At 42.3% G+C, this 261,898-nt stretch overlaps 2 protein-coding genes across 2 annotated transcripts; both read left to right on the forward strand.

Moving 5' to 3' along the window:
* The first annotated feature begins 58,920 nt into the window (after positions 1–58,920).
* LOC117521012 (long-chain-fatty-acid--CoA ligase 1-like) lies at positions 58,921–183,379 on the forward strand. Its single transcript, XM_034182345.1, has 21 exons — positions 58,921–58,976; positions 71,153–71,615; positions 73,409–73,523; positions 93,807–93,871; positions 110,694–110,795; positions 115,535–115,634; positions 116,066–116,241; positions 118,110–118,142; positions 122,518–122,569; positions 140,091–140,164; positions 162,538–162,615; positions 162,900–163,034; positions 165,083–165,217; positions 166,448–166,543; positions 181,067–181,139; positions 181,285–181,373; positions 181,451–181,567; positions 181,669–181,812; positions 182,003–182,107; positions 182,519–182,590; positions 182,730–183,379. Exons 2-21 carry the CDS (start codon positions 71,409–71,411, stop codon positions 182,868–182,870), a joined length of 2,109 nt encoding a protein of 702 aa, XP_034038236.1. The 5' UTR covers positions 58,921–58,976; positions 71,153–71,408; the 3' UTR covers positions 182,871–183,379.
* A 25,784-nt stretch (positions 183,380–209,163) lies between these two features.
* cenpu (centromere protein U) lies at positions 209,164–257,103 on the forward strand. The gene is made up of 13 exons (XM_034180969.1): positions 209,164–209,391; positions 210,107–210,194; positions 215,640–215,856; positions 217,209–217,358; positions 233,912–233,981; positions 234,492–234,572; positions 234,673–234,754; positions 253,251–253,377; positions 253,523–253,601; positions 253,883–253,930; positions 254,013–254,074; positions 255,516–255,672; positions 256,927–257,103. The coding sequence occupies exons 1-13, from the start codon at positions 209,164–209,166 to the stop codon at positions 257,044–257,046; spliced, it is 1,509 nt and encodes a 502-aa protein (XP_034036860.1). The 3' UTR covers positions 257,047–257,103.
* Positions 257,104–261,898: the final 4,795 nt, after the last annotated feature.

Genomic DNA, 261,898 nt, shown 5'->3' on the forward strand with positions numbered 1-261,898 from the left:
TGGTTACGCTTTGCACCCTTGGTGCTCGCGGTCACGTGTAGGTGTCCCACATTGGTAAATTCAGATGTTGGCAGGTATATGCATCACTGTCCATTGGTCTCCAACAGGTGTGCGAGTGTATTGAACTGTTAAACACTCTCACAACTTATGCGACGAGTTAACAGATACATGGGTCCCATAATCCATCTTAACTCACATCTCAACTTGATCCTATGGGTCATAACAGACTCTCAATTGACTCTATGTGGGGTTGCATCAATGATTGCGAATATTAACATATTTTTCACTCTCATAATTCCGTCACAATGCAGGCTTGGTGTAAACGCAAATAACAGATCACAATGGGGACCAGCCAAGACTTGTGAGAGTTGACAAAATGTCATGATCTTGTAGGTCTTTTGTAGGTCCCAGTCCGGTGTGAACGGGGCATAACTGGTGAAGCAAAATACACAACAAAGGCTGTTGTGTTCTTCAGTCACAGCTGCTGAAGCTTGTCATTCCTCTAGAGTCGTGGTGTCTTGGTGGCCAGTGTTGGTGTTATTACAAACAAAAGAAAGTAATATTTAAAACATTACAAAAATGGTGGCCCATGTGGAGTCCATCAGATCCTTTCTTCCAGTCTGGCTGGATGATGCCTGTCTCACAGAGGAAAACAGACTGTTTGCAATCCCAGATGATGATCTGCCACAAGAGTTTAAACCTCAGTATCGTAGATTCATTCAGCCCTCATCTGTTTCAGCACCTTTACAGTCTCACTGGGACTCAGTGGATGCAGCTGATCAGAGTATCAGACACCAGAACTCAGGTACTGTCGATGTCCACCATCACACAGAAAAAGAGCTGCAGTTACTCAACCACCCTCACATTAAAGATGACAGTCTCCATCATTGCTTTTCACCTGAAGCTAAACACAGACAGACATACACATGCTTTAAATTTGAGGATGAAGAGGGAACACCCAAACCACCTTCACTGGTTCCACATATTGCATTTGCATTGCATCACGTATCCCTCAGTCTTGGTCCATCCTACTACACGTTTGGTGCAGTGTGTTTGAGAAGTCATTGGTGGTGGATTTACGACTGCCATTGAATGCATCACAGAGGGTGTGTGCAGAGAACTTACAGTTGTGGGAGGATTAAATACATCACGGGCATGAATGTCACAGTAATTTTGGGCTTTTAATGATGTCTTTGAAGTGTTCTTTTGCCAGGGTGGAATAATTGTACAGAATACAACATGAATAACTCGGGCAGAAGAAAAAAAACACAAGAATTGGATGCACAACTTTAAATTTATTTTAGATCTTCCAGACAGGGTCAAAAATATACAGATGTGGACAAAATTATTAGCCCCCCTATGAAATTTAATGTTTTCTTCAAAATCTTTTTTTAACAGAGCGAGGAATTTTTGTCACAGGATTTCTAAACATACTAGTTTTATTTTTTACTTTGAACACAGAAACAAAATTATTTCACAAAACTAAAAACTATCCTTCAGAACTGACCTTTTTGTTGAACCATGGCACAAACAGCTGTTGACGTGCAGCAATGACGTGCTTTAACTTTCGTGTCACCACTTGTAAAAGTTCAAACTGAGGGTTATCTTCCAAAGTACACACAAAAACCTCAGTGAGGGTTTGAGCTGTCACTTTAGAAAGCATGAAAAGAAATCAGTTTAGATTTGAGAAAAATAATTGATGTTCACAAAGCAGGAGAAAGACATATGAAGTTATTACAGCATTTCCAAGCATCAAGAACTGGAGTGAGATGTATCATCAAGAAATTCAAAGTACCACACAGAACAAACCTGGCAGAGGTAGGAAGGGAAAGATTTCAAAGACTCTTGCATACAGTTGCGTTGTAATGCGTATGGAGTACACTGGAAAATTGCGAAGCTTCGGCATAGTCCCTGTGATTGTGTGCGGTTGCGTTCTTGCTTTCAGTTGCTTACTGCCACATATGTAGCCCTCGCCGCTATTTTTCTGCTGCTTTTTCTGACCTTTTTTTTTTTGAAATTGTGGAAATGTGCTCCGTTCTCAAAACGGTACATGAACGGCACTCACGTTTAGAGACGTACAGCGGGACAGCTGCCTTGTCACAGCTGAGTTGTTGGATGCAGGAGGAGAGAGAAAGAGAGACCTTGCACACAGCAAGGACACGTTTGGCTCCATGACGCTACAGACTGACACACAGGAAAAAAGTTGATTGGAAAAAGTCAGAAGACATTATTTCCAGGAGTTAATGGACTTTATTAACATGTCACAATTGTGAGAGAACTTAAGAAGGTGAAAGTGCACAGATCTGCAGTCGGCAATCGTGCTCACATTCCATGCACGAGGAGTGAACAGTGAAAATTCCTCTTGCTGGTGATCTGTCCGTGAGGAGTTAACCTGGATGTGGAAATGTCCTCCCACTGGTGATCGTTCAGGAGCAGGAGTTAATAGACTTTTTATTTAATCTTGAGAGAGCTGGAGGAGGTGAAAGAAAGCTGCCCGCTGCAGTGCGATGATGCACGCGATCCATGCATGAGAAGTGAATGTGGATATGTCCTCTCACTGGTGATCTGTCCGTGAGCAGGAGTTAATGGACTTTAAAGTGCCACAATCGTGAGAGAACTGCAGGAGGTGAAAGCAAAGCGGAGCTGCATCTGGCAGTCGCACGTGCAATCCATTCATGAGGAGTGAACGGTGGACATGTACTTATGCTGATGATTTTTCCATGAGGAGTGGAGGTGGACATGTCCTCTGAAAGTATGGAAGCTTGGCTTGCCTCTTCTGCTTCCATGGTTTTGAAGCTTCACTGCCAGCAAAATCGGGTTGAATAAATCTATTAATCCAGGTATGTACTGATAAAAGGACTATTTGCCCTGGCATGTAGAATTGCGGAGACTTGGTGTACAGTATCGCAGTGTTGTGTACATTTACATACGGCGTGTTGTGTAGACTTGCTTAATAACTGCATACTTTCTGCATCCAGTGCTCTACTTTGAAAAAATTAAACATGTTTAAATTTTTGCATCTGCCTCACGTAGCCCTCAGCATAATGCTGCGTAGGGAGCAAAAACTCAGCATAGAGCTCCTTAAGCTGGACGTACAGCTGCTTAACCCGGCATAGTCAGTACGCCGCAATATGCAACTCTACGTTGGCCCCGATGTGAAAGGGGCTTTACCCAAGTTGGTAAATGTATACTTAAGAGAATCACTACATCCCATGACAGCAATGGACTGTGAGATTGTCAAACAAGAACTCCACTTCTGCAGAAGAGACACCTTCAAGCCAGACTGAAGTATGCCAAAGACAAGCTGGAGAAAGATTATGCACACTGGAAGTGTGTCCTTTGGTCAGATGAGCTGAAACTAGAGATCCTTTGTCACAGAGATGTTGTTTATGTTTGCAGAAAGAAGGGAGAGGTGTACAACCCAAAGGCCATCCCCACAGTGAAACATGGCAGTGGGAGCATTATGCTGTGGGAATGCTTCAGTGCATCCGGAACTGGGAATCATAAAGAAAGAAGGATATGTGAAGATTTTGAAAGAAACCCTCAAGCAATCAGCAGCAAAACTGAGTTTCGGTTGTCGCTTTGTCTTCTAACATGACAATGACCCAGAACATACATCTCTCCTGGTGAAGAACAACCTCCAGAAGACCAAAGTCAAAGTTATTGACTGACCTGTACGAAGCCATGACTTGAATGCCACTGAAAATCTGTGGGATGAACTGAAGACTGAGGTCCATGTCAGAAGATCATCAAATCTAGAGAGATTCAGAGATTTGCAAAAGAAAAATGGGATGGGATTCCTCAGGAGACATGTCTGAGACTTGTTGGCAAGGACTGTAGACTGTTGGGGCCCCCTTACACGAGCATGTCTTTGATTCACGCAATAGCACTCACATTGTCATGATGATCCCACCCGCTGTGATCGCAGTTGGACGCCGTTCTTTGTTCTGCCGCCTGCCACGCGCTCTGTGTTGGACGCTGTGTATAAAAAATAATTATTTCATGTCAAATTAATAATTTCTCTGGAAATTGGCCATTGAATCACTTCCTGAGTCATAGATGACCACTCCAGGTTAAGCCGTTCGCTCAAACATAATTATTTGCCATGTTTACATTGTCATGGCTTGGTAAAAGAGTTGTGTGTTCTTTCCTTCTTGTGTGCAGTTGTTAATGTATGTTTATAACAGATTTAACTTCTTGCTATATCGTTCAGATGAGCTGCGCTCTGATACAATCCGCTGACGTCACCACTTGCTCTGTTCACTTCTTTACTCCACTTGACAAGCTGCACATCATGTTGCCGATTAGATCACGCCATGTAGCACGACATTTATGCATGAAAGATTTTTTTGAACATTTCAAAATTCTCTGTGCACAATAGCACGCACCGGCGCCCCTCTCACGTTCAGTCTGCACCAGTTAAAGATGAGTTTACTCTCCAGCATGACACAGGTTGTGTTAGTGCGTGAATCAAAGGCATGTTCATGTCAGGGGGTCTTTATCCAGCAAAAAGGACACAAAAACTATGAGCATCAGGCGGCTAATTATTTTGATCCTGGTAGCTTTTGTGAAATTTTGTTTCTGTGTGTAAAGTAAAATAATGTAACCATCCAACATAAAACTAGGAGGTTCAGAGATCTTGTGTTGAAAACTTCTTGTTCTGTGAAGAAAGCACTTGGCAAAATTTTGAAGAAAACGTTCAATTTAATAGGGAAGCTAATAATTGTGTCCCTGTCTGTACATACAGGCTTAAATTTTTTTTATATATATATAGAATTTTGTGCTCTGGATGTACCTTTTTCATTTTGTTAAATTGTATGTTTACTTTATTTTCTTCCCCAGACCTTTCAAGTCTGCGCGTGGTTTACTCAGGTTTATATTTGCACTAGAAGGCTTCCGCCTTACTTTTTGTTGTACCCATTACAATGACAATAAAGAATCTGTATCTGTAAATATATACAGATATTGCTCTAATATTTGCTTTAATGTCCCTCAGTAAGCTGTGTCCCGTCGAGATGAGCTCACCCACCAAAGAAAAGTAGAAAACCCACGTAAAGTTTTGTCTTTACTTAAAATACAGTAATGTGTCTTTTCAATTTAAAAAGTAAAGACTTGCATGTACACATGATGTCTTTAAAGCAGAATATTGTCGCTAGATGATGGGGAGCTCATCGCAACGGGGAAATGCACGTGCGCAGTTGTGCGGTAAAGAGAGGTAGATAAACTCAACCGGGGTAAAAAAAAAATGTGCCTCTGACACACATGGCACCTAACGCGGCTCTGAGATGCAAAGACACACCCACCTGACCGGCCTGTTTTCTCTTGTTTTTTTGTTTTTTTTCTAGAAAACAAATAATAAGGATATATAAAAATAAAAAGTCAGGTGGGCAAGTCTGTGCATCCCAGAGGTGCATGGCAACTGGCACAGCTCTGAGACGTGCTGACGCAATGCCTGTGATTGCAGTACAACATCGAGATTGTGCATGTAATCACACATCCACTGACAGTCCACCTCATGTGTCAGAGAATTAATTTGAATCATCATGTCATCATGGCTATTAAACCCCATCCACATGGCTGCAGTGTGAGTCAGCGCGTCATGGAGACACGCTGACTAGCTGAGACACATGGTGTCTTTGGTGTGATTGCACAATGTTCATGTTATTAATGCACATGATGATTGCGACTTTGCACATTACAGTATTTCCTTTGTGCACCAAACAGGATGCGGTGGGGGAGAGAGCTCATTGTGGCACAGTCGGGACATGCCAACGCGATCAGACTGCTGAGAATGGTAGTGGGTTGCCATTTTGGATGCCAGTTCAAATGCCATTCTGGCTAGCAGTCACACAGCAGTACGACCACTGTATGAATATTCCCCAGTTTGACTGCAGCACCACAGTAATGTCCCTGCTCTCTACATTTGTGCTGGCCTGCCAATTTGGCATATTTCCCTAAATGCTATACGAATGCTGTACGAGGAATTCAAATGCAGCATGACTTGCACGAATATAGTTCGAATGTCACTTCGTACAGCATTCGTGCAATTCATGCTGCAGAGGTTGAATGCAGTACGACTGCAGGTTGACTTGCTCGAATGACGTTCGACTGGCCGTTCCTACGGCAGTAAGAATTCAGTATGACTGACTCCACCGCCTTTCATATATTTTCCAGCACGAGCGAGCGGTTCTCCGTGCTGCGTTCCTTCCAGCATGCGCACAAATAAGACTTCTCTCCCTCTGTTTTCATCTCTGTCTGCAGCAATTCGTACTTTCCCATAATCACCCTGGCACCCCCCTGTGCTTCCCAGAATGCACCGTGGTGCCAACGGCGCATGTAAACAATGGCTAGCGAGGATGTGGATGGCGTTGATCCAGCGAGTTCACGGTCGATTATGATGATGACACATTCTCCCAAGTTGAGAGGGTTATCTAGAGGATGGGTAGCACCTGTGATGGACTTCTGCCGTGCCCCGATGTTGTCTTGTTGTCCATACATCACAAGGTTTGTTTACATTGTTCCCTGAACTGGATCTCTGCTGAAACGAGTCACAGACCACGGGATGGTGGGAGATTCTCAACTGCGAAACAGCGAATTACGGGGAAAAGAAAGCATGACTCCCTTTATGATTTGCTCTTAGATGCACATTCTAAACTGTTAGATATATTTCTATGTTTAACAATCATTTCATTATTTTTGTTTTCTTTACGTCAAGGAGTGGATTTTTAGTTTGATATACTTTTAGTATGTTATTTGTTTGAATGTGGATGTCGAACTGGGTTGAACTGGTTTTATCCCTCAGAACAAAGAGAGGTTACAATATAAATCATATGTCCCCTTATTGCGCGGGTCATGAGCACGGGGTGGGACCTCCCTTTAATGCCCACGGGGCCCAATAAGGGAAGGTTTTTGTGAAAGAAGGTCCGCCTTTGTTACGCCCATGTTGTGCTTTAGAAAACTATTTGTGTCCACTGTTCGGGGTTCTGAACGGATGGATCTCCTGCGTGAGAGAAGTTCTTCAAACTCCAGGCCTGATTTTTTTTTTACTGTGACTTTGAATAAATGTGCAAAATAGTTTGAGTCTGTACTTTGTGAGGGACAGCATTACTGTAAGAGCCGGGGGAACGTAAAACGTAAAAACCAAACCAAAATTGATCATAAACATATTTGGTTGTGGAGGCACTGCATTCAGTGCACGCACATGCACGTCCTTCCTCATTCCTCTTCTGTGGCCAGGGGAAAAAGTATTCTCCTTTATCACTGGTGAAAAAACACATGACGTAAACCGATCAAAACCACCGATTCCACGTGTATTGATCAGCCATTTGATTCTTGTTTTTTAAAAGTTGTTAATGATTTATGCTGTACCTGGAAAAAGAACTGTTCAAACACATCATTAAAAGTCCAAAATGACCAAAGATCCAATGGCTCAACACATCGACGGACACATGAGTACTTGAAATGCTCCAAGAATATTTACTTACTGCTGATTGTGTTACTTGTCTCTTCATATCATTGTTCTCTGTGAGTAGTGAGGCAGGTGTCAGTTTAATGGAGTCAGGAGGTCCATATGCAACCCCATACAGAGAAAGAAAGAGAGAGAAAACGTCCTGGGAATTGAGGACCTGAATGTTCTCTGAAGGCTTCTCACCATCCAGAGGGACGGTGTGGCTGTGACACGTCCGAGCACACAGACAGCTTGGTATAAGTCAGAGGCTATACAACAGGGATTCCACACCATCTAACTGAAGCTGAAGGTCTCAACAACAAAAACAACAGCGTCCCCTAATCCAGTGGGACTCCTGGAAGCCTCCTAGGTGATGTGCTGCACCTCCGATGTGACGTGCCATGAAAAAGATGCATGAGTGTGAACCCAGAGGCCTGCTGCTCCATTCTTTTTATTCTGTGATTTTAAAAAAATCTTGTATGTTATGTTATTTTTAAATGTAGTTTTATCGTGAAATATTTTTATTTGCTGTTATTTGCAAAAACATCTTTTTAATGTAATTTATTTAGAATTCAATGTTGAACTGTATTTGACATATTTCATGTGAGTACTACTGCAATAGGCTCCACCCCACTCCCAACTCCCAGCTACTACAAATGAGGGTGAACAGCAGTTGGGTTTAGTTTCTTGATGGGCATTCTCAGGGCGTGGCCATAACATCTTTACTTGGTGATAATGTGCACGATGTTTAATGACTGATTAAAAGGACGGAGAAGCCGGACATTGCCACTGCGTTTTTAACTCCATGCTTGACTGCGTAACAGCACTAAAGTTCACTTGATTTGGTTTAAGTCTAACATCTTTCACCGTGATGTTCCTGTATCGACAGTTAGCACGCGAACATCTCTGTAAAGGTGTAGTCACACTGCCACTGATTGACAGTGTGGCATCTGGTGGCAGAAATCACCTAATCCTTCAGTCTTTGGTGGATTTGGAGCTCTGACAGAATGAGTGGACAACCACTGAATCTTGAGTGCTGTCACACTATGACAGACCGCGCAAACGTATGAGTAACATACGAAGTTTTGGATATCTGTGCTAGTTTTTTTGTTCTGTGCAACTGCTTTCTCATTCATGAAATGTGATCTTTGTCAGCTGGTTTTCGGCGAGTGCATGGTCAAAACTTTGAGCAGAAATCAGACGGAGTTGACTGTACATTTGTTTACCATTTTGTCATGTACTTGTTACTACTGTCATACTCTTTATAGCAGTCAAATTCCATGTCTGTGTCTCTGCACAGGTGCTTTTAATTTGGTACCTTTGGGGGTGTGTGTGTGTGTGTGTGTGTGTGTGTGTGTGTGTGTGTGTGTGTGTGTGTGTGTGTGTGTGTGTGTGTGTGTGTGTGTGTGTGTGTGTAAGTCACGTGGGTATTGGGAAGAACATGTTTGTAAGGCACCCCATTTCGTTCATGCACAGTATGCTGGTGGGCAGAAAGCACCACGTAACATGCTGATGAAAATAATCTATCCAATGTTGCATGATTTAGAGTTGTCGGATTATGTGAAAAAGCTGAGCCCTGATGGAAGGCAGCGGTATGTGGTCAAGTTGCTTTATAATTATGTTCAAGACGTGCTACCTGATCTGTACATGCTCAGAGGTGGATGGAAGGATGACCTGATGTTCTGTCCAGACATTGTCTACATTGACATTTGACAATCAAGTGCCAGTGTCGCCGACTGGATGGTCCCCCTAAAAATCTGACCTTTAGTACAACAATAACTTCCACATAAATTCAGCATTATTTCATCATAAAGGTGGCGGAAGCGATCAGAGCACCGCGGCTAAATGAGCTGCTAGCTGATGCGTTCACTGCACATCGGACATTTCAAAGCATCACAGAATTTCGCTTCGTTTCTGCATAAAACGGCCTGTTTCTGCTTAAAACTGACTTTAGAATGATTTAAGAGGTTTTGCCTTTATCATCTGATGGTTAATAATGACATTAGTTCATTTTATTGCTTTGGGTGAAGAGACTCCGTCTCAGACGTGCTGCTGTGGTCTGAAATGACGCATGCGCAGATGCAAAAGGCATTTTTAGGGGCGGACTGTTCGGTCTGTGACACCGGCTCTAACCAATTTGGCACCGTAGGCAAGATTTTTAATGAACCACATACACACAGGTGGAGGCAGCAGGATTTAGATAATTCAAAGGAGCATCTGAAAAGAGGAGTATATGACACCATTAGGTGCCTATTCTGCAATATATAGACGCTGCCATGTGGCACCTCTGGCCCCCCAGTAAATCTGAGGGGGTTAATGATGTGTGTAAAGAGATGACATTTCAATAAATATGTAAACAGACGCTGACATTGACGATCAATGCATGTCAAAATGACGGGGAGAACCTCCGCTCAAAGCCTCCGCCAACTATTCTCACCTCAGTGAACGTTTATTTTGGGTAGGTCAGTTTAGGCGAACCTCACCCTGAAATGCCTCAGGAATTAACAACCCGTGAATGACGGCACGTTAGCACTGCTACCTACCCGACCCGCAGTCTCACGGCACGTCGTGATTCAGCAGCACGAAATATACATTAATCTATTGGTTTGTGATATTGTGAGGAAAAGCACCTCATTTTCGTCATGGCAGCACAAATTCATTCTAATTAATTCCGTGATGGCTGCACAAAATTAAAAGTGAAGGGGGGGGGGAGTTGGTTATGGTTAGGGTTGGGGGAAGGAGTACGGTTAGGTTATGGTTAAGGTTAGGGTTAGGGGTGGGAGTAGGGTTAGTAATAGTGAGTTTAAAAAAAAACCCAGTCGCATGCCCGTATATAGAGGGGGTTCAGGAGGTTCAACCGAACCCCCCCCCCCCCTCACGAGAATTCTGCAGATTTTTTTTCTGATCTGGATATCAACATTGTATTTTCTTTTCATTGATAATAAGCAACAAGCAGTAACTGTTACACAGCTATTATCACAAACCCTCAAGTTTCAATTTCCTCTGCCAGAGTAATCCCTTAAGTGATGAAAGGGGATACTGCTAGATAAACTTTTCCCATGGGGGTTGAGAATTTTTGCTCCCTGGTCCCTATCCTCCTCTGATATCAAACAGATTAGTAGGCTTGTAAATACCCATGTAGACACACAATTACACTTGTCTGGTTTGTAAAAACATGTTTGTATGTATAAGCTGAGAAATAAAGGGAGCTTCTCCTTCCTGTTGCAAATACTGTAAAGGTGCAAATATTCGCATGGGATTTATTATGCGAATTTTGCGAGTTAAAAAAGGTCGCCAAATTAAATACCGCTATTTTAATACATAACATACATATACGTACATATTCATAATGTAAACGCGAATATTAATACCGCTAAATATGAGGTCTGTTAGAAAACTATCCGACCTTTTTATTTTTGCAAAAACTATATGGATTTGAATCATGTGCGCTTGCATCAGCCAAGCTTGAACGTTCGTGCGCATGCGTGAGGTTTTTCACGCCTGTCAGTTGCGTCATTCGCAACTGACAGGCAGGTAAAAAGTTTGCATTAAATAAAGTTATCTTGGTTCTTCCTGGGTGGTTCTTATGGCAACTGATCCAATCCCAAGCAAGGACTATTTGTATATAAAAATGTATTTCCTAAAATGATACATTTTGGGTTTCAAATGAAATTTATGTAGCTTTTTACCCCTTGAAATCCTCAAAAAGCCTCTGCGTCAGGGGGCTTTGCCCCCCTGAGCCCCCACGAGGGCATTACCCCTCGACCCCACCAGGGTCCCTGCGGCCCACTGGACCCCCCCCCCCCCCTTTCACATTCCTATATACGGTCCTGCGTCACTAAAATTTGAATCATTTTGTGACGGGAGCACAAAAAAAAAACAAAAACGTGAGACTGGGCTGACCAACCTGATGCAATGCAACGGATAAAATAATTCATCATATTTTTATTGTACCTCTGTCTTTGTCCCGTTTTTCCTCTTTGCTTTTTTTCCTCCCCTAAAAAAAAAAAAATAATAAAAAATAAAAAACCGTGTGATATAACCGGGTGTCATTCACACTACCATCCAGTAGATGGCAGTGTTGTATGCATTTTGACCCATCTACTGGACGGCAGTGTGAATGGCGCTCGGTTATATCGGGTGAGAGTAGCGCACGGGTTGAGAGTGCTGTGTCGGAACAAACCATTCGGCAAAAAATAATAATAATAAAATACCTCCCTCATTGGGAAATTGTCCTTGTAATATGAATTAACATAAGTTTATGGCACACAGTTCATGTCATTCTCGTGGATTCACAGACCTGGTTCTTCTTTCCTGAACCTTTTTTTAGTGAACGCAATAAAACAGAATACAGAGAAACATACATCATCCCAAGCGACAATATATACAGACAATCAAAGCGCATATCACTTGTCATCAGAGCAAGAAGTAAAACTTAGTGTTTAAGCATTTTTTCTCTGTCACACACATGCACACAGACTCACACTCTCTCATTACTCTGCTAAGAACGTAATAAAATCGGCATATATATATATATATATATATATATATATATATATATATATATATATATATATATATATATATATATATGTTGCTTAAACTCAGTGAGTGTTGTCTAATCTGAGGTCGTACCCAAAAGGTCTTTTTATTTGTTGTTTGATTTTTTGTTTTATGGGGGTTTTTTTGTTTTGTTTTGTTTTTTGTTTTGTGAGTGGCCCTCGGGGGTGCTTGTGGTGCTCTCGGAGGGCAGCGTGGCGGGGGAAGTCTGCGGGGAGGCTGCAGGCAACTCCATCGCCTGAAACCATGATGCATTGACCATAACGCATTGACCGCTAACCCACGACGCGGACAACCGACGCACGAAGGTCTAAAAAGTTGACTTCCTGTGGATGCGCACCAGGTTCGGTTCTGGTGTTTTATTGCTGTAAGTGCATGAAAAGTGTCACATTTATTTTATTTTTTATTTTCTTGCAAGTCTTCTCAACAGAGCCAGGACATTTCGCGACCAGTGCGCACACAACCAAGGAAGATGGATTGATTCATCCTGTACGGATTGGTGATGCTTTTGTGCAGGCTGCACAGTGATTTTCACTGACTAATATCGCTTTGAGCAGATGGAATCAGTTAATCAATGAAATCACCTGGTGAAGTTAGTGGCTGCAAAAGAAAACCTGCACCCTCTTGGCCCTTTCTGGAACAAGTTGCCCACCCCTGCTTTAGATGGGACTCAACTCTCTGCCATTACACACCAGACCGTTACTGTCACTTTGGTTGTTTCCGGTAATCACCACAAATCCATTCAGTTTTTCATTTACTCTTCCTTTCCGTCACTGGTTTTGGGGCACCCCTGACTTACTCTGCACAACCCCGATTTCGATTGGCCGACCGGGGCGATTACGTGGTGGAGCAAATCCTCTCTCCAGAGGTGCCTTAGCGCTTTGATACCGTGTACCTCCAGTGCCAGGGAGTCCGACAGCACCCCCTTGGATCTCTCTTCCATACCAGAACAATATCATGACGTTCGTGAAGTTTTCATTGAGAGTCACATGCTCTCATTGTTTCTGCACAGAGCGTACAACTGCTCCATCAATTTGCTCCATCCTTCCAGCCATGTCTCCAACCTGGAGTGCCCGGAGATGGAACTGATGGAGCAGTACATACAAGACTCCCTGGCTGTAGGGCTTATCCGTCAATCCTCCTCTACCCTGGGGGCAGGCTTATTTTTCACTGGGATGAAGGACGGGACCATACGCCACTGTATTGATTTCTGTGGGTTAAATGCTAGTACAATTCACAATAAATATACCCTGCCTCTATTGGATTCCACATTTGTCTCCTTACATGGGGAATCTGTTTGGTTTTGCCCAAACTTGACCTGTGCAATACCTACTAATTGGTCAGGATAAAAGAGGGACCTGAGTGGAAGGCTGTGTTTAACATTTCCCTCGGACATTTTGAACATCTTGTCATGCACTTCAGCCTCACTAACGCTCCCGCCACCTTCCAGGCCCTGGTGAATCAATCAATCAATCAACTTTTTTCTTCTATAGCGCCAAATCACAACAAACAGTTGCCCCAAGGCGCTCCATATTGTAAGGCAAGGCCATACAATAATTATGAAAAACCCCAACGGTCAAAACGACCCCCTATGAGTAAGCACTTGGCAACAGTGGGAAGGAAAAACTCCCTTTTAACAGGAAGAAACCTCCAGCAGAACCAGGCTCAGGGAGGGGCAGTCTTCTGCTGAGACTGGTTGGGGCTGAGGGAAAAAAAACAGGAAAAAGACATGCCGTGAAGGGGGGCAGAGATCGATCACTAATGATTAAATGCAGAGTGATGCATACGGAGCAAAAAGAGAAAGAAACAGTGCATCATGGGAACCCCCCCACAATCTACGTCTAAAGCAGCATAACCAAGGGATGGTCCAGGGTCACCCGATCCAGCCCTAACTATAAGCCTTAGCGAAAAGGAAAGTTTTAAGCCTAATCTTAAAAGTAGAGAGGGTATCTGTCTCCCTGATCTGAATTGGGAGCTGGTTCCACAGGAGAGGAGCCTGAAAGCTGAAGGCTCTGCCTCCCATTCTACTCTTACAAACCCTAGGAACTACAAGTAAGCCCGCAGTCTGAGAGCGAAGCGCTCTAATGGGGTAATATGGTACTACGAGGTCCCTAAGATAAGATGGGACCTGATTATTCAAAACCTTATAAGTAAGAAGAAGAATTTTAAATTCTATTCTAGAATTAACAGGAAGCCAATGAAGAGAGGCCAACACGGGTGAGATATGCTCTCTCCTGCTAGTCCCCGTCAGTACTCTAGCTGCAGCATTCTGAACCAACTGAAGGCTTTTTAGGAAACTTTTAGGACAACCTGATAATAATGAATTACAATAGTCCAGCCTAGAGGAAACAAATGCATGAATTAGTTTTTCAGCATCACTCTGAGACAAGACCTTTCTGATTTTAGAGATATTGCGTAAATGCAAAAAGGCAGTCCTACATATTTGTTTAATATGCGCTTTGAATGACATATCCTGATCAAAAATGACTCCAAGATTTCTCACAGCATTACTAGAGATCAGGGAAATGCCATCCAGAGTAACGATCTGGTTAGACACCATGTTTCTAAGATTTGTGGGGCCAAGTACAATAACTTCAGTTTTATCTGAGTTTAAAAGCAGGAAATTAGAGGTCATCCATGTCTTTATGTCTGTAAGACAATCCTGCAGTTTAGCTAATTGGTGTACTCCAATGAGTACATACTATTAGTACATATACTCAGTGCGCCCTGCGCCATTACGCACAGCGATCAGTGAAAGCAGGAGCACACGGAGAGCCTCTGATGACAATCTCATGTACTCAAACAAAGAGTGTGTAACTATCAGGACTGCTCCACGAGTTTGCATGTGAATATTACTGGATAACTCTGTTGCTTTCTCTGCGTAAAGCACTGTTTACCATATCAATGGACAACAAAACGCATAGACCATTTTGTATATATTGTTCAAAATGTGCATTTGTGTTTATTGTTTGAACCTTTTTGTTATACAGCCTTTCACACAAGACCTCAAATTACCTTTTTAAATTGTCAAAACAGTTGTTTATTATAGTTTGCTGTGTGTTTTGAATAAATGTGTGTGGAAAATTATTTTTCGCTTTATTTTTTTCCTTGCCTATTTTTGATTGTAAACCTTTATTACACTTATAAAACACAACAAAAACATATATATTCTGTCCTGGAAAAAAAGAGACATAAAACTTAATTGTGGGATGCAGGGAGAGCTGTTAACAGCAATAATAAAACATTTATGCCAGGCGAGTGAACTGTCCAAAAAATGCCCTCAGACCCCAGAAGGTTAAACACACAGACATAAATTACCAATATCTTCTGACCTTCAAATGCTCCTACCTTTCTTTATATGTGGCATAGAACAAATATTTAAACACCATTTTTAAAAAGTCTCTATGGGCTCTTTACAATTTTTTTTATCACGTACCTAAAAAATGCTGTGCAAGATGCTGGTCTGCACAGCAGGAACAACTTACCATTAATAATCTTACTCAAGAACACTTTGTCCCACAGACAGGACAAGCACAAGGGATCAACCAAATGGAAGACAACCTTATCTGTGTCTGTGACAAACCTGCTCCAATTCGTAAGCCTTTGCCTTTTCTTCATCCCGGTCTGCGTTCTTGCGGTAGGTCATGCCCAGCCCCCACACAGCCAGGACACTGTACACATTGTCCCTCACCCAGGCGTCCTTCATTTTGCTGCTGGCAGGCAGAAGCCCTGTCACCGGGTTCTGGTGGCACAGGATCGACAACTATGTCATCATTATAAGACTTCCTTAACCATTTTGTTTTCGTTTATCTGGATGATATATTGATATTCTCCAAAAATCCCTCCGAACATGTCCGGCACATCTGTCTCGTATTGAATCGATTATTGGAGAACCATCTATTTGTGAAATCAGAAAATGTGCATTCCACCAGCAGTCCATTTCATTCATAGGTTTTATCTTCTAACACAATCAATCATCAGTCTTGGCCCCTCTAAGATTTGTGCAGTTGCTGATTAGCCCACTCCCTCCAATGTGAAACAGCTCCAACAGTTCTTAGGGTGTACCCATTTCCACTGCAGATTTAGTCACAATTTCAGTGACCACCTCTTCATAAACTCACCTCTTCTAAGACTCCTTTTCGCTGGTCCTCTAAAGCCGAACATGCCTTCCAGTCACTTAGGGCAATCAACATCTGCACCCTTGTGCATTTTTCTCCCAACGTCTGACTCCCACTGAGTGGAATTATGATGTGGGGAACTGGGAACTCCTGGCAGTTACAGAAGCGCTGGAGGAATGGAGACACTAGGGCCATACCGTTCACTGTTTGGACAGATCATAAAAATCTTGAATATATCCAATCTGCTAAAAGACTTAATTCCAGACAAGCTAGGTGGTCGCTGTTTTTTGGACGGGCTGATTTTCTATCACCTACAGACACAGACCTAAAACACCAAACCAGATGCACTCTCACATACGTTTTTCATCAGGATCAGAAACCGTCCCCGGATACCATCATTCCTGACCAGATGGTCACTGAAGCTCTCAACTAGGACATTGAAGGGGTCATCAGGGAGGCCCAGAAGAAGTACCCGGATCCTGGAGGGGACCCGGGCGGCTCTTCGTGCCACCTGACGCCCGGTCTGCTGTTCTACAACTAATCCATAATTGTAACTTGTCCTCTGACACGCTGAAACAGAGGTGTTCCTTTGTCTCGCTCAAACAGCGAATCGGTCGTTACGCACGCTTTCCATGACAAAATCTCTTGTTAAAAGTGAAATCTGCTGGAAAATGGCTGATGTCCAGCTCTTGTGATAACCAGAGAAAGTGCAAACGACGGTCTCATATCCACAGAGCCATCAGCTTAGAAATGATCTGGCGTTTTCTGCCTCGTCGTCACAGCTCGGAGCGCGGCGCGCCGAGCATCCTTAAAGCCGTCCTTAAAGCTGTAGTAACAGTTCTTATTCTCTTTGAAGCCCGTAAAATTTTCACCGAAAGCCAGATAAATTTTTCAAATGTTTCCAGGTGCCAGTCTCTAACAGCTTTTGAAAAAATTCTGATGGAAAAAAGTCCAAATCATTCCGCCATTTCCAGACAATAAAAATCCAACGAGGGGGGCAGGACCACTCCTTCCACAAGGCGTGCTCACAGGTGAATGACGTCACCGACAGGCGTGGAAAAACTCACGCATGCGCACGAGGGTTCAAGCTTGTCTGATGTAAAAACATATGAATCAAATCCATATAGTTTAAAAAAAAAATAAAAACGTCCGTTACTTTATTGACAGACCTCGTATAATACAGAGATAAACTGTGACTAATAATACTGCAATTTACTGCTTTTTATAAAGATGATGACCGTGTTTGTGATTTTATTTTTTATTTATTTATTTTTCGTGCACTTGTTTTATGTTTGTGAATGCAATACGGGTGAGCCGTGGCTCCATTAATGGTTTATAAATATATAGATTAACTTCTAATACTGCGATTTACTGCTTTTGATAGATGATGACAGTGTTTGGGATTTTATTTTTCATCATCAACATCATCTTCAACCGCTTATCCTTGATTGGGTCATGGGGGCAGCAGCTCTAGCAGGGGACCCCAAACTTCCCCTTCCCGAGCCACACTGACCACCTCTGACTGGGGGATCCCGAGGGGTTCCCAGGCCAATGTGGCAAAATAATCTCTCCACCTTGTCCTGGGTCTTCTCTGAGGTCTCCTCCCTAGGGAACACCTCCCTAGGGAGGCGTCCAGGGGGCCTCCTTACCAGATGCCCAAACCACCTCAGCTGGCTGCTTTCAATGCGAAGGAGCAGCGGCTCTACTCTGAGCTCCCCACAGATGACCAAGCTTCTCACCCTGTCTCTAAGGGAGACACCAGCGACCCTCCTAAGGAAGCCTATTTCGGCCGCTTGCACCTGTGATTTAGTTCTTTCAGTCATGACCCAACCCTTATGACCACAGGTGAGAATAGGAACCACAGAGGTTGATAACGGGTACTAGCGTCCGCAGTACTAATGTTGCCTACTAAACGCAAATGTCCCTTCATTGACAGCGACATGACACCCCCGTATCGGGAAAGTTATTGACAAAGTGCCCGGATGTTAATGCATTTTCAATGTAGATACGCGACTGAACACACTCGGTAAAACACTCGCAAAACGTGTTAAAATGCCGTTCTGAACTGGATATCAAGCCAGTAAAATTACTTTACCTTAAATTATGTAAGGAAAGTATTAAACTTACTCTGACATCCACACATTAACAAATATTAGTGTTGAAAGTTACATGGATCTGATCTGTTCCAGTTGCGATAAATCAGCTGCTGAGCTGAGATGTCCTGCTGCTGCTGCTGTGTTCGCCACACAACTCATCAATCCATTACAATACATTTGTGTATATATTATATTTTTACACAATTATCCTTTATTGACTGAGTTTCGTTCATGAAGTCAGTGGTGTGGGTACACAGCTCTGTGTGTGGGTGTAACTGAGTGGCACAGCGCGGGTAATTATAATCTGCGAGTAGTGGCTCGGTTATTTAAGGCACAAAACAAAAATCATCGGCCTCGTTGAACAATTTTAATCACTAATGACAAGTATTTTAACTCGACATCGGTCTAGCATGGGAAAATGTCAACTAGACATAAGCCTTAATGGTCTGTGTCCTCGGACACGCATGGCAGGCAACATACACCTGTTTATCAACCAAATGACACAGACAAAGTAACAAGAATAACCAAAATTACTTACTTATGGAAGGAAATGTTGTCTCCCTTCTTCCTCCATTTGTGGCTTTGTCAACATGTGCAGCTTTCCAGCATATTCCACCTGTTTCTTGATGAGACTAATTGAGCGTCTATGCACGCTGCCTACTGAGTTTCCCTTGCTGAGATACGGCTCAGTCTGACTGCAGACTCTAGATCTTCTTATATTGACCTCTGTGGTAGGAACAAAGATTGACAATGTAGATCAAGAACTTCTCCTTTTGGCTCAGCTCCCTTTTCGTCACAACAGTACGGCAGATCGAATGCAGTACCGCCCCTGCTGTGCCGATTCTCTGGCCAACCTCACTCTCCATTGTCCCCTCACTCGTGAACAAGACCCAGAGGTACTTGGGTCTTGTTCAACTCCTTCACTTGGGGCAAGACTGCATTCCCAACTGCATTTGACTGCATTCGTTTTCCTGCTGAGATCCATGGCCTCAAATTTAGAGGTGCTGATCCTCATCCCAGCTGTTTCACCCTCATGACCATAGGTGAGAGTAGGAATGAAGGTTGACCAGCAGGTCGAGAGCTTCACCCTTTTGCTCAGCTCCCTCAGCAGAGCAAATGCAAGATGATCCCTGCTGCGCCGATTCTCTGGCCAATCTCATGCTCTGTCGTCCCCTAACTTGTGAACAAGACCCAGAGGTACTTGAACTCCTTTACTTGGAGCAAGATCTCATTCCCTACCCAGAATAGGCAGTCCGTCAGTTTCCTGCTGAGAACCATGGCCTTAGATTTAGAGGTGCTGATCCACATCCCAGCCGCTTCACACTCGGCTGCGAACTGATCCAGTGAGTGTTGGAGGTCACAGGCTGATGACGCTAACAAGGCCACATCATCTGCAAAAAGCAGCAATGACACCCTGAGCCCACCAAACTGGAAACCCTCCTCCCCCTGACTATGCCTCGATATCCTGTCCATGAATATCACAAACAAGATTGATGACAAAGCACTGCCCTAGCAGAGGACAACCCCCAGTGATGCACCTGTAATTGGCACACACTTTCTGATCCCCCTTTTAAAATATGGGGACCACCACCCCGGTCTGCCACTCCTTAGGCACTGTCCCAGACCTCAATGCAGTGTTGAAGAGACGTGTCATCCAAGACAGTTCCTCTACACCCAGAGCCTTCAGCATTTCTGGACAGATCTCATCAACCACCGGGGCCTTGCCACTGTGGAGTTGTTTGACTACCTCAGTGACTTCCACCAGGGAAATTGATGATAATCCTCCATCAGCTTCCAGCTCTGCCCCTACTATAGAGGGTGCTCCTGTCTATGCAGGAGTTCCTCAAAGTGCTCCTTCCAGCGGGAGATTACATCCTCATTTGAGGCCAACAGAGCCCCATCGTTACTGTAGACAGCTTGGATGGTTCCCCCGTTTTCCTCTCCTGATGTGCCTCACGGTCCACCAGAAGCACCTTGGTCCCGACCGAATGTCCTTCTCCATGATTGCTTTGAACTCCTTCCAGTCCCTCTGCTTTATTTTTTATTTATTTGTTTTTCATGCATTCATTTTGTATTTGTGATCCTGGGAAAGCACGGGTTACGTAAATGGACCTTTGAATTTACCCAGCAGCCCTTGTGGCACTTAAACTCGAAACTGGCTTATCAGTATATGACACTGTAATCTGATGTGGCTGCGACCGAATCAATACTAAAAGTTGCGGTTAGTTTTTGTTCAGGGTTGCTACAGCGGATACAGCCCGATCAACATTGGTAATTGGCACAGGTTTTACACCAGATGCCCTTCCTGACACAACTCCAGTTGTACCTGGAGAAACACACAGCCACTGGTGTTCCAAAGAGGTCTCCCATCCAAGTATTAACCAGATCCTGCTCTGCTTAGCTTCTGAGATCTGACGGGATCAGGCTGACACAGAGCAGACCGGCTGCTAAAAGTTGCAATTAGCTGTAACTTTTGCTAATTTTTTTTAGCGGTTTATTGGCTTAGCTTTATAGAAGTTAACGTTTCAGTTAGTGGATTAATGGTTATCGAAGCTAACTTTTTAGTTAGTCTTTTTGTCCATTTGAGTGTTCATTGAGATATCAACCACCTTTGTTTCCAGCCCAGGAATGTGAACTAACAGTGCCTTATGTTCAAGCCCAGCTGTGACGGTGTAGACGGGTGTAGAGGGCTGCTCATTTTTGCCCTGCTTCAGGCGAGGGATTGGACAGTGTGCCATGCAGACTGGCACTGAACCCCTGGTCCCTAGTATTAGATGGGCCAGAAGGTGTGACTCTCGGACAAGGATGTGCCTCTCAAGGCAAAAGCAACAAAACTGGCATCCAAATACCTTCGACCTTTTGTGACTGACAAGGTTATCTATCCTGCCATGGCCAAAGTCCGCCTGCCTCATTTGCTTTGGATCCATCCAGTGTTCCATGTGTCTCAGCTGAATCCTGTTCACGCCATTGCCTTGCGTCCTACGGCCGATCCCCCTTCTCCCGCCTGGCTCGTGGATGGCCATCCAGTGTGGACTGTGTGTTGGATTCTGGACGTGTGGCACCAGGGTCAGGGTTTCCAGTATCTGGTGGACTGGGAGGGTTATGGACCTGATGAGCACTCCTGGGTGTTGTTGGGCCTAATTCTGGACCCCACACCTGCTAGTAATCATCCACCAACTGTACTTAAACCCAGATCCTACCTCTCTACAATTGCCAGAAACTCAGTTCTCCCTGCATGGTGCCTGACCTCAGTATTTTCTGTCTCCTCTTTGTTCATGCTCTGTTTTGACTCTGCATTTTGTTTTTTTGACAGGTTTTTCCTTGTGTTTCCAGTGTTCCTGCCCCAGTTAGCTCCATCGTAGCCACCTGGTCCTGGTTCTGTTGCTATCCACAATCTATTTCAGGAATTCACTTCCATCATCATTCTGGTCAAGTCAGCATCTCCTTGCTCCAGTGTCTCCCTCCACAGACTCGTACATTTATCAATTAATTTTGCTGTACATTTATCAACTCAGTTTGTTCACATAATTATTTGACTTTTCCATCCTGACTCCCTGCATTTTAGGTCCTAACCTTGTGTTCTTGTTAAACCGTAACTGTTATGGTTAGAGGTTCGGGTGGAACCGAACCATTGCAGGCAATGACCCAAATGCAGGGAGTTGGACACGGAGAAGAGTACAAAGAAAAAAATATTTATTTATAATAAATAAAAGTGCTGCACTGGGGTGCCTGCAGTGTGGAGAGATGGCCCGCCTCCTGGCGGTTAAATGAGGGAGCTGCAGGTTCCTGAGCCAGTCTTGAAGGATAATGTCAAATAAGGTTTCAGGGTTCAGGACCAGGTGGAATGCTTGCCTCTGAGACCAGGAACTATGAGGAATAAAGACACACAGGGTGAGTGAACACACTTGTTACGCTGGAGCCTCAAAATGGTCACAGTTCATAAAATAAAAGTTATAACACAGGTTGTTTCAGAGGACAGGACAGTGGCAGTTTTTGGTACAGGCGATGCGGGCTGCGGTCCGGGGTGCTATTTAGGGGGGTGGGGTGGCACTGTGGGCACGATCACTTAAAAAAAAAAAAATAATAATCTCCACAGCAAATTGTCACGGTGTGTAGAATTGACAAATTGGCGCCCCCTGCAGGCATCTGCTTGCTCCCCTGTTTGTCGTCTGAGAGAAGCAGTGGGTGGAAAGAAAAAAGGGGAACGCGCAGGGGACAGTTCACTTCTGTGTTGTGTGGGCCGCTGAAGAGGAGGTACTGCTGGCCCACCACCACCAGAGGGCGCCCTGCCTGGAGTGCGGGCTCCAGGCACCAGAGGGCGCCGCCGCCTCACGGGAGCAGCCAAGGTGACAGCTGTCACCCGTCACCTGAGACAGCTGACAGCAATCATCAGTGGGGTATATCAGCAGGACGGCATCTCCACCTCATTGCCGAGATATCGTTTCTACCTGAGAGGTAATGTATCAAAGCTGACGGAGTGTATCCTTTTGGATTTGTGCTTAGTTTGTGGATTACTGTTCCAACGAGAGGTGGAGGTAACTTCCCTGCTGTTCGGAGTCCTGGGTGCAAACGCGCCCCCATTTAACTGTTCTTTGTTCCTCGCCAGCAGTACCAGGTCCGACACGCGGAGGCAGTGGCCACCTGGGAGTTCGGGACTTGGCGGCTCCAGTATTCCCGGGGTCCTGTGGCGGTGGAAGCCGTGTGGTTCCGGTCTTACCTTGGAGAGGCGTCTCCTATCTTCGAGCCTGCCCACATTCTGGGTTTCTTTGGTCGACTCCATTCGATCGTGGGCTGAGTTCCAGTTGATCGTGTGAAAAAAGACAGAGAGCAGCTGTTCAGAGAAAAAGAGAGGGAGACAGACAGACTGCAGCCGGTCAGAGAGACAGGTCAATTCAGACCACTCCAGCAGATTTTTTTTCCCTTCTTCAAATAAGGGACTCGTGAGAAATCTGAAAGCATAAGTATTTCTCCTCCACTCACACGGAAAAGAAAAAAAATGATATGGCTTGGTAGATCTTGATACACTGTCAAGATCTTGGGTCAAAAAAGGTGGGGCACCCCTGCTCTAATGGAAAGGTCGGGGATGGAATTAGTGCACTAAAGTGGTCTTGGTGGTGGTGGTGGTTTGTTTGCCTTCTTGCTGTGATGCTTGCTAAGTTGCTAAGTTGGTTTGCTTATATTACAATAATTCAGTCTTAACAAACGGGCAATTCTACGGTAACGGAATTACAATCTGAGCTAATCTGTCGTGGTTAGATGCCATATGTCCAGATTTTGCTGCTGTTGTAATTCCGTTACCATAGAATTGCCCAAACACAAGATTCACCATAAAATTGTACTCAAAATGGTCAGAGAAATTGTCAGGCGTTTTAAAATTATTATTTTGTAAAATTATTATTACTTTGTCAAAGGGACACACTACTACTACTAGTATATATATATATATATATATATACATATATATATATATATATATATATATATATATATATACACACACACAAGGTCTGTTAGAAAAGTATCGGACCTTTTTATTTTTTTCAAAAACCTGATGGATTTGAATCATGTGTGCTTGCATGAGCAAACCTTGAACCTTCGTGCGCATGCGTGAACTTTTTCACGCCTGTCGATTGCATCATTTTCTGGTAAGCAGCCTTTGTGTGGGACGTGTGTCGTGCGCTCGGCGTTTTTTTCATTCCAAGGAAAAAGACGGAACGACTGGAGCAGCGCTGCATCAAATTCTGCCAGAAACTGGGCGACAGCCAGGTGGAAACCATTCGGATTATTAAAATGGCTTTCGGTGACTTTTCAGTTGTGTGACTATCCGAGAAACTGTGGAAGAGGCGGGCATGTCACAGCATGTCCTGTGAGACTTCAACACAAAGGCGCTTTTGCTCCGTCAGCTTCGTGCCGAAGCCATCGGCATGATTTTCACCGCCGCTCTTTTCATGGCCAAATCTTCTATCACAGTGGAATGTGCTGAAAAAGTGCTGATGTCCACCTCTTCCGCAATTTCTCGGATAGTCACATGACAGTCCCACATCACCACAGCATTCACTTTGGAAATGATCTGGTCATTTCAGCATGTTGATGGCCGACCGGAGCGTGGCTCGCTCTCCACCATTGTTTGGACGTCTTTAAACCGGTTGTATCGCTCCTTAATCTGTGTGATGCCCAGAGGATCGTCACCGAAAGCCGTCTTAATAATCCGAATGGTTTTCACCTGGCTGTCGCCCAGTTTCTGGCAAAATTTGATGTGGCGCTGCTGCAGTCGTTCCGTCTTTTTCCTTGGAATGAAAAAATGCTGAGCGCACTACACACACCTCACACAAAGGCTGCTTACCAGGAAATGATGCAATTGACAGGCGTGAAAAAGTTCACACATGCGCACGAAGGTTCAAGGTTTGCTCATACAAGCACACGTGATTCAAATCCATCAGGTTTTTGAAAAAAATAATGTCGGATACTTTTCTAACAGACCTCGTATATATATATATATATATATATATATATATATATATATATATATATATATATACACACGAGACTCGACCTTGTGACCAGACGGGTGAGATCGTCGTCTCGAGAGCCATCTCATCATCAGTGGATGCAGAGAACGTCCAGGTTTGATGCATGGTCTGTGAAAGAGGAGGGGGTGAGGTCTCACGCTCGTCAGCACACTTCCTGAGGTACGTTAGATTTTGTGACTAACATTTATACAGTCAGTAAATGTGGTGTCCCTCACACCTTATTATATTGAGCTGTATGTAGTCGTTTAATCAGCTTCCACTGCAGTGGAGTTTTGTGAACAGGGTGTTCTATGCCTGCAGGGTGGGAAGCTGATTAGTAATTAAGCCAGGAAGTGTTTGCTGTTTGTACACCTTTGAGCGGTCCCTCTGTGTGTAGAGTGTGGACTCACATGATGATTTCTTCTTTCACAGACTCGGTTTGTCGCGGCCACCTGGGGGGTGTCGGCGGGGTCCTTGGGTCCGAACTGGTTCTGGCTCCGGACCGTTTTGTGCTGCTGGGAGCACACCGCAAATCCGCCACGCCAGACCGCGCACTTATTTGTTTGTATTTTTTCACATCACTGTTATGTTTATTAAACCCTGTTATCCTTTGTACCGTGCTCTGCTTATTTTATACTGGGTCCTTCAAACGCTGGTCGGTTCTCCGGGCTGCGTCCGACACATAACAGTAGTCTCTGGCCAAACATCACGGACCCAGCGGTAGCAGAGACGGTAACGCGCCGGGAAGGCGGCAGCAGACGTTCAGAAGTTATCCGGATCAGTTGCGGGTGCTCTCCGCCCGGATGGTGCGCGTTGGAGAACCCATTACTGAATACTGATTTGAGCGCTCATGCAGCCGTGTTTCCTGTGTTTGTGCCTTATCCGTGGGTCGTGGTGGAGTGTGACTGGCGACGGCTTCGCGTCACACTTCGACCGGATAAGAGGTTTAAACGGGAGCTGCAGGAGTGGGTCTGTAATGGGTGAATGCGCACGGCGGAGCTCTGTGGCACGGGTCGCGGTGCTTCCTATGTTACAGTCGTAGCCCCGTTTCCCCGGGTAATGATAACTACTGCGTCTGTTGTGTCAGCTCCGGTGTTATTTAGTTGAATCACATTTTTGGTTGTGTGTTGCACACAGCTGCGCACAGAAAAGCAGCTCGTTTGTTTTCTCTGTCACCAAAGGGGGTTTTTCATTTTTAGCACTCTGGCTCCCTCTGTTGGTGACTGAGTCACATTACCGTTAAGCTCTTAAGTTGGAACAGGTGTGTTCCATTTGTTTGAGCTTAACGGTATACGTCACTTATTTGTTTTGTGTTAGTTCATTTTGTGTGGGTGTTTTTTGAGTTGGTTTTTGTGTGGGATTTTTTTTTTTTTTTTTACACTATTAGTGTCTGGGGTCGTGTCCCTGCAGTCTGTTTGGAGCATGACAAAAAAAAGAAGGACCCAAGCAACTTTATGTTAGTCTGTTAGTCTTTCTTTTTATTTCTTTTAGTTTCACCTCCCCAGGGTTTGATGGGACGGTCCCCTGGGGGGTGATGGGGTGGTAATTGGGTTGTTTTTGTTTTTTCTTTTTTTTTTTTTGTTTTTTGTTATGCCCTCTCTTCTCCTCTGACTCCAGCCGGGTGAGCCGTACGTGACGGCATCGCTGGAGTGGTGTAGTTTGGTTATGCTGGGCGTTTCCCAGGTAACCTCTGCACCCGGGAGGGGGGGGGGGGGGGGTTTGGGGTATTTTCTTTTTGTTCCCTCTCTTCTCCTCTGGCTCCAGCCGTGTGAGCCGTAGTGTCGGCGTTGCTGGAGTGGTGCAGTTTGGTTGTGCTGGGCGTTTCCCAGGTAACCTCTGCACCTGGGGGGGGGTTCGGGGTGTTTTGTTTTTTTTTGTTTGTTTGTTGATTCCCTGTTCCACCTCCGGCTTCAGCGCGCCTTTGCGCCGTCTGCCATCGGCGTGGCTGAGGTTTGGGACAGTGGAATATACCCGCAGCTGGTGGCTGGTTTGGGAGTCGGAGGAGTGGCGCCGTTTTGTGCCGTCTGCCATAACCGCTGTTCCACTCCTCCCGGTTGGCTTCTGGGGTATAGTCACGGTTGGTGACGCTGGACGTGCTTCCAGTTTCCACTGCGCCAAGGGGATGGGGTTGGGGTTGTTTTGTTTGTATGTTTTTTTTTCTTTCCTTTTGTTTTTCCCCCCAGTTTCCGCCCTCAGGGTGTGACTGTGGTGTCCTCTGGGGGGGAAAGGGCTGTGGGTCCATCTAGCCATAGACGGCCGGGGCTGGGTCCGTTGGTCATGAGGGGAGGCGTCTCCTGGGGTTGATGGAATGGTCCTCTGGGAGGCGCTGGGAGTCCCCGTGGGTGACGTTGGATCCCAGAGGGACCTCGGCTGTGGTTATTACTCCTGGAGCTGGCGGGATGTCCTCTGGGGGGTGTTGGTCCCTACATGTTGTTAGGGGGGGGGGTGGAAGCGTTTTTATTTGCAAGCTTAAGTTTGGGTTGTGTTTTTCTTTTCTCCTCCTCCCGGGGTTTGATGGGATGGTCCCCTGGGGAAGGGGGGGTGGTTTGGTTGTTTATGTTTGTCTTTTTTGTTTTATGACTAACCAGACTGTGAACATGGTTGGACAAAGGCTGACCGCACAGGTTTAAGAACTCCTGGCCACACCTGTGCTAATTGACTGACAGAAACAAAGGCAAAGATGCAGCCAGAGGAGAAGACATCAACCATTCTGTTGGAAGATGAATGCAGATACGGTTTCCAGCCATGGCCCCTGGAGGGGGGTGTTTCTCCTGGGCCGGGTTTGTGTGGTCGCCGGGAGGCTTCCCGTGAGGGTGGGGTGCTGTTGTGTGGCTGGGGGGGGCCTGGCTGCCTTTTGTTTCTGTTTTCTGTTCTGTCTTTTGGTTTTCCTTCCAGGTGGTGCGCATTTGGGACTGAGTGGCTGTGTAGCTGAGTTTATCAGGACCTCACCCTGATCACCTGAGGCTGATCACCTGCGGCTCGTCAGGACTCACAGCTGTGGTGCATCTACATGGATTGGAACATGGTGGCATTTAAGACTGGAGTACACAGTGTGTATTTGCCAGAGACTCAACCTTGTGACCAGACGGGTGAGATCGTCATCTCGAGAGCCATCTCATCATCAGTGGATGCAGAGAACGTCCAGGTTTGATGCATGGTCTGTGAAAGAGGAGGGGGTGAGGTCTCACGCTCGTCAGCACACTTCCTGAGGTACGTTAGATTTTGTGACTAACATTTATACAGTCAGTAAATGTGGTGTCCCTCACACCTTATTATATTGAGCTGTATGTAGTCGTTTAATCAGCTTCCACTGCAGTGGAGTTTTGTGAACAGGGTGTTCTATGCCTGCAGGGTGGGAAGCTGATTAGTAATTAAGCCAGGAAGTGTTTGCTGTTTGTACACCTTTGAGTGGTCCCTCTGTGTGTAGAGTGTGGACTCACATGATGATTTCTTCTTTCACAGACTCGGTTTGTCGCGGCCACCTGGGGGGTGTCGGTGGGGTCCTTGGGTCCGAACTGGTTCTGGCTCCGGACCGTTTTGTGCTGCTGGGAGCACACCGCAAATCCGCCACACCAGACCGCGCACTTATTTGTTTGTATTTTTTCACATCACTGTTATGTTTATTAAACCCTGTTATCCTTTGTACCGTGCTCTGCTTATTTTATACTGGGTCCTTCAAACGCTGGTCGGTTCTCCGGGCTGCGTCCGACACATAACACTTGGTAGAGAATAAGGAGTGTTACTGTCGCTTTAAGGACGGCCCCCAGCAGCTGTGGGGTGCGCCGCGCTCCGAAGCCACCATCGACAGGCTGAACGACCATTTCATTTCTAAACGGATGGCTGTATGGATCAATGACCATTGTGTTCCATTTCTCTGGTTATCACAAGAGCTGGACATCAACCATTTTCCGGCAGATTTCACTTTTAACAAGAGATTTTGTCATGGAAAGCCGAGCGGAGGCTTTGCGCGTCACGATGGATTCGCTACTGGAGCGAGACAAAACCACCTCCGTTTTGCTCTCACAGGACGGCTTTGAGATGGCGTTCAGACAGCTGTCGGTGGTTTTTCCATCGAGTGATTATCCGAGAAATTGTGGATGTGCCTGGACATGCCAGAACATGTCCCGTGAGGCTTCATCACTGCGTTGCTTTGCGCCATGTGGCACCGCCGCGACGCGCGAAGCCTCTGCTCCTCTTTCCATGACAAAAACTCCTGTAACAGTGGAATATGCCATTCATTTCCAAACTGGACACTGTGTTTTATCTGGGACATCGTCTGACTAGCACAGGAATTGTGAAAAGACGTGGACATCAGCACTTTTTTGGCACATTGAGACAGACGTGCGGAGGAATTCCGCGCGTCGCGGCACTGCCGCATGGCGCAAAGCAACGCCGTGATGAAGCCTCACAGGACATGTTCTGGCATGTCCAGGCACATCCACAATTTCTCGGATAATCACTCGATGGAAAAACCACCGACAGCTGTCTGAACGCCATCTCAAAACCGTCCTGTGAGACCAAAACGGAGGTGGTTTTGTCTCGCTCCAGTAGCGAATCCATCGTGATGCGCGAAGCCTCCGCTCGGCTTTCCATGACAAAATCTCTTGTTAAAAGTGAAATCTGCCGGAAAATGGTTGATGTCCAGCTCTTGTGATAACCAGAGAAATGGCACACGATGGTCAGGGATCCAGACAGCCATCCGTTTAGAAATGAAATGGTCGTTCAGCCTGTCGATGGCGGCTTCGGAGCGCGGTGCGCCCCACAGCCGCTGGGGGCCGTCCTTAAAGCGACAGTAACACTCCTTATTCTCTGTGAAGCCCGTAACATTTTCATCGAAAGCCAGATAAATTTTTCTAATGGTTTCCAGCTGCTTGTCTCTAACAGTTTCTGAAAAAATTATGATGGAAAAAAAGCCCAAATCATTCCGCCATTTCCTGGCAATGAAAATCCGACGAGGGGGCTGGACCACTCCTCACTCAAAGCCTGCTCACAGGTTGAATGATGCAACCGACAGGCGTGGAAAAACTCACGCATGCGCACGAGGGTTCAAGCTTGTCTGACGCAATCACACGTGATTCAAATCCATATGGGTTTTGAAAAAAATAATAAGGTTGGATACACAAAGACACCTTGCTGGTGCTGCATCCAGTCTTGAAGAAGCTGAAATTTAAATAAGGAAAAGTTCTCCGCGCTTCTGCCAAGCACGCTAGTCCGGTGCAACCAGGTCAGGACAAACAAACGGTGCAACACAGAAGTCTGTGCAAAAAAAATGTTTCAAAGGTGCAAAACACAAAAGGGACTAATGTTTCGATAGAGATTACATCTTCATCAGAGTCCTTGAAAAACATGGATGGTGCAGCACTAAATACTAATGAAGAACAGGTGTGATCATGTGTAAAAGGGGGCGTTAACCACCCATCAATCAAGGCACTGCACTCAATCCATAATTAGAAATAAATCATCCAAATTGAATAAAAACAAGCATAATGTATAAACACCCTCCCCCCTCCAAAAAAGAACAATGAATATTAAAGAAAGCAAGTTAAATTTAATTCCTCATTCAAGCCAAACAGTTCCAAAGCACTGAATGTATAAATCCAAATGCTTCTGCACTAAAGTTTTTAATATATCACACCTCTGGACGAGGCTGTAATTTTCTAAATCTCCCAGAACTTTAATGATGCTGGAGAGCCATCGTTGGTCTGCTTGTAATGCCTCGCCATGGCAGAGGTTAAATTCTGGGTACGGATTGCTGCCTTGTGTTCAGCTATCTGTAGTTTGAATTGACATTTTGTTTGCCCAATTTAGGCCAGTCCCAACCCAGTCTCATTAGGTTTTTTCTTGCTCCAGTCACAAAATGAGTCAAATTTTAGTGACGGTTTTTTTTTTAATCTTACTATTACTAACTCTACCCCTCCCCCTAACCATAACCATAACGTAACCCTACTCCTAACCTCCCAGAAGCCCCCCAACATTACTTTTAATTTTGTGCAGCTGTCACTGAATGAATGCTCCCATTACGAAAATTTTGCCCTTTTCTTGACAATATCACAAACCAATGCATTAGCATATTTCATGATGCTGAAACACGACATGCCGTGAGATATGGTCGGCCAGTCCACACGGACTCTTTAAAAGGTGTACAGCTACAGTCCGTAAATGAAGAAATGGAAGACTGCTTTCCAGTACGGGGGTGAGAGAAGCATTTTGCACTGGTGGAATTAGAACATTGTGCACAATTACCACATCTAAAGAAACCTTTAGGTCGATTAGAAAGCCAAGTAGTCGAGAGTGAAGTGGTCATGTCTGAATGAACCAGTCGGTCATGAATGTTACGGGCATGCCTAAATATAAACCTGGGCGACTCAGCACAGATGTATTTAACTGTCAGTGATCTGACACTTAAAGCTGTACCACCCATGTATTTGAGAAAGATGTAATCTCTACATCAAAACGTTAGTCCCTTTTTGTGTTTTGCACCTTTAGTAATTTTTGCACAGACTTCTGTGTTGTACTGGTGTTTCTCCTCCTCTCCAAGCAGAAATTTAACTTTGAAAGCTCATGTGTCGACACATGTCAAATGTTTTTGTTGTTTTTTTGCCCTCTCCCCACCACACACACACACACACACACGCACACACACGTGATGAGTCACAAAGAGATTAAATTAAAAAATGCAAGAAAAGGGGATGTTTGAACACAGCTAAGAGCTGTTTCATTCAGTCTGACCTTCATCGTGCTGCAGCTTTTGGAAAAAGCTCCTGAAAATACAAGGTCTATTAGAAAAGTATCCGACCTTATTATTTTTTTCAAAAACTATATGGATTTGATTCATATGTTTTTATGTCAGCCAAGCTTGAACCTTCATGCGCATGCGTGAGTTTTTCCACGCCTTTCGGTTGCATCATTCGCCTGTGAGCACGCCTTGTGGGAGGAGTGGTCCAGCCCCCTCATCGGATTTTCATTGTCAGGAAATGGCGGAATGATTTGGGCTTTTTTTCCATCAGAATTTTTTCAGAAACTGTTAGAGACAAGCAGCTGGAAACCATTCGAAAAATTTATCTGGCTTTCGGTGAAAATTTTACAGGCTTCACAGAGAATAAGGACTGTTACTACAGCTTTAAGGATGCCCCAAATTGGCGCACAGCGCGCCGCACTCCGAGCCACCATTGAGAGGCAGAAAACACCACATCATTTCTAAACGGATGGCTGTGTGGAGCCGGGACCGTCGTGAGCAATTTCTCTGGTTATCACAAGAGCTGGACATCAGCCATTTTCTGGCAGATTTCACTTTTAACAAGAGATTTTGTCATGGAAAGTCGCGCGGAGGCTTCGCGCATCAGGACCGATTTGCTGATCGACCGAGACAAAGGAACACCTCCGTTTTGGAGTGCCAGAGGACAAGTTGGGACATGCCCAGCTCTCCACAATTTCTCTTATACTCACTGGGCTGGTAAGCATTGAAAGCCGAGATAGGCATGAAGCTCTTTCTATGAAGCTCTCTGCCACATCGAAAACAAGTACTCAAAGACTGCAGGGACAGCTGACACCAAGGTCCGTGTGGTCTGACGTTGAGATTATGGACCCATCACACAGACTGAGGCAGGGTTCGGTTCTCCTCAGAAGGAAGCACCGGGCATTTCCTCTACCCTTCTATGTGACCAGAAGGATCTGTGTGTCCCAGAGCAGAAGTACAAGGCTCACCTGGACACCTTGGACACTCTGTAGAAGAATTTTTAGGTCCTTATTTGAACTATGATGAACTATCAAGTGTCCTGATCTGAACTGTATGTCCTCTGGCTGAACTAGCAGGTGTTCAACCCAAAAAAGGGGCTCTATTAGTCATTCGGTCTGTCAGGGGCTTTCCAAGGCCTTTTAGGTGCTTTCCCGCAGGCCACGTGCAGGGGGCCTCAGGCCAGCTGCACCTGTGGCCGAAGGTCTTTTAAAAAAATCAGTTGTAAATCCTTCAAGTTTTAATGGGAGTGTTTGTCACATTGAAATAATGGCCTAACACCTGCTTAGGGTTCACTAGAGGACGCTTCCAATAGAAAACCATGTTTTGGGAATAAAATAAATAAAAAAGTCGAAGGAGGAGCAATGCCCGCGGGTCTCCAATAAATAGATGAGCGCGGTCGTCACATATTCAGTCTCTCTAGAGGACTCAGTTTGTATAAGCTCTGTGTCGAAGGCTTAAATAAACTTAAAAACTCTGTGCATTTTATCTTGCTTAAGGCTGAATTATTCCAAAGTGTTGTGTCCTTTTCTAGCAAATCACTTGCAATTAGTTTGTGTTAGCTAAAAGAAGTCATCCTGAGACGACCAAAAGAAGGACCACGACAGAACTTGGCGAGCCAGTCAGGAGGGTCCAGGGGCATTCCGACAGCCTGGGACGGTCCAGCTCATCCCTCCAGACCGTAAATAACAGTGATCATGACTAAAAGGTAAGCAGAAACCTTTTATAACTTCTGCACGATCTGGAGGAGTGAGTCGGGATTTCCGCCCACGTTGACAGGTGATATTTTTAATTGCCTCTTACCCAAAAGAACCTGGACTAAGAAAATTGATAAGAGACTAAAAAAGTTAAGATTGAAAAGTTATCAGGCCTTGTAGATAAAATGCTCAGAAGGTGTGTGTGTTCCCGGGAAAAAGAATGTCTGTGTGAGTGAAAGGTCAGGAATGTTCATGAACTCTGGTGCGGAAAAGAGTGCATGGAGAAATAACCTGGATGCTTGGGGAATAATTGGTGTTGAAATTCGTTACTAACGTGCTGGCTGATAGCATGCGCTGTAGGGGTTAATTTAGGGGAGTATACTGACAAATAGGTACAAGGTAATACAAGGTTATTTAAAGAAAAAGGAGACTGAAGTGAAATAAGTGAGAAAAAGAGTTTAACAGAGAATACGTGCAGAGGAAGCACAAGATAAGCGCCTGAGGGGGCGCAGTAGAAATACCGTACGTGTTAAAGAGATTTAAAGAGAAAAGTGCAAAGAAGCACAGCTGGCAGCAAGTAAAAAGAGCTCAATAAAGGACGTCATTTTTAAGAAAAGAGAAAAACTATTAAAAAAAATAATAATAAATAAATAAATAGAGAGTTAGTGCAGAATACATGAGAATTAATGAAGCAGAAAATAGTGCAGTAAGGCACCAAGGATACGCACGCGAGGCGCGGTAAGGCGTAGAAGTAAATGAAATATTGTACGCTCAAAGAGGGCTTGTTAAAAAATAATATATGAGTTGCTGGCGGAGAAGCTGTCTAACGTGAAGAAGAGATACATACTTAAACAGAACACATTGGTGTTAAGTGATTAAAAAGGTTGTTTAAAGCCGCGGAGTGAAAAGTGGCAGAAGTCTAGATAGAGATATATAGAAATTTGTTTTTAATAATTTTTGTGTATAAAGCTTTTGAAGATTTTTGAGTGGGAGAGCGGAGAGTAAGCGGGGAGTTACAGGCAAGCTGTGAGGGCTTGCAGGCTGGCTGACATACAAGATTAATGTGAAAGAGAGGAGGAGGAGGAGGTGTTTAGACCCAACAGGAGGACTTGGGAGGTGCATGACAGGCAAAGAGGAACGTGAGAAACAGAGACAGTGGGGGAAAAAAAAAAGACAGGAGAAGAGACTGCTATGTAATACAGAGAAGGTAGATATTATTTCAAAGAAAGAAAACTAATAACAAACATAGCAGAAAAGACAAGAGAAGCAGAAAGTGAAAAAATTAGAAGGAAATAGAAAGTCGGGAGCAAGGACATTAGGAAGTGGTTAGGGTTGTAAGAGGAGTAAAGAAATAAAGTTGGTTATAAATCAAAAGAGTTAAAGCTTAGATTATAGTGAAAAAGCTGACAGACTGATCAATGCTTGGGACAGTCATTGATGGGAGACTTAAGTGATGATGAAATAATACTCCCAGAACATTACTTGACTGGACGAAGACATCGAAACCCAGGGAATCAGGACACATTTTTGGCTGGAAAGGACCTATTTTGACAGGGTAGGAGCAGAACATTGGCAGGACGAACAAGAGATCAATCAGAAATTATGGCAGATTACTAAGGTAATCAATCTGAAGCAAAAGAAAGAACAATTCCCTCTAATTAATTGGGAGCTGCTGATAAGACGTCTGTGGCATCAGGGTTTAACCCCGTGGCTGGAGCTGCTTTGTGCTGATCCTAATAAAGAAATTAGCATACCATTAAATCATTTAATAACACTGCCAACTGATCCAGGTGAAGAACTGTTTCCTAGGTTGACTCTGACTGTGGTCCCAAGGAAGGTTCGGTGGGAAACAGGTAAATTTTCATATTTAGTTAAAGAAAAAGAAGACGGGCATAGCAGTTGGAAATTTAATCCTTTTAAGGGTTTAAAATACAAAACAGGTGTTACAGCCGGCAAGTTATTGGTCTGGATCAGGACAGCCCCTGAGGGACTACCAGAACACCATAGAAACACCTCACATAGCGTTTGTCAGGGTTACATGGGTAACTCTCAAGGTCAAGGTCGGGAAAGTACCCCGCTAGACTTAGTACTAAGAAAATATCCAGGAAAACGCACTAAGGCCAACCAATGTATGAGAAAGTGGCACAAAAGGTCACATGGGGGCAGGCAATGGCCTTTGGAGGGATCATTTGATCCGGTGATGTGTGAAGCAGTTGCGGTAGAAATACAGAAAAAAGAAATTAAAGATCAGCAGAAGAATGTGAATAACAACAAAAAACGCACTGAAGAAAAAGAAGTTTTGGCCTTGTTCAAGCAGGAAGCACAAAGGCTACAGCAGAAAAGAGAAAAAATGGCAGAGGAAAAATCCAAAGAGACCAAAGCCAGTGCACCGAGCTGGGAAGCAGAGCCACCCCCATATAAACGTCATGATATGGGAAAGACAGCTGGACAGTTTGTATTAGGCACTCGTGAAGAGGACCAAGGCATGGATGTGGAGGGCAAATTCACACTGACACTAAAAGCTCGAGAGCCACAAGGAGACAGGTCCTCGATCTGTCAAATGGATCATACAAGGTCTCCAAGTCCAGAAGTAAGTGGTTTCCCATCACGACCAGTAGGGGGAGCCACATATAACAGTAACACTGAAGTAGACGAAGATAGAGAGAAAGACCTGAAGTCTCCACCTGCGCCCCGAGGTCCACTGAAAACCGTCCCCTCCCACCATAAGTCAGCCGACTGGACCTTCTCAGGCTATAAAGGTTCCAAAGAGTGGCACAAGAGCTTCTGTGACACACTGGATCTAGCCAGAAAAGGTAATGAAGAACTAGCTGAGCAACTTCGGCTAGCGAGGAAAGAATACAAAGACATAGGGACGCCGAGGAAAGAAGAATATTACAACAATCGACGCCCAATCGAGGGAATCACATTATAGAGCCACCCACCCGGAAGATTTCTGGTGAGGTCGTCATTGAGAGTGCAAGAGAAGCCCGACTCAGGCAAAGACAACAATGTGTAGCCAAAAATATAACGGCTTTAGAACAGGATATAACCAACTGGATGGACCGCCTGGAACCAGTCAGTCGCACTCGATCTGGAAGACAGTATGGAGCCCCCACAGAAGAAGAGGAGGATGAAGACCTCATATGCCCATTGGTGGTCAGAAATGGTCATCATGTGTATACCCCATGGAGCTGGACAGACATGGTGGGGCTGGCCAACAGGCTGCCAGACATCACCCAAGGAGCTGGGAGATGGATAACTGCCTTAGAAGAAAGCACTGCAGGGGTAACCTTGTCTTTAGGTGACATAAAAGCCTGCTAATGCATGTAATGGGACAACATGACACTGAAGAATTAGCAGGAAAGGTTGGACTAACACAGATGATGGGCACTAATCAACATGATGAAGTCCCCTTTAATCGCTACAGAAACTCCATGTGGGAAGGACTGAGAAGAAAGTACCCTGAGGTCTTGGATCCCTCTAAATTGGATGATGAGGAGTGGACACCTGAAGAGTGCCCAAAGAAGTTCCTGCACTGATTCCAGAAGAGATGGGCGGAGGAAACAGGAAATGCATGGAACCATTCTCCAGCAACTGAAATCCTGTTTAAAATAACTGTAAAAAAGGCTCTACCAGATGAGGTTCAGAAAGCCCTAGATGGAGTCGTGGGACTATCAAAAATGAATTGGGCTTTATACTCTGAGCATATTTGTCACCATCTTGAAATCTACAAGAAAGAAAAACAAAAAGAAGAAGATGCAGCAAAATCCCTGACGAAAAAAATTGGTGCAGATGCAGTTGGGAGAGCTAACCAAAGGCAAGAAAGAAAAAACAAAGACCCAGGCACCAATGATGACCCCTGTTCCTTCTGAGCCGGCAAGCACGGGCCTTATGGCAAACACTGCTGCCACCATACAGGCACCTGTGGTAACAGCCACACAGAGCCCCCAAGGAGCAGCAGGGAGCACTCCTACAGGAGAAGTCTCAGCACCAGTGGAGCATCACTATCACTACCATAGCACTGGCACACCCGGAAATGGACCCACCTACAGTCATGGGTGGAGAGGAGAGTCACGGAACTTTCAAGGTCAAAGAGGAGGGTGGCGAAGAGGATCTCGCCAACCTTCATTTGGAAGCAGATTCCAGAACTCAGCTCCCAGGAACAGTCAAGCAGGACCGCCTATGGGACCAACACCCACAATAGGGATCAACCCTCTAATGAGTGTTTGGAGCTGTGGACAACCTGGACATCGAATGAGAAATTGTCCAGCCCGACCTTGGGTTGGACCCTCTGCCTATTGGCAATAGGGGGGCCTAGAGAAGACAGAGGGGGAAACGGTGACATTGGCTATTTCTATGATACCTAAGGAAGAGCCAACTGTCACCGTTAATATACAAAACAGAGATTTCCCTTTCATGGTGGATACAGGGGCAACATACTCTTGCATAGGGAAAATGGGCGCTCATCTCCCCCTCTCTGGGTCTCTAATTAAGACCATCGGCTTCTCTGGGAAAATTCAAATAATACCTTTTACACGCCCACTTCCTGTAACGATTGCAGGAAAAACAATTGAAGCACCCCTGTTATACTCACAAAATACACCTGTGAATTTGCTGGGAAGAGACATTTTATGTAAACTACAAACCCAGATAGTGTGTACCCATCAAGGACTGCAAATACACTTTCCTGACGAAGCACTCACCAACATTATGGTGCTTATGGACATGGGAAACAAGGTCTGACCTGTGCAACCCATGGTATACTGGCTGAAGTTACAACCAGAAAATTCAAATCTCCAACTGGAATGGGAAAAATGGAAGCCCTGGGCAGAACAACACTATGAACAGTATTACACCTAGTTTACCTTTACATGTCACCCTGATGTTCGATGCCAAACAAGAACAAACTGACTATGCATGCTGCTGGGATGCATTGATGAATCAACGGCTGTTTCAGATAACCACCACAGAAATTTATTTAGGCCCCCAAGGGGCCGCAGCTTCTGTCAAGCTAACTTCAGCTGAACAACAATGGTATCAAGTGCCGAATGCCACGCCTCATGTGACCCTTTTAGTCTCAGAAAAGTACGAATCCCATGACCTAGGTCCAATGGTAAAGACAGCCTCAGAAGTTGAAGAATGGCAAAACATGGAAAGTCCACAAGTACATCTGTCAAAAGACCAACAGTTTATACGAATTAACTTAAAAGTAAATGATGAGGCTATAGCTCAAAAAGTGGAGCTCAATCCTAGATCAGAGGGACAGATGGTGTTATCGGCCCAACAAGAGAAATTGTTAGAGCAAATACCACCAGTGGTGTGGTCCAAAAGCAAAACAGATGTAGGACTAGTAAAAACAGCCTTACCAGTAAAAATAAAAGTAAACCGGGAGCAAAACTGCCTCACCAAAGGCAGTATCCATTAAAACCTCAGGCTATTGAAGGCAATAAAACCAGTAATTAAGGACTAATGGCAGCTGGAGTTTTAATAAAACTGCAAGCCCATGCAATACTCCTATCTACCCTATCCCTAAAAACAATACCAAAGAGTATCGGCTGGTACATGATCTGCGTCCTATCAATGCAATAATAGAAATGGATGCACCTATAGTACCTGATCCGCATACTATACTATCAAGCATCCCTGCTGGAGCAAAATGGTACACAGTAATCGATCTGTGTCAGCCTATTTCAGTGTGCCTGTGCACCCAGACTCACAACATTTGTTGCATTCACATTTCTGGACAACAGCTAACGTATACACGGCGTACCTCAGGGACTGAACCTGTCCCCAGCCATCTTTAAACAAAGTCCTGGCTGAAGATTTACAACACCTTGACATACCCAGTACATTGGTGCAATATATGGATGATCTCCTTATTGCATCAGAGACTCAAGAACAGTGTGAAAAAGATTCATTAATTGTATTGCATGCATTGGCAGATGGAGGTCATAAAGTAAGTAAGGACAAATTGCAGTTCTGCAAACAACAAGTAGAATACTTGGGAAGACAGTTGTGTGGGACCACAGCGATGTATAGCCCCAAGCCAAGGGAGGCTATAATCAAGGCTCCCAAACCGCCAAACAGTGGGACAGATGCTGTCATTCCTTGGGATGGCAGGGTACAGTCGGCCGTGGATTTGTGATTATGCTATAAAAACTGCACCTTTGCATGCCATGATTAGAGCAGTGGGGCAAACAAGCAATGCAGCTCTCCTCGTCTGGACAGATGAGGCAACGGGAGCTTTTGAGGCCCTAAAAACAGACATGCAATCTGCTCCCGCGTTAGGTAACCCAGATTATGGGAAACCTTTCCATTTGTATGTTACTGAAAAAAGCTGGTATGCTTGTGCTGTACTAATGCAGGAAACAAATGAAACAAACAAACAACCATTGGCCTAGTTATAGTACAAAGCTTGACAACATTGAAACAGGATTGCCACCATGCTATCAGGGTCTAGCAGCAGCTGCCTTTGCATTTCAAAAAGCATCATCCATAATCATGGGACATGCAGTAACGTTGTACACGTCGCATCAGTTACATGCCCTGCTAACCAGTCAACGTTTTGTCTTAACACAGCTAGACGCACTGGATATGAAGTTGTGTTGTCCGCTCCAGAAATAACAATACAACGTTGTCACACTGTGAATCCTGCCACCAAATTGACCACACCGTTAGATGGTACTCCACATAACTGTGTGGCAGAGACAGAGAAATTTTTGAGAGCCAGAGAACATTTGTATAATCACGCCATAGATGCAGATCTAACCCTGTTCGTGGACGGCTCATGCTTTCGGGATGCCGTGGGATTGCATGCGGGTATGGGGATTGTTAAACTAAACACGGATGGCGAGACCTTGAATTACTGGAGTCCCAAGGAATTGATCAGCCTTGTTTAGCCCAACTGGCAGAAATCAAAGCCTTAACTATGGCTTGCCAGATAGCTAAAGATCAACATGTTAATATCTACACAGACTCAGCCTACGCTTATGGCGTATGTCATGTACATGCAAACTTTTGGAAACAAAGGGGATTCCTGAGAGCAGATGGCACCCTTGTCACTCATGGAGAAGCGATTTCCCAACTGTTACAAGCTCTCCAATTACCGTCTGAGGTAGCCATCATTAAATGTGCAGGTCATCAAAAGAATAATAATATCATAGCTCAAGGTAACAACCTAGCAGATGACGCAGCTCGCAAAGGAGCACAGAGGGAAAATATGTTTCCCCTGCTAACCATCCAGATTGTGCCCCACTGGTTTCACTTGATGCACTGATAGTGGCTCAAAGTAGGGCCAGTGGAGAAGAAAAACGAATGTGGGTTAAACGAGGCGCTATTGAGACACGCAGTCAGGGGCCAGCAGACAAGCTGTGGCGCAGTAGTCATGGACATTTTGTGTTACCCACCAATTTATTATGACATGCAATCATTTGGGCCCACGGACCCGATCATTGTTCGCGAGTCCAAATTATGAACAAACTAAATGCTGTCTGGTGGTCACCATATATGGCAGCTACAGTGGACCGTTTGTTGAATGAGTGTGAGGTATGTGCACAGTACAATGTCCGGAAATCATTCACAGCCCCTTTAGCCCACATTCCGGTCCCTGATGGGCCATTCAGACATCTTATGATGGATTTCATAGACATGGGAGCTGAAAACCGAGTTAAACGAATGAGATATGTTTTGGTAGTGATATGCAGATTCAGCCGATGGATTGAGGCAGTAGCCTCTGCAAATCAAGACCATAAAACAGTAGCCAAATTCTTGTGCCGAGACGTCTTTCCAAGATTTGGCATTCCAGATACTATCTCATCTGACAACGGTAGGGCTTTTGTAGCCAAGGTTACACAAGAAACATTCAAACAATTGGGTATCAAACAGAAGTTTGGGTGTGTTTATTACCCTCAATCAAATGGGGCGGTGGAACGGGCTAATGGCATTTTAAAGAACAAACTAGCAAAAATCATAGCAGACAGCAATGGCAAACTAACCTGGCTGGATGCGTTGCCGCTTGCTCTATTGTCAATGCGCTCACAAACTAACCGACTAACCCATTTGACACCATTTGAAGCTCTTACAGGTCGACCGATGCCTATTCCATACCTGAGAGGACCCTACGAAGGACCATCGCTGAGCAGCTACAAGACGAATGGCATAATTATCTGAGACAGTTAACCCAAATACACAAAACTATCTTTTTGCAGGTCAAAGGTGCTACAGAAGACAGAGAAGCAGAGATTCCACTTGAAAATCAGAGCATCCAGCCTGGTGATCTGGTTTACGTCAAAGTGTTCAAAAAGAAGTGGGACAGGCCCCGCCGAGAAGGTCCTTTTAAAGTTATTCTTGCCTCACGTACAGCAGTCAAAGTAGACGGTAAGAACACTTGGTTTCATTTAAACCACTGCTGTAGGGTTGGTGGCCCAGCGCCCCTGCGGCCTCGGCAAGCTCGTCTTGGCAGAGCCGCCGGGCCAAGGGGGGAAGCAAGAGAAGCCAGAGACCCTACAGCAGCACCGAGGGACGGCCACGCCTCCCTGCAGCCAGAAGCAGCACCGAGGGAAGGCCACGCCTCCCTGCAGCCAGGCGAACACCGGCCAAGGCGCTCACAGAGACTGACTGAACAAAGACGACGCACAGCTTCAGAGAGTAGTGGATCCCTGCCAGATAGAGCAGCGACAGACTCAGAGGCAGACTCAGAAACAACTGGAGACGCAGGCCAACAGACAGACAGAGATACAGACCGACAGATAGACAGGCCACAGGAGATATCAGACTCGACAGCACTCAGTAGATTACCAACAGAAGAACCACAGGAAGTACAACCCAGACAAAGCACAGATACACCACACATCCCTAGTGACAGCTCATCTAGCAACGGCTCACTCAGTAGCACATCTAGTAGCACATCTCAACAGTCACCAGAACAATGATTAAGGAATTATTCAAGGGATTGACAATACTACTGGTGGTTAGTATGGGTGAAAATAGACGTCCAAAACATACAACGGACTGTGCAGTGGCCATGGCCGCAATAGCAACTAAACAAGGCATTCTAAACACAGGAAAAACATATAATTTGGTACACATTAAATCAAAAGCCTACAAGAACATAGGAATACAGGGAAAGCTGGGGGATTACATATTAGGCGAAGCCATTAGCATCAAATGTGAAGAGGAGGGAACACTCAACATAGAGGGAATTTGTGATAAAAGAGGATGCAGGGAAACCAAGCAAGACGTAACTGTTACAGTACATGAAGCCACAAAATGGGTAAAAATCAAACCAAGGAAAAAGAGGACAATTAGAAGCCTAGAAACAAGCAGTCACTTAGGGAGATGGGATCCCAGTACAGACCTAGCCCGCACACAAGGGTTGAAGACCAATTTATTTTACCAATGGTTGAAATTTTCGGCTAGGCAGATCAGTGAAAAGCCTTGCATAGCCTGTCATCGGAAGGGTGTGATACCTCAGGCTAACCCCCTACCTGATATCAACAACTGTTATAGGAGCCCCCAACATAACTCAGACCAAGCAGAGTGCTATACACAATGTGTTAGAAAATGGCAGTAGGTGATGAAAAATATGCTGCCGACAGTAAACTTTGTCCAGTGCCTCTAAGTACAGAAGGAACCGTTCCACCTATGATTAAAATAGAGGAAAGGGAATGATACACCCATTCTGTATAGCTAAAGGCTTAGTAGCACAATACATAAGCTATTGGCAGGTAGGGACGACCCAGTCAAAACACCACATACAGTGTATGCAAAAGCAGCAAGAATACAAACCGGCCAAAACAGCATGGAACATTACCGTCTGTCACACCCTGCCAGCAGCAGGCTACAGTGTGAACAAATAGTACCGGCCACAGGGGGGTCTGTAATTGGACTGAATCTCACCCATGCTTTCATGGGTATCCTTCTACTCCAAATTTAGCTAAGGGAACGGTACCCTTGGCTGACATCTTTTGGATATGCGGACAAAAAAGGAAACTCCTGTCATCGCTGTCCCCTAATTGGAAAAGGCCTTTGTGCTCCCGTGATGCTCACAGGAGCAATAACAGTATGAAATGACAAATTCCAATACACCCATGCCACAGAAACTTCGTAAGAAAAGAGGAATAATGACATTTAAAACAGGACTACCACGTCACAGTAAGAAACGGGATACCAGAAGGGATACCCCGACAATTAGAAGCCATAGAAGTAGCAGAGGTCAAAGCAGATGAAGACGGGGATAAATGGAGATGGGCATTGGCTCTGTTCGGGGGTTACTCCAAAAGTCCGTTCTAGGTTCCAGGAGGTGCAGTGGATTAATTACTTGTGGTATAATCACAAAGATATTTGAATTGGACATTGGGCAGCTGTAGGAGCCTTAACCGAACAACTGCACGCCACCTCGCTAATGACAATGCCAAAATAGATTAGCTATCGAGATGATGATGGCTGATGAACAAGGAGTTTGTATTTTGATCAAAGCCACCGAATGTTGCACAGCTATTCCCATGCGTACAGGGGAAGACGGAAATTTGACAGAGCTCTTAATCACACTTGAAGAGATGCAACAGGAACTACTAAGTAACTCCATAGGAGGGAGAAATGAAACTGACGATTCTGGATACATCGTAGGGAATGGAATGAATATTGGCCCACATTTTCACTGTTTGGGGCTCTAAGGAGAGGGTGGATATCATGGAAAGACTGGTTATATCAGATAGGTGTAGTCTTGGCACTAACAGGGGTGGCGGTCTTGCTGGTAATATGTTGTGGTATTCCCTTGATAAAATTTCTGGTCAATAAATTGATTTCATCCACAGTAGGACAGCTCCCACTGTTAGCCATCCGAGCCCTAGAAGAAAGCACAAACGAAATAGACAGAGAACCAGAATATATGGAAATGGATGAAATACCAATTATCCTCCCTGACAGCCCCCAGCTACCTAATATTGTGGCGTATACCCCAGATAGGGAGGACTGGGATGGACCATGCTTGGTGATATTGTAGACGAGGGAAGAAGACATGCACGCACATTTACATTCACACACATGGCACCCACAACAATGAGGGATAGGATAGACAGTATCTAAAAGACTGGACATGGAGCTGTAATAATGAACATATATGTATATAATAGGACACAGGAGTATGGCTGAGAGGACCAGACTCCCCTGATCAGGGACCTATGCCTGATCTGCCTCTATCAGGTCTGATTGGACTCTCAGAACTGTTTGGAGAAGAGGATATACAGGAGGGGACGGTCGAGCCATGAATTGGTCGCCACAGCCGCCATCCATCCAGCAGCTAAACCAGTTGGCAACAGAAGGATCTTCAATCGTTCCAGCACCTGGCGATGATGGCTTCACAGAATCTGCCTGCAGCAAGAGTCGGCCCGAGGACTCACCATCACCTGAAGGACCCCTTTGGACTCAGGAACACACCCCTTCCGCAGATGCCATGGAGACAGTCACATGTGCCAGTGGCATGATACCCTCCAGGGGAGGCAGCCAAGGTCGGCCATATGCAGCAAACTGCCCGAGTGCATCCTAGACCCAATTCACTGCTAGGACCTGTCCCCCAGCTTTTCATCCCCAAGGCAGGAGAGATATTCTGATCAGCCCAGTGCCTCTGGAGGAGGATCAGCAGGGGTGGAACCTTAGCCGAACTCACCCACCAGGACAGAGAGGAGCTTTGTACAGGCTGCTAAATGCCCAGAGTGTCCCAACCACTTGCCCGTAGCGAACATCAACAATACTCCCCCCACACACGAGATGCCTTCCCCCTTGTACTTCCTGTCCCCTGGACTGCACAACCTTAATCTGGTCATGGTCACCCCCACTGGACATGGCAATCTTGGTTCGGAGAGCTTCGTCTTCCACACGAGTCTGCTCCAAAAACCTGGAGCGCTCCTGCCCCTCACAAATCACATTCCCATGGGCTATTTGAGGAAATCATGCCACAACTGAGTCAGACAGCTGCATACCCGTTAAGGATACACCGTGACAATGCCAACATCTCTTGTGCTCAGGAGGGCCTCCATACTCAACTGTGTGGTCTTCAGTCTAGTATGGACATGCTAGCCAGCATGATGGAGCATATGGAGAGGGAACACCTAGGGCTGGCCACCACCACCCTGAATGTGGGCAAGAATTCTCTGGGGGCCCTGTACAACTTGGCCAAGCAGCACAAGGAGCTGGAAAGATCCATCAGAGAACTGCGCGACTGTCTGAAAGCCAGAATTCCTGATCCTTCCCCCACTACCCCTGAAAGGCCAACCTCCCCATATTCCCCAACTTCTCCCAAAACTTCAGACGCTGAGTAAATGCTGAGGAGCGCAGACTGACATAATGGCACTGGAAACGGACGATGATCTTGGTTCTTGAGTTTGAATTGCAGACTGGTTTCAGAAATCTGAGTGTAAATAAAAACAAAGAAGGATATATGTTAGTAACGAAGGTCGGGTAAATGTCTGTCCTTACCATCATCTGCGTAACACAGATAAAGCTAAATGCATACACATAGATATCACATTGCAAAGTTATAAAAGGGGGACCCTTACACGGCGTGTTTGGAGATTTAGTAGTAAAATGCACCATAGGGACCCCTTTTTTTCCTTAAATTATAGTATGCCTCAAGAGACCATGCATCGCCTAAAGTTGACGTCTGGCCAAAAAGGGCATTAGAAAACAAGCTGAAAAAGAAGAACAACAAAGTGGAAAATGTTGAGAAATAGGCCTATAATGAAAAACCATTATATGATTGAGTAAGGCAAATGACTTAAGGATGGATATGAAGGGAAACCATTTATTGTGTTTATCATTAACTAGATATAGCTGCGCTAACCTTAGAATAGTTTCCTGATTGGTTGACTAAATAGTGGTAACGTAGGGGTTATTTGATGCATTTAAGTAATAAATGTGTGACGCTTTAACAAAATAATATGTAGAACCAATATAATGGGTTGGAGCCTCTGGTTGAGTGAGACAATAGATGCCAGAAGATGATTGGTTGCACTAATGTCAATGTATGCCTTTACTTTGCCATGATGAAAAGGTTGATGTAACTTGTTTTATGTGCCATTTAAGTGCCTTGAATTAATCAAACCGCAATGTTTGAATGTCACCTTGCGTTGATATAATCCAGCTAATAATATATTTACCGTGTGAAAGTATCACTTATATTCATATCCGCACCAGAGTTATCAGTAAGTCAAGTGATGTGTTTTTCTTTTTTATTATTGCAATGCACAAATGAGGATGTCTTGTCAGTAAACAACCCAAGAGTATAGTTGATGTAATGGGACTCTTTCGAGGTCCCAGAGGAGGGACTGTAGAAGAATTTTTAGGTCCTTATTTGACTGTGATGAACTATCAAGTGTCCTGATCTGAACTGTATGTCCTCTGGCTGAACTAGCAGGTGTTCAACCAAAAAGGGGCTCTATTAGTCATTCGGTCCTGTCAGGGGCTTTCCAAGGCCTTTTAGGTGCTTTCCCGCAGGCCACGTGGCAGGGGGCCTCAGGCCAGCTGCACCTGTGGCCGAAGGTCTTTTAAAAAAATCAGTTGTAATCCTTCAAGTTTTAATGGGAGCGTTTGTCACATTGAAATAATGGCCTAACCACCTGATTAGGGTTTCACTAGAGGACGCTTCCAATAGAAAACCATGTTTGGGAATAAAATAAATAAAAAAGTCGAAGGAGGAGCGATGCCCGCGGGTCTCCAATAAATAGATGAGCGCAGTCGTCACATATTCAGTCTCTCTAGAGAACTCAGTTTGTATAAGCTCTGTGTCAAAGGCTTAAATAAACTTAAAAACTCTGTGCATTTTATCTTGCTTAAGGCTGAATTATTCCAAGGTGTTGTGTCCTTTTCTAGCAAATCACTTGCAATTAGTTTGTGTTAGCTAAAAGAAGTCATCCTGAGACGACCAAAAGAAGGACCACGACAACTCCTTCAAGAAGCAGCTGACTGCTGTGAGAACCAGCTTTAAAGTGTAGATGACACCAAAAAATGTGCACAAATTATCACTAAAATGAGGAAATGTTGATATTTTAAAAAACTAGAAGCACTCAGAGAGTGCAAACCTCCGCCAAGGCCATGGGGTCACTGACGCCATAACAGCTACATGCCGTGGAATCATTGAACCTAAAAAAGTCTAACAATGATGTTTGTTACATGTGTTGATGCATAAAGTAACACACAGAGTCGAGCCGTGTCTCTCAATAGCATGTATTCACGAGCTGCTGCACAGAGTAACACACCGGAACGTCGGGCAGGAGCGAGCGCTGCGCATGTACGCCGCCAGGGGCGCTGTTTGCTGCATGACTCTACCTCACAACATCTCCCTTTCTTTTAACAGGATACCATACCGAACAACATCATGACATTAGTGCCGCGGAGATAGGAATTCAGAACAGTAACACAGTACATTTTAAATGAACATCCTTTTTAAATTTTAAATTTTAAATGAACTTATGTTTTTTTTTTTTTTTTTTTTTGTCTTTTAGTACTATATATGTAATGTGTGGGTGTGTTAGTCCCACCTCAGCGCATGACCTAGAGGTCAAGTCTGTCCGGAGGCTTAATATGCCTCCCGCTCCGGGAGAAGGCCCGGACCTGTAACTCACAGTTTGGCGAGGTCACAGTCTGTGGGGAAGATGGCAATGGCTCCTGGGCTGACGACCTCAGAGATGTTGCTGGGCTGTTGATGAACTCCTCCGTGCTGCCCCGACTCGGATGCCCCACTACAGCTGCGCCCGTGTCCTCAGGCCGCTCAAGTGGCCGTTCCTTGTGGGCTGGTGGCTGCGGAGGTGCAAACTCCGTTGGTCGGAGATCAACTCTGTTGCGGCGATAAGCCCTTCCCTCCACGTTGACGAGGTATGACCGCGGCCCTATCTGCTGCAGGCAGACGCCTCTCCTCCATCGGCCTGTCCTGTCACCAGGAAGTGGCTTCATCCTGATGGGCTGGCTCACGTTCAGTTCTGGTAGGTCCCTCGCGGATCTGTCATACAGCAGCTTTGCAGCCTGACGCTTCATTCTCAGCTTGTCAGTGACCCCAGTGACGACCCAAGGCTCCAGCAGCTGGTCGGCCACAGGGAGAAGAGTTCTCAGCCTCCGCGACATCAGCCGCTGTGCTGGGCTGCAGTGCATACCCTCCGTGGGCGTATTCCTCCAGTGTAGAAAAGCCTTCCAGGGGTCCTCGTCACCAAGGTCCGCCTTTCTGCACAGACCCTTCACAATTTTTACTGCAGACTCTGCTTTGCCGTTGGCCTTCGGGTGTCTTGGGGAAGACATGATATGTTCAAAGCCCACTCCCTCGCAAACGCATGAAACTCTCCAATCAATCAATCAATCAATCAATCAATTTTATTTATATAGCGCCAAATCACAACAAACAGTTGCCCCAAGGCGCTTTATATTGTAAGGCAAGGCCATACAATAATTATGTAAAAACCCCAACGGTCAAAACGACCCCCTGTGAGCAAGCACTTGGCGACAGTGGGAAGGAAAAGCTCCCTTTTAACAGGAAGAAACCTCCAGCAGAACCAGGCTCAGGGAGGGGCAGTCTTCTGCTGGGACTGGTTGGGGCTGAGGGAGAGAACCAGGAAAAAGACATGCTGTGGAGGGGAGCAGAGATCAATCACTAATGATTAAATGCAGAGTGGTGCATACAGAGCAAAAGAGAAAGAAACACTCAGTGCATCATGGGAACCCCCCAGCAGTCTAAGTCTATAGCAGCATAACTAAGGGATGGTTCAGGGTCACCTGATCCAGCCCTAACTATAAGCTTTAGCAAAAAGGAAAGTTTTTAAGCCTAATCTTAAAAGTAGAGAGGGTGTCTGTCTCCTGATCTGAATTGGGAGCTGGTTCCACAGGAGAGGAGCCTGAAAGCTGAAGGCTCTGCCTCCCATTCTACTCTTACAAACCCTAGGAACTACAAGTAAGCCTGCAGTCTGAGAGCGAAGCGCTCTATTGGGGTGATATGGTACTATGAGGTCCCTAAGATAAGATGGGACCTGATTATTCAAACCTTATAAGTAAGAAGAAGAATTTTAAATTCTATTCTAGAATTAACAGGAAGCCAATGAAGAGAGGCCAATATGGGTGAGATATGCTCTCTCCTTCTAGTCCCCGTTAATACTCTAGCTGCAGCATTTTGAATTAACTGAAGGCTTTTCAGGGAACTTTTAGGACAACCTGATAATAATGAATTACAATAGTCCAGCCTAGAGGAAATAAATGCATGAATTAGTTTTTCAGCATCACTCTGAGACAAGACCTTTCTAATTTTAGAGATATTGCGTAAATGCCAAAAAGCAGTCCTACATATTTGTTTAATATGCGCATTGAATGACATATCCTGATCAAAAATGACTCCAAGATTTCTCACAGTATACTAGAGGTCAGGGTAATGCCATCCAGAGTAAGGATCTGGGTAGACACCATGTTCTAAGATTTGTGGGGCCAAGTACAATAACTCAGTTTTATCTGAGTTTAAAAGCAGGAAATTAGAGGTCATCCATGTCTTTATGTCTGTAAGACAATCCTGCAGTTTAGCTAATTGTGTGGGTCCCTCTGGCTTCATGGATAGATAAACCTGGGTATCATCTGCGTAACAATGAAAATTTAAGCAATGCCGTCTAATAATACTGCCTAAGGGAAGCGTGTATAAAGTGAATAAAATTGGTCCTAGCACAGAACCTTGTGGAACTCCATAATTAACCTTAGTCTGTGAAGAAGATTCTCCATTTACATGAACAAATTGTAATCTATTAGATAAATATGATTCAAACCACCGCAGCGCAGTGCCTTTAATACCTATGGCATGCTCTAATCTCTGTAATAAAATTTTATGGTCAACAGTATCAAAAGCAGCACTGAGGTCTAACAGAACAATCACAGAGATGAGTCCACTGTCTGAGGCTATAAGAAGATCATTTGTAACCTTCACTAATGCTGTTTCTGTACTATGATGATTCTAAAACTGACTGAAACTCTTCACAATAGACCATTCCTCTGCAGATGATCAGTTAGCTGTTTTACAACTACCCTTTCAAGAATTTTTGAGAGAAAGTCGAACTGACCCCCACAGTCAGAAATGACGCGGTCAGGGATGCAATACCGTGCAAACTGTGCCTTGCACCGTCGGATAGTTGTTTCAGCTGTTAGGTCTGGGAGCTAATCAATCTCCCAAAAGTCAGAATAGTGATCCACCATGAGCAGGAAGTCTTGTCTAGCGTAGCTGAACAGGTCCATGCTCACCAGCTGCCAAGGACGCGTGGGGAGCGGGTGTGACATCATGGTCTCTTTCTGTTGCTCATGTGCATACTCATTGCACACTGAACACTGCTGTACATAGTCTTTGATTTCCCCCTGCATATTAGGCCAGTAGAGCGTGTCGCGGGCCTGTCGGTAGCAAGCCTCACCTCCCACGTGGTTGTAGTGGATCCGTCTCAGCATCTCAGGACGCAAAGCTTTCGGGATGATGACACGCTGGCTCCTGAAAAGCACACCGTCCTGCGCACTTATTTTGTCCCTGATGGCCCAGTATTCTCTGATGGCCCTGGGACTCTCCTCTTTGTGCATTGGCCATCCCTCCAACACAACTGACTTGAGTGTTTGGAGACACACATCCTCTTCTGTGTGTCGTCGAATCTGGGCGAGGTGCTGGCCGGTGACGTTTAGGTAGTCTGCTTGCTGGATGACTGCCGCGTCCTGCTGCTCCTGCTGCATGCTGCAGACCATGTCACGTCTGTACTGAAAGTCCATCCCCTGTGGCGGGGTGGTGGCCCTGCTCAGTGTGTCACTGATGTACATTTCAGGCTTATACACCACCATGAGGCAATAATTCTGGAGTGTAAGGAGCATGCTTTGAAGGCGCTTAGGCGCGCTGAGGAGGGGCTTAGTGAAGACTGACACTAGTGGGCGGTGGTCGGTCTCCGCAGTAACATCACTCCTCCCATATAAGTAGTAGTGAAAGCGTTGGCAGGCGAATACAATGCTTAGGCACTCCTTCTCGATCTGCGCGTAGTTCTGCTCTGTCTGGGTCAGCGCGCGAGAGGCAAATGCAACCAGCTGTCCCTCTTGTAGTAGACAACAGCCCAAACCTGTCCGGCTGGCGTCGCTCTGTATGGTGACAGGCTTGCTGACATCATAATAGCGCAGAACTGGCACTGCTGTGACTAGTGTCTTGATCTCCTTCATGGCAGCATCATGCTTGGGCAACCAGTGCCACGGCACCTCTTTGTCCAGCAGTCTCCTCAGTGGCTCACACACTTCCGACAGGCGGGGCATGAACCTTGACAGATAATTAACGAAGCCAACACAGCGCTGAACACCCTTTGCATCCATGGGGTTTGGCATGTCTTGGACTGCCCTGACCTTCTCTGGGTCAGGCTTGAGGCCCTCCGCTGACAGGATGTGGCCATGGAAGCGGACCTCTCCCACACGAAACTGCAGCTTTTTTATGCTCAGCCTCAGCTTCACTTCCCTGCATTGGTCCATTAGAGCCAAGAGGTTTGCATCGTGGTCCCGAACCGCCTCCTCCTCCTCGTCCCCACAGCCGACTATGAGGATGTCATTGGCTATGGGCTCAATCCCTCTCAGGCCAGACAGCAGTTCATGTTGTTTCCTCTGATACAGCTCTGGAGCGACTGACACGCCAAAAGGGAGTTTCAGCCACCGCATTCTACCCCATGGAGTCCAGAACGTAGTCATTAGGCTACTCTCCTCATCCAAGTGACACTGTAAGAACGCGTCACGCGCATCCACCAGGGTGAAGATACGCGCCTTTGGCAGCTTGTATAGCACATCATCTAAAGTGGGCATAAGGTAGTGGGACCTTTTCAGGGCGCGGTTGAGGGGTTTAGGGTCAATACATGGTCTCAACTTGTCCGGTTTCTTCACTATGACCAAATTGCTGATCCAGTCTGTGGGCTGTGTGACTGTGGTTAGGTGTCCATCCTTTACATATTGGTCAAGCTGCGCCTTAACAGCCGCCTTGAGGGCCACAGGAACATTCCTTGGTGCACACTGGACAGGCGCCACAGACCTAACCAACACAAACTGTACAATGCCGGGCAGTGATTCGACTGGGCTGTTGAACACGTCATTGTAGGTGTTAATGAGACTGTCCTTGGTTAGTGCACCTGTCTTGCAGTGCTCCACTTTGTTCAGCTCATCGGGGATGGTGAAGCATATCAGGCCGAGTCTCACGCATGTCTCCCCTGAAAGCAATGGCTTCTGACTGGTGCGCACAATCTCAAAGTCCAGTTTATGTGCTCTGCCTCCAATGACACACTGTGTGCTATAGACACCCATTGAGCTCATCCACTCGCTGTTGTACAGCCTCAGTCTGGTGAGACTTTTCTTAAGAGGTGCTCTTGGTGCCAGTCTAATCTTATCTGTTGTGTGGCTGGGGGGGCCTGGCTGCCTTTTGTTTCTGTTTTCTGTCCTGTCTTTTGTTTTTCCTTCCAGGTGGCTTGCATTGGGACTGAGTGGCTGTGTAGCTGAGTTTATCAGGACCTCACCCTGATCACCTGCGGCTCGTCAGGGGCACTCACAGCTGTGGGCATCTACATGGATTGGAACATGTGGCATTAAGACTGGAGTACACAGTGTGTATTTGCCAGAGACTCGACCTTGTGACCAGACGGGTGAGCTCGTCGTCTCGAGAGCCATCTCATCATCAGTGGATGCAGAGAACGTCCAGGTTTGATGCATGGTCTGTGAAAGAGGAGGGGGTGAGGTCTCACGCTCGTCAGCACACTTCCTGAGGTACGTTAGATTTTGTGACTAACATTTATACAGTCAGTAAATATGGTGTCCCTCACACCTTATTATATTGAGCTGTATGTAGTCGTTTAATCAGCTTCCACTGCAGTGGAGTTTTGTGAACAGGGTGTTCTATGCCTGCAGGGTGGGAAGCTGATTAGTAATAAGCCAGGAAGTGTTTGCTGTTTGTACACCTTTGAGCGGTCCCTCTGTGTGTGAGTGTGGACTCACATGATGATTTCTTCTTTCACAGACTCGGTTTGTCGCGGCCACCTGGGGGGTGTCGGCGGGGTCCTTGGGTCCGAACTGGTTCTGGCTCCGGACCGTTTTGTGCTGCTGGGAGCACACCGCAAATCCGCCACGCCAGACCGTGCACTTTTATATTTATCACAGCACTGTTATGTTCATTAAATTGTGTTATCCTTTGTACCATGCTCTGCTTATTTTATACTGGGTCCTTCAAACGCTCGTCGGTTCTCCGGGCTGCGTCTGACACATAACATTATCTTTAATGCTCATCACGTTGCAGGTGGCGCCACAGTCAAGCTGGCACCGCTGGACCCCTCCGAGCAGTGGAAGGTTACGAAACCACTTGTTTCCTTCACTGTTCACTGCCCCCATGCTCTCTGCTGCGTACACATCTCTCTCCTCACTGTCGCTGTCCCCCCGGTCACTAGCAGTGGGTCCTCCACAGCATTCAACTGACGTGCTCGCTGGCGCGTTTTCATGCATACCTTGGCAAAGTGATTGGCGGTGCCACACAGGCGACATGATTTTCCAAACGCGGGGCACAAGCCTCTCCCCCGTCTGTGCCGTGTGCCACAGTACTTGCAGTCATCTGTGCCTCTTTGTGGCTGTGCAGATGTATTTGTGGACTCGGGTGTCCTGCTGATCAGTTTCCGTCCTGGTTGTTGTCCATATGCCACATTGATGCTCTCCCCAGGCATGGAGCTGGCCAATGTCAATAGCCCCCTCCAGCGTGAGGTCCTTCTCTCTTAGCATGCGTCGTCTGGCACCTTCATCCGATATTCCAAGTACAAGCCTGTCCCTAATGAGCTCATCTCTTATAGCCCCATAGTCACAAGTGGCAGCTTTCTCCCTCAGTTTTGTGACAAAGGCATCCACAAGTTCTCCATCCTCCTGTTTAAGGTTGCCAAAAACGTACCTCTCAAAAATGACATTACTGGTTGGTGAGAAGTATTTTCCCAGTTTGTCAAGTATCACTCGCGAGTCCTTCTGCTCATCAGCTGTGAGTCCCAGGTTGTGCTTGTAGACATGATGGCAGTCTTTCCCCATTAGCCTCCTGAGCGTCGCTGCCTGCACCGGCTTCTCTGCCTTGTCAAGCCCGGTCGCAAGCAAATAGTCCTCAAACTCTGAGTGAAAGCTATCCCAGTTGTTGTGAAGATCGCCGGTCATCTTCATGGGCTCCGGCGGTGGAATGTTGAGTGTAAAGTTGGAAGCCATTGTTCTGTCACGATGCAGCGCTGATGCTAGTAGGCTAGCTAACAGGAACTTATAATAATCAAGCCTATCAAAACGAATCGACGTACGTCGTCCCAGTGACAAACAGCGTCACTCCCACTCCTGGTTCCAGCGCAACTTCTGACACCATGTTACATGTGTTGATGCATAAAGTAACACACAGAGTCGAGCCGTGTCTCTCAGTAGCATGTATTCACGAGCCGCTGCACAGAGTAACACACCGGAACGTCGGGCAGGAGCGAGCGCTGCGCATGTACGCCGCCAGGGGCGCTGTTTGCTGCATGACTCTACCTCACAACATTTGCTAGTAGTAAAAAAGTTTCATCTGCTGTGACTGGATAGCATGTATCCTTAACGCTTGGCATCACAGTTTATTGCAACTTGCACCTTTCCCAGAAGCTACTGTCATCTGAGCACTGATATTGATATTGCATGTGCTTATAGACAAAAGCAAATAAGAGACAAAATTCAATTTATTATTCAACTAAACTGCAAATATATGAATTTTTAACATTTATGAAACACTTCTCTAAACAAGGCCATAGGGTCACTGACCCTAAAGCCTAAAACTCTTGTGAATATATTCTCTGGGTTTATAGATGTTGTTATTGCGTTTATTTTATGTAAACATGTGAGAATCACAGACTGTCTCTCCGTTATTTTCAATGGGAGCTGCTGTGAGCTCCGCTCGCTTCCTGTTCATGTCGTTCTGGGGTGAAAGTGAAGTTTACTCTTTAACGTCTTGATTATTGTTCTTTACAACACTGTTTGTCCTCTTTGTTCCAGACTAATATATATAATATGTCTGAAATTTGGTTTGCCCTTATTAAATTCCACTTAGATTAAACGTAGCAGACACAGATTTTTTGTTATAATTGTTTTAACAAGTTTTCAAGGTATCATGCAGCAGTCTCTTATTAATGTGATGAAAAGCATAAAAAATGACATTTTTGTAGTATAATATTAATTTACAATTGTCATCATGTGGATTCTCTATGTTGTTTTGACTGCAGTGACTCTCTGGCACACAAGGGATTATGGGATACGTGAAAACCCCGAATGGAAAACAATACAAAAACTTTGGGACTTTTTGTTGTCCAGTGACTGTGAATATCCGGTTTATATGATGGCGATTTAGGTGTGTTTTACTGTACATGGGACTGAACAATAAATTTATCTCTCAAAGCTTTGACGATGATGTTGGCTTCCATCCCACAAGGCTGAGTTTATTTTCCAAAATTTTTCTTCTGTTCGGATCTGAAGGGAATCTTGAACCCCTTGATGTGGCTATTTGTGCCTCCAAACGCACATCAACCTGGCATTTTCAGCGAATAAATAAATAAAATAGCTGGATTTACATGCAGACACATTAACAGTGAATGATATTTTGGCAGCAAGATGGCACCATGAGTCACGTGACCGTTTTTTTTTTTTTTTTCTTGACTCGTCACTACTTTCTCAATTAAGGGACTTTAACTCAGTCTGTCCCAGCAAGCTTTATGAAACAATAACTCAAAAACATTAAACACCACCATTGTGTAAGTCATGATGCTAAAAGAGCACATCATGAGGATGAGCTGTTTACTTTGTGATGAATTTTGGTGCAGTAGCTCACTTAAAAAGGCAACTTTGTTTTTGCTTAGGTTATATCCCATAGACATGACTGCCACCTGATGGATGGTTCAAGTATGCTGCACAAAACAGTTATGGTTCATTTTACATGTGGTTGGTCTGTTGCTGAACACCAGGCAGAAGATATTGCTGATGGATACAAGAGAAGTGAACGCAGCCCCTACACAAGACTTGGTTTTAAAACTGTAGTAGTGTAGGTTGAAATGTATATATTCCACACCGCAGCCTCTCTCCTCATTCATGATGATAGGAATATGAATTCTGCTTTTTAATTCTTTCTCTGAGAAAAACCCATCACTACCAAACTGAATAATAACTCCTACCAGAGTTGTCATGGGTGTCTTGGTGGCTTCCCTCACTCATCTCCTTCATGCTTTTTAGTGCCGCAGTCACGACATGAGTCACATTTTCGTGAAGCGTGCTTTTTATTTTTTTACTATTTGTAATCCTACTCCTTCTCGTAATTCTAACCATAACCAAGTCTCTCTCTTCCCTTAACCATAACCCCCCCGACCCCCCCATGTCCTACCGCATGCTGGGTAATCGGGAGAGTCTGGAGTTTTCCCGGTGGGCTGGTCCAACCTGGGGCCGTTGTGAAGGGGTGTTAATATATATGCATAGTACATATATGACCACCAGTAACTGTTAGGCTACACAGCAAGACACTTGGGCTGCTGTATCTTAAAGAGAAGACATTGTTATAAATATTTTACAATCATGAAAATTCACAAGAAAATAACTTAAGACTGCTTCTTTTGCAACGCTGTTATCTTTTCCAGAGCCTAAGGTAGGGACATACCGTTACATGTTTAACATCCCTATGCAATCATTACAGTCAGTTCAGTCCAATCAAGCCCTGTGCGCCCACATGGGACTTGGGCTACTAGCAAGTATAGGAGGAGTGACCCGTGAGTGAAAAGATGGGCAGAAAAAAGCCAGGTGGAGCTGAAAAAGCTAGATTAACAAAAAGAAAAGCTTTGGAGGAAGATGCTGCCAAGTGTGCAAAGCTCACAGATATTTTTTCAAGAAGACAGAGCGAAGAGGGAAATGGTAAATATGTCAGCTGTATCAACATCTGTAGTCCAGTACCACCTCTTCCAGCGATGATAAAAAAAAACAAAAAAACACAAGACTTTACATGAGATCACTGTTTGCTCTCTCTGGTGTTTGCACATGCACAGTGCGCAAGGTAATCAGCGCGTAGACGCTTGTAGCGCTGCTTCAACAGTGCAGAACCCTCACGAGTCCTGACGGCTGACCAAAATATATCAAACAGGTTTGATTTTCATCCGACCATATGATTCCCGATCGGGAGGTGGTCGTGAGATGTTAAACGCAGCTCGTTACTCCATGTAGACTGCACAATGCAGGATGCATGATTAAGCTGGTGAGTTAACAATACCATTCTTGTTTTTACTAACTAACTTTTACTTTCTATTATAAGCCACCTAATTTTCACAGTCAGTCAGCACATACGAGGTCTGTGAGAAAAGTATCTGACCTTTTTATTTTTTTCAAAAACTATATGGATTTGAATCATGTGCGCTTGCATCAGACAAGCTTGAACCTTCGTGCGCATGTGTGTTTTTATTGTTTAGGAATGGCGGAGCAACTGATGCTTTGTTCCATGAAAATGTTTTCAGAAACTCTGCCAGACAGCCAGATGGAAACCATTTGGAAGATTCAGATGGCTTTCGGTGAAGATTCTATCGGTATCACATGGATTAAGGACCATTAAAACTGGATTAAAAACGGCCCACGGCGGCGGAGGGCGCACCGTGCCCCGAGCAGCCATCAACAGGCTGGAACGAGCAGATCACTTCCAAATTTAAGGCTCTGTTGATGCAGGACGTCGTGTGACTAGCAGAGAAGTTTCAGAAGAGGTCGGGATCAGCACTTTATCGGCACATTCCACTGTTAAAGGAGATTTTGTAATGAAAGACGTGTGGACGGATTCGCGCGTCGCGACGCAGCCGCTCATGGCACACAACAAACAACACCTCCATGTTGGAAGTCTCACAGGACAAGTTGGAACATGCCCAGCTGTTAAACAATTTTGTCGGATACTCACTCGACTGAAAAGCCACCGAAAGCCGTCTGAATCTTACGAATGGTTTCCAACACGCACAGAGCACGAAGCGCACAAAGGTTCAAGCTTGTCTGATGCAAGCGCACATGATTCAAATCCATATAGTTTTTGAAAAAAATTAAAAGGTCGGATAGTTTTCTCACAGACCTCGTACATGTTGGATTTAAATGCCACAGCAGAACTCTTACTATCTCTGTGCGCTGGTGGTTTGAGGGCCGCTTGGATATGAAACTCCAAGCGTTCCCAGCACGCCCCTGCCCATGTTATTCTGCATTTCGTGCCCCCGTCATGAAATGAATCACGAAAAGTGTCCCATTTTTTGTGACGGTATCATGAACCATAGATTAATTTCCTTTTCGTAATGTCATCACAGACTGCCGTGAGATTGAGTTGACTCCGGACAGATTCACCATCCAGTGCCATGCTGTTCATATTTTTCAATAATTGATATAACTGAATTCCAACAAATATTAAGTGATTTGGAAGCATTCATGTATCCATCCCCTTGTCAAATGATTGTTGTACTAAAGGGTGTATTTTTGCATGTTCTTTTTAAGAAAGTCCTGCTGGTGATGCCACAAGATAAAATTTACACTACGCACAGTTTCTCATCCAACAGGAGCCTTTAACTCCTGCATTTTAGAACACAGTTAATGTGTTTTTCAGAAGCAGCAGTTTATTGAACGTGATTTCCAACTGCGCATTATGTTCAGGGGTTTTATTTTGAAAAGCCTCCGGAGGTGGTTTGTATTTACCTCGACTCTTTTGACAGACTTCCGTCGCTTGTCAAAGTGCCCCGTTCTCTCTGTGCACGCGCGGTCAGTCCACCGGGAGCAGTGACGCAGACAGGTAAGAAGTTCTCTGTTCCACCGCTTTATTCTGTTTTTAACCACAGAAACTGTTATTAGCTTCCTCTTATTCCGCACCATAAAGCTAGAAAAAGTTCTGAGTCGTTTGGAGCAGAGCTAGCAGACTCATTTTAACACCACCTTTAATGTTAATTACCTCCCCCAAATTTATTGCTCCCTTGGGAAGACTCCGTCAGGGACTTTGAGGTTCCAGCAGCGTTGTATAGCAGCACACTGGTAAGAAGCACACCAAGTATCAAAAGTGAAAGTAAAAAAGAAAAACAGTTTGCAATATGCAATAATGGTAAGTGCTGTTTTGTTCTGGCAACCTCAGTGCGTGGAGCATGCTGGGATCGCCTGGGAGCAAACAACAACAACAATCGCAATTCCAGATTCTTAAGAGAACTTTCTGTGGGTGGTTCTTTGGTAGGGATGGGTATTGATAAGATTTTATTGATATGGATGCCATTATTGATTCCGCTTATCGCTCCGATTCCTTATCGATTCCCTTATCAATACCTCCTGTGAATTTTCTGTGTACTAAAAGTAGGCTTTACAGGTTTTCTATGTCAACAGCATTTTATTGAGTCTTAAAGTAATATGAAATTGGTCATGGATCCTTGATCTGTGGACATAAATAAAAATAAACAAAATCTATAGTTTTTGTCAAAAGCATTTCCTTTCAGACATTTTGTCATGAATGTCTCTATAGCTCTGAGCTGAGCTCAGCCAGCTGCTGCAGGTCAATGCAGGACGTCTCATTTTGGGAGGAAAAAAACATTTTGATCGATTGCAGTTTATTGTTTGTATTACAACATTTGGAAAAAGGTGTCATTTGATTTAAACGCTGATTCGCTTTGAAGTTATTAATTCTGACCGGACTCTGTCTCGGCAGAGAGCCGCGCAGCGTTTGGAATTGTGCCAACAGAATGGAGGACGAGTCTCTTTTCTTTCTCCCAACAAGACAAGAGTCCCAGTTAGTGACTTTAACCTGCACAAAAGTGACTCACGATTGTCATATTTTAATGGCTTTGAGAGGGGTCGGAGCACTGTTTCATTGCTTCAAGCTTCAAAGCATCACCGCGCTGCAGAAACGGTTGATTATGGACGTGCTGCACGGTCTGCAAACAATGTAGAGAAATGATAATTTTTCTGATAAACACCCTCAAAAACAACAGCCACTCTGAAGGACCGATAAGGGAATTGTTAAGCAAAAAGGCTATTGATGTCAATCAATCAACATTTATTTATAAAGCGCTTTACAGCACCAACTGGTGTCCAAAGTGCTTAACATTAAAAACACAAATTCACAAAAATAAAACACATATACAATAAAATTTTAAAACACCACAGAACATGTCACCTCCCCACTAAGTGTTAAAAGCCAGTTTAAAAAAATACGTCTTTAACTTAGATTTAAAAAGTCAAAAAACTTGAGGGGTAGCTCGTTCCACAGTCTGGGGCCGGCTACTTCAAAAGCATGATCACCCCAGCATTTATATCTTGACCGCGGAACATCAAGCTGGCCAGACGCCCGTAATGTCCTACTGTAGGTGCGCAAAGACAAGTAGGGAGGTATCCACAGAGCCATCTGTTTAGAAATGGTCCGGTGGCTTGTGCCGCGTCGTCGCACCTCGGAGCGCCGCACGCCGAGCGTCCTTAAAGGGGTCCTTAAAGCTGTACTAACAGACCTTATTCTCTGTGAAGCCCGTAAAATTTTCACCAAAAGCCAGATACATTTTTCGAATGGTTTCCAGGTGCCAGTTTCTAACAGCTTCTGAAAACATTCTGATGGAAAAAAAGTCCTTTTCATTCCGCCATTTCCACACAATGAAAATCCGACGAGGGGGCGGGACCACTCCTTCCCAAGGCATGCTCACAGGCGAATGACGTCACCGACAGGCGTGGAAAAACTCACGCATGCGCACGAGGGTTCAAGCATGTCTGACGTAAAAACATATGAATGAAATCCATATAGTTTTTGAAAAAAATAAAAAGAACCGTTACTTTATTGACAGACCTTGTATTTTAGCCAAAATGCGTAGTTGGAAAAACCTTGCTTTGACAACAGAGTTTATCCATTGATTGAACCTCAAACAGCTGTCAAATATCACTCCCATGTCAGTGGATCGAATAATTTCTTAACGATACCCAAAAAGAACCGGTTCCCGATACCCATCCCTATTCTTCGGCGTTCCTTCATGTCCTCTTCCATGGACTGTGAACAGGGAAAGCCCAGTTTATGAACCCCTTTGGCTCAGTGAAAGCACTTTTGGTGCAATTCTGGACGGGAGTGTTGTGTTCTGTTAATAATTCTTTAAGCTGTTATTTTTTTAAATGTATTTATTTCAGGTTTTTTAGAACATTTTTAAGCTGACTTAACACAATATTTAGCTAATTATGCTGTGTGTTTTGTTATGTCATCATCATAAACATCAATAGAAGAAATTGTAACGGCTGAGTGGATCCTTGTCATTTGATTGCTGCTTGGTATGTCACGTGACATGGATTATTCATCCCATTTGTGTTGCATTGCATTTAGAGGGCAATTTGGTTCCATACGTTTCGTACCATTGCACTCTGCACACACACACACACACGTGCACGCACACACACCTACACACACACAACACGCGCACGCACACACATAACAAATCCACTGCGCTGGAGGCTGTTTGCAGGACGTTAGAATGAAAAGCTGGACTTTTTTTTCGCTGCACCGAGGAAATAGTCTTTTTTTTTGGTAGGACATGCATCCACAAGCGCTGTCCCGCAACATGCGCATGCGGGACAGTGACACAAGCAGGACGATGATTTGATTGAGCTAACTGGTGGCACTAGTTCTTGCAACACACACACAAACAAAATCCACTCTGCTATAAGCCGTCTGGATGCATGAAGAGCTGGTCAGATGAAAAGCTGAAGTGATTTTTGGCTGGACTGTGGACCTACACATTTTTTTTTGTTGTTTTTTTTTAATGGAAGTACAAAATCAGTGCACTGTATCACCAGACTACACGTCACAATTTGGACACCTGTTTAAAGTTCGTGTTGGACTTTAGCAGCAATGGAACACCAAAATGTAAGTCCCTTTGCTGTTGTTTATAAATTAATAAAATATCAAATGACAAGGATCTATTTTAGCCATCATACAAAACAAATAATGAATTTTTTTTACAACCCCAATTCCAATGAAGTTGGGACATTGTGTAAAATGTAAATAAAAACAGAATACAATGATTTGCAAATCCTCTTCAACCTATATTCAATTGAATACACCACAAAGACAAGATATTTAATGTTCAAACTGATAAACTTTATTGTTTTTGTGCAAATATTTGCTCATTTTGAAATGGATGCCTCCAACACGTTTCAACAAAGCTGGGACAGTGGTATGTTTACCACTGTGTTACATCACCTTTCCTTCTAACAACACTCAATAAGCATTTGGGAACTGAGGACACTAATTGTTGAAGCTTTGTAGGTGGAATTCTTTCCCATTCTTGCTTGATGTACGACTTCAGTTGTTCAACAATCCGGGGTCTCTGTTGTCGTATTTTGTGCTTCATAATGTGCCACACATTTTCAATAGGTGACAGGTCTGGACTGCAGGCAGGCCAGTCTAGTACCCGCACTCTTTTACTACGAAGCCACGCTGTAGTAACACGTGCAGAATGTGGCTTGGCATTGTCTTGCTGAAATGAGCAGGGACGTCCCTGAAAAAGATGTTGCTTGTATGGCAGCATGTGTTGCTCCAAAACCTGGATGTACCTTTCAGCATTGATGGTGCCATCACAAATGTATAAGTTGCCCATGTCATGGACACTAACACACTCCCATACCATCACAGATGTATAAGTTGCCCATGTCATGGACACTAACACACCCCCATACCATCACAGATGCTGACTTTTGAACTTTGAACCCAGAGAAGGCAGTGGTGTTTCTGGATGTTGTTGATGTATGGCTTTTGCTTTGCATGGTAGAGTTTTAACTTACACTTGTAGATGTAGCGACGAACTGTGTTAACTGACAATGGTTTTCTGAAGTGTTCCTGAGCCCACGCGGTAAGATCTTTACACAATGATGTCAGTTTTTAATGCAGTGCCACCTGAAGGATCGAAGGTCACGGGCATTCAGTGTTGGTTTTCGGCCTTGCCGCTTACATGTAGAAAGTTCTCCAGATTCTCTGAATCTTCTGATTATATTATGGACTGTAGATGATGGAATCCCTAAATTCCTTGCAATTGAACATTGAGAAACATTGTTCTTAAACTGTTGGACTATTTTTTCATGCAGTTGTTCATAAAGTGGTGATCCTCGTGCCATCTTTGCTTGTGAACAGCTGAACCTTTTGGGGATTCTCCTTTTATACCCAATCATGACACTTATCTGTTTCCAGTTAGGTGTTCTTTGAGCATTCATCAACTTTCCCAGTCTTTTGTTGCCCGTCCCAACTTTTTTGAAACATGTTGCAGGCATCCATTTCAAAATGAGCAAATATTTGCACAAAAACAATCAAGTTTATCAGTTTGAACATTAAATATCTGTGTGGTGTACTCAGTTGAATATAGGTTGAAGAGGATTTGCAAATCATTGCATTCTGTATTTATTTACATTTTACACAACGACCCAACTTCATTGGAATTGGGGTTTTGCATTCTTTCAATGAAACAAATATTTAATTTGGTGAAAGCTGGAACATATTATTCAACTCTGCTTCACCTCATTGAATGATATGTTCCAGCTTTCACCTCATGAAATATTCATACCATTGAACTCATAAACATTCATTGTTTGTATATTATTTCAAACGAATTAATTGACAAATTAATTGACGAATTAATTGACATTGAGTGGGAGGAGTCAGGAACCAGTTCAAATGAGAAAGCTGCCGAGGCAAAAATTTGAGTTGGGAGACCTGTTTTTCTCCCCCAATCTCAATTCTCTTTACCCCTTCCCCTTGGCCCTACCCCTACACCTACCCCTTTAAAACAAGGGGTAAGGTGAAGGGGTATGCCTCTAGCCCTATGAATTGAGACACCCCTCCACCTTAGGAGGAAAAAAAAACTGCCTGTGTCAAACTGCCGTCTTCACTGTTTGTTAACATGGCAACCGAAACGCAACTTGTTGCAGTAGCCCGTTTGCTCTTTTTATTTTCTCGCCTTTCTGTGTAAATGCAAAGAAATAGAAGTCGCAGATTTCTTTGACGCATCGCAATCATGTCATGTTAATTAATTTAATTAATTCATAATTTGTAATCATAATTAATAGCATTAATAATTAATTAATTAATAACTAATTAATGTTAATAATACTAATTAATGTTAATAATACTAATAACAGTCAATAATAGTAATAATTAATATTGTTTGATTAATAATTAATTGATTGATTAATAATTAATTAGTAATTAAAATAAATAAACACTTGAAATATATCAGTCTGTGTGCAATGATTCACTTTTTGAATGGAATTACTGAAATAAATCAACTTTTTCATGATATTCTAATTATATGACCAGCACCTGTATGTATGTTATGGGCTGCATCTAGTTCTGTTAACCTGATATTTCTTTTTCAAATTCTCCCATTTTTTGCTTCCAGCCCTATTTCCTTTAGAAATTTCCTTGACAAATAATATCAGTCTATTAGGACGTCAGGTTATGTGTTACACATATACATGTGTGTTTATATATTTTCCAACTTATTCCCACTGTTGAAACTTCTCCTTATTTTCTGCCTGAAAGCTTATTAGGAGACGAGTAGAGTGTGCTCAGGGCTCCCCGTTTGTTTACAAAATACACACACGTTACAGACCTTGAAATCCAACAGCAGGAATCACTATTATCCAAGGATTTATGAACATACAAATTAACATGCTTATCTTTTATCATGATTTTCTCTATTGTGAGAAATAAAAGTGTCTTGTCGTAGCGTTTGTATGTGCATTATAACATCTCAGCGCACAAGCGAAGTTCTGATATTCTTCAGAACGACAATATACGCAACATGCATCCAGCAGCATACATGTTACTGTCATAGACAACTGCCTGTAAAGTTTTTTGGCAAGTTATAACTTTCTAAACAGCATAATTTGTAATGAAAGCCGCTTTCATTTGTGCGGCTCTTTCGGCGTCATGTTTGTTTCTTTGGAGACTGCAGTAAGCTCTTCCTACCTCTCCAAACAGAGTGTGCATCCAGATTCACTCCGTTTGAAGGGGTTTGTAGCCCTCCGCCTACCCCTCCGCCTCGCTCCAAAAAGAGAATTGAGACACCCCTCTGTCTCTCGTGCCCACGCAAAACGGAGGGGAAGGCGTAAGGGGAAGGGTCGAGGGGTATAATTGAGATTCAGCCTTCCTGTCAATGTAGGAGGAGATTGTATTTCAGTTGTTCTGATAGAAAAAAAAGCTTTTAAAACAAGACATTATGTTTATGACATTATGTAAGACATAATGGATGGATATGAAAACATGAAATGAAGTTGACCACACAAACATGAAATAACTTGGGTTCATTATGTCTGCAGTGATGTATAAGGCAAAGTAAATGTAAGAATCACTGCTTTTTTGTGTGTATTTTGCATAACTTCCTAACTTTTTCTGATGAGGGTTTGTAATCTTCTGTGGAAACAGCAAGTAGTGTAAATGCTAACATCAGCAGTCTAGTTGGCACAGCAGCTGGAGGTGAAAACCGTCCAACTTTCACAATCATAGAAAAAGACAGGAAACACCAGGACCCTATAGTCTTGGACCTTCATTCTCCTGCAAACATATCGAATTGGTATCGATTCAGCGACCAAAAGGTGTCAAGTACATGTATTTCATGCTGCCGGTACAATTTCAAAATTGCCACCGCCAGATAAGTTGTAGCAATGGCCACGTCCTTCTAGAGACACATCTGGGAAGCTTCCCTGAGATGGTGTACAAAGTGTAATCTGGTAGGGCCTCTTCACACATAGTGCAAAGTTGGGACAAAGTGCACACTTAGTGCACATGATGCAGGAATTGTGTGCAATCTGGGTAATGTCGTTCCTGCCTCCAGCACCTCGTACACCTGTTGCTACAACTATTTGCGCACACAAGCACCTGAAGGACAAAGTGTGCGCTGTGCGTACAAATAAAAACATATATCACTCTTGCGACATGCTGCAGTGAGCGAGCGCTTGCACATGGACAGGCTGCTTCCAGGTTGAAAAGGACCATCAAATTAGAACATGTAGCAGGCGATCTCACTGTCACGTCACCCCCGTGAGCTCTGTTCCACATGATATGGTGTCCTGCAGCGCATCGTCTACAAGACACGCGCAGGGCCGGTTGGAGATGTGCCAGCAGATGTGGACATGAATGAGACGAGTGATCTGCTTCTCATTCATGTCATTTCATGACTGTATGTCTGTGACCATGGGTCATTTACAGAGGAACAGATGGTTCATATTTTTTTATTGCTCACTTGATAAATGCAGTATTTTTATATGGTGTGTGATTTTAATTTACTTTGTAATACTTCCATGTCCTTCCTGATATGAGGCAGATTCCTGCAGCTTTCAAAGAACAGCTCCGTAGCTCAGACTGATTGACTGACAATCAGAGCTTTTGGACGGTGTGAGTTCACGTCCAGTGGGTCGTATGTTTTTTTTTGTTGTTGTTGTTTTTTGTGTTTTTTTTCTACATAAGTGGCACAGTGTGGTCCCCTACAGGTACCAGCTGTTTTTTTATATTTCCTCCACATAAGCGGCGCGATGTGCCGCAGCTGGCACTGTGTGTTCCTGCCCAAAAGACACCGGCACATGCACAAACTCTTGCACCGGGTTCGTGCATGCCTGCCGTTAATACAATATTTCGTGGTGCGCGAATTTTGAATTGTTTCGCGCTGCTTCACCGTTTTTGTCCAAACGCCGTCCAAACTTCTCACTGTGTGAAGGGGTCCTTAAGACTGCCACCAAAATGAAAATCAAAACACAATGCATCTGCCAGGCACACAAAACACATCGGGTGTGTTTCAGGCCGAATTCCATTGTCACACTAGAGCACGAATGGTCAGTTGAACAACATTCATGCAATTCGTGCTGCAATCGAACTGCACTCGAACACCTCGTACAGCATTCCTACAGCAGTCGGCACATTCTTGTTTCTCTCGTGGTGGATAACATTTGAATGGCAGTCGAGTTGTAGTTGTACTGCATTATTGACATTCTTAATGTGACATAAAATAAGTTTAAAAGACAAAAAAGACAACAGGTTGCATTTGCGCCCCTGCTGAGGAAGAACTGACTGTGTAGCGTTAAAAGGGGGCCACCTGCGCTGTGGACTCCAAACACGCACATGTTGACGCACACACACATAAACACGAATTGGCTCCTGCTGGAGTGGAGTGCATGATCGGTATAAACATGCACTTAATGGGAAAACTTCAGTACCGACAAAACTGGCCGGCGTGGCTGTTTCGTTTTATTTATGTTAGGGCTGCAGCTATTGATTATTTTAGTAATCGAGTATTCTATTGATTATTCTGCCGGTTAATCGAGTAATCGGATAAAAAGTACTTTTGCGTTTTTAAACATCATCAATAGTCCAGGGCTCTCCCTACTAAGCAATGGCACAATATCGCTGCACCAGAGTGTTGACATTTTGCTGAAATGGTGATGGGATGTGGCTTTCTGTTTTGTTTTGTTTTCTCCAACTTGTAAAATTTTACCATTTTTCTTTTTTTTTTTCCCTGTGTGATTTTTTTTTATTTTTTTTTTTTATCCCTCTTTCTCTACGATTCAGCAGATGCATTTCAGCTGGAGGTTGAACATGCAGCCTCGCAGTCAGTTTTTTAAATTATTTTATTTAAGTTACCGTGTTTGTGAAGTGTTGTGTGTTGCCCAAAAAAGCAAAAATTAAAAAGCGAAACACAGAAGAAAGACTGGACTTCTGCCGTTTGTCAGTGTAGCCAGGGGCGGTGTTGTGACTTGCACCGAGCAAAGAGAGACAGCAGCCTGCCGCCGGGTCAATAGTCACTCCCCACGTCGAGTGGACCGTGTTTTTAAAAAATAGACAAACACACTGCTTCACTTTAAATGCGCAGTAAGTCTATTTCAGATGATCAGCGTGGACCCTCAGGCTTTATTTTACTCTGTGTGTCATGTTGTAAAGCTGTAGCTATCGTTGCTAATTTAATTAGCTGTTATGCTCTAGTCTTCTTCTGTTTTTCTCTGGGGACATTGCAGCACCACACACAGGGTTGGCACATGTACTACAACATTAAACAAAGCTTCGAGGCCTCGATCATTTTTTGTAATCGAATAATTCGAGTTACTTGACTAATCGTTTCAGCCCTAATTTATTTTATTTGATATTTTTGCAGAGAAGTGCTGCATAAAAGCAGTGCGGTGTTTTGGATTTGAGAGTGCAAAGTGCGCCGTGTTTGGTTGCTTTGCAGTGGTTGGTGGTGGTGATGCTTGCAAAGTAGGAGTAGTTTTTTTTTTCCTGAAATCTGGCACAACTGTGTAGCTAGAAATGACTGTTCTCCACCCTTCCCTGTTGGACAGTCAGATATCTGCGCCAAATTACACCAGCATTTTTACCAGCTCCAGGTTTCCGTAAATGACGAACTGGTGGAGTGCCGTCTGTCCTTCTGGGCCTGTGGAGTTGACATTGAATTTGCAGTTTGTCATGTTCTGCAGCAACGAGTGCACCTCCTTGGGGTTGCCTTTCTTCACTGCTTCTTGCAAAACCCTCTGCAGCGCGGAACATGTTGACACATCTGCCTGGCTCATAATTGCTGCTCAACTGGAAGATGTTGGACAAAGTTATCCTGCCTGCACCCTAAAGCTGATAATAATCCTCCTCCCCTGTCGAGCATCTCTGCTCAATGCCACAGGTGGGTTAAGAGCAGTCTTTAATATTCTTAGTATGATGCGAGTGTGCTGCGCGTGAGCAATAAACTTTTGAGTAGCACAGTTCCTGCAAGTATCTAATCTTACTTTCATCCCTGCCTGTAATAACGGCTGTGGGTGTGCACGTTGGTGATCAGATGTCTATAATGTGGGCAGCACGGCAGATTAGTCGTTAGCACTGTTGCCTCACAGCAAGAATGTTGTGGGATCGCCTCCCACCCTTTCTGTGTAGAGCAGGGGTGGGCAATCATGTGCCATGAAGAGCCGAAACACTGCAGGTTTTCCTTTCTACCAATCACTTCAGCAGGTGATTTCATTAAAGATCAGGTGTTTATGTTCAGGGGAGAAGCTCATCAGCAACTCACCTGTTGAGATGAGTGGTTGCAAGGAAAACCTGCACTGTCTCGGCCCTCGTTGCCCACGCCTGGTGTAGAGTTTGCATGTTCTCATGTCTGTGTGGGTTTCGTTTGGGCACTCCGGTTTCCTCCCACAGTCAAAAAAACATGCTTATTTATGAATGTGTATGAATGAAGGTGGTGGTCGGAGGGGCCATAGGCACAGAATGGCAGCCACACTTTTCTCAGTCTACTTTACTCGTCTAGCCATAGCTGCCCCAGTGCAGCTATGGCTAGACAAGTAACTTACCACCACTAATATGTGATTGTGCGAGTGAATGAAAATAATACAACTTGTAAGTGCTTTGGGTATCTTCGTAATAATAAGGCACTCTAGAAGTCAAAGTCGTTATTATTATTATTATTATTATTAATAATAATAATGTGATCACACATGTACTCCACTGATGCAATGGTCAGGGGACCCTGGTCTTCATATAATTGGTCCATGGGTTGGATGTCATTCGACACCCAAGCAGTGTGACACGGCAGGTCTTCAAAAGAGTGGACCACAGTGCTTGCCCTGCCATGCCAACCCCGCCCCCCACCCCCCGGGCTTGCTTTCCACTGAGACCTCAGGTGCCAGCATTGTGGGTTTTCATGCTGTGTTGTATTTATTCTTTGTCTTTTTTAAAATTTTATTCTGTTTTTATTTTTTATGGGGGAAGGTTTATGTCTGTATTCAACCTGCACTCTGGGTTGTCAACCTGGATTTGGGAGCTTCTGCACTCCAAATTGTGCAAATCATTTGAGCCAGCTTTGTACCACATTCTGGGTATTTGTACGGTATTTGTACACAGCTGTACAAATGTCTGCCCCATATGAATGTAGCTCATATTCTGTTTGTTTTTCCAATTCATGTGATTCATACGGCATTTGTGCTGTCGTGTGACGGGACCCTGATCTGACAAATTGTTCACTTCAGGAAGTTAACAATGGGCCAGATCAGGGGTGGATTTAGAGGTAGGACCAGAGGAGCTGAAATCTAATTGGCCCCAGATGTGCCCTGTCCTCTTAAAATACCAATAAATTATGTATTTATATAATAATAATAATAATAATAATAATAATGATTGTGATGATAATAAATGGAATAGTTTTGAATGTTTGGTCTCCAAAGTAGTGGTCAGACATGGTCATTTGGATTTGATGTTATATGACATATGACGCCCTGTAACGTGTTAAGTAAGCACAACAGATGGTGCTCACTGTTCCTTTTTCAAAATCCTATTAGCTCAGCTAAGTTTTGAGCAGGGTTGTGTACCCTGTAAATCTAATATGTTGTTGTTGTTGTTCTTTTGGCTGCTCCTGATTGTTCAGGATTGCCACCGCGGATCCAGTACAGAGCCACATTGGGATTTGGCCCATGTTTTATGTCAGATGTCCTTCCTGACACCCACTCTGCTTAACTTCTGAGACCTGATGGGATCAGGCTTACACAGAGCAGACTGGCTGCATTCTTTGTCAATCTGTTTATCTACAAAAATATGCACTTCCTCCTGTCGGATGTTATCTGGCTTTGCTCAGGATTATGTGCTGCACATACAAGTTTACTATTTCCTCATTATGTGGTGGCTTGTTTGCTGTGTTTTGCCTTCTTTTAGATGTCTGCTCTCACTGAATATGATGGACTGAATTTATGTTGAAAACAATTTTGTTTGTAGTGATAAGTTGTGGGGTTTAGGATTGTGGTGGTGGCGGCAGTCTTTGAAATGAGTATAATTTGGAATTGCTTTAAGAAATAATATAAAATTGTAACCGATTGAAATAACTACCATGCAATGCACGTGCAAACTTAATGATCCAAGTTTTTGTATAAGAATTAATAAATGTGAAAAGAAAAGCAGATTACATTAAATTGACTTTTTACTATGACTTATGTCTTTGTCTTGCTCCTTAGATCACCCAGCATCCCTCCACACACACACACACACACACACACACACACCTTACTATAACACACACTGTTAAATGAACCTCAGGCCTTCCACTGTGGAACTCCACTTTACCTCAGGAACAGCTGCTCAGTTTTTCAAACACGTTCAACCAAGTCAATTAACAGGTGAACACAATTAACCGAGACAATTATTTGACAACTACACCACCTACACACAGACAGGTTTTCCACTAAATCACACAAACACACACACGCTTTAATGAGCGCCATCATGCTGAGCCAGAAGTTACTGCAGAGGCTGAAGTTTCCAGATGTGTATCATGTCAGTCAGTACATCACAAGTCTCTACCCCCCAGCGTTAGTCAGAATGGCATCAATGGCTGATGTGACATTCTCCCACCTGGCAACACGCTCAAAGCCTCTTCCACCCGTCTGTGACCTCCAGCATCAGTCAGTCGAGGTTCAGGTGAGTTTAAGAGGAAGTGTCTGTCCAGTCTAACTGGTTTCTGTCTGTTAGTCATTCATGAACCTGAACGGCGTCACAGGGCGGATGGAGACTCTGCACGCTCAACACACTGAGATGTAAGTTTATATTATGAACAGCGTGTTGGCAGTGGGGATCCACGGCCTCCAGATTGTGTTTATAAAATAGGCAGCTCACATTTTTGTCAGCTGGTGGTAATAAATTATGCAAAGTTTCTATCACGATTTTAACTGAAAGTGCAGGAAATTAAAATGAGAAATTTTTGTGAATAATTGTATTTATTTGTCATGTTTTCCAACTGGCAGGGTTGAGATATTACCTTTGTTCAGAGCTTGTTTGGTTACCAGGGACTGAGTCATGGTGATATCAACGTCCATTGTTCACTCTTGTTACCTAATATCCCAAATTTCTCAAAAATAGTAGTCCTATTAACTTTCCATTTTCACAGCGTTCATCCTTGACCCAAAATACATAAACACACCAAACAACAAATGTCAGCTCGCCCCAGTTTCTCCGTGATCGAAGTTATACACACACACACACACACACACACACACACACACACACACACACACACACACACACACACACACACACACACACACACACACACACACACACACACACACACACACAGATACTCTGTGTCCAGATACTCGACAGAGGAACATTTCTGCCACCTGCATCTGTTATCTTCATGCGGTCATTACCCAAAATTCATGACTATAGGTGAACACAGGAGTGTAAATGGAGAGACTTACCTTATGGTTCAACAGCTCAACACAAGTAAATATCAAGTGTTGACAAATTATATTAGCAAGACACTTCACCCTCAAGCGACTGAATGGGGTCATTTACAAACCCAGCATACGTTTGTGCACCATTCCACCTCTTCGAAGGGGGAAAGGTTTCCTACCAGGAATTTGTCACTCTATTTGCCCTGCATGTGCTCATAGAATTTTGCAAGGATCAGCCGTTCCGTGTGGCCACTATAATCCAAACGTGCTGTGTCACTTATGACCCCAGAGACATCTATGAGATTTTTGACATTAAAGCTTTAGATGTAGTAATTTGAAAACTCTAATCATTATATTTTACTGTTTAGCAGGGAAGCATGGCCAACAGATGTAGAATAACAACATTTACAGCTGCAGAAGCACTGAAACTGATTCTTGATGCCCAGAGTGAGGATGAAAATAGCGCCATTGATGGATTGATGGATGATGGATTGATGGACATAGAATTGTTATGGAATATTGTGATGCTAGAACTATCCTACCACGTTGTAATACATATTGTACTCAACGTAACTTCACTTTTTATGATGTAATGTCTTCATTTTTGATTCAAAGAAATAAAATGCAAAGAAATAAAAGGTAATGTGCATTTTACATGATGTAACAGACAAGATAACTGGTGTTTGATTTTTTGTTTGCCTACTTTTTGGTAAAATAAATACCAAATTCAATACATTACTACATTAGATGATCGACAACTATATTAAGGAATGTACTAAATATTAAGTACCGTAAAACAATCATTGAAACAGATCAAAGACCCCACTCAGACATATTAGTCACTAAAATAGCTTGGTCATTTGAGGGTTAATCTGCATTGTCTTAGTCTACCAAGCTGTAAATGTGGGATGGAAAGGTATCCTGTCTCGGGGAGTCCTGTGCTTCTCTGCTGCATGATACAGTATACAGGGATGGACATTGGCCTGGTAGACCTCAGGGCCTGTACAGGACTTACTGTATCTACTTCTTTTTAATCAGGGAGGAGAGCAGGCACGCCGATCAGTACTGCTGGATGGAGATGGTTGCATGACTCACATCTATGAAGATGCCAGAACACTATATGAGTTCTTCCTCAGAGGGGCCAGAGTCTCCAGTAAGTCATTAACATTATGTGATTTATACTCATACTTATGCGTAAAGAGCCCTTTATTACTCTTATTATCCCTCTTATCATTATTTTGACCAGTCATATGTGCAGTTTGTACTTCATGCATGTGGTCTGAACTTCACACAGGGACTGCAGTACATTACAGTAAAAAAATACAGTTACAAATTGCTGGTCTTTCATAAGAGTCATACACTTACAGGCAGTCTGCTTAATCCACAAATCCAGTCCATCATTTTGCTTAAAATAGTTTATTAAATACCATAAACCTGAAATATTTCAAGTTTATAGCATATATTGCTTAAATAATATTAAAGGATTATTAACCAAGCGCGAGGTCTGTACAGGGAAATATCAGACCGACATGTTGTCAATACACGAGGTCTGTGCGAAAAACACGGGGCTCTGATATCCCTGTACAGACCGAGCAAGCGAGGTTAATAATTCATTTATTATATGGCTGTTATACATATAAACCCTCAAACTTACAGTATCGCCCGAATATGCTGCTGACGGTGTTGAGCTCATTCGCTTTCTTCACCTCCATGAAGAACTTGCTAACAGTTGGTCCGCTTGTTAGCTGGTAAGCTTTCAGTCTGTGTTTTTTTTCTGTGCTGTTGAGATATTCATGGAGTACATTCATGTCCGACTTGCTTTTTCTAATTGCGTTTTTAGCTTCCTGGTTTGTAAAGAAAATATGAGTTGCAGACTGATTGTCATGGAAACTGGTCTGATATGGGAAAATATCAGACCAGTAATCAGCCAGTCAGAGCCATATAATAGAATCCTTTATTGTTCCACAGTGAGGAAATTTGCATTGTTGCAGCGGCAAAGTGACAGCAGAATATAAGAAAAGCATAAAAGTGAGAAAAGCTTGGCTTTCATTTGGCTTTCAAGTAAAATGTTTGCATTTTGTTGATCCATCATATGTCCATCTCCACCTCTTGTTACTTCTGCTGTGTTTCTGTGTAGGCTCTCAGTTGTCCAGGTGGTTTCCATAGTAGAGAAGCTTGAATCTTCGACTGGACTGGGTTGCTTGACGTGAGGACGTTTCGCTTCAAATCGCAGAAGCTTCCTCAATTCTTGCTCTGGTAGTCTGACTTCTGTCTTGACTCTTGTAGAGAAGAATGAACTGTCTACAAGAGTCAAGACAGAAGTCAGACTACCAGAGCAAGAATTTTAGCTGAGGAAGCTTCTGCGATTTGAAACGAAATGTCCTCGCGTCAGGCAACCCAGTCCAGTCGAAGATTCAAGCTTATCGACTTCTGCTGTGTTTGCAAACAGAGCCATGTAGAATTATTATTCAGCTATTTGGCGCTGTCATTTGTCTGTCTACAGTAAACAGCCCACAGTAACACCCACATCGGTAACACAAATGGCTGGGCGCTGGTCCACCTCACTGCTGTCCTGTTAAGATGGCAACAGCGATCACTGTTGATACCTGTCATCACACTCTCCAGCTCCAGCTAACGGGCGAAGCTTCCAGCTGTTAAAAATGCTAATGCTGTTAGCATTAAAGCATTAACTCTCAGTCTGTGAGTCAAAACCACAAGATTAATGAGTTTGAGCAATGGGCAAAAATTTGTCTGAGGTGAGTGAGTAATTGAAAATAATCCATGACATTAGTACTGTGCTCGAGTTCATCAGATAATGTTAGCCTGTTAGCTGCAGGAAGTTAAATCAATCACTGTCGAGCTGAGTGAGTGTTTTATATTTGTAAATTGTTCGAACTATTTTTATTTTACCACTTAAAGCTACACAGATTTTTAATTGTTACTGCCATAACTGCAAGAAAAGCCTAAACTTTAAATAACTTAGATTTTTTTTAATTTTAATTTTCTTTAACTATTGTGGAGGCCGAAGGATTTTCACGCTCTCTGTGGAAAGAAAGAGTCCAGACATTGACCGTTTGTCATATAACAGGCTTTTTAGTACGAAGCTTCGGACACTGTGTCAACCAGGGTGTTCTCATTGGGACAGTGCAAAGTGTGGCTTTCTGAACTCTGCTTTTATCCACACTTCAGGGCAGGGGTCAGTGCCTAAAGAATGCATCTGTTCAAACATAGACACAGAGTTAATTAAAAGAAACTGGTTGTTAAAACAAAGTCCCAAGTGAAGACTGAATGATTGTCCATCTATCTACATGAATGACAGCGCTGTGATAATCAAAGAGTCCCTTTCATCTGAGAGAATGTCTTTTTTATCATGGTAAGGATCAGAGGTCACTTGGAGGTTATGAACGATGTCCCACTGTGACACTTGTCTATTTAAGACGGTGCCTTTTTCTTACATTGTAATTGATCACAAGGTGGAGCCATTTCAGCTCGCAGCAGTTTGTGGTACTCAGAGGTCATTTGTGTGATAAGGCTCAGGAATGACCTTATCAGATGTTGTAAAACTGAAGATGTTTTTTCATACGTAGGGTCACAAGTGGTCAAACAGACATTTAGTTAACAGAAGAAAATATTTACCACTTTAGTTTCACACTACCAAGTAATCAAAGAAAACAGCACAGTGCAGTTTCATATTTCTTTTTATTTATTTTATTTTATTTATCACTTTTCATGCTATTTTATTTTTGGATTAAAGACTGGTAGCACAATACAAGTTATGTGAAAAGACTGTGGTGGAAAACTTGACCTGACCCAACAAAAAATACAATTTTTTTGGAGATTATTTATTTATTTATTTTTTGGTGGGTAAATAGACCTGAAATTCTATCAGAATGGATCTGAGATTTCAAATTTTTCTGGGGGAGAACCCTCTGACCCCCCGCCAGGGGCTTCGGGCCTTTGGCCCTTGCCAAAACTTGTCAGTTTTTTTTTCCATGGCCCGCTTTCATCGCTGGACACACAGGCATGAACGATCGCATGGCAATGGTTTCTTGCACGCTCACATGCGTGCGCATGAACAATGTTCGAATGGGTTTCGAGCGTGATGGGCGCAAATATAGAGCACATGTGCCGTGCCTGAATAGAAGTGGCGACTGCTGTATGAGGCATTCGAGGGCAGCTCTGATTTTCCAAGAGTGCCATTCGACTCCACCTTCATGCGCAGTTCTGCCTCAATCATGTTTTGTTTGAAGGGACCTTTAGATCTGGTTTTTTAAATGTATTTGCCACACTGTGCTGGCTGATGTTTTGCAGTCTGTCTGGGAAGCACTTAAAAAAAGCTTTGTGTTTTCCTGTTAAAATCTTATCCTTTTGAAAACTGTCCACTTAATAAACACCACGAGTCTCGTCTCGTCTCGTGTGCGTTCCCAGGTCTGCTGGGTGCTACCCTACCATTTTGAGGGGGGAGCAGCACATTAGTATTTTAGATTTTCCTTGGTCCATGTAAGAGCTTTTGCAGTTTCTCTTAGTTTGGTTGTATCTTCTTCAAAGATATCCTCAGTTGTTACTTTCAGGTACTCTTGCCTGTTGATTTGCTGGCATTCTTCTAGTACGAGGTCTGTTAGAAAAGTATCCAACCTCTTTATTTTTTTCAAAAACCAGATGGATTTGAATCACATGTGATTGCATCAGCCAAGCTTGAACCTGCGTGCACACGGCTTTCAAACGGCTTTTCAGTCGTGTGACTATCCGAGAAATTGTACATGAGCTGGACATGCCCCAACATGTCCTGTGAGGCTTCATCATGGCGTTGCTTTGCGCCATGCAGACCAACACGGAGGTGGTTTTGTGCCGTGCCATGAGCGGCACGGTGGCGCATTCCTCCGCTCCTCTTTCCATGACAAAAACTCCTGTAACAGTGGAATGTGCCATTCATTTCCAAACTGGACGCTCTGTTGATCCGGGACGTCGTCTGACTAGCACAGGAATTGCGGAATACGTGGACATCAGCACTTTTTCAGCACATTGAGACAGACGTGCGGAGGAATTCCGCGCGTCGCGGTGGATCCGCATGGCGCACAGCAACGCCATGATGAAGCCTCACAGGACATGTTGGGGCATGTCCAGCTCATGCACAATTTCTCAGATAGTCACATGACTGAAAAGCCGTTTGAAAGCCGTCCTGTGAGACCAACACGGAGGTGGTTTTGTGCCGCACCATGAGCGGCACGGTGGCGCATCCCTCCGCTCCTCTTTCCATGACAAAAACTCCTGTAACAGTGGAATGTGCCAAAAAAGTACTGATGTCCATGTCTTCTGCCATTGTTGTGTAAGTCAGATGACGTCCCTGATCAACAAAGCCTTCACTTTGGAAATGATCTGGTTGTTTCAGCCTGTCGATCAGCGCTCAGAGTGCGCCGTGCTCTCAGACGCTGTGGGCGGTCTTTAAACCGGCTGGAGCACTCCTTAATCTGTGTAATCCCCATAAAATCGTCCCTGAAAGCCATCTGAATTTTCCGAATGGTGTCCACCTGGAGGTCTCTCACAGTTTCTGGAAAAATTTGATGCAGCAAAGCTCCAAATTGTTCAGACATTTTATTCACAATAAAAATCCAACGAGAGGGGTGGACCACTGCTCACACAAAGCCTGCTCACAGGCGAATAACGTAACCGACAGGCGTGAAAAAACTCACGCATGCGCACGAAGGTTCAAGCTTGGCTGATGCAATCACACGTGATTCAAATCCATATGGTTTTTGAAAAAAATAAAGTTGGATACTTTTCTAACAGACCTCATATATGTTTTTGGGTTTCCTCCTCAGCATTGCAGAACCTACAGGATACATTGGCATATTTATTCCTATAGTTGCATTTTACTGACAGCATTCTTGTTCTTGCCATCATGATGCTATGTGCTTCCATCCTGTTTAGTTTGTCCAGGTAGGGTTTCCTATTTCCAACCTTTTTACGTTTTCAATGTAATGTTTTACCTTTGATTTGATCTCTCCTTGTTCTTTGATATTCTTCATTAGCTGTTCACCTATTTTGCTTTTTATATCTCCTTTGCTTGTTTGATCCGTTATTTGCAGTTTTTCCCTAATCTTGTTGACTTCCCTTTTCCATGGTTTACTGTTGTTGTTGATTATGCTTTTCATTAGGTCTGATCCTACTGTATTTATCCTTTTTTGGAAGTTTACCTTATTTTTTTGTATTATATGGTCTATATCCCAGAGCCCTGTTTCCGCATACATGATTTCTCTTGGTGTTGTTGGTAGTATTAGGAGCCGTTTTAATATATTGTCCAAGATGTGGTTCCTCATTTTTCCCTCTTTTTTGTTGTTGCCACTGATTCTCCTGCGTACACAATTATTGGGATTATGCATGATTCCACTAGCTGCCAGATAAGTCTCATTTCTATTCCTTTTAGATCCGGGCTTCCTGCTATTTGTAGGATGGTTTATAAGGCTCCTTCTGCTTTCTTTTTTGCTTCTTCTATTTGGTCGGTTTGATTGTTGTTATTGTTGATTATTTTCCCTAAGTATTTGTAATTTACACATTTTTCCAGTTTCTTGGGTCCTATGTAGAAATTTGTATCATCTTTTGGTTTCCCTATCGTCATAACTTTGCTTTTTTCTTCCCCAAATTCTATGTGGTACCTATTTGCTAGATCGTTTAAGTTTAGCATTGTTTGCATTTCCTTGGCCGTCTCTGATATGAGGGCTATGTCGTCCATCCATAGTAGGCATCCTATTTTTTCTCCTGTACCTGTCTCTATTCCAAGGTTGTTATTCAGGATCTCTTTGCCTATTTCATCTATTAGTAGTTCGTACATTATGACTGACAAAACTCCTCCTTGTCTGATGCTGTCTTTGATCTGTATTTGTCTTGTAAGTCCATATCTGGTCTTTATTGAGGCTTTCAGGTTTTCGTTGAGCTCTTTTTTATTTTTAGCCATATTTTATCTCTTAGTCCGTTTTTGTAGAGAGTGTACATCAGGGCATCTGCCCAGGCTTTATCATATGCTTTGGTCACATCCAGGAATGTTATATATCTTGGTTTTTTGTTGTCAATCAGGTGGTTTAATAGTAAAATGTGGTCTGCAGTTCCTATGTTTTCCTTACCACCTCCCCGTAGTTCACTGATTTGTATCAGGGATTTTATTCTATGGTGTATTATTCTTTCATAAAATTTTCCTATGTTGCTGCTGAGGGTAATTCCCCTTTCATTGGCACATTTGCCTTTTTTTCCTTTACCTTTGTATATGCTTATAATGTGGCCGTTCCTCCATTCATCTGGGATTTTGTTTGTATGTGCTGTTTGATTAAACATTGTACAGTATATTTTCATAGTGTCATTTGTTGCATTTATGAATATTTCGTTTGGTATCTTGTCTGGTCCCGTTGCCTTTTTCCGTTTTAGTTTCCTTGTTACCTGCAGCATCTCTTCGAGGTCTATTTTTGGTATGTTTTGCGGTCTTAGTTGGTTTGTAACTCTCTCAACCTCTTCTGATATTCTATTGGTCCACGCCTCATACTCCGGTTTACCTTCTCTTGCTCGTTATAGGTCCTCGTAGCAGTTTGTGATGTGGGATTTGGTTTCTAACTCATTAGTGATTTCTCTGTTATCCTCTGTGATGTAGTTGTATTCTGCCTGTCCCGTCTTGGCTAACTTTATCCTCATTTTCCATATCTTGTTTCTTTGGTCTCTACTGGTAATAATTTTGTTCAGGTTCTCTTGAACTTCCCTTTTATATTTCTCGTCCATTGTCTTTCTTAGTTTCCTTTGTGCTTCATAGTAGCTCTCTAATGCTTCCTTTTTTTCCTCTTTGCAGGCCTTCTGGAAAATTTTCCTTTTCTCTCTCTCTTTTTTTCTTTTTGTTGGTTTATGCTTATTGTTCTTTGTCCTATCGTTTCTTTTAGGGCTTCCTTTATTGCTGTTTCATATTCTTTGTATTCACTAGGTTTTATATTTCTAATTTTTTTGGGCAGTAATTTGTTGTATTCCTTCCAACCTTCTTCATTGTCTAGGTTCCATCTTTTAATTCTTTTTGTTCTTTGGCTGGTCTCTGGTATTTGGATGCAAGCTGTTATCGTGTTGTGGTCTGTTTCCCCATGTTTGTTTTTGGGTCTGAGGGTTCCTGCTTCATCACCTTCTACTCTTGTTGTTCTTTGTTCCATTTCTTCACATGCTATTATGTAGTCTATTACAGATTTTTCATCGTTGTGTCTGTTCTCTCTTGTCCACAGGCCTGTTTCAGATTTGAGGTTGATTGCCTTGCAATCTGCTTCTTTTAGTAGGTTTTTTTTAGGATTCTCCTGTTTCTACTTTCTTTTTGTTGGTATTGTCCTACTCTAATTTCCAGTTTTGGATTGAAGTCTCCTGCTAGTAGTACATTTCCTTCAATTCAATTTCAATTTATTTTCCTTTATATAGCGCCAGATCACAACAGAGTTGCCTCAAGGCGCTTCACACAGGTAAGGTCTAACCTTACCAACCCCCAGAGCAACAGTGGTAAGGAAAAAACTCCCTCTGAGGAAGAAACCTCAAGCAGACCAGACTCAAAGGGGTGACCCTCTGCTTGGGCCATGCTACAAACATAAATTACAGAAATAATTCACAGAACAATTCACGGACGAATATACAAGAATTGCTGTTGGTGCACAGGACAGGAGGGTCGCCAACACAAACATAACTCCCATCTCTGGATGGAGCTGCACCTTAAACAGAGAAAAAACAGAATCAGGCATCAGAAAGACCAAAAATACTGTATAATTTGCCAGCATTAATCAACAAGAAAAACAGAGGCAATACTAAGGTTATCGCCTTCCACTAGCCCTAAGCTTCACTAAAAGATCCAGAATTTAGGTGAAATTGAGGCCACAATAAGAGAAAGCTCTATGACCTGCAGACTTTCTTATTCACCACAAAGTAGTCCTGCACCCTGAGAACGTAAAGCCCAGGCCGGTACATAAGGTTTAATTAGGTCAGCTAGGTAGAGAGGTGCCAGTCCATGATAATTTTATAGGTTAGTAGCAGAACCTTAAAATCTGATCTCACTGGGACAGGAAGCCAGTGAATAGATGCCAAAATGTCAAAAGTCTGGCTGCAGCATTTTGAACCAGTTGGAGAGCCCTAATGCTAGACTGCAGTAAACCAGAAAATAGAACATTGCAGTAGTCCAATCTAGAAGAGATAAATGCATGGATTAGGGTCTCAGCATCAGCCATAGACAGGATGGGACGAATCTTCGCTATATTTCGCAGGTGGAAGAAAGCAGTCCTAGTAATATTTCTAATATGGAGGCCAAAGGACAACGAAGGATCAAAAATTACCCCAAAGTTCTTCAGTTTGTCAGTGTGATGTATGATACACGAGCCTAGGCTGAGAGTTAACCGGTCAAATTGATGCTGCTGTCTCACTGGACCAAGAACCATCATTTCAGTCTTATCAGAGTTTAAAAGTAGGAAGTTTCTAGACATCCAACTTCTCACTGCTGCAAGGCAATCTGCAAGTTATCGGCATATATAACTGAGTGTCATCTGCATAGCAGTGAAAGGTAATCCCAAAACACCGCAGTATGCGCCTAAGTTGTGCTATATAAAGGGAGATAAACAGGGGGCCTAAGACAGACTCCTGAGGAACCCCAAATTTCATGTCACTAAGGTTAAAGGTAGTCTTACTGTACAAAACACAGTGAGAACGACTGGTCAAGTATGATGTCAGCCATGCAAGGGCACTCCCAGTAATCCCAAAATGATTTTCTAGCCTTTCAAGTAGAATATGATGATCCACTGTATCAAATGCAGCACTGAGATCTAACAGCAGCAGAACCGTAGTGGTGTCCGAATCCATTGTAAGCAGAAGATTATTCACCACTTTAGTGAGAGCCGTCTCTGTGGAACGATATTTTCTAAAAACAGACTGCAGTGGCTCAAAGAGTTTATTCTCAGTAAGATAGTCTATGAGCTGCCATGACACCACTTTTTCCAGAATTTTAGAGCAAAATGATAGATTTGATATCGGCCGATAGTTTTTCAATACACTAGGGTCAAGATTAGGTTTCTTAAGTAATGGTTTAATCACTGCAGATTTGAAATGTTTAGGAACAGATCCAGAAGTTAAAGAAAGATTAATAATTTCCAGCACAGTCGGCCCAAGAGTGGGCCACAGGACCTTAAATAGTTTTGTTGGTATAGGATCAAATAAACATGTTGTGCTTTTTGTTGACGTTACGAGTTTCGTCAGCATGTCTAGAGAGACACTATCAAATTCTGTAAATCTATGTAATACCTCAGTAGTGGCGCCCACCTCAATAGCAGGGTGTAGTGGCTGGGTTAAGGCATGCTGGGATATGTTCAACCTAATGTCATCTATTTTCTTCTCAAAGTAACCTAGGAAATCTTGTGCTGTAAAAGGAGAGCAAGCTATAGGTGGTTGTCCATGAATAAGTGTTCCCACCGTGTTGAACAAGACCTTTGAGTTATGCTTGTTTTTGTTGATCAAATCAGAGTAATAGGTCCGCTTTGTAGCCAAGAATGCATGCTTATAGTCTAAGATAGCATCACGCCACGCAAGGTGGAATACTTCTAATTTTGAACGACGCCATTTCCGTTCTAGACCTCTTGCTTTATGCTTGAGGTCACGCAGGTAATCATTGAACCAAGGTGACTGCGATTTGGGGGAGCACGGTTTCAACACAGGTGGTGTAATCATGTCGAGTGTCGTTTTGAGCACTGAGTTTAAACTATCCACAAGTCTGTCTACTGACTGGGTATTTGTCAAAAGTGAGGCTAAGACATCAGGCAGTCTAGCTTCTATTTCAGTCTTAGTTGAGGAGTTGATGCATCGCTGCAGTGATAAATAAGGTTGTTGTTCCACTAAACACGGCAGTGAAACTGTAAACTTAATAAGTGAGTGATCAGAGACCACTGATGTAAGAGGCATGATGTCAATATTCGTGACAGCAATACCACGTGCGAGAACCAGATCCAGGGTATTTCCACTAATGTGCGTCGAATCCCGAATGCATTGCAGAAATCCTAATGCATCCACAATTTCCATAAATGATTTGCAGAGGGGATCAGAAGGTTTATTTATATGAACGTTAAAGTCACCAATGATCAGAATGTTATCTGCTCTAGTTGACAAGTTCGAGATGAACGCACCAAATTCATCTAAGAATTCAGAATATGGGCCAAGAGGCCTATATACAGTGACAGAGTAATACGGCTGATTTTTATTCTTCTGACCTTGGCAATGTGTAATATCCTGAGCGGAGCGGATAATCAGATGTTCAAACGAGTTATATTTGTGACCCCCAACAGCTAATAAGCTAAACCTAGATTTATAAATAAGAGCAACACCCCCACCTTCCTTCCTGTTTGTAGCATTAGATTTGTGTTTTGATTATAGCCTACTGCCTTTCCACCTCATCCTTATGGCATGTCTCTTGTGGTCCGTAGTAGCATCCTATGAAGTCTGGTTTATGTTTTGGGTTTTCTATTTTTAGCCAAAGTATTTCCATTGTGTTGTCTTCTAGGTTTTCTTGGGCTGTTGTGTGCTTTGCTATTTCGTTCATTGTAGCAATTGCTATGCCTCCTCCTGTTCTGTTTGGTCGTTGCTTGGAGTACCAGTCGTTGCTTGGAGTACCATGTGAAGTTGGATATTATTGGTGGTTCTCCTTTTGTTTCTGTTACTATTACTATATCTGTGTTGTTAGTTCGTATTATCTCAGATAAGCTTGTGTATTTTCCCTCTAATGCTGTTTATGTTTGTGTATATGATGTTTACCTTCCCTTGGTTATGCTTTTTTTCCTTCTCTTGTGTTTGGTTCTTTTCTCCCTTATTGTTTCTATCCATGGTATTGTATATATTTGTACTTCATTATTGAATGTTACTTTTCTTTTTGTATTTCTTTTTCCAGGACTTTTTATTATTTTTGCAGGGCTCTGGGTGTTGTCCTATTTAATTTTTGTGATGCTTATCCTGTTTGGTGTCCTTTCATTTTCCTCATACCTTGATGTACTTCGTTGTCTGGTCGTTATCCTTGTCCATGTTTGTTCTTCTTCTCTGTTTCTGTTTAGTGTTTGGTCTTGGGCGTGTTTGTAGAAGCATCTAGTGCCTCTGTTGCATATGCCTTTTATGTCGTAGCGGCATACCACATCCTTTGCTTGCTCTCCTCTGTCTCTGTTTCTCTCTGTCATTTCTGTTTTTTCTTCAGTTATTGCCCTCAACTCTTTTTCTGCCTTTTCAGTGCTCCTTTGTTCTCCTAGGATTTTGATCGTGATTGGTTTTTCGCGATCTACTATGATTTTGACTTTGTTTCTTTGACATGTCTTGTATCCCCCATCCATTTCTCCCAATTATTTGCGGTACATCCTCACTTTGGTTGGCTGTCAGCCTGATTGTAAGTTCACAGTCCTCTCTTTTCTGCGGTTTGCTTCCTTGGGCGGCATTTACACATTTGACTATAATTGGCGTACTCGGCCGCGACTTCTTTGGTCAGGTGGAGGTCATCATTGAGTAGGTCCTCTGTAGGCGTTCTGCTTACCACCGCTGGTGTCCTTATTATATTCATGTCGTTTGGTATGTATCTCGTCAAGTGGGAATTGAACTTCTCTCATTCAGATTTGCCTGTCCTTCTCCCTATCGGGGGGATTTTCACGACATATAGTGCGGTTTCTTGGTTTGTCTTTCCTTTTAGTTCTTCCAGTAGGTGTATGTATTCTGTTGCTTCTTTTTTTCCGTCCAGTCCGTTCTTTATGTTGTTTGTTCCCAGGAGTACGATCAGGTTATCAAATTCCTCTGTCTTTTCTCTGTATCCTCCTCAGATCCTCCATTTTGTAAATGGTGGTTTCTGTTGGGGAAAGTGAATGCACGGACCCACGCCAGGGGGTGTAAATGAACGGTCAGTAGGGTTTCCAAATAAATAACAATTTATTCTGCAAATGTGCACAAACACTCAAATATGCTTTAGACAGTCAATTGAAAACAGTGACGCGTGGGCAGGCCCGAGGGTAGGAGACGCCTATCCAGAGAAGAGCCGGGACCCACAAAGTTCCACCGCCAATGGAGACCTGCAACACACCAGAGCCGCCAAGTCCTGAATCCCCAGGTGGCCACTGCTCCAGCTGTCAGACCCGATACTGCTGGCAGGAACAAAACAGGTTAAGGTGGGTGTGTGCACACCCAGCAAACAGTCAGTAACTCACAGAAATCCTCCTGAAGGAATAAATCCAGATACTCCCAGAGTGCAGAGGAAAAACTGGAGGACGTGCAGTGTCAAATGTTATACTTAGTAAGTAAGAAGTTAGGAGTGGAGACGCCAACTCCTCCAACTTCCACAAACTCGGCTACAAGCTGCAAGTATAAGTCACAACTGCAAAGACTTAAGGACAATGAATGTGCATACGGCACAAAACGGCTGAGTAGGTTTACCTGTAAGGTAAGCAGATAACTCGGCAGAGTTATGGTGTCTCTCCCAGGCTTTTATGGATGAAGAGATGAGGTGATTGATGACAGATGATGACAGCCCCACGGTGCACCTGGTGGATTCTTCCTGGCTAGTGCGCCCTCTAGTGCCTGAAACCTGCCAACAGGCAGGGCGCCCTCTGGTGGTGGGCCAGCAGTACCTCCTCTTCGGTGGCCCACACAACAGTATCAGCATGCCATTCTTTGTAGTCTGCTTCCAACAGGTGTTGGACTATGTGCCTTCTGTTAGAGTCAGCTATCAAAACATTTTTTTCCGGTTTCTTTGGTATTGTCTCTCGGTCTGATGCTATTGGCGATCTCTTGTTAAATTGTTCTAACAGGTCTTTGTTGACTTCCTCAAGCTCATCACAGTATTTTTCTAATGTCACTTTTTCCTTTGTAGTCTCCTTTAGGTCTTTTTCTACCTGGTGGATGGGCCTCTCATTTTCTCTCAATTTATCTTTGAGGATGGTGTTTTCTTTTGTTAGTCTGTCAATTTTATCTGTGTCCTCCTGGTGTTGCATTCTCTTGTTGTGCAAGTCCTCCTTTAATTTCTCTATTTCCGTTTGGTTTGACTGTTGCTCATTACATTTTTCCTTTTACAGCAGTTTTTTCTGCCACTCGATTAGCATTCTTTCTTTGTCCTCTGCTTTTGCTTCTCTTTCTTCTGCTTTTTCTTCCCTTTTTTTATCCTGTTGTCCTTGTCCTGCAGTTTTTTCTGCTTGTCCTGGAGTTTTTTCTCCAAAAGCTCTTCCCATTCCTCTCTCACTTTTGCGTCTTTCCTCCGGGTCTCTTCTTCTCTCTGTAGCAGCATTTCTTCTTGCTGTTTGAGTCGGTGTTCTTTGTCACTTAAGCTATTTTCCCACTCTATGATTTTCATTTCTTTGTGTAGCAGTGTTTCCATGTTAGCCTGGGCTAGGTGTTGCTGCTGGTCTGTGTTTTTTTCTGTCTTTTTTGCTCCCTTTTTTTCTCCCATCTTGTGTACTTCTCTCTTCTATTCTTTTGCCTTCGTTAAATGATTTGTAGTTGAAGGTATGGCGGTTCCTTAGTTCTCTCCTGTTGAGGGAGGTTGTTGTTCTAATATCTTCCTTGCTTATTCCCTCAGTGTCTGCATCAGTGGTTTCTGTTGCCATGTTGTCATTGGCTATCTCGTCCTGGTTAAGTCCAGCCTCGTCATAATCCAAGTCCGTGTCTTCAAGTTCAGGATCCATATTTAGTTTGGCTTTTTTTGGTGGTTGTTTGTCGTCGTCTATATCCGCGTTGTCCTTGTTTGATTTTTCCCGTGTCGGATCCTCATGTTTTTTCTTACTTGCTGCCATATTTGTTTGGGGGTCGCCGGGTCGTCTCCGTTTTTTGCCTTGTTTATCTGTTTTCTCTTCATTCTCGGGGGCTGTTCGTGGTCAGAATGGTCCTGTGGCTCTTGGTTTGTGATGTATGATGGGTATATGAATGAAAAAGTCTACTTATCTGTTGTTTTTGGTGATTTTCTGCCGTTGTCGACAAGAACACGTCATGTAACATCTGGATCGTCTCTTAGCCAGAGTTAGCACGTACTCACCGTTTACATTAATGCTGGTTAGCTGCAGTATCAGCTGCTAACTGCAATTTGTAAACAAAGCCACCAAATGCCAAAAAAAACTTGGCTGCGGGGCTCTTTCGAGCTAAATAAACACAAAGTTTAGTAGTTAGGATACTGTCTTTCCTAACATTTGCTAGCAACAACAGAAATTTTTTATTAATATTATTATTATTTTTTTTTTAATGGCTAATGACTTAAGCTACCTAGCTCCAAGTGATAGCTGCTTAGCCTCTCGCTGCTTCCCTGTAAAATAATGAAGACGCAAAATAAACACAGGAAAGTGTAACGTTAGCAGACGTCCGGACTAGTTCGGCAAAGCGATACGATGATGCATGTGAAAAGGCGGCGACACAGACTCTTAGAGCTGTAACATCGGCCCAAATGACATCCAGTGGAGGCCATGCTGCTCGGCGGAGCAAAAACCCACCTAGCTAGGCTAGGCTGGCTAGCCTCTGTTACCCCTTCGGTCACCGATGCCGTAGGTGATCCTTGGCACAGCGTTTATCCACCTTACTGCTAACTACTGCATTTTTTTAAAGTTTGTGTGGAAGTGGGAAAACGGCACGGAGGCGCCTCAGCTGCAGAGGAGTCGCCGTTAGCCGCCATAACTTTATGCTACGTCGCTAGCTCGTCCGCGTTAGCTCACTGCTTAGCTTGTGCTAAAGGAGCGCAGAGCAGTAACATGACGGATCTTACCTTCGCCTGCTCGGTAGACAACGAAAGTAGTTAGACAATGAAAAGCAGATTTGATTGTCTCAATATTTCCACAAATGAAACAATGTTTTGATTATAGCTGGAAATCGTTGGGCTCAACGCGTCACTCAACGCACCTCAGCCACCGTGGACTCCAATTAATTTGTGGAAATGTCTCTGTTGCTGTTGCTGCATCTTGCCAAAACACACGTTCACTATTTCAACGTATTCACCATTACCGCACTAAAACCACCTAATTCCAACTGTAAAAAATGTACATGTTATGTTTTTTCCCGTTCACTCCAACACATCAGCTGAAGTGGCTCTGGGGAGCCAGTCCCTAAAGTGATTTCATAGAAATCAACATTTGCTACAGGCTATCAAATCTGAGTGTTTTAAAACAGCAGATGAAATCAGGCTAAATTCCCTATGTTTGTCTCTTAATTTCTCAGGGCATATGGCACCAAAATAAAACAGAATACATCAGTATTTTTGGAATTCTTTGTTTATTTAGAATAGGCATTTTATTTGACATTTCATGCACTTTAATTTGCGTGCTGCAGCAGTTTGTCTCATGAACAGACAAATTGGTCTCTGACTCATAAGGATAGCGTGGTCCCCAAATAAAAGAGTTAGAGCGAACCAATAACAAGAGAAAAGTACTGAGAACCTATGGAGGCGAGGATCAGAAAGAGACTAAAATACACTCACAACTTTGTGGATAATAACAAATGGTGAAATGCTAAGATTTGTGGACAGCGAACTAAAACTGGAACACAAGTAACTGAATAAGACTCTGGAGTGAAATACGAGCCTAATGAATAAGGATAACAACAAAACAGACAAAGTCTAGACCTCAAAATAATAAGCTTGTTTAGACACTCACGACTGAGGCTGAATTGTAAAGGAAGATATCAGCATCACACCTCTGTCCTGTGACCTCATGACTCCATAAGAGCTTCCCAAATGTATCTTGACCCTGAAGGCCGAATCCCCTCTCAAGTATGACACTTATACAACAGTCCCGTCTGGATCTTAGTGATGATCCAGGACAATTGCAAACCCACACACTCGACTTGTCACTGAGATTCCATAGTGCTGCATTCAGGGCATCCATTGATTCCACAAACAGTACAGCATTGCCTGAAAAATCAAGATCAAGGTTAACCTTTCTTCACAGGTAAACACACCTATATTGCTGGTCTCAACCACCCTACCTAAGACCTATTTCATGCAATCATTCAGCAGATGAGGAGCCGCATCACCTCTTTGATGAAGACCAGAACTCACTGGGAAGAAGACAGAAACTCTGCCCCAGTCACTGTCATCACACACAGCACTCACAGTGCCTGTTTATAGGCTGCCTGTGATGTCCAACTAATTACTGAAAACCCTACAAACTTTCAGGATGCCCCATAGAACTGCCCAATCAACCAAATAATGTAGACAAGTCCTGCAAAGGCTTTCATTTGAGGCCTACCACTTGCTATGACACAATGGCCATTTTTTTGTGCTTTGCTGAGTGTGATCCAGTGTGTAGATGCTTTAGAGGAGACACACACACATCACCTGGCTGTGGCAGATACATTGCTGAGATGATGCTGACTGCAGGCTGTGCGGATGTTTGTCAGTTTGAACCCAGGCTGGTTCTCTGTGGTTAAGAGCAGCACAATGCCCCCCAACTTAACTGGAGCTGAAAATACGAGGTCTGTCCATAAAGTATCGTACCTTTTTATTTTTTTTTTAAACTATATGGATTTGAGTCATATGTTTTCACACCAGACCAGCTTGAACCCTTGTGCGCATGCGTGAGTTTTTCCACGCCTGTCGGTGACGTCATTCGCCTGTGAGCACGCCTTGTGGAAGGAGTGGTCCCGCCCCATCGTCGGATTTTCATTGTCTGGAAATGGCGGAATGATTTGGGGGTTTTTTCCATCAGAATTTTTTCAGAAGCTGTTAGAGACAGGCACCTGGAAACTATTCGAAAAATGTATCTGGCTTTCGGTGAAAATTTTACAGGCTTCACAGAGAATAAGGTCTGTTAGTACAGCTTTATGGACCCCTTTAAGGACGCTCAGCGCGTCACGCTCAGCGCGTCACGCTCCGAACTGCGACGACACGGCACAAGCCACCGGACCATTTCTGAGCTGATGGCTCTGTGGATACGAGACTGTCGTGTGCTGTTTCTCTGGTTATCACAAGAGCTGGACATCAGCCATTTTCCGGCAGATTTCACTTTTAACAGGAGATTTTGTCATGGAAAGCCGCGTGGAGGCTTCGCGCGTCACGACCGATTCGCTTTGGAAGCGAGACAAAGGAACACCTCCGTTTCAGCGTGTCAGAGGACAAGTTTGGACATGTCCAGCTCTCCACAATTTCACTGATACTTACTGGACTGGTAAGCATTGAAAGCCGAGATAGACATGTCTCACAGGCGAATGACGTCACCGACAGGCGTGGAAAAACTCACGCATGCGCACAAGGGTTCAAGCTTGTCTGACGTGAAAACATATGAATCAAATCCATATAGTTAAAAAAAAAATAAAAAGGTACGATACTTTATGGACAGACCTCATATGCAGAGATGAGGATAAAATTATCAGCTTCTCCTGTGGAATTTAAGGTTGATTTTAGAATTTTCCCAAGTACTTTTTTAACAGTAAGGAATTTTCAACATAGCATTTCTAAACATCCTAGTTTTATTTTGGATGCTTACATTATTTTACTTTGCACACAGAAGCAATAACGATATTAAAATAAGTAACAAAAACAACAATAATAAAAATAAACCCAAACCCTGAACTCCTGTAATGCATTGCAGCAGCAATCGACAGTGTGTCTGCTTTAAAGACAGCGTGTACATGCAACTCTTTACTTTTTTAAGTGAAAAGACACTTATTACTGTATTTTTACGTAAAGACAAAACTTCAGTGGGTTTTCTTCGGTGAGGAAGCTCATGATGTGATGTAGATTATAAAGTTGCATCGAACACAACACAGGTGAGCCGTTCCTCAATTGTTATGCTGCTGCAATGCATTATGGGAGTTCGGTGTACTGTTTTTTTTTTTTTTTTTCAGCTGCAATCACCAAAGCAGTCGCAAAATGCGTGCAGGTTTTTTTTTTTTTTGGTTCCCAGTGGAGAAGGGAAGACGAGGCAAACGGGCGAGCTTGTGTCAGTAAGTGTTAGCCTACACAGCTAACAAGAGTAGCACCATTCTCTCGCCTGCAAAACCGCCTCGACACCTTTGAGCTCCGGGTCATAAACAAACCGCAACACGTCCACTTTCCACCGCATCATCACTTTTTCTTTGTATTTTCACTTTGTTTGCGTGTAATTTGCCCAAAATCTCAGAGAAAGTGCTGTGTTTCCATCCCCCAGAAATAGAGAAATTATGTCATATTTTACCCCTTTAGTGCCCGCCCTCAAACGAGACTGCGGTGCTCAATTCATTTTTCACGTGTCAGCACGTTCAGTGTGTTTTTGGATTCAGCTAACAGACTGTCTTCATTTGTCCTCCAGGTTTGTTTTCCTCTGGGGTTTATATCTGTGTCCTGTTTCTATATCATAAGTCCTCAGCTCACTGTCTTCATGTTGAAATCCAGCTATTTAAAAGTTCTCCCTTGGTTACCCTTCACCTTTTGAAGGGAGGTTGAACTCACCTTTTAGTTGTCCCCGTTCATCCTGCCTCCCCAATAATGGTGTATGTGTTCACCTTTCCTTAATTAACTATTATCATTGCTTGTACTCCTTCATTGTCTGGACTGACCTGTTTTTGGGGGATCGATTAATCCGTTTGGTTACCTAACCATAACAGTAATCCATAGTCTGATTTTAAAGAAAGCCCTTCATATTGTTTCTCATCCTTTGGGTCAACCTCAGCCCGACAAAGGTTGGAGACCCTGGTTTATATTGTATGCGTATTGGAAGACAACCCTCAGTTTTAACTTGATTTTTCCAAACTTTGAACATTACAAAGTTAAAGCACATCATTGCACAACAATGGTTTGTGCTATGGCTCAACAAAAAGTTCAGCTCTTGACTGGGCTAATAATTGTGACCCTGGTGGTGTTTGGTTTTTGTGAAATTATTTTGTGTGCAAATTAAAATAATGTAAATATCCAAAATACCATATTCGCGCATCTGGGGCTGATCATCAGCCCACCCAGCTTTTTTTGAAGAAAATTGGTTAGACGCCCACCTAAAATAAATTGATTCCATAACCACCAGCACATTTTATGAAGCAAAAAATTTGTTTTCACAATTTTTTTCCTGTTTCCTCTGCATCTGACTTGTGATGACATAATCCATTTGTTCTCTGTTCTTATTGTGAAAGACTTGTACAAGAAAGGAAGTGTTTTGTGACAATGTGGTTAGCATTGTACAAGAAATAGTCACACAGTGAAGGAGCTACTATCAGTTTATTTGTTTTTGTCAGACAAAAGTAGTTTTTACATCTGCAAAATGAGTGCCTTGTTAGCTGATGGCCGCAAAATTTGAAAGTTTTGTGCGTTTTCAAAACTTCGAGCAGAGATAAGCCAGAGACTGTGGAGGCTGCCTGCACCTTTGTTTGCTGGTTTGTGTTCTGCTTGTTTTTTTTTTATTTTTCCTGCAGCTGTTTGATGGATTCATTCTGCCATTCTGATTGACCAAACTACAGCACCAGCCAAGAAATGACCAACACAGGAGAGCGCGCTCTCTCTGTGTCTCGATGTCTTTCTTCACCTTTCCTTCCCTCCATCTATCTCTCTGTCTCTAAGAGGAGGCGGGGCCACATGAACATTGAAGAAACATGACATTGTGCTTTCAGACCAAACTTCTGAATTTCAGTAAACTGGGAAAATATTTCTGCTAATTGCAGATTCTCTGTGGAAATGTGACATGGTCTGTCCATTAGCGCCCCAACTCCAAGGGAAACTAACAAATTTTACAATGGACAAAATAATTACTTTGTCAGAGTGTGACAGTGTGAGCACAGGAGCACCCCTCGATCTTCTGGACGTGAACACTGACAGCTGACTTCAGGTGCTGACAGTGTCCAGTGATTTTTTTTTTATCTTAATAAGCAGGAATCAGGACTATTTAACTGCAGAGTCACAAGGATTTAAACAGATAGCAACATTTTGGAGCTTCCATTGGTTTTCTGTTTAAATATAAATGCTGTGCAAAATGTTTCAGCGAAGTAAATTATTGTCCATGTGGTTAAAATGGCAAAATGACCGCAAATGTCATGTCACTTTTTTTCTGCGCCAGACATTAGCTAACAAGGAACACATTTAATAAATGACCAAAGGATAGGAGGAAAACAGACAGACAGGTGATTTATTCTTTATTTGTGAGAAAATCAGTCCAACAAACGTAATATTTGGCCGAGGTTGTTCAAATGCCAACCCCCACTTCAAGCAAAATTTCACAGGGAACACCCAGGGCACTCAGACCAGCAAATACGGTAAACCTAGGCTGTTTTGAAATGTTGTGCTGGTAATTCCTTGCTCTGTTAAAAAAGCACTTGGGGAAATTTTGAAGAAAACATTAAATTTCTTAGGACGGCTAATAATTTTGTCTTCATCTTTATGTGGTAGGAATATTTATGAAGAAATATCATTTATGTACATCAAACTCCATATGAACGTCTTTACCGCTCTTTTTTCCTGTTACTTTCACTCATGTCCAGTGTCCTTTGTCCATTGATCTTGCAGATAATGGTCCCTGCCTGGGCTCCAGAAAACCCAAGCAGCCATATGAATGGCTGTCGTACAGTGAGGTAAGAGCCAGCATTTGCAGCTCAGTTGATGAAAATCTGTGTTTATAGTTTGGGAAAGACCACTCAGGTTTGGCATTTGGGCAATTCCAACTACCCAACCTTTGCCGATGACAGACAGACATCACAGATTGAAGTCATATACAGTAATTATATTGTCCCTGTGATAATGCAAAAAATATACATTTTGTTTGTCTGTAGATGAACTTGACCACCGATAAGTATGAATTTTTAGGAGTGTAGTAAAGCATATATTAAGAAATGCAAGCCTTTGATTTTTGTTTTATGTGAAAGATGAAATATTTTGATGACACTCACGAGTTGAAATAGTTACAGTGCTAACAAAGCTCATAATGTGCACTGTGTGTAAACCATGTGATTGTGTGGAAAAAAATACATTGTTTTTTAAACCATTAAGACAAACTGAAACATAAAGATAAATAATTAGAATAAAACTTGTTTTAAAAAAAAAAAAAAAAAAACGGCCACACTGCAATAAAAAGGCTTGACCTGACATGAACTGAACTAAGTGACCACAGAGGAGGGGGCTTAGACTGGTGTCACAGACTGAACGGTCTGCCCCTAAAAATCAGTCTGCCTTTTGCATCTGCACATGCGTCATGTCGGACCACAGCAGCACATCTGAGACTGTCTTCACCCAAAGCAATCAAATGGGTTAATGGGATTATTAACCATCAGATGATAAAGGTAAAACCTCTGAAATCATTCTGAAGTCAGTTTTAAGAAGAAACTCGATGAAATTCCGTGACTCTCTGAAATGACCGATGCATTGTGAATGCATCAGCTAGCAGCTCATTTAGCCACGGCGCTCTGATCGCTTCCGCCGCCTTTTCTGATTAAATAATGCTGAATTTATGTGGAAATGATTGTTGTACAAAAGCTTCAGATATCTGTCGCTGAGACGGATGATGACTGGTGTGTAGTTTGAAGCAGAAACGAGGTGTTAAAACATGAACTGCGTCATCAGGGGGACCGATTTTTAGGGGGACCGTTCGGTCGTCGACGCCAGTTTGAACAGGTCTGATCTTGTCTGTGCATAGCCTTGAATAGAGCTCCTTGATTGGAGAGAGTGGCGTCAACTCAGAACATGGCGCCATTTTGGGTTAAACTGTGCTGAACTCCTGAATGAACCTTTAATGTTTTCAACATTTTTTAAAATCATTTAACCACATACAGCTATCAAATTTATGATTTTATTTAATTAAATTAAAGCCTGATTTATGCAGCTGCTGCTCTTTAACTCTGTGTCGTGCGTGACAGTTTTAAAGTTCCAGTCTCTGGATTATGCTTCATTCTGGACTAATTTGACCCCCAACAAGTTTTTCTTTCTACAACCATCACCTCCAAATCAAAGGTAAGCTGTACATTTTCATCTTTTACCGAATTTGTTCTGTAAATGTGCAGACTTTTCTGATCCATTTATCCATTTATGCGCTATATAACACGATGGGAGATGAAGGATTAAAAGCATAAAAGTGTCAAATCACAGCCTTTGGTGTCTGATTTATCAGGTGCACATCTGGCTTCAGGTCCCTGTCTGAACACTGTTTGGAAAAAAAAAAAAAAAACGGTTGGACTTTTAATCACAGAAATGACTCCGATCACACTTTCCTCAAATTGGCGAGTGTCAGAGCTGAACTTTAATTTGTACTTCTGCACGTCCAGACTGCTCTGGGTTTTTAATGGAAATACATTGAGATCAGACAGGACATTTATCTGATCTGAGCGATATGTAACGGATTAGTTAAATCAGGAGGCACCGAACATCTATGGGAATCCTGAATCGGGATGTGCGCCTTATTAATGACCAGGTCAAAATTTCCTCTGAAAATTTTTTTTTCTGCCAAATGTATTTGATCCATTATCAAAATGTAATCAGCGTGCGCAATGTAAAAACGATAGATATGATGAGAGACGAAGGAGTGAAGGCAGCAAAGTGTTAAATCACAGCGTTTTGCGCAGTGATTTAACAGGTGTACATCAGGCTGCGGCTCAGTCTGAGCACGAAGTGAAAAAAAATAAACGGTCGGGCTTTTAATCATCAAAAAAAAAAACCTCTGGTCCCACATGCGAGGGGTTTAATGGAAACACATTGCGACCGGACAGGACATTTTATCCGATGTGAGCAAAAATCCACTGTACAAAATCCATTATATACAGTGTTTATTACACGGAAAACAATACAAAGACTTTGGGACTTTTTTGTTTGGCTTCCATCCCACTTAGCTGACTTCATATTCTGAAATTTTTCTTCTGCTCAGATCTGAAGGGAATCTGTACATCTTGAAGCCCTTGCTGTGTCTATTTGTTCATGGCCCATGACAAGCATTGACATATTCTGTAATGTCATCGGCAATGCGTGACCACCAATACCACTGAACAACCAACCAATTAGTCTTTTTGATGCCTGGGTGACAGACAAACTGACTATCATGAGCTCAGTGAATGACCTCACTCCTAAGGGGACCAGGAACAAAAAGCATTTTAGCGGGGCAACCTGGATGCATAAGTTCGCTACTAGAGGCTACTTTGACCATCTTCTGTATGTATAAGTAAGGACTGAAACAAAGCATGCAGAGGGCAGGACTTTCTCATGCTTTGTGTAGTACTTTTCAGGTTCAAATTGATGTGACGGAGTCCGGCTTGCCATTCTCGGAACCGGGTCAGTAGGAAAGTGTGAAGTTGAATTGACAAAAGAAAGCTGACCGAGCTTGCCTGGCATAGCGTCTCTTAGCTGTGCGCAAATAGTCTAAATTTTTGTGGTCAAATGAGAAAAGGTAGTTGTGCCCCTTCCAGCCAGTGACACTAATCCTCCAAGGCCACCTTAATGGCCAACAGTTCGCGATTAACTATGTCTGGGGTTAACTTTCTTGATAGGAAAGCACAGGGATGTAACTTATTATCTGAGGTACAGATTTGAGAAAGAAGTGGCCCCCCACACTGACGTCAGAGGTGTGTCAACTTCGATCAGAAACTGCTGACCTGACTCAAGGAGAAGAAGCATTGGGGCAGACATAAGTCGCTTCCTTAACTCCTGAAACGTGTCCTGACACTCAAAGTGGCTCTACTCTTTTTCTACTCTCCTATTTTACTCTTCCTTTTTAGATATTTAGATATACATTTGTATACTGGCATAGTTCCACCTTAGAAATGGAATATAATATATAAGATATACCTTACTGAATTTTCGTGAGACCAGACCAATGCCTGGTGAGTGGAGGTAAGGTTGATGATTTCTATAGAAATGAGCAAAACCAAGGAAACGTTGGACCTCCTTGGAGTGACCCACTCAGTCACAGCTGCAGTCTTGGAGGGTCCATCTGAATCTCCCCTTCAGATAACACAAACCCCAGAAATGATGGAACTCACACTTCTCCGCCTTGACGTATAGCTGATTCTCTAACAATTGATGCAATATGGTCCTAACATAGTATGTATGGATATCTTCATTGGGGGAGAAGATCAATATGTCATCCAAATAAATGAAGATGAATTTGCTTAGAAATTCCCTCAACACGTCATTAACTAGCTCTTGAAACACAGTGGGGGCGTTAGTGAGCCCAAAGAGCATTACCAAGTATTCGTAGTGGCCGAAAGGAGTATTAAAGGCCGTCTTCATCAACTTCCCGAATACAAACCAAATGGTAGGCATTGTGGGGCTCAAGATTTGTAAAGATCTTGGCTCCCTCCAGCAACTCAGACCCCGAGGTTAGCAAGGGAAGAGGGTACCTATTCTTAATCGAGATATCGTTAAGCTCCTGCTAATCAATACAAGAATACAGCAATTTATCTTTGTTTTCTACCAAAAAAATCCTGCCCCCGCAAGGGAGGATGATGGGTGAAAGAACCCCGCTGCTAGAGATTCCCAAATATATTGTTCCATAGCTAGACATTTGGGCTAAATAAGGAAAATAGTTTTCCCCTTGGAGGACTAGAACTGGGTAGCAAGTCGATGGTGCAGTTGTAACTGCGATGTGGCGATAGAGCCTTAGCTTTACTACAGACAAGAGCTTGGTCATGGTAACGGAAGGGAACTCCTGTCAAATCAGGGTTTGCAGAAACAGACAGGACATTATTATTATTAATCATACATGCATTATCACAGTTGGGTCCCCATGAAATAACTTGGCCGTTGGCCCAGTCAAAATTTGGGCAGTGCTGTTTAAGCCAGGGGTGCCCCAAAATAGCCTGGTGAGTCATACTATTAAAGACATGGAAGCTGATGGTTTCAGAATGTTTTTCTGGGAACATTAACTGCATAGACTGAGTACGATGAGTGATTCTTGCCAGCAAACTGCCATCCACCGCCTTGACCTGTAGAGGGCACAGGAGATGGTGGAGTCCTAGGTTCAGGTTCCTGATGAGAGAAGCATGGATTAAATTAGCATCAGACATAGAGTCACTGTAAACAGGTAACAATACTCAGAAGACAAACGCTTGAAAGTGACACAAGGCACAACAATCTCACAACAGGATGTGGGAAAAGGGGTGACTGATAATGAGGAAATGCAGGACAGGTGTGTGAGGAAAGATCTGGAAGGGGGTGTGTCAAGCAGGACGGGAAGTCAGGTGGGAACACCCAGCACCAAACACCAGACACTTAGACAAGAAAAATCCCTCCAACAAAACCCAAGCACCAAACATAACAGAACAAATACAATAATACAAAACCACCCACAGTCCCAATCATGACAGTTGTCTGTTATTATATAACAGCTGAGTGGATCCTTGTCTTTTGATTGGTGCTTTGTATGTCACATGACATGAATTATTCATCCCATTTGTGTTGCATTGCATTTAGAGTGCAATTTGGTTCCATACGTTTGGTACCATTGCACTCTGCATGCACGCACACACAAAGCAAATCCACTGTGCTCTCTGGAGGCTGTTAGAATGAAAAGCTGGACTAATTTCAGACATGTCTGTTTTTTTCTTTTTTGCTGCACTGAGGATGTTCAGCCTTTTTTTTTTTTTTTGTAGTCCAAGCGCCGACCTGGTCGTGTGAGCGCGCGCACATGCGCGAGATGACACATGCAAGACGACAATTTGATTGAGCTAACTGACGTTGTTAATTCTTGTAACACACGGTCCATTCTGCTGGAAACCATCTGGATGCATGAAGAGCTGTTCAGATGAAAAGCTGACGTGATTTTTGGCTGGACTGATGAAATACAGTCCTTTTTTTTTTTATGGAAGTCCGAAGTCAGTGCACAGCAACACCGGACTACACGTCACAATTTGGACTGTAGCAGCAGTGAACTACCAAAATGTAAGTCCCTTTTCTGTTGTTTATAAATTAATAAAATGGCAAATGACAAGGATCTATTTTAGTCGTTATAGAAACAAATAATGAATGTTTTTACATTCTTTCAATGGAATGAATATTTAATTCGGTGAAAGCTGGAACAAACCAATTACGTTCCAGCTTTCACCTCATGAAATATTCGTACCATTGAACTCATAAACATTCATTATTTGTATACTGTTTACATTGTCTCTGTGCTATATATATAGACGCATACAGTTGTATGCAAATGTTTGGGCACCCCTAATAATTTCCATGATTTTCCTTTATAAATCATTGGTTGTCTGGATCAGAAATTTCAGTTAAATATAGCAGACAAACAGTGATATTTGAGAAGTGAAGTTTATAAGATTTACAGAAAGTGTGAAATAATTCTTTAAACAAAATTAGGCAGGCGCATAAATTTGGACACTTTGAGAGAAAAAAATAGATAAATATTTAGTAAATCCTCCTTTTGCAGAAATAACAGCCTCTAAACGCTTCCTATAGCTTCCACTGAGAGTCTGGATTCTGGTTGAAGGTATTTTGGACCATTCGTCTTTACAAAACATCTCAGGTTTGTTGGTTTCTGAGCTTGGACAGCCCACTTAAAATCACACCACAGATCATCAATATATTCAGGTCTGAGGACTGAGATGCCCATTCCAGAACGTTGTACTTGTTCCTCTGCATGAATGCATTAGTAGATTTTGAGCAGTGTTTAGGGTCGCTGTCTTGTTGAAAGATCCAGCCTCGGCACAGCTTTGTCACTGGTTCATGAACATTGTTCTCAAGAATCTGCTGATATTGACTGGAATCCATGTGACCCTCAATTTTAACAAGATTCCCAGTACCTGCACTGGCCACACAGCCCCACAACATAATGGAACCACCTCCAAATTTTACTGTCGGTAGCAAGTGTTTTTCTTGGAATGCTATGTTCTTTTTAGCCATGCATCCTGCCCCTTCTTATGTCCAAATAACTCAATTTTAGTTTCATCAGTCCACAGCACCTTATTCCAAAATGAAGCTGGCTTGTCCAATTGTGCTTAGCATACCTCAAGCGACTCTGTTTGTGGCGTGTACGCAAAAAAGGCTTCCTCTGCATTACAGCATCTCTTTGTGCAAAATGCGCTGTATAGTTGAACAATGCACAGAGACACCATCTACAGCAAGATCATGTTGTAGGTCGTTGGAGCAGGTCTGTGGGTTGACTATCATCCCTCGCTTCAGCTTATCTGAGATTTTTCTTGGCCTGCCACTTCGGGCCTTAACTAGTACTGTGCCTGTGGTCTTCCATTTCCTCACTATGTTCTTCACAGTGGAAACTGACAGCTGAAATCTCTGAGTTAGCTTTTTGTATCCTTCCCCTAAACCATGATGTTGAACAGTCTTTGTTTTCAGAGGTGTTTAGAGGATCCTATGTTGCCACTCATTAGAAGAGATGCAAAGAGGGGAAACACTTGCAAATGGCCACCTTAAATACCCTTTCTCATGATTGGATTCACCTGTGTAAAAACGTCAAGAGTCAATGAGCTTACCAAACCAATTTTGTGTTCCAATAATTGGTGTTATATGTATTCAAATGGTAAATGGACTGCATTTATATAGCGCTTTTCCATCTGCATCAGGCGCTCAAAGCGCTTTACAACTATGCCTCACATTTACCCCGGTGTCAGGGTGCTGCCACACAAGGCACTCAGTACACACTGGGAGCAATAGGGGATTAAAGGCCTTGCCCAAGGGCCCTTAGTGATTTTCCAGTCAGGCGGGGATTTGAACCCATGGTCTTCTGGACTCAAGCCCAACACCTTAACAACTAGACCATCACCTCCCCTTAAATTCAAATCAATAAAATCACAAGAGTGCCCCAAATTTATGCACCTGCCTAATTTTCTTTAAATAATTATTGCACACTTGCTGTAAATCCTATAAACTTCATTTCACTTCCCAAATATCAGTGTGTTCGTCTGCTATATGATATATTTAACTGAAATTTCTGGTCTAGACAACCAATGATTTATAAAGGAAAATCATATATATATATATATATATATATATATATATATATATATATATATATATATATATATATATATATATATATATATATAATATGCAATTTGTTCTTGCAAGACAGATAAGTAAGTGAACATGGTGTGCGTGTGTGACCTTCACCTGCACTTCCTGATCAGCCTAAAATGTTTTATTTAAAGCTAACAGATCATTTCTATCAGGAAGGGCTGACCAATAAAAAAATAGAGAGACAGACCAGAACAAAAGAAAAAACTTGTGAGGTGATGAAATATGTGAGACACCAAAGAGGCAGAACCTCAATGATACGACATACCAGGACAAACAACCACACACATAAACAAGCAGTAACCACAACAGTCTGTTGTCTATTTAGTGAGCATTCTTATCCTATTCTAGGACACCAGAGTCTTGATCCCCTTTGGAACAGCCAAAACCAAATTGTGGTTACGGCCACGAATGCCTGACCATCCACACACCGAGACCCAGATCACAGCTAAATATCCGATTGCTACTGTGGCTGGTGTGTTGGGCCAAGACAAAAGTACAGAACCTTACCATATGACATGGACCACTGTGGCATGCCAGGAACCACATGTGTGATTGTATGCACCTTGATGGGTAGGAGTCCAGCATGGAGAGCCCCAGGAGAAACAAGGAGAACCAGGACAGTAGAAGGGGCCAGGATGGTCATCTACCAAGGCCACTGGAACAGCCCAGGCGGAACCCCAACACCCCACCCCCCGCCACACCCTCTATGGAGGCACAGGAAACAACCCTGCACACAGGGTGCCGGCATAATCGGCATTGTTATTTATTTTATATATAAATGATATATGTTATGTGTCACGGGTACTGAGGTGTGTTCTTTTTGCAGATGACACAACTGTATTTTGCAGTGGTGATAATCTTGAACAGCTTCTTGACACGGTGGTAAACGAACTGGATAAATTTAAGGCTTGGTTTGATGCTAATAAATTGTCACTTCATCTTGGGAAAACCAAATGTATGATTTTTGGAAATAAATTTGTGCCTAAATGTAAAAGTGTAACCATTAACCATCTATCTTTGTTAGTTGGCTATGTACCACAGGCTTTTAAGGTGGCAGTAATTAAACCATTACTTAAAAAGCCATCACTTGACCCAGCTATCTTAGCTAATTATAGGCCAATCTCCAACCTTCCTTTTCTCTCAAAAATTCTTGAAAGGGTAGTTGTAAAACAGCTAACTGATCATCTGCAGAGGAATGGTCTATTTGAAGAGTTTCAGTCAGGTTTTAGAATTCATCATAGTACAGAAACAGCATTAGTGAAGGTTACAAATGATCTTCTTATGGCCTCGGACAGTGGACTCATCTCTGTGCTTGTTCTGTTAGACCTCAGTGCTGCTTTTGATACTGTTGACCATAAAATTTTATTACAGAGATTAGAGCATGCCATAGGTATTAAAGGCACTGCGCTGCGGTGGTTTGAATCATATTTGTCTAATAGATTACAATTTGTTCATGTAAATGGGGAATCTTCTTCACAGACTAAAGTTAATTATGGAGTTCCACAAGGTTCTGTGCTAGGACCAATTTTATTCACTTTATACATGCTTCCCTTAGGCAGTATTATTAGACGGTATTGCTTAAATTTTCATTGTTACGCAGATGATACCCAGCTTTATCTATCCATGAAGCCAGAGGACACACACCAATTAGCTAAACTGCAGGATTGTCTTACAGACATAAAGACATGGATGACCTCTAATTTCCTGCTTTTAAACTCAGATAAATCTGAAGTTATTGTACTTGGCCCCACAAATCTTAGAAACATGGTGTCTAACCAGATCCTTACTCTGGATGGCATTACCCTGACCTCTAGTAATACTGTGAGAAATCTTGGAGTCATTTTTGATCAGGATATGTCATTCAATGCGCATATTAAACAAATATGTAGGACTGCTTTTTTGCATTTATGCAATATCTCTAAAATTAGAAAGGTCTTGTCTCAGAGTGATGCTGAAAAACTAATTCATGCATTTATTTCCTCTAGGCTGGACTATTGTAATTCATTATTATCAGGTTGTCCTAAAAGTTCCCTAAAAAGCCTTCAGTTAATTCAAAATGCTGCAGCTAGAGTACTGACGGGGACTAGAAGGAGAGAGCATATCTCACCCATATTGGCCTCTCTTCATTGGCTTCCTGTTAATTCTAGAATAGAATTTAAAATTCTTCTTCTTACTTATAAGGTTTTGAATAATCAGGTCCCATCTTATCTTAGGGACCTCGTAGTACCATATCACCCCAATAGAGCGCTTCGCTCTCAGACTGCAGGCTTACTTGTAGTTCCTAGGGTTTGTAAGAGTAGAATGGGAGGCAGAGCCTTCAGCTTTCAGGCTCCTCTCCTGTGGAACCAGCTCCCAATTCAGATCAGGGAGACAGACACCCTCTCTACTTTTAAGATTAGGCTTAAAACTTTCCTTTTTGCTAAAGCTTATAGTTAGGGCTGGATCAGGTGACCCTAAACCATCCCTTAGTTATGCTGCTATAGACGTAGACTGCTGGGGGGTTCCCATGATGCACTGTTTCTTTCTCTTTTTGCTCTGTATGCACCACTCTGCATTTAATCATTAGTGATTGATCTCTGCTCCCCTCCACAGCATGTCTTTTTCCTGGTTCTCTCCCTCAGCCCCAACCAGTCCCAGCAGAAGACTGCCCCTCCCTGAGCCTGGTTCTGCTGGAGGTTTCTTCCTGTTAAAAGGGAGTTTTTCCTTCCCACTGTAGCCAAGTGCTTGCTCACAGGGGGTCGTTTTGACCGTTGGGGTTTTACATAATTATTGTATGGCCTTGCCTTACAATATAAAGCGCCTTGGGGCAACTGTTTGTTGTGATTTGGCGCTATATAAAAAAATTGATTGATTGATTGATTAACAATATGGAAATACAGATAGTAACTGAGAACAAATTTCTAGGTGTTATAATTGACAATAAACTCAGCTGGAAACCTCATATAAATTATATAAAATTTAAAATGTCAAAATCTATCGCTATCATGTACAGGGTCAAGGACATATTGTCCCAGGATGGGCTACTTAGATTATATTATTCTTTAATTGTACCATATATGACATATTGCATATTGCCTCTACTGGTGGTTGGCTCTCACTGCGGTATTGTATCACTTCCTGTTCCGGAGCACAGCGGTGTTTTTCTGTATCTGTTAGCTGTTTAATCTGCGCAGTTAGATTGATCTAGTTATCTAGATTACGATTTGTTTCCCAGTGTAATCTTTACGTGCCTTAACTAAAGCACTCCTTCTGCTGAATCACCTCTAAATTATTTACACATTATTCACTTTGCGTGTTTTTAGGAATCCGCTAGCTTAGCGTAGCTACTAGCTCTTAGCCGGTTTAGCATGGCGGCTTCTCCTGTCTCTCCCGCACTTTTCTGCTCTGGGTGTGAAATGTTTAGTTATTCCTCGGCCTCCTTTAGCAGTAATGGTACTTGTAATAAGTGTAGCTTATTCGTAGCTTTGGAGGCCAGGCTGGGCGAATTGGAGACTCGGCTCCGCACCGTGGAAAATTCTACAGCTAGCCAGGCCCCTGTAGTCGGTGCGGACCAAGGTAGCTTAGCCGCCGTTAGTTCCCCCCTGGCAGATCCCGAGCAGCCGGGAAAGCAGGCTGACTGGGTGACTGTGAGGAGGAAGCGTAGCCCTAAACAGAAGCCCCGTGTACACCGCCAACCCGTTCACATCTCTAACCGTTTTTCCCCACTCGACGACACACCCGCCGAGGATCAAACTCTGGTTATTGGCGACTCTGTTTTGAGAAATGTGAAGTTAGCGACACCAGCAACCATAGTCAATTGTCTTCCGGGGGCCAGAGCAGGCGACATTGAAGGAAATTTGAAACTGCTGGCTAAGGCTAAGCGTAAATTTGGTAAGATTGTAATTCACGTCGGCAGTAATGACACCCGGTTACGCCAATCGGAGGTCACTAAAATTAACATTGAATCGGTGTGTAACTTTGCAAAAACAATGTCGGACTCTGTATTTTTCTCTGGGCCCCTCCCCAATCGGACCGGGAGTGACATGTTTAGCCGCATGTTCTCCTTGAATTGCTGGCTGTCTGAGTGGTGCCCAAAAAATGAGGTGGGCTTCATAGATAATTGGCAAAGCTTCTGGGGAAAACCTGGTCTTGTTAGGAGAGACGGCGTCCATCCCACTTTGGATGGAGCAGCTCTCATTTCTAGAAATCTGGCCAATTTTCTTAAACCCTCCAAACCGTGACTATCCAGGGTTGGGACCAGGAAGCAGAGTTGTAGTCTTACACACCTCTCTGCAGCTTCTCTCCCCCTGCCATCCCCTCATTACCCCATCCCCGTAGAGACGGTGCCTGCTCCCAGACTACCAATAACCAGCAAAAATCTATTTAAGCATAAAAATTCAAAAAGAAAAAATAATATAGCACCTTCAACTGCACCACAGACTAAAACAGTTAAATGTGGTCTATTAAACATTAGGTCTCTCTCTTCTAAGTCCCTGTTGGTAAATGATATGATAATTGATCAACATATTGATTTATTCTGCCTAACAGAAACCTGGTTACAGCAGGATGAATATGTTAGTTTAAATGAGTCAACACCCCCGAGTCACACTAACTGTCAGAATGCTCGTAGCACGGGCCGGGGCGGAGGATTAGCAGCAATCTTCCATTCCAGCTTATTAATTAATCAAAAACCCAGACAGAGCTTTAATTCATTTGAAAGCTTGTCTCTTAGTCTTGTCCATCCAAATTGGAAGTCCCAAAAACCAGTTTTATTTGTTATTATCTATCGTCCACCTGGTCGTTACTGTGAGTTTCTCTGTGAATTTTCAGACCTTTTGTCTGACTTAGTGCTTAGCTCAGATAAGATAATTATAGTGGGCGATTTTAACATCCACACAGATGCTGAGAATGACAGCCTCAACACTGCATTTAATCTATTATTAGACTCTATTGGCTTTGCTCAAAAAGTAAATGAGTCCACCCACCACTTTAATCATATCTTAGATCTTGTTCTGACTTATGGTATGGAAATAGAAGACTTAACAGTATTCCCTGAAAACTCCCTTCTGTCTGATCATTTTTTAATAACATTTACATTTACTCTGATGGACTACCCAGCAGTAGGGAATAAGTTTCATTACACTAGAAGTCTTTCAGAAAGCGCTGTAACTAGGTTTAAGGATATGATTCCTTCTTTATGTTCTCTAATGCCATATAACAACACAGTGCAGAGTAGCTACCTAAACTCTGTAAGGGAGATGGAGTATCTCGTCAATAGTTTTACATCCTCATTGAAGACAGCTTTGGATGCTGTAGCTCCTCTGAAAAAGAGAGCTTTAAATCAGAAGTGTCTGACTCCATGGTATAACTCTCAAACTCGTAGCTTAAAGCAGATAACCCGTAAGTTGGAGAGGAAATGGTGTCTCACTAATTTAGAAGATCTTCACTTAGCCTGGAAAAAGAGTCTGTTGCTCTATAAAAAAGCCCTCCGTAAAGCTAGGACATCTTTCTACTCATCACTAATTGAAGAAAATAAGAACAACCCCAGGTTTCTTTTCAGCACTGTAGCCAGGCTGACAAAGAGTCAGAGCTCTATTGAGCTGAGTATTCCATTAACTTTAACTAGTAATGAGTTCATGACTTTCTTTGCTAACAAAATTTTAACTATTAGAGAAAAAATTACTCATAACCATCCCAAAGACGTATCGTTATCTTTGGCTGCTTTCAGTGATGCCGGTATTTGGTTAGACTCTTTCTCTCCGATTGTTCTGTCTGAGTTATTTTCATTAGTTACTTCATCCAAACCATCAACATGTTTATTAGACCCCATTCCTACCAGGCTGCTCAAGGAAGCCCTACCATTATTTAATGCTTCGATCTTAAATATGATCAATCTATCTTTGTTAGTTGGCTATGTACCACAGGCTTTTAAGGTGGCAGTAATTAAACCATTACTTAAAAAGCCATCACTTGACCCAGCTATCTTAGCTAATTATAGGCCAATCTCCAACCTTCCTTTTCTCTCAAAAATTCTTGAAAGGGTAGTTGTAAAACAGCTAACTGATCATCTGCAGAGGAATGGTCTATTTGAAGAGTTTCAGTCAGGTTTTAGAATTCATCATAGTACAGAAACAGCATTAGTGAAGGTTACAAATGATCTTCTTATGGCCTCGGACAGTGGACTCATCTCTGTGCTTGTTCTGTTAGACCTCAGTGCTGCTTTTGATACTGTTGACCATAAAATTTTATTACAGAGATTAGAGCATGCCATAGGTATTAAAGGCACTGCGCTGCGGTGGTTTGAATCATATTTGTCTAATAGATTACAATTTGTTCATGTAAATGGGGAATCTTCTTCACAGACTAAAGTTAATTATGGAGTTCCACAAGGTTCTGTGCTAGGACCAATTTTATTCACTTTATATATGCTTCCCTTAGGCAGTATTATTAGACGGTATTGCTTAAATTTTCATTGTTACGCAGATGATACCCAGCTTTATCTATCCATGAAGCCAGACGACACACACCAATTAGCTAAACTGCAGGATTGTCTTACAGACATAAAGACATGGATGACCTCTAATTTCCTGCTTTTAAACTCAGATAAAACTGAAGTTATTGTACTTGGCCCCACAAATCTTAGAAACATGGTGTCTAACCAGATCCTTACTGTGGATGGCATTACCCTGACCTCTAGTAATACTGTGAGAAATCTTGGAGTCATTTTTGATCAGGATATGTCATTCAAAGCGCATATTAAACAAATATGTAGGACTGCTTTTTTGCATTTATGCAATATCTCTAAAATCAGAAAGGTCTTGTCTCAGAGTGATGCTGAAAAACTAATTCATGCATTTATTTCCTCTAGGCTGGACTATTGTAATTCATTATTATCAGGTTGTCCTAAAAGTTCCCTAAAAAGCCTTCAGTTAATTCAAAATGCTGCAGCTAGAGTGCTGACGGGGACTAGAAGGAGAGAGCATATCTCACCCATATTGGCCTCTCTTCATTGGCTTCCTGTTAATTCTAGAATAGAATTTAAAATTCTTCTTCTTACTTATAAGGTTTTGAATAATCAGGTCCCATCTTATCTTAGGGACCTCGTAGTACCATATCACCCCAATAGAGCGCTTCGCTCTCAGACTGCAGGCTTACTTGTAGTTCCTAGGGTTTGTAAGAGTAGAATGGGAGGCAGAGCCTTCAGCTTTCAGGCTCCTCTCCTGTGGAACCAGCTCCCAATTCAGATCAGGGAGACAGACACCCTCTCTACTTTTAAGATTAGGCTTAAAACTTTCCTTTTTGCTAAAGCTTATAGTTAGGGCTGGATCAGGTGACCCTGAACCATCCCTTAGTTATGCTGCTATAGACGTAGACTGCTGGGGGGTTCCCATGATGCACTGTTTCTTTCTCTTTTTGCTCTGTATGCACCACTCTGCATTTAATCATTAGTGATCGATCTCTGCTCCCCTCCACAGCATGTCTTTTTCCTGGTTCTCTCCCTCAGCCCCAACCAGTCCCAGCAGAAGACTGCCCCTCCCTGAGCCTGGTTCTGCTGGAGGTTTCTTCCTGTTAAAAGGGAGTTTTTCCTTCCCACTGTAGCCAAGTGCTTGCTCACAGGGGGTCGTTTTGACCGTTGGGGTTTTACATCATTATTGTATGGCCTTGCCTTACAATATAAAGCGCCTTGGGGCAACTGTTTGTTGTGATTTGGCGCTATATAAAAAAAAATTGAATTGAATTGAATTGAATATTGTATCGAACTCTGGGGTAATACTTACAAATCAAATACCAATCATGTATTTCTTTTACAAAAACATGCCATCAGAATCATCTGTAATAAACCTTATCTTGAGCCAACGCATTCTCTGTTTATGACTTTAAATTTACTGAAATTTAGAGATTTAGTGGATTATATCACCATACAAACTTTGTACAAAGCTAATAACCAGGCCTTGCCACTTTATGTCCAGAGCCTGTTCAAGATCAGGAAATCTGAATACAGTTTACGAGGATGCATGGTTTTTAAGAAGCCTCCCGTACGTACTAATGTCAAGGGTTTTTGTGTTTCAGTTAAAGGGGTGAAGATTTGGAACAAATGTCCTGTGGAAATTAGATTATGTAGTTCTTTTGTCTGTTTTAAGAAACATTATAAGAAATTAATAATTTCTGGATATAAAGAAAATCATAAATAATAATAATAAAAAAAAAAAGATGTATAAATTTGTGGATGTATGTATTTAATTTGCTTATTTGTATATATAGGAGTGTGAGCATAAGTGTAATTATATGTTGGACTTGGACTTTTGGGATGGGGTATGAGGGGTGGGTAATTTATAAGCTTTGCTTCTTCCCACCCCCTTTTCAGGCACACGGTGTTTAATTTGGTCTTGTTTTTTTTTTTTTTTGATTTGTTTGATATGTTGTCTTTATGCTGCTGTGTTGTTGCTGAAATAAATTCTATTCTATTCTATTCTAATCCCACGGGGGCGTCCCAGCACCACACCACATGGCCACCATACAGGATACATTATAAACATTTTAGGACCTAAAACTGATCCATGAGGTAGTCCACATGTGATATTCTTCAGTCTATTAATTCTGGATAAAAATGGCTGTGAATCTGCCTTGTATTTTTAAGACTCACTCTGCCATATTTTACTTTTATTAGCTATATCAGGGCCTGCACAAGTTAAAGACTTGGAATAAAGTATTTATAATCTGGTATAGAATTTTTAAAAGATAGTGTTGGGTGGAGTGAGAGATGGCCTTTAACTATGATAGTCTGGACATGTGACTGTGTGCTTAAGTTGCCTGTGCCTCTAACTTATGATTTACAATGGAAAAAACAAGTAAGTTGACCATAAGGGCAAGGGACACAACTGTAAGTTGATTTTTAGCTGTCAGCCCATTTTACTTTGTCCAGAAATTAACTTCCAAAATTAATAAACTATCTCTAGATCTTGGCTCACATTTAAGCAGCTTTTGTTGCAATCTCGTGGGTGATGTGAGCATTTCAGGGCTTCTGGTCCATTTCTTACTTGTGAAACCCAAGATTCACTAAAATACAAATGTCAGAAATGCATAATTTTTATTTTATTTTATTTTATTTTTTTGGCAGGCAGAACTTTGTCCTCCCAATATTAAATTATACAAATTTTGATTTTAAGAGTTTTACAGTTCTTGAGTTTTTGGATAAGAAAGATGCTGGAAGGACAGAATTTTTCCTGTCAAGTACAACTTAAAGTTGTGAGTATAACATTGTCCAGTCTTTTAGTGCATCATGAACCAGGTGTGTGTGTGTGTGTGTGTGTGTGTGTGTGTGTGTGTGTGTGTGTGTGTGTGTGTGTGTGTGTGTGTGTGTGTGTGTGTGTGTGTGTGTGTGTGTGTGTGTGTGTGTGTGTGTGTGTGTGTGTGTGTGTGTGTGTGTGTGTGTGTGTGTGTGTGTTGTTGTTGTAGGTGAAGGAGCGTGCAGAGAATCTGGGTTCTTCATTTCTCCACAGAGGACACTCCAAAATCACTGACCCCTACATTGGCATTTTCTCTCAAAACAGACCTGAGGTACACACACACACACACACACGTTTCTTTTTTGTAGGGAAGTGTGCATGTGAAAACCACATTGTCAGGTCACAGCTAACAGAAAGGGTTTATGCTGTTTATTCACAGTACAACTGCAATACTGGGGCCTCATGTACAAAGCGTGGATATGCACAAAAATGTGGTGTACATCCGTTGCCACGCCATCGTTCAGATGTATCAAAAGTGAAATGACTGTGGAAATGTGCGGTGCATCATGCAGAAATCCTGGGTGGCGTACGGGCGTTTCTACAGCTATTGGTTCACTGCTGACATGCAGAAGTGATGCTGGGAACCGTTAATACTGTGAAAACATAAAGTCATCTGAGTGATGTGCACATCAGCGACACACTGAACAATTGACACACCCATATGTTTGCAGTAATATGGGTGGATATAAAATCACGCACAATGTGATGATGATAATAGTATTAACAGTGGCTGCGTTAGGATTGTTAGAGGACCTTGCAAATGGTACAGTCCGATGTATTCAGGGAACGTGAGGATTTACTTGCAAATGATGATAATTGGCTCATAAGCCAGTGTTGGTTACCAAGTCCACTGTTACTGGAGTTGCACGCAGAACTGTGGCGGCCTAGAGGGCAATACAGTGAGAACCCAGGCGATTGTCTGTGCTCACACAGGTGCTGACCATGCTGGGCTTCTTGGCAACAGGGGCATTCCAGCATGAGCTCCCCAGTCAGTCAGGAGTGTGCCAGTCAACGCTGCACTGAGCCATGCCAGCTGTGTGGAATGCAGTCATCTGAATGTCATCCAGGTACATCATATTCCAACATTAAAGCGCAATATGCAGCCAGTTTTCCTAATGTAATTGGAGCTATTGACTGTACACATAAAGGTGCCATCACATGATGAATTTATTTTTCTTAATAGGAAACAATTTCCATTCCATCAATGTTCATATCATATGTGATGCGCATGAGGCTGGCACGGTGCAAGATAGATGGCTGCTTGCTTTGTAAATGGTATATTCATGTAATTGTTCCTAATGAAAACTAGCGTGTTCATATGTGGGGATGTGCGCATTCAAATATGTTTATTATCAGTGTGTTTTCTTTTTCTTGATGGTGCGACTGGAGCAGCAGAGCGTCTTAACCGATTGTCTCCTTGTGTTCAGTATTTGTCGCTGAGCGCGTGTGTAAAGTTGTGAATGTCACACACCGTCAGCGGCCGAGCACCTCATGTGTTTAACTTCAGTATGTGTGTGCTGTTCTGAGTCGACAACATTTACAGCCTCACACACACACACGCTCCCACAAACATTTTTCCAGTTTCATGTTTATTCTGTTTAACAGGGTACCAAATAAACTATCCCTGCATGTCTTCGTGTAATTTTAAGTCATCTGTAGCACACACTCTGTTTTCTGTGTTCATGTTGTCTGATGTGATGGTGTGGGGATTCCCACCTCCAGGGCCTCTTTACATGGATTTCTATATTTAAATAGGGGCGTGGCCAGGGCAGAGTTTGGTGCATGTGAACTCAGTTCCATGTTCAGTGGGATGTACAAATGGAACATGCGTGTATCCTTGCATACGCACATTTTGATACATCTGGATATTTTTGTGTCATGGTTTAGTCCCCAAAGAAGGCAGGTTTGGACCTCAAATGCAGGTAGCCAAAAGACACAAGAGAAGATGCCAAATATACAGTTATTTATTGAACTCCAAAATAATAGTGAACATCAAATCCAAGAAACATCCAAAAACTCGAAAAAACAAGACAGACTCCAGAAGACAAAAATGTTCACCAAAAATCTCAAACCCAATGTGACTGAGATCAAAAACCAAACTGGAGGATAATAAGCAACTCAAGACTACTGACAAAAAGGGAGACAGTGAGGATGAAAACAAAACTCTTCTGAAAGCCAAACGCAAGTGGTTGAAAAGACTAACGAAGTGACAACCAAATGACTAGAATCACCTGTCAAAAAGGACAGTGTGAATAACTTACAAACAGTTGAAACAGGACGTGTGGAGGAGAACCTGGATGAAACATCTAATCGACCGGCAATTAACACACACAAGGGCGTGGTTTATAAAGCCAAAACCATATTACACACAGCCAGTGGTGGGCACAATTCCGATAATCCGATAACAGATGTCACTCGGGAGGAGCTCAGAGTCGACCCGCTGCTCCTCCATGTCGAAAGGAGCCAGTTGAGGTGGCTCGGGCATCTTTTCCGGATGCTCCCTGGACGCCTCGCTGGAGAGGTGTTCCGGGCACGTCCCATCGGGAGGAGGCCCCGGGGAAGACCCAGGACACGCTGGAGGGACTTCGTCTCTCGGCTGGCTTGGGAACGCCTTGGGGTTCCCCCGGAGCTGCTGGGGGAGGTGTGTGTGGGTCGGGAGGTCTGGGCGGCTTTGCTTGAGCTGCTGCCCCCGCAACCTGACTCTGGACAAAGCGGAAGAAAATGGATAGATGGATGGACGATAACAGATAATTATCGAAGATAATGTTTTCATTATCGGATTATCTTTTTAGATAACTTTAAAAACCATTATCGGTTAAAAGTTTCCTAATAGATATATTGTTCTACCCTCGGCAAACAGAAGAGAGCTGCTTCTATGAGAACCATGCACGCACGCAAGTCATCCAGAGGCATACATTTTTAAGTTATGGTTCAAATTTTAACCAAACTATTTTCGGACAAGTTATTTAAAATTACTGTCACATCGGAAGTTTTATAAAGTGAAAATATCAGATATATGTTTTAGTTTTAAAGTAATGAGCTAATTTTTAAGGTTTTAGTGAGCACATGCTGTGCCCAGCAGTGCATTATGGGTAGGATAGGGTAATCTCAGTACATTCATGATGGGACAAATGCATTTCAGACACTCTGTTCAGGCTCCATGGACAACAGCATTAATCTCTAGTGCCTAAAACTCTCGTGAATATATTCTCTGGGTTTATAGACATTGTTATTGTATTTGCGTTTGTTAAATTCCACGCCACTTAAATGTCGCAGACACGGATTATCTGGAATTTAGTTTTGGCAAGTTTTCACATTTCAAGTTTTCAAGTGTTCATGGCAGTTCATGGCAGTATTTGTTCTGAAGCTGGGCAGACACTGTATGATATTTTTAATCACTTTACTCGGTTTCAGTTCAAACTGTACCACAGAACTGCACAGTGTAAAAGTTCAGAGCGCCCGATTTATGTTCTCACACACGTACGTTCAAAAACCACAGTTCGGAATCATGTTTCCAGAAGCAGAATGTAAGCTTTTTTTTTCAAACTTAATTTACAAAAACTCTCGATGGGAGACATCAAAGGTTAAAAGAAAACAAAACAACAACAACAAAAAAAACATTACAAGACAGCTCTGCAGTGTTTGCACAGGCACAGTGCGAGTGGTTGGACGCTTGTAGCTCTTCAGCAGCAGGATACCCTCACGCCGGCCGACCAGAATAATATCAAACAGGTTTGATTTTCATCTGACCATACGATCGGTGATCAGGAGGTGGTCGTGAGATGTTACACGCAGCTTGTTACTCCGTGTACACTACACGATGCAGGACGTGCAGTTAACCTGAAACTCGGTCCAAAAAATTCTCGCACGAATGAAAAATCATCTGAAAAAGGGCCAAAACTCGCACAGTGTAAAGCCAACATTTATGTGTCAAGACAATATTGAGTGCACATTTTACAATATAATAAAACGTGTGCACAATTATATAATAAAATGAGCGCACATTCTCTCCACATGCAAAACATTTTGCCATTACATTTCCAGGGCTCCGTAAAAATGCCTGTTTTTACAAATAAAAAAAGGAATATTTTACAAAAGCACATTTATCTGTAAACACCAACACACGACACACATCACATTAACGTGTTGGTTTACATAATGAATAACTGAACCAATCAGTGTTTAGCAGAGGCACATTTTACCCAAAATCCTTTGTGATTTGTCTGTGTTTGTTACAAAACCTCAGAATTAGTGCATTATTCAACGTTAAAAGATATATGTTATATCGGTATTAATGTTATTTATATATCAAAACCATAAGCAAATGCTAAATGGACTGATTTATATAGTGCTTTTCCATCTGAATCAGACGCTCAAAGCAATTATGCCTCACATTCACCCTGATGTCAGGGTGCTGCCATACAAGGCACTTACTACACACCGGGAGCAATAGGGGATTAAAGGCCTTGCCCAAGGGCCCTTAGTGATTTTCCAGTCAGGCAGGGATTTGAACCCATGATCTTCTGGACTCAAACCCAACACCTTAACCACTAGACCATCACCTCCCCTTTTATCTCTTGCCATGACAGCACTGGTTGTCCTCTGATTTGTTTGTTTGCTTGGCAGCACACTGCCGAGCAAACAAACAAATCAGAGTCGTGTCGAAGTCAGTGTCGAAATCACACTGTAGCACTGACGCCTCGCAAGAAGGTTGTGGGATCGCTTCTCACCCTTTCTGTGTGGAGTTTGCATGTTTCCTCTTGGTACTCCAGTTTCCTCCCACAATCAAAAACATGTTTATTTAGGGTCTGCTCCTTTCTGTGCCCCTGACCAAGGCAGAGTCTCTACATCTGGAGTTGGTCCCGGGTGCTGGACTGTGGCTGCCCATTGCTCCTAGTGGTTGGATTGTGTCTAACTGTAATTAGGATGGGTTAAATGCAGAGGACAAATTTCATTGTATGTATATATGTACAATCAAGGCTCTTCTTCTTCTTGTTTGTGTGGGTGCAGTGGACCATCTCTGAGCTGGCGTGTTACACCTATTCTCTTGTGCCACTTCCTCTGTATGACACACTGGGAACAGAAGCCATCTCACATATCATCAACAAAGGTAAAGCAGCAAGATGCTGTAAATATAAATCAGCATCAACCATAACAATACCTGTTTTATACACAATATACGAGGGTGTCGTGTGTGTGTGTGTATAAGGCAAGTATTGTCATGGTGGATTAATTCACCACATTATCATTTTGTCTGTATAATGCAAGATAAGAAAAATCCAAGAAATGCACCAACACGCATTGATACAACCTAACATGAAGTCTTCAAATTCTATTTTTTGGTATGAACAATAGTACAAAAAAATCTAATTGTTTATTGCCTGATAACTTGATTAATTATTCGATTATCAAAAATGGTTTCCTTTTTAGTTGATTTAGTAAAAGTTTATATTGATCATCTAATCAGTTACGCTTCAGTTGGAAATGTTACCATCACCACACTTTTGATTTCATTTTAGTTAATTTATGTATTTGTTGCAGCCTCCATTTCAACCCTAATTTGTGACGTGGCAGATAAAATTAACCTGGTGTTGGACATTGTGCAGGACAAAGAGCACACTGTGAAAACCATGGGTCTAATGGACACACCCACTATCCAGCTGGTCAACAGGGGGCACCAGGCTGGAATACAGATCCTCAGTTTACATGAAATGGAGGTTTGAGTGGGCTTGACTCCCTGTTTTATTTTATTCTTTCATTTATTAACCTTTTCTATACTCAACAAAAATATAAACGCAACAGTTTTGGTTTTGCTCCCATTTTGTATGAGATGAACTCAAAGATCTAAAACTTTTTCCACATACACAATATCACCATTTCCCTCAAATATTGTTCACAAACCAGTCTAAATCTGTGATAGTGAGCACTTCTCCTTTGCTGAGATAATCCATCCCACCTCACAGGTGTGCCATATCAAGATGCTGATTAGACACCATGATTAGTGCACAGGTGTGCCTTAGACTGCCCACAATAAAAGGCCACTCTGAAAGGTGCAGTTTTATCACACAGCACAATGCCACAGATGTCGCAAGATTTGAGGGAGCGTGCAATTGGCATGCTGACAGCAGGAATGTCAACCAGAGCTGTTGCTCGTGTATTGAATGTTCATTTCTCTACCATAAGTCGTCTCCAAAGGCGTTTCAGAGAATTTGGCAGTACATCCAACCAGCCTCACAACCGCAGACCACGTGTAACCACACCAGCCCAGGACCTCCACATCCAGCATGTTCACCTCCAAGATCGTCTGAGACCAGGCACTCGAACAGCTGCTGAAACAATCGGTTTGCATAACCAAAGAATTTCTGCATAAACTGTCAGAAACCGTCTCAGGGAAGCTCATTTGCATGCTCGTCGTCCTCATCGGGGTCTCGACCTGACTCCAGTTCGTCGTCGTAACCGACTTGAGTGGACAAATGCTCACATTTGCTGGCGTTTGGCACGTTGGAGAGGTGTTCTCTTCACGGATGAATCCCGGTTCACACTGTCCAGGGCAGATGGCAGACAGCGTGTGTGGCCTCGTGTGGGTGAGCGGTTTTCTGATGTTAATGTTGTGGATCGAGTGGCCCATGGTGGCGGTGGAGTTATGGTATGGGCAGGCGTCTGTTATGGACGAAGAACACAGGTGCATTTTATTGATGGCATTTTGAATGCACAGAGATACCGTGACGAGATCCTGAGGCCCATTGTTGTGCCATACATCCAAGAACATCACCTCATGTTGCAGCAGGATAATGCACAGCCCCATGTTGCAAGGATCTGTACACAATTCTTGGAAGCTGAAAATATCCCAGTTCTTGCATGGCCGGCATACTCACCGGACATGTCACCCATTGAGCATGTTTGGGATGCTCTGGACCGACGTATACGACAGAGTGTACCAGTTCCTGCCAATATCCAGCAACTTCGCACAGCCATTGAAGAGGAGTGGACCAACATTCCACAGGCCACAGCTGACAACCTGATCAACTCTATGCGAAGGAGATGTATTGCACTGCATGAGGCAAATGGTAGTCACACCAGATACTGACTGGTATCCCCCCCCCAGTAAAACAAAACTGCACCTTTCAGAGTGGCCTTTTATTGTGGACAGTCTAAGGCTCACCTGTGCACTAATCATGGTGTCTAATCAGCATCTTGGTATGGCACACCTGTGAGGTGGGATGGATTATCTCAGCAAAGGAGAAGTGCTCACTATCACAGATTTAGACTGGTTTGTGAACAATATTTAAGGGAAATGGTGATATTGTGTATGTGGAAAAAGTTTTAGATCTTTGAGTTCATCTCATACAAAATGGGAGCAAAACCAAAAGTGTTGCGTTTATATTTTTGTTGAGTATATTTACTATCTTCATATTTTAATCTCTCTTGTTTTCATTTTAATGTATTTATTTCAAATATCTTTTTATCTTCACTTATTTCTTGCAATTTTCTTTTAATATTTCTTTACTTCCTTGTTTTTATTTTATCTATTTCAGTTTGTTAAATCCACCAAGAATTTTGTTAAGATCATTTTATTGTTTTGTAGGAACTTGGCAAAGCCAATCATCACCAACCAGTGGTGAGTACTTCCCCTTTTACATCACTGTTTTAGTCGGGTATTTAAAGGACATGTTGCATGTTTTTTAACATCCCAGTTAGCAAGACAACATAAAAGTACCCATGATTGTGAGTCTGTCTGCACATGTGCTAATAATTAGTGGTCGCTGATGTATTTTATTCCTCTCACTCTGAGCGTTAGCAGGTGCATTTCCGGAAAACGTCTCGCATTTTTCGTCGTGTGACATACATTTTAAAATGAGCAGAAATATCCTGATGACTCACAAACGAACCTGCTCCGTCCAAAATAAATGGACTGCATTTATATAGCACTTTTCCATCTGCATCAGACGCTCAAAGCGCTTTACAGTTATGCCTCACATTCACCCCAATGTCAGGGTGCTGCCATACAAGGCGCTCACTACACACTGGGAGCAATAGGGGATTAAAGGCCTTGCCCAAGGGCCCTAGGTGATTTTCCAGTCAGGCAGGGATTTGAACCCATGGTCTTCTGGACTCAAGCCCAACACCTTAACCACTAGACCAGGGGTGGCCAAGTTCGGTCCTCGAGAGCCACCTTCCTGACACTCTTAGTTGTCTCCCTGCTCCAACACACCTGAATCCAATGAAAGACTCGTTAGCAGACTTTTAATGAGCCTTTCATTGGATTCAGGTGTGTTGGAGCAGGGAGACAACTAAGAATGTCAGGAAGGTGGCTCTCGAGGACCGAACTTGGCCACCCCTGCACTAGACCATCACCTCCCCTGTAGCTTCTGCTAAAAATAATTTAGCAGAAGCTACAGCGAACTGCTAACATTTAGTATTGACTCCAGAACACTGTCAGCTATGACAAGCCAGTTTTGAGATCAAGCATCGCCAATGCTTCTGAGTAAAATCAAAGGCGATCACAAACAATGAGTCAGAGCTTCTGTCTTTGTGCACCCTGCACCCTGCTGTAAGGAAGTGCCATTTACTTTTAGCATGAAACAGCACAGACATGTGGCAGAAGACATCAAAAGCAAAGCAGTTTTGAGTCATGGTTTGATTTATAAACCAAACTAATTCTGGACAGTTTATCGACATTAACGATGTCGATAAACTGTCCAGAATTAGTCAACTCTCAACTGTCATTTTTACAAAGTGAAAAATATTGCACCTATCTTTTAGTTTTAACGTAATGTGCTAATTCTGAAGGTTTGAGCATTAACGCACACAGATGCCAAAAAGCAATATGGGAAAATGAGCCTCCTCTTGTAGCTGGTTGGTTTATTTATTTGTAAAAACCAACACACACTTACTGTAACGTGTAAGTTGATTTTTTTACAATATGTATTTGTAAATATGTCATTTTTTTTAATTTGTAAAAAAAAAAAGGCATTTGCAAAACTGAAAATTCTGTTTAAGTGTGATTCAGCGCAATGAATAGCGACTGTGTGATAGTTGGTCACTATGCACACTCCCATTCAGTAGGCGGCAGAGTTCTATGCATGTTCAGTCAAAATGGGGGTACTGTATGTTGAATGTAAATGAATTATTTATTTATTTATTTGTAGCAGCATGGCAGCCAGGCTCCTTCTGCTGGGGTGGGGTTAAGCTCAGGTCCTCACAGCTGCCTGATTGTTGCAAAACATGTAACAGACAGGAACTAACGTATGGTTTTAGGCTTTACAAACATTTTTGACCATTCAGCATTACTCACTATGCCAGCAAAAAATGTTAGTGGACTATAAGTTAGCGGAACTACAACCCCAATTCCAATGAAGGTGGGACGTTGTGTGAAATGTAAATAAAAACAGAATACAATGATTTGCAAATCCTCTTCAACCTCTATTCAATTAAATACACCACAAAGACAATATATGTAATATTCAAATTGATGAACTTTATTGTTTTTGTACAAATATTTACTAATTTTGAAATGGATGCCTGCAACACATTTCAAAAAAGCTGAGACAGTGGTATGTTTACCACTGTGTTACATCACCTTTCCTTCTAACAACACTCAATACGCATTTGGGAACTGAGGACACTAATTGATGAAGCTTTGTAGATGAAATTCTTTCCCATTCTTGCTTGATGTATGACTTCAGTTGTTCAACAGTCCAGGGTCTCTGTTGCTGTATTTTGCGCTTCATAATGCGCCACACATTTTCAGTAGGCGACAGGTCTGGACTGCAGGAAGACCAGTCTAGTACCCGCACTCTTTTACTACGAAGCTACGCTGTTATAACACGTGCAGAATGTGGCTTGGCATTGTCTTGCTGAAATAAGCAGGGACGTCCCTGAAAAAGACGTTGCTTGGATGGCAGCATGTGTTGCTCCAAAACCTGGATGTACCTTTCAGCATTGATGGTGCCATCACAGATGTGTAAGTTGCCCATGCCATGGGCACTAACACACCCCCATACCATCACAGATGCTGGCTTTTGAACTTAGCACTGGTAACAGTCTGTATGGTCTTTTTCCTCTTTTGTCTAGAGGACACGACGTCCATGATTTCCAAAAACAATTTGAAATGTGGACTCATCAGACCACAGCACACTTTTCCACTTTGCGTCTGTCCATTTCAAATGAGCTCAGACCCAGAGAAGGCGGCAGCGTTTCTGGATGTTGTTGATGTATGGCTTTTGCTTTGCATGGTAGAGTTTTAACTTGTACTTGTAGATGTAGCGACAAACTATGTTAACTAACACTGGTTTTCTGAATTGTTTCTGAGCCCACGTGGTAAGATCCTTTACACAGTGATGTCTGTTTAATGCACTGCCATCTGTGGGATCGAAGGTCACGGGCATTCAATGTTGGTTTTTGACCTTGCCACTTAGGTGTGCAAAGTTCTCCAGATTCTCTGAATCTTCTGATTATTTTATGGACTGTAGATGATGGAATCCCTAAATTCCTTGCAATTAAATATTGAGAAACATTGTTCTTAAACTTTTGGACTATTTTTTTCATGCAGTTGTTCACAAAGTGGTGATCCTCGCCCCATCTTTGCTTGTGAACAGCTGAGCCTTTTGGGGATGCTTTTTTATACCCAGTCATGACACTCACAGTTAGTGTCCTCAGTTCCCAAATGCTTATTGAGTGTTGTTAGAAGGAAAGGTGATGTAACACAGTGGTAAACATACCACTGTCCCAGCTTCTTTGAAACGGGTTGCAGGCATCCATTTCAAAATGAGCAAATATTTGCACAAAAACAATAAAGTTTATCAGTTTGAACATTAAATATCTTATCTTTGTGGTGTATTCAACTGAATATAGATTGAATAGGATTTGCACATCAGTCCCAACTTAATTGGAATTGGGCTTGTAAATTTAGCGGAAGCGAATTGGTTCTCTGGTGGTTTTTGAAGTTAGCTGAAAAGCTAACCTGCTAACAAAAAAGTTAGTTTCGCTAATAAGAGGTTAGCGGATTAGCGGAACTGTGCCCACCACTGAAAGTAATGGCTCGGATTTACAGACAGGAGATGACACACTTTACCCCGAAACGCTTAACTTTTTCAGTGTGTTTCATTTTGGAACATAAAGTATGGTGACGTGTTATTTGTGTGGATGCTGGTTTACTGAAGCTGTGGACATTATTTCCAGGAGTTAATGGATTTTATTTCACATGCCACAATTGTGAGAGAACTAAAGGCAGACCTGCAGCCGGTGATCGTACTTGCATGGGGGCTTTGACGGTGTGGCGTTAACATTTCAAAATAAATTTACTCCTGCATAAGTCTGGCATGTTCAGGATTTTACCCCTTTTGTTGTTTTGTGGCAAGTTTTTTTGCAGCTGTGCAGCTGATGAGATGTGCAGCAGCTCCTGCTGCTGTGAACATGAATGTCTTCAATGTTTTTTCCTTGGCAGATGTATTTTTTTATTTTATTGATAACAACACTCATAATTGATCGTGCACAAAGCTGAGCCTTGAGCAGAGATTGTTATTGACAGGGTGCCTTTATGGAACATGGTGATAGGTGCACGAAACCTTCTCAGAACTGCTGCTTTTCACCCTGACTGCATCAAAATGAACAGTTTTCACTTAAAAACGAGTTATCATAACATGACATCACACTTATGTAAACTTTGGAATTAATCTGAGCCTCAGTTCTTAACGATAACAGCTATATTCCATTGACGCACACGGTGGGACGCTTCTAGTACCTACGTCACCTGTTAGAAACACATAAGTACTCACGAGTACTATGTTTTCGTAAGTCTCCATAGCTGTTTGCTGCTAATGCTGTATACTTTGATACTGGTCAGAAAGTCACAAAGTAATCCCAGTGGATCATCGGATGGTCACTAACAGCCTAAATCTAAATTGTTATGCTTTCTGTGCAACATGTCCTTTAAACATTGATGTTGTGTGTTACCTGGTACCACATTAGCATTATTAACCTCATCTCTCCAGCCTCCACGTCCTGAGGACTTGGCTGTGATTTGCTTCACTAGTGGAACCACAGGTGACAGGCACGCGCACACACACGCGCGCACACACACACACACACACACACACACACACACACACACACAGAGGTCTTTAAGGGGAAAGTGTATTGGTTTACTTTTACTATGTCACCTTGCCATTGACAAAAACCTCAGCGTACCAAACACCTTGCATCCTGATCAAAGGAAAAACTGAAACTTTATCATAAACACAAAAGAATTCCTCATGGAGAACATACTGTCCCCATCAAAATTCAAAGTTCTGATATTCCGCCCACCTAAATCAAACCTTTGTCATGTAGAAGCTAAAATAACGTGATAAAGTGCAGTGATGAAGAAATGGAAGAAAGTAAAAATGGGAATAAAATATGAGATTCAGATTTCTTTCTACTACAATAGATAGATAGATAGATAGATAACTTTATTTCAGACTCATAGTCCAGTAAAAAAAAACAAAAAAAAACTAATAAACAATACTATGTGCACGACTAATTTTGATGACTTGCATGACCTCAAGCATAAGGCTAGAGGTCTAGAACGAAAATGGCGTATTTCAAAATTAGAGGTATTCTACCTTGCATGGCGTGATGCTATCTTAGACTATAAGCATGCACTAATGGCTATAAAGCGGACCTATTACTCTGATGTGATCAACAAAAACAAGCATAACTCAAAGTTCTTGTTCGACACAATGGCAACACTTATTCATGGACAACCGCCTGTAAGTCGCTCTCCTTTTACAGCACAAGATTTCTTAGATTTTTCAAGAAGAAAAAAGATATTAGGTTAAACATATCCCAGAATGCCTGAGCCCAGCCACTAAACCTTGCTGTTGAGGTGGGTGCCATCACTGAGGTATTACCTCGATTTACAGAATTTGGTAGTATCTCACTGGGTGTGCTGATGAAACTTGTAATGTCTACAAAAAGCACAACGTGCTTATTTGATCCCATGCCAACTAAACTGTTTAAGGATCTGTGGCCCACTCTTGGGCTGACTGTGCTGGAAATTATTCATCTGTCATTAACCTCTTGATCTGTTCCTAAATGTTTCAAATCTGCAGTGATTAAACCATTACTCAAGAAATCTAATCTTGACCCTAGTATATTGAAAAACTATAGGCCGATATCAAATCTATCATTTTTCTCTAAAATTCTGGAAAAGGTGGTTTCACAGCAGCTCGTGGACCACCTTACTGAGAATAATCTTTTTGAGCCACTGCAGTCTGCTTTTAGAAAATATCATTCCACCGAGACAGCTCTCACTGAAGTGGTCATTGATCTTCTGCTTGAAATGGATTCGGACACCACTACGGTTCTGGTGCTGTTAGATCTTAGTGCTGGGTTTGACACCATGGATCATCATATACTGCTTGATAGGCTAGAGAATCATTTTGGGTTTACTGGGAGTGCCCATGGTTGACGTCATAGCTAGCCAGTCGTTCTCACTGTGTTTTGTACAATAAAACTACCTCTAACCTTAGTGACATGAAATCTGGGGTTCCACAGGGGTCTCTCTTAGGTCCCCTGTTTTTCGCCCTTTATATGGCACCCCTTGGGCACATATTATGGCATTTTTGGGATTACCTTTCATTGCTATGCTGATGATACTCAGTTATACATGCTGATAACTGCTGGTAGTCTCATCCACATAAAATCCTTATAAGATTGCCTTGCATCAGTGAAAAGCTGTAGTCAAGCAATTCCCTACTTTTAAACTCTGACAAGACTGAAATGATGGTCCTTAGTCCAGTGAGACATCGGCATCAATTTGACAAGCTCACGCTTAGCCTCGGTTTGTCTGACATACATCACACTCACAAAGTGAGAAGCCTTAAGGTAATTTTTGATCCTACGTTGTCCTTTGACTTCCACATTAGAGATATTACGAGGACTGCTTTCTTCCACCTGCAAAATATAGTGAAGATTCGTCCCATCCCGTCTATGGCTGATGCTGAGACCCTGATTCATGTATTTGTTTCTTCTGGATTGGACTACTGCAAAGTTCTATTTTCTGGTTTACTGCAGTCCAGCATTAGGGGTCTCTAATTGGTTCAAAATGCTGCTGCCAGACTTTTGACATGAAGCAGAAAGTTTGACCACATTGCACCCATTTTGGCGTCTCTTCACTGGCTTCCCTTCCTTGTGAGATCAGATTTTAAGGTTCTGCTATTCACCTATAACATTGTTCATGGACTGGCACCTCCCTACTTAGCTGACCTAATTAAACCTTACGTACCGGCTTTACGTTCTCAGGGTGCAGGACTACTTTGTGTCCCTAAGGTGAATAAGAAGTCTGCGGGTCACAGAGCTTTCTCTTATCGTGCCCCTGTTCTGTGGAATGATCTCCCTGCATCAGTAAAACAGTCAGATTCTGCACAGACTTTCAAGTCCAGACTTAAGACACACTTATTTTCCCTTTCGTATGGCTAGTATACTAGCATAGTATGTTACTATGCTTTCTACTCTTTTAAATAAATTTTTTTAGGAACGGGAGCGGGTTGCAGCTTCAACTTTATCTAAAGTCTGGGTCTTTCAGTGAAGCTTAAGGGCAAGTGGCAGCGATCACTTTACTATTTCTTCTGTTTTTCTTGTTGCTTAATGCTGACAAATTATACTGTATTTGTGATTTTTCTGCCTCCTGGTTGTTTTTTTTTTCTGTGTTTGAGGTTTGGCTCCATCCAGAGATAAGAGTGGGTGTCTTCTTCTCCAGGCCTCCCATCCTGTGCACCAGCATGGACTCCCAAAATGTCCTGTATATTTGTATTTTCAATTGTCGGTAGCATGGCCCAAGCAGAGGGTCACCCCTTTGAATCTGGTCTGCTTGAGGTTTCCCTCAAATCTTCAGAGGGAGTTTTTCTTTACCACTGTCGCCTCTGTTCTTGCTCTGGGGGTTGGTAAGGTTAGACCTTACTTGTGTGAAGCGCCTTGAGGCACCTTTGTTGTGATTTGGTGTTATATAAATGAAATACATTGAATTAAATTAATTGAATTGACCGAGTGTCAGTTTGTTGAGCTTAAAATGAGGTCTGTTCAGGTGCATAGTTGGGACATTCATATTTTTCATCACAAGAAAGTATTTGCAATTAGACAGACCATGACCAGGTGTGTAGTCAAACATTGTCTCCTGTTGTGAATCAACATAACAGACATCAATGCAAATAATGCAACAGTCAGACATCCCTGACATAAGCGGTTTCACAACATCCTGCACATATCATCACCACCTGCAACAGTGTAATAATTCATGTGATGGTGTCTTATGGTCATTGTGTGCAAAGAAAACAATAGAACTCCCTCTTTCTCTAAATGTGTTCTGTGTTATTCAGCAATGAATTACAGAACAGAATGTGATTATGATGCATTTTATACAGTAGAAATAACTTATCAGGCTTAATATTTCAGGGAAAAATAAGATGATATAACTCATCAAGCTCACCTCTATTTTTAAGTGCTTTTTTTTTAACAGAGCAAGGAATTTTCAACACAGTATTTCTAACATCCTGTAAATGGTGGTTAGTGCACTCTGTTTCAGTGTGTACAGTTCCTGGTTCAGTCAATGCAGATCCACCTCGGATTTTCTGTGGCAACCCCATGTGCAAACAAGGGAGCAGCTGAAGGGACTTGCTAAACAGCATGGTTTTCCTTTGTGAAGCTGCAGAATGTGTCACATACAAGCAAACTGAGAAAGCTGGATGTTCCGTGGATGGCGAGTGTTAGCTTCTCCGTTTGTGTCCAGATGACTGATGATCAAACTTGTTTGCCCTGTGCCTCTTCTATGAATGCCAATAAGTATTTCTTGTTTTGTTGCACACATATAGTTCTTCCCTAGATATAATTTCTTGCAGTTGTTTTCTGGATAATGTTGATAGCGAACATAAAGAAGCCTTGTTTGATTCTGTCTGGTCCCCCTCTCTGATCACTGTCACCTAGGGATGGGTATTGATAAGATTTTATTGATAACGATGCCGTTATCGATTTTGCTTATCGATCTGATTCCTTATCGATTCCCTTATCGATACCTCTTGTGAATTTTGTACTGAAAGTAGGCTTTACACGTTTTCTATGTAGTTCATTGAGTCTTAAAGTAAATAAATATGAAATTGGTCACTGTATCCTTGATCTCTGGACATAAATAAAAATAAACAAAACGGTGTTTTGCTTTGAAGTTATTAATTCAAACTGGACTCTATCATTCTAACTTGACTCGGCAGAGAGCCACGCAGCGTTTGGAGCTGTGTGAACAGAACGGAGGACGATTCTCGCTTCTTTCTCGCAACAAGACAGGAGTCCCAGTTAGTGACTTTAATCAGCACAAAATGACTCGCGATTGACATATTCAGGGATGAAAGTGGTGAAAAACAAAAAAAGCTGAAACCCAAAATTACCCCCCAACACCACGTGCATGAAAATGTTTGAATTCTAGAAGCTCTGAAATGCAATCTGGGACTATTCCAGACAATAAACTGCAGTGAGTGCAGCATCCATTTAGTGAGAGAGAGAGAAAAAAAAAAAACAACTTTCCTTATTCAAATTAATTCCAGTAGTATTCTGCTCTTACTAGGATGCAGCAGTTTTCTAGCTTGGCAGATAGTTCTGGAGGAAATCACTGAAGAAATTAACACATTGAAAATATGGTTTGACCGAAACAAACTGTCATTAAACTTAAATAAGACAGGGATGAAATGGAGGTGTAAGAGTCACTAGGTATTCACAGGCAACACTTATTTCTGTATGTATGTATGTATTTATTTATTTATTTATGTACAGTGAGGAAAATAAGTATTTGAACACCCTGCGATTTTGCAAGTTCTCCCACTTAGAAATCATGGAGGGGTCTGAAATTTTCATCTTAGGTGCATGTCTACTGTGAGAGACATAATCTAAAAAAAAAAAAAAAAAAATCCGGAAATCACAATGTATGATTTTTTCATAATTTATTTGTATGTTACTGCTGCAAATAAGTTTTTCAACACATGTGGAAATCAATGTTAATATTTGGTACAGTAGCCTGTATTTGCAATTACAGAGGTCAAACATTTCCTGTAGTTTTTCACCAGGTTTGCACACACTGCAGCAGGGATTTTGGTCCACTCCTCCATACAGATCTTCTCTAGATCTTTCAGGTTTGGAGTTTCAGCTCCCTCCAGAGATTTTCTATTGAGTTCAGGTCTGGAGACTGGCCAGGCCACTCCAGGACCTTGAAATGCTTCTTACGGAGCCCCTCCTTAGTTGCCCTGGCTGTGTGTTTGGGGTCATTGTCATGCTGGAAGACCCAGCCATGACCCATCTTCAGTGCTCTTACCGAGGGAAGGAGGTTGTTTGCCAAAATCTCGCAATACATGACCCCATCCATCCTCCCTTTAATACGCTGCAGTCGTCCTGTTCCCTTTGCAGAAGAGCACCCCCAGAGTATGATGTTTCCACCCCCATGCTTCACAGTTGGGGTGGTTTTCTTGGGGTTGTTCTCATCCTTTAAACATGGTAAGTGGAGTTGATTCCAAAAAGCTCTATTCTGGTCTCATCTGACCACATGACCTTCTCCCATGCCTCCTCTGGCTCATCCAGATGGTCACTGATGAACTTCAAACGGGCCTGGACATGTGCTGGCTTGAGCAGGGGGACCTTGCTGCCCTGCAGGATTTTAAACCATGACAGCGTCATGTGTTACTAATGTAATCTTTGTGACTGTGGTCCCAGCTCTCTTCAGGTCATTGACCAGGTCCTCGTGTGTAGTTCTGAGCTTTCTCAGAATCATCCTTACCCCACAAAGTGAGATCTTGCATGGAATCCCAGACCGAGGGAGACTGACAGTCATCTTGTGTTTCTTCCACTTTCTAATAATAATCATAACAGTTGTTGTCTTCTACCAAGCTGCTTGCCTGTAGTCCATCCCAGCCTTGTGCAGGTCTACAGTTTTGTCCCTGGTGTCCTTAGACAGCTCTTTGGTCTTGGCTATGGTGGGACACGTTGGAGTGTGATTGATTGAGTGTGTGAACAGGTGTTTTTTTATACAGGTAACAAGTTCAAACAGGTGCAGTTAATACAGGTAAAGAGTGCAGAATAAGAGGGCTTCTTAAAGAAAAATTAACAGGTCTGTGAGAGCCAGAATTCTTGCTGGTTGGTAGGTGTTCAAATACTTATTTGTAGCAGTAACATACAAATAATTATTTAAAAAAAAATCATACATTGTGATTTCCGGATTTTTTTTTTTTTTTTTTTTTTTAGATTATGTCTCTCACAGTGGACATGCACCTAAGATGAAAATTTCAGACCCCTCCATGATTTCTAAGTGGGAGAACTTGCTAAATCGCAGGGTGATCAAATACTTATTTCCTCACTGTATGTTCATTGTTAGTTGGTTTTATATTTTCTGTTGTGTTTTTATTTGGGTTCTTTTTGTCTCTTTCTCTAAAATTGTATACAATAATCAATCAGAGTAGTTATTATTACTATTATTGTTGTGGTTGCTATTATTATCAATATATAACAAAAATAAATTTAAAAAGTATTATAATTTGTAATACATTTGACCCTTTTACGACAACAAACACTTATTATACAGAAAACAATGCACACGAGCGTGCTGAAAGCTGCAACTGCTTAATGCTAACTTTAACATTGAAAATGCCATAGACATGCTAACGTGTTAGCATCGGTCCCGTTTTTAAGTTATAAAATACATCTATCAACTGTTTCAGAAGACCATAACAGGTCGGCTTAACATAAAAAGGTAAATAATACTCACAGACGTATGCTCTTTAGGGTTTTAGCGGGGGAAAATTAAGATAAAGCGAAAGAAAAAAAATAAATAAATGAACTGAAGGTCCGATAGTTGAATCGTTAAGCAAAAAGCTTATTGATGTCGGTGGATTGAATCATTTCTTAACGATACCCGAAAGGAACCGGTTCTCAATACCCATCCCTACTGTCGCCAGTGTTGGCTTTTGTGTGTCGACGAGTTTCCTTGATGAAATGCGTGTTTTTATGCACAAGGCAGAAGTACATGAAACTCAGCTTCTATTTCTTGATGATACTTCTCATTCAAGTTCTTGACACTTGGAAATTGTTGTGAAAGTGTAGTGACACGGACCCACAACAGGGGGCGCAAATGAACGGTCAATAGATGAGCCAAAAGGTAACAATTTAATGTTGTGAAACGTGCACAACGAACATACAGACAATCTCAGAATATAATTACAGTCAAATTACAAAGGTGACATGTGGGCAGGCTCGAGGATAGAAGACGTCTGTCCTGAGAAGAGCTGGAACCACACGATTTCCGCCCCCACAGAACCTGGTGAATACTGGAGCCGCCAAGTCCCGAATTCCCAGGTGATCACCGTCCCCGACTGTCGGATCTGGTACTGCTGGCGAAGAACAAAGACAGTCAAGTGTGGTTGTGTGTACACCCAGTAACAACAGCGGTGGGAATGCCACCTCCACCTCTCACTCAATATGTTGCAGAGTACCGCAGTGATTCCTCAGGGGAAAAGAGTGCCGTCCTGCACTCACTCAGCCTCCACAGAAAAAGGAACCGGTACTCCTGCAAACACTCACAATATACAGATATATTGCAAAAGACACAAACGGCTGAGTATATTACCTCCAATGAAGTATGATATCTCGGCGATGAGGTGGAGATGACGTCTGGTCTTTATGGAGTGCAATGATGAAGAATGTGTGACAGCTGTCAGGAATTAATGAGTGACAGCTGTCACTCCCGGCTGTGTCCGTGGCGGCAGCGCCCTCTCGTGCCTGAAGCCCGCACTTCAGGCAGGGCGCCCTTTGGTGGTGGGCCAGCAGTACATCCTCTTCTGGCGGCCCACACAACAGAAATGCTGTGATAACTTTGTACAGTGAGGCAAATAGGTATTTGATCCACTTTCCACCTACAACGAATGGAGAGGTCTGTAATTTTTATTGTGGGTTCACTTCAACTGTGTTATCCCAGCAGTCATAGAGCCTGAGGTGGGGTACACAGAGGGCAGGACGCCAGTCTGTCACAGGGTCACAAACAAAAAAACAAACACATCCACACCCACTCGCACACCTACGGACAATTCAAAGATCCCAACCCACCTAACCCGCATGTCTTTGGATGTGGGAGGGAACCGGAGCACCCTCAGGAAACCCTCTATCTATATGTGGCCCTGCAACAGACTGACATCCTGTCCAGGGTGTACCCCGCCTTGCACTCTATGACTGCTGGGATAGGCTCCAGCCCCCCGCTACCCTTAATTGGACTAAGCAGTTGATGAGTAAGTGGCATTTCTATTTATAAATGGGATTTAACAAAGGTAAAAGGAACAAATTTAACATGGCGGCATTTATATTACTTGCAGTTACGATGAAGTAAACATCTGAGTTTAACAAAAAGATTTTTTATGTTGAACTAAAAGCCCCAGAATGCAATGGGTCCACCAGACCCAGCAGGACTCCCTGTGTAAAAAAAAAAGAAAAAAAGATCCTATAAGTTCGGGAGGGGGTGAACCAAGAGATGAAGGGAACCCCTAGATGCAGGACAGCTGAGGCAATGAGAGTGTCATTAAAGCACAGTTTTATTAGTGATAAACTAGGCAAAGACAAAACATTGCAACAAGACTGAGTTAGGAGTCCTCTTCCAAATCCTGGTGAGGGCCACAGAGGAATGCTTCTCCACAGCCGGTTGGAGCTCCAGAGGAATGCTCATCAGAACTGGGGACTCCTTCCTACACCATAGATGAGATTCAACAGACTGGATGAAAGGAGGAATGTCCTTTCTTCCTCAAAGGCAAGTCAAAACACAGACAACAGGTGGCAGGGAAAAACTGAAGATTATCTTCTTAAAATGTGATATCAATAGAGGTGTTGTGTGGGCCGCTGAAGAGGAGGTACTGCTGGCCCACCACCACCAGATGGCGCCCTGCTTGGAGTGCGGGCTTCAAGCACGAGAGGGTGCCGGAGCCACTGGGAGTGACAGCTGTCACTCTTCATCAGCACCAGCTGTCACTCAGCCAACTCATCACCATCTCCATAAAGGCCGGACTGCGACTCCACCTCCTCGCCGAGAAATCAACTACCATTCAGGTACCTTCTCTGCTGACTTAACACTGACTAATAGTCTGAACTTCTTTGCAGCCGTTTTCCTGTGGTGTGTCCTTATCTGTGGGATTGGCGTTTGGTGTGATCAGCGACGGCTTCGCTTCACACCCCAACCAGATAAGTGGTTAGACAGGAGCTGCACGAGTGTGTGATTGGAGGTGGAGGTTCTCCCTCCTAATTGTGTACAGACTGTGGGATTACTGAGTGTGCGACCTCACACTCATCAGGACTGTCTCTGTTCTCTGCCAGCAGTACCGGGTCTGATTGCTGAAGACAGCGGCCACCTGGGGCGCAGGGCTTGGCGGCTCCGGTGTTCTTCAGCTCCGTTGGCAGTGGAAGCTGTGTGGGATCCGGCTCTTCTCTCGCCAGGCGTCTTCTATCGTCGAGCCTGCCCACACGTCACCTGGTGTATGATTGACAGTCACCATATTGTTATTGTCTGTATGTCATTGTACAATTCACAACATTAAATTGTTACTTTTGTCTTATCCATTGTCCGTTCATTAACGCCCCCTGTTGTGGGTCCATGTCACGACACTTTCACAACAAGAGGACTCCTTCCTCTAAAGGGGAGTGTACTGAAACATCTCTTCATAAAAGGGTGAGTACCAGATTAGACAGAGCCAAGGAATGTCTTTGCTTCTTGGAGTGTATTCCAAAATGAAACACCAAATTCAACCAATAGTACGAGGTATCTTATAAAACTAACCGGCAGTTTTATAAAAAAAAAAAACTATATGGATTTGATTGACATGCGATTACACCAATCATGCTTGAACCCTCGTGCGCATGCGTGAGTTTTTTCACGCGTGTCGGTGACGTCATTTCCCTGTGGGCAGGCCTTGAGTGAGATGTGGTCCCGCCCTCTCAGCTGAATTCCTTTGTTTCACACGCTGCTCGAGACGGCGCGCGTTGCTTTATCAAACTTTTTTCTGGACCTGTGAGGAATATCCGAGTGGACACTATTCGAGAAATTAAGATGATTTTCGGTGAAAAGTTTAACGGCTGATGAGAGATTATGGGGTGTTTCTGTCGCTGTAAGGACTTCCCACGGACCGGGACGTCCTGCAGCGCTTCCAGGCGCCGTCGTCGGCCTGTTTCGACCTGAAAACATCGTAATTTAAGGCTTAATTCACCCAGGACGTCGTGAGAGAACAGAGAAGATTCAGAAGAGGCCGGCATGAGGACTTTATGCGGACATTCCACTGTTTAAGGACATTTTTTAATGAAAGACGTGCGCGCAAATTCGCCGAGTCGTTTCCGTGACGACTAAGTGAATCTGTGTGCGCCGTGACAGGAAAAACACCTCCGTGTTGAAAACCATTTGTAAAATTCAGGCGGCTTTTGATGGCTTTCAACAAGTGAGTAACTGAGAAATTGTTTAACAGCTTGGGCATGTTCCAACTTGCCCGTTAAGGTTTCCAACGGAGGTGTTTTTCCTGTCGCGACCCCCCGCGGTCGGGTCCGGCCTGACACGCGACTCTGCCCGCACGTTCTTTCATTACAAAATGTCTGTTAACAATGGAATGTCCGAATAAACTCCTCATGCCGACTTCTTCTGAAAGTTCTCTGTTCTCTGACGACTTCCTGGATCAACAGAGCCTGAAATGTGGAAGTTTTCAACTTGAAACGGCGAGACGCTGCCGCCTCGAAGCGCAGATCGCCGTCAGGTGCCGTGGGCCGTCCTTACGGCGACACTACCAGACCAAAATCTCTCATCAGCTGTTAAAATTTTTACCGAAAACCAGCTGAATTTATCGAATGGTGTCCACTCAGTTGTGCCTTACAGTTTTGAAAAAATTTTGATCAAACAAAGCAGCAGTCTGAGCCATTCCTAAACAATGAAAAAATCGACGAGAGGGTGGGCGACTCCTCACTCAAAGACTGCCCACAGGCGAATGACGTAACCGACAGGCGTGAAAAAAGTCTTGCATGCCTACGAGGGTTCAAGCATGTCTGATGTAATCACACGTGATTCAAATCCATATGGTTTCTGAAAAAAATTATAAGGTCGGATACTTTTCTAATAGACCTCGTATTTCTTAGACAAAATAAGGGTCAAACAAACGTCAGTCTTCTCATTCAAACAAAGTCTTTCTTGTTAAAGAGTGAATTAAACTCCAAAGTGCAAAACCAACTTATACTCACAAGCCAAACATGACCCCAGGAGACACAAAAGACAGGAGGCAGTCAGGCTGCAAAGTGCAACCCTACCATGTATAAAGAGAGAAAATGGACCTGCACTGGAGATAAAATAAATTAAATAGCCTCTCTCATCAGAAACAGGTGCAGACAAATCAAGGTGTAAGTGATAATGTCTAATTATGTATAGGAACAAAAACGAGCACTAGATGAAGGTAAAACTAAGAGACTAAGACCTGTGAGGACATAAAGGCTCACCAGAGGGAGGCCGAAAGTGTTAAATACTGAAAGGCGATAGAGAGCAAATGCAGAGAATACTGGACAAGAAAAAGGGTGAAATTGACAAAATGTGATACCAGAGCCGGAAGCTGTGTGAGACTGTGAGAAGGAAATGACAAAGACTACTGAGACAAAACAAAAATAGAGGAATGAGAGAGAGGAAATGAGTAAGACAAAAGCTGTGATAAAATGTGAAAAATAGGAGCATAAGACAAACCAGCCAACACAGAACCCTAACTCGACACGACCACAACACTTTCATGCAATAAAATGTGATTTTCTGTTTTGTTTTGGTTTTTGGTTTTTCTTTAAATTCTGTCTCACAGTTGAGGTGTACCTACGATAAGAATTACAGACCTCTCCATTATTTATAGGTGGGAAAACTTTCAAAATCTTTGTGAGCATCAACAATTCTTTTTGTCAAATCTAAACTGATTTAGTTTGATGCTCTTTCATGTGACAGCTCAAACCCTTACTGAGGTTTTTATACTGTGTGTACACTGGAAGCGAACTCTCACTTTTAACTTGATTTTACAAGCTTTGAGCATTACAAAGTTAAAGGACATCATTGCACAGCAGCTCTGAAGTGGGCTAATCATTTGGATCCTGGCGGGTTTTGTGAAATTATTTTGTTTCTGTTTGCAAAACAAAATCATGTAAGCATCCAAAACAAAACTAAGATGTTTAGAAATGCTGTGATGAAAATTCCTCGCTTTATCAAAAAACACAGGAAAATTTAGAAGAAAATGTTTCTGTGTAGGCTCTCAGTTGTCCAGGTGATTTCCATAGTAGGGAAGCTTGAATCTTCGACTGGACTGGGTTGCTTGACGCGAGGACGTTTCGCTTCAAATCGCAGAAGCTTCCTCAGCTAAAATTCTTGCTCTGGTGGTCTGACTTCTGTCTTGACTCTTGTAGAGAAGAATAATCAACAAGTCACAAAAGCTGGAGTTTTAAACCTAACCAGACCCCTCCTACCGAGAGGCAGACTGCTATAGGCTGGTGACTAAACAATAGCTCTAATTAGCACCTATTGTGCTCTACTTAACACCCTCCTAATGACAAGGCAGCTGTCCCTCTCCTGATGGCTCCCTTGACGACTCTGCTGATGATGTGAATGACTCATTACCATGAACAAAAGACTGAAACTGCTTTGACCTGAGTACCCCATGTAAACAGGGGATTAAGCGTGTCTCAGACCCCCTCCCCGGTTAAGGCTAGGTTTCAAATGTTTCACAAAAGAACGCCTCCTTGACCCCTCTCTCAAACCATTTCTTCTCTCTGGCTAATATTTTAACTTCCTTGTCTTCAAACGTGTGGTTAGTGTCTTTAAGGTGGAGATGAACTGCAGACTGAGGTCCACTGGCGCCCTCTCTGCGGTGCTGGTATAGCCTTTTGTGTAAAGTTTCCTTAGTCTCACCTATGTAGTGTTCGTTACAGTTTTCCTGACATCTGATAGAATACACTACATTGCTCTGTTTGTAACTAGGGATCCTGTCCTTAGGGTGAACTAATTTCTGTCTCAAGGTGTTAACCGGTTTAAAGTAAACTGAGATTTTGTGCTGTCTGAAGATCCTCTGTAGTTTTTCCCCTACTCCTGCTAAATAAGGGAGAGACACTCCTCTTCTTTTTGTCTCCGTCTCCTGTCTGTCTCCTGTCCAAACAAAGGACGACCGATCTCAGAAAATGAGGAGAGGGGAAGGGAAGGGAAAAAAACCTCATTTCTTTTGACCCCATACTGATACACTGGCAATATCACCCAAGTCAGCCTGAGGCATACAGTTTTAACTTATGGTTAAAATTTTAAACAAACTAATTTCGGACATGTTATTTAAATTAACGTCACGTCTGAAATTTTATCAAATGAAAATATCAGATATATGTTTTACTTTTAAAATAATGCACTAATTTTGAAGGTTTTAGTGTGAACATGCTGTGTCCAGGTGCATTATGGGTGATCTCAGTACATCGACAGAAGAAATGCATTTGAGACACTCTGGTCAGGCTCCACACAGACAACAGCATTAAACTCTTTTTATATTGTGCCTAAAACTCTCGTGAATATATTCTCTGGGTTTATAGACGTTGCTATTGTTTGTTTTATGTAAAAATGCCAGAAGAAGCCCAGGTTGCTTCTCCATTATTTTCAATTAGAATCATTGCAATTGATTCCTGCTTGGTATTTAGTTCCTGCTTATGTCAAACACTGTCTGTTGTCTTTGTTCCAGAGTAATATATATAAGATGTCTGAAATTCAGTTTGTGTTTATTAAATTCCATGCATCTTAAACGTAGCAGACACGGATTATCTGGAATTTTGTTTTGGTAAGTTTTCACGGTCTCTACTGCCATCTACTGGCTAGGAGTGTTCATGGCAGCATGAGTGCCTGGATGTCAGTAGATGGCAGTGTTCTATTTATTTTGACCCCGGTTATATCAGATGGTTGGCAAATCAGTTCACAACTTGACTTTTTGGCTTTTTGCAAATGGCTTTTTTTTTTACCAATAAAAAAGGCATATTTTACAAAAGCACATTTATATGTAAACACCAACACACACACACCTCACATTAACGTGTTGGTTTTTACATGGAATGAATGAGTCAACCAATCAGTGTTAGCAGAGGCTCATTTACCCATAATCCCTTTGGCATCTGTCTGTGTTTGCTACAAAACTTCAGAATGAGTGCATTATTTAAAATTAAAAGATATGTGTTATATCTTAACTTTGTACAAATGACAGAATTGACATTAATGGAGTTATTCTATCCGGAATAATTTGATGATTTTAAATCAAAACCATAACTCAAAACTGCTTTATTTTCCAAGACCTCTGCCTCAATGCAGCACAGCTGTATTCAGTTAAGGAATAATGGCTTGTTTTGTATGTGTAGCGTTGAGCTTTGCTCCTCTCAGTTGCTTCACTGTTACAAAATACTCAAAAATATAAATGCAGCACTTTTGGTTTTGCTCCCATTTTGTATGAGATGAACTCAACGATCTAAAACTTTTTCCACATACACAATATCACCATTTCCCTCAAATATTGTTCACAAACCAGTCTAAATCTGTGATAGTGAGCACTTCTCCTTTGCTGAGATAATCCATCCCACCTCACAGGTGTGCCATACCAAGATGCTGATTAGACACCATGATTAGTGCACAGGTGTGCCTTAGACTGTCCACAATAAAAGGCCACTCTGAAAGGTGCAGTTTTATCACACAGCACAATGCCACAGATGTCGCAAGATTTGAGGGAGCGTGCAATTGGCATGCTGACAGCAGGAATGTCAACCAGAGCTGTTGCTCGTGTATTGAATGTTCATTTCTCTACCATAAGCCATCTCCAAAGGCATTTCAGAGAATTTGGCAGTACATAACCAGCCTCACAACAGCAGACCACGTGAAACCACACCAGCCCAGGACCTCCACATCCAGCATGTTCACCTCCAAGATCGTCTGAGACCAGCCACTCGGACAGCTGCTGAAACAATCGGTTTGCATAACCAAAGAATTTCTGCAAACTGTCAGAAACCGTCTCAGGGAAGCTCATCTGCATGCTCATCATCCTCATCGGGGTCTCGACCTGACTCCAGTTCGTCGTCGTAACCGACTTGAGTGGGCAAATGCTCACATTCGCTGGCGTTTGGCACGTTGGAGAGGTGTTCTCTTCACGGATGAATCCCGGTTCACACTGTTCAGGGCAGATGGCAGACAGCGTGTGTGGCGTCGTGTGGGTGAGCGGTTTTCTAATGTCAATGTTGTGGATCGAGTGGCCCATGCTGGCGGTGGGGTTATGGTATGGGCAGGCGTCTGTTATGGACGAAGAACACAGGTGCATTTTATTGATGGCAATTTGAATGCACAGAGATACCGTGACGAGATCCTGAGGACCATTGTTGTGCCATACATCCAAGAACATCACCTCATGTTGCAGCATTATAATGCATGGCCCCATGTTGCAAGGATCTGTACACAGTTCTTGGAAGCTGAAAATGTCCCAGTTCTTGCATGGCTGGCATACTCACCGGACATGTCACCCATTGAGCATGTTTGGGATGCTCTGGACCGGCGTATACGACAGCGTGTACGAGTTCCTGCCAATATCCAGCAACTTTGCACAGCCATTGAAGAGGAGTGGACCAACATTCCACAGGCCACAATTGACAACCTGATCAACTCTATGCAAAGGAGATGTGTTGCACTGCATGAGGCAAATGGTGGCCACACCAGATACTGACTGGTATCCCCCCCCCCCCCCCAATAAAACAAAACTGCAACTTTCAGAGTGGCCTTTTATTATGGGCAGTCTAAGGCACACCTGTGCACTAATCATGGTGTTAATCAGCATCTTGATATGGCACACCTGTGAGGTGGGATGGATTATCTCGCAAAGGAGAAGTGCTCACTATCACAGATTAGACTGGTTTGTGAACAATATTGAGGGAAATGGTGATATTGTGTATGTGGAAAAAGTTTTAGATCTTTGAGTTCATCTCATACAAATGGGAGCAAAACCAAAAGTGTTGCGTTTATATTTTTGTTGAGTATATAGTAAACTGGAGTTTCCAGCAGGGTGCACAAAAACAGATGTGCTGACTCATTGTTTGGGTCTGTGGTTGCCTTTGATGCTACCAGAAGCTTTTGTTGTGTTAAAACTCAAAATTAGCTTGTTAGTAGTTACAAGTGTATTGGAGGCAATACTGAAAGTTATTGATTAGCTGTAGCTACTGATAAATTTTTGGGTGGTTTATCGGCTTAGCTTTAACAAAGATAACTTTTTGGTTAGCTGATTAGCAGTTATTGAAGCTAACATTTTGGTTAGCTGTGCCCACCACTGCTTATAGGCAGGACAGACAAACTATTTCATTTTAGGTTGTGAAATACTTTTTATACATTTTATTTTTAGACAGCGCTGAAAAATTTATCCGGTGGATTTACGTGGACAGTGTGAGATGTTTTGGAAGTGTTGAACACAGAACCTCAATTAACATTACATGCTGTTAATGTGTTAGGAGATTCAAATTATCCAAAAATTCATACCTATTCTGTGCCTTATGAACCTGTAAAAATTTCAAATGTAGTAAGTTCCTTTGGCTGTTCCCTTGCTTTTTCCACTCAGGGTCGCCACAGCAGATCTAAGGTGGATCTGGATGTTGATTTGGCACGTTTTACTCTGGATGCCCTTCCTAGAACAACTCTGTATTACATGGAGAAATGTGGCAGGTGTGGGGTTTGAACTGGGACCCTTTTGCACTGAAACCAAGTACACTAACCACTTGGCCATCACCCCATGTGTAAATATGTAAATAAATTACTTAAATAAATGTACATAAATTTTTGCACAGATTAACAGTTTTTTGTGAAGCACTTAAAGTGTGTATCACTAGTAAATGAAATGTCAAATCAGCTATTTTAAATAAATAAAGAATTATGAAAATATTGGGGGCGCTCGTGCTTAGGCTCTGTCATCTTCGCAATTTTATAGCTTTTTTCCCTACATGAACTCACAACTTTTTGCCCACCAGTCGTGAGAACCGTAGTGACAAACTGGCAATGTGGAATCTGACAATGATATCCATAAAGAACAAAGCAGTGAACCAAAAGTCAGCAACTTCGACTGGCCGTGATACTGCTGATGAGATGAAGAAGACAGTGGAAGAGCAGCTGGATACAGTCGAGACACATTTGTCTGCCTTGCAGAACGAGCACAGTCAGACCGCACGTTTAGACGGAGGATGCGCTCTCAAGTGCACATGTTCATATCACATGGATGCTGGACTCGTACACAGCAGTGATGGAAAATGTAACAGTGTGCATGCACCAGGGCTAAAATTAACAACGATGTACACACAGCATCCAGATAGCACGCTGTAACGATTTGCCCCGTCTAACTTTGTGCCCCACTTTACCCTACTTTATGACAAAGTCTCGACGTTTTCAACCTGTCCAGAGAACTTACATCATTATCACTGCTGTCTACAGTATCTACCCCTGGATTCTAACGCGAAGTGTGTGTGTGTCTTTGTGCACCTTCAGGAAATCCAAAGGGAGCTATGTTGACTCATGGAAACATTGTAGCTGCCACCTCAGCCGTCATCAAATCGATTGAGGTGAGTCGCTGAGTTAACAGTACATAATCATTGACAGTTTAAATGAAAGGTTGAATCTAGGATCATTTAAATATGCACTTCTTTTGAGATTTTTTTTCTTCCAGGAGATGCTGAAAATGTGTCATTAGATATAAAATTGATTTGGTTTCTGGGGCTCCACGGGCCGTAGACCCCAGCTCCTGGGGAGCTGTACCCCCCAGACCCACTGCAAATTTTCCTCTGATTTCACAATTTTCATTTCACAGCCCTGAATAGGACTGGATCTATGCTGAGCACAGACAGACGGACAGATGCAAATCCTTCGCAATACTCGATGGCCATATTTTGATGGCCTCGGGTAAAAATCTAAAGTAGAACTGAACTAACAATATACCAGCAATACAATCACAACAGCTGATGTAAATTGACACTTTCTGTAGAGAATTACATATTTTAGGAGGAAAATGCTCAAATGTAACTATTTGAAACACTCAGTCTGTATTTGAAATATAACACTGAACAATAAGTGGATTGTAATGTTCTGTGATTAAATTAGAATTTTTCTTTGTCTTATTTTTCAGTGGTATATTACATAATGTGAATTATAATAAAATATTATTATTACAATATGATGGATAATTAATAGTATTGTATGATTTATAGGTAGATTTAGATGGTTTTAGACTTTTTAATTTAAACCAGTAAATCTGGCCCATTATATGTATAATATATGCAATAATATAGTGTGTGTATATACAGTAATTGTTATGTTTACCTAAAGACAGTAGCTTATTTTTGTCTCTTGCATCTTATTGCGCTTATATTTTTATATTTTATATTTTATTTTATTTATTTATTTTATTTTATCTTTTTTTATCATCTTTGCTGCGACTGACTGGTTGTCACCAATGTTGTTTCGTTGTTATTACAATGACAATAAACTCTCATATCTTATTTTGATGATATCTTGAATTTGTCCCTTATTTGATGTGTTTGGACTATTTTAGTAAATGTTGCGTTTTTATAATTAATCTTTAACCTCTTATGTCACATACCTTCATGATGCTGTATAATTCTTTAAAAACTACATGGTTATCATTGTTATATTGGACGGCATCTTGAATTTGACCATGGTCTACATGTAGGATCATATCAAAAACCATTTAATTGAATTGCTGGTTCCTAAAATGGTCTCATGTGTATTTCTACTACTCTGTGAAAAATTATTACAACCCCAATTCCAATGAAGTTGGGACGCTGTGTAAAATGTAAAAAAAACTGAATAATGATTTGCAAATCCTCTTCAATATTCAGTTGAATACACCACAAAGACAAGTTATTTAATGTCAAACTGAAACTTATTGATTTTGTGCAAATATTTGAAATGGATGCCTGCAACAAGTTTCATAAAAGTTGGGACAGTGGTATGTTTACCACTGTGTTACATCACTTTCCTAAAAAAAAACTAAAAACAATACTATGTGCACGACTAATTTGATGACTTGCATGACCTCAAGCATAAGGCTAGAGGTCTAGAACGAAAATGGCGTTTCAAAATTAGAGGTATTCTACCTTGCATGGCGTGATGCTATCTTAGACTATAAGCATGCACTAATGGCTATAAAGCGGACCTATTACTCTGATGTGATCAACAAAAACAAGCATAACTCAAAGTCTTGTTCGACACAATGGCAACACTTATTCATGGACAACCGCCTGTAAGTCGCTCTCCTTTTACAGCACAAGATTTCTTAGATTTTTCAAGAAGAAAAAAGATATTAGGTTAAACATATCCCAGAATGCCTGAGCCCAGCCACTAAACCTTGCTGTTGAGGTGGGTGCCATCACTGAGGTATTACCTCGATTTACAGAATTTGGTAGTATCTCACTGGGTGTGCTGATGAAACTTGTAATGTCTACAAAAAGCACAACGTGCTTATTGATCCCATGCCAACTAAACTGTTTAAGGATCTGTGGCCCACTCGGGCTGACTGTGCTGGAAATTATTCATCTGTCATTAACCTCTTGATCTGTTCCTAAATGTTTCAAATCTGCAGTGATTAAACCATTACTCAAGAAATCTAATCTTGACCCTAGTATATTGAAAAACTATAGGCCGATATCAAATCTATCATTTTTCTCTAAAATTCTGGAAAAGGTGGTTTCACAGCAGCTCGTGGACCACCTTACTGAGAATAATCTTTTTGAGCCACTGCAGTCTGCTTTTAGAAAATATCATTCCACCGAGACAGCTCTCACTGAAGTGGTCATTGATCTTCTGCTTGAAATGGATTCGGACACCACTACGGTTCTGGTGCTGTTAGATCTTAGTGCTGGGTTTGACACCATGGATCATCATATACTGCTTGATAGGCTAGAGAATCATTTTGGGTTTACTGGGAGTGCCCATGGTTGACGTCATAGCTAGCCAGTCGTTCTCACTGTTTTGTACAATAAAACTACCTCTAACCTTAGTGACATGAAATCTGGGGTTCCACAGGGGTCTCTCTTAGGTCCCCTGTTTTTCGCCCTTTATATGGCACCCTTGGGCACATATTATGGCATTTTTGGGATTACCTTTCATTGCTATGCTGATGATACTCAGTTATACATGCTGATAACTGCTGGTAGTCTCATCCACATAAAATCCTTATAAGATTGCCTTGCATCAGTGAAAAGCTGTAGTCAAGCAATTCCCTACTTTTAAACTCTGACAAGACTGAAATGATGGTCCTTAGTCCAGTGAGACATCGGCATCAATTTGACAAGCTCACGCTTAGCCTCGGCTTGTCTGACATACATCACACTCACAAAGTGAGGAGCCTTAAGGTAATTTTTGATCCTACGTTGTCCTTTGACTTCCACATTAGAGATATTACGAGGACTGCTTTCTTCCACCTGCAAAATAGTGAAGATTCGTCCCATCCCGTCTATGGCTGATGCTGAGACCCTGATTCATGTATTTGTTTCTTCTGGATTGGACTACTGCAAAGTTCTATTTTCTGGTTACTGCAGTCCAGCATTAGGGGTCTCTAATTGGTTCAAAATGCTGCTGCCAGACTTTTGACATGAAGCAGAAAGTTTGACCACATTGCACCCATTTTGGCGTCTCTTCACTGGCTTCCCTTCCTTGTGAGATCAGATTTTAAGGTTCTGCTATTCACCTATAACATTGTTCATGGACTGGCACCTCCCTACTTAGCTGACCTAATTAAACCTTACGTACCGGCTTTACGTTTCAGGGTGCAGGACTACTTTGTGTCCCTAAGGTGAATAAGAAGTCTGCGGGTCACAGAGCTTCTTTATCGTGCCCCTGTTCTGTGGAATGATCTCCCTGCATCAGTAAAACAGTCAGATTCTGCACAGACTTTCAAGTCCAGACTTAAGACACACTTATTTTCCCTTTCGTATGGCTAGTATACTAGCATAGTATGTTACTATGCTTTCTACTCTTTAAATAAATTTTTTAGGAACGGGAGCGGGTTGCAGCTTCAACTTTATCTAAAGTCTGGGTCTTTCAGTGAAGCTTAAGGGCAAGTGGCAGCGATCACTTTACTATTCTTCTGTTTTTCTTGTTGCTTAATGCTGACAAATTATACTGTATTTGTGATTTTTCTGCCTCCTGGTTGTTTTTTTTTCTGTGTTTGAGGTTTGGCTCCATCCAGAGATAAGAGGGGTGTCTTCTTCTCCAGGCCTCCCATCCTGTGCACCAGCATGGACTCCCAAAATGTCCTGATATTTGTATTTTCAATTGTCGGTAGCATGGCCCAAGCAGAGGGTCACCCCTTGAATCTGTCTGCTTGAGGTTTCCCTCAAATCTTCAGAGGGAGTTTTTCTTTACCACTGTCGCCTCTGTTCTTGCTCTGGGGGTTGGTAAGGTTAGACCTTACTTGTGTGAAGCGCCTTGAGGCACCTTTGTTGTGATTTGGTGTTATATAAATGAAATACATTGAATTAAATTAATTGAATTGACCGAGTGTCAGTTTGTTGAGCTTAAAATGAGGTCTGTTCAGGTGCATAGTTGGGACATTCATATTTTTCATCACAAGAAAGTATTTGCAATTAGACAGACCATGACCAGGTGTGTAGTCAAACATTGTCTCCTGTTGTGAATCAACATAACAGACATCAATGCAAATAATGCAACAGTCAGACATCCCTGACATAAGCGGTTTCACAACATCCTGCACATATCATCACCACCTGCAACAGTGTAATAATTCATGTGATGGTGTCTTATGGTCATTGTGTGCAAAGAAAACAATAGAACTCCCTCTTTCTCTAAATGTGTTCTGTGTTATTCAGCAATGAATTACAGAACAGAATGTGATTATGATGCATTTTATACAGTAGAAAACTTATCAGGCTTAATATTCAGGGAAAAAAAGATGATATAACTCATCAAGCTCACCTCTATTTTTAAGTGCTTTTTTTTTAACAGAGCAAGGAATTTTCAACACAGTATTTCTAACATCCTGTAAATGGTGGTTAGTGCACTCTGTTTCAGTGTGTACAGTTCCTGGTTCAGTCAATGCAGATCCACCTCGGATTTTCTGTGGCAACCCCATGTGCAAACAAGGGAGCAGCTGAAGGGACTTGCTAAACAGCATGGTTTTCCTTTGTGAAGCTGCAGAATGTGTCACATACAAGCAAACTGAGAAAGCTGGATGTTCCGTGGATGGCGAGTGTTAGCTTCTCCGTTTGTGTCCAGATGACTGATGATCAAACTTGTTTGCCCTGTGCCTCTTCTATGAATGCCAATAAGTATTTCTTGTTTGTTGCACACATATAGTTCTTCCCTAGATATAATTTCTGCAGTTGTTTTCTGGATAATGTTGATAGCGAACATAAAGAAGCCTTGTTTGATTCTGTCTGGTCCCCCTCTCTGATCACTGTCACCTAGGGATGGGTATTGATAAGATTTTATTGATAACGATGCCGTTATCGATTTTGCTTATCGATCTGATTCCTTATCGATTCCCTTATCGATACCTCTTGTGAATTTTGTACTGAAAGTAGGCTTTACACGTTTTCTATGTAGTTCATTGAGTCTTAAAGTAAATAAATATGAAATTGGTCACTGTATCCTTGATCTCTGGACATAAATAAAAATAAACAAAACGGTGTTTTGCTTTGAAGTTATTAATTCAAACTGGACTCTATCATTCTAACTTGACTCGGCAGAGAGCCACGCAGCGTTTGGAGCTGTGTGAACAGAACGGAGGACGATTCTCGCTTCTTTCTCGCAACAAGACAGGAGTCCCAGTTAGTGACTTTAATCAGCACAAAATGACTCGCGATTGACATATTCAGGGATGAAAGTGGTGAAAAACAAAAAAAGCTGAAACCCAAAATTACCCCCCAACACCACGTGCATGAAAATGTTTGAATTCTAGAAGCTCTGAAATGCAATCTGGGACTATTCCAGACAATAAACTGCAGTGAGTGCAGCATCCATTTAGTGAGAGAGAGAAAAAAAAAAAAACAACTTTCCTTATTCAAATTAATTCCAGTAGTATTCTGCTCTTACTAGGATGCAGCAGTTTTCTAGCTTGGCAGATAGTTCTGGAGGAAATCACTGAAGAAATTAACACATTGAAAATATGGTTTGACCGAAACAAACTGTCATTAAACTTAAATAAGACAGGGATGAAATGGAGGTGTAAGAGTCACTAGGTATTCACAGGCAACACTTATTTCTGTATGTATGTATGTATTTATTATTTATTTATGTACAGTGAGGAAAATAAGTATTTGAACACCCTGCGATTTTGCAAGTTCTCCCTTAGAAATCATGGAGGGGTCTGAAATTTTCATCTTAGGTGCATGTCTACTGTGAGACATAATCTAAAAAAAAAAAAAAAAAATCCGGAAATCACAATGTATGATTTTTTCATAATTTATTTGTATGTTACTGCTGCAAATAAGTTTTTCAACACATGTGGAAATCAATGTTAATATTTGGTACAGTAGCCTGTATTTGCAATTACAGAGGTCAAACATTTCCTGTAGTTTTTCACCAGGTTTGCACACACTGCAGCAGGGATTTTGGTCCACTCCTCCATACAGATCTTCTCTAGATCTTTCAGGTTTGGAGTTTCAGCTCCCTCCAGAGATTTTCTATTGAGTTCAGGTCTGGAGACTGGCCAGGCCACTCCAGGACCTTGAAATGCTTCTTACGGAGCCCCTCCTTAGTTGCCCTGGCTGTGTGTTTGGGGTCATTGTCATGCTGGAAGACCCAGCCATGACCCATCTTCAGTGCTCTTACCGAGGGAAGGAGGTTGTTTGCCAAAATCTCGCAATACATGACCCCATCCATCCTCCCTTTAATACGCTGCAGTCGTCCTGTTCCCTTTGCAGAAGAGCACCCCCAGAGTATGATGTTTCCACCCCCATGCTTCACAGTTGGGGTGGTTTTCTTGGGGTTGTTCTCATCCTTTAAACATGGTAAGTGGAGTTGATTCCAAAAAGCTCTATTCTGGTCTCATCTGACCACATGACCATTCTCCCATGCCTCCTCTGGCTCATCCAGATGGTCACTGATGAACTTCAAACGGGCCTGGACATGTGCTGGCTTGAGCAGGGGGACCTTGCTGCCCTGCAGGATTTTAAACCATGACAGCGTCATGTGTTACTAATGTAATCTTTGTGACTGTGGTCCCAGCTCTCTTCAGGTCATTGACCAGGTCCTCGTGTGTAGTTCTGAGCTTTCTCAGAATCATCCTTACCCCACAAAGTGAGATCTTGCATGGAATCCCAGACCGAGGGAGACTGACAGTCATCTTGTGTTTCTTCCACTTTCTAATAAATAATCATAACAGTTGTTGTCTTCTACCAAGCTGCTTGCCTGTAGTCCATCCCAGCCTTGTGCAGGTCTACAGTTTTGTCCCTGGTGTCCTTAGACAGCTCTTTGGTCTTGGCTATGGTGGACACGTTGGAGTGTGATTGATTGAGTGTGTGAACAGGTGTTTTTTTATACAGGTAACAAGTTCAAACAGGTGCAGTTAATACAGGTAAAGAGTGCAGAATAAGAGGGCTTCTTAAAGAAAAATTAACAGGTCTGTGAGAGCCAGAATTCTTGCTGGTTGGTAGGTGTTCAAATACTTATTTGTAGCAGTAACATACAAATAAATTATTTAAAAAAAAATCATACATTGTGATTTCCGGATTTTTTTTTTTTTTTTTTTTTTAGATTATGTCTCTCACAGTGGACATGCACCTAAGATGAAAATTTCAGACCCCTCCATGATTTCTAAGTGGGAGAACTTGCTAAATCGCAGGGTGATCAAATACTTATTTTCCTCACTGTATGTTCATTGTTAGTTGGTTTTATATTTTCTGTTGTGTTTTTATTTGGGTTCTTTTTGTCTCTTTCTCTAAAATTGTATACAATAATCAATCAGAGTAGTTATTATTACTATTATTGTTGTGGTTGCTATTATTATCAATATATAAACAAAAATAAATTTAAAAAGTATTATAATTTGTAATACATTTGACCCTTTTACGACAACAAACACTTATTATACAGAAAACAATGCACACGAGCGTGCTGAAAGCTGCAACTGCTTAATGCTAACTTTAACATTGAAAATGCCATAGACATGCTAACGTGTTAGCATCGGTCCCGTTTTTAAGTTATAAAATACATCTATCAACTGTTTCAGAAGACCATAACAGGTCGGCTTAACATAAAAAGGTAAATAATACTCACAGACGTATGCTCTTTAGGGTTTTAGCGGGGGAAAATTAAGATAAAGCGAAAGAAAAAAATAAATAAATGAACTGAAGGTCCGATAGTTGAATCGTTAAGCAAAAAGCTTATTGATGTCGGTGGATTGAATCATTTCTTAACGATACCCGAAAGGAACCGGTTCTCAATACCCATCCCTACTGTCGCCAGTGTTGGCTTTTGTGTGTCGACGAGTTTCCTTGATGAAATGCGTGTTTTTATGCACAAGGCAGAAGTACATGAAACTCAGCTTCTATTTCTTGATGATACTTCTCATTCAAGTTCTTGACACTTGGAAATTGTTGTGAAAGTGTAGTGACACGGACCCACAACAGGGGGCGCAAATGAACGGTCAATAGATGAGCCAAAAGGAACAATTTAATGTTGTGAAACGTGCACAACGAACATACAGACAATCTCAGAATATAATTACAGTCAAATTACAAAGGTGACATGTGGGCAGGCTCGAGGATAGAAGACGTCTGTCCTGAGAAGAGCTGGAACCACACGATTTCCGCCCCCACAGAACCTGGTGAATACTGGAGCCGCCAAGTCCCGAATTCCCAGGTGATCACCGTCCCCGACTGTCGGATCTGGTACTGCTGGCGAAGAACAAAGACAGTCAAGTGTGGTTGTGTGTACACCCAGTAACAACAGCGGTGGGAATGCCACCTCCACCTCTCACTCAATATGTTGCAGAGTACCGCAGTGATTCCTCAGGGGAAAAGAGTGCCGTCCTGCACTCACTCAGCCTCCACAGAAAAAGGAACCGGTACTCCTGCAAACACTCACAATATACAGATATATTGCAAAAGACACAAACGGCTGAGTATATTACCTCCAATGAAGTATGATATCTCGGCGATGAGGTGGAGATGACGTCTGGTCTTTATGGAGTGCAATGATGAAGAATGTGTGACAGCTGTCAGGAATTAATGAGTGACAGCTGTCACTCCCGGCTGTGTCCGTGGCGGCAGCGCCCTCTCGTGCCTGAAGCCCGCACTTCAGGCAGGGCGCCCTTTGGTGGTGGGCCAGCAGTACATCCTCTTCTGGCGGCCCACACAACAGAAATGCTGTGATAACTTTGTACAGTGAGGCAAATAGGTATTTGATCCACTTCCACCTACAACGAATGGAGAGGTCTGTAATTTTTATTGTGGGTTCACTTCAACTGTGTTATCCCAGCAGTCATAGAGCCTGAGGTGGGGTACACAGAGGGCAGGACGCCAGTCTGTCACAGGGTCACAAACAAAAAAACAAACACATCCACACCCACTCGCACACCTACGGACAATTCAAAGATCCCAACCCACCTAACCCGCATGTCTTTGGATGTGGGAGGGAACCGGAGCACCCTCAGGAAACCCTCTATCTATATGTGGCCCTGCAACAGACTGACATCCTGTCCAGGGTGTACCCCGCCTTGCACTCTATGACTGCTGGGATAGGCTCCAGCCCCCGCTACCCTTAATTGGACTAAGCAGTTGATGAGTAAGTGGCATTTCTATTTATAAATGGGATTTAACAAAGGTAAAAGGAACAAATTTAACATGGCGGCATTTATATTACTTGCAGTTACGATGAAGTAAACATCTGAGTTTAACAAAAAGATTTTTTATGTTGAACTAAAAGCCCCAGAATGCAATGGGTCCACCAGACCCAGCAGGACTCCCTGTGTAAAAAAAAAAGAAAAAAATCCTATAAGTTCGGGAGGGGTGAACCAAGAGATGAAGGGAACCCCTAGATGCAGGACAGCTGAGGCAATGAGAGTGTCATTAAAGCACCGTTGTATAGTGATAACTAGGCAAAGACCAAAAAACATTGCAACAAGGACTGAGTTAGGAGTCCTCTTCCAAATCCTGGTGAGGGTCCACAGAGGCATGCTTCTCCCAACAGTGCCGGTTGGAGCTCCAGAGGAATGCTCATCAGAACTGGGGACTCCTTCCTTACACCATAGATGAAGATTCAACAGGACTGGATGAACGGAGGAATGTCCTTTCTTCCTCAAAGGCAAGTCACACACAGCACAACAGGTGGCAGGGAAAAACTGAAGATTATCTTTTCTTAAAATGTGATATCAATAGAGGTGTTGTGTGGGCCGCTGAAGAGGAGGTACTGCTGGCCCACCACCACCAGATGGCGCCCTGCTTGGAGTGCGGGCTTCAAAGCACGAGAGGGTGCCGGACCACTGGGAGTGACAGCTGTCACTCTCATCAGGCACCAGCTGTCACTCAGCCAACTCATCACCATCTCCATAAAGCCGGACTGCGACTCCACCTCCTCGCCGAGAAATCAACTACCATTCAGGTACCTTCTCTGCTGACTTAACACTGACTAATAGTCTGAACTTCTTTGCAGCCCGTTTTCCTGTGGTGTGTCCCTTATCTGTGGGATTGGCGTTTGGTGTGATCAGCGACGGCTTCGCTTTCACACCCCCAACCAGATAAGTGGTTAGACAGGAGCTGCACGAGTGTGTGATTGGAGGATGGAGGTTCTCCCTCCTAATGTGTACAGACTGTGGGATTACTGAGTGTGCGACCTCACACTCATCAGGACTGTCTCTGTTCTCTGCCAGCAGTACCGGGGTCTGATTGCTGAAGACAGCGGCCCACCTGGGGCGCAGGGCTGGCGGCTCCGTGTTCTCAGCTCCGTTGGCAGTGGAAGCTGTGTGGGATCCGGCTCTTCTCTCGCCAGGCGTCTTCTATCGTCGAGCCTGCCCACACGTCACCTGGTGTATGATTGACAGTCACCATATTGTTATTGTCTGTATGTCATTGTACAATTCACAACATTAAATTGTTACTTTTGTCTTATCCATTGTCCGTTCATTAACGCCCCCTGTTGTGGGTCCATGTCACGACCTTTCACAACAAGAGGACTCCTTCCTCTAAAGGGGAGTGTACTGAAACATCTCTTCATAAAAGGGTGAGTACCAGATTAGACAGAGCAAGGAATGTCTTTGCTTCTTGGAGTGTATTCCAAAATGAAACACCAAATTCAACCAATAGTACGAGGTATCTTATAAACTAACCGGCAGTTTTATAAAAAAAAAAAACTATATGGATTTGATTGACATGGCGATTACACCAATCATGCTGAACCCTCGTGCGCATGCGTGAGTTTTTTCACGCGTGTCGGTGACGTCATTTCCCTGTGGGCAGGCCTTGAGTGAGATGTGGTCCCGCCCTCTCAGCTGAATTCCTTTGTTTCACACGCTGCTCGAGACGGCGCGCGTTGCTTTATCAAACTTTTTTCTGGACCTGTGAGGGAATATCCGAGTGGACACTATTCGGAAATTAAGATGATTTTCGGTGAAAAGTTAAGGCTGATGAGAGATTATGGGGTGTTTCTGTCGCTGTAAGGACTTCCCACGGACGGGACGTCCTGCAGCGCTTCCAGGCGCCGTCGTCGGCCTGTTTCGACCTGAAAACATCGTAATTTAAGGCTTAATTTCCCCAGGACGTCGTGAGAGAACAGAGAAGATTCAGAAGAGGCCGGCATGAGGACTTTATGCGGACATTCCACTGTTTAAGGACATTTTTTAATGAAAGACGTGCGCGCAAATTCGCCCGAGTCGTTTCCGTGACGACTAAGTGAATCTGTGTGCGCCGTGACAGGAAAAACACCTCCGTGTTGAAAACCATTTGTAAAATTCAGGCGGTCTTTTGATGGCTTTCAACAAGTGAGTAACTGAGAAATTGTTTAACAGCTTGGGCATGTTTCCAACTTGCCCGTTAAGGTTTCCAACGGAGGTGTTTTCCTGTCGCGACCCCCGCGGGTCGGGTCCGGCCTGACACGCACTCTGCCCGCACGTTCTTTCATTACACAATGTCTGTTAAACAATGGAATGTCCCGAATAAACTCCTCATGCCGACTTCTTCTGAAAGTTCTCTGTTCTCTGACGGACTTCCTGGATCAACAGAGCCTGAAATGTGGAAGTTTTCAACTTGAAACGGCGAGACGCTGCCGCCTCGAAAGCGCAGATCGCCGTCAGGTGCCGTGGGCCGTCCTTACGCGACACTACCAGACCAAAATCTCTCATCAGCTGTTAAAATTTTTACCGGAAAACCAGCTGAATTTATCGAATGGTGGTCCACTCAGTTGTGCCTTACAGTTTTGAAAAAATTTTTTGATCAAACAAAGCAGCAGTCTGAGCATTCCTAAACAATGAAAAAAATCGACGAGAGGGTGGGCGACTCCTCACTCAAGACTGCCCACAGGCGAATGACGTAACCGACAGGCGTGAAAAAAGTCTTGCATGCCTACGAGGGTTTCAAGCATGTCTGATGTAATCACACGTGATTCAAATCCATATGGTTTCTGAAAAAAATTATAAGGTCTGGATACTTTTCTAATAGACCCTCGTATTCTTAGACAAATAAGGGTCCCAACAAACGTCAGTCTTCTCATTCAAACAAAGTCTTTCTTGTTAAAGAGTGAATTAAACTCCAAGTGCAAAACCAACTATACTCACAGCCCAAACATGACCCCAGGAGACACAAAAGACAGGAGGCAGTCAGGCTGCAAAGTGCAACCCCTACCATGTATAAAGAGAGAAAATGGACCTGCACTGGAGATAAAATAAATTAATAGCCTCTCTCATCAGAAACAGGTGCAGACAAATCAAGGTGTAAGTGATAATGTCTAATTATGTATAGGAACAAAAACGAGCACTAGATGAAGGTAAAACTAAGAGACTAAGACCTGTGAGGACATAAAGCTCACCAGAGGGAGGCCGAAAGTGTTAAATACTGAAAGGCGATAGAGGAGCAAATGCAGAGAATACTGGACAAGAAAAGGGTGAAATTGACAAATGTGATACCAGAGCCGGAAGCTGTGTGAGACTGTGAGAAGGAAATGACAAAGACTACTGAGACAAAACAAAAATAGAGGAATGAGAGAGAGGAAATGAGTAAGACAAAAGCTGTGATAAAATGTGAAAAATAGGAGCATAAGACAAACCAGCCAACACAGAACCCTAACTCGACACGACCACAACACTTTCATGCAATAAAATGTGATTTTCTGTTTTGTTTGGTTTTTGGTTTTTCTTTAAATTCTGTCTCACAGTTGAGGTGTACCTACGATAAGAATTACAGACCTCTCCATTATTTATAGGTGGGAAAACTTTCAAAATCTTTGTGAGCATCAACAATTCTTTTGTCAAATCTAAACTGATTTAGTTTGATGCTCTTTCATGTGACAGCTCAAACCTTTACTGAGGTTTTATACTGTGTGTACACGGGAAGCGAACTCTCACTTTAACATGATTTTACAAGCTTTAGCATTACAAAGTTAAAGGACATCATTGCACAGCAGCTCTGAAGTGGGCTAATCATTTGGATCCTGGCGGGTTTGTGAATTATTTTGTTTCTGTTTGCAAAACAAAATCATGTAAGCATCCAAAACAAAACTAAGATGTTAGAGATGCTGTGATGAAAATTCCTCGCTTATCAAAAAAACACAGGAAAAATTTAGAAGAAAATGTTTCTGTGTAGGCTCTCAGTTGTCCAGGTGATTTTCCATAGTAGGGAAGCTTGAATCTTCGACTGGACTGGGTTGCTTGAACGCGAGGGACGTTTCGCTTCAAATCGCAGAAGCTTCCTCAGCTAAATTCTTGCTCTGGTGGTCTGACTTCTGTCTTGACTCTTGTAGAGAAGAATAATCAACAAGTCCAAAAAGCTGAGTTTTAAAACCTAACCAGACCCCTCCTACCGAGAGGCAGACTGCTATAGGCTGGTGACTAAACAATAGCTCTAATTAGCACCTATTGTGCTCTACTTAACACCCTCCTAATGACAAGGCAGCTGTCCCTCTCCTGATGGCTCCCTTGACGACTCTGCTGATGATGTGAATGACTCATTACCATGAACAAAAGACTGAAACTGCTTTGACCTGAGTACCCCATTGTAAACAGGGGATAAAGCGTGTCTCAGACCCCCTCCCCGTTAAGGCTAGGTTTCAAATGTTCACAAAGAACGCCTCCTTGACCCCTCTCTCAAACCATTTCTTCTCTCTGGCTAATATTTTAACTTCCTTGTCTTCAAACGTGTGGTTAGTGTCCTTTTAAGGTGGAGATGAACTGCAGACTGAGGTCCACTGGCGCCCTCTCTGCGGTGCTGGTATAGCCTTTTGTGTAAAGTTTCCTTAGTCTCACCTATGTAGTGTTCGTTACAGTTTTCCTGACATCTGATAGAATACACTACATTGCTCTGTTTGTAACTAGGGATCCTGTCCTTAGGGTGAACTAATTTCTGTCTCAAGGTGTTAACCGGTTTAAAGTAAACTGAGATTTTGTGCTGTCTGAAAGTCCTCTGTAGTTTTTCCCCTACCTCCTGCTAAATAAGGGAGAGACACTCCTCTTCTTTTTGTCTCCGTCTCCTGTCTGTCTCCTGTCCCAAACAAAGGACGACCGATCTCAGAAAATGAGGAGATGGGGAAGGGAAGGGAAAAAACCTCATTTCTTTTGACCCCCATACTGATACACTGGCAATATCACCCAAGTCAGCCTGAGGCATACAGTTTTACTTATGGTTAAATTTTAAACAAACTATTTCGGACATGTTATTTAAATAACGTTCACGTCTGAAATTTTATCAAATGAAAAATATCAGATATATGTTTTACTTTTAAATAATGCACTAATTTTGAAGGTTTTAGTGTGAACATGCTGTGTCCCAGGTGCATTATGGTGATCTCAGTAACATCGACAGAAGAAATGCATTTGAGACACTCTGGTCAGGCTCCACACAGACAACAGCATTAAACTCTTTTTATATTGTGCCTAAAACTCTCGTGAATATATTCTCCTGGGTTATAGACGTTGCTATTGTTTGTTTTATGTAAAAATGCCAGAAGAAGCCCAGGTTGCTTCTCCATTATTTTCAATTAGAATCATTGCAATTGATCCTGCTTGGTATTTAGTTCCTGCTTATGTCAAACACTGGTCCTGTGTCTTTGTTCCAGAGTAAATATATATAAGATGTCTGAAATTCAGTTTGTGTTTATTAAATTCCATGCATCTTAAACGTAGCAGACACGGATATCTGGAATTTTGTTTTGGTAAGTTTTCACGGTCTCTACTGCCATCTACTGGCTAGGAGTGTCATGGCAGCATGAGTGCCTGGATGTCAGTAGATGCAGTGTGTCTATTTATTTTGACCCCGGTTATATCAGATGGTTGGCAAATCAGTTCACAACTTGACTTTTTGGCTTTTTGCAAATGGCTTTTTTTTTTACCAATAAAAAAGGCATATTTTACAAAAGCACATTTATATGTAAAAACCAACACACACACACCTCACATTAACGTGTGGTTTTTACATGGAATGAATGAGTCAACCAATCAGTGTTAGCAGAGGCTCATTTACCCATATCCCTTTGGCATCTGTCTGTGTTTGCTACAAAACTTCAGAATGAGTGCATTATTTAAAATTAAAAGATATTGTTTATATCTTAACTTTGTACAAATGACAGAATTGACATTAATGGAGTTATTCTATCCGGAATAATTTGATGATTTTAAATCAAAACCATAACTCAAAACTGCTTATTTTCCAAGACCTCTGCCTCAATGCAGCACAGCTGTATTCAGTTAAGGAATAATGGCTTGTTTTGTATGTGTAGCGTTGAGCTTTGCTCCTCTCAGTTGCTTCACTGTTACAAAATACTCAAAAATATAAATGCAGCACTTTTGGTTTTGCTCCCATTTTGTATGAGATGAACTCAACGATCTAAAACTTTTTCCACATACACAATAGCACCATTTCCCTCAAATATTGTTCACAAACCAGTCTAAATCTGGGATAGTGAGCACTTCTCCTTTGCTGAGATAATCCATCCCACCTCACAGGTGTGCCATACCAAGATGCTGATTAGACACCATGATTAGTGCACAGGTGTGCCTTAGACTGTCCACAATAAAAGGCCACTCTGAAAGGTGCAGTTTATCACACAGCACAATGCCACAGATGTCGCAAGATTTGAGGGAATCGTGCAAATTGGCATGCTGACAGCAGGAATGTCAACCAGAGCTGTTGCTCGTGTATTGAATGTTCATTTCTCTACCATAAGCCATCTCCAAAGGCATTTCAGAGAATTTGGCAGTACATAACCAGCCTCACAACAGCAGACCCACGTGAAACCACACCAGCCCAGGACTCCACATCCAGCATGTTCACCTCCAAGATCGTCTGAGACCAGCCACCTCGGACAGCTGCTGAAACAATCGGTTTGCATAACCAAAGAATTTCTGCAAACTGTCAGAAACCGTCTCAGGGAAGCTCATCTGCATGCTCATCATCCTCATCGGGGTCTCGACTGACTCCAGTTCGTCGTCGTAACGACTTGAGTGGCAAATGCTCACATTCCGCTGGCGTTTGGCACGTTGGAGAGGTGTTCTCTTCACGGATGAATCCCGGTTCACACTGTTCAGGCAGATGGCAGACAGCGTGTGTGGCGTCGTGTGGGTGAGCGGGTTTTCTAATGTCAATGTTGTGGATCGAGTGGCCCATGCTGGCGGTGGGGTTATGGTATGGGCAGGCGTCTGTTATGGACGAAGAACACAGGTGCATTTTATTGATGGCAATTTGAATGCACAGAGATACCGTGACGAGATCCTGAGGACCATTGTTGTGCCATACATCCAAGAACATCACCTCATGTTGCAGCATTATAATGCATGGCCCCATGTTGCAAGGATCTGTACACAGTTCTTGGAAGCTGAAAATGTCCCAGTTCTTGCATGGCTGGCATACTCACCGGACATGTCACCCATTGAGCATGTTTGGGATGCTCTGGACCGGCGTATACGACAGCGTGTACGAGTTTCCTGCCATATCCAGCAACTTTGCACAGCCATTGAAGAGGAGTGGACCAACATTCCACAGGCCACAATTGACAACCTGATCAACTCTATGCAAAGGAGATGTGTTGCACTGCATGAGGCAAATGGTGGCCACACCAGATACTGACTGGTATCCCCCCCACCCCCCAATAAAACAAAACTGCAACTTTCAGAGTGGCCTTTTATTATGGGCAGTCTAAGGCACACCTGTGCACTAATCATGGTGTCTAATCAGCATCTTGATATGGCACACCTGTGAGGTGGGATGGATTATCTCAGCAAAGGAGAAGTGCTCACTATCACAGATTTAGACTGGTTTGTGAACAATATTTGAGGGAAATGGTGATATTGTGTATGTGGAAAAAGTTTTAGATCTTTGAGTTCATCTCATACAAAATGGGAGCAAAACCAAAAGTGTTGCGTTTATATTTTTGTTGAGTATATAGTAAACTGGAGTTTCCAGCAGGGTGCACAAAAACAGATGTGCTGACTCATTGTTTGGGTCTGTGGTTGCCTTTGATGCTACCAGAAGCTTTTGTTGTGTTAAAACTCAAAATTAGCTTGTTAGTAGTTACAAGTGTATTGGAGGCAATACTGAAAGTTATTGATTAGCTGTAGCTACTGATAAATTTTTGGGTGGTTTATCGGCTTAGCTTTAACAAAGATAACTTTTTGGTTAGCTGATTAGCAGTTATTGAAGCTAACATTTTGGTTAGCTGTGCCCACCACTGCTTATAGGCAGGACAGACAAACTATTTCATTTTAGGTTGTGAAATACTTTTTATACATTTTATTTTTAGACAGCGCTGAAAAATTTATCCGGTGGATTTACGTGGACAGTGTGAGATGTTTGGAAGTGTTGAACACAGAACCTCAATTAACATTACATGCTGTTAATGTGTTAGGAGATTCAAATTATCCAAAAATTCATACCTATTCTGTGCCTTATGAACCTGTAAAAATTTCAAATGTAGTAAGTTCCTTTGGCTGTTCCCTTGCTTTTTCCACTCAGGGTCGCCACAGCAGATCTAAGGTGGATCTGGATGTTGATTTGGCACGTTTTACTCTGGATGCCCTTCCTAGAACAACTCTGTATTACATGGAGAAATGTGGCAGGTGTGGGGTTTGAACTGGGACCCTTTTGCACTGAAACCAAGTACACTAACCACTTGGCCATCACCCCATGTGTAAATATTGTAAATATAAATTACTTAAATAAATGTACATAAATTTTTGCACAGATTAACAGTTTTTTGTGAAGCACTTAAAGTGTGTATCACTAGTAAATGAAATGTCAAATCAGCTATTTTAAATAAATAAAGAATTATGAAAATATTGGGGGCGCTCGTGCTTAGGCTCTGTCATCTTCGCAATTTTATAGCTTTTTTCCCTACATGAACTCACAACTTTTGCCCACCAGTCGTGAGAACCGTAGTGACAAACTGGCAATGTGGAATCTGACAATGATATCCATAAAGAACAAAGCAATGAACCAAAAGTCAGCAACTTCGACTGGCCGTGATACTGCTGATGAGATGAAGAAGACAGTGGAAGAGCAGCTGGATACAGTCGAGACACATTTGTCTGCCTTGCAGAACGAGCACAGTCAGACCGCACGTTTAGACGGAGGATGCGCTCTCAAGTGCACATGTTCATATCACATGGATGCTGGACTCGTACACAGCAGTGATGGAAATGTAACAGTGTGCATGCACCAGGGCTAAAATTAACAACGATGTACACACAGCATCCAGATAGCACGCTGTAACGATTTGCCCCGTCTAACTTTGTGCCCCACTTTAACCCTACTTTATGACAAAGTCTCGACGTTTTCAACCTGTCCAGAGAACTTACATCATTATCACTGCTGTCTACAGTATCTACCCCTGGATTCTAACGCGAAGTGTGTGTGTGTCTTTGTGCACCTTCAGGAAATCCAAAGGGAGCTATGTTGACTCATGGAAACATTGTAGCTGCCACCTCAGCCGTCATCAAATCGATGAGGTGAGTCGCTGAGTTAACAGTAACATAATCATTGACAGTTTAAATGAAAGGTTGAATCTAGGATCATTTAAATATGCACTTCTTTTGAGATTTTTTTCTTCAGGAGATGCTGAAAATGTGTCATTAGATATAAAATTGATTTGGTTTCTGGGGCTCCACGGGCCGTAGACCCCAGCTCCTGGGGAGCTGTACCCCCCAGACCCACTGCAAATTTTCCTCTGATTTCACAATTTTCATTTCACAGCCCTGAATAGGACTGGATCTATGCTGAGCACAGACAGACGGACAGATGCAAATCCTTCGCAATACTCGATGGCCATATTTTGATGGCCTCGGGTAAAAAATCTAAAGTAGAACTGAACTAACAATATACCAGCAATACAATCACAACAGCTGATGTAAATTGACACTTTCTGTAGAGAATTACATATTTTAGGAGGAAAATGCTCAAATGTAACTATTTGAAACACTCAGTCTGTATTTGAAATATAACACTGAACAATAAGTGGATTGTAATGTTCTGTGATTAAATTAGAATTTTTCTTTGTCTTATTTTTCAGTGGTATATTACATAACAATGTGAATTATAATAAAATATTATTATTACAATATGATGGATAATTAATAGTATTGTATGATTTATAGGTAGATTTAGATGGTTTTAGACTTTTTAATTTAAACCAGTAAATCTGGCCCATTATATGTATAATATATGCAATAATATAGTGTGTGTATATACAGTAATTGTTATGTTACCTAAAGACAGTAGCTTATTTTTGTCTCTTGCATCTTATTGCGCTTATATTTTTATATTTTATATTTATTTTATTTATTTTTATTTTATCTTTTTTATTTCATCTTTGCTGCGACTGACTGGTTGTCACCAATGATGTTTCGTTGTTTATTACAATGACAATAAACTCTCATATCTCTTATTTTGGATGATATCTTGAATTTGTCCCTTATTTGATGTGTTTGGACTATTTTAGTAAATGTTGCGTTTTTATAATTAATCTTTAACCTCTTATGTCACATACCTTCATGATGCTGTATAATTCTTTAAAAACTACATGGTTATCATTGTTATATTGGACGGCATCTTGAATTTGACCATGGTCTACATGTAGGATCATATCAAAAACCATTTAATTGAATTGCTGGTGTCCTAAAATGGTCTCATGTGTATTTCTACTACTCTGTGAAACAAATTATTACAACCCCAATTCCAATGAAGTTGGGACGCTGTGTAAAATGTAAATAAAAACTGAATATAATGATTTGCAAATCCTCTTCAACCTATATTCAGTTGAATACACCACAAAGACAAGTTATTTAATGTTCAAACTGATAAACTTTATTGATTTTGTGCAAATATTTGAAATGGATGCCTGCAACAAGTTTCATAAAAGTTGGGACAGTGGTATGTTTACCACTGTGTTACATCACCTTTCCTTCTAACAACACTCAATAAGCATTTGGGAACTGAGGACAGTAATTGTTGAAGCTTTGTAGGTGGAATTCTTTCCCATTCTTGCTTGATATACGACTTCAGTTATTCAACAGTCCGGGGTCACCATTGTCGTATTTTGCGCTTAATCATACGCCACACATTTTCCGTGGACGACAAGTCTGGACTGCAGGCAGGCCAGTCTAGTACCCGCACTCTTTTACTGTGAAGCCACACTGTTGTAACATGTGCAGAATGTGGCTTGGCATTGTGATGCTGAAACACATCCCCATACCATCACAGATGCTGGCTTTTGAGAACTTTGCGTTGGTAACAATCTGGATGGTTTTTTCCTCTTTTGTCCAGAGGACACAACGTCCATGATTTCCAAAAACAATTTGAAATGTGGACTTATCAGACCACAGCACACTTTCCCACTTTTTGGTTTGCGTCTGCCCATTTCAAATGAGCTCGGGCCCAGAGAACGCGGCGTTTCTGAATGTTGTTGATGTATGGATTTTGCTTTGCATGGTAGAGTTTTATCTTACACTTGTAGATGTAGCAATGAACTGTGTTAACTGACAATGGTTTTCTGAAGTGTTCCTGAGCCCATATTGTAAGATCCTTTACACAATGATTAAATATCTTGTTTTTGTGGGGTCTTCAATTGAATATAGGTTGAAGAGGATTTGCAAATCATTATATTCAGTTTTTATTTACATTTTACACAACGTCCCAACTTCATTGGGCTTGGGGTTGTACTGTAGCATGTTTCTCTCCCCCCCCCCCCACCCCCTCGGTTTTGGCAGCCATGCTGGCCACCATCTTGAATTAGAGCATGGTGGATCAATGGATCTCGTGCCAACTGATCTCATTGAATTTGTCAATTTTTAAAATGGCTATATACAAATTTTCATGCTTTCATCACAAAATTCTCATTATTGCTGAGTGGGGTTGGGTATCGAGAACCAGCTCTTTTCGAGTATCATTAAGAAATGATTCGATCCACTGATACCAATCCCTTATTGGTCCTTTAGAGCAGCCGTTGTTTTTGAGGTGGTTTGTCGGGGAAATGATCATTCCTCTACGTTGATTACAGGCCCTACAGCGGCTCTGTAATCGACCGTTTCTGCAGCACGACTCCACTTTGAAGAGTGAACCATTGAAGCAATGCTTCGATCCCCTAGCGCGTTGGTTCTTTGATTCGCTGCTCTTCAGAAATGGCAAGTCTGCTTCTCAACCCCTTTCAAAGCCATTAAAATATCGTGAGTCACTTTTGTGTGGATTAAAGTCACTAACTGGGACTCTTGTCTTGTTGCAGTCAAGAAATGAGAATCGTCCTCCGTTCTGTTGCACAGCTCCAAACGCTGCACTGCTCTCTGCTGAGACAGAGTCGGAATTAATAACTTCAAAATGAATTGCCGCTTTAAATAAAATGACACCTCTTACAAACGTTGTAATACAGACAAGAAACTACAATCGACTAAAACATTTTTTTTCTCCCAAAATGAGACATTCTGCATTCTTTTTGAATTGCATCCTGATGTGCAGCACAGCAGCTGCAAGAGCTCAGCTCAGACGTATGGAAAGACATTCATGCCAATAATGTCTGAAAGGAAATGCTTTTGGCAATAACTACACATTTTGTTTATTTCTATTTATGTCCAGAGATCAAGGATCCACCATGTAAAGTTTATTATGTCCAAAGTTTATGGATCCAGTGACCAATTTCATATTTATTTACTTTAAGACTCAATAAAATGTTGTTCAATTTCAATTCAATTTAATCGGCTTATAAAGCACCAAATCACAACAAAAACCATCTCAAGGCGCCTCACACAGAAAACAGTTCAACATAAAAAATTAAAATAAATAAATAAAAATTGAAAAATTAAAATACATAACTAAAAACAGAAGTAAAAGAATAAAACAGATAAAAAATAAAAACTATTCATATGAAATAAAATAAAAATAGGCTTTAAGTCTTGAAATAAAAATGTCCACAGACTCCGACTGCCTCACGGTCGCAGGAAGATCGTTCCACAGAGCGGGTGCACGATAAGAAAAAGCTCTTTGACCCACTGACATAGAAAATCTGTAAAGCCTACTTTTAGTACACAAAAACTTCACAAGAGGTATCGATAAGGGAATCAATAAGAAATCGGATCGATAAGCAGAATCGATAATGGTATCGATATCGATAAAATCTTATTGATACCCATCCCATTGCTGAGTTCTGACTGGTAACAGCTGCACTAGTACAAACATTAACATTTCTTCTTTGTGTGTGTGTTTGTCTGTATATATGTGTGTTTGTGCTTGTCTTTGTATGTTTGTGTTCCTTTGTGTATGTGGTCATGTTTTAGGGTAGCTGTCCATTGGGTCCCAGTGACGTCCATATTTCTTACCTCCCCTTGGCTCATATGTTTGAGAGGGTAGTACAGGTATGCTCCCACAGTTCCTTTAGTCACCTGCTGTTATTGGTCTAGAAGACAAGTCAGATGTTCTGTGTGTGTGTGTGTGTGTGTGTGTGTGTGTGTGTGTGTGTGTGTGTGTGTGTGTGTGTGTGTGTGTGTGTGTGTGTGTGTGTGTGTGTGTGTGTGTGTGTGTGTGTGTGTGTGTGTGTGTGTGTGTGTGTGTGTGTGTAAAACACATTTCATCACACACTGAACAGTTATGGTCATTTCTCACTGCTTTCCCTCTCTTGTCCTCCTAACATTTCTGACAGGACATGATGTTCCTCCATGGTGCCAGCATGGGCTTTTTTCAGGGGGATCTTCATTTGTTGAAGGACGACATGATCATATTGAAACCTACTGTGTTCCCTGTTGTTCCCAGATTGCTGAACAAAATGTATGATAATGTAAGTGTTTGACAGTCAGGTTTATCAAACTGAAGTCAAATTCCTTGTATTCTGTGGATACTTGGTGAATAAAAGCAATTCTGATTCTGATCGTGCACGTCAAGATGGCAGTGCTTGGTTTTTCGCTGTCTCACTAGTCCTTTATATTGTTTTACTGTTTAAGTACAACCCCAATTCCAATGAAGTTGGGACGTTGTGTAAAATGTAAATAAAAACAGAATACAATGATTTGCAAATCCTCTTCAACCTATATTCAACTGAATACACCACAAAGACATTTAATGTTCAAACTGATAAACGTTTTTGTTTTTGTGAAAATAATTTGCTCATTTTGAAATGGATACCTGCAACACATTTCAAAAATGTTGGGACGGGGCAACAAAAGACTGGGGAAATTGATGAATGCTTAAAGAACACCTGTTTGGAATCATGGCACCAGGTGAACAGGTTAATTGGAAACAGGTGAGTGTCATGATTGGGTATAAAAGGAACATCCCCAAAAGGCTCAGCTGTTCACAAGCAAAGATGGGGTGAGGATCACCACTTTGTGAACAATTGCATGAAAAAATAGTCCAACAGTTTAAGATAATTCTTCAGCGTTCAATTGCAAGGAATTCAGGGATTCCATCATCAACAGTCCACAATATAATCAGAAGATTCAGAGAATCTGGAGAACTTTCTACACGTAAGTGGCAAAGCTGAAAGCCAACATTGAATGCCCGTGATCTTCGATCCCTCAGGCGGCACTGCATTAAAAACCAACATCATTGTGTAAAGAATCTTACCTCATGGGCTCAGGAACACTTCAGAAAACCATTGTCAGTTAACACAGTTCGTCGCTACATCTACAAGTAAGGTTGGGTAGGATTACTTTGAAATGTAATCCAAAAGTAATCAGATTACAAGTAATCCAAATGTATGTACATACATACATGTAATCCACATGTATTCTTTCAAAGTAATCCTACCCTACCCTGTCTACAAGTGCAAGTTAAAACTCTACCATGCAAAGTGAAAGCCATACATCAACAACATCCAGAAAAACCGATGCCTTCTCTCGGCCCGAACTCATTTGAAATGGACAGACGCAAAGTGGAAAAGTGTGCTGTGGTCTGATGAGTCCACATTTCAAATTGTTTTTGGAAATCATGGATGTTGTGTTCTCCAGACAAAAGAGGAAAAAGACCAGATTGTTACCAGCGCAAAGTTCAAAAGCCAGCATCTGTGATGGTATGGGGGTGTGTTAGTGCCCATGGCATGGGCAACTTACACATCTGTGATGGCACCATCAATGCTGAAATGTACATCCAGGTTTTGGAGCAACACATGCTGCCATCCAAGCAACGTCTTTTTCATGGACGTCCCTGCTTACTGTATTTCAGCAAGACAATGCCAAGCCACATTCTGCACGTGTTACAACAGCATGGCTTCATAGTAAAAAAGTGCGGGTACTAGACTGGCCTGCCTGCAGTCCACACCTGTCGCCAATTGAAAATGTGTGGCTCATTATGAAGCGCAAAATACGACAACAGAGACCCCGGACTGTTGGAACAACTGAAGTCGTACGTTGCGACTTAGTTGTTGGGAAAGAATTCCACCTACAAAGCTTCAACAGCTAGTGTCCTCAGTTCCCAAATGCTTATTGAGTGTTGTTAGAAGGAAAGGTGATATAACACAGTGGTAAACATACCACTGTCTCAGCTTTTTTTTAACGTGTTGCAGGCATCCATTTCAAAATGAGCAAATATTTGCATAAAAACAATAAAGTTTATCAGTTTGAACATTAAATATCTTGTCTTTGTGGTGTATTCAATTGAATATAGGTTGAAGAGGATTTGAAAATCATTGTATTCTGTTTTTATTTACATTTTACACAAAATCCCAACTTCACTGGAATTTGGGTTGTACTTTTCATACATTTGTTTTATTGATATAAATGAAGTAATGCTCAAGAAGCTCAAGTCATCTTACATTGTATATATATATATATATATATATATATATATAACAAATGTTTATGGTAATGTTGTTCTATTGTGTACTGGCAGATCTTTGGGCAGGCCAACACGTCTGTGAAGCGATGGCTACTGGGTTTTGCCTACAGGCAGAAAAAAGCAGAGCTAATGAAAGGCATCATCAGGAGAGACAGTGTCTGGGATCATCTCATCTTCAAGAAGGTCCAGGTAGACTGAGCAAGAATGGAGTGGTTCTTGACGTTACATTAGACACCCTGAGGGTTTGTGGACTACAAGGTCAAGGTCAAATTAGAGATCTTCATCTGGTGTCTGCAACGATATCTTGAAAATGCAAAATGCAATTTCAGTCAAACTCGATGCATAAATTCAGTCTTCTCACAATGTAGGTCGAGGTAATAGGTCTGAGGTCAAATTCAAATGAGAGGCCATTGTCTAAAAATACATTAATGGCCATAAAGTATCTCATAAACTGCTTGAGACACTGAAACACATCAACCTCTGCTTTCCTGGGATGAATAACATAACACAACTCTGGCATCAGTGGCATCAAGCAAAGATATAAAAAAAATTAAATAAATAAATTAACTGGTGGTGAAGTTCTTCAATCATCTGGATGGCTTGTTGATTTGGAGCAGGCTTTATGGCAGATGGCCTTTTTAATGCAACATGGAGAGTGAGCATGGGTGGGCTTTGAAGCTGGTACATTCTTTCTGGGAGACAAAAGTCCTAAATGCTGTTCCGTCATGCTCAAGTGTCACAATTAATTTGTGTTTTGACTTTAGCATCTTTAACTGAGACTAGATTTATTTTGAACCAAACTTCATTAACATTATGTTAGATTGTCTTCACTTGTAAAACCAATCAGTCAGAGCTGCACCGAAGTAATTCTCTGACTAAAATCTCAATAGTTTCACAGTGCTTGTAGCTTTCAGGACTTGGGGGGACTTTTCCTGAAAAACAGAACTTGAGATAAAGATCTGCACAGACCAAAGTCAGATTACCAGACCAGAGAATTAAAAAGCAAAAAACAGCTTGGTTTATGATATAACCAGGTGGAGCACATTTTAATTTTGTTCACTATTTACATTCAGCTGAAGTATTACGATGAGTAGATGAACACGCTGTTGTTGGTCTACTTCAATCATCAAGTGCTCTCATGGCAAATGTTCAGACCTGTAAAACACAACTTGTCTGTAATTTTGCAGTAATGATTGGAACAATGTTGTCAGCTCCTGTAATGATATTTGACCCATATGTATTTGTAATATAGATTTAAACTTTGTAAAATTGAAGAACAAGAACTTAATGAATATTTTTACTGTAGTCTCATGTACAAGCCTGATATCGATGGATTTATATTGTAACAAAGATAAACTGGTCGACAGTGTCAGTGAAGCAAATGATCAAACTGTTGATGTAGTGTACTGCCCTCTACAGGTGAGCCTCGGAGGCCGTGTTCGGCTAATGTTTGTTGGAGCTGCTCCCATCTCTCCTGCTGTCCTCACCTTTATGAGAGCTGCAATCGGCTGTCATGTAATGCACAAACACACACAAAATTGACTGCACTCACCATGTTTTAAATCAATCAAATCAATTCAAATCAATTTTATTTATATAGCGCCAAATCACAACAAACAGTTGCCCCAAGGCGCTTTATATTGTAAGGCAAAAGCCATACAATAATTACAGAAAAACCCCAATGGTCAGAACGACCCCCTGTGAGCAAGCACTTGGCGACAGTGGGAAGGAAAAACTCCCTTTTGACAGGAAGAAACCTCCAGCAGAACCAGGCTCAGGGAGGGGCAGTCTTCTGCTGGGACTGGTTGGGGCTGAGGGGAGAGAATCAGGAAAAAGACATGCTGTGGAAGAGAGCAGAGATCAATCACTAATTAAAAATAAAGTAAAATCAATCACTAATTTTGCACTTCTTTGTGTTGAGCTCATGTTTGTTTTTTTCTGTAATTCACATTCACACACACTCATCTTCAGCTGCTTATCCAAGATCGGATCCCAGCAGTCATAGGGCGTGAGGCAGGGTACACCCTGGACAGGACGCCAGTTTATCGCAGGTCCACATACAGACAAACAGCCGGCAGCCGGAGCATCTGGATGGAATCCACGCAGACACAGGGAGAACATGTAAACTCCACACAGAAAGGCCAGAGGTGGGACTCGATCCCATGACCTTCTTGCTGTGAGGCAGCAGTGCTAACTGCTAGGCCACCGTGCTGCCCTTCTGTAATTCAAATGATTAGTTTAAAACAACAACACAGTGCAGTTATTTTTACATCATTGCAACACCAGTCAATTTATTTGTTTTAAATGGACAGCACTTTTTTTTTTTGTTTAAGTTATGAAACCACAACATACTTTTTCAACAATCAACTGTTTGGATTTTGAGACATTGTGTCGTGGGCTGCCTTTGTACTCTCCCTGTCTGTCCTTTTGCATGTAGTTTATCTGTTTCCCCTCCATGTGGTGCACAGCTGAGGAACACCTGTGATTCATCTACTCCTCTCACCTGTGATTCTTCTGCTCCTGATTATGAGCGGGGTATTTAAACTCAACTTTGAGCTCATGCTTTCTAGATATCGCTCCTGATCACTCCAGAATCCCACATTCGAGTCTGATGCGAGAACCTTCCGAGAGATTTCCCTGAGACCCCCTTAGCGTGAATTCTGAGCTTGCTGCAGCTTCTCTCCAAGGTAACCTGGCCGCTCTGTTTCCCATAATAGAGTACTCTGACCTTTGGTGTTTCCAGATGCCTTCCTGTGCAGCTTCCATGCCACAACGTCTACTGGCTCCACGCCACGACCTGCAAACTACTATGTCACTTTAGGAACAATCAGCTGTGCTGCTGTTGATCCGCAGCCTGCCTCAGAGCGAGCCGCTCTGCTCCTGTCAGCTAAGTTCCCGTTCGTCTTTGTGAGTTCCTGAGATTCCACTCTCATGCAGCTCCTGTCTGTGACTACATCTGTTTATTCCAAGAACTATATGAACTGTGTGCAGAAGTATTAAGAACTTCCAAGTCATTCCCGAAGCCGAGTTCCAGCTAAATTGAACTGCGTCATTCGACGCACTACTGCTTAATTGCATTACTGACCTCTGAACATTCCTGAACTGTGAACATTCCTGAACTGACCTGACCTCTAGTGTTATGAGTGCATTCACTCACCGTTGTCTCCTCCAGAACTCCGTCCTCTGCTCTGTTTTGCGGACATCTGGCTCCGTTTCCTGTCCTGTCCTGCCCTGAATTCCAACCAGTCCTTACTCTCCAAACCTGGTTCCGTGTGCGCTGCAGCTCCTGGCTTCCACTGCTCAGAGCCGGGCCCTTCTTCACTCTCCAGGCTCCCATACCAGCTTCAGCATTATTACTTTTGTTGCACCAATATTGTACAACCCCAATTCCAATGAAGTTGGGATGTTGTGTAAAATGTAAATAAAAACACAATACAATGAATACAATGATTAGAATACAATGATTTGCAAATCCTCTTCAACCTATATTCAACTGAAAACACCATAAAGACAAGATATTTAATGTTCAGACTGATAAACTTTAATTGTTTTTGTGCAAATATTTGCTCATTTTGAAATGGATGCCTGCAACATGTTTCAAAAAAGCTGGAACGGTGGTATGTTTACCACTGTGTTACATCACCTTTCCTTCTAACAGCACTCAATAAGCTCTAGGGAACTGAGGACACTAATTGTTGAAGTTTTGGTGGAATTCTTTCCCATTCTTGTTTGATGTACAACTTCAGTTGTTCAACAGTCCGGGGTATCAGTTGTCATATTTTGCGCTTCATTAGGAGCCACACATTTTCAATGGGTGACAGGTCTGGACTGCAGGCAGGCCAGTCTAGTACCGGCACTCTTTTACTACGAAGCCACGCTGTTGTAACACGTGCAGAATGTAGCTTGGCATTGACTTGCTGAAATAAGCAGGGACGTCCCTGAAAAAGACGTTGCTTGGATGGCAGCATGTGTTGCTCCATAACCTGGATGTACCTTTCAGCATTGGTGCCATCACAGATGTGTAAGTTGCTCATGCCATGGACACTAACACACCTCCATACCATCACAGATGTTGGCTTTTGAACTTTGCCCTGGGAACAGCCTGGATGGTCTTTTTCCTCTTTTGTCTGAAGGAGACGATGTCCATGATTTCCAAAAACAATTTGAAATGTGGACTCATCAGACCACAGCACACTTTTCCACTTTGTGTCTGTCCATTTCAAATGAGCTCAGGCCCAGAGAAGGCGGCGGCATTTCTGGATGTTGTTGATGTATGGCTTTCACTTTGCATGGTAGAGTTTTAACTTGCACTTGTAGATGTAGCGACGTACTTTGTTAACTGACAGTGGTTTTCTGAAGTGTTCCTGGGCCTATGCAGTAATGGGCCTTTCACACTGAACACGTTGGAAGAGTCAAATGCGTCAAAAATCGGTCTAAAAAGCATTATTTTCAATGAGACGCGTTGTTTTTTAGATGCGTCAGAAGTGTCATGTCAAAAGCCGAGCTAAAGCAATGCTTCTGACAGGAGTGCGCATTGCCGCTTGTCGGCAGGCTGACGGGGTCAAAGTTCAACCCAATCCAACTTTCGACACTCTGAGCTGCGACGTACCTTCGCGCTGTCCAATAGGAACGAGTGGCAGAAACGAGTGGCAGAAACCACTGATCTGTACAAAACAGAAACGTGTCACAGGACTGCTCATTTATGGAGCAGTTTTCTGAAGAAAAACCCTTGCAAATGTTTTTTTGTTGTTGTTGTTTGTTACCTCAAAATTCCTGATTACTATTAAAAAAGTTTAGAACACTTGTAATTAAAATAGCTAAATAAATCAACAAATGGTTCTTTACAAACCTTTCATCTGTAAATTAAAACCACCTGTTATTTCAGATTAATTACTTGTTTAACATAAGGAACCTCGGACATTTATTTTTAGACAAATAAAATAACATGGAAATTTGTACATTTTTTTAGTCTGGTAGATTAGTTATATCTCATTTCAACCAGAAAAGCAGACATTGTAAATAAATACAAATGTTTATTATAAATGCAACAGGAAATAATTTAACAATGACTGCAGTGTGATTGTAAAGCAGGATTTCTGTGACATAAACCTCATGATGAATTTTTTTAGTCATTTCAACTTGTAATTTTGTCAAAATATGTAAATGTTATCAGGACAGAGTCATTTCTAAAATATGAATTTGAGCACAATAAGTGGAGAGCTTCTACCTGTGCAAATGTCTTTTGACTTTTATTCGTGGACATTTTTAATGATCCGTTCATTTATTGTTAAAATATAAAATTAAACAGCTTTTTAAAAAATAATAAAATAGTTGCTGTTCAAAGAGCCTTTTATTTAGAAGCAGGTGATGTTATGCTGAATTCTCAGGAGCAGATGAAGGTCTCTTCTGCAGCTTTGAACTCTGGTGGTGTTGCTGAAGAGCAGAGATGTTTTCTTTCGACTGGACTTCGTGGTGTTCAGCTCATCAGTGGAAGTTTGGTTGTCTGCACAGCAAATGTTCCTGATTGGGACAAATAAAAATATTTCTTTAAATATAAACACTAAACAGTTCATATATGAAAAAAAGAAAAAAAAAATGGAAAAAAATGATGGGAAAAAAAAAACCACCCGAAAAAAAAAGTTATTTAAAGTTGAGCTTTTGTGGTCTCCGAAAAAAGCTACAGCTTTATTTGGTAAAAATAAAAAAGACTGAACCATTTACAAATTAAAGCTTTCACTCAGATCAAATGTGCTAAAAGGCTAAGCTAACGTTAGCCGATCATTAAACATTCACAGCAGTACAGTAAACGTCACATTTTATTTTTATTATTATTATTCTCACCTCGATAAAGCTGCAGAACTAAACTCTGTTGGGCAAACTAGGACTTCGCATATATCCAAAAAGTGGGAGATTTCGGACTGAGTGGGTTTGCTCCATCACCCCGGCTGCCTGCCTCGCTCTGCCCAGTGATGATGCGTGAAGGCTGGCTTCTCCGTGTGGGTCGGTCCGCTGGTGGTTCAATATCAGAGTTCATACAGTTCTTGGAAATAGTTTTTGGTACTAGTTCTTGGAAACAGTTCTTAGTCATGCACAGTCACAAACAGGAGCAGCGTGAGAATGGGCTTTCACAGACATGAAGGAACTTAACTGAAGTGTGGCAGAGCTACGCGCTGTGTAGCTGATAGCCAGAGAGTTCCAAAGTGATGTAGTGCAGAGAGTGGCCAGGTTGCCTTAAGATAAGCTGTGGAAAGTTCAGATGTCAGAGCACATGGAAGCGTCAGTGTAGACAAGGTCATGGATTTCTCATGGAGAGACATGTAGAATCCGGCAGTGACTGATTTCAAAGCCTGGGTTTAATTGATGAGCCGCAGATGAGCCTCAAGTGCGAGTAGCAGGTGTCCCTCGGCTTTGCAGCACGCCACGTGGAGGGAAAACAGACAAACTACACACAAGAGGTTAAAAAGGGAAAGGCTGGCCACAACAGTACCCCCCCCCCCCCAAACAGGAGCCTCCCGGTGACCCAACAGTGCAACCAGGAGAGAGTCTGCAGCAGATCCAAGTAGGAGGAAGAGAGGGTTCAGGCAGACAGAGGTCTCTTGTGTGTCCAGGCTTGGGTCAGGACCCACGAAAAGCAAGGATGCTCCGTAGGGATGGAGGCAGACTGGAGGTGAAAGCTAACCCAATATGGGACCACGGGCGTCCCTTAACCGGGAGTGGCCAGAGAAAACTGGCACAGGGCCGGTGCGGAGCTTTACCACGAGCACATACTGTGCAGGCTTGAACATTGCTTCGGACATCTGTTTGGCGAGAGGATCACCAGCAACGTCGACGGATTACGTCTAGAGTTTGGTGAACTCCTGGGTGACAGACTAATTTAGATGAGTCGAAAAATTGGATTACGTCAGACCGGGCTTTAGGTGGCAGGAATGTGCATCCAGGAAGTTCCCCGCCAGGATCCGGGTGGCGGACTAGAGCTTCCTGGACAATCTTTTTGACCTCCCATATCAGGGCCCCCACGGCCGTGGACTGAGGGACAATAAGAACCGGGGTCTCAGGTGTAGTGGTGGAGGTAGTGGATTGGAAGAGCCTGGGGGAAGCATCGGGCTTGCTGTTCCTCTTCCCTGGCCGATAGGTTATGGAAAAGTTAAAAATAAAAATAGTACCCACCTGGCTTTTCCGGGAGTTTAACCGTTTAGCTGTTCTGATGTACTCAAGGTTTTTGTGGTGTGTCCACACTACAAAGGGCACTGCAGCTCCCTCCAGCCAATGCCTCCACTCTGTCAGGGCTTCTTTAACTGCTAAAAGCTCTCAGTTGCCTACATCATAGTTTTTCTTGGCGGGTGTTAAGCGCCAAGAATAGAAGGCACACTGGTGCATCCTGTTGTCCCCATCAGCCAGCTGAGATAACTCTGCACCTACCCATAACTCAGAGGCGTCTACCTCCACAATAAATTGCTTCTCTGGGTCAGGTTGGGTGAGTACTGGTGCTGTGGAGAAACGTTGTTCCAACAGGTTGAATGCAGTGTCAGCTTGTGGTGACTAGGGCTGCAACGATTAGTCAAGTAATTTGAATAATTTGATTACAAAAAACGTTCGAGGCAAATTCTGTGCCTCGACGCTTCATTTAATGTTGTAGTACATATGCCAGGCCTGCGTGTGGCGCTGTAATGTCCCCAGAAAAACAAACAGAAGAAGATTGTTGCATGTGCACAGCCTGTGTAAGAGATAACCAAATTAGCACCAAAGCTACAGCTTTCCTATGTGACATACAGAGTAAGTTAATCAGAATCAGAATCAGAAGAAGTTTATTGCCATTGCCAATGAACAGGATTCACAGACTAGGAATTTGCTTCGATATAATGGTGCAACATTAAACAGAGAGCAGTATAAAATACTAAGATAAAATATACAATATGTGCCAAAATAAGACAAAATATAAGATAAAAAATGACGTATGAAATATGAAAGGCTGTGTGCAACAGAAAAACAGAAAGAAACAGAAAAAAAACAGTGCAGTGGGAGGAGTGCAATTAAAACCAAAGTACATTGTCTAAAGTGACCCGTGATAAAATGATAAAGTGACAGAGTTAAGGTTAAGGTGACTGAGTTATGAGGTGTTCATGAGTCTGACGGCAGAGGGGAAGAAACTGTTCTTATGGCGGGAGGTTCTGGTCCGGATGGGCCGTAGCCTCCTGCCCGAGGGGAGTGGTTTGAATAGACTGTGTGCAGGGTGAGAAGGGTCAGTTGTGATCCGACCTGCTCGGCCCAGAGTCCTGGAGACGTGCAGGTCGTGGAGAGATGGAAGGCTACAGCCGATCACCTTCTCAGCAAAGGCCACAATGCGCTGCAGTCTGTGTCTGTCCTTGGCTGTGGCCCCGCCGTACCACACCGTGATGGAGGAGCAGAGGATGGACTCGATGATGGCCATGTAGAACTGCACCATCAGCTGGACAGGCAGCTTGGCTTTCTTCAGCTGCCGCAGGAAGTACATCCTCTGCTGGGCCTTCTTGATGAGGGAGCTGATGGTTGACTCCCACTTGAGGTCCTGGGTGATGGTGGTGCCAAGGAAGCGGTGACAGTCCACAGTAGTGATGGGGCTGTGGGTGAGGGCAAGGGAGGGCGTGGGGGCTGTGGCTTTCCTGAAGTCCACGATCATCTTCACTGTTTTCTGGGTGTTGAGCTCCAAGTTGTTGCTGCTACACCAGGTCACCAGCCGGTCCACCTCCCTCCTGTAGGCGGACTCATCCCCATCCGAAATGAGTCCGATGAGGGTGGTGTCGTCCGCAAACTTGATGAGCTTACGGAGTCGTGGCTGGAGGTGCAGCAGTTAGTGTACAGGGAGAAGAGCAGAGGGGAAAGGACACAGCCCTGTGGAGATCCTGTGCTGAGAGCCCGAGTGTTCGAAACATTCTTTCCCAGCCTCACATGCTGACTCTGGTCCGTCAGGAAGTCTGTGATCCACCTGCAGGTGGAGTCGGGCACGTGGAGCAGAGAAAGCTTGTCCTGGAGCAAAGCCGGAAGGATGGTGTTGAATGCAGAGCTGAAGTCCACAAACAGGATCCTAGCGTAGGTCCCTGGGGAGTCCAGGTGCTGCAGGATGGAGTGCAGGGCCAGGTTTATGGTGTCATCTACAGACTTGTTGGCTCTGTAGGCAAACTGCAGGGGGTCCAGGAGGGGGTCGGTGATGGACTTCAGGTGGGATAGAACCAGATGTTCGAAGGTCTTCATGACTACAGATGTGAGAGCCACAGGCCTGTAGTCATTAAGTCCAGTGATGCGTGGTTTCTTGGGGACTGGAACTATAATGGAGGACTTGAAGCAGACTGGAACATGGCATGACTCCAGGGAGGTGTTGAAGATCCCCGTGAAGAATGGGGCCAGCTCATCAGCACAGTGTCTCAGGGTGGCAGGAGAGACACAGTCTGGGCCTGGGGCCTTACGTGGATTCAGCCTTTTGAAGTGTCTTCTCACGCCCTCCTCTTGGAAGGAGAGGGCAACGGGGAGGGGGGGGGTGGAGGTCCATGGTGTTTGAATATCCAGTTGTGTGGGGGGTGGGGAGGTGTGAGTCCCTGTCTTCAAAGCGTGAATAAAAGACATTCAGGTCGTTGGCCAGCTTCAGGTCGTCAATAGAACGAGGTGCTTTGGGCTTGTAGTTGGTGATCTCTTTCAACCCCCTCCACACAGAGGCTGAGTCGTTGGCAGAGAACCTTTGCTGCAGATGTGAACTGTACATGGATTTAGCCTTTGCCACCTCCTTGCTAAATCTGTACTTTGCACCTCTATAGATGTCTCTGTCTCCTTCTCTGAAAGCCACCTCTTTCTGCTGACGGAGCTGCCGGAGTTTAGGTGTGAACCAGGGCTTGTCATTGTTATATCTCACCCTGGTGAGCTGTGGGATGATGCTGTCTTCACAGAAATGAATATATGACATCACAGTGTCCGTGTAGTCATCTAGACTGTCTGTTGAAGCCTCAAACATATCCCAATCCTTAGTGTCCAAGCACGCGTGTAGCTCCTCCACAGCTTCATTGCTCCACACTTTAGATGTCCTCAAAACAGGTTTAGAGAGCTTTAGTCTCTGTCTGTATGTGGGGATCAAGTGGACCATCACGTGATCTGAGAGTCCCAAAGCTGCACGGGCCACCACGCGGTAGGTGCCACTCACTGTCGTGTAACAATGATCTAATGTGCTCCCTTCTCTGGTCGGGCATTTAACAAACTGTATTTTGGTAATTCCTGACTGAGATTCCATTTGTTAAAATCACCGAGAATTATAACAAGAGAGTCCGGAAAGTCTCTCTCCACACTCATAATCTGATCTGCGAGCGCACGCTCGGCCTCGTGCACGTCCACGCTCGGTGGTGTATACAAAGAGCAAAGTATGAAATAGTTAAACTCACATAGAGAGTAGAACAGTCTGCAGTTTATGAGGAGATATTCCAGAGGGAGAGCAGTGTTGGGAGATCACAGTCACATCGGAACACCAGGCGTTGTTGATACAGAAGCAGAGTCTTCCCCCTCTAGTTTTTCCACCAGAGAGTGCTCGGTCTCTGTCTGCGCGGAGGAGTTGGAATCCCTCTAGTTGGAGCGCGCAGTCCGGTGTCTGTGCATTTAACCACGTCTCCATGAAGCACAGTACACAAGATGAGGAGAAATCTCTATTCTTCTTAATCAGCAGTGCCAGCTCATCCATCTTGTTGTGGAGTGAGTGGACGTTGGAGAGAAATATCCCAGGTAGGGGCATGCGCGTGCCCCTTCGTCTGAGGCGCACGAGAGCTCCAGCTCGTTTTCCTCTCCGCCGGCGTCTCACTCTTTTGGCCAAAAAGTGAACCAGTTCAGCTGCAGGCACTAAAAAAACTGGCGTAATGTCCGTGGGTGTTGATGATCTGAAGTTTAGAAGCTCCTCGCAGGTGTAGGAGCACGATGACACACGATTTACGCACAAAAGCAGACAAAACAGGGAGCACCAGAATACCAGGGCGCCTTCACGTGGCGCCATCTTGGATAAAGCCTTTCAGGAGAAAGAGGGTCCACGCTGATCATCTGAAATAGCTTACTGCGCATTTAAAGCAAAGCATTGTGTTTGTGTGTTTTTAAAAAACACACCGTTTCGTCCGCTGCCTGCTTGCTGCTCTACGTGAGGAGTGGCTATTTGCGCAGTGGCCGGCTGCTGCCTCTATCTGCCCATTGTGAGAGGCTCACACCAGCCCCGGCCACACTGACAAACAGTCTCTGAAAGAAAGAAAGAAGTCCACTCTTTCTTCTGTGTTTTGTTCAGACTCACACTGAGTGTTTTGCTTTTTAATTTTCGCTTTTTTCCAACACACAATGCTTCACAAACACGATAACTTAAATAAAATAATAAAAAAAACAGTGACTTACATGTTCAACCTCCAGCTGAAATGCATTTGTTGAATTGAAAGAGGGATTTAAAAAAATCACGGAGGTACCCAGTCCACCAACCTTAAAAAAACTTAAAAATGGTTAAATTTTACAAGTTGGGGAAAACAAAAAACAGAAAGCCACATCCCATCACCATTTCAGCAAAATGTCAAGACTTTGGCCCGACTTTGGCTGAGCTGCTGACACCGGGAAAGATCTAAAACTTGTAAAGATGTGACAAAATAAATAATTACCCAGGAAAACAAAAAGGGATAGACTAATTCTGCGTGATGGTGCAGCAACATTGTGCCATTGCTTAGGGAGAGCCCTGGACTGTTGATGTTGATTAAAAATGCAAAAGTACTTTTTACTCAATTAATCGCCAGAATAATCAATAGAATACTCAAATAATCGTTAGCTTCAGCACTAGTGGTGACCATTGGAATGAGATCTTGGATGAAGTGAGTGCAGTGAGTGGTGCAGCGACCTGACTGTACCCACGGATAAAGCATCAATAGAAATTTGCAAACCCCAAGAACTGTTGCAATTGTTTGCGGGTTGATGGAATGGGCCAGTCGGTGACAGCCTTCACCTTGGAAGGGTCCGGTTCAATATGGTTAGGAGAAACTATGAACCCGCGGAGGTCATGGGACTCAGGAAGGACTAGGGACCACTCGGGAAATGAAGTGACTGATTTTCTGGGGGTCTCACTGGAAAGACTTGTGGAACAAAGGTACCCGTGGTGGAAAGCCTCACTCCACTGGGTAACTGCCCCGGACGGCCAGTCAATTTGAGGGTTGTGCTTGACTACCTAGGGGTGCCCAAGAATTTAAGGAGACGTGGAGGGAATAACGAAAAAAGTAATTGCTTCCCGATGGTTCCCAGAAACAATTAAGGTGGCCGGTTCGGTCTGATGTGTGAGTGACAGAAGCGGGGTTCCATCCAGGGAAGTCATGGCAAGAGAAACAGGAAGTGGAAGAACAGGGATGTGAGCTTTGGCAACAACTTTCTCATCAAGGAAGTAGCCTTCAGCTCCAGTGTCCACCAGTGCAGAAACAGAAATGGAGTAATCTTGGAAGAAGATTGTGGCTAGGATTTGCATGCACCCCAAATGACCCATCCGTGAATTTAGTATGTCTCACCCGCAGCCCGGATTTGATGGGTGTGTACAACCTCTTGGGCCGTACAGGGCAGTTAATGCGGACATGTCACTGAGTACCGCAATAGATACAGGCTTCAGCTACCAGTCTCCGCTTTCTCTCTTTCGGAGATAATCTGGCCCTACTGAGTTCCATAGGCTCATCGGCAGGGGGAGCTGGTGAGCCAGAGCGGGGAAGCTCAGTGGAGCATGGGACAGACAGTCCCGGACGTATATGGGGAGGAGTCCAAGTGGAGGCGGTCTGATCTGACCCTCGACTTTTCTCTCTCACAAACGGCAGTCTAAACGGATAACCAGTTTAATAGGTTTATCTGAGTCCTCCGGTTCGTCATGGCCTGCTAATTTGTCTTTGAGTGGATTGTTAAGACCCCTGATGAAAATGCATCGGAGCGCAGCTGAATTCCAACCCACCTCTGCAGCGAGAATGTGGAAATCAATTGGAAACTTTGCAGCGCTTCGATGCTCCTGGCAGAGAGAGAGAAGACGCTGAGCAGCAGAATGAGCTTTCATCAGATGATAAAAAACAAGACAGAGTTCACGGGACAACTCGGAATATGTGTTAAGGACTGACGACTCACTGTTCTAGAAAGCTGTAGCCCAGGCTCGTGTGTCACCGCGTACCATTTTCGTTACAAAAGGGACGCAACTATTGTCGGAGAAGAATTGCGAGGGATTCTGGGAAAACACAAGAGAACATTGCATCAAAAATGAGTGCCAGCGTGATTAACCTGGCCTGAGAGGCTCTGGACCTGGGATTCGATAGAAGCCGTGGAATGCTGGAGGTCTCCCAGGATCCAGTGAGAGCTTGGTGGACTGTATCTACTCCCGCTGAGTCTATTTTGTTGGCCAGATTATTCTGTTTTGGTTAGAGGTCCGGATGAGATCGGACCGGTACAGACGATGAACTCCAATGATGGGAGCAAGGAACAGAACTGGTGTGAATGAAAAGATATTTATTTCCAATAACTGGATAAATAATAATGCTGCGCTGGGAGTGCCTGCAGAGTGGAGAGTTAGCCGTCTCGTAGTAGTGGAAATTAGGGAGCTGCAGGTTCCCGAGCCAGTCTTGTAAGAGAACTGAAATCCTGGAGTACATGCTTACAACAGGAATGTTCACAGTTCTGGAAATGACATTTGCTGTTTAGGAATCGTTCACAGTTCATTAATATCTTCAGAGGTCAGGTGCTCCGCGACTTGTGACACAGTTCCAATTAAGCAGGACTTGACTTTTAGAAACAACTTGGATAGTTCTTAGTGGTTCAATATCAGAGTTTGTACAGTTCTTGGAAAACAGTTCTTGGAAATAGTTCTGGGTACTAGTGCTTGGAAACAGGTCTTGAAAACAGTTCTTAGTCATGCACAATCACAAACAGGAGCAGCGTGAGAACTGGATCTCGCAGACATGCAGGAACTTAATTGAAGTGTGGCAGAGCTACGCGTTCTGTAGCTGAGAGCCGGAGAGTTCCAAAGTGACATAGTGCAGAGACTGGCCAGGTTACATTGAGATGAGCTATGGAAAGCTCAGATGTCAGAGTGCATGGAAGCGCCAGTGTAGACAGGGTCATGGATTTCTCATGGAGAGACGTGTAGAATCTGGTAGTGACTTAGTTCAAAGCCGGGGTTTAAGTAACCCACTCCTGATGACCCGCAGATGAGCCTCAGGTGCGAGTACCAGGTTTTCCTCGGCTCTGCACCTGGAGGGAAAACAGACAAACTACACACAAGAGGTTAAAAAGGGAAGGGGAGAGAGGCAGCCAAAAGGTTGGCCACAACAAATAGGCGTCCATGTGTCTCAAAATGCACCACTGAACAGTGAATAGCTGCCCACATTTCATCTTGCTTTTTTATTCATTTGGGCCATATTCATTAAAGCCTACTTTGACTACAACCCACAGTGAGCAGCAAATAATAACATTAAGAAGTAATATCTGCATTAACAAAAGGCATTTCATCATTTTCACTCCCTTTTTTGTCACATGCTCCTGACAGAATCCTGTCAGTGTTTCTCACATTAATAATGTAAGGCTTCAATAAAGTTAAATGAATTTCTTTCTTTTCATTCTATGATTTATCAAATTGCTTGTTGTTTTTGACTCATGGTCCCAACGATATTTATGTCTAAGTGATATAAAATTGAGAAATTGACCATGTTTATACTTTTGACAAGTTGGAAACAACACAGCTAATGGTTCTGACTTTAACATACAAAGACTTACCAGCTGTCAGAAGGCTTTTTGGGTGAGTTTCCCTTCTGATTGTTGACTGTTATAACCAATGGTGGGCACAGTTCTGCTAATCCGCTAACTATCGACGCTAACATTTTTGTTCGCGGATTAGCTTTTCAGATAACGTTGAAAACAGACTAATTAGCTTTTGACAAATTTAGTTCTGATAACTTTTAGACCGCTAACATATTTTTGTGGGCATAGTAAATAAAGCTTAACAGTTAAAAACATTTGTTAAGTCTAAAATCAAAGATTTTAGTGCCGACCGATTACATGTTTTGTAGCAGGCGGACAGCCATGAATGGCAGAGCTCAATCCTCTGCAGGCAGAGAAGAGCTGACTACCAGAGAGGAGAGGAGAGAGGAGGGGGAAGATAATTATTTTAACACCATACAGACCTGCTGTCATATTACTGGAGTCATGCACAGGCATACAGTTTTAACTTATGGTTAAAATTTTAAACAAACTAATTCCGGACAAGTTATTGAAATTAATGTCACATCTGTCATTTTACAAAGTGAAAATATCAGCTATATGTTTTATTAGTCTGAGCAGCCACACATAAGTGCTGAATCACAAACAGCATTTTCAGTTATGAAATTGCCTTTTTTTACAAATGAAAAAAATGACATATTTACACATACAGATTTATTTGTAAAACCCACCACATGTAACGTTTCAGTAACTTGTGTGTTATACCGACCAGCTAACTAATCTTCACATAATGCACTGTGGCATGTATGTCTAAATGCTAAAATCTTCAAAATTAGTGCATTACTTTAAAACTAAAACATATACAGTAGCTGATATTTTCAGTTTGTAAAATGACAGATGTGACATTAACTTCAATAACTTGTCTGGAATTAGTTTGTTTAAAATTTGAGCCATAAGTCAGAACTGTATGCCTGCGCATGACTCCTGTAATATGCTGGTAGGTCTGTATGGTATCAAAAATAAATTATTTTTTTCCTCCCTTCCCTTTTCTTCTCTTGTCTTCGGTCACCACGGCTCTTTTGCTGAGAGAAGGCTGATCTGAAACAGAAGTGCTGACTCGTGTGTCAGTAGCTGCCTGCCAGTGTAATGAAGTCAGTATTGAAGATTATCAGTTTAGCTTTTATCTGTAACTTCGGCTTTTAGAAGTTTATCGGTTTAGCTTTATAAAAGATACCTTTTCAGTTATCAGATTAATGGTTATCGAAGCTAACATTTTGGTTAGCTGTGCCCACCACTGGTTATGACTGACAGTAAGTAATGACAGTTTTCCTGCTTCAGTTGTATGAAGGTTATGGACAGGCGGAGTGCGCAGGTGGATGCAACCTGGGCATGGCCGGTGACTGGACTGCAGGTAAAACATGTCTTTGTCCTTGTGTCATTCCAGCTGTTGGTGTAAACAGAGCATTACTAGATTCCTCAATGCCCTCCTGTAACTGTGCGTTTGGCTGACTGATGAGCTAGTCGTCCTAGATTGACATGTGACTCCATATTTCCAGGTCATGTTGGAGCTCCACTACCCTGTAACTTGATTAAACTGGTGGATGTGGCAGAGATGAACTATCTGGCTGCAAACGGAGAGGGAGAGGTTAAACACACAGTTTAATAATGTCTCTGATAATGTTTAATAATCTACTAAATCCTAAACTCTTTGTTTGGGGGCAGGTATGTCTGAAGGGTCCAAATGTGTTCCTGGGCTACCTGAAGGACCCAGAGAAGACCAAGCAGACCATTGATGCAGATGGATGGCTTCACACAGGAGATATTGGAAAATGGCTTCCAGTGGGTCCAGTGTGATATTTTGAATCAACCAAATATTTTCTGCTAATATTTTTTGATGAGGTTGCATTAGTGAAATGAACTGTGTGTCTGCATGAACACAGAATGGCACACTGAAGCTCGTGGACAGGAAGAAGCACATTTTTAAGTTGGCACAGGGGGAGTACATCGCTCCTGAGAAGATTGAGAATGTCTATATTCGAAGTGAAGCCATTGCTCAGGTCTTTGTGCATGGAGACAGTCTGCAGGTAGGTGGAGCCCATCCTGAGTGTGTGTTTTTGAAGATACTTAAAGCCAAAGCAGCTTCATCACTGATGACTGTTGGCTCCTTCTGACTTTTTGTGACTTGCAGTGAAGCATCAGTGTTTCTTACCAAAAAGGCCAACGGTGTACTATCAACATAAGTATAAACATTTAACATATTGTGTTTATTTGTAGGCATGTCTTGTCGCAGTGGTGGTTCCTGACCCTGATTTCTTGTCTCATTGGGTCAAGAAGACTCTAGGACTGGAGGGCAGCTACCAAGAACTATGTGAAAAAGAGGTAATACATGTGTTACATCGAAGGCAATTCTTCATATGCCTGAAATTGTAGGATAATTTGTTTGATGTTGCGATAGTCAATAAGTAAAGGATTATTGTCCTACGTTTCACTTCAGTATCTTGCTTGTTGTTGAAATAATGGCTTCGGAGGCAGGAATTTTCAAAACTCAGCATGTAGTTGTATTTGGGAGTGCAAATTTTACCACACACACACACACAGTCTGAGTCTGATCTTTAGTAGATCAGACTCATGTTGCCCATGTTTAGGAAAACCATTGACCACAACACACAAATGTGTCAAAACTGGTGCTAATCCTAAAATACCAATCTAATGTCATTTCCTCAACATGGACTGTAATACAGCTTTCGTTAGTTGTATTTAAAGGTTGGTTTTTTTTTATGATTAATACAGGAAGTGAAGTCGGCCATCTTGAATGACATGGTGCGTCTTGGTATGGAAGGAGGCCTCAAAGCATTTGAGCAGGCACGTTCTTCACTCAGTGTGTCAGTCATGTGATCTGTAATCTTCATGACCTTGATATTATTGGAGCATGTACAGACCGCTTACTGTTCAGAACAAGATAAAGTTCTTCTGTATAAGAAAAGGTCCATGTGTTCTCCAGGTGAAGGCGATCTACATCCACACGGAGATGTTCTCAGTCAACAATGGTCTGCTCACTCCTACACTGAAGGCAAAGAGAAATGAATTACAGCAGCATTTCAGAGCCACCATAGATGAGCTGTACGCTGGGATCCACAAGTAGACCCAAGTCCACAGACAGAGAACTTCCAAAAAAGGTCTTCAGGTCCAGATGAAAGTCACAGAATTGAGTCCACAGAAAGAACAAGGTCCTCTCATATCAACTATGATTGAACAACATGGTCAGAAGGTGATGTAGCTTTTGTTTTTAGAACTTGTCAAAATCTTTAGAACAAAATCAAATATAGACTTAATTAGAACACACGAGTACAGTGAAACATGTTTGTTACAGAAGAGATTCTGTGCACAGTCGATTTTGTAACATCCATTTATAAAATTATTTATACTGTGCACAGTAAATGTTCTGATTGTAATCAGAGTGACATTCAAAAGGAAGGACATTCATGTCCAAATCTATATGTTAGGACGCTGACCAGTAAATAAGTACATGTGGTGTGGTGTTGGCTTTAATTGGTGACGAATTATATCAAAGTCAAGTGAATACTGCAGGACATCCAGCTGGTGTTTCTATGTGGTTCAACATTTTTAAGTGATTAAAGATAATGAACTCATTTTTGTTCAGGTGTGTGTTAATACTGAAGTCCTGACTTTCTGAATTTTTTTTAATATAAAATCTTTATCTGTTTGACTCTGCCGTGAAGCTGTAGGGGTAGTATCTCATTGGGGTGCAACTGGTGGAGAGTAGGTGGAGACACAAAATCGTGCCAAAACAGGCACATAGGTGACAACTTTTTCATTTGGAATCTCACTGAATTGGTCCTCCTCCAGTAGCATTAAACTTATTTCCACTGTGGTCCTTTAACACCGAGGAACTTCCAGAAGCGGTGTTCCTCTCTGATCATAGAAAATGAAAAGTGTGTGTCAACCCCTCGCAAGTTGTCTCACATGTTGTGCACATTCTGAGTTGCAGAGACTATGTAGTGAGGCGTACAAGAAGCCCACCTGATTATTTAGTGAGGACATTTGTTGTGTAATCTTTTTTTGGTTTGTTCAAAAATTAAGTGACATGCAGGAATGATGAATGGCTGCAAAGGTCCTGCGAAATTGCTCAAATTCCCTCAGGGATGCCATAAACAACCTGTCGCAGCCCAGTGAGATACAGTAGTGTTCAGAATAATAGTAGTGCTATGTGACTAAAAAGATTAATCCAGGTTTTGAGTATATTTATTATTGTTACATGGGAAACAAGGTACCAGTCGATTCAGTAGATTCTCACAAATCCAACAAGACCAAGCATTCATGATATGCACACTCTTAAGGCTATGAAATTAGGCTATTACAACCCCTGGCAAAAATTATGGAATCACTGGCCTCGGAGGATGTTCATTCAGTTGTTTAATTTTGTAGAAAAAAAGCAGATCACAGACATGACACAAAACTAGTCATTTCAAATGGCAACTTTCTGGCTTTAAGAAACACTATAAGTACTAAAATTTGCTCTGAGATTACAGAGAAAGAATTAGAAGATGCAGTTAAAAGAATGAAACCTAATAAGACTCCGGGGACTGACGGATTTCCCATAGAATGGTATAAGATCTTCAAAAAAGAACTTAATCCAATGATGTTAGCATCATTTAATCAAACACTAAAGAACGGGAAACTTCCTCCATCATGGAATGAGGCCACAATCACGGTCATACCCAAGGAAGGCAAAAATAGAGAACACTGCGAAAACTATAGACCAATATCAATACTAAATTGCGATTACAAAATATATTCATCAATTATATCTAATAGATTCCAAACCTTCATATCAGACATAATAGACGAAGATCAATCTGGCTTTATTAAAGGGCGGCAGACTCATGACCATATTAGGAGGACTCTACATGTAATCGAAGAAATCCAGAAAAAGGAGGAAAGTGCAATATTATTAAGTTTAAATGCCGAAAAGGCTTTTTACAGTGTTAGCTGGAGATTTATGTATCTTTGTCTGGAGAAATTTGGTTTAAATTCACAATCTGTTGCATGTATTCAAATATTATACCAGAATCCTAAAGCAAGAATCAAGATAAATGGTAGTCTCTCGAACTGGTTCAAACTTGAAAGGTCCACAAGACAAGGGGGAGCGTGCAGTTGGCATGCTGACAGCAGGAATGTCAACCAGAGATGTTGCTCGTGTATTGAATGTTAATGTCTCTACCATAAGCCGTCTCCAAAGTCGTTTCAGAGAATTTGGCAGTACATCCAACCAGCCTCACAACCGCAGACCACGTGTAACCACACCAGCCCAGGACCTCCACATCCAGCTGTTCACCTCCAAGATCGTCTGAGACCAGCCACTCGGACAGCTGCTGAAACAATCGGTTTGCATAACCAAAGAATTTCTGCACAAACTGTCAGAAACCGTCTCAGGGAAGCTCATCTGCATGCTTGTCGTCCTCATCGTGGTCTCGACCTGACTCCAGTTTGTTGTCGTAACCGACTTGAGTGGGCAAATGCTCACATTCGCTGGCGTTTGGCACGTTGGAGAGGTGTTCTCTTCACGGATGATGCGAAGGAGATGTGTTGCACTGCATGAGGCAAATGGTGGTCACACCAGATACTGACTGGTATCCCCCCCAATAAAACAAAACTGCACCTTTCAGAGTGGCCTTTTATTGTGGGCAGTCTAAGGCACACCTGTGCACTAATCATGGTGTCTAATCAGCATCTTGGTATGGCACACCTGTGAGGTGGGATGGATTATCTCAGCAAAGAAGTGCTCACTATCACAGATTTCAACTGGTTTGTGAACAATATTTGAGGGGAAATGGTGATATTGTGTATGTGGAAAAAGTTTTAGATCTTTGAGTTCATCTCATACAAAATGGGAGCAAAACCAAAAGTGTTGCGTTTATATTTTTGTTGAGTATATTTAAAACGACCAGAAATAAGTCTCCCTAAATTGATGAACATTTTTGACTTTTATGGTCTCTTGTCAGGGTACAAATTGAATAAAATGAAGACTCAAGTTTTGTCTTTTAACTATAGTCCAACAATAATTAAACAATACAACTTCAAGTGGGTGAAAGAAACAATCAGTTATCTGGGCATAACAATTACAAACAATCTAACCAATCTGTACAAAATAAACTATATTCCTCTTAATCAGGAAATATACAAAGATGTGGAGAAGTGGGGAATACTGTTACTCGATATGAATGCAAGAATTGATATAATTAAGATGAATGTACTACCCAGAATTTTGTATCGCTTCCAATGTTTGCCGGTGCCAATACCCACCTCACAATTTGTAGAGTGGGATAAGAAAATCTCAAGATTTATTTGGAATGGGAGGAAACCAAGAATCAAATACTCAACACTTCAAATACCTAAGAAAGAGGGGGGATTGGCACTTCCAAACTTACAAAATTATTATTACGCCGCACAGATGAAATCTTTGATTTGCTGGTGTACCATCGACTGTTCTACTAAATGGAAGGAAATAGAATTGGATACTGAAGGGGGCCGTATAAGAACCATGATAACCAACAAGAAAATGTTTAAAGAAAACGAGAATATTAGACTCGCTTACTAAATTCACATTGGAGACCTGGTTCTCAGTAGTTAAAAAATACAAGATGGAGAGTGAAATTAAGATCTTTAGTTGGCTGGCATATGATACAAACTTCAAACCAGGAATCATGAACTCAAAATTTAAGGAATGGTCAAACAGAGGCCTGACTATGTTTAGTAAATTAATCAAAAGAGGTGAAATTAAGACCTTTCAGACTCTACAAAGAGAATTTGACTTGGACAAACAAGATTTTTATATATATCTTCAGATTCGGGACTATTACCGCAAGGAAATAAGACCAGGTCTAACAGGGAAAATAAATGCAATTACAGAAGTACTAAGTAACGCATACAAGAATATATCTGGAAAACTAATTTCAAAATTGTATCGAGGCTTGGTAGGTAACAGTAAAACTTCAACATTATACATAAGAGATAAATGGAAAAAAGAACTAAAGACGGAGATAAGTGATGAAATGTGGTATGACATCTGTGTAACACAACAGGACACATCGAGTTCTAAAATGTGGAAAATGTTTTGCTGGAAAAATATTGTACGTTTTTTCATTACTCCAAAGATAAAGAAGAGTTCACTGTCTGTACATCAACCTTGCTGGAGATTGTGTGGAGAGCAGGATGTTAACCACACACATATATTTTGGCATTGTATTAAGTTGACAAGCTACTGGGATAATGTTCGGAAAGAATTAAAAGACATACTGGGATATGAGCTACCCAATACATGTACAGTATTGTATTTACCATATTTAACAGACATTGCAATCCCAACTAAAGACCAATACTTGGTGAAGATTCTTTTGGCGGCCACGAAAAAAGCAATTACGCAAAAGTGGTACAAGGCCACCACTCCCACCTTGGGCAACTGGAGAGAAATAGTGGATGACATCTACAATATGGAAAGGCTTACATATATCATAAGACTACAGCTACCAAATGTGAAGAGCTGTGGAAAAAATGGACAGAATTCAAACTTCGGTGATGTAAACTGAGACCTATTTAAGATTGTATTGTGAAAAAATAATATGTTGTCAATTGTCACATGCCACTTTGTTCTGAGGTGTTATCGTTCTTTTAAAATGTGATTTATGTTATAATGAAAAATAAAAATGATAAGTATATAAAAAAAAAAAAAGAAACACTATAAGAAATCAAGAAAAAAAGATTGTGGCAGTCAGTAACGGTTACTTTTTTAGACCAAGCAGAGGAAAAAAATATGGAATCACTCAATTCTGAGGAAAAAATTATGGAATCACCCTGTAAATTTTCATCCGCAAAACTAACACCTGCATCATATCAGATCTGCTCGTTAGTCTGCATCTAAAAAGGAGTGATCACACCTTGGAGAGCTGTTGCACCAAGTGGACTGACATGAATCATGGCTCCAACACGAGAGATGTCAATTGAAACAAAGGAGAGGATTATCAAACTCTTAAAATAGAGTAAATCATCACGCAATGTTGCAAAAGATGTTGGTTGTTCACAGTCAGCTGTGTCTAAACTCTGGACCAAATACAAACAACATGGGAAGGTTGTTAAAGGCAAACATACTGGTAGACCAAGGAAGACATCAAAGCGTCAAGACAGAAAACTTAAAGCAATATGTCTCAAAAATCGAAAAATGTACAACAAAACAAATGAGGAACGAATGGGAGGAAACTGGAGTCAACGTCTGTGACCGAACTGTAAGAAACCGCCTAAAGGAAATGGGATTTACATACAGAAAAGCTAAACGAAAGGCATCATTAACACCTAAACAGAAAAAAACAAGGTTACAGTGGGCTAAGGAAAAGCAATTGTGGACTGTAGATGACTGGATGAAAGTCATATTCAGTGATGAATCTCGAATCTGCATTGAGCAAGGTGATGATGCTGGAACTTTTGTTTGGTGCCTTTCCAATGAGATTTATAAAGATGACTGCCTGAAGAGAACATGTAAATTTCCACAGTCATTGATATGGGGCTGCATATCAGGTAAAGGCACTGGGGAGATGGCTGTCATTACATCATCAATAAATGCACAAGTTTGTTGATATTTTGGACAATTGAAAGGATGTTTGGGGATGATGAAATCATTTTTCAAGATGATAATACATCTTGCCATAGAGCAAAAACTGCAAAAACATTCCTTGCAAAAAGACACATAGGGTCAATGTCATGGCATAGGGTCAATGTCAATGAGCAGATCTGATTTGATGCAGGTGTTAATTTGGGGGATGAACATTTACAGGGTGATTCCATAATTTTTTCCTCAGAATTGAGTGATTCCATATTTTTTTTCCTCTGCTTGGTCTAAAAAGTAACCGTTACTGACTGCCACAATCTTTTTTTCTTGATTTCTTATAGTGTTTCTTAAAGCCAGAAAGTTGCCATTTGAAATGACTAGTTTTGTGTCATGTCTGTGATCTGCTTTTTTTCTACAAAATTAAACAACTGAATGAACATCCTCTGAGGCCGGTGATTCCATACTTTTTGCCAGGGGTTGTAGTAAAAAAAAGTAGAAAAGGGGGTGTTCACAATAATTGTAGTGTGGCATTCAGTCAGTGAGTTCGTCAATTTTGTGGAACAAACAGGTGTGAATCAGGTGTCCCCTATGTAAGGATGAAGCCAGCACCTGTTGAACATGCTTTTCTCTTTGACAGCCTGAGGAAAATGGGACGTTCAAGACATTGTTCAGAAGAACAGCGTAGTTTGATTAAAAAGTTGATTGGAGGGGGGGGAAAGTTATACGCAGGTGCAAAAAATTATAGGCTGTTCATTTACAATGATCTCCAATGCTTTAAAATGGCCAAAAAAAAAAACAGACGCGTGGAAGAAAACGGAAAACAACCATCAAAATGGATAGAAGAATAACCAGAATGGCAAAGGCTCACCCATTGATCAGCTCCAGGATCAAAGACAGTCTGGAGTTACCTGTAAGTGCTGTGACAGAAGATGCCTGTGTGAAGCTAATTTATTTGCAAGAATCCCCCGCAAAGTCCCTCTGTTAAATAAAAGACATGTGCAGAATAGGTTACAATTGTTGGATTTGTGAGAATCTACTGAATCGACTGGTACCTTGTTTCCCATGTAACAATAAGAAATACACTCAAAACCTGGATTAATCTTTTTAGTCACATAGCACTAGGGTGATTCTTAGACTACGGGCACTTTTATGTCCCTTGATCATATTTTATGAAAAAAAGAAAAAGGGAAATTTCACACTTTTATAGTTATCTTTACAATGAAAGTGTTTTAAGAAATTTGTCCTAGTAGTCTGATGACTTTTTCACCTTTTTTCAGCATCATTATATGCAAATATTGCCGTTTTGTGCTTGTCCCACACCCAGACTTATGATCTTCAATGATAAAAATGAATAGTAAACAAACATTTTTTTCTAATGTTTTAAAATATCTCTGAATAAAATATCAGTAAAATAATCAAAACATAATTGGGGTATTCAATGTCATACAACTGTTGTGATTTTTTTAAACGAAATGTAGTTGTCCCACACTATTGCCGTAATTTCCACCACAACAATAATGTCCCTTTAAAAAGTTTGTATGAAAGATTGTGTGGGTAGTTTCTATGGAGATAAACAGTAACATCAGAGCACATGTGTATATAGCGCCAAATCACAACAAACAGTTGCCCCAAGGCGCTTTATATTGTAAGGCAATGGTGTGGTGGAAATTACATTTACAAGGCCAGTAGTGCCCGTAGTTAAAGAATCACCCACTACTATTATTCTGAACACTACTGTAGGTTTTACAGGTTTTCTATGTCAACATTTTATTGAGTTTTAAAGTAAATAAATATGAAATTGGTCACTGGATCCTTGATCTCTGGATAAAAATAGAAATAAACAAAATCTGTAGTTTTTGTCAAAAGCATTTCTTTTCAGATATTATTGACACAAATGGAACCCCATAGACTCTGAGCTGAGCTCTTCAGCCACTTGCTGCACATCAAGATCAGTGTTTCAAAAAGAATGGAGGACGTCTCATTTTGGGGGGAAAAAAACAGGTTTGGCAGGTTGTAGTTTATTGTTTTGTCTTATAACAGTTGGAAAGAGGTGTCATTTGATTTAAAACGGTGATTTGCTCTGAAGTTATTAATTCCGACTGAAATCTGCACGGCTCTTAGATATTATTATTATTATTTCCTTTACCAGATAGACAACTTCAGTTTACGCACGGCTGGTACTCACGGCAGAGAACTATCGTGTAAAACTCCCGTGTGGAACGTTGGCCGTTTCTTACCTGCAACAGGACAAGAGTCCGAGTTAGTGAATATAATCCACACAAAGTTGACTTTGAGAGAGCCTTAATGAAGACATTGTGGACCTTCCGCTGGAAGCGAAGCAGGGAACCAGCAAACAGCGGATTGAAGCACTGCTTCGTTGATTCAAGCTTTAAGCTTTAAGTAGATCCTTTGCAGTCTGCAATCAACGTAGAAAAATGATCAACCCTCAGAAACAACGGCCGCTCCAGTGTCCCAAACTGAAGGACCGATAACAAAATTGTTAAGCTTTCTGGCTTTCTGTATATATATATATATATATATATATATATATACGAGGTCTATTAGAAAAGTATCCGACCTTATTATTTTTTTCAAAAACCATATGGATTTGAATCACGTGTGATTACATCAGACATGCTTGAACCCTCGTGGGCATGCAAGAGTTTTTTCACGCCTCTCGGTTACGTCATTCGCCTGTGGGCAGTCTTTGAGTGAGGAGTCGTCCACCCGCTCGTTGATTTTTTTCATTGTTTAGGAATGGCTCAGAGACTTTTGCTTTGTTTGATAAAAAATTTTTCAAAACTATAAGGCACAACTGAGTGGACACCATTCAATAAATTCAGCTGGTTTTTGGTAAAAATTTTAACGGCTGATGAGAGATTTTGGTCTGGTAGTGTCGCTTTAAGGACGGTCCACGGCGCCTGATGGTGATCTGCGCTTCGAGGCGGCAGCGTCTCGCCGTTTCAAGTTGAAAACTTCCACATTTCAGGCTCTGTTGACGCAGTAAGTCGTCAGAGAACAGAGAACTTTCAGAAGAAGTCGGCATGAGGAGTTTATTCGGACATTCCATTGTTAACGGTCATTTTGTAATGAAAGAACGTGCGGGCAGAGTCGCATGTCGGGCTGGACCCGACCGCGGGGGGGTCGCGGCAGGAAAAACACCTCCGTTGGAAATCTTAACGGGCAAGTTGGAACATGCCCAAGCTGTTAAACAATTTTCTCAGTTACTCACTTGTTGAAAGCCATTAAAAGCCGCCTGAATTCTACAAATGGTTTTCAACATGGAGGTGTTTTTCCTGTCGCGGCGCACACAGATTTGCCGAGTCGTCACGGAAACGACTCGGCGAATTTGCGCGTACGTCTTTCATTAAAAAAATGTCCTTAAACAGTGGAATGTCCGCATAAATTCCTCATGCCGGCCTCTTCTGAATCTTCTCTGTTCTCTCACGATGTCCTGGGTGAATTAAGCCTTAAATTAGGATGTTTTCAGCTCGAAACAGGCCGACGACAGCGCCTGGAAGCGCTGCAGGACGTCCCGCTCCGTGGGAAGTCCTTACACCGACAGAAACACCCCATAATCTCTCATCAGCCGTTAAACTTTTCACAGAAAACCAGCTTAATTTCTCGAATAGTGTCCACTCGGATATTCCTCACAGGTCCAGAAAAAATTTTGATAAAGCAACGCGCGCCGTCTCGAGCAGCGTGTGAAACAAAGGAATTCAGCCGAGAGGGCGGGACCACATCTCACTCAAGGCCTGCCCACAGGGAAATGACGTCACCGACACGCGTGAAAAAACTCATGCATGCGCACGAGGGTTCAAGCATGATTGGTGTAATCGCATGTCATTCAAATCCATATAGTTTAAAAAAATAATAAAAGGGTCGGTTTATTATCTAAGAGACCTCGTATATATATGATGTAAGATGACTTGAGCTTCTTGAGCATCACTTCATTTATATCAATAAAATAAATGTATGAAAAGTACAACCCAAATTCCAGTGAAGTTGGTACGTTGTGTAAAATGTAAATAAAAACAGAATACAATGATTTTCAAATCCTCTTCAACCTGCGAGGGCTGTCAATAAAGTATAGGTCCTTGTTATTTTTTTCAAAAACTATATGGATTTCATTCATATGTTTTTAGGTCAGACATGCTTGAACCCTCGTGCGCATGCGTGAGTTTTTCCACGCCTGTCGGTGACGTCATTCGCCTGTGAGCACTCCTTGTGGGAGGAGTCGTCCAGCCCCTCGTCGGAATTCCTTTGAGAAGTTGCTGAGAGACTGGCGCTTTGTTTGATCAAAATTTTTTCTAAACCTGTGAGACACATCGAAGTGGACACGGTTCGAAAAATTAAGCTGGTTTTCGGTGAAAATGTTAACGGCTGATGAGAGATTTTGAGGTGATACTGTCGCTTTAAGGACTTCCCACGGTGCGAGACGTCGCGCAGCGCTCTCAGGCGCCGTCGTCAGCCTGTTTCAAGCTGAAAACCTCCACATTTCAGGCTCTATTGATCCAGGACATCGTGAGAGAACAGAGAAGTTTCAGAAGAAGTCGGTTTCAGCATTTTATCCGGATATTCCACTGTTAAAAGAGATTTTTTAATGAAAGACGTGCGGACGGGTCCGCGCATCGGGACGCAGCCGGCGCGGTGCGGCGTCACAGGAAAAACACCTCCGTGTTGACAACCATTTGTTAAAATCCAGGCGGCTTTTGATGGCTTTCAGTGGAGTGAGTATATGAGAAATTGTTTAACAGCTGGACATGTTCCAACTTGTCCTTAAGGCTTCCAACAGAGGTGTTTTTCCTGTGGCGGAGCGTCGCAGCGGCTGCGAGCCGACGCTGCAATCCGTCCGCACGTCTTTCATTAAAAAAATCTCCTGAAAAAGAATATTTATTACAGTACTTCAGGACATGCTGCACCGTCTCTTGGCCAAACATAGTCCATCGTGATGCTTTCTGAGGAGGAACAGAGTACTTTTCAAGATATGACCAATTCAGTCCAGCAATAGTGATTTCATCCTTTCTTTTTCACTTGTTTCTTCAACAACTATTTGCTGAATCTGTCAGTCTACTCGCTATTGAACATAAATGCCTACCCCTAGTCTCCTCCCAGCATTTTTGCAGTTGTAAGTTGATTTCCTGACCTTACAATATACCCTTCCCTCTGCTTTGGAAAGATTGATGCTGATTTCTATGTTTTCATTTGTCACAGTTTTATTTTGGCCAATCTATCCACCTTCTCATTTGTTGGGATACTTATATGCACTGGAACCCACATCAACTATCAGCAACTTTGAGAACGCAGTATGTTATAATACCCAAAAAATCAATATCAAAAGACATTTCCTGAAATAATTTCTAATCAATAGACAAAATTTGTTACAGTAACACATTAGAAATCAGCTGACATCGAGGCAATTATTAATTATTAAACATTCTATTACGGCTGAGTGGATCCTTGTCATTTGATTGGTGGCTTGTACGTATGTTACGTGACATGGATTATTCATGCTGTTTGCCATTGTGTTTCATTTACTGTGCAATAGTTCTTTCACCTTTGTGCATAACTTACTTACAACCCCAATTCCAATGAAGCTGGGACGTTGTGTAAAATGTAAATAAAAACAGAATATAGTGATTTGCAAATCCTCTTCAAACTATATTCAATTGAAAACACCACAAAGACAAGATATTTAATGTTCAAACTAATACATTTTATTGTTTTTGTGCAAATATTTGCTTATTTTGAAATACAGTAGTGTTCAGAATAATAGTAGTGCTAAGTGACTAAAAAGATTAATCCAGGTTTTGAGTATATTTCTTATTGTTACATGGGAAACAAGGTACCAGTAGATTCAGTAGATTCTCACAAATCCAACAAGACCAAGCATTCATGATATGCACACTCTTAAGGCTATGAAATTGGGCTATTAGTAAAAAAAAAGTAGAAAAGGGGGTGTTCACAATAATAGTAGTGTGGCATTCAGTCAGTGAGTTCGTCAATTTTGTGGAACAAACAGGTGTGAATCAGGTGTCCTATAATTAAGGATGAAGCCAGCACCTGCTGAACATGCTTTTCTCTTTGAAAGCCTGGGGAAAATAGGACGTTCAAGACATTGTTCAGAAGAACAGCGTAGTTTGATTAAAAAGTTGACTGGAGAGGGGGAACCTTATACGCAGGTGCAAAAAATTATAGGCTGTTCATCTACAATGATCTCCAATGCTTTAAAATGGACAAAAAAAAAAAAAAAAACAGACGCGTTGAATAAAACGGGAAAACAACCATCACAAATGGATAGTAGAATAACCAGAATGGCAAAGGCTCACACCGATTGATCAGCTCCAGGATGATCAAAGACAGTCTGGAGTTACCTGTAAGTGCTGTGACAGAAGACCCTGTGTGAAGCTAATTTATTTGCAAGAATCCCCCGCAAAGTCCCTCTGTTAAATAAAGACGTGCAGAAGAGGTTACAATTTGCCAAAGAACACATCAAAATTGTTCTTTTTTGGGTCCAGGGCCACAGACAGTTTGTGAGATGACCCCCAAACTCTGAATTCAAGCCACAGTTCACAGTGAAGACAGTGAAGCATGGTGGTGCAAGCATCATGATATGGGCATGTTTCTCCTACTATGGTGTTGGGCCTATATATCGCATACCAGGTATCATGGATCAGTTTGAATATTTCAAAATACTTGAAGAGGTCATGTTGCCTTATGCTGAAGAGGACATGCCCTTGAAATGGGTGTTTCAACAAGACAATGACCCCAAGCATACTAGTAAACAAGCAAAATCTTGGTTCCAAACCAACAAAATGAATGCCTCGCAGATGTGAAGAAATTATGAAAAACTGTGGTTATACAACTAAATACTAGTTTAGCGATTCACAGGATTGCTAAAAAAAAGCAGTTTGAACATAATAGTTTTTGAGTTTGTAGCGTCAACAGCAGATGCTACTATTATTGTGAACACCCCCTTTTCTACTTTTTTTTACTAATAGCCCAATTTCATAGCCTTAAGAGTGTGCATATCATGAATGCTTGGTCTTGTTGGGTTTGTGGAGATTCTACTGAATCGACTGGTACCTTGTTTTCCCATGTAACAATAAGAAATATACTCAAAACCTGGATTAATCTTTTTAGTCACATAGCACTACTATTATTCTGAACACTACTGTAGATGCCTGCCAACACGTTTCAAAAGCTGGGACAGTGGTATGTTTACCACTGTGTTACATCACCTTTCCTTCTAACAACACTCAGTAAATGTTTGGGAACTGAAGACACTAATTTTTGAAGCTTTGTAGGTGCAATTAACAGCTTTGATCCAAAGAGGTGTGACATATGAAAATAGGAAACCCAGTGTGATCAGCTGGACAGAAGGTGTGTCTGATCCACGTACACAGCGCCTGTGCGTGCGGGAGATGATCAGAAACAGCAGGGTTTTGAAAAAAGGCAAAGAGAGAGGGACAGCACTATCTCTCCCTCTGTCTCATACGCACGCATTTCAGGTGTACAGACAGCGATTAGAGTTGGTATTTAAGAGATTTGAGAAATATTTGGCATGTTTGCAGTGTGTATTATTTTGGTGGAGTATTTAGCGTGTGTAGTTAGTGTGGTGGTGTTTTTGTTTTGTTAAAATGAGGCGTTTTATGAATGTTGAGCATGCGCTTCAGTTTTTTTTTTTTTGTTAATTGGAGCAAGAGTCTGAACCAGACACTGAGGATTCTGATGATGGAGATGATCCCTCTTTTGTTCTGGACGAGGAACCAGAGCAGGTGGATACACCGATGTGCGCACAGATCTCTACAGTGGGTCGGATCATGCGCTTCTGTTTGCAGCTGAGCCCCATCCCAGTGCCAAGTCCTGGAACGCAGAGATGCAGACACACACTGCTCCAGCAGTGGCTCCAGGTGCGTTTTGTTTAAAGCGTCGACATCAACATTAGCTTTGGTTTCGTTTGTTCCTCTTTTGTCCCTTTGGGCTCTTGATTTGTAGGCTATTCGGTGATAAGCTCGTTCATCCACCTTTTCTCAATGATTTGTGACTTTTTTACTTTTTTTCCCTTTGTTCAGGAATCATCGTATGCTGCATGACTGGGCCTTAAGGCACTGACAGCACAACTGACTGATCCTGGCCCAGCACCACCAAGGCACCAGCCTGACCTTGGGATGCCATGCCTGTTCCATGACTGACCAGAGGTCCTGGCCAAGATGGGTCTCCAATATGGATACTGTATTTTCAATTAAGGACTCTGTTGCTTTTCTGTTTGTAAACAAACTTTTGTACAATCTGTAAAAACCTTGGAACTGTTAGAATGGCCTAAGCCAGGGTGGCCAAGTTCGGTCCTCGAGAGCCACATTCCTGACACTCTTATTTGTCTCCCTGCTCCAACACATCTGAATCCAATCATTAAAAGTCTGCTAATGAGTCTTTCATTGGATTCAGGTGTGTTGGAGCAGGGAGACAAGTAAGTGTGTCAGGAATGTGGCTCTCGAGGATCGAACTTGGTCACCCCTGGCCTAAGCAATGGGTCACCCCTCTGAGTCTGGGCTGCTTGATATTTCTTCCTTGTTATCATCAGACGGAGTTTTTCCTTAACACTGTCGCTTGGGTGCTTGCTCAGGGGGCTTGCTAAGGTTAGACCTTACTCATGTGAAGTGCCAGCTTCAGAGGCAGCTTTGTTGTGATTTGGTGCTATACAAATAAAATAAATTGACTTAAATTAAATTGAGTACCACTTGGCAGCATGATGGATTAGTGGTTAGCACTACTGCCTCACAGCAAAGTCATGGGTTCGATTCCCACCTGTGGCCTTTCTGTGTGGAATTTGGGTCTTCTGCTCATGTTTACGTGGGTTCTCTCCGGGTGCTCCGGCTTCCTCCCACATCCAAAGATACACAGGTTAGGTGGATTGGAAACTTTAAATTGTCCGTAGGTGTGCATGCGGGTATGAATGTGCTTGTTTGTCTATATGTGGCCTTGCGTCAAACTGGCGTCCTGTCCAAGGTGTACCTCGCTTCGTACTCTATGAGTACTAGGATAGGCTCCAGCACCCCACGACCCTTAATTTGACTAAGCGGTTGAAGATGAGTGTGTGTGAGTATCACTTACATAGTGAGGGAACATCAGCTATGACATTTTGTCCATGTGGCCCCTTTCTCTCTGCATGATCCAGCACACAGGTGCCTCAGTGTTGAGGACCGCAGTAGCTAGAGAAGGACAAGCTGATGCACATGTTTTACCTGGCTGCAGCAGATACCTAGGTAATTATTTGGGAGATGTGGGAATTGTCTGCCTGGGTGTTTGCCATCCAGGATCTAAGGCGCTTCTGTGGTACTCTGGATGTGGCAAAGCGCAGCACCAGTGCATTCTCCCACACTTGACTTATTTGTCCTCCTTTTTCAGTTAATCAGAAAAATTGCTAAGATAAAAGGCTGTGGACTTCCAATCTTACATGGACTTTTATTGCTGAACATGAGGCATGGAAGGACTTTATAGTCTTTGCAGACTCACACACATGAGAACAAAGTAGGAAACAATTATTACCAAAAAGAGACTAAAGCAAAAACAAGTGCATGGTCATTATCAAATGCAGACAGCTGGCAGCAGGAATGGGACAAAACAGCAAAAGGAAAACAAATGACTGTTGGGTGTCTATGGTAATGGAATTACGACGACGAGAAAATCTGGCCATATTTTAGCTCCCCATTAAAAATGTGCTCCGATTGTAATTCCGTTACCATTGAATCGCCCTGTTGTGTGAAGTGTAAATAAAAATCAGAATACAATGATTTGCAAATCCTCTTCAACCTATATTCCATTGAATAGACCACAAAGGCAAGATATTTAATGTTCAAACTGATAGACTTTTTTGTTTTTGTGCAAATATTTGCTCATTTTGAAATGGATGCCTGCAACACGTTTCAAAAAAGCTGGGACAGGGCAACAAAAGACTAGGAAAGTTGATGAATACTCAAAGAACACCTGTTTGGAACATTACTCAGGTGAACATGTTAATTGGAAACAGGTGAGTGTCATGATTGGGTATAAAAGGAGCACCCCCAAAAGGCTCAGCCGTTCATAAGCAAAGATGGGGCGAGGATCACCACTTTGTGACCAACTGCATGAACAAATAGCCCAACAGTTTAAGAACAATGTGTCTCAATGTTCAATTGCAAAGAATTTAGGGATTCCATCATCTGCAGTCCATAATATAATCATAAGATTCAGAGAATCTGGAGAACTTTCTACAGGTAAGTGGCAAGGCCAAAAACCAACATTGAATGCCCATGACCTTCGATCCCTCACTGCATTAAAAACCAACATCATTGTGTAAAGAATCTTACCTCATGGGCTCAGGAACACTTCAGAAAACCATTGTCAGTTAACACAGTTCGTCGCTACATCTACAAGCAAGGTTGGGTAGGATTACTTTGAAATGTAATCCAAAAGTAATCAGATTACAAGTAATCCAAATGTATGTACATACATACATGTAATCCACATGTATTCTTTCAAAGTAATCCTACCCAACCCCTGTCTACAAGTGCAAGTTAAAACTCTACCATGCAAAGTGAAAGCCATACATCAACAACATCCAGAAACACTGACACCTTCTCTCGGCCCGAACTCATTCGAAATGGACAGACGCAAAGTGGAAAAGTGTGCTGTGGTCTGATGAGTCCACATTTCAAATTGTTTTTGGAAATCATGGATGTCGTGTCCTCCAGACAAAAGAGGAAAAAGAGCTTCTCTCAGAATTTAGAAGAATAGGCCCGAAAGAGGTTTCTGTAGGAAGTATTTTAAACACAGGGTCAAGTAGGAGGGGGAAGTGTTGGCTTTTTACTGTCAGTACTTGAAAGTCACTGTACTCATCGAGAGGATTTAGTACTGCTATAACGGACTGATGCAGAAGGTGGCAGCAATGCAACAATAAGGATAACGGCTGTCTTTACACGAAGAAGAAGAAGAATGTACCATTTCGCTTTCCGTAGAACAATGGTGGTTTATGTTATAGGGGTAAATGTTTTTATGCTGTGATTTACAAATCTTATTGTTAGTAAAGGATATCACATTACATAAGAATATAATAAAAAATTGTCATAAATCTTTAATGTGATCTTGACATACTCCGATTTCTAGCTTTTGTTTTTTGTTATTTGTCGTTGCACTTTTCATACTCTCCCCGTGTCAGACTTGGTACAGTCCGGGATCTCAAATCGTTTTTTGCGGGAGGCGTCATAACACTGCTGCTGTCATATATTTCAGCACAATGAGGTGAGAACTATGAGTTATTCTACACAAATATAGGATGCTGCCTGATATAAACGTTGCATTATTTTGTATACAGCGTTTGTAGCTTCATGGCCGACGGTACCACTTTTGCTCTTAGCTAGTTATGGCTGAAAGAGGACACAAGTCAAACTAAACCATAAAGAGCAGCTTTAAGTACTGCTAGGTGCGAGTATAAATACATCAATAACAAACGCTTTCTGAAACAGAATTGTCTTACGTATGTGTAAATATTCCTTCAGTTTGTAACGCTGCTCCACAGAGACACCTGCTGGACAAAAGAATAGTTTTGATTAGTGTTTTTGTAAATTAATGTCATCATCAAAATCCAAAGGTGTAAACACACACAAGCTTGACATTTATTGCATTCAAACAAATGTTTTGCCTCTTTTACTGAGCTTGCACCCTGGCTTAATGGACACTGTTATTTATGCCATAAAGGAAGCAGACAAATGTCAATTTCAGGGTTTCTCTTGTAACTGAAAATCTGATATCAGATCCTGTTCCTAGAAACTCTGGGTGCCCTTCTGTCATCTTTTTCTGTTGTGCATTTAGAGACTGTGAATATGTGAAGGCCAAAAGACCTTTCACCCAACTTCCGTATATTTGACCGGAAATACGCAATCGTTGTGGAAAACTTTTTCCAGCAATAAGTAAACAAATACAGTAAAACCTTAGAAATTGATGAGTAAAAGTCATCATCGTGTAATAAACTATAAACCAGATACTCACACTCACTGGGCAAAAACAAAAGTGACAGTGCTTTTGTATGGTTTTCAATGTAATAAACACCGTATATACTGAATTTTGTATAACGGATTTTCTTTCTCATTAATTTGAGGAAAGTGGGTACAGTATTTCCGTGATTAAAAGACCAGCTGTTTTTTTTTTTTGTTTGTTTTTTTTTGGAAACCGTGCTCAGACACAGGACCCGCAGCCTGATGTGCACCTGCTAAATCAGAGACACAAAGGTTGTGATTTGTCACTTTTCACTCCATCTCCTGTCATATTTTAAAAGTTTTGCAGTGCGCATTCTGATTTGGATTCAAATACGTTTGTACAAAAGTCCGCAAATATGACAAACTTCACAATACAAAGTTGGAAAACGCAGCTGAAATGACTTGCATTTCATGGAGAAACATTGTACAACCTGTACCTTGGATTGGAGGTACAGTAGATGATTTGAAGAAAGAATCCCTTATTGGGGAACAAATCCAGAAAGCATAATCCAGAAAAACTGCCATGAAAACTCTTTAGTTTAGTCAGATTGTAATCTGTGACATGCCTATAAATTTGTGTTATATTGTTTTGACTTCTGGTTGTCACTTGTTCTAGATTTCATTTTGATTTACGTATACAGACTAGAGGATCATGGATTAGGGAGAGAGTCAAGGGTAATTATGGTATTCTGCTTTGTTTCTGTTATATGGGGAAAAAAATATATTTTTGTACCTTACGTCTGTGACTTGTATTTGAAAATAAAAATTATATAAAGAAAAAAAAGGTGCCATGGAGAACTTTAAATTGCCATGGAGTTAAAGAGCCACAGACAATTAAAAAAAAAAAAAAGCTGCAGACGATTTTAAGGAACCACTCCACAGTAGACTTAGAAAAAGAGTGACTCAACTAAATGTAATCTTTTTAATGCACATAATGCCCATTGCTTATTTAAGCCAGGCCTTTATTTATTTATTTATTTCAGAAGAATTTTTGACCTAGTCATGAAATGAGGTAGGTCCTGATTCAGTATTCCTATAGATGGTTCGGCACCTCCTGACTGTAACTAATCCGTTACATACATGTAACAGATTTTGTCTGTTTTATACATATAACGGATTTCGACTATAATGGACAAAATTCGCTGATCCACCTGAATCCATTATGTGCCAGGTGTGTTTTTCTGTTGTGTTGGCAGTTCACAGGAACTCCTTTTCACAGTGGATTCCATATTCCTGTTATTGAGAAAAAAGGTCTATGAGGCATTAAATAATACTTAACTCATAGGTTAAGGTTCTCCGTCACCATGACGGATTTCCGTCATTTGGAAAATTTAACCACACATACGCGTCCGCACGTGCTGTCATGCGTGTTTTGGGGCAGAAATATGATAGTCTCACTGTCAAAGCAACATCCCATTCTGCGCTAATCAAAGCAGCAGGCAATGTCAGCATGGACTGCGGAGGAAGGGACTGTGTGAATTTTCCTTCCTCTCTGTTCTGTTTGCCATGAGCCACGGTCCTCCTACTCCCTGTCTTCATGGGAACATTGGCAGACCTTCCCCAAGAAGAGTGGGGTGTGGCTTTGCTTTGAACCAATGAAGCATTGATCCGTCTCACTGTTTCGATGGTTTGTTGTATTATTTCGCTTTATCTTAATTTTGCCCCACTAAAACCCAAAAGAACATATGTCTGTGAGTAATATTTACCTTTTTTTATATTAAGCCGACCTGTTATGGTCTTCTAAAACAGTTGATAGATGTATTTTATAACTTAAAACGGGACCGATGCTAACACATTAGCATATCTATGGCATTTTCAATGTTAAAGTTAGCATTAAGCTGCACAGTTTGTGTGCATTTGTTTTCTGTATAATAAATAATTAATGGCTTAGTGTTTGTTGTCGTAAAATAGTCATATGTATTACGAATTGTAATTTTTTTTTATTTATTTTTATGTATATATTAATAATAATAGCAACAACAACAAAAGTAATAACTATTATCATATACCTATAAATGGTACGCCAATATGATTGGATAAAACACTAAAGAATAATAGCAATACACCCTTTTCGCAGAGGGTAATATTTTTCATACCACCCGAGTAGCCAATCCGGCAGCTGAGCGGTGCCACGACGAAGAGGCGCGGTCAGTGGAACTGTGAAATACTAGTGAGTCACCTATTAATAATTTCTTATGTGTCCAACCTCGTAGGTGGATCGTTAAAATTAAATTCGTTAGTTCTAAAACCCATCATAATTATTTATAGGAAAACGTTATATTTTTTCCTACTAAGGTTTGAACTTTGAGTGTTTACACAGAAGAGAAAAGTGAGAAAATGTTAATGCCTGTTTGAGAAAAGTGTATAGTGAGGGCTTTTACAGCCTTAAAACATCTATAATAATTGTAAAAAATAACGCTGACTACTTCGCGGATTTTGCCTATCGCGGGTTATTTTTAGAACGTAACTCCCTTTGCAGTGCAATTTTGCATGCTTCTTCTTTTGTTTTTTTAACAGCGCATTGTGTTCTGCGTCCTTATCAGGCGGGCGGGTCGCGGCACCGGTCGGCATCACAGTGATTGCTCTCACTGCCTCCGATGCGCTTAAATGCCGCAGCGGGCCACTCACACCGCCCCCCTGTCTGCTGTGCCGAGCTGCATCCAACTCCAGCGACAGGTCCAGAGACTACGCTCGCTGTTTTGATGCGCAGTGCCCGCTGCATGGTCTTGGTAACCGCAGCTGCAGAGCTCCGTGGCCATGACTTGGATTCATTGTGGGTCCCGCTTCCGTACCCCCGGAGGCAGTGAGTGAAGGGAGAGCATGCGCATTGTGTTCTGCGTGCATTTATCATTTATTTTTAGGGAATTGCTGGCATTGATTTTTGCCAGGAAAAAATTTCAGTCAGATGAAAATTGTGAGGAGGCCCTGGGGAAGACCCAGGACACGCTGGAGGGACTACATCTCTTGGCTGGCTTGGGAACACCTTGGGGTTCCCCCGGAGGAGCTGGGGGAGGTGTGTGTGGATCGGGAGATCTGGGCGGCTTTGCTTGAGCTGCTGCCCCCGCGACCCGACTCCGGATAAAGTGGAAGAAAATGGATGGATGGATGAAAATTTATTGCTTTAACCCATGACTTAACTATTCTCAAGGTCGAGCATTACCCCAGCGTCCTCTCGTGGCTGGTGAACACATTGCCAAACTCAGTACAAATACATGTAATTTGGTCACTTTTCAAAGGGGTCAGACTCATCAATAAAGTCAGTTTAAAGTATAGGTGACAACGAAAAATGTGCACCTCTAAATCTGAGGCCATGGTTCTCAGCAGGAAACCGATGGATTCAAGTACCTCGGGGACTTGTTCATGAGTGAGGGGTCAATGGAGCATGAGATTGGCCGAAGAATCGGTGCAGCAAGGGACAGTATTGTATTCGCTGTAAATAAAAACAAAAGGCAGCTTAGCCAAAAGGCGCAGCTCTGGATCTACTGGTCAGTCTTCGTTCCTACTCTCACCTGTTGTTATGAGGGTTGGGTCATGACCAAAAGAACTAGATTGTGGGTACAAGTGGATGAAATGATTTCCTCAGTAGGCTGGCTGGTCATTATCAGTGGCATAACATGATCTTAAAACAACATCAACAATTATATTGTGACAATATTATATTTATCATGGTATTTCTGAAGCAGTATATCATCCAGCAATATTTGTTACCGTGACAGGCCTATTTGCATGTGCCTGGTCCAAAGTACTGTGAATGGATATAGAAACACTAAGCCTTTTATTCGGTGTGCATTGTTTATTATGTATTCTTCCTTTTTTTTTCCCACAGTGCCAAAAAAGGCAGAAGAGTAAAAGTGGTTGCTGGTCATCACACTGGTTCGGTCAGTTCATCAATGGCCAACGTACACGATACGTGAAAGCATAGCTGTAAGCTCTCTGTCTGTAGATGGATATCTGTCAACTAGGGATATCCCGATCCAGTCTCAACGATTGGTATCAGGTTCAATGAAGGCATATTTGCACTGATTATAATCCCCAATCTGTCTTCAGCCTGTTGCTGAAGTGACATATCGAGAGTGCTGATGGGCACGTCTCTATTCAATGCGTTCTAGCTCACCAACAGTGTGGCAGTGCATTTCAAAAACATATCCATGCTCTACTGCACTTCATATATGCACCATATCTATCTTTAATGGATGCCACTCCACTGTTTATAGCTTCTGTGTAGATTTTTCCCAATTCAGATCAGGGAGACAGACACCCTCTCTACTTTTAAGATTAGGCTTAAAACTTTCCTTTTTGCTAAAGCTTATAGTTAGGGCTGGATCAGGTGACCCTGAACCATCCCTTAGTTATGCTGCTATAGACGTAGACTGCTGGGGGGTTCCCATGATGCACTGTTTCTTTCTCTTTTTGCTCTGTATGCACCACTCTGCATTTAATCATTAGTGATCGATCTCTGCTCCCCTCCACAGCATGTCTTTTTCCTGGTTCTCTCCCTCAGCCCCAACCAGTCCCAGCAGAAGACTGCCCCTCCCTGAGCCTGGTTCTGCTGGAGGTTTCTTCCTGTTAAAAGGGAGTTTTTCCTTCCCACTGTAGCCAAGTGCTTGCTCACAGGGGGTCGTTTTGACCGTTGGGGTTTTACATCATTATTGTATGGCCTTGCCTTACAATATAAAGCGCCTTGGGGCAACTGTTTGTTGTGATTTGGCGCTATATAAAAAAAAATTGATTGATTGATTGATTGATTTTTGTTTGTTTATTAATTCATTGTCTACTTAACGGTACTTCTCTTCTTCTATCTGGTTATTAAGTGTGACGTAACGCATCATGTGATTTTCAACTTTCGGCTCCAAACAAAAAAGGTGCGCTGTCATTAACATTGAGAACTGCATTGAGACAGTCTGATCAGGCTGCACTTAAACAGTTGCACACAGACAACAGCATTAACATCGCAACATAAAACTCTTTGTATATTGTGCCTAAAACTCTCCTGGATATATTAACTGGGTTTTTAGACATTGTTATTGCGTTTGTTTTATGTAAAAATGCCAGAAGCTCAGGTCGTTTCTCCGTTATTTTCAATGGGAATTGCTGTGAGCTGTGATCGCTTCCTGTTCATGTCGTTTGGGGGGAAAGTGAAGTTTGCACTTAACGTCCTGTTTATTGTAATAAATAATTTTTTTATTAACAAGCAGATGTATATTTTACCTGTGCATAATAAAATATTAAAAGAAAAAAAGTTTTATTAAGTGTTCTGACCATAGAACCAGACAAATGCGGTTAATGGAGATGGAGGCGGAGAAGGGAGGGACAGAGGTTTGCGCACACTGTAAACACAAACTAAACTTAAACTGTAGATCCTTAAAAGGATCATACAGACGTAACTTTAATTGTAATTTTGCAGGTCTTTGGACCCGGAAACAGATTTATCACATGATGCGTTATGTCAGAGCTTAACAACTGGATAGGGTTTATTGGCAGTTGGTAGCCGGTTGGCATATTTCCAACACTAACTGGAAAGGAGTGTGTACCGATACCTGGGCACTGGGCCGGCCTCGTTTTGCGCACAACTCCAGTAACAGTGGCCTTGATGATCGGAATCGGTTTATGAGCCAATTTTCATCATTTGCAAGAAAAGCCTCATGTTCCCTGAATACACGGTCACGTCAGATTGCACCATTTGAAAGGTCCTTTAACAATGCTCACACAGCCACTGTTAGTGCCATTTTGCGCATCACTTTGTGCATGCTTTTACATCCATCCATATAATTGCAAACACGTGGGTGTGTTAATTGCTCATCTTTTTGTTGCTGATGTGCACATCACTCTGATGGCTTAATGTTTTCACACTATTAACAGTTCCCAGCATCACCTCCGTGTGTCAGCAGTGGAACAATAGCTGTAGAAACGTGCATACGCCAGCCAAGATTTTTGTGTGACGCATCGCACATTTCCACAGTCATTTCACTTTTGATACATCTGAACGTTGGCGTGGCGACAGATGTACACTACGTTTTTGTGCGTATGCACGCTTTGTACATGAGGCCCCTGGAGTGGATGAGTTTCACCCTGAGATACTGTTCAAATATCATGGCTGACATACCTGTGCAAAAGATGCAAGCAGCGGAAATGAGATTCCTCCACAGTCACAGGACAGGGTGAGGAATTCAAATATCAGGGTGGAACTCTGAGTATAGCCATTGCTCCTTCGCATTTACAGGATGCCTCCTAGTCTTACAGGCACATCCAGCTGTGAGGAGTTCCTGGCGGAAGTCTCACAACATGCTAGAAGGATTACGTCTCCCAGCTGGCTTCAAAACGCCTAGGGATTCCCCCCGAGGAATTGGAGGGCCTTTGAAGGATAAGGATTAACATGAATTACTAATTAATTAATTATTAATACTATTATTATTATAAATTACAAATTCATTAAATTAAATAACATGACATGATTGCGATGTGTCGAAGAAATCTGCGACTTCTTCTATTTCTTTGCATTTACTCAGAAAGGCGAGAAAATAAAAAGAGCAAACAGGCTACTGCAACAAGTTGCGTTTCGGTTGCCATGTTAACAAACGGTGAAGACGGCAGTTTGACACGGGCAGTTTTTCCCCCTAAGGTGGAGGGGTGTCTCAATTCATAGGGCAAGAGGCATACCCCTTCACGTTACCCCTTGTTTTAAAGGGGTAGGCATAGGGGTAGGGCCAAAGGGAAGGGGTACAAAAGAGAATTGAGATTGGGGGCAAGTCTGTCTGCCCCAAGTCCCAGTGTGATTTCTGAGTAAAATGCTCTACAGTATCAGGTCCGTTGCAACAAGGCAAGCAAACCAATTAATTGCCTTAAGGCCCAACCTGGCCTGGTGCCCCCAGACAATGACTGGTTAGGAATTTTATGCAGCGACAAACTATGTGAGCACCTCTTTAAATTCTGTGACAGTCAATGCAGGAAAGTGCAGCAACACTGTTATCAGAATCCCCCTCAAGGGGGCCCCTCCCACAGTAGCCAGCCACATGACGTAGCTCAACTCGAAGGGTGAGGTGAGCGCAGTTGCATGGTGGAGCTCATCTCGACTCGTTCATACGGGACTCGGGACACAGCATAATACAAGACTTCAGCAATCATGAAGCAGAGTTATATGTCAGGAAGCCAGAAAAGAAAGAAGAGAAAGGAAGAATAAGGAAAAAAAAAACAGGACAGTGGTAAGTGATAATTTGCATTGGATAAATTAGGCCTACGTGTCAACAAAATATATTGTTTGTGTTAGCTCCCTGCCTGGCTGTGATATTAACAGTGTTGCATCTTCATAAATGATTAATGTCCACTCACGAACTGAGTTTCCCATAAAATAATCTAATTAACCACACTCCACTTCCTTGGTCTCACATCACCCTTTGCCAGTTCCGATCAAGATATCAATTGCCTCAAGGTGCTTTACAAGAGTACATGTTATGGTTAGAGGTCTGGACAGGACGGGACCGGTTAAGGCTATAGACCCAAATGTTGGGAGCAAGGAACAGAACGGGTTGTGAATGAAAAGATGTTTATTTACAAAAAGGGAAATAATAATGCTGCGCTGGGGGTGCCTGCAGAGTGGAGAGTCAGCCCGTGCATGGCAGTGGAAAATAGGGAGCTGCAGGCTCCCGAGCTAGTCTTGCAACGGAACTGAGATATTGAGAGGTTCAGAGCCATGAACTAAGTGGAACGCACAGAGCTGAGACCGGGAGCTAGGAGAACGGACGAGAAAGATGGTGAGTGATTGCACTCGTAACACAGGATGCCTTCAACAGTTTACAGGAGGCTTAACAAAGAAGTGTTCACAGTTATGGAAATAAGGTTTGCTGTTCAGGAATCATTCACAGTTCATGAATTATCTTCTGAGGTCAGAGGTCAAGTGCCGCGCAACTGTGATGCAGTTCCAATTAAGTGGGACTTGACGGCTTGAAAGGTTCTTAGTAGTTCAGTGTCACAGTTCATACAGTTCTTGGGAATATTTCTTGGACATGCAGTCATAGGCAGGAATGAGTGGGAGCGGAAATCCCACAGAGACATGAAGGAATTTAACTGGAGTGGATCAGTGCCGCGCGCTCTGAGCTGAGAGCCGGAGAGTTCCAAAGTGACATTGCTGTGCAGCTAGACGTGGAACCAGGGATCAAGGCAGTGTGAGAGCCACGCAAGATAGCATCTGGAACATCAGGAAAGACACTATGCTGTAATACAGGAATTAGAGAGCTGGCCAAGTTACCTTGAGTACAGCTGCGGGAAGCTCCATCGTCTTAGCACATAGGAGCAGCAGGAAGACGAGGTCAAGGTCAGGAGTCTCGGAAAGCACCAGGCAGGACTGGAACACTAGGAAGATGATCGTCAAGTATCTGACAACCGTGAGCTGAAAGTCTCAGTTTAAATAGCCTGCTGCTCATGAGCCGCTCATACATGGCAGGTGTGCGGCCGTGATGAGCAGTGAGGTGCAGCATGTGTGAATCAGCTCTGAGTGCACCATCTGGGGGGAAAAACTCACAAACTACAACTAGGTTAAAAACAGGATTGGAAGGCAGACCATGACAGTAAGGTCTAACCTTACACACCCTCTTAGCACTCTCATTGGCACCAATTCAATAACCATTTGTTCACCTTCTCTGACTGCATGTCCCTTGATCCTGAAATCAACACACATCAGCAAGGCATCGCATGGAGTGACAATGTGCTAAATGCCCAGATCCTGACAAGTACTGGCCTTCCCACCATGTCCACACTGCTCAGATAATGTAGGCTGCATTGGCTTGTCCATGTGTATCGGATGGGAGATGGCCATTATCCCAAAACGATATCCTCTTGCAAGACATCTGTTGGCAAATTCTCAGCTTCACTACCAGGCTGTCTGCAAACGTGAGGTGAAAGTTCTGGACATTGACACAGAAATGGGAGAAGGCAGCAGATGGTGCAGTATGCTCCACAAACAGTTGAGGTTGACTGAAGAGTACATCCTAAGGCTGGCCAAATGGGAAAAAGCCAGCTGGAAGGTGTGTCCACAGGTAACCAACTCCACAACCAATTTCATCTGCATCCGGTGTGGTGGGGACTGCTGTTCCCAAATTGGACTTTTCAACCAGAGCTGACATCACTTCAGCCGCGTCACTTTTCAGGATGCACAACCCCCTACAATGGCCAATTCTTCTACTACTACTACTACTACTGCTACTACTACTACTACTACTACTACTACTGACACCTGGCAGTTAGAAGTAAACTACCATCATCACATCCAACCTTAATTTAAGTAAATGCTACTACAGTGCTACACACAGTGGATGTGATGTGAAGTATATTAAAACAAAAACTGCTTCTTTTGTTAAAAAAAACATTAAGGAGTAGTTATGAGTACAGGTAGTATTTTTTTTTTTTCTTCAGGCATTGCAGAGCTGTTCAGTTTTCAAGCACATTGACTTTAATGTACTTGTGTGCTCTGTGCATCTGTTTGGGACTCATCCTGGCAGATACGCAACGGTAAATAAATTGAATTGAAGACCAAAAAAAAAAAGGGCCTTCATTGGAAAGTCCCTATCCTCAGTAGAGTTATTTCATACTACCAGGGTTTCCCCACACATAGACCTTACTTGCGCAGGCTGCCTTGTTATATTTTAGCATTTTTTAAAAATCAGTGTGAGAGCATGACACAAGAAACAAATATTTGTTTTTAGCTACTGACTGAATTTTTATTGTCTTGCTGTATGATGTGTTCATTTCCAGAAAAATTCATCTTCAGATCATTTGGATTGCCCAGACCTTTCCAACATAGAGAGAGATAGCTTCCTGAAGAGACTCCAGTGCGATTATGGTGAGTGCATTGGCTAGACACACACTGAGTCTGACTCTTTCTCTGCAGGCTGATATGAACGGGTCATTTCAGAGCTGCGTGCACTTGAGAAGTTAGGTCTCACAGTATCTGCTGGTCATGTCAAACAGGGTGTGTGGTGAAGCGGATGGCAGTCTGGTCTAGGGATGGGGATCGAGAACCGGTTCCTTTCGGGTATTGTTAAGAAATGGTTCGATTCACCGACATCAATAACCTCCCTTATCTGGGAATTGTTAAGTAAATGATTCCCAGATAAGGGAATCGTTTACTTAACTGTATCCTTGATCTCTCTGTCCAGAGATCAAGGATACAGTGACCTTCAGAGTGGCCATTGTTTTTGGGGGAGTTTGTCAGGAAAATGATAATTTCTCTACATTGATTACAGACCCTGCAGCGGGTCTGTAATCAACTTTTCTGCAGCGCGGCTTTGCTTTGAACCTTGAACCAATCGAAGCAGTGATTTGCTGATCGAAGCATTGCTTCGATCGTTGCTTCATTTATTAATTTTTTTCTTTCGCTTTCCCCCGCTAAAACCCTGAAGAGCATATGGCTGTGAGTTTTACCTTTTTTATGTTAAACCTACCTGTTATGGTCTTCTGAAACAGTTGATAGATGTATTTTATAACTTAAAAATGGGACCGATGCTAACACGTTAGCATGTCTATGGCATTTTCAATGTTAAAGTTGGCATTAAGCAGTTGCAGCTGTCAAGCATTTGTTGTCGTAAAAGAGTCAAATGTATTACAGATTGTAACATTTTTTACACTTATTTTTGTTTAGATATTAATAATAATAGCAAGCACAACAATAATAGTAATAATAACTAATCTAATGATTTTATACAATTTTAGAGAGAGACAAAAAGAACCTGAATAAAAACACAACAGAAAATATAAAACCAACTTACAATGAACATACATAAATAAATAAATAAATACATACATACATACAGAAATAAGTGTTTCCTCTGAACACCAAGTGACTCTTACACCTCCATTTCATCCCTGTCTTATTTAAGTTTAATGACAGTTTGTTTTGGTCAAACCATATTTTCAAAGTGTTAATTTCTTCAGTGTTTTCCTCCAGAACTGTCTGCCAAGATAGGAAACTGCTGCGTCCTAGTAAAAGCAGAATACTACTGGAATGAATTTGAATAAGGAAAGTTGTTTTTTTTTTTTTTTTTTCTTTCCTCACCAAAATGGATGCTCCACTCACTGCAGTTTATCGTCTGGAATAGTCCCAGATTGCATTTCAGAGCTTCTAGAATTCAAACATTTTCATGCACGTGGTGTTGGGGGGTAATTTTGGGTTTCAGCTTTTTTTTGTTTTTCACCACTTTCATCCCTGAATATTTGAAATCGTGAGTCACCTTGAGCGGATTAAAGTTACTAACTGGGACTCCTGTCTAGTTGCGAGAAAGAAACGAGAATTGTCCTCCGTTCTGTTCACACAGCTCCAAACGCTGCGCGGCTCTCTGCCGAGGCAAGTTAGAATGATAGAATCCAGTCGGAATTAATAACTTCAAAGCGAAACACCATTTTGTTTATCAAGACCAAGGATACAGTTACCAGTTTCATATTTGTTTGCTTTAAGACTCAATGAAATACATAGAAAACCTGCAAAGCCTACTTTTAGTACAAAATTCACAAGCGGTATTGATAAGGGAATCGATAAGGAATCGGATACTAAGCAGAATCGATAATGGCATCGATATCGATAAAATCTTATCAATACCCATCCCTAGTCTGGGCCCATAAGATCTGGTTGCGTGATGTGGTTATCAGATCAACCTGCAGATGCGTTTCTGCTCCAGTCAGTCTGAGACCTTTTGCCAACTTTTAATCTCATGATGTGTGGTTATGCTAAGCCTGACCTGCGTTGGATCCGATGTTGATGTAGTTCAGGTGTTGGATATTGGAAGGACAGGACCGATCCAGTGAATTGATCCAAGCCTCCGCTACATCGTCAAATGAATGCATGATGTGGTGAGAGTACTTTGCTTCTGAATTGCCAGCATGACATGCATAAAATTAACCTTCAAAATTCTAGTAGTACTACTGGCAAAAACAATGATTTCTGTGCATTTTAATGAGTGGAAAGTACTTGGCTTCACTCAGAATTCCATTTTCAAAGGCGTTACACACCACTGCAGCCTTCTGTATAAAAAGAGGCTTAGTTGTAGATGTCGCTGCCTGGCTGAAAAAAAAATTATTGTAAACATACGGCGTGTTTATTGAGTTAATAGTTGGTGAAGAAAGATCAAATCTCTCTGGGTGCGTAAAAAATGAACTGCAATTCTTTGCTTTTTTTTTTCTTTTTCTTTTTTACACTGAGCACAAAGGACTTTTTTTTAAACTGATCTTTGCTGTCTGTCATTTTTGCATTTCATAAAAAACGCTGTAAAACTTTGTCTTCATTTTGGAGTGCCTCACAGCTTTGTGGTCTTGGATGGCTGACGCCAGATGATAACAACAAAGCTCAGTTTTCTTTAGGGATGGGTATTGATAAGATTTTATCAATATCGACACCATTATCGATTCCCTTATTGATACCTCTTATGAATTTTTTGTGTAGTAAAAGTAGGCTTTACAGGTTTTCCATGTCTGCGGGTCAAAGAACTTATCGTGCATCCGCTCTGTGGAACGGTCTTCCTGCGAAATCTGTAGTTTTTGTCAAAAGAATTTCCTTTCAGACATTAAATGGCATGAATGCCTTTCCATACATCTGAGCTGAGCTGAGCTCTTGCAGCTGCTGTGCTGCAGATCAGGATGTAATTCATAAAGAATACAGCACGTCTCATTTTGAGAGGAAAAAACGTTTTAGTCAATTGTAGTTTCTTGTCTGTATTACAATGTTTGTAAGAGGTGTCATTTTATTTAAAGCAGCAATTCGTTTTGAAGTTATTCATTCCAACCGGACTCTGTCTCGGCAGAGAGCCACGCAGTGTTTGGAGCTGTGCCAACGGAACGGAGGACAATTCTCGTTTTTAACTGCAACAAGACAAGAGTTCCAGTTAGTGACTTAATCCACACAAAAGCGACTCACGATATTTAATGGCTTTGAGAGGGGTTAGAAGCGGACTTGCCGTTTCTGTAGAGCAGCGAATCAAGAACCAACGAGCTAGTGGATCAAAGCATTTCTTCATGGTTCATGCTTCAAAGTCGCGCTGCAGAAACGGTTGATTACAGACCCGCTGCAGGGTCTGTAATCAACGTAGAGGAATGATCATTTTCCAAAGAAACACCCTCAAAAACAACGGCTGCTCTGAAGGACCGATAAGGGAATCATTAAGCAAAAAGGCTATTGATATCGGTGGATTGAATCATTTCTTAACGATACTCGAAAGGAACCAGTTCTCGATACCCAACCCTAGTTTACTTCTGTGTGCACTGTGCATGTCACACTTAACCAACCCCGGTCCTTGTATCACTGAGCAATCTGCTCTACGGGGCACTTCAGAAATTTTTATATATTTAACTGTTGTTCGTTCATTCATTCATTTATTTCCTGGTGCTATCTGGGTTGGTGTCACAGTGGCAGTAGGTCACACAGCTCATCCCACACTTCCCTGTCCTCGGCCAAGTCCTGGGGATGATGACCATGGGCCATCCTTACCAGATGACCCAACCAACTCAGCTAGCTGCTTTCATTGCTAAGAAGCAGTGGCTCTACTCTCATTTCCTCTCAGGTATTCAGACTTCTAGCCCTGTCTAGGAGTGTAGCCCAGCTACTTCACATAGAAAATTAATTTCTGACGCTTTTATCCATGACCTTATTCTTTTGGTTATTACCCAAAGTTCAGGACTATGAGGAAGAAACTTAAATCGCCTGGTAAATTGAGAGTCTGGCCTTCTGGCTCAGCTCCTTCTTCATCATGACAGTTTGATACAGCCTCTGCAAAACATCAGAAGCCACACAATCCATCTGTCTATCTCATGTTCCACTACTACCCCACTCATGAACAAGACCTCGAGATACATAAAATCCTCCACTTGGTGCAGTAACTCTCCTCTGACCCAGAGGGGGGCAATCCATTCTTCCAACAGGGGACCATGGTCTCAAATTTAGAGGTGCTGATTCTCAGTTGCTTCGCACTCTGCCTCAAACCTGCTCAGTGCACATCAGAGGTAACTGCCTGATGAAGCCAACAGAACCACATCATCTGCAAAAAGCAGAGATGCAGCTTTGAGGTCACCAAACTGGACACTCTCCGGTCCCTCAATCCACTTTGAAATGTCATCCATGAACATCACAAACAGGATTTGTGACAAGGGGCAGCCCTGGTGAAGTCCAAACACTCACCTGAAACAGGTTCTGATGTAATGCATAGAATGCAACACAGCCCCTATTTTGGTCTTGTAAAGACCAGATCACATGTTGCATTGGTTCTGGTACCCTATACTCCTGCAGTATTGCATCGTATTGTCAGTATTGTCATGTATCGAATCATTGTCAGTGATGAAATTGCCTAGTGTGCAGCCAACCTGACTGAAAGTTCACAGCTCTGGAAAACGAGTTGTTTCCAAGCATTTGCTCATCAGGACCACTGATCCGAAGTAATTCTGATCTGTGGGTAGGATGAATGTATTTATCTAGAAAGTGTTAAAATAATAAAATTATTCAATAAACAATAAAATTATTCTTGTCATTTTCTCACCAGGCATTGTGGATATCCTCACCTCTTTTTTTTTTTTTTTTTAAAGTTAAAGTTATAAACTAAGATCTGTTTTGCACCTTTTCTCTTTTTTTGTACCTTTCATGATTTTTACAAAGGTGATTTTTTTTTTTTTTTTGTTTAATCAACCAATGCTGTTCATGTTGCAATTTAATCCAACAATGAAGTATTCTTACTTTTATTACTTATTATGTTATTGTTAATTGACCTCTTTGTTACTGGTACAATATCTCAGAATAATGTAATTGTGGTGATATTATTTCACAGTTTGTAATTCTAAGATAATGTTGCTTTATTACTTTATTTCTCTGTTCAAACACTGAACATTTATGTAGAAACATGACTTGATATAATCCTTTTAATTGGTAAGTCAAGCTTTGTATAATTTGTTAAACTCTGTGTTTCTCTATTAGTACAACTGAATATTGAAGAATATTAAGTACAACTTGGATACTATTGTGCATATAATCCGCCTACTATTGGGGACAGAATAATATTTATTGTATTGTCACAACATGTATAACTTTGCTAATAAATAATCAGACTGCTGTATTTCGCAAGATTTTCTCAAGTCTTCTCATGAAAGTCTCATGAAATGTCTTGACTATATTGCTCTGAAATGCAGAAAAAAAATGTATTTCGGAGCATCTAGAACCCTTCAGCTTCCCTCCGTCTCTTTACTTTTCCTCAGATTTCTCTGTTATTGAATCACGTTGTTGGTCAAATCAGCAGTCTGGTGGTGTTTTATGTAGGCAACCCTCTTCACAGCACCGCCATGGAAGACCCGAATGTCCCAGAAGGGATCTTTGAGAACACTGGAAAAGAGCGGAATGACAACGCACCGCAGGAACAGAGTCGTGCCAGAAAATCACAAAGAACTGCTGTGAAGAGGAAGCAGCAGGAGCGGAGCGATACAGACGATGAGAAACAGAGGATGAAGAGAAACCCCAGAGTGAGGGGAAAAGCCAGGTACATCCAGGAAGATGTTTTTTTTTCTTTACAGGTTTCTCTTGACTTAAGTGGTGCTAGCTTCATATGTATTTGGACAGTGATATGTTGTTTTTTTTTGGCTTGTCATAGCATATCAGTATTTGAAACAATGAACATATTTTCATAGCAGAGGTTGTCAGTGTTAAGTTGTCAGTGTAATTTCTGTTCAGTGACGCGTATAGGAATATACTGCACGCAATGTGCCTCGTTCACCTATTTTAAAGGGATCGGAAGTAATTAGGTATTTGTTTGACACTTGTTCGCTGTTTCACACTTGGGCTTGTGTTGTTTTCTCATTAGTAACAAGTTGGCCCAGAAAAGGCTGTTCCAAAAAAACTGCATGAAGTACACTTGTGAGAGAAAACATCCAGTGACTATGTGTGGAAGTTGCACTCGTCCCAGCTTTCAAGTAGTTACATACAAAAAGTGCTTTTGAGTAACTCTGTATATTTCTGTATCTTTGTGTGGCTCACGTGCAGCTGTTTGGACAGAGGACCAGGTGTGGGCAGCTCATGACCTTCACAGACATGCAAAGTGTAATTTGGCCTTAAGAGCCGAAATCTGTGACTTTCAAATGGGTGGTGATATGTATCACTAGGCCACTGAAGTTTTTTTTAGGGGAATATGTACTGTCCAACAGACAAAATACGTTTTTGTATCCAAAAATCCCTTTGGGAGGAAAATTACAGTCCTTTTTAGGGTAGGGGTTAAAGGGGCCAAAACAGTGACATAGACAAAATGTGGATTTTGACCTTTGAATATCTTTGGCACCCTCAGTAAGCCTCATTGATCTGATGGTATATGAATGTATGGATGGAGTTCTCCCATTTAGCGTTATATTTTTCAAGGCTAACTGAGAGCGCCGCCTATAGGTGGCGCTTCAAGTCACAACTTTTGGCATTTTGGACTACATTTGGGACCCTCCAAGAAGGCGTTTTGCCTCATTAACCCTGGGTTAATGAGACAAAAATCCTTCCTGATATCTTTATCATGAATAGCAGAGATACAGAGGAACATAATAAAACAAGTTTCACTGAAACCCATAGGGGGCTCGCCGAGATATGGCCAAATGAAAATCGCCACATATCGCGTTCTTAACATGAAGAGCGCCACCTATGCAAAAGCGCCCTAACTAAGCCACTGCCATTTATGCAAATTTGGAAAGAACTTGTCCCAGTGTATCCAAATATGCATAAATGAGCATGGCTTATTCAGGGCGCAGGCCCTGGGAGTGTCCCAAATGTAGCCTAAAATGCCAAAAGTTGTGACTTTTGGCATTTTTTCTGAGTATTCTGATCTGTATTCTCATTCATCTCCTCTCTGTATTCCAGCTGGCCTGAGAAGAGAAAGAAAGGAGCACCTGATGTGGATAGAGGAGAGGCAGATGCCGTTCAGTCATCTGATCCACACCCCACATCAACAGCCAGCGGACTCAGACATTTGGTTGGAAAGAAACCTGCGAAGAGGAGTGCTGGGTGGAGGTATGTTGCAAGGTGAAGTCACATCCAGAGGATTTAAAGGTATGGTCCCCTACTTTAAAAACGTAGTGCTACCATTATTTGAATGCATGCTTATTAGTGCTGAACTTATTTTGTAAAATAATGACCAAAAGACAAAGATATAGTGCACATTAAAATACATGGATAACACACTATAAAGTGCAAACACGTATTTCCATTGTGGTTCATAAAATTAACTAAAATAGGAATAAACATCCTAGAAATAAAATGATATAATAACAAACAAATAGCAACGATAATGTATTGATATTAAATGTAAATAACAATATATAGTCCCAAGTGGTGATTACCTGAGTCCGAGCACCTTTCACACAATGCGACTAATGAATAATGGGGTTGCAGTATGAGAGAGAGAGAGAGAAAACCTCTGGTGCCGCGTCACTCACAGACCAACGTGCATCGCGGTGCAAACACACGGCTGCCTTTTCTCTGGAACAACACATCTCTAACATACTGTTGGTGGGAAAAGGGAGTGCAGGTCCCTGCCAACCTGGAGGCCATACCAGAGCCAGTGGTCAGAGCGGAACAGAGAGTCACAGTGCCAAACAGCACAGAGACGCCGACGAACAAACAGTTCAGAGACTGCGGACTAATGGGTGTGCTGCAGGCGCACGGCTGGGCAGGTGCTGCGCGCACCGCTAAAGCCTTTTAAATGTTTGCTGAAGAGCTGGTCCACAGTTCTCTACTTGACCACATTATTTTGTATACTGATGAAATATCAATATACTGTGTTGTCATCTCCCAGAGCCAACATCTTATATATTCCAAGCTCCTTCACAACGGGTATGCTAAAGTGTCTCCAATTACGCACGAGGAGAAGCGCATAAATACACCAAAATTGACAATATTTCAACTGGTTTTTGTATTGTTACTTGCCGGCGACATCGAACGGAATCCTGGACCACAGTGGGTCATACATCAGAATTGGTACAGGACTGTACCTTGAATACTGCCCAGAACGTCAACAGCACAGCTAGCCTAGCCCACTTACCGCTGCTGTGTTGGTCTTCTTTGGCGGCTTGTAGCTTTCCCAGTGATTCCGTGGAGGTTGCTGCGTCTCTACCTGGTTCCTGTGGAGCCTTGGACGTGAGTGGCTTTGGCCTGAGGACGGATCATCTCCCGGTCTTGTCCGCTGGCCCTTGAAACTGTCGCGGGCGCACCGGGATCTCTGTGGGCACTTCGGACATCAACTGCCCCGGTGTTAGCAGTAGCACGGCTCCGGCTAAGCTACTATCTGCTACCGGCGACACCTCCATGGACATTTTCAACATCAAATGCTCCGGTGTTAATAGTAGCATGACACTGCCTAAGCTACAATCCGCTACCAGTGTTATATCTGGTGAGACGATTGCAATGTGCACCGGTCTGGAGATTCCATCAACTGAGCGGCGAGTGGTCACAGGTTATTCCTGCAGCAGCAAGTATGCAACTCCACAAAATGTGACCCAATGCAAGAAACCCAATACATTGAAACAAAAGTACAGGTACTTTCAAACTGTTAATCATGCTAAGGTGATTTGGGACCGCGAATGTAAGCGGAAAGGAATTCTTGGAGGCCATTTAAACATACGGAGCCTTGTTCCTAAGTGGGAAGCAAATTGAACACCTTTGACAGACTCAAATTTGGATTTTCTGGCTGAGTGACACGTGGCTAAATCCCAATATCCCTACGTAAATGATTGACATTCCGGGTTACGTTTCTTTTCGTAAGACAGACAAACAGGGAAAGGGAGGAGGTGTTTTGACATATGTTAGGGAAACTTTATTTTACTTTACTTTATTGTACTGAAATTAACGTAGATTCTTGCAATATGGAATGCTTAGTTTTAAAATTGTTTTATCACCAAGAATGAGTTTCAATATTGTGACTGTTATATAATCCTCCATCTTTTTAACGTGTCCTTTTTTTCTAAGTTACATTAAATTTTTAAACAATTAAAAACGTGATAGTGAAATAATTGTGCTTGGGGATTTTAACATTAATTGGTTGGACAAGCAAGGTAAGCAAAAATTAAAGGCAGTAACTTAAAATATAATTAAAAGCAATTAACAGTAGGTCCAACAAGACTAACAAAGACAAGTAAAACACAAATAGACCTTATGTTTACAAATAAACCAGAACATGTAATGAAAATTTATAATCTTATCACAGGATTATCTGACCATAATCTGACGCTAATTGCTAGAAAGTTATCAAAAAAGTGCCTGCATTATTTTGGACAAATGCCAGTTGTCAAAAAAACAAAAGGAATTAGAAAAAGTGATATGTCTCATCTTGATAATGACGTGAATAACTGGGACTCAGTCCTTCAAATCAAATCCAAAGAATTGTTGTGATATGTTTACAAATACATTATCAGAATTGATTCAGAAGTACACAAAGCCCCTTAAAATGAGGAAAAGATGCCATTGATTACCGTGGTTAACTAGTAAATTGTCTGTTGATGAAACAAAGAGATCTTGCTCGTAAAAAGGAAATTTCAACAGAACGATATACTGACAGTGCTATTTTTAAAAGCCTCAAATAAAGTGGTTAGTGAGATGAGAAAAGCTAAAACTGAATATTTTGTACACTTGATGGAAACGTCCAGGGATAACAGTGCTTGCCTCTGGAAGCAAATACATACACTGACAAAGAATGACTCCAAACAAAAAAATATCTATTTTATTTTATATCTACTTTAATACAACTAAATATTGATGGCAATTTGATTACTGACTAAATGAAGATTGCTATCTCATTCAATACCTATTTTGTGACGTCAGTGGAACAATTAGCAGAAACTTTTAAACTTACAGAGCTCCCTGAGATATCCGTGGGCCCATCAGAAACTGTATTTTCAATATCACAAATTAATGAGGATTGTGTTAAAAAATAGTAAGTAATCTCAAACCCTCTAAAGCAAAAGACATAATTGGATTAGACTCTGATTTTGTCAGAAAGCATAAAGAATCTCTATAACACATATGATTAATCTATCCATTTCTAGGGCGAATGTTCCACAAAAATTTAAACAAGGTCTCATCAGTCCAATTTTTAAAGCTGGAGACCCAAACAAAATTTGTAACTATAGACCAGTTTCAATCCTTCCAATACTGTCAAAGGTGCTTGAAAAAACAGTAGCAAACCAACTTATTGATTATCTGGAATGTGGTAATATTTTACATCCAAAACAATTTGGATTTAGGCCTAGATACTCAACAGAAATTGCTACTTGCTACCTAACAGACATGATTAAAAAAATTTGGATCAGGGAAATGTCGTTGGAGCAGTGTTTTTACACCTCCGTAAGGCCTTCGACACTGTAAACCACCATGTTCTCCTGCACAAATTAAAGCCACCTAAATTTTTCTCAACAGTCTCTCAGCTGGTTACATCTTATTTGGAGTCAAGAACACAGCGAGTAAAAATCAGTGGCTCTATATCACCATCTCAGGAGTATAAAATGGGGATACCACAAGGCTCCATCCTGAGCCCTATTTTATTTGTCTCTATATTAATGACCTTCCGACCATTTGCACTGAGGCTGAATGCCAGCTGTATGCTGATGACACAGTAATCTATGTCTCAGCAAAAAACTCCAGAGAAGGCTGCAGAGCTTCTTAATAGACAAATGACCTGGGTCTCTCAGTGGTTGGAGGATCATTTCTTGTCTCTAAAACTGTTCTAAAACAGTGTCTATGTGTTTTCATTAAGCTAAAAGCCCAAAGAAAACTTTAGGATACAAAATAAATCAAAAAGGAAATTCAAAGAGTAGATGAATTAAATATCTGGGGGTCGTCTTGGACTCCCATCTTAAATTTGAGAGTCACATAAAGAAAATGACTAAGACAATTAGGACTAACATGAATTGTTTTCGTCTCATAAGATCTTGCTTGTCAATTAGTGCAGCCAAGTTATTTTCCATGCAATGATCTTGTCTCATTTTCTCATATTGCATCACTGTTTGGGGCCAGGGCGAACCAATCCTCCCTAAAAAGTTTGAACTCTCTTTACAAACAAGCTTAAAGTGCTTGACCAAAAGCCAATTAGGTGGCATTACTGTAAATCATAGAAAAGCATAAACTCTTAAGCTTTGAAAAAGTGTTCATTTTTTAATTTAGGTTTTAGGTGTGTCAATGGCCTTATTCCTGATATTGTAAAAGGAATGATTCAAAAATGTCAAACTCGCGGTATCATTACAAGAGGAGCTGTGAGTGGAGACTGTAGACCAGCCGATGTAAAACTACTTTTGGGACAGAATGCGTTTGCAGTAAAAGGTCCACAGATCTGGAAACCATACCTGCTGAATTGAAATCTCTTACAGACCTGAATGATTTTAAGCACAAAATAAGACAGTGGCTTAACTTAAATTAAATCTGTAGACATTAGCCATATTTTATTGTGTTTTATTGTACTGTTTTATTGCTACTATTATGTGTTGTTTATGATTGTGTAAGTGTCCTTTTTATATTCTAGGGACCAGGTCTGCAAATTAGCTGTTAGCTATATGACCTATGAACATGGCATCGGTTATTGTAACAATGCTTTTTGTTCTGTCCCTATCAAATAAACATAAAGTGAAGTAAGTAAGTAGACACATGTAAAGACATTTAAATCTGAGTGCAGAAACATGTTTGTGTTCTGTCACGTGGCCTTGTTAGGGTTCATCTCAGTTGATTTAATAAGTTTTGTATCAAGATGCTAATCATGTTGTCTACAATCTAAATTTCTTCAGTTTAGTAGTGTATGAACACCTGGTACAGTAATACCAGGGTAAATTAAAAAAAATCATATATCAAACTCTCAAAATACCTGCTGTTGAAATAGGAATTACAGTAATGGTTGAGGCCAGTTTCACTTGGTTGGAACGATATTCAAAGATTCAGCCTTCCAGAATCAATAACTTCAAAGTGAATTGCGGTTTTAAATCAAATGACACCTCTTTCCGAACATATAATACTGTAATACAAACTACAACTGACTACAACCTTTTTTCCCCAAGTACAAACAGAGGGAGTTCATTGATGTGTGATGTTGAATTTGGTTGCACTACAAGCAATAAATAAAAAGTTGGAGATTTTATTCAATCTTATTGGAAATAAAAATCCCACAAATTTTGTAAATGTTTGTTCTCATCTAAGTGTTGTAGTATATCCAAAGGGAGTTCATTGATGTGTGATGTGCGTTTGGTTGCACTACACATGATTTAAATAAAACGTTGAGATTTTATTCAAATTTATTGGTATTAAAAAAATCCTTGAAATTATGTAATAATATATGTTTCCAGTCTAAGTGCTATAGTACAACCAGAGGGAGCTCATTGATGTGTGATGTGAGTTTGGTGGCACTACAAACCATACATATAACATTATTGAGTTTTTATCAAAGCATTTCCTTTCACCGTGGTAACTTGTTGACAATCCCTGAGCTCTGGTCTCACAGCCAGCTGCATGTCAAGATTGATGGAATTCACAAAGAACAGAGGACGCCTCATTTTGGCGGGGGAAAAAAAAAAACGGCTTTGGTAAGTTGTAGTTTGTTGTCTGTATTGCAACGTTTAGAAGAGGAGTTATTTCATTTAAATGCAATTTGCTTTGAAGTTATTAATTCCGGAAGGTTGAATCGTTGAATATCTTTCCAACTTTACTTGGCAGAGAGTGGCAGCATTAGAGGAATGATGTTTAATCAGTCAAGTCCCACAACAACACATGGAGGATATAATTGTCATTATATTTATTATTATTATTACTATCCTTTACATGACACTAACTTCAGTTTGCGAACCGGTGAAGCAGGAGATATTATTGGTCCAGTCCACACCAGAGAACAGTCATTGGTTGCCCCATGAAAAAGGTGTGTTCATGAGGAACAAATTAAAACTGCCCGGTGTGAAACAGTGCAATTCTCATTTCTTGCCTGCAACAATAGACAAGAGTCCCAGTTAATGACTTAATCAGCAGAAAGGTGAGTCAAGATTGATATATTTAAATGGCTTTAACAAAGGTTGATGAATAAATTGTGGACCTGCTGCTTCTTAATCAGAAGCAGTGGGGTCCCCAATCAACATAGAGAAATAATCATTTTCCCACTACACACCCTCAAAAACAACGTAACGGCCCAGTTGCAGCATAATTTTTTCAGGCAGCAGTGTAACAGGCTGTTACTCTTATGGCGCTAGCAAGAACTATGATCATTGCATCCTGGTGGTTACTTTTATGACTTGAATAAAACTTTGGTTCTGAGGAGTCTGCTCTATATTATCATTCCTATACTGCCTGCATTACAACAGTCCTGAAAATAGAAAGAAAGGAGCAGCTGATGTGGAAAGATGAGAGGTAGATACAGATCAGGAGTCTGATCAAGGCCCCTCATCAACAGTCAACAATCTCTTGAAACGTGCAAAGAGAAGTGCTGGGCAAAAGTATGATGCAAGGTCAAGTTGCATACAGAGAGTGTTGTCACCTCTGGTAAGAACACTGCCACTAGTGTTTGAATGTCTGCTTGTTACTGACATTAACTTTGTTGACTTTTCCATGAAGGTGGGGAGGTGATGGTCTCATGGTTAAGGTGTTGGGCTTGAGTCCAGAAGATCCTCTGTTCAAATCCCAGCCTAACTGGAAAATCACTAAGGGCCCTTGGACAAGGTCCTTAATCCCCTCGTTGCTCCCCGTGTGTAGTGAGCGCCTTGTATGGCAGCACCCTGACATTGGGGTGAATGTGAGCCATCATTGTAAAGCACTTTGAGTGTCTGGTGCAGATGGAAAAGCGCTATATTAATGCAGTCCATTTATGAACAGGATAGAACCTACATTGCTCCTCCTGAATCTGAGTTTCCACTATTGGTCTAAGCCTGCTGTCTAGCACCATCGCATAGGCTTACCTGGGGAAGAAGTGTGATTTCTTTATAAATAAGTGGAACACGCTCTGTCCCCCTTTTTAAATATGGGAGTCACTACCCCACTTTGCCAATACAGAGGTAGTGTCCCAGACTTTCATATAGCATTGCATAGGAGTGTCAGCTTACCATGACAGCCCAGTAGCAGCCAGAGACTTCAGTATTTCTGGGCAAATCTTGTCCACTCACATCAGCTTGAACCATAGAGTTCCTTGACTATCTCAGTGACTTCCAACAGGAGATGGCACCAGGTCCACCCGAGCCTTTCATCCCTGCCTGCTCTGAGGAGGGCATGTCAGGAGGAATGCGGAGATTCTCATCGTGTTCTATTAATGTAGTTCACTATGTCGAGACAGATTTGTATGTTAGATTTTCTTGGAGATTAGTAAAGCTATATATTTTGGAAACTTCAGAACTTGATGAATCCATAAATTCTTCATGGCCTTTTATAGAGGACATCATGCTAGTCATCTTAGACTTTAATAATTATGCACTTTAACACTAAAACACAATAAATTATTTTGTTGATTCTGATTTATAATCTATCCAGCATGAATCTTTGAACAAAAATACACTAAAGAGAACAGGTCCAAGGTTGATTGTATGATGCAACACTAGCACCAGCCTCCTCGAAGCTTTGACCAATGCTGAATTTATGAAATCATTAAATGAATGGGAAGCACAGAAACCCTAAAAATGCTGTCTTCAGGTCCATCATGAGCTACCTGCATCGAGTGGAGACAGTCCTCTTCTCTGTGGCAAAGAACTCGTAACTCTGATCTCGCTCTCCATCTTGAAGAAGCAGAAGGACTTAGCAAGCTGTTCTTTGCCTTTGACAGGATCAAATACAAGCAACTCTGGTAAAGATACATTGTGGACATGCATGACCTTAAAGTTAGTCATCCGAAGACCTGGAAGAACTTGAAGAAGATCAACTTTCTGTGATGAGAAGTGGCATTCCATTTGTGTCAGTTGGTGCAGACCATGCATGGGAACGCCTCAACAAACATCTGAAGGTACATTGTGGGTTGATTGGAATCTCCAACAATGGCAATACTTGACAGAAGTTTTTCATGGCTCCACCAGAATTGTCATGCATGGCAAGAGAGTTCAAGAGTCAGTTTTGGTATTGGGGCAGCTGGCAAACAAAAAATACAGAACACCAAGGACTGGGACTTGGAGAGATCAAAAGAGACCATCAGGCACAATTAAGGCTGCCATACTCAGTCATGACAATCCAGTCACTATTGAAGGTAACAGGTTGTACACCATGATCACACATGTCTATGTCCCACAGGAATGTGTGGATCTGAAAGAGGCCAAAGATCTGTATGGAAAGCTGCTGGTCCTTGCCAGGTCTAACAGACACATTGATCAAAAACATGCTGTTGGCAACTATGATTTCACACAAACACCAAGACCTCTCTTTGCCTCCAATGGGGATGTACTTCCATGCACTGACAAGTCAAAGTTAATCCACCTCCTAGAATATTGAGCAAAGACAGACAGAGACTGTCGACCAACCCCAACCTGCATGCGAAGACACAGAATGCCATGGTTCTATTCAAAATGCTCATTGTAGTCGCAAAATTGCCCTTGCATGGTTATCGTTAAAAGGTTGACGAAGAAGCCAGCAATGATGGGCACAGTCAAGTTTAAGTGAGGGGTTCTATGAAAGGCTTCTGTCTTCAACCAGAGACTGTGTTGAGGTTGTCCTGGTGTTTGACACAAGGCTGATTCTTTGAAGCATGTTGCAAGGCAGAAAAGCTGACAAGAAATGATCATGTCCATTATCAAATTAGAGATGATACAAACATCAAGAACATTCCAATGAGCCGGTTCCTCTTCCATGACCAGACTAAGGCGGATCTCATCGCATATCTGGTATCAAAGACCATTGAATACAGTTACAACTCTCCCAAGATCTTCATTGCCTCTGCTGCAGGACACACAAAGAGCATCAACCAACTGCACTTTAAAAGGAACAACCATGAAGAAGCAGACACTTTGTTGATTCACAAAGCACTTCTAATATCACGTTGCAACACCTCTAATGCAAAGTCCATGTCTCCCCTGACACTGACTGCTAGTACTACACTCACTCATCTTCAACTTCTTATCCGAGATCGGGTCGCGGGGGCAACAGTTCCAGCAGGGGACCCCAGACTTCCCCCTTCCATGCCGACATTGACCACCTCTGACTGGGGGATTCCAGGCCAGTGTGGTGATATAATCTCTCCACCTAGTCCTGGTCTTCCCGGGGTGTTCTCCCAGGTGGACGTGCCTGGAACACCTCCCTAGGAAGGCACCCAGGAGGCATTCTCACCATATGCCCCGAACCACCTCAGCTGGCTCCTTTCAACGCGAAGGAGCAGTGGATCTACTCCGAGTTCCTTGCGGATGACTTAACTTCTCACCCTATCTCTAAGGGAGACACCAGCCCTCCTCCTAAGGAAGCCATTTCAGCCACTTGTACCCGCGATCTAGTTCTTTCGGTCATGACCCAAACCTCATGACCATAGGTGAGAGTAGGAATGAAGATTGACCCGTAGATCGAGAGCTTTGCCTTTTGGCTCAGCTCCCTTTTTGCCACAACAGTACTGGAGAGCGAATTCAACACTGCCCCTGCTGCGCCAATTCTCTGGCCAATCTCATGCTCCATTGTCCCCTCACTCATGGACAAGATCCCGAGGTACTTGAACTCCTTCACTTGGGGCAGGACCGTATTCCCTACCCGGTGTAGGGCGTCCATCGGTTTCCCGCTGAGAATCATGGCCTCAGATTTAGAGGTGCTGATTCTCATCCCAGCTGCTTCACGCTCAACTGCGAACTGATCCAGTGAGTGTTGGAGGTCACCCGTCAATGAAGCCAACAGGACCACATCATCTGCAAAAAGCAGTGATAAGACTCTGAGCCCACCAACTGGAAACCCTCCTCCCCCGACTACGCCCGATATCCTGTCCATGAATATCACAAACAGGATTGGTGACAAGGTGCAACCCTGGCGGAGGCCAACCCCCACCGGAACGGGCTCGACTTACCTGCCGAGCACCCAAACACAGCTCTCGCTTTGTGAGTACAGAGGGTGGATGTCCCTGCGAAGGGACCCCCTCACTCCATATTCCCGCAGCACCTCCCACAGTATTTCCCGGGGTACCTGATCATACGCCTTCTCCAAGTCCACTAAAACACATGTAGACTGGATGGGCACCCTCCAGGATCCTTGTGAGAATGAAGAGCTGGTCGGTTGTTCCATGAACAGGACGGAACCCACATTGTTCCTCTTCAGTCAGAGGTTTGACTATTGGCTGACCCCTTTTTTCCAGCACCCTGGAGTAGACTTTACCATGGAGGCTACTGCCCTTTGGGCCAGTCGGTACCTTGCAACTGCCTCCGGAGTCCTCCAAGATAACATATCCCGGAAGTACTCCTTTTTCAGTCGGACGGCTTCCCTGACCACCGGTGTGCTAGTACTAGCGAGAGCGAATTACGAGAGTCTGTTAAAAGATAGTTATTTTGCAATGACATCTGGGATTATGCAAGTGAAACAAATCTGAACTGCTCTGGATGCAGATTGTGCAAAGGAGTTGCCAGCATTTCATGGACTCACAGGAGTAGACAACACCAGCCTGTTTGCTAGAGTAGGCAAGGCCACCTGGTTCAACATCTACAACCCCAATTCCAATGAAGTTGGGACATTGTGTAAAATGTAAATAAAAACAGAATCCAATGATTTGCAAATCCTCTTCAACCTATATTCAATTTAATACACCACAAAGACAAGATATTTAGTGTTCAAACTGATAAACTTTATTGTTTTTGTGCAAATATTTGCTCATTTTGAAATGGATGCCTGCAACATATTTTTAAAAAGTTGGGACGGGCAACAAAAGACTGAAAAAGGTGATGAATGCTCAAAGAACACCTAACTGGAAACAGGTGATTGTCATGATTGGGTATAAAAGGAGCATCCCCAAAAGGCTCAGCCATTCACAAGCAAAGATGGGGCAAAGATCACCACTTTGTGAACAACTGTGTGAAAAAATAGTCCAACAGTTTAAGAACAATGTTTCTCACCGTTCAATTGCAAGGAATTTAGAGATTCCATCATCAACAGTCCATAATATAATCAGAAGATTCAGAGAATCTGGAGAACTTTCTACACGTAAGCGGCACGGCTGAAAACCAACATTGAATGTCGGTGACCTTCAGTCCCTCAGGCGGTACTGCATTAAAAACCGACATCATTGTGTAAAGAATCTTGCCACGTGGGCTCAGGAACATTTCAGAAAACCACTGTCAGTTAACACAGTTTGTCGCTACATGTGCAAGTTAAAACTCTGCCATGTAAAGTGAAAGCCATACATCAACAACATCCAGCAACGCCGCCGCCTTCTCTGGGCCCGAGCTCATTTGAAATGGACAGATGCAAAGTGGAAAAGTGTGCTGTGGTCTGATGAGTCCACATTTCAAATTGTTTTTGGAAATCATGGACGTCATGTCCACCGGATAAAAGAGGAAAAAGACCATCCAGATTGTTACCAGCGCAAAGTTCAAAAGCCAGCATCTGTGATGGTATGGGGGTGTGTTAGTGCCCATGGCATGAGCAACTTACACATCTGTGATGGCACCAACTATTCTGAAAGGTACATCCAGGTTTTGGAGCAACACATGCTGCCATCCAAGCAACGTCTTTTTCAGGGACGTTCCTGCTTATTTCAGCAAGACAATGCCAAGCTACATTCTGCACATTACAACAGCGTGACTTCATAGTAAAAGAGTGCCGGTACTAGACTGGCCTACCTGCAGTCCAGACCTGTCACCCATTGAAAATGTGTGGAGCATTATGAAGCACAAAATATGACAACGGAGACCGGAGGACTGTTGAACAAATTAAGTTGTACATCAAGCAAGAATGGGAAAGAATTCCACCTACAAAGCTTCAACAATTAGTGTCCTCAGTTCTCAAATGCTTATTGAGTGTTGTTAGAAGGAAAGGTGATGTAACACAGTGGTAAACATACCACTGTCCCAGCTTTTTTGAAACATGTCACAGGCATCCATTTCAAAATGAGCAAATATTTGCACAAAAGCAATAAAGTTTATCAGTTTGAACATTAAATATCTTGTCTTTGTGGTGTATTCAATTAAATATAGGTTGAAGAGGATTTGCAAATCATTGTATTCTGTTTTATTTACATTTTACACAGCGTCCCAACTTCATTGGAATTGGGGTTGTACTTCAAAGCAGATGATTGTGTCCTCAAGGCTCTACAGATGCTTTCTCAAAAAAGTGAGGTAACGGAGGACCAGCTATCTACTTGGGTAAGGTTTGATTGTGCTGCATACTCACCAAAAGGCGCCCAGATTGACAATATCCAGGAATTAAGATGGTATCTTTTCTACAAGCATATGGCCAAAAGTGACAAGCTTCCACCCACATGTGCTGCTCTGAAGGAGCATGTCCTGAGAGCCCATGTTCAGGGCAGAGGGTAGGTCAGGTAGATTCTGACTAACAGGAGTTCTGAGACACATTACAAAATGAATATTACAGAGATGAAGATGGACAGCTGAGGCCAGTTGGAACAAAGTCTCTGCTTGCACCAGAGGCCATCATTGAGATGGTGTCAGTGCAAAAGTTAGTGTTCTTCACACATGTTCATACAAATCACAGACTACCATTCACAGAGCTATGTCACTGTGGAACAGACTGCCAGAATGACGAAGACTCTCGGGATATCACATTTGTCAGTGACAGTGAGGGTGACAGCGAGGATGATGGAAATGTGTTGACTGTTTTTTAAACTTTACCACTTGCTCATTGGTTGAGTGCAAGGGCTTGCTATTAATTCAGTACTCAGTTAAGTCAATTATGTTTTCTATCAGAAAATGTAGTTTGCCACAAAAACTATGGCATCATAGTAAAGAAAAAAGATAAACACTGAATTAGCTAATTGACTTTAAAAACAACAACAACAAACGTGGGTCATTTATGTACACAGAAGTACACATTTGACATTAGTGCCATTAAATTTCTTGGCCCCTACATTGTGAATTTGGCTGCTGTAATTTTGATCCTAGGTAATCCTGGTGATGGGTGGTTAAGAAATTAGTATTTAAAGGTCACCATTTTGAAAAGCCAAAATGAGCACCATGTTGACACATGAAAAAAAAAGCATACATTTCTGAATCTGCACTCTGTAAGGTTTCCAAAATATATATATTTTTTCCTACCCCCCCCCCCCCCCCCCAAAAAAAAAAAAAAAAAAAAACAATCCAACACATTTATGCAAGGAATGCTATTATGTCCACAACCTGATATCCTGGTCAGCAGCTTTCATTGTTGATGAAAACGGCTTCGGCTAAGAACTGCCTCGCTTTCCTAAGTTGACATACAGTTTCCTACAACCACTTTGACGCTAGCCAAAGCATTCTCCATGCCTTTTCCACTGTGGTTGCAGTCCTTTTGGTCTCCTGGTATCTATTGGTTCCAGAGACCTCTGTCAACCATACACAAACGGTCTCCTTCATCCTGACAGTTTCCCTCATCGCAAGTGTCCACCAGTGGATTCTTGGGTTGCCACTGTGACAAGCACTTTTCAGGGGTGTGAGTTAAAGGCTGTCTGGACAGATTCTTTCACCAAATGTTCCCTAGAGAACCCTCGCAATTAATTGAAGTTTTACAGGTCAGTTCAGTATCTTACCCCACCATCTGACCCTGCTCATTACCAGGTAGTGCTCAGTTGATGGCTTTGGTCCTCTGTTCGCCCAAGTAGCCAAGGCACATGGTTGCAGTTCTGATAGCACAATTACCATATTAATCATCAACCTTTGACCAAGCATACTCTTGTGTACCAAGTGTACTTATGAACACCCTTGAACATCTATGACCAGCACAGAGGTCGAACAGCAATACACCACTTGGATTCAGATCAGGGGACCATTACCCCCTCCAAATATCCTCATCATTGCCATGGAAAGCATTGAAATTCCCCAGGAGAACAATGGAGTCTCCAGCAGGAATCTTTTACAGGATCCCACCTAGAATCTCCAAGTAGAATGGTGTTCTTAACTGTTGTTTCTTGCATATGTGCAGACTACTGTGACATTCCTCGCTGTAACCCAGAGTTGCATTAAGATAGCCCTCTCATTCACAGAGGAACTTGCGACTAGCCGCACAGGTGTGTGGTTCCACAGCTCATACTCTGTGTGGACATAAGGCCATCTCCATTTGGTATTGCTGAACTTCCCACACTAGTTTGGGTACCTTCTCCACCAGAGTTCCATGTTTCAAGAATCAGATGCCATAACCGAGAACGACATGCTGCTTTCCATTCAAAGAACTCAGATATGGTGGTTCAGAATCTGGCGAGGATACACCACTGTCATATTCCTTTTGGAGGCTTTCCAGGTACAGTGGAGTAAAAAAAAGTATTCAGTCAGTCCCTGATTGTGCAAGTTCTCCTACTTAGAAAGATGAGAGAGGTCTGTAATTTTCATCATAAGTACACTTCAACTATGAGAGACAAAATGAGGAAAAGAATTCCAGGAAATCACATTGTAGGATTTTTAAAAAATTTCTTTGTAAATTTTGGTGGAAAATAAGTATTTGGTTAATAACAAAAGTTCAGCTCAATACTTTGTAACATAATCTTTGTTGGCAATGACAGAGGTCAAATGTTTCCTGTAAGTCTTCACCAGGTTTGCACACACTGTAGCTGGTATTTTGGCCCATTCCTCCATGCAGATCTCCTCTAGAGCGTTTTGGGGCTGTCGCTGGGCAACACGGACTTTCAACTCCCTCCACAAATTTTCTATGGAGTTGAGGTCTGGAGACTGGTTTGGCCACTCCAGGACCTTGAAATGCTTTTTACGGAGCCACTCCTTCATTACCCGGGCAGTGTGTTTGGGATCATTGTCATGCTGGAAAACCCAGCCACGTTGCATCTTCAATGCTCTCACTGACGGAAGGAGGTTTTGACTTAAAATCTCATGATACATGGCCCTGTTCATTCTGCCCTTAACACGGATCAGTCATCCTGTCCCTTTTGCAGAAAAACAGCCCCAAAGCATGATGTTTCCACCCCCATGCTTCACAGTAGGTATGGTGTTCTTGGAATGCAACTCAGCATTCTTCTTCCTCCAAACATGACGAGTTTTTACCAAAATGTTCTATTTTGGTTTCATTGGACCACATGATATTCTTCCAAACCTCTTCTGGATCATCCATATGCTCTCTGGCAAACTTCAGGCGGGCCTGGTCACATACTAGCTTAAGCAGGAGGACACGCCTGGCACTGCAGGATTTGAGTTCCTCTCTGCGTAGTGTGTAGTCTTTGTTACTCGGTCCCAGCTCTCTGCAGGTCATTCATCAGGTCCCTCTGTGTAGTTCTGGGATTTTTGTTCACCGTTCTCATGATCACTTTGACCCCACGGGATGACATCCCCAAATCAAGGGAGATTATCAATGGTCTTGTATGTCTTCCATTTTCTTACAATTGCTCCCACAGTTAATTTATTCACACCAACCTGCTTGACTATTGTAGATTCACTATTCCCAGCCTGGTGCACGTCTACAATTTTCTTCCTGGTGTCCTTTGACAGCTCTTTGGTCTTGGCCATAGTTGAGTTTGGAGTCTTACTGTTTGAGGCTGTGGATAGGTGTCTTTTATACAGATAACGAGTTCCAACAGATGCCATTAATACAGGTAATAGGTGGAGGACAGAAGAGCTTCTTAAAGAAGTTACAGGTCTGTGAGAGCCAGAAATCTTGCTTGTTTGTGGGTGACCAAATACTTAATTTCTGCCATAATTTACAATAAATTCTTTAAAAATCCTACAATGTGATTTCCTGGAATTTTTTTCTCATTTTGTCTCTCATAGTTGAAGTATACCAATGATGAAAATTACAGTCCTCTCTCATCTTTCTAAGTAGGAGAACTTGCATAATCAGGGACTGACTAACTACTTTTTTACCCCACTGTACATCCATTTGGGAGGAAGCCACAGTAAAGACGCTGTAGGGCTTATATTTCTCAGATGGCTTGGGAATGCCTCTGGATGCCCTAGGAGGAGCTAGAGTGCCTGACCAAGGATAGAGAAGTGTGGGATAAGCTGCATAGTCTGCTGCCACTGTGACCCATACCTGAATTAGCAGCAGAAACTGAATGATGAATGAACTTTAACATACATTTCCCAAAGGTGATAAACACATCTCACCACAGACAACTGAAATTTTGTGCAGATCCAAATTTGTTGGTGAAATATGCAGTGAGATCAGGATGTACAAGTTCCAGCAATACCACAGACAACAACTGAAATTTTGTGCAGATCCAAATTTGTTGGTGAAATATGCAGTGAGATCAGGATGTACAAGTTCCAGCAATACCACAGACAACAACTGAAATTTTGTGCAGATCCAAATTTGTTGGTGAAATATGCAGTGAGATCAGGATGTACAAGTTCCAGCAATAATGTCAGTGCGATCCGAGAAAAAGTTTTCTTGATGTTGACGCTCTAAGTACATAATTATAATAATAGTCTTGTAATGTTGAAGACAACATTCTGTCCTATAAAATGATGTATTGATCGGAATATCTGCCTGTTTACCTTTTAATTTATCTCTTTTGTGGTCAGGTCAGTAAAGACTCCTCAGAAGAGAGCTGGTGAATCAGATAAAGGAAAGTCAAGTGGCTCTGCATCACAGGTAAGCCATTACGATATGTACAGGTCTACCTGCTCTGTGGTACAGGACAATAATTGGTTGTGACAATTTGTTGAACAGTGTTGCATTGGCACATTATTTTCTCTCTCTCTCACGGCACAGCTTGCATGCCTACTGGTTATTCAATGTGATCAGTCAAAAAGGAAGCCTTCTGATTGGCTGGGCCTGACTGACAAGTAGGTGGGCACAGGTCCACCTTGGCTGTGCTGCAGCTCTGTTTTCTAAATCAAAAGAGCATTTTGAGCTGTGTATATGCAAGAGGGAGTCAGGGTCTGTGCATTTCTTCTTGACTTTCCTCCACTTTAAATGAACAGATTTCTTCATTGACCAAAAGTAGCATTGATGATTTCTTGATGAACAACTTCATGTTATGACATAATCTTGAAAAATACATTTTTGCTGAGTATTTTCAACATAATTGAGATTAATCAGTAAACAGAACCGAACAACCTGGAGAAAACCCATTTGTCGAGACTTTTGTTTTCTCTGCAGGAGGACTCTGACAGCAGCTCTGCCCAGAGCCAAAAGCAGGTTCTGTCCTCTGATGAAGAGGGTCAGGAGGATGTAAGCTGGGTACGAAGTAACTTCAGCATCTGTCAGTATGAGCACTGTAGTAACTTATTTAGTTTAGGCTTGCTTTTAAAAATTACATCTCTATATGTCATTTATTTAGGTCTCAAGTCCAAAGAAGAGCAAAGTGTATAATTTAGTTATGCCTATGACGTCTTCATTGAAATCCAGGAAGTCTTTATCGGGTAAGGTCTGAGAGCAGGAGAGACCAGTGTCAGTTCTGATGTGATGGTGAGATGCTTTTGGTAGGGTTTCTTTACACATTGCAAATTATTGCACAAATCATCTAAACACCTGATGTCATTTTTAGAGCTGTTCTGATACAACTCCAATTCCAATGAAGTTGGGACGTTGTGAAAAATGTAAATAAAACAGAATACAATGATTTGCAAATCCTCTTCAACCTATATTCTATATTCTATTCAACCTATATATGGGAGAGGAAAGCAGCTGGTGCTGATGCAGAAGTAGGTGCTGAAAAGTTTATTAAGGTGCTGAAAACATAGAAAAGAGACTAACATTTCGATGTGCAAATCACATCTTCATCAGAGTCCTGAAAAGACCTGGATGATACTCTCCTTTTTTGTTCTACAAGATATTTAATGTTTAAACTGATAAACTTTATTGTTTTTGTGCAAATATTTGATAATTTTGAAATGGATGCCTGCAACACGTTTCAAAAAAGCTGGGACAGTGGTATGTTTCCCACTGTGCTACATGTTGGGTATTTTCTCCTCCAAACATTTTTAAACCTTTAACAAGACAAACAGAGTCAAGAAACACCAGTGAGACAGAAAGTCAAATATTACGCGCGGAGTGCGGCCAGGCTGTACACCAAGGCTACACTAAAGTCTGGCCTGCTTTTCCGCTCTTTTTATTAAGAGACGCCCTCATCACATAAACAAGAAACTTGTCCTAAGGGTGGGGGTAATGACGCAAGACAAGTTTCTTCCCATAACATAAACGCATACGTCAAGTGCAGCTGTAAGGAAGAACACTTCAGGTCAGCACATCTCGTTCGTCTGTTGCAGTTATCAGCTGTTTTGCATCTGCCTGGAACACTAAGCATCACAATCAGTCAAAATTCAACCTTCAGTTCTTTTACTCCCAGTCGTTAGCGGCTACGAAAACAAAGTTATGTTATAACAATAAGTACATCCAGTCCTTCATTCCCAGTTCAGATTGACCCCAGAGTGCTAAAACAAAATTGAATTCTCAGGATTGCATTAAGACAGGTGCAAAACAGCACATCTCCGTTCTCATGAGAAAGAAGACAAGCTAAAACAAGGTTGAATAACACGTACGTTCTCAGGGTGAAGTGCAAAACAGCACAACACCGTTCTCATGAGAAAGAAGACAAAGCTACAAATGTTTAACAGTGATAACATATATATATATATATATAAAATCCTTAACATTTCCCACCTGTTTATCACCTGTTAAACGTATAGCAGGCATCACCCAGCTTAGTTAGTTAGTTTATTAACTTAGTTTATTCTGTCCACGTTTTTATTAATTGAACACCACCAACAGATGGAAGATTTGAATCCAGCTGCTATTTGATCAACCAGTTTATACTCGTCAGGCACTCCTCTGGGGACTCCTATTGCGTCAATATATGTTGGATTTCCTACTCCTTTCCAATCTCTTTTTACTCTATGTCTGGCTATGCCTTTCTGCCAATCCTCAGGAATAAGAGGCTGCATATGTCGTAACGTCTTCAGGGGTCATGGGTAACAATAATGATATTAATGCACAATAACCTGACACATTTCGTGGCAGTCTATCAAAGATTCTGTTATCACCACACCACCACCATACATCACTCCTACCGACTGGTATAAATGAACCGTTTTTCTGTATTATTCGACTACACCACTTGTCTTATTACTTTTTCAGCTAAAGCTTCATAGGCTAAGAGTGTGTTAACTCATCACGTCAACAGTTCAAGCTTGAACTGGAGTTGTGAGCTTTTCAATATCATCATAATTCTCAGTACAGTCATTACAGTTTTCTCCACTAAGGTCTGACTGTTTCAATGCTTGATATTTTGGCATAGTTTGTTGGAAGGCCAGATTACGCTGTACAAATGTATTTGACACCATTTTCAATAGTAACTGCCAACATGGTCCTGAAGTCAACCAGGACCAGGGATTCCACCGGTTCACGGCTAGGGTGTCTTTATGCATTGCATCACGAAGTTCATTCAGCTCCTCCAATGCGTCCTGCATATCCACTGAATGAATGGAGTCTGGGATGAAAGTACAGCATGTTGTGTTCAGCAGAACACAAACTCCTCCCTGTGAACCAGTAAGCAAGTCTAAAACCATGCGATTTTGCATCACCATGGTACGTAAAGCATCTATTTCAGTGTTTTGAGCTGCTACTATTTTTTTTGTTACATTCATGAACAGACCCAATCAATAATTCAGAGTTTCAATCATTAATGAATTTTTTCCCACTCCTATCCAGGGGAACAATGAATGTGCTATTTTATCTCCTACAGACCACAATTTTTTGGTCCTTTAGTACATCCGAGCCCCACATGTGATTATGTGGTAACACATCTGGGTATATCAATCTCCTCCGTCTGGTGCTGCCATTCTTCTCTGTGGAGGTCTTACCACATATGTATGGTCAGTCACCTGGGTAGGTGCACACACACCACCCCAATTTGGTGGGAGACTCATGTACAGTCTGGAACCATAAAGCCAATAGATGTCATCATACACCGGAGTACCATTTACAGGTGGTAGCAAAACTTACTAACATAAGCACATGATTCATCCGTTCCCCATGGACAGGAGCCTGTATAATTACATCCCCGTCCAATGTGATGAAGATAAGTACCATCCACATATTATGTTTTGGTTAGGCTTAAATTATTTGATAAAACATACGTTTGGGTACACAGACGTTTCTTAATTTTACCTACATTTTTATTCCCTGTCCCGTAAAAGCAAATTGGGAATGGCCGTTGTGATGACAATTTAACGTGATGATATTTTTGCGTTTCCCTTCAGTCTAGTCAATGGAGCAGCACTTGGGCACGCTTGTACGTCCTCTGTTGAAATCCCTATCATATAAGTGGTTGCACTGAGGCAAGTGGTGTTACATCTTATCAGATTTGCTGAGAACTGCTGCCCCCGAAATACAGTTTGATTATGCATCCGTATGATAAGACATTCTGTCACCCTAGCAGGGTACGGTTTAGCCGTCAGAGCTGGGTGTGTTGAGGATATAGGTATTTGCGAACAAACATAATAATTAGTAACGTAATTCCATAGCCAATAAATGAACATATCTGTACCACATATTAGTATGGTATATATGAGGGTGTCCATCTGTCTCGTTCACATTATGAATAAACCTCTTCTGATGTTGCTTGCGTTGTTCTCTGGCTCGGTCCACAGTGAGCTGCAATTCTTGGGTCAACCACCAGGCCAGGAATCCGAGGAGCACGAAACACACTAAGATCACAACACAACCGGCTGCCCTACCAACAGTCCGGCAGCGGCGGCGCTGAGCACGCCGCTCCGGGGTCTGCTGTAGTTCAGTCATGATTGCTAGGATACAGTGTTGTTAACCACCTCACCTAATAGTGCAAGGATCTCCCTGCTTCACTGGCATTGAGACAATCTATTGCTAATTAAATAGACTCCCTTTGTAGCCAGACTTCCCCTTACACTGTGGAGGCCGCCAACACACGCTGTATCTTACAGTGATGTATCCACGTTGATCTCTCCGCTATCTTTACTGCAGTTGGTGTTGTTAACAGCACTCGGTATAGACCTTCCCAACGAGGACTGGACCAGTTCTTCCTCTTAATCACTCTGATGAACACCCAGTCTCCTGGCTAGACTACTGGAAGGCCGTCCTGTGGAAGATCAAAATTATTCGGCAGTAAATGTGTTTAAGTTATCTCTTTCTGTGTTAATGTCTTTTTCATAAAATTTGCTAATGTTTGTTCCTCATCTGCTGTTTTAGTATCCATGTCAAAATTGGTAGACGATATGGTCGTCCATAAAGTATCTCAAATGGTGTTAACCCTGATGGTGTTGGTGTTATTCTCATATACAATTTTACTAGGTCCAACATTCAATCCAGGTTCGTTTTGTCTCTTCTATACATTTCCTTAATCTTATTTTTATTGTGCCCTTTGTCCTTTCCACTAATCCGGCACTGTGTGGATGATAAGCACAATGAGTTTTGAGATTGACCTGTAGCGCTTCTCCTACGTATTGCACTATTGTATTAACAAAATGCGCTCCATTATCTGAATAGACTGTTTCTGGTATTCCAAATCATGGAATGATGTCTTTGCACAATGCCTTAGCCACTGTAAGTGCATCTGCATGTTTTGTAGGGAACAATTCTACCCATTTTGAGAAGGCATCAATTATGACTAAACAAAATTCCTTCCCTTCATGTTTACTCAGCTGTATATAATCCATATGAATCACTTGAAATGGATATTGTGGTGTTGGAAATTTACCTCTTTGGGGTCTCAAATTGCCTTGTGAGTTGTGTTTTGCACATGTCATGCATGCTCTACAATGCTGTTTTGCATATGCATCGAACCCATAAAGACAAAAAATAGATTGCAATTGCGATATCATACCCCCTGATGAGACATGCGTCACGCCATGGCTCATAATAGCTGCCCATTTAAACATATTTTTTTTTGGCAATATGGGTTTCTTTTGTGGTCATATCCGGAGGGGTGTCATATAGGAGAAAAATAGAAAGAGCTGTTGCCGCCTTTGCGGTTTTGTCAGCAACGTCATTTCCTTTTGAAACACTGTCAGAGCCTTTGGTGTGAGCCGCACATTTGCATATAGCAATTTGGTTAGGCAATTTCACAGCGTACTGAAAGCGTACTGGCTGTCTGTATAAATTGATACAGCCGTACCTTTAAACAGATAGCAAGCTGCAGTTAAAGCAACTAATTCAGCTGCTTGTGCTGAAAATGAGGATGGCAATGAAGCAGAATCCAATACTTCTGAATTTGTGACAACAGCATATCCAGATTGTGTTTGTCCATAAGCGTTTTTAGTGGAAGAACCATCCACATACACAATTGTACTGTTTGGGATGGGTGTGTCCTGGAGGTCTGGACGTGCTTTCGTACAGACCGTAGCTACATCAAGACAATTGTGCGGCTCACCATCCTCAGGTAAGGGTATCAATGTGGATGGATTCAATGTTGTACATCGCTCTACCGTAAGATGTGGTTGTGATAATAGCAAGGACATACACGAAAGATGTCTTGCTGGGGACAAAAGGCTCATGTTTGTCTGCAACAGAAGTGCAGAGACTGCATGTGGAACTTTCAGTGTCAACTGATGGAATAGAACAACATTACTGCTACTTTGAACAGCCATAGAGGCTGCAACAACAGCCTGTACACATGGTGGTAGAGCACTTGCTACTGCATCCAATTTAGATGAGTAGTAGGCAACTGGCCTCAATTTTGAGCCATACACTTGAACCAAAACACTAGTCATGAACTTATTCTTACAATCAACTGTTTGAATGAATGGTTTACTATAATCTGGTAGTGCCAAAACTGTGGATGACACTGTTTGTTTTACTTTTACAAAAGCTTCCTCAGCATCTTTGTTCCATTCCAACACGGTTGACATTGAAATATCATCCTTGTACATCAAATCAGAAAGTGGACTAGTCAATTCTGCATAGCAGGGAATCCATGCCCTGCAGTAATTAGTCAGTCCAAAAAATGACATCATCTGCTTTTTGGTTTGTGGTTTTGGAGCGTGCAAAATTGCTTCCTTCCTGTCAGACAGGATTGTGCGCCCTGTGGCTGATAATTCATGTCCTAAATATTTTACTTTATCCCTACACAACTGAACTTTGTTTTTACTCACTTTGTGGCCATTATCAAATAAGAAACATAATAATGCTACTGTGTCAGTTATGCAGTTTTCTCGTGTGTCAGAGGCAATCAAATGTCATCAACATACACTAATAGTTGGCTATCTGCCGGTGGAACGAAATTAGCTAAACATGCTGACATGACTTGAGAATAAATAGTTGGGCTCTCTGTGTAACCCTGCGGTAATCTGGTGAATGTATATCGTTGTCCTTTAAAGGTAAAAGCAAACCAGAATTGACTATCTGGGTGTACTGGTACGGAAAAAAAAAAAAATGCATTACTGATATCTATTACAGAAAAACAACTAGAATTTAATCTCAATGAGCTTAACAGTGTGTGCGGATCTGGTACACATGGAGCTCTTTTTACTACAGCAGCATTTACTGCCTGCAGATCTTGAATCATTCTCCATCCCACTGAGGGCGGAGCCTTTTTTTACAGGAAATATGGGTGTGTTACATGGTGAATCTGGACATGGCACTATTACTCCTGCTGTTAATAAATTCTCTATTACTGGCCTGATTCCTTCAATTGCATCAGGTTTCAATGGATACTGTCTTACACATGGTCTGTATTCTGTTTTTGGTCTTATAACTACAGGTTGTGCATTTTTTTATCAGTCCTACGTCTGAAGGACCTGTTGTCCACAATCCTGATGGTACAGAAGAGAGAAGATCGTCCTCTTCAGGACTCAACTGAAACACTCAGGATTGTGAAGTGGACACATCAATCTGTGTTCCAGCTGTCAGCACCAATGAGACATTAACTGGCACTTTATACAATTTAGTTGATGGACTGAACTCCGTTCGTGGTCCAACTCTGCTCCAATCAGTGGCTGACAAAGCTGTTATGACTGTCAGTCCCAATTCTTGCCATTCTGTCAAATATGGTTTACAAAGTGACACATGTAATGGCATACCTGTGAATCTCAATTTTAAAACATCTTCAGTGGCACCTGTTACTGTTATGACAGCTGTTGAGTTGCCATCATGAATCAAATCGGTCATTATCAGCTTCACAGGTGAAATATTTTTCAATTTGTTTTCATACACTGGTGTTCCTGGCAATATGCCACTATGGACTCTAAATACACTCTCAAATCTGCATCTAAACTCTATCCATGGTTCTCCTTCTTTCTGAGTTGTCCTGGTAATTCAGTATAATTTATCTTTGGTCCTAACACTCCTTTTGCACGTGTAATCGTAGCTTCCACTCTTGTTTTCAAGACTAGATCATCATGTGTCAGTGGTACGCCTTGTTGATCTGCAGGATTCCAGTCTCCACGTACCTGACTCCATTTAGGGCCACATGCTTTCATCCACACCTGTTGGACTTCAGGTCCATTAAGGTGGTAAGATGTTCTAATGTTTTCTATATCCTGCATAAATCCCTCAATGTCGACATGTGGCGATGGTATCATGTCGACTGCTGCTTTGATATCAGCATTCCATGTCCGATAAACGAGCATGGTTGGTAGCTGTCCTGCTGTTTCTGCACGAGGATTTGGTACTTCTATCATAGGATAGGCACCTCCCTGATCACTATGTTCCACCATGGGAGGGGCTGTAGGCACTTTTGCTTGACTGCGTGTTTGTGGTTTTTCTGGTTTTTCTCTTTTTACCTTAGGTTTTACTGCCAAATCATACTGTGGTGGCAATACATCGTCATCCTCTGGTAGAGGAGATAAAGGTCTCTTTGCCACCGACGGTCCAGCCGGCGGTGGTTGTTGAGGCTGTTCTGGTTCTCTGTGCTGAATTATCACATCTTCTTCTGCCTTACCTACAGCTTTCTTTTTTCTTGCTTTCTCTAATCGTCGCTTCTCTGCTCCCTTCTGTCTGTTCTCTGCTTCTTCCTCCCAAAATGCCACTAAATCTGCCCCTACTTTCTGCATCTTTTTCTCATCACCTTTATGTTGCTGTTCTAACTCCTTCTTCAGCTTCTGTATACTGATCAGGTTCAGTCGTCCGTCAAAGTCATGTTTATTAATCCAGGTCTCCAATTTTTTGTTGTTTTTGGATTTTTTTGCTTCCATAAATTTCCAGTCGTCAGTTGATAAATTTTCCTTATTTATAGACGTCTTACCCCCCATTTTTATTATCCCTTGTTATAATTTGGACTTCAGACGGGGGCACACCTAGGGTGTTCTAAATCTGAAGTTTCACACTTTCTTTGGACGTGACAATTAATTTGCCGTCGTGTGGTTGATTCCTTTCACCTCCCCGTAGGAAGCGGAATCACTTGCCTCTGCTTCCACACGCACGGTTGTCACTAACGTTGTCCAAAGTATTACACACACACAGTTTTCACACAGTTATTTACACTTGCGCAAAACACTATTTACACATAGAAACACTCCTAATAATCGTACGCGTATTCTTATGTCAGGGGAGCTCACCCTCCTGTGAAATTTAACTAATGTCCTGCATTAGGGGACTCCGCCGTCCCTGCCAAATTTAACTACTTTTTACAGTGCACGTATTTCTACCCGGGATTTCCTTTACGTATTAAACAGAGGAGTCCGTATCCTCCTTCCGGAATTTAACTACTTGCGTCCCTCGCAACCGTAGAGGAGTCCGCCCTCCTTACAGAGTTTAACTGCTTTGCATTAACAGACGATTCTGTATCATCGCTTACGGAGTTTAACTGTTTTATGTGATCACTTTTATCCCCTACCGGTACGCGTATATAAACAGAGGAGTCCGCACCCTCCTTACAGAGTTTAACTGCTTTGCATTAACAGACGATTCTGTATCATCGCTTGCGGAATTTAACTGTTTATGTGATCTGATCACCACTCACTCAGTACTATTTACAAAGAAATTCTACTCACTGACTCGACTTCCTGTCTGTCTTCTTCGGGAAAATCTCGTCAACCAGACGATGCCAACGGTGGTCGACAAATGCAGACACGATCAATCGATCGATCAGACCTTGGCCAAGGATTTACGTCTGGACTTGACGACCTCCGCTGGACACCTCCGGTATTGTTGAGATCCCGGACGAGCCCCCAGTCAATGTTGGGTATTTTCTCCTCCAAACATTTTTAAACCTTTAACAAGACAAACAGAGTCAAGAAACACCAGTGAGACAGAAAGTCAAATATTACGCGCGGAGTGCGGCCAGGCTGTACACCAAGGCTACACTAAAGTCTGGCCTGCTTTTCCGCTCTTTTTATTAAGAGACGCCCTCATCACATAAACAAGAAACTTGTCCTAAGGGTGGGGGTAATGACGCAAGACAAGTTTCTTCCCATAACATAAACGCATACGTCAAGTGCAGCTGTAAGGAAGAACACTTCAGGTCAGCACATCTCGTTCGTCTGTTGCAGTTATCAGCTGTTTTGCATCTGCCTGGAACACTAAGCATCACAATCAGTCAAAATTCAACCTTCAGTTCTTTTACTCCCAGTCGTTAGCGGCTACGAAAACAAAGTTATGTTATAACAATAAGTACATCCAGTCCTTCATTCCCAGTTCAGATTGACCCCAGAGTGCTAAAACAAAATTGAATTCTCAGGATTGCATTAAGACAGGTGCAAAACAGCACATCTCCGTTCTCATGAGAAAGAAGACAAAGCTAAAACAAGGTTGAATAACACGTACGTTCTCAGGGTGAAGTGCAAAACAGCACAACACCGTTCTCATGAGAAAGAAGACAAAGCTACAAATGTTTAACAGTGATAACATATATATATATATATATAAAATCCTTAACACTACATCACCTTTCCTTCTAACAACACTCAATAAGCTTTTGGGAACTGAGGACACTAATTGTTGAAGCTTTGTAGGTGGAATTCTTTCCCATTCTTGCTTGATGTACGACTTCAGTTGTTCAACAGTTTGGGGTCTCTGTTGTCGCATTTTGCACTTCATAGTACACCACACATTTTCAATGGGCGACAGGTCTGGACTGCTGTTGTAACACGTGCAGAATGTGGCTTGGCATTGTCTTGCTGAAATAAGCAGGGATGTCCCCTTGCACAAAAACATCAAAGTTTATCAGTTTGAACTTTAAATATCTTGTCTTTGTGGTGTATTCAATTGAATATAGGTTGAAGTGGATTTTCAAATCATTGTATTCTGTTTTTATTTACATTTTACACAGCATCCCAACTTCATTGGAATTGGGGTTGTAGAATAAAACTTTGATCTCTCAGAAATTTGCTATGCATCTTATAAGAAAGAGTTCCAAATATGTAAAACAATGAATGAAATACCTGGTACCCAACTCCTGGAGAGGGGCTGGATGCTCCACTTTTCTGGTGTTGCCCACGGGGAGAGGTGGAGAGCTGGGGTACCATTGCTTATTGCTCCCCAGCTCAGTCGCCATGTGTTGGAATTCACTCCAGTGAACAAGAGGGTTGCGTCCCTCTGCCTTTGGGTCGGGGACAGGTCTCTCATTTTTGCCGAGCGGCAGCACAGAGTATCCGACCTTCTTGGAGTCCCTGGGAGAGTTACTAGATAGTGCTCCGACTGGGGACTCCATTGTTCTCCTGGGGGATTTCAGCGCCCATGTGGACGGCGACAGTGAGACCTGGAAGGGGGTGTTTGGGAAGCACGGCTCCCCGATCTGAACCCGAGTGGTGTTCAGTTGTAGGACTTCTGTGTTAGTCACAGTTTGTCCATCACGAACACCATGTTCGAGCACAAGGGTGTCCATAAGTGCACGTGGCACCGGGACACCCTGAGTCGGAGGTCGATGATCGACTTTGTAGTCGTATCATCTGACCTTTGGTCACGTGTCTCGGACACTCGGGTGAAGAGAGGGGCTGAGCTGTCGACTGATCACCACCTGGTGGTGAGTTGGATCCGCTGGGAGGGGAGGAAGCCGGTCAGACCTGGCAGGCCCAGATGTATCATGAGGGTCTGCTGGGAATGACTGGCGGAACCCTGTGTCAGCGAGGTCTTCAACTCCCACCTCCGGGAAAGCTTCTCCCAGATCCCGGGGGAGGTTGGAAACACGGAGTCCAAGTAGACCATGTTGTCCACCTCCATTGTCGATGCGGCTGCTCGTAGCTGTGGTCACAAGATCTCTGGTGCTTGTCACGGCGGCAATCCCTGAACCCGGTGGTGGACGACAGAAGTAAGGGATGCCGTCAAGCTGAAGAAGGAGTCTTACTTGTCTTTATTGGTAAGTGGGACCCCGGAGGCAGCTGACAGGTACCGGCAGGCCAAGCTTGCTGCAACCAGTGTGGTCGCAGAGGCAAAACTCGGTTCTGGGAGGAGTTTGGGGAGGCCATGGAGGAGGATTATTGGTCGGCCTGAAAGAAATTCTGGCAAACCGTCCGACACCTCAGGAGGTGGAAGCAGCTCTCCACCGGCACTGTATACGGTGCGGGTGGGGAGCTGTTGATCCTGACTGGGGATGTTGTCGGCGGTGGAAGGAATACTTCGAGGATCTCCTCAATCCCATCGTCACGTCTTCCGAAGCGGAGGCAGAGACTGGGGACTCAACGGTGGACTCATCCATCACCAAGGCCGAAGTCATCGAGGTGGTTAGAAAGCTCCTCAGTGGCAAGGCTCCTGGGGTGGATGAAATCCGTCCTGAGTACCTTGAGTCTCTGGATGTTGTGGGTCTGTCTTGGTTGACATGCCTCTGCAACATCGCGTGGCGGTCAGGGACAGTGCCTCTGGATTGGCAGACCGGGGTGGTGGTCCCTCTGTATAAGAAGGGGGACCGGAGGGTGTGTTCCAACTACAGGGGATCACACTCTTCAGCCTCCCTCTATTCCAGAGTACTAGAATTCTAGAGTAGTAGAATTCGACCGATAGTTGAACCTCGGATTCAGGAGGACCAGTGTGGGTTTCGTCCTGGTCGCGGCACACTGGACCAGCTCTACACACTCTATCGGGTGCTCGAGGGTTCATGGGAGTTTGCCCAACCAGTCCACATGTGCTTTGCGGATCTGGAGAAGGCGTTCAGGCGAGGTCGTACAGGGACCGGATAGCCCTTAGCAAAGTAGCCCGGACCCCGTACTCCCGCAGCAGAAGCTTGGTTCGCATTGCCGGTAGTAAGTCAAACCTGTTTTCAGTGCACGTTGGCCTCCGCCAGGGCTGCCCTTTGTCACCGGTTCTGTTCATTACCTTTATGGACAGAATTTCTAGGCGCAGCCAGAGTGTAGAGGGGGTCCGGTTTGGGAACCACAGAATCTCATCTCTGCTGTTTGCGGACGATGTGGTTCTGTTGGCTTCGTCAAATCAGGACCTTCAGCGTGCACTGGCGTGGTTTGCAGCCGAGTGTGAAGTGTCCGGGATAAAAATCAGCACTTCCAAATCCGAGGCCATGGTTCTCGACCGGAAAAAGGTGCCTTGCCGTCTTCAGGCCGGTGGAGTGTCCTTGCCTCAAGTGGAGGAGTTTAAGTATCTCGGGTTCTTGTTCACGAGCGAGGGACAGATGGAGTGTGAGATCGACAGACGGATCGGTGCAGCATCTGCAGTGATGCAGTTGCTGTATTGGACCGTCGTGGTGAAGAGAGAGCTGAGTAGGTAGGCAAAGGTCTCGATTTACCGATCGATCTACGTTCCGACCCTCACCTATGGTCATGAGATATGGCTCATGACCGAAAGAACGAGATCGCGAGTACAAGCGGCCAAGATGAGTTTCCTCCGCAGGGTGGCTGGGCGCTCCCGCAGAGATAGGGTGAGGAGCTTGGTCACTCGGGAGGAGCTTGGAGTCGAGCCGCTGCTCATCCACGTCGAAAGGAGCTAGCTGAGGTGGCTCGGGCATATTTTCCGGATGCCCGCTGGACGCCTCGCTGGAGAGGTGTTCCGGGCACGTCCCATCAGGAGGAGGCCCCGGGGAAGACCCAGGACACACTGGAGGGACTATGTCTCGGCTGGCTTGGGAACGCTTCGGGGTTCCCCCAGAGGAGCTGGGGGAGGTGTGTGTGGATCGGGAGGTCTGGGCGGCTTTGTTTGAGCTGCTGCCCCTGCGACCCGACTCCAGATAAAGTGGAAGAAAATGGATGGATGGATGAATGAAATAAAACAATGAACATCAAATTGGAAGAAAATGGATGGATGGATGAATGAAATAAAACAATGAACATCAAATCAAACAAAAACATCTCTGTAAAATGTGAGTATATGACATAATGATAAACCCGTTAAAAGTGTAGGTGACACCAAAAAATGTGCACAAATAATCACTAAAAATGATGAAATGTTGATATTTTAAAAAATCCTGAACAATAAAAGTTAATAAGTGTGCAGGTGAAGGACAAACAACTGCCTGAAGCCTGTGCTTTATTACAGCCCTCAGCTGCGGCCATATTGTTGCTACATCATCACCAGAAGGGGACCTGCTGATTCAAGCCCAAATCAATTGCACACACAGTGGAGGTCAAGCTGTTTTCGAATGATTTTTGTTTTTTGTAGTGTGGAGCTTTTTTTAAATTCCAGTCTGAAGGTGATTCTGAAGAAGCTGTAGGGACACAGTCTTATGGTTTCGAGCCTTATTTAGAGCACAATGAAGAAATGAAACCTTGGAGAACCTTCAGTCTGACAACGGTGACAATATTGGCAGAGTTCAGAACACAGAATGGTGATTATAAAAAAATAATAATTCAATAATGCAGGCAGTTTTGGCATGTGGGTGGAGGTGATAAACTGATTTTTTTTTTTTTTTGTCATCTCTTTCGTCATAATTAACTGATTAAAAAATAATAGATTGTTTTACTATCTGTGGCATCAGAAAAAGTGATGAGGAAATGTGCATTTTTAATTTTTTGTCTTTGAAACAGGTACATACATTCCAAATCTAAAAAATGACAAGATGAACTGAAAATATCAGCTATTTTTAAAATAAATATTGTTTCCTTCTTGAATACAGTTTATGTACTGTACGTTAGTAGCGTGATAAACATGCTATTATTAAATAAGAAAACCATTCACACGAGTAAATATACAACCCCTGGCAAAAAGTATGGAATCACCGGCCTCGGAGGATGTTCATTCAGTTGTTTAATTTTGTAGAAAAAAAGCAGATCACAGACATGACACAAAAGTCAAGGCAACTCCAGACTTTATGCACACACGGACAGAGACTGATACGAACTTATTTGCACACGACACACGCCCCCTCCTTGTGTTTCTGTTCCTAAAACCCCCACCGCGACCTCCACTCTGCCACTCCCAAGAGGCTGCGCGGCACAAGCTGCAGCGACCCCACCCCACCCCCAGCCTGGATCGGCCACGCGGCAGAAATGCTGCTGCAGCCCCAACACACTCACTGCCTCAATTCGGATGGCGGACTGTTTCAAAGCTTAAAGTACATAAACAAATGAAATGTATATGTGTGATTGTTTTAATTCTTATGTATGCCATTATTACGTTCAATGAGTAATAATTGTGGATTAATTGCTGTATTTTTGTTTGAGGTAAATGGCTTTGAAGATGAATTGCCCTTATAGGGATCAATAAAGTTGTTAGGAATCTTGAATCTTGAAACACCATGCAGCTCCGCCCTGAACAACTCGGTGGAAATGGGGCTGTCAGTAGCCTGTAAAAATCCATAAATTAATGGAAAGTTTCAGACAATGGTTCAGGCGCTGATGCCACTTACTCCTTCTCCAATGTCGGGAATCGCCTGGAGGTTTCTGGTTTTTAGTGGCGCACAGTTCAAAATCCAAATATTTATCTCTTCAGTAACTGTGCACCAGGAAAGGATAAATTCCAAACTGTTGTTTAATTTTAGTTTTAAATACAGCCCCAATTCCGATGAAGTTGGGATGTTGTGTAAAATGTAAATAAAAACAGAATACAATAATTTGCAAATCCTCTTCAACCTATATTTAATTGAATACACCACAAAGAAAGATATTTAATGTTCAAACTGGTAAACTTTATTTTTGTGCAAATATTTGCTCATTTTAAAAAGGATGCCTGCAACACATTGCAAAAAAGCTGGGACAGTGGTATGTTTACCACTGTGTTACATCACCTTTCCTTCCAACAACACTCAATAAGCATTTGGGAACTGAGGACACTATTTGTTGAAGCTTTGTAGGTGGAATTCTTTCCCATTTTTGCTTGATATATGACTTCAATTGCTCAACAGTCCGGGGTCTCTGTTATCGTATTTTGCGCTTCATAATGCGCAACACATTTTCAATGGGTGACAGGTCTGGACTGCAGGGAGGCCAGTCTAGTGCCCACAGTCTTTTACTACAAAGCCACACTGTTGTAACACGTGCAGAATGTGGCTTGGCATTGTCTTGCTGAAATAATCAGGGACGTCCCTGAAAAAGACGTTGCTTGGATGACAGCATGTGTTGCTCCAAAACCTGGATGTACCTTTCAGCATTGATGGCGCCATCACATATGTGTGAAATAAATAATGAAATAAAACAATTAACATCAAATCAAACAAAAACATCTCTGTAAAATGCAAGTATATGACATAAGGATAAATATAAGGAAAAATAGCCAGACTCCAGAGGGTTAAAGACCATTAGTTCTGTACCTGGTAGGTTGAGTCCATTTTCTGTTTCATAACTTTTCCATATCATCTGATTAGTTGACAGTTTAACCTCTTAAACCCTAGAGTCACCAAATTTGGGGACTTGCCTGTTTTGGAACATTTGAACACTCATAACTAACTAATGCTGACACCAACATACACTTATTATACATCAAAACGTCAAGCGAAGTCTCCTCTACAAAAATATCCACTTCAATCACATATCAGCTAACCACAGCTGAAATGCCAAGCAAATAAAGACAGAAATCGTAATTCATTTTTTGGGAAAAAAAACCTCATTTAGTGCTACCAAGTATTATTTACTTTCATTTTTTTTTTTGCATCCACAACATCCCCTAGGGCCTGTCTTTTAGCTGATCCAAACTTTTGCATTTTTGACCTTGTACAAGCTGAGAAATAAATCATAATGTATGGGTATGTGATTTTGGTGAAATAGGCTCTAGGGATTAAGGGGTTAATCATTAACACACAGCTAATTTTATCAGATGTAAAATCTTTGATTTACGGTGCCCTTCAAAAGTATGGTAACACTTGGTATTTTAACATTTAATTAAATTGGTATTTGACATTTAAAATACAAAAAATAAAAAATCAAATTTCTAATATTCCTTAAACTCAAACTGAAAGCAAATGTCTACAGCTTGATATAAATTAATTAAAAATATAAAAACCAAGATGATGGGTTGCATAAGTAATAGTCCCCTTTGGCATAATACCTATAAATAATCAGTTTTATTTCGTTTTCTTCAGACAAGTCAGGGGATGGATACATGAATCACTGAATATGTCTTGGACTTGGACTTTATTTACAACAGTTATGAAGAAATACAGACAGTATGGCACTCTATGGTAAATCTGTATGGAGTAGACAGTTTTCAAAAACTAAGTGACACACAGACATTCCAGCAGAAGTTATAGGCTTATGTGGCTGTGATGGGAGAAATTGTGCATAGTGTTGTGTGTTGGGGGGTGTGGCTGGATATTTTGGTGTTCTTTTCTTTTCTTTGCTCTCCAGGTGGCATGAGAGCTGATTTGTCTGTGGAGAAGGTGCTGGCTGAAGAATCCTTCACCCTCATCAACATCATGTGCAGCACCTGTGAATGGTGCTCACATGCAACCTTAAAGACTTTCAGCTGAAGCAGATAATTGGATGGCGTTCTGCATTTAAGTCATGTGTGATTCAAGCAGAACTGCCGGGAACTCAACCTTGTGATGTTCGTTTGTGAGATGCTGAGGACCGAGCCTGGGTTTGACACATCAAGCCCGTGAAGCAAGGAAGGGTGAGGACACTTGCTGTCAGCACACATCAAAGGTGATTAAGTGTTTGACTAATTGTTGATAGTAACTTGGTGTTTTGTTACACAGTATACTTGAATTGTGATGAGAATTGTGCAGTTTGCTTCTCACTGCTGTGGCGTGCGGATAAGTGATCCTCCACTTGTTGTGAGAAGCTGCTCATTTGCATAAAGTTAAAAAAAGATATAGACCTGAATGTGTTGCTGATAGCGTGTGTCTTTTGAAAGATATTGTTGTAACTGCTGACTTACCTCACCTCTTCTTTGCTTCACAGAGAGTCAGTTTGTCATGTCCACCTGGGGGGTGTTTGGCGGTGGTAGTGGGTCCAGGAGCGCCGGGCTTTGATCCTTACGGGCGCTGGAGAGCGTGCCAACAGTCACTCCACCAGAAAGACGCTGTTTAGTTTGTACACATTGTTATGCACCAAAGAGGGTAAAAAATAAATTGTTTTGTTTTGGAACCGCTTTCTGGTTATTTTTAGCGCTGGGTTCTGTCAGACGCAGGTCCGCTCCTCAACCCGCGTCGACACATAACACATAGTGCATGTTTTGCATTTTGTATCCCCAGTTATACAGCTTCATGATGAAGTGGGACAGAGGAGGATTTTCTTATAAAGAAGACCTGAAAGTTTAACTGCAATTTGCCAGAAGGTACATCTGAGATGAAAGCCTAGATTTGATGTTTTGGTGAAAGAAAACACAAAGACCAACACAAATTTCAGGGAATTTCAGGATGCAAAGAAAAACCCGCAAATAACTTCAGCTGAAATACAGGACTCTCTGAAAAAAAGTGGTATGGCTGTTTCAACATGCACAATAAGAAGGCACTTGAAGAAAAATGGGCTGCATGGTCGTGTCGCAAGAAGAAAGACATTACTATGCAAATACCACAAAGTATCCCACTTACAATACGTCAAACAGCACAGAGAACAATGTCATTTGGAGTGATGAGATTAAAAATTGAACTTTTTGGCCACAACCATAAATGTTACATTTGGAGAGGACTCAACAAGGCCTATGATTAAAGGTACACCCTTCCTACTGTGAAGCACGGAGGTGGATCACTGATGTTTTGGGGATGTGTGTGCACTACAAAGGCACAGGGAACTTGGTCAAAAGTGATGGCAGGATGAATACATCATGTTATCAGAGAATACTGGAGGTAAATTTGCACTCATCAGCCCAGAAGCTGTGCATGGGACCTACTTGGATGTTCAAACATGACAACGATCCAAAACACAAGGCTAAGTTGACCTGTCATTGGCTACAGCAGAATAAAGTGAAGGTTCTGGAGTGGCCATCTCAGTCTCCTGACCTCAATATCACTGAGCCACTCTGGAGATCTCAACTGTGCAGTTCATGCAAGGCAGCCCAGGAACTGGAGGCTTTTGCCAAGAATGGGCAGCTTTATCATCAGAGAAAATAAAGAGCCACATGCACAACTACCACAAAAGACTCTAAGCTGTCACTTATGTTAAAGGGGGCAATACACAGAATTAAGAACTGGGGTATGGAAACTTTACATCAGGGCCATTTGGGTAGTTTCTGTTGTCATTATGATTTAAAAAGAGTAAACAGTTGTTTGACAACAAATGGCTTCTATCATTCATATACTCTGATAAATGGCCAAAAACACAAAATGTTTGCCAGGGTATGTAAACTCGAGTACAACTGTATTCAGTGACTTGGAAATGTTCATGTATCCATCCCCTCATTGTCTGAAGAAAACTGTCACTAAAAATGATTATTCACAGATGTTATACCAAAGTGATCCATTACTTATCAAACCCATCATTTTGGCTTTTATGTTTTTAATTAATTTATATCAAGTAGTAGAAATGTGCTTTCAGTTTGCGTTTCAGGAATATAATTTTAGAAATTTTTACTTTTTGTATTTGAAATGGCATAAACAAAATGTGTGAAATATCAAGTGTTCCAATACTTTTGGATGGCACTGTAAATGAGTTAATGAAAGCATACAGTATAAGTTAATTTCTTGTCCTGAAGTCAAGGGACCTGCAGAACCTCAGAAGGCCACTGTGAACCAGCAGAGGAGAGAGAGACGTGGTCGTCAGGGAGGAACAGAGTTGGAGGTGGTGCTGGATGCTTTCTTGGATTTCTGTGATCAGTACAGGTGAATTAAAATAAAGCAGCTCTTTGTCTTTGTGATCCACTCTGGTTTGTCAAGTGTGATCCCTCCATAACCATGTCTCACTTTGACTATAATTTTCTAAATGTATTTTATTGCAGTTTTTTTCATTTTAATTGATCTGTTTTAGGGAGTCTGTGGAGCCTACAGGAATCAGACAGTCCATTGATTCTTTTGCTGCTCATGTGAAGGAGCAACTTCTGGAAAAGGTCAGACTACACTGAATATCTTTGACATTTGGATAAAAGTAGCCCTAAAGATGACACTGGCTGGGGCGAGAGAGTGATGAAAAACATTTTTAATACACTATTAAGTAAACCATTCATTGAAAATACACAAGGAAATAATTGTAATTTGTAGTTTTACCTAAAATGAAGGTAATGTAATCAAACCAACAGTACGGTTGGACATGTCGTATCTTATCTGTCTATAGTGAATGAAAATAACTCATCAGGATTATATTAAATATTTCATATTTGTACTTTTGCAGATCTCAGCGTGCAAAGAGCTCAGGGCTCTGAAGAGAGAAAATGCTAAGGTAACTATGGTAACAGGTCGTCACTGTGGTGTTTGTGTCGGCGGTAACGTGTCCCAACCCTGTGGTCTGTTGTATGTGTCAGGTGACCTCTTTGATCCGAATAAAGCAAAAAAGACTGCTGGATGCCAAGAATGAGCTGAACAAGTGAGAAGCTGCCCAGACGTTCATTTAAGCTTTCACCTCCTTTTTTATTTTTATTATTTAATTTTACCTGTGTGTAGTTTAACATTTAATTACCTGTCAGCTAAAACACTTTCATATTTAACCTTCTCAGTTGTGTTTAGCTTCCTCTTATCAAATCCACTCTTACATCATTTGGTCATGTTCAGTCTTAACATATAAGGGCCCAGTCACACCTTGACGATTATGCAGCATGTGCTGACCGTATTAAAAATGCTGGCATACTGGGGCGTATTGTCTAATAAATTGTGCAGTTGTCACACCTTCACAATTTAACCAGCGTATGCCGACAGCCCCATTTACACCGAGCAGTTCAGGTCAGTACTGCATGGTGCGGTTTGGGTCGAAACGGTTAAGTCTGGTTGGGTTTGCATTTCTACCGCTGGCAGAACCCTTTTGTTTGGCAGGTGGAACACTTGAATATTGATGAGTACATCATCAAGCATGCGTACACTGTCGCTTGGTGTCTCTTCTTCATACGGAGGCAAAACAGAGTAAGTTATTATTTGACTTTATTTTTGTCTTGGTGGATCATGGGTTTTGTTTTCGTCATGCAGAATGCTGATGCCTCTGGTAAACACTGATGTGAATGAATGAGGAGCTGTGAATCTTTCAACTTTAAGCGCTGGTTGTGGTCTGATCGGTCCCACCGTGCGGTCTGATTGGACTCCCCGTCCGACTAATCAGACAGTGGGACCGATCTGACCGCCAGTATCCTCTGGTTCAGGCAGAGAAACACACCTGGAGCAGAAAAACCACAGAGAGACTTGCTTTAAAATGCTGCGTTTCGGCCACAACAAGGAATTAAAGTATTTTCAGACGTCGTTTTCCAAAATCAGGATGCTTTATGTGGATAAGTTTTCTTCTGGCTGTGATGAGGAATTCAACTGAAACAAACAGATAAGATTAAGACTTTATATTTACTCTGTGTGTAAATGGTTTTAATAGTTGAAATAGTCTGTTTGCTTGAGGACACAGCTTTCAGTCAATCAGTGGCCAGCATTAATGGACATATTTCGACTCATGCGTAACTTACAAGAAACGTGTGTCAACAATCATATAACTTGCCACCAACTTAAGTCCCGCATGTGCGGACATGTGCTGGCATACGTTGAAAATATTGTGCATGCCAAATTTTTTTGAGGTACTTGCTGTATTACAGTGTATATCAGTGTGCTTCAACATGCTCTTAACTTATACAAAATTTACCGGTAACTTTTTAGACGTATGCCCAGCATTTTCAATACGGTTGGCATATGCTGGCTAAATCGTCAAGGTGTGACAGGGGTGTAAGTTGTTGAGTACTTACTACTTACTTTTAAAAAATCCTGATTAACTTAAATAAAATAAGTCTTTTGGTAAGCATCCACACTGAACTGTGCCCTGTGTTTGTGTGAACTCATAGTGCAGAGAAGCAGGTGTCACTGCTGGAAAAGGAGGCGGCCATGCTCAAGCTGCGATTAGCTGACCTGAGAAGAGGCTCCACCTTTCTGCGTGACATTAGAGAGCTCACCAGACAATACCTGGAATACCGCCATGTACACCCCAAAGAGAAAGAGACGGTATATATGAATAATATGTGAAATAAAACTTCACATAGATATTTCACATCTGTAGAAGTGGCCACCAAACCTATGCTTTAGAAATGAAATAACTGACAGGATAATTTCAAGCTACATGCATCTTCAACCATGCCTGCTCCTAATTTTCACCATGCATCTGTTGATACAATTATTTTCTGCAACAAGCCCAGACGTGTCCAACAGGTGGAAGACATGTAGACCTCTTGGTGAAACAGACATTAATGGTAAATGTCCACCAGGTGGAAATATTGCTCCATTTCAAGAACCTTGAAACACTGTCAGCATAGACTCGTTAGCAGACTTTTAATGAGCCTTTCATTGGATTCAGGTGTGTTGGAGCAGGGAGACAACTAAGAGTGTCAGGAATGTGGCTCTCGAGGACCGAACTTGGCCACCCCTGGCCTACAGGATTGTCCAGAATACACCTTCACAGTTACATGATGGACTTGCCAAACTGAATTAATGTAACTTGGTACATACTGTGTTGCAGCTAATTATTATCTGGATTCCTGTGTATTTCTGGCTGGCTCACTGCCTGTATTCACATCTGTAGGCTCTACCAGGGGGTAGGCTGCTTCACCCCCCTGGTTCTCCTCAGTTGGAGTAGGTGTCACATCACCGTCATCTCTGTAGTGCACATGCTTTCAGTTAACAAACCCTTTTCCTGTTCATCCTGCAATAGTAGCAGTTTTTTAATTGGTTATTGTTATAGAGGCAGCTTCTCTATTTGGCATGCTGCGTGCCAGGAAATGTCACATGAACAGGTACAGAAAAAAACAAAGATAATTATGTTGTCATTTCTGTTCAGAATGCCCAAGCTGCAGTTCATGTAAAAATTGAGGAAACAAACTGAATAACTAGGAGCCCTGGGCGTACTGAGGCATGTCTGTTGTGCCATTTTACAATTGTGTACCAGTTCTACTAGTAGTCTGTTTCACCCGACTTGTCTAATTCAGTAAGCAAAATATTTCTGATAGCACTTTCTAGGATTTTCCATCATCAACTTGTGAAAGAAGAAAAAACTCTTGTACATTTTCTATGTGGAATTCACTTTAAACCCACTAATTTCTGCAGTGAAGTAATTTCAGTAACAACACAGCTGTTTGCGTGTCCCATTGGACCTCACAACTTATTTGTGCTCTTTTCAGCTCGCTGATCAAAGGAAAGACACTTATTGTTCTTTTTTCTGTCTCCTTCCTCCTGTCTGCTCCTGATGTTGCTCGTGGCCTTCAGTATGGAGCCACCAGCTTACCCGCCCTGATGCTGGAGGCCAAACATATTCTGGAAGCAGAGCATCAGCTGAAAGGAATCAACATAAAACTGGAAAAAAGACTGAAGCAGAGTGGGAATTAATGTGCAGACACACACGTCCACAAATGATCGTGCACTGCAATTCAATCGTGAGACCACAGCACGCCAACAACTAAAAATTAAATTTGTTGATTGTGAAAATTCACACACTGTTTTCCTTCATGTCGCAAATGTGCTGTTGTTGTGTGCGTCAGTGTTGGTTAAAGGCGTATACCCAAGTGGTTCTTCACACAATCAACAAGTTAGTGATAATGTACTTTGTTAAAACCTTAACTGTGGAGTACCTTCATATTTCGAGGTATATCACAAAATTAGAGCTAATTTTATCACTGGAAAATATTTATTTCGCAGTAATTCCATGGTAAATAAAGAGGTCATGCTGTCAGATTTTGCAGACAACATGAAAGAAGAAGCTCATAGTTGAGGTTCCTAGTTCATGCTGCATTCAATAGAAATCAGAACTTGGAATTTTAAACTTACAGCAGGCACAAATGCATGTAATGAAAAGATAAAATACAATAAAGATAAAAATGATTAAAAAAAAGGGTTCCTGCCCCCAGTTTTTGGCAAACCAAGTAAACTGACACAGCAGTTGTAAGTGTTTTCTTACCTGTCTAGCAGATATTCAGCAAATCGTTCATGTGAAATGTGCTTAGATTTTATCTGTAGTTCCTCCCATTGGGATCTGGCGTGGCTTTATGTTTATAAGTTGAGTTTGTTGCTGCCTTTTTTTTTCCATGTTACTTTTTCTTTCTGTTTTTGGTTCTGGGGCACTTTCCGTTATAAGTGGAGGTCTACTGTGTTGTGTCGACTCCATGAAGCTAATGCTATATTCATGACATGTCAGCTAGTGGAAAATTACAAGCTCCCACTTGGACTGATATGAACGTGTGGGTACATGTTGGGTAATTTGATTGGAACCTTGTGTGGAAATTCAGAGCTCCAGTTTATCTGACTTGTCATAACGACAGTCATGGTATCCTCCATCATGACTCATGCAAATTCTCTTTGAGTACTTTTAACAAATCTTTTGCATCCGTTATGAAGCTGTTAGCATTACAGTTTTTACAAAAACATCTGCACTAAGTGATCCTGTCACTGAGTCAAGAGTGCAAATAGAAATGCACTCATCTGAGACGTTCTGTCTTACTCGACCACAGCAGTCGGCTCTAATAAGTTGTGTGTTCCTTGTAAAGACATGGGTTCATATTGTTTTCCAAGTTTACAGAGTGACAGCACAGTTTTCTGAACTAGGAAATTCCCAACTTGGGTTTTCCGTGTTTACTGTCATCATGAATGCAGCATTACTTCAGCGCATGCAGCACAGTGCTGCTCTTTGAACGGCATGCTGGGAAGTTGAGTTTCCCAATGTTATGTGGCTGTGTTCTCTTGGGTTTTTACCCATATGGTTCAAGATTTGAGATTTTTCCAAAAAATATCATAATGGGAATACACGATTGGGTATTGCTTTATGTGAATACTATGGGGAAAAATTTTAAGTGATGATTATGAAATATGTAACACTTGAGCAACTCTCAACTTCAATGCTTTATTATGTCCCTGAAGGACAAATAATGTGCAGCCAACAGTTTACACACAGACTTGGATCCATCAAACTCAAAAAAACTTAAGAACAAATAGAACTTACATTAAATCAAGTAATTCAAAACATACAATTTAAAAGCACATCATAAGTAATGAATTAGTCTTGTTTATATTACAGCTGGGATAAAAGAGTTCCTAAACCTTTTTGTTTTGTGTCTTGTCATTCTGTATCCTGCCCGAAGCAAGAGCCTGACAGTAAATAGTGGATGGCTTGAAACTGCCAAAATTTCCCTCACCATCTTTAGAGACCTGACATCAGATTAACCTGTCATCTTGTACAGTATGCCCACGATTTTGCTGAATACTTTCATCATACTCTGAAGCTTGGCCCTGTTCTTTAGGGTTAGCAGACCCGGTCAGAATACCAAGAAAGTCAGAACTGATTCAATAAAACATCTTCATAAAAACACTGCCAACATTACGCAGGAAGTACATTCGCTGATGGGTTTTCTGAAGGACAGCATCCACTTGTGCTTCAAAGGTGAACTTGTTATCGATGACGGTGCCGAAGTATTCATACTGCTGTACCTCCTCAACAGCATCACCGCCGGGCTGAATCAACTGGACGACTGATTCGTCCCAAAGTCAATCACCATCTCCTTTGTTTTGGACATTTTAATGGTAAATGGACTGCATTTATATAGCGCTTTTCCATCTGCATCAGATGCTCAAAGTGCTTTACAATAATGCCTCACATTCACCCCGATGTCAGGGTGCTGCCATACAAGGTGCTCACTACACACCGGGAGCAATAGGGGATTAAAGACCTTGCCCAAGGGCCCTTAGTGATTTTCCAGTCAGGCTGGGATTTGAACCAAGGATCTTCTGGTCTCAAGCCCAACGCCTTAACCACCAGACCATCACCACCTCCACCTTTAATATTCAGAAAGGATGATCTACACCAGTCGAAGACATTGGACACAACTGGATCATGGTCCTGATGGTTGTACAAGATTCATCAGACTCAGTCAGCAAACTCTAGACCAGGGGTGGCCAAGTTCGGTCCTCGAGATCTACCTTCCTGACACTCTTAGTTGTCTCCCTGTTCCAACACACCTGAATCCAATGAAAGACTCGTTAGCAGGGTTTTAATAAGTCTTTCACTGGAGTCAGGTGTGTTGGAACAGGGAGACAACTAAGAGTGTCAGGAAGGTAGATCTCGAGGACCGAACTTGGCCACCCCTGCTCTAGACTCTAGAGCTTTTACATGCTTGTTCATGAAGTATTGTAGGAATAAATTGCACCAATAAAAAGGTCAGAGGCTGTCAGCTGTCCTTTAGGACCGTACAGTAGTGTTCAGAATAATAGTAGTGCTCTATGACTAAAAAGATTAATCCAAGTTTTGAGTATATTTCTTATTGTTACATGGGAAACAAGGTACCAGTAGATTCAGTAGATTCTCACAAATCCAACAAGACCAAGCATTCATGATATGCACATTCAAAGAGCAGAATCGCCTCAGAAGCTCATTCCTGAAGTAACGACATGCACCAACAGGACACTCGTGTTTGCTCGTGGGCGTGAACGGGAGAACGTCAGTCCAACGTTCACAAAGTTTGTTTCCTCCTGCACAATGGTCGTGATGGGTGGGGGGTGTAATGTGGCGTCTGAAATGTGATTAATCATGAAGCTGTGCAATATTTCCAACTGGCTTTTGCTCGTGTGTGTGTTTGTTTTTCTTTCTGTGATCACTGTTTGATTGAGGTCACTGTGCAAAAGACATTAATGATGTTTTGAGTATATTTCTTATTGTTACATGGGAAACAAGGTACCAGTAGATTCTCACAAATCCAGCAAGACCAAGCATTCATGATATGCACACTCTTAAGGCTATGAAATTGGGCTATTAGTAAAAAAAAAAAAGTAGAAAAGGGGGTGTTCACAATAATAGTAGTGTGGCATTCAGTCAGTGAGTTCGTCAATTTTGTGGAACAAACAGATATGAATCAGGTGTCCCCTATTTAAGGATGAAGCCAGCACCTGTTGAACATGCTTTTCTCTTTGAAAGCCTGATGATGATGATGTTCAAGACATTGTTCAGAAGAACAGCGTAGTTTGATTAAAAAGTTGATTGGAGAGGGGAAAACTTATACACAGGTGCAAAAAAAACTATATGCTGTTCATCTACAATGATCTCCAATGCTTTAAAATGGACAAAAAAAAAACCTGAGACGTGGAAGAAAACAGAAAACAATCATCAAAATGGATAGAAGAATAACCAAAATGGCAAAGGCTCACCCATTAATCAGCTCCAGGATGATCAAAGACAGTCTGGAGTTACCTGTAAGTGCTGTGACAGTTAGAAGACGCCTGTGTGAAGCTAATTTATTTGCAAGAATCCCCCGCAAAGTCCCGCTGTTAAATAAAAGAAATGCGCAGAAGAGGTTACACTTTGCCAAAGAACACATCAACTGGCCTAAAGAGAAATGGAGGAATATTTTGTGGACTGATGAGAGTAAAATTGTTCTTTTTGGGTCCAAGGGCCGCAGACAGTTTGTGAGACGACTCCCAAACTCTGAATTCAAGCCACAGTTCACAGTGAAGACAGTGAAGTATGGTGGTGCAAGCATCATGATATGGGCATGTTTCTCCTACTATGGTGTTGGGCCTATATATCGCATACCAGGTATCATGGATCAGTTTGGATATGTCAAAATACTTGAAGAGGTCATGCCCTTGAAATGGGTGTTTCAACAAGACAATGACCCCAAGCACACTAGTAAATGAGCAAAATCTTGGTTCCAAACCAACAAAATTAATGCCTCGCTGATGTGAATAAATCATGAAAAACTGTGGTTATACAACTAAATACTAGTTTAGTGATTCACAGGATTGCTAAAAAAGCAGTTTGAACATAATAGTTTTGGGTTTGTAGCGTCAACAGCAGATGCTACTATTATTGTGAACACCCCCTTTTCTACTTTTTTTTCTAATAGCCCAATTTCATAGCCTTAAGAGTGTGCATATCATGAATGCTTGGTCTTGTTGGATTTGTGAGAATCTACTGGTACCTTGTTTCCCATGTAACAATAAGAAATATCCCCAAAACCTGGATTAATCTTTTTAGTCACATAGCACTACTATTATTCTGAACACTACTGTATGTTTAAAGGCACACTTGTAGTTCCTTCAGTGTTCAAACTCATTCATTGCTTGTTTTTCAACCTTTAGTGGCACTGTGGTTTAGTGGGTAGCACTTGACTCACAGCGAGAAGGTCATGGATTCTGTGGAATTTGCATGTTCTCTCTGTGTCCTCCCATACATGAAGGTTATTTGAATTGGTGACTT

Source organism: Thalassophryne amazonica, chromosome 11 (genome assembly GCF_902500255.1).
Source record: "Thalassophryne amazonica chromosome 11, fThaAma1.1, whole genome shotgun sequence".
In the NCBI taxonomy this organism is placed as follows: domain Eukaryota; kingdom Metazoa; phylum Chordata; class Actinopteri; order Batrachoidiformes; family Batrachoididae; genus Thalassophryne; species Thalassophryne amazonica.

Excerpts from the sequence above, each read along its gene's own strand:
- LOC117521012 (XM_034182345.1), top strand. The coding sequence starts at position 71,409 with ATGAGCGCCATCATGCTGAGCCAGAAGTTACTGCAGAGGCTGAAGTTT. Across the intron at positions 115,635-116,065 it reads CTCACATATCATCAACAAAG|CCTCCATTTCAACCCTAATT; the intron begins GTAAAGCAGCAA and ends TATTTGTTGCAG. Across the intron at positions 116,242-118,109 it reads TCAGTTTACATGAAATGGAG|GAACTTGGCAAAGCCAATCA; the intron begins GTTTGAGTGGGC and ends ATTGTTTTGTAG.
- cenpu (XM_034180969.1), top strand. The coding sequence starts at position 209,164 with ATGGCCATTATCCCAAAACGATATCCTCTTGCAAGACATCTGTTGGCA. Across the intron at positions 215,857-217,208 it reads AGAGTGAGGGGAAAAGCCAG|CTGGCCTGAGAAGAGAAAGA; the intron begins GTACATCCAGGA and ends TCTGTATTCCAG. Across the intron at positions 234,755-253,250 it reads ATCCAGGAAGTCTTTATCGG|TCAAGGGACCTGCAGAACCT; the intron begins GTAAGGTCTGAG and ends CTTGTCCTGAAG.